This window comes from Heterodontus francisci, chromosome 11 (genome assembly GCF_036365525.1).
Source record: "Heterodontus francisci isolate sHetFra1 chromosome 11, sHetFra1.hap1, whole genome shotgun sequence".
Lineage (NCBI taxonomy): Eukaryota > Metazoa > Chordata > Chondrichthyes > Heterodontiformes > Heterodontidae > Heterodontus > Heterodontus francisci.
The window spans coordinates 32,268,141-32,556,498 of NC_090381.1; the positions used below are offsets into that span (position 1 = coordinate 32,268,141).

General features: G+C 43.9%; 4 protein-coding genes across 17 annotated transcripts in view; 2 read left to right on the forward strand and 2 right to left on the reverse strand.

The window, feature by feature from the left end:
• Window positions 1-37,976: 37,976 nt before the first annotated feature.
• On the reverse strand, window positions 37,977-65,438 carry map6d1 (MAP6 domain containing 1). The gene is made up of 3 exons (XM_068041370.1): window positions 64,705-65,438; window positions 42,423-42,648; window positions 37,977-38,373 (listed from the first exon to the last, which is right to left on the reverse strand). Exons 1-3 carry the CDS (start codon window positions 65,334-65,336, stop codon window positions 38,290-38,292), a joined length of 942 nt encoding a protein of 313 aa, XP_067897471.1. The 5' UTR covers window positions 65,337-65,438; the 3' UTR covers window positions 37,977-38,289.
• Window positions 65,439-117,884: 52,446 nt separating this feature from the next.
• Window positions 117,885-221,954, forward strand: LOC137375180 (G-protein coupled receptor 55). Of its 7 annotated transcripts, none has more exons than XM_068041946.1 (2): window positions 117,885-117,963; window positions 147,549-149,232. In XM_068041946.1, the coding sequence occupies exon 2, from the start codon at window positions 147,562-147,564 to the stop codon at window positions 148,510-148,512; it is 951 nt and encodes a 316-aa protein (XP_067898047.1). In that variant the 5' UTR covers window positions 117,885-117,963; window positions 147,549-147,561; the 3' UTR covers window positions 148,513-149,232. The 7 variants fall into 7 exon arrangements, 4 of the variants coding, with proteins under 4 accessions (XP_067898047.1, XP_067898046.1, XP_067898044.1 ...); XR_010975942.1 differs by lacking the exons at window positions 117,885-117,963; window positions 147,549-149,232 and adding exons at window positions 145,387-145,528; window positions 221,801-221,954; XM_068041945.1 differs by lacking the exon at window positions 117,885-117,963 and adding an exon at window positions 145,387-145,528.
• On the reverse strand, window positions 190,575-235,858 carry LOC137375179 (NLR family CARD domain-containing protein 3-like). 4 transcript variants are annotated; one of them, XM_068041940.1, is made up of 13 exons: window positions 235,722-235,858; window positions 233,216-233,302; window positions 232,323-232,460; window positions 214,094-214,138; window positions 211,245-213,051; window positions 210,387-210,473; window positions 207,175-207,261; window positions 206,238-206,408; window positions 205,973-206,143; window positions 204,719-204,889; window positions 199,493-199,663; window positions 197,914-198,091; window positions 190,688-190,728 (listed from the first exon to the last, which is right to left on the reverse strand). In XM_068041940.1, exons 2-12 carry the CDS (start codon window positions 233,223-233,225, stop codon window positions 197,926-197,928), a joined length of 3,024 nt encoding a protein of 1,007 aa, XP_067898041.1. In that variant the 5' UTR covers window positions 233,226-233,302; window positions 235,722-235,858; the 3' UTR covers window positions 190,688-190,728; window positions 197,914-197,925. The 4 variants fall into 4 exon arrangements, with proteins under 4 accessions (XP_067898042.1, XP_067898041.1, XP_067898039.1 ...); XM_068041938.1 differs by lacking the exon at window positions 190,688-190,728 and adding an exon at window positions 196,231-197,147; XM_068041941.1 differs by lacking the exon at window positions 197,914-198,091 and having other exon boundaries at window positions 190,575-190,728.
• A 43,531-nt stretch (window positions 235,859-279,389) lies between these two features.
• The window catches only part of LOC137374833 (inner ear-specific collagen), a 142,278-nt gene continuing 133,309 nt past the window's right edge, over window positions 279,390-288,358 (forward strand). For all 5 annotated transcript variants that reach the window (XM_068041373.1, XM_068041374.1, XM_068041376.1 and 2 more), the window contains exon 1: window positions 279,390-279,662. The gene's annotated coding sequence lies outside the window, so the exon portion shown is untranslated. The remainder of the gene's footprint in view (window positions 279,663-288,358) is intronic.

A 288,358-nucleotide genomic window follows, 5' to 3' on the forward strand; every position in this document is an offset into this window, starting at 1 on the left:
TTGAACCTGTGCATCTAAGGTATTAGCCTGGGCATCTGGATGACTAGTTCAGTGACATTATGCCACCATCGCCCCTTGGAATAGTGCCATGGGATTTTTAAAATCACCTGAAAGAACAGACAGGGCCTTGATATAACATCTCATCCAGTAGCAGCACCTCTGACAATGCAGCACTCCCACAGTACTGCACTGCAATGGAGTGTCAGCCTGGATAATGTGAGCCATCTCTTCCTCTCCTTCCACTGGTCACAATCACTTCCAGGATCCCAAGATCCACCCACGAGCCAGCACCCAGTACCCCAGGAGCCATCTGCCTCCCAGTTTCCTGGCACTACTCTCCCTCCAGGAGCTGCACATGAGCCCAACCTTCCAATGTCCAAGGAGCCATTTTCCCTCCAGTATCAGGGCACCCTCTACCATCCAGTATTACAGGAGCCATCTACCTTCTGGAATTCAGTAGTAATAAGTAAACTCGATAGTTTAAAGTGTGGATCCTAAGTATTAAAGTCCATAGTCTCAGATCCTTAGGTGCTTCTTGGAGTCAGGAAGATGGAGCAGTGCTGCAACAACTGTCTGACTTGGGGAATGTGCCACTCTTATATTTAACTAACTCTGATCATTCTGCTATTTACAGACAGGATGCATTGTTCTGCCTGTTTATTGACAGGGTGCATTGTTCTGCTTGTTTATTGACAGGCTGTATTTTGCTGCCTGTTTATTGACAGGGTGCATTGTTCTGCTTGTTTATTGACAGGATGTATTTTGCTGCCTGTTTATTGACAGGGTGCATTGTTCTGCTTGTTTATTGACAGGGTGCATGAGCTGCCTGTTTATTGACAGGGTGCATTGTTCTGCTTGTTTATTGACAGGGTGCAATGTTCTGCTTGTTTATTGACAGGGTGCATTGTTCTGCTTGTTTATTGACAGGGTGTATTTTGCTGCCTGTTTATTGACAGGGTGCATTGTTCTGCTTGTTTATTGACAGGGTGTATTTTGCTGCCTGTTTATTGACAGGGTGCATTGTTCTGCTTGTTTATTGACAGGGTGCATGAGCTGCCTGTTTATTGACAGGGTGCATTGTTCTGCTTGTTTATTGACAGGGTGCATTGTTCTGCTTGTTTATTGACAGGGTGCATGAGCTGCCTGTTTATTGACAGGGTGCATTGTTCTGCCTGTTTATTGACAGGGTGCATTGTTCTGCTTGTTTATTGACAGGGTGTATTTTGCTACCTGTTTATTGACAGGGTGCATTGTTCTGCTTGTTTATTGACAGGGTGCAATGTTCTGCTTGTTTATTGACAGGGTGCATTGCTCTCTCTGTTTATTGACAGGGTGCATTTTGCTGCCTGTTTATTGACAGGGTGCCTATCTGTGCCCTTTACGATAGAATCCCCTATCACTATAGCTCACCGATTCCTTTTCCTCCCCTCCTGTGCAGCTGACACTCCTGCCGTGCCATAGACTTGGCTCTTGCAGCATTCCCCTGAGAAGCTATCTCCCCAACAGTATTCCAAGCGGAAAATCTGTTGGGAGGAAAAGGAATCGGTGAGCATTGTTCTGCCTGTTTATTGACAGGGAGCATTGTTCTGCTTGTTTATTGACAGGGTGCAATGTTCTGCCTGTTTATTGACAGGGTTCAATGTTCTGCCTGGTTATTGACAGGGAGCATTGTTCTGCCTGTTTATTGACAGGGTGAAATGTTCTGCCCGTTTATTGACAGGGTGCAATGTTCTGCCTGTTTATTGACAGGGAGCGTTGTTCTGCCTGTTTATTGACAGGGTGCATTGTTCTGCCTGTTGGTTGACAGGGTGCATTGTTCTGCTTGTTTATTGACAGGGAGCATTGTTCTGTCTGTTTATTGACAGGGAGCATTGTTCTGCCTGTTTATTGACAGGGAGCATTGTCCTGCCTGTTTATTGACAGGGAGCGTTGTTCTGCCTGTTTATTGACAGGGTGCAATGTTCTGCCTGTTTATTGACAGGGAGCATTGTTCTGCCTGTTTATTGACAGGGTGAAATGTTCTGCCCGTTTATTGACAGGGTGCAATGTTCTGCCTGTTTATTGACAGGGAGCGTTGTTCTGCCTGTTTATTGACAGGGTGCATTGTTCTGCCTGTTGGTTGACAGGGTGCATTGTTCTGCTTGTTTATTGACAGGGAGCATTGTTCTGTCTGTTTATTGACAGGGAGCATTGTTCTGCCTGTTTATTGACAGGGAGCATTGTCCTGCCTGTTTATTGACAGGGAGCGTTGTTCTGCCTGTTTATTGACAGGGTGCAATGTTCTGCCTGTTTATTGACAGGGAGCATTGTTCTGCTTGTTTATTGAACGGGTGCATTGTTCTGTCTGTTTATTGACAGGGAGCATTGTTCTGCCTGTTTATTGACAGGGTGCAATGTTCTGCCTGTTTATTGACAGGGTGCAATATTCTGCCTGTTTATTGACAGGGTGCAATGATCTGCCTGTTTATTGACAGGGAGCGTTGTCCCGCCTGTTTATTGACAGGGAGCGTTGTTCTGCCTGTTTATTGACAGGGTGCAATGTTCTGCCTGTTTATTGACAGGGAGCATTGTTCTGCTTGTTTATTGACAGGGAGCATTGTTCTGTCTGTTTATTGACAGGAAGCATTGTTCTGCCTGTTTATTGACAGGGAGCATTGTCCTGCCTGTTTATTGACAGGGAGCGTTGTTCTGCCTGTTTATTGACAGGGTGCAATGTTCTGCCTGTTTATTGACAGGGTGCAATATTCTGCCTGTTTATTGACAGGGTGCAATGTTCTGCCTGTTTATTGACAGGGAGCATTGTTCTGCCTGTTTATTGACAGGGAGCGTTGTTCTGCCTGTTTATTGACAGTGTGCATTGTTCTGCCTGTTTGTTGACAGGGTGCATTGTTCTGCTTGTTTATTGGCAGGGTGCATTGTACTGCCTGTTTATTGACAGGGAGCGTTGTTCTGCCTGTTTATTGACAGGGTGCAATATTTAGCTTGTTTATTGACTGGGTGCATTGTTCTGCTTGTTTATTAACAGGGTGCAATGTTCTGCCTGTTAATTGATAGGGTGCATTGTTCTGCTTGGTTATTGACAGGGTGCAATGTTCTGCCTGTTTATTGACAGGGAGCGTTGTCCTGCCTGTTTATTGACAGGGAGCATTGTTCTGCCTGTTTATTGACAGGGTGCGTTGTTCTGCCTGTTTATTGACAGGGAGCATTGTTCTGCTTGTTTATTGACAGGGTGCAATGTTCTGCCTGTTTATTGACAGGGTTCAATGTTCTGCCTGTTTATTGACATGGAGCGTTGTTCTGCCTGTTTATTGACAGGGTGAAATGTTCTGCCTGTTTATTGACAGGGTGCAATGTTCTGCCTGTTTATTGACAGGGAGAATTGTTCTGCTTGTTTATTGACAGGGTGCAATGTTCTGCCTGTTTATTGACAGGGAGCATTGTTCTGCTTGTTTATTGACAGGGTGCAATGTTCTGCCTGTTTATTGACAGGGTTCAATGTTCTGCCTGTTTATTGACAGGGAGCGTTGTTCTGCCTGTTTATTGACAGGGTGAAATGTTCTGCCCGTTTATTGACAGGGTGCAATGTTCTGCCTGTTTATTGACAGGGAGCGTTGTTCTGCCTGTTTATTGACAGGGTGCATTGTTCTGCTTGTTTATTGACAGGGAGCATTGTTCTGCCTGTTTATTGACAGTGAGCAGTGTTCTGCCTGTTTATTGACAGGGAGCGTTGTCCTGCCTGTTTATTGACAGGGAGCGTTGTTCTGCCTGTTTATTGACAGGGAGCATTGTTCTGCTTGTTTATTGACAGGGTGCAATGTTCTGCCTGTTTATTGACAGGGTTCAATGTTCTGCCTGTTTATTGACAGGGAGCGTTGTTCTGCCTGTTTATTGACAGGGTGAAATGTTCTGCCCGTTTATTGACAGGGTGCAATGTTCTGCCTGTTTATTGACAGGGAGCGTTGTTCTGCCTGTTTATTGACAGGGTGCATTGTTCTGCTTGTTTATTGACAGGGAGCATTGTTCTGCCTGTTTATTGACAGTGAGCAGTGTCCTGCCTGTTTATTGACAGGGAGCGTTGTTCTGCCTGTTTATTGACAGTGAGCAGTGTCCTGCCTGTTTATTGACAGGGAGCATTGTTCTGCCTGTTTATTGACAGGGTACAATGTTCTGCCTGTTTACTGACAGGAAGCATTGTTCGGCCTGTTTATTGACAGGGTGCAATATTCTGCCTGTTTATTGACAGGGTGCAATGTTCTGCCTGTTTATTGACAGGGAGCATTGTCCTGCCTGTTTATTGATAGGGTGCAATGTTCTGCCTGTTTATTGACAGGGAGCGTTGTCCTGCCTGTTTATTGACAGGGTGCAATATTCTGCCTGTTTATTGACAGGGTGCAATGTTCTGCCTGTTTATTGACAGGGAGCATTGTTCTGCCTGTTTATTGATAGGGTGCAATGTTCTGCCTGTTTATTGACAGGGAGCGTTGTCCTGCCTGTTTATTGACAGGGAGCATTGTTCTGCCTGTTTATTGACAGGGTGCGTTGTTCTGCCTGTTTATTGACAGGGAGCATTGTTCTGCCTGTTTATTGACAGGGAGCATTGTTCTGCTTGTTTATTGACAGGGTGCAATGTTCTGCCTGTTTATTGACAGGGTTCAATGTTCTGCCTGTTTATTGACAGGGAGCGTTGTTCTGCCTGTTTATTGACAGGGTGAAATGTTCTGCCTGTTTATTGACAGGGTGCAATGTTCTGCCTGTTTATTGACAGGGAGAATTGTTCTGCTTGTTGATTGACAGGGTGAAATGTTCTGCCCGTTTATTGACAGGGTGCAATGTTCTGCCTGTTTATTGACAGGGAGCGTTGTTCTGCCTGTTTATTGACAGGGTGCATTGTTCTGCCTGTTGGTTGACAGGGTGCATTGTTCTGCTTGTTTATTGACAGGGAGCATTGTTCTGTCTGTTTATTGACAGGGAGCATTGTTCTGCCTGTTTATTGACAGGGAGCGTTGTCCTGCCTGTTTATTGACATGGAGCGTTGTTCTGCCTGTTTATTGACAGGGTGCAATGTTCTGCCTGTTTATTGACAGGGAGCATTGTTCTGCTTGTTTATTGACTGGGTGCATTGTTCTGTCTGTTTATTGACAGGGAGCATTGTTCTGCCTGTTTATTGACAGGGTGCAATGTTCTGCCTGTTTACTGACAGGGAGCATTGTTCGGCCTGTTTATTGACAGGGAGCATAGTTCTGCTAGTTTATTGACAGGGAGCGTTGTTCTGCCTGTTTGTTGACAGGGGGCATTGTTCTGCTTGTTTATTGACCGGGTGCAATGTTCTGCCTCTTTATTGGCAGGGAGCATTGTTCTGCTTGTTTATTGACAGGGAGCGTTGTTCTGCCTGTTTATTGACAGGGAGCATTGTTCTGCTGTTTGTTGACAGGGTGCATTGTACTGCCTGTTTATTGACAGGGTGCATTGCTCTCTCTGTTTATTGACAGGATGCATTGTACTGCCTGTTTATTGACAGGGAGCGTTGTTCTGCCAGTTTATTGACAGGGTGCATTGCTCTCCCTGTTTATTGACAGGGTGCATTGTACTGCCTGTTTATTGACAGGGAGCGTTGTTCTGCCTGTTTATTGACAGGGTGTAATGTTCTGCCTGTTTATTGACAGGGAGCATTGTTCTGCTTGTTTGTTGACAGGGAGCGTTGTTCTGCTTGTTTGTTGACAGGGAACGTTGTTCTGCCTGTTTATTGACAGGGTGCAATGTTCTGCCTGTTTATTGACAGGGAGCGTTGTCCTGCCTGTTTATTGACAGGGAGCAATGTTCTGCCTGTTTAATGCCAGGGAGCGTTGTTCTGCCTGTTTATTGACAGAGTGCAATGTTCTGCCTGTTTATTGACAGGGTGCATTGTTCTGCTTGTTTATTGGCAGGGTACATTGCTCTCTCTGTTTATTGACAGGGTGCATTGTACTGTCTGTTTATTGTCAGGGAGCGTTGTTCTGCCTGTTTATTGACAGGGAGCGTTGTTCTGCCAGTTTATTGACAGGGTGCATTGTACTGTCTGTTTATTGTCAGGGAGCGTTGTTCTGCCAGTTTATTGACAGGGTGCATAGCTCTCTCTGTTTATTGACAGGGTGCATTGCTCTCTCTGTTTATTGACAGGGTGCAATGTTCTGCCAGTTTATTGACAGGTTGCATTGCTCTCTCTGTTTATTGACAGGGTGCATTGTACTGCCTGTTTATTGACAGGGTGCATTGTACTGCCTGTTTATTGACAGGGAGCGTTGTTCTGCCAGTTTATTGACAGGGTGCATTGCTCTCTCTGTTCATTGACAGGGTGCATTGTACTGCCTGTTTATTGACAGGGAGCGTTGTTCTGCCTGTTTATTGACAGGGTGCAATGTTCTGCTGTTTGTTGACAGGATGCAATGTTCTGCTTGTTTATTGACAGGGTGCATTGTTCTGCCAGTTTATTGACAGGGTGCTTTGCTTTCTCTGTTTATTGACAGGGTGCATTGTACTGCCTGTTTATTAACAGGCTGAAATGTTCTGCTTGTTTATTGACAGGGTGCATTGCTCTCTCTGTTTATTGACAGGGTGCATTGTGCTGCCAGTTTATTGACAGGGTGCATTGCTCTCTCTGTTTATTGACAGGGTGCATTGTACTGCCTGTTTATTAACAGGCTGAAATGTTCTGCTTGTTTATTGACAGGGTGCATTGCTCTCTCTGTTTATTGACAGGGTGCATTGTGCTGCCAGTTTATTGACAGGGTGCATTGCTCTCTCTGTTTATTGACAGGGTGCATTGTGCTGCCAGTTTATTGACAGGGTGCATTGCTCTCTCTGTTTATTGACAGGGTGCATTGCTCTGCCAGTTTATTGACAGGGTGCATTGCTTTCTCTGTTTATTGACAGGGTGCATTGTACTGCCTGTTTATTAACAGGCTGAAATGTTCTGCTTGTTTATTGACAGGGTGCATTGCTCTCTCTGTTTATTGACAGGGTGCATTGAACTGCCTGTTTATTAACAGGCTGAAATGTTCTGCTTGTTTATTGACAGGGTGCATTGCTCTCTCTGTTTATTGACAGGGTGCATTGTACTGCCTGTTTATTAACAGGCTGAAATGTTCTGCTTGTTTATTGACAGGGTGCATTGCTCTCTCTGTTTATTGACAGGGTGCATTGTGCTGCCAGTTTATTGACAGGGTGCATTGCTCTCTCTGTTTATTGACAGGGTGCATTGTGCTGCCAGTTTATTGACAGGGTGCATTGCTCTCTCTGTTTATTGACAGGGTGCATTGCTCTGCCAGTTTATTGACAGGGTGCATTGCTTTCTCTGTTTATTGACAGGGTGCATTGTACTGCCTGTTTATTAACAGGCTGAAATGTTCTGCTTGTTTATTGACAGGGTGCATTGCTCTCTCTGTTTATTGACAGGGTGCATTGCTCTGCCAGTTTATTGACAGGGTGCATTGCTTTCTCTGTTTATTGACAGGGTGCATTGTACTGCCTGTTTATTAACAGGCTGAAATGTACTGCCTGTTTATTGACAGGGTGCATTGCTCTCTCTGTTTATTGACAGGGTGCATTGTACTGCCTGTTTATTGACAGGTAGCGTTGTTCTGCCTGTTTATTGACAGGGTGCAATGTTCTGCCAGTTTGTTGACAGGGTACAATGTTCTGCCAGTTTGTTGACAGGGTACAATGTTCTGCTTGTTTATTGACAGGGTGCATTGTTCTGCCAGTTTATTGACAGGGTGCATTGCTCTCTCTGTTTATTGACAGGGTGCATTGCTCTTCCAGTTTATTGACAGGGTGCATTGCTCTCTCTGTTTATTGACAGGGTGCATTGCTCTTCCAGTTTATTGACAGGGTGCAATGTTCTTCCAGTTTGTTGACAGGGTACAATGTTCTGCTTGTTTATTGACAGGGTGCATTGTGCTGCCAGTTTTTTGACAGGGTGCATTGCTCTTCCAGTTTATTGACAGGGAGCGTTGTTCTGCCAGTTTCTTGACAGGGTGCATTGTTCTGCATCGAACATAGAACATAGAACAGTACAGCACAGTACAGGCCCTTCGGCCCACGATGTTGTGCCGAACCTTTAACCTACTCTAAGATCAAACTACCTACCTATCCTTCATTCTACTATCATCCATGTACCTATCCAAGAGTCGCTTAAATGTCCCTAATGTATCTGCTTCTACTATCACCGCTGGCAGCGCGTTCCACGCACCCACCACTTTCTGTGTAAAGAACCTACCTCTGACATCTCCCCGAAACCTTCCTCCAATCACCTTAAAATTATGCCCCCTGGTGATAGCCCTTTCCACCCTGGGAAAAAGTCTCTGGCTATCCACTCTATCTATGCCTCTCATCATCTTGTACCCCTCTATCAAGTCACCTCTTATCCTTCTTCGCTCCAATGAGAAAAGCCCTAGCTCCCTCAATCTTTCTTCGTAAGACATGCCCTCCAGTCCAGGCAGCATCCTGGTAAATCTCCTCTGCACCCTCTCTAAAGCTTCCACATCCTTCCTATAATGAGGCGACCAGAACTGAACACAATATTCCAAATGTGGTCGAACCAGGGCCTTATAGAGCTGCAGCATAACCTCGCGGCTCTTAAACTCAATCCCCCTGTTAATGAAAGCCAACACACCATACGCCTTCTTAACAACCCTATCAACTTGGGTGGCAACTTTGAGCGATCTATGGACATGAACCCCAAGATCTCTCTGTTCCTCCAGACTACCAAGAATCCTGTCTTTAAGCCTGTATTCTGCATTCAAATTTGACCTTCCAAAATGAATCACTTCACACTTTTCCAGGTTGAACTCCATCTGCCACTTCTCAGCCCAGCTCTGCATCCTGTCAATGTCCCGTTGCAACCTACAACAGCCTTCCACACTATCCACAACTCCAGCAACCTTCGTGTCATCGGCAAACTTGCTAACCCAGCCTTCCACTTCCTCATCCAAGTCATTTATAAAAATCACAAAGAGCAGAGGTCCCAGAACAGATCCCTGCGGAACACCACTGGTCACCGAGCTCTATGCTGAATACTTTCCATCTACTACCACCCTCTGACTTCTATGGGCCAGCCAATTTTGTATCCAGACAGCCAACTTTCCCTGTATCCCATGCCTCCTCACTTTCTGAATGAGCCTACCATGGGGAACCTTATCAAACGCCTTGCTAAAATCCATATACACCACATCCATTCCTCTTCCTTCATCAATGAGTTTTGTCACATCTTCAAAGAATTCAATAAGGCTTGTGTGGCATGACCTGCCCCTCACAAAGCCATGCTGACTATCTCTAATCAAACCATGCTTTCCCAAATACTCATAAATCCTGTCTCTGAGAATCCTCTCCAATAATTTGCCCACTACCGACGTAAGACTGACTGATCTATAATTCCCAGGGTTATCCCTATTCCCTTTCTTGAACAAGGGAACAACATTTGCCACCCTCCAATCATCCGGCACTACTCCAATGGACAGTGAGGACGCAAAGATCATCGCCAAAGGCGCAGCAATCTCTTCCCTCGCTTCCCGTAATATCCTTGGGTATATCCCGTCTGGCCCCGGGGACTTATCTGTCCTCATATCATTCAAAATTTCCAGCACATCCTCCCTCTTAACCTCAACCTGTTCGAGCATATCAGCCTGTTCCACGCTGTCCTCACAAACGACCAGGTCCCTCTCACTAGTGAATACTGAAGCAAAGTATTCATTTAGGACCTCCCCTACCTCCTCCGACTCCAGGCACAAGTTCCCTCCACTATCCCTGATTGGCCCTACCCTCACTCTGGCCATCCTCTTGTTCCTCACATAAGTGTAGAATGCCTTGGGATTTTCCTTAATCCTACCCGCCAAGACTTTTTCATGTCCCCTTCTAGCTCTCCTAAGTCCATTCTTCAGTTCCTTCCTGGCTACCTTGTAACCCTCCAGAGCCCTGTCTGATCCTTGCTTCCTCAACCTTAAGTAAGCTTCCTTCTTCCTCTTGACTAGCTGTTCCACATCTCTTGTCATCCAAGGTTCCTTCACCCTACCATCCCTTCCCTGCCTCATCGGGACAAACCTATCCAGCAGTCACAGCAAGTGCTCCCTAAACAACCTCCACATTTCTGTCGTGCATTTCCCTGAGAACATCTGTTCCCAGTTTATGCTCCCCAGTTCCTGCCTAATAGCATTGTAATTCCCCCTCCCCCAATTAAATATATTCCCATCCCGTCTGCTCCTGTCCCTCTCCATGACTATAGTAAAGGTCAGGGAGTTGTGATCACGATCACTGAAATGCTCTCCCACCGAGAGATCTGCCATCTGGCCTGGTTCGTTGCCAAGCACCAAGTCCAACATAGTCTCCCCTCTAGTCGGCCTATCTACATATTGAGTCAGGAAACCTTCCTGGACACACCTGACAAAAACTGCTCCATCCAAACTATTTGCACTAAGGAGGTTCCAATCAATATTAGGGAAGTTGAAGTCACCCATGACAACAGCCCTGTTACTTCTGCACCTTTCCAAAATCTGCCTCCCAATCTGTTCCTCCATGTCTCTGTTGCTATTGGGGGGTCTATAGAAAACTCCCAAGAAAGTGACTGCTCCTTTCCTGTTTCTAACTTCCACCCATAATGACTCAGTAGACAAACCCTCCTCGACGACCTCCCTTTCTGCAGCTGTGATACTATCCCTGATTAGCAATGCCACTACCCCACCTCTTTTACCTCCCTCCCTATTCCTTTTGAAACATCTAAACCCCGGAACATCCAACATCCATTCCTGCCCCTGTGATATCCACGTCTCCATAATGGCCACAACATCCTAGCTCCAAGTACTGATCCATGCTCAGGATATTGGTGCCCCTCCAGTTCAGATGCAACCCGTCCTTCTTGTACAGGTCCCACCTTCCCCAGAAGGTATCCCAATGATCCACATATCTGAAGCCCTCCCTCCTACACCAGTTCTGTAGCCACGTGTTCAGCTGCACTCGCTCCCTGTTTCTAGCCTCACTAGCAAGTGGCACCGGTAACAATCCTGAGATTACTACTCTGCTCGTCCTGCCTGACAGGGTGCCTTGCTCTCTCTGTTTATTGACAGGGTGCATTGCTCTCTCTGTTTATTGACAGGGTGCATTGTTCTGATTGTTTATTGACAGGGTGCAATGTTCTGATTGTTTAATGATAGGGTGCTTTGTTCTGCTTGTTTAATGACAGGGTGCATTGTTCTGCTTGTTTAATGACAGGGTGCATTGCTCTCTGTTTATTGACAGGGTGCTTTGTTCTGATTGTTTAATGACAGGGTGCATTGTTCTGCTTGTTTAATGACAGGGTGCATTGCTCTCTGTTTATTGACAGGGTGCTTTGTTCTGATTGTTTAATGACAGGGTGCATTGTTCTGCTTGTTTAATGACAGGGTGCATTGCTCTCTGTTTATTGACAGGGTGCTTTGTTCTGATTGTTTATTGACAGGGTGCATTGTTCTGCTTGTTTAATGACAGGGTGCATTGCTCTCTCTGTTTAATGACAGGGTGCATTGTTCTGCTTGTTTAATGACAGGGTGCATTGTTCTGCTTGTTTAATGACAGGGTGCATTGCTCTCTGTTTATTGACAGGGTGCTTTGTTCTGATTGTTTAATGACAGGGTGCATTGTTCTGCTTGTTTAATGACAGGGTGCATTGTTCTGCTTGTTTAATGACAGGGTGCATTGCTCTCTGTTTATTGACAGGGTGCTTTGTTCTGATTGTTTATTGACAGGGTGCATTGTTCTGCTTGTTTAATGACAGGGTGCATTGTTCTGCTTGTTTAATGACAGGGTGCTTTGTTCTGCTTGTTTAATGACAGGGTGCATTGCTCTCTCTGTTTATTGACAGGGTGCATTGTTCTGCTTGTTTAATGACAGGGTGCATTGCTCTCTGTTTATTGACAGGGTGCTTTGTTCTGATTGTTTATTGACAGGGTGCATTGTTCTGCTTGTTTAATGACAGGGTGCATTGTTCTGCTTGTTTAATGACAGGGTGCATTGCTCTCTGTTTATTGACAGGGTGCTTTGTTCTGATTGTTTATTGACAGGGTGCATTGTTTTGCTTGTTTAATGACAGGGTGCATTGCTCTCTGTTTAATGACAGGGTGCATTGTTCTGCTTGTTTAATGACAGGGTGCATTGCTCTCTGTTTATTGACAGGGTGCTTTGTTCTGATTGTTTATTGACAGGGTGCATTGTTCTGCTTGTTTAATGACAGGGTGCATTGCTCTCTGTTTAATGACAGGGTGCATTGCTCTCTGTTTATTGACAGGGTGCATTGTTCTGATTGTTTATTGACAGGGTGCATTGTTCTGCTTGTTTAATGACAGGGTGCATTGCTCTCTGTTTATTGACAGGGTGCTTTGTTCTGATTGTTTATTGACAGGGTGCATTGTTCTGCTTGTTTAATGACAGGGTGCATTGCTCTCTGTTTATTGACAGGGTGCTTTGTTCTGATTGTTTATTGACAGGGTGCATTGTTCTGCTTGTTTAATGACAGGGTGCATTGCTCTCTGTTTATTGACAGGGTGCTTTGTTCTGATTGTTTATTGACAGGGTGCATTGTTCTGCTTGTTTAATGACAGGGTGCATTGCTCTCTGTTTAATGACAGGGTGCTTTGTTCTGATTGTTTATTGACAGTGTGCATTGTTCTGCTTGTTTAATGACAGGGTGCATTGCTCTCTGTTTATTGACAGGGTGCTTTGTTCTGATTGTTTATTGACAGGGTGCATTGTTCTGCTTGTTTAATGACAGGGTGCATTGCTCTCTGTTTAATGACAGGGTGCTTTGTTCTGATTGTTTATTGACAGGGTGCATTGTTATGCTTGTTTAATGACAGGGTGCATTGCTCTCTGTTTATTGACAGGGTGCTTTGTTCTGATTGTTTATTGACAGGGTGCATTGTTCTGCTTGTTTAATGACAGGGTGCATTGCTCTCTGTTTATTGACAGGGTGCTTTGTTCTGATTGTTTATTGACAGGGTGCATTGTTCTGCTTGTTTAATGACAGGGTGCATTGCTCTCTGTTTAATGACAGGGTGCTTTGTTCTGATTGTTTATTGACAGGGTGCATTGTTCTGCTTGTTTAATGACAGGGTGCATTGCTCTCTGTTTAATGACAGGGTGCATTGTTCTGCTGGTTTAATGACAGGGTGCATTGTTCTGATTGTTTAATGACAGGGTGCATTGTTCTGCTTGTTTAATGACAGGGTGCATTGTTCTGATTGTTTAATGACAGGGTGCATTGTTCTGATTGTTTATTGACAGGGTGCATTGTTCTGCTTGTTTAATGACAGGGTGCATTGTTCTGATTGTTTAATGACAGGGTGCATTGCTCTCTGTTTAATGACAGGGTGCATTGCTCTCTGTTTAATGACAGGGTGCATTGCTCTCTGTTTATTGACAGGGTGCATTGTTCTGATTGTTTATTGACAGGGTGCATTGTTCTGCTGGTTTAATGACAGGGTGCATTGTTCTGATTGTTTAATGACAGGGTGCATTGTTCTGATTGTTTATTGACAGGGTGCATTGTTCTGCTTGTTTAATGACAGGGTGCATTGCTCTCTGTTTATTGACAGGGTGCATTGTTCTGATTGTTTATTGACAGGGTGCATTGTTCTGCTGGTTTAATGACAGGGTGCATTGTTCTGCTGGTTTAATGACAGGGTGCATTGCTCTCTGTTTATTGACAGGGTGCATTGTTCTGATTGTTTAATGACAGGGTGCATTGTTCTGATTGTTTATTGACAGGGTGCATTGTTCTGCTGGTTTAATGACAGGGTGCATTGTTCTGCTGGTTTAATGACAGGGTGCATTGCTTTCTGTTTATTGACAGGGTGCATTGTTCTGATTGTTTAATGACAGGGTGCATTGTTCTGATTGTTTATTGACAGGGTCAATTGTTCTGCTGGTTTAATGACAGGGTGCATTGTTCTGCTGGTTTAATGACAGGGTGCATTGCTCTCTGTTTATTGACAGGGTGCATTGTTCTGATTGTTTAATGACAGGGTGCATTGCTCTCTGTTTAATGACAGGGTGCATTGTTCTGCTTGTTTAATGACAGGGTGCATTGTTCTGCTTGTTTAATGACAGGGTGCATTGCTCTCTGTTTATTGACAGGGTGCTTTGTTCTGATTGTTTATTGACAGGGTGCATTGTTCTGCTGGTTTAATGACAGGGTGCATTGTTCTGCTGGTTTCATGACAGGGTGCATTGCTCTCTGTTTATTGACAGGGTGCATTGTTCTGATTGTTTATTGACAGGGTGCATTGTTCTGCTGGTTTAATGACAGGGTGCATTGCTCTCTGTTTATTGACAGGGTGCATTGTTCTGATTGTTTATTGACAGGGTGCATTGTTCTGCTGGTTTAATGACAGGGTGCATTGTTCTGCTTGTTTAATGACAGGGTGCATTGCTCTCTGTTTATTGACAGGGTGCATTGTTCTGATTGTTTATTGACAGGGTGCATTGTTCTGCTGGTTTAATGACAGGGTGCATTGTTCTGCTTGTTTAATGACAGGGTGCATTGCTCTCTGTTTAATGACAGGGTGCATTGTTCTGCTTGTTTAATGACAGGGTGCATTGCTCTCTGTTTATTGACAGGGTGCATTGTTCTGCTTGTTTAATGACAGGGTGCATTGCTCTCTGTTTATTGACAGGGTGCTTTGTTCTGATTGTTTATTGACAGGGTGCATTGTTCTGATTGTTTATTGACAGGGTGCATTGTTCTGCTGGTTTAATGACAGGGTGCATTGTTCTGCTTGTTTAATGACAGGGTGCATTGTTCTGATTGTTTAATGACAGGGTGCATTGTTCTGCTTGTTTAATGACTGGGTGCATTGTTCTGCTTGTTTAATGACAGGGTGCATTGCTCTCTGTTTATTGACAGGGTGCTTTGTTCTGATTGTTTATTGACAGGGTGCATTGTTCTGATTGTTTAATGACAGGGTGCATTGTTCTGCTTGTTTAATGACTGGGTGCATTGTTCTGCTTGTTTAATGACTGGGTGCATTGTTCTGCTTGTTTAATGACAGGGTGCATTGCTCTCTGTTTATTGACAGGGTGCTTTGTTCTGATTGTTTATTGACAGGGTGCATTGTTCTGATTGTTTATTGACAGGGTGCATTGTTCTGCTGGTTTAATGACAGGGTGCATTGTTCTGCTGGTTTAATGACAGGGTGCATTGCTCTCTGTTTATTGACAGGGTGCTTTGTTCTGATTGTTTATTGACAGGGTGCATTGTTCTGATTGTTTATTGACAGGGTGCATTGTTCTGCTGGTTTAATGACAGGGTGCATTGTTCTGCTGGTTTAATGACAGGGTGCATTGCTCTCTGTTTATTGACAGGGTGCATTGTTCTGATTGTTTAATGACAGGGTGCATTGTTCTGCTTGTTTAATGACTGGGTGCATTGTTCTGCTTGTTTAATGACAGGGTGCATTGCTCTCTGTTTATTGACAGGGTGCTTTGTTCTGATTGTTTATTGACAGGGTGCATTGTTCTGATTGTTTATTGACAGGGTGCATTGTTCTGCTGGTTTAATGACAGGGTGCATTGTTCTGCTGGTTTAATGACAGGGTGCATTGCTCTCTGTTTATTGACAGGGTGCTTTGTTCTGATTGTTTATTGACAGGGTGCATTGTTCTGATTGTTTATTGACAGGGTGCATTGTTCTGCTGGTTTAATGACAGGGTGCATTGTTCTGCTGGTTTAATGACAGGGTGCATTGCTCTCTGTTTAATGACAGGGTGCATTGTTCTGCTTGTTTAATGACAGGGTGCATTGCTCTCTGTTTATTGACAGGGTGCATTGTTCTGCTTGTTTAATGACAGGGTGCATTGCTCTCTGTTTATTGACAGGGTGCTTTGTTCTGATTGTTTATTGACAGGGTGCATTGTTCTGCTGGTTTAATGACAGGGTGCATTGTTCTGCTGGTTTAATGACAGGGTGCATTGCTCTCTGTTTATTGACAGGGTGCATTGTTCTGCTTGTTTAATGACAGGGTGCATTGTTCTGCTGGTTTAATGACAGGGTGCATTGCTCTCTGTTTATTGACAGGGTGCATTGTTCTGCTTGTTTAATGACAGGGTGCATTGTTCTGCTTGTTTAATGACAGGGTGGGTGCATTGTTCTGCTGGTTTAATGACAGGGTGCATTGCTCTCTGTTTATTGACAGGGTGCATTGTTCTGCTTGTTTATTGACAGGGTGCATTGTTCTGCTTGTTTAATGACAGGGTGCATTGTTCTGCTGGTTTAATGACAGGGTGCATTGCTCTCTGTTTATTGACAGGGTGCATTGTTCTGCTTGTTTAATGACAGGGTGCATTGCTCTCTGTTTATTGACAGGGTGCATTGTTCTACATATTTATAGACAGGGTGCATTATAGAGTCACAACGTCATAGAGTCCTAAAGCATAGCAACAGGCCCTTCGGCCCACAGTGTCCATGCCGACCATAATGCCTAACTATACTAATCCCACCTGCCTACATTAATTCCATATTCCTCGATGCTTTGCTTATTCAAGTACCTGTCCAGATGCCTCTTAAATGTTGCTACTGTTCCTGCCTCCACCACCTCCTCAGGCAGCTCATTCCAGATACCCACTATTCTTTGTGTCAAAAATTTACCCCTTTGATCCCCTTTAAACCTCCTCCATCTCACCTTTAATCTTCGCCCTCTAGTTTTAGTCATCCCTACCATGGGAAGCAGACTCTGTCTATCTACCCTATCTATGCCTCTCATAATTTTATATACCTCTATCATGACCCTTCCCAGCCTCCTTCGCTCCAGGGAAAACAGACCCAGCCTATCCAATCTCTCTTTATATCTCAAGCCCTCCAAACCAGGCAACATCCTTATGAATCTTTTTTGTACCCTCTCTGGCTTAATCACATCTTTCCTGTAGTGCGGCGACCAGAACTGCACACAGTACTCCAAATGCTGCCTCACCGACGTTATGTACAACTGTAACATGACGTCCCAACTCTTGTACTCAATGCCTCGGCGGATGAAGGCAAGCATGCCATACGCCTTCTTCACCACCCTGTCTACCTGTGTTGCCACTTTCAGGGAACTATGTACTTGCACCCCTAGGTCTCTCTGCTCAACAACACTCCCCAGGGCCCTGCCATTCACTGTATATGTCTTGCCCTGGTTTAACTTCCCAAAATGCATCACTTCACACTTGTTTGCATTAAATTCCATTTGCCAATCCCTTGCCCGCTTTCCCAGTTGATCTATATCCTGCTGTAACCTTAGACAACCTTCTTCACTGTCCACTATACCATCAATTTTGGTGTCATCTGCAAACTTACTAATCATGCCCCTTACATTCACATCCAAGTCATTAATATATATGACAAACAACAGAGGGCCCAGCACCGATCCCTGAGGCACTCCACTGGTCACCGGCCTCAAATCTGAAAAACGACCCTCCACTACCACCCTCTGCCTCCCATCACCAAGCCAATTTTGTATCCAATTTGCTAGCTCACCCTGGATCCCATGTGTTTGAACCTTCTGGACCAGCCTACCATGCAGGACCTTGTCAAAGGCCTTGCTAACGTCCATCTCCCTGCCCTCGTCAATCGTCTTGGTCACCTCCTCGAAAAACTCAATCAAATTCATGAGACATGATTTCCCACGCACAAAGCCATGCTGACTATCCCTAATCAGACCATGCCTTTCCAGATGCATATAAATCCTGTCTCTCAGAATCCCTTCCAATAACTTTCCCACCACTGATGTAAGACTCACCGGCCTGTAGTTCCCTGGCTTATCCCTGCTGCCCTTCTTAAATATAGGCACAACACTAGCTATCCTCCAGTCTTCCGGTACCTCTCCCGTGGCTAACGATGATACAAAAATCTCTGCCAGGGCCCCAGCAATGTCCTCCCTTGCTTCCCATAGCGTCCTAGGATACACCTGGTCAGGCCCTGGGGATATATCCACCTTAATGTGCTTCAAAACCTCCAACACCTCCTCCTTTGTAATGTTGATATGCTCCAGGATATCGGTGTTCCCTCCCTTGAACACACTAGCTTCCATGACCTTCTCCACAGTAAACACGGACGAGAAATATTCATTGAAGACCTTGCCCATTTCCCGTGGCTCCGCACATAGATTGTCACACTGATCCTTAAGGGGACCTACTTTCTCCCTAGCTACCCTTTTACTCTTAATATACTTATAGAATCTTTTAGGATTCTCCTTTATCTTATCTGCCAGGGAAATCTCATGGCCCCATTTCCCCCTCCTAATTTCCTTCTTAAGTGTACTCCTACATCCCCTATACTCCTCGAGGGACTCGCTTGATCCCAGCTGCCTATACCTGACATATGCCTCCTTCTTTGTCCTGACCAGACCCTCAATATCCCTCGTCAGCCAAGGTTCCCTAAACTTGCCAGCCTTGCCCTTCCATCTAACAGGAACATGCTGGCCCTGAACTCTTCCTCTCTCACTTTTAAAAGCCTCCCACTTGCCAGACGTCCCTTTACCTGTAAACGGCCTCTCCCATTCAACTTTTGAGAGTTCCTGTCTGATGCCATCGAAATTAGCCTTCCCCCAATTTAGGACTTCAACCTGAGGACCAGTCCGATCCTTTTCCATAACTATCTTGAAGCTAATAGAGTTATGGTTACTGGTCCCAAAGTGCTCCCCCACTGACACATCGACCACCTGCCCATCCTCATTTCCTAAGAGGAGGTCAAGTGTAGCCCCTTCTCTAGTAGGGCCATCCACATACTGCTTCATTGTGCTGCCTGTTTATTGACAGGGTGCAATTTGCTGTTTGTTTTTTGACAGGGTGCATTGTGCTTTCTGTATACTGACAGCATGCATTGTGCTGCCTGTTTATTGACAGGGTGCATTGTTCTGCATGTTTATTGACAGGGTGCATTGTGCTCTCTGTATATTGACAGCATGCATTGTTCTCTCTGTTTATTGACAGTGTACATTGTACTGCCTGTTAGAATCATAGAATCAGATTGGTTACAGCTCAGCTGGCCCATTGTGTCCCTGCCAGCTCTCTGGGAAAGAGCAACTCATCCAGCCACATTTACCCGTATTTTCCCTGTAGCCCTGTGAATCTTTTCACTTCAGATAATTATCCAATCCCTTTAGAATTGTACCCTTTATTTTGTATTTATTCTGAAAGTGTTTCTGTTTTTGTTAAATATATATTTTTGAGGAATTCATCGTCAAACAGAAGAAAGGTTGGACCATTTTTTTCCAAGAGGACATGAATGGACTTGTTTGACAACAAAATTTACTGGTTGTCACATGACTTAAGTTAAAAATAGAACAGATACCCTGGTAACTGCGGAAGATGTGTACAGAGAAGTGATAGGTCAGAAGGTGGACTTTCTGTTTCCGGCTTTGCTTTTGAATTGCTTGGAGTTGGGAATGAACTGTTTGAAAGGGGTTGGAGTTTTATAAAATTAAATTGAAGGACAGAACCCCAGCTCACCCCAGCCTGTTCCATCTTGGAACTTGCAGAAGGAGAGAACCTCTAAGGAGAGAAGAGAAGAGAACTTCCAAAGAGAGAAGAGAATTCCCTAGGGAAAGAGAGAAGATGCAACCAGCTTTCCAGCACCTCTCTAAAAGACCCTGAGAAGTCCACTGTGTCAACTCATCTCATCTCCTGTCTTTGAAGAAAAGCCTGTTAAATTAATTATCAATGCTGCCTGAAAAGAACTGTTCTAAAAGATCCCAGTAGACCATCTAAGTGTACCCAGAGGCTAGACTGTATGCCAGTTTTGGAACACAACATATCTCATCTGTTTTTTCTTCAAGAATGTGCAAGTATTCAGCCTAAGTGTTTTTTTGGTTTTTTTTGTAACAGGGCTCTAAACAACAATCCCTTTTATTTTTCCAGTTAACCGGTGTATGTGTGTGTGTGAGTGTGAGGGGCTAAGGCAAAAAGGGATCTGTAATACTTCAATCTGTGTGTTTATGCTTTACTTCATTACTGGTTAAGACCTGTTTTATTATAAACCGATAATTTTGTTGCTTATTAATGAAACCTGGTTGGTGTGTTTAATTCTGGGAAAAATAGAGTACATGATTGACTGTATCAGTAAGTGGGAAAATTTAAATAGATGGTGCAACTTATGGAGATGTGGGACTAGAATGAACACTCCTCCCGCCTTGGTCGTAACATATTGGATCTCCTCATTCTTCCTGACAAAATGAATCATGCCACTTTTCTCTGCATTAAATTTCATCTGCCACTTGTCCGGCCATTCCAACAGCCTATGTCCTCTTGAAGTTTATCACTATCCTCCTCACAGTTCACAATACTTCCACGTTTTGTGTCATCCACAAATATTGAAATTGTGCCCAGTACACCAAAGTCTAAGTCATTAATATAGGTCAAGAAAAGCAAAGGCCCTTGTTGTGATATTGCTTTAATTGCTTTAATACTGATTCACTTACTACCGAATATGTAAATAGTTTAGAATACATCATCACAGAAAAATATGTAAGTTAACATGCGATACAGTAGTTGAAGCAGTGTTAGTCATCAGATATCATGTCTATTTTAGTGCTCTCCTAGAATCCCGTTATTCTCCAATAAAGAACCCTTCGTTTAGTTTATCAATCATTGTTACTATTTGATATGTTTGTGTTCAGAGCCAATAACACAACAGTCCTAACACTGACCCCTGGGAAACCTCACTAAATATCTTCCTCCAGTCCAAAAAACAAGAGTTCACCACTACTCTCTGCTTCCTGCCACTCAGTCAACGTTGTCTCCATGCTGCCACTACCCCTTTTATTCCATGGGCTTCAACTTTGCTGACAAGCTTGTTACCTGGCACTTTATCAAATGCCTTTTGGAAATCCACATACACTACTTCACTACATGACCCTCATCAACCCTCTCTGTTACCTCAGCAAAAAACTCAAGCAAGTTAGTTAAACACGATTTGCCCTTAACAAATCAATGCTGACTTTCCTTAATTAATCCACATTTGTCCAAGTGACTGTTAACATTGTCCAGAAATGTCATTTCTAAAAGCCTTCCCACCACTGAGGTTAAACTGACTGGCATATAGTTGCTGGGTTTATCCTTACACCCTTTATTGAACAAAAGTATAACTTTTGCAATTCTCCAGTCCTCTGGCACCACCCTGTATCTAAGGAGGATTTAAAGATTTTGGCCAGTGCCTCTGCAATTTCCACCCTTACTTTCCTCAGTATCCTTGGATGTATCTCATCCAGCCCTGGTGAGTTATCAGCTTTAAGCAAGGTCTGCCTGTCCAATACCTCATCTTTATATTTAGCCAATCCAGTGTCTCAACTACCTCCTCTTTCACTATGACTTGGGTTGCATCTTCTTCCTTGGTAAAGATGGGGTGGCACAGTGGTGCAGTGGTTAGCACCGCAGCCTCACAGCTCCAGGGACCCGTGTTCGATTCTGGGTACTGCCCGTGCGGAGTTTGCAAGTTCTCTCTGTGACCGTGTGGGTTTTTGCTGGGTGCTCCGGTTTCCTCCCACAGGCAAAGACTTACAGCTGATAGGTAAATTGGCCATTGTAAATTGCCCCTAGCGTAGGTAGGTGGTAGGAAATATGGGATTACTGTAGGGTTAGTATAAATGGGTGGTTGTTGGTCGGCACAGACTCGGTGGGCCGAAGGGCCTGTTTCAGTGCTGTATCTCTAAATAAAAAGACAGATACAAAATACTTATTTAGTACCTCAGCCTTGCCCTCTGCCTCCCTAATTGGCCCCACTCCTCTTTTTACCACCCTTTTACTATTTATATGCCTATAGAAGACTTTTGGATTCCCTTGTATGTCAGCTGCCAGTCTCTTCTCAAACTCTCTCTTTGCCACTCTTATTTCTTTTTTTCAATTCCCCTCTGAATTTTCCATGTTCAGCCTGGTTCTCAATTGTATTATCCACCTGACATCTGTCATACACACCCCTTTCCTGCTTTATCTTACTCTCTATCACTTCACATCCAGGGAGCTCTGGCTTTGTTTGTTCCACCTTTCCCCCTTATGGGAATGTACCTCGACTGCACCTGAACCATCTCCTCTTCAAAGGCTGCCCATTGTTCCATTCCAATTTTTCCAGCCAATCTTTGATTCCATTTTACCTGGGCCAGGTCTGTTCTCACCCTATTAAATTTGGCCCTCACCAATTCATTATTTTTACTCTGGATTGCTCCTTGTTCATTTCCATAGCCAACCTAAATCTTATGATACTATGATCACTGTCGCCTAAATGTTCTTCTACTGATTCTTGATCCACTTGACCCAACTCATTCCCCAGAACCAGATCCAGCAATGCCTCCTTCCTCATTGGGCCAGAATCATACAGATTTCGAAAATTCTCCTGAACACACTTCAATAAACTCTTCCCTTTCTCTGCCCTTTACATTATTACTATCCGAGTTTATATTATGAGAAAGTCCCCAATTATAACTACTGTATAGTTCTTGCACTTCTATGAAATTTCCTTGCAAATTTATTCCTTTATATCCTGCCCATGAGATGGGAACCTATAGAATACACCCAGTTGTGTAATGGTACCTCTATTGTCTCTTGGCTCTAACCAAATAGATTCTGTCCTTGAACTCTCTCGGACATCCTCTCTCCAACACTGTAATGTTCTCCTTAATCAGTACTGCTACCCTTCCTCCTTTCTTTCCTTTCCCATCTTTCCTGAACACCTGCATCCAGTATTTAGTGCCAATCCTGCCCTTCTTTGAGCCAGGTCTCCGTTATCACCACAACATCATAGTTCAATGTGGCCATTTGCCCCTGCTGTTCAGCAACCTTATTTACCACATTCCACACATTCACACACAGTAAACTTAATTTGGAGCTTATTTCATTCCCTCTTCTCTGACCCCACCTAATACCTCACTATTTCCTACTAAAGTACTATTTGTCTCTCCCAATTCTCTGTGCACCTTGATTTTCCTCGCTAATATTACCTTCTGGTTCCTGCACCCCTGCCAAGTTAGTTTAAACTGTCCCCAATAGCACAAGCAAATCACCCCACAAGGCTATTGGTCCTTGCTCTAATCAGGTGCCACTCGTCCGGCATGTACAGGTTTGATCTGCCCCAGAAACGATCTCAATGACCCAGGAATCTAAAGGCCTCTCTCCAGCCATGCATTCATCTGCTCTTTGCTCCTATTTCTATTCTGAATAGGGCGTGGAACTGTGAGTAATCCAGAGCTCCTGCTTGCTAATTTCTTTCTGGCCTGCAGGACCTCATCCTTCTTTTTACTCATGTTGTTGATACCGATATGGACCACGACCGCTGGCTGTTCACCCTCCCCCCATCGGAGTATTCTGCAGCCATTCAGTGACATCCTTGACCCTGGCACGAGGGTGGCAACACACCATCCTGGTTCACATCTGCGGTTGCAGAAACATCTGTCTGTTCCCCTAACAATTGAATCCCCTATCACTGTTGCTTTCCCAATCTTCCTCCTGCCCCCCTGTACAGCTGAGCCAGCCATGGTGCTGTGGATTTGGCTCTGGCTGTACTTCCCAGAGGACACATCAGTCTTACCAGTATTCAGAATTGAATACTGGTTGGAGAGTTGGATGACTGCAGGGGACTCCTGCACTACCTGCCTGGTCCTCCTTGACTGCCTGGTGATCACCCATTCCCTCCCTCCCTGCATTATCTTAAGCTGCAAGATGACTACATCTACAAACGTGCTATCCACAAAACTCTCAACCTTGCAGATGCGCCACAGTAATGCCAGTTGCTGCTCAAGCTCCGAAACCTGGCGCTCGAGCTGCTGTAGCTAGCTACACTTCCTGCACATGTGGTTGTCCAGGACACAAGAAGAGTCCTGGAGTTCCCACATGGAACACGATGTGCATTTCAGAGGTCCGAGCTACCCTGCCATGCCTCTATTTATTAGGCCATTAAACTTATGACTTAAATACTCACCAGCTTTTCACCAATCAGCTGTTTCTCTTCTGCTGATATCACTTTATTTTATGGGGCATTAACTGAAACGTTTTAATTAACACTTATTATCTAAAAACCTTAGATTTTAATTTCCTGAAAAATTCTCAAACCTTTAGTGTTACTATCCCTTGTTATTTAATTTTAACTTTATCCCCTAGATTTGATTAATTGATTAAGGACTTATCGTAATTAGCTGATAAATCATAAAATTGGCTTCAGTTTTTAGTATTTGTACTAATTAATCAATCTAGCTCTACTTTGTAGTTGATTAATTTAGATTAAATTAAAAGCCTACCAGAAAACTCACCCCACGTGACTCCTTGTCCTGTGACGTCACTTCGCTCTTGGGACAGCCCGATCCCGCTCCCGCTCTTTTTAAATCTCCACTTTCAGTTGCTCACCTAATTAATGCCTCTAGAATTTAGCTCTCAGGTCTCGCTGTCTCTCACATTGCTCCTGGTCTTGTAAAACACCTGTTCCCTCACTGCGCCAAATTCTCGAGATAAGTACTCTGTAGAAGTTGTACTCTGTCATGTTGGTCTCTGTGCTACTTACTCAGTGCATTAGTAAAAGTCCCCTGTGTTTACTGACATGTGCACTGTGCTGCCTGTTTATTAACAGGGTGCACTGTGCTGTATGTTTATTGATGGTGTATTGTGTTGGAATCTGTTCATTGTGCTGTATAAGAAACATGTATATTTTCATAATATTCCCCCTCACTCCACAAACCCCGACCCAGAGCCTTCTTTTCCTAAGAGTAAATAATCCTGGGCTCTTCAATTCTTCATCGTAGCTCAGGCGCCTGAAACTAGGTAACTATTTGGTTAACTTTCTCTGCAATGTCCTCCAATGCCTACAGAAGCTTCAGGTTGACCTATTGTACTGTGTCCCTGCCTGTGTCTTCAATTCTCACAAAATCAGTCACAGGCAGTGGGCTGCACTCCTTGCTTAGTGTGGACTGGGAGCAGGGCAGATGTTTAATATTCTTCATGTCTGAGTCTGGACAGTGAGCATTGACAATCTATTTAGCTATGGGGAGGATGGTAACTGCATATCATCCAATCTACACCTGACTTGCACACAATTCACTTTTCAGTAGCAACCACTTGATAGCAAACAAGAGTGGGAACCATGGCTGAATTTCTCCCCCCTCATCCCAGATCCAGGAGGCACTTCAACCAACTGCAGGCAAACAGCCTTAACCAGGAGAGGCCGAGTGCTTCAGCAGAATGCAGATGTGCAGACACACGTTGGGATCCCATCTGCTGCGATTAATTTCTTGTTTCTGGATTTTGCTTCTAATGTCTTTCAATTGCAATGTTGCCAATTAAAAGGACAAATCTCTGAGGTTTTCAGAAGTATCACAGGCTGCAACAACCACAGCAACTGACATCTTCTCCCTGTTCAAGCTACTGGTTGAATATAACTTTATTAAACTACTATATTGGAGATGATTTGAGATGTAGAGTAAAAATAAGCACCTTAATTATCTACTCACACAGTCAGCAGCTACTTCCTGCTCAGCTGGCTAGTGTTAAGAGAGTGTATATTTATTTCACAGACATCAACCACAATGAATAAGTAAGTGAAGCACTCCCTTTGATCAAAAATTACTCTCACACTCTGCATTTCTGCTTAACATTTTACCAACAAACACACAAAAATATTTAAGCCCACATGCATACACCATGTGAATATTGAGATCGCATGTTTAACAATGGTTTATTCATCATTTTTTATTTACTCATCAGAAATGAAATTAGCCACATCTGGATTCCCAATTGCCTAGTGGCTACTGGATTGGACAACAGTAGTAAAACAACTCATGTTCCTAGTTAGTGAGAGATGTCATGGTCAAGGATTTAGTGTTGTAGTTACTGAATCATCATTTCACTGTTCCCTTGAGTTTCACTGACTGAATTTCCAATAATAGGTGGCAGAACTGAATCAGTCAGATTTCAGGGACAGTAAGTCAGCACAGTGAGTGCTGGAGGAGACGGCTTTAAGAGCATGAATTTCACAAGATATTTCATCCTACACGTCTCCCCACTGTTGTAGCTAGTTGTTCCTTTAATGATTCCAGAATTTTTCCCTTTCACCACTCAACGCAGACTGCATTCCAAATGTTGCTAATTCTCTGCATGAATAAAACTCCTGATATCATTCCTAATGTCACCTTTTACTAGTGCCCATTAGTTCTACTCCTGCAGTTTAATTGAAAGTAATATCCCAAATTAACCTTTTATCATCTTCTAAAGCTCTATAACATCAACTCACCTTGGGCTGGATTTTCATTATGGAGGCAGGAAACAGGAAACAGGTTTTTTTTAGGGTCAGAAACCTGTCTCCTGTGGGAAGCTGATTCAGATTGCATTTTTCAAATGGGAAAACCCTTTATTGGTATGGAGAGGAATTTCCTGTCCACTTAGAGCCGGTGGGATTGAAAGTGGAGGTGGGTCAGATCAAGTGCGGGGTTCATGTAGACTGCCCACGGCAGTCATCACTGAGGCTGCTGATTGTCCTGAGGGAGAGATCTGCTTTCTGCAGCACCAGAGGGAAGTGAGAAGTCACAGGGGAGCTGGAGGCCTGGCACTAGGAGTTTGGCAGACCTTCACTTCATCGACGCCCACCTGGATCTAATGCTGCAGGTCGTGAGGGAGAGGAAGAAGGTCCTGTTCCCAGAGGGTGGCAGGAGAAGGCCACCACGTCATGCAGCAGGGGCACCTCTCTGTTCAGTGTTATCCCCCCCACCTCCTCTTCCCCTTTCTCTCTTACCTCTGCTCCTCCCCCGATGAGCTGTCTCCTTCCGGGGCCTCACTGTCCTCAAGGTCCACACCTCTCTGTAGGGCCATGTTATGGAGAGCGCAGCAGACCACCATAATGACCAAGACCCTTGCAGGACAGTATTGGGGGGTGCCATCCGACCGATCCAGGCACTGGAAACGCATCTTCAGAAACCAGATGGCCTGCTGAGCAGGTGGCATTAGTTGTTTCATCTCTGTGCCACTGTCTGAGGCTCCTGTAGAGGGGTCAGTAGCCATCTCTTCAAGGAATTTTCCTTGTCCCCTTTGATCCATCCATGCACTTTGGGGTATGAGGACCGAAGCATGCTGGACTGGCGGAGAATGAAGGAGTCATGGCAGCTGCCTGGAAAGTGAGTGCACACATGGAGGAAGCTCTTGTTGTGGTTTCAGACCAGTTGGATGTTGAGGGAGTGGAAACCCTTCCTGTTGATGGATTTCACTGGCCAGTCACTGGGTGCCTTGATGGCCACATGAACACAATTGATGATGCAGTACACTTGGGGGAATCCAATGATGGAGGCTAAACCCAGTGCCCTCTGTGCCAGCACAGGCCCTTTTGTGTCAAAGTGTGTGCAGTCCCTGCCCTCCTGAATATGGCATCTGTGATCTGCCTGATGGCCTAATGAGATACGGATTGCGAGATGCCATCTAGATCCACAGCTGGTCACTGGAACAACCTGGTTGCATAGAAGTTTAGGATGACTGTGACCTTGATGGTTGCAGGCAAGGGACCGCCATGGAGTCCTTGAGGCCTCAGGTCACTGTGGATCAGAGCACACCGTCCGAGACCATCTGCCTGGACAGACAGAGCATCCTACGGCACTAGTGCCCTGTCATTTGCGGGTTGTTGATTGCCAAATGCATTTTCAAAAGCACCTGGTGAGTATTATGATTCTTTCCCACAACACCCTTCCATGCAAGTGCAGTTATGAACTTGGATCGGAGAAGTTAGAACTGTTTTCCTTGGAAGAGAAGGCTGAGAGGTGATTTGATAGAGGCATTCAAAATCATGAGGGGTCTGGACAGAGTAGATCGAGAATGAGAAGGCACAGTATTTGGTAAGAGAAGGAATAGTGATATGAGGAAAAACTTTTTCATGCAGCGAGTGGTTAAGGTCTGGAATGTGCTACCTGAGAACGTGGTGGAGGCAGGTTCAATTGAAGCATTCAAAAGGGAATTAGACAGTTATATGAAAAGGAAGAATGTACAGGGTTATGGGGAGAAGGTGGGGGAATGGAACTGAGGGAATTGCTCTTTCAGAGAGGCGGTGTGGACACGATGGGCCGAATGGCCTCCTTCTACACTGTAATAATTCTGTGATTCTGAGATGCAACACCTGTTCTTTCATCTCCTCCCTTCCCACCGCCCAGAGCCCCAAAAACTCCTTCCAGGTGAAACAGCAATTTACTAGTACTTCTTTCAATTTAATATACTGTATTCGGCACTCCTGATATGGTCTTCCCTACATTGGGAAAGCAAACGCAGATTGGGTCATCGCTTTGGGGAACCCTTCCATCCAGTCTGCAAGCATGACCCTGAGCTCCCAGGTGTTTACCATTTCAATTCACCATCCCACTCCTACTCTGACCTTGCTGTCCTCAGTCTCCTACACTCTTTCAACGGAAGCTCAAGAAACAGCACCTTATTTTTCAATTAGGCACTTTATAGCCTTCCGGGCTCAACATTGAGTTCAACAATTTCAAATCAAAACATCTGCCCCAATTTTTTCAGACAGCAGGTTCTGGTAATAATTTTGCTGTTGCCATTTACACTTCCTCTAGACCCACATTTTATTTCTTTACTTATCACATTACCAACTCCTTTTGCCTTGCACCATCATCCTTTTATCATGCAATAACTTCTGGCTTCGACCCTATCATAAACCTTCTCTTTTGTTCTTTCTTCCCCTTTCCCTCTTTCCCTGCCTCTTTACTTGCTTAAAACTTGCTTAAATCTGTAACTTTTTCCAGTTCTGATCTAAGATCATTGATCTGAAACGTTAACTGTTTCTCTCTCCACATTTGCTGCCTGACCTGCTGAGTATTTCCAGCATATTCTCTTTTTATTTCAGATTTCCAGCATTTACAATACTTCGCGTTCAAATATGATTCCTTTAATTAGTTTGGAAACGATTTAATGTCAGTCAAATACAAGAAGTTACATTTATATAGCACCTTTAACGTAGGAAAATGTCACAAGAGACGTATCGATTGATCAGTCTGCATTAATCATTTTTCATTTGCTCATATAACACCCCTCTTTGTGCATTGCTTTCCTGTGACAAACAAGTAGTGGTTTTAGACTAAGCTAAAACATTCTGTCAGTGTACTGGTTTTCTGCCCAGTTTCTGGTGGGAGGGCTGATTGTTCATTCTGCACACACTGCACCCTATACCTCACATAGAAGGGCAGATTTTTGGTTCATGGGAAATGTGAGATTATCGATTGAAGCTAAACTTTGTGTTGAAAATAAAAGTAGAATATTAGGAGAGTAGCCCTGGAAACTTTGTCTTTTCAGCTACAATAGCAGAAGGATGTGTAGGGCTGATCGGCAAACAATTCATATGATGAAACCTCCAAGAATATGAGTTGCTATCCCTAGAAACAGCTCATGGCTTGTCAGGAGAGAGTTGACATTTACCTTCACAGGGGTAGGTATTACAGGTGCAACAAACCCAATTTCAGGACCAGCATCCTGCACCTCAAGGATGCCCGAAAAATGTCTGACCCAACATTCAGTCAGGCCATTTTTCAGGCATTCACATACAACTGCACTTTCAAAATCCAAACTGTCTAGCCTTTGACCCTCTCTTCAGCACATTTCTGCAGCTCCTGATTTGCTCACCTGCATCCTCACTTCCACCTTTGAAGCCCTAGTCCCCAATAAGGCCATTACTCTCTCTCACCCTGGCTGTTCCCCTCATCTCCGCTCCCTTATGTCCAAGGGAGGCAGACTTGAAATGATATGGTGGACAACTGGACATCTACTGCCAGATCTGGCTGGACTACATAAAGTACTATCGGGTGTGGCTCTTGTCTGCTAAAACTGTTTACTACTCCAGGATTATCCTGGAAAGCGAAGATTACCCCCAGGCTTCCTTTCTCTACTGCAAACTGTCTTAAACCCCTCTCCCTTGGCTCCTTCACCCTCACCTCCAACAATAAGTCTGAGGAGCTCATGGACTTCTTTGTCACTAAGATTGAGACCATCTGATCAGCTACCTCTACCGCAACCAGAGGACACCATCTCAGAATAAGAGGTAGGCCACTTAGGACTGAGATGAGGAGGAACTTCTTCACTCAGAGGGTGGTGAATCTTTGGAATTCTCTACCCCAGAGGGCTGTGGAGGCTCCATCATTGAGTATATTCAAGAGAGATCGATAGATTTCTCAATATTAAAGCTATCAAGGGATATGGGGATTTTGCGGGGAAATGGCGTTGAGTTAGAAGATCAGCCATGATCAGGTTGAATGGCGGAGCAGGCTCAAGGGGCCTGATGGCCTAATCCTGCTCCTATTTCCTATGTTCCTCTCCCTCCATTCCACTGGTCCATCTGGTCAAACATCCTTGTAAGTTCCCTGCTGCCCTACCCTGAACTCACATCTTTTACTAGTTTCTCTTCTATCTCCCCTCATGCCTCCTCTGAACCCATCTTGTCCATGAAACACACCTCCTGCTCCCTTGACCCTATTCCCACTAAACTGCTGATCACCCAACTTCCCCATCTGGTCCCCATGTTAGCCGATATTGTTTACAGTTCTGTCTCTTCAGGTGTTGTCCCTCTCTCCTTTAAATCGGCTGTCGTTGCCCCGTCCTCAAAAAAACAAGCCTTGAGCCCACCAGCCATGCAAACTACTGCTCTATCTCCAACCTCCCTTTCCTCTACAAAGTCCCTGAATGTGTTGTCACCTCCCAAATCCATGCCCATCTTTCCTGGAACTCCATATTTGAATCCCTCCAATCAGGTTTCCAGCCCATGCCACAGTACCAAAACAGCTCTTACCAAAGTCACCAATGAAATCCTATGTGACTGTGACAAAGGTAACTTATCTATCTCAGTCCTTCTTGACCTGTCTGCAGCCTTTGACACAGTTGACCACATCCTCCTCATCCAACGCCTCTCCATTGTTGTCCAGGAAGCCTCCTGCTGATTACCATCTGCCGCCCCCTCTCGGCTGATAGATCAGTGCTTCTCCATGTTGGACACAATTGGAAGAAGCACTGAGGGTAACAAGAGCATTAAATGCACTCTGGGTGGGGGACTTCAGTGTCCATCACCAAGAGTGGCTCGGTAGCACCACTACTGACCGAGCTGGCCGCGTCCAAAGGGACAAAGCTGCTAGAATGGGTCTGCGACAGGTGGTGAGGGAACCAACAAGAGGGAAAAATCTACTTGACCTCGTCCTCACCAATCTACCTGCCGCAGATGCTGCTGTCCATGACAGTATTGGTAGGAGTGACCACCACACAGTCCTTGTGGAGACGAAGTCCCGCCTTCACATTGAGGATACCCTCCATTGTGTTGTGTGGCACTACCACTGTGCTAAATGGGATAGATTTCAACCAGATCTAGCTACTCAAAACTAGGCATCCATGAGGCACTATGGGCCATCAGCAGCAGCAGAATTGTACTCAACCACAATCTGTAACCTCATGGCCCGGCATATTCCCCACTTTACCATTATCATCAAGCCAGGGGACCAACCCTGGTTCAATGAAGAATGCAGGATGGTGTGCCAGGAGCAGAACCGGGCATACCTAAAACTGAGGTATCAGCTTGTGAAGCTACAAAACAGGACTACTTGCATGCCAAACAGCAGAAGGCCTAACCATCTTCAGCTGCTTTATTAATGACCTTCCCTCCATCATAAGGTCAGAGGTGGCAATGTTCGCTGATGATTGCACAATGTTCAGCACCATTTGTGACTCCTCAGATACTGAAGCAGCCCATGTTCATATGCAGCAAGACCTGAACAACATCCAGATTTGGGCTGATAAGTGGCAAGTAAAATTCGCGCCACACAAGTGCCATGCAATGACCATCTCAAACAATAGAGAATCCAACCATCTTCCCTTGACATTCAATGGTATTACTATTGCTGAATCCTCCACCATCAACATCCTGGGGGTCACCATTGACCAGAAACTGAACTGGAGTAGCCATATAAATACTGTGGCTACAAGAGCAGGTCAGAGGGTGGGAATTCTGTACCGGGTAACTCACCTCCTGTCTCCCCAATGCCTGTCCACCATCTACAAGGCACAACTCGCTGGGTCAAAATCCTGGAACTCCCTTTTAACAGCACTGTTGGTGTATCTACACTCCAAGGACTGCGGTGGTTCAAGAAAGCAGCTCACTACCACATTCTCAAGGGCAATTTGGGATCTGCAATAACTGCTGGCCTGGCCAATGACGCTCACATCCCCCAAACGAATAAAAATACTGTGTGGGATAGCTCTCACCTTGTTTCATTCTTATCTATCTAATCGTAGCCAGAGTACCACTTGCAATGGCTTCTCTTCCTGCTCCTGCACCCATTACCTCTGGTATCCCCCAAGGATCTATACCTGGTGCCCTCCTATTTCTCATCTACATGCTGCCCTTGGCGACATCATCCGAAAGCACAGCAGTAGTTTTCACATGTGATCTGTAATAGCGTGGAGGACGAGTTCACGGAGTGTATACAAGATAGTTTTCTAGATCGGTGTATTGAGGAACCAACTGCCAGGACAGGCTATTTGGCATCTAGTATTGAGCAATGAGAAAGGGTTAATTAATAATCTTGTTGTGAAGGGGCCTCTAGGGAAGAGTAACTTTAATATGTTAGAATTTTATATTGACTTTGAAAATTATTTAGTTAAGTCTGAAACTAGGGTCCTAAATCTAAACAAGCCAAAGTACGTAGGTATGAGGGGTGAGTCGGCTAAGGCAGAGTGGGAAACTAGACTAAAAGATATGACAGTAAACAAGTAATGGCTAGCATTTAAAAAATTAATACATCATTTCCAACAAATATACATTCCTTTAAAGCACAAAAAAACCCACAGAACAGGTGGCCCAACTGTAGCTAACAAGAAGAGTTAAAGATAGTATTAGATCAAAGGAAGAGTCTTATAATGTTGCCAAAAAAGGTAAGCCTGACAATTGGGAGAATTTTAGAATTCAGCAGAGGAGGACCAAGAAATTGACAAGAAAAGGAAAAAGATAATGTGAGAGTAGACTCGCAAGAGATGTAAAAACAGATTGCAAACATTTCTACAGGAGGAGATTAATGAAAGTAAACATGGGCCGATTAGAGGCAGAGGCAGGTGAATTTATAATGGGGAATAAGGAAATAGCAGAGACATTAAACAAGTACTTTGTATCTGTCTTCACGGTAGAAGACGCAAAATATATTCCAGAAGAAATGCGGAGTCAAGGGTCTAGCAAAAATGTGGAATTTAAGGAAATCAGCATCAGTAAAGAAATAGTATTGGAGAAATGAATGGGACTAAGTGGCAACAAATCCCTTGGATCTGACGACCTACCCCTAGGGTTTTAAAGCAGGTAGCTGCAGAGATAGTGGATGCATTGAATTTGATCTTCCCGAATTCCTTAGATTCTAGAACAGTTCCCAAGGATTGGAAGGTAGCAAATGGAACTACGCTATTTCAGAAAGGAGGAAGAGAGAAAATGGGGAGCTTAGGCCAGTTAGCTTCAAATCAGAACTAGGCAAAATGCTACAATCTATTATTAGGGACATGGTAATAGGGTACTTAGAAAATCAGAACATGATTGGGGATTGGGTAGAGTCAACATGAAAGGGACATCGTGTTTGACATATTGATGAGAGTATTTTGAGGATGTAACTAATAGGATGGATAAGAGGGAACCAGTGGATGTTGTGCATTTGGCTTTTCAAAAAGCATTCGATAAGGTGCCACAGAAGAGTTATGACACAAAATTAGGACTCACGGGATTGGGAGTAATATATTAGTATGGATTGAAGATCGATTAATGCACAGAAAACAGGGAGTAGGAATAAATGGGACATTTTCAGATTGGCAGGCTGTAACTAGTAGTGAAAAACAAGGATCAGAACTTGGGTCTCAGGTATTTACAATCTATATTAATGACTTAAATGAGGGGACTGAGTGTAATGTGTCCAAGTTTGCTGATGATACAAAGTTAGATGGGAAAGTAAGCAGTGAGGAGAACGCAAAGTAGCTGTAGAGGAATAGAGACAGGTTGGGTGAGTGGGCAAGAACATGTCAGATGGAATACAATGTGACACAGTGTGAACTAATCTACTTTGGTAGGAAAAATAAAAAAGCAGAATATGTTTTGAATGTTGAGAGACTGGGAAATGTTTGCATTCAGAGGGACCTGGGTGTCCTTGTACATGAATCACAAAAAGTTAATATATAGATACAGCAAGCAATTAGGAAGGCAAATGGTATGTTAGCTTTCGTTAGAAAGGGATTGGAGCATAACAGTAAAGAAGTCTTATTACAATTATGCAGGGTATTGGTGAGGCCGCACCTGGAGTAGTGTGTGCAGTTTTGGTCTCCTTACATAAGGAAGGACATTGTCATGCAGACCCCCAACTGCCAAGAATGAGGCATATTAATTTTGTCATATGAACATTGATTTTAAACTATTGCTGGAGTGAAGAAATGACTGGTTTGAAGATCACCAGACACTGGACTGGAAGGACATTTGCACAATAAGAGACACTGCTTGTGGAGACAAAAGGCTATTTCCTGCTCCAATTAACCCAGATGGATTTTGATCACCAGACATTGAAGGTGTAAGGAAGCGCATTCCAGGCCCTGCTAAGATGATACAATCCACAGAGCCAGGACTGGTTAAACCAGCTGGTCACATGACTAACTGGCTGGTCCAGGTTTTTTGAACTAGCCACAGGACAGTTTGAATGCAGAAGGCAGTGATCAACTGGAGCTGAAACAAACGAGTCTCTCGCCTGGCTGTCTCTCTCTTTCACTTTCTCCCAAGCCACGAGACCCATGGAAGACACATAAACCTCAAGAGAGAAAAGACTCCTACATCGGAACTAGTTGAAGCGTTATCTGGGCCCCAACGAATTGCAGGACTTACCGGCAACCAAAGACTCCACGTTGAACTTAAAGGCCTGTAACTACCAATATTGCCTCAAACTTTTCCCCTTTATTCCTTCTACTTTTTCTGTCTCTATCTGCATGTCTGTTTATCGCGTATGCATGCTAGCGTGGTTGCGTTGCATATTTGTAGTCGTTAACCGGATTAGAGTTTAAGATTAATCAATTTCTACCTTTCTTGTTTAAATTTAAGGAAACCAGTTTGATTTCTTTGCCTTACAATTCGAGCAGTGAACAAGGATTCACTAAGGGGAGCTAAAAACACGGTGTTTTCAAATTAAACGCTGTTATGGTTAAACCAGGCAAAGGCTGAGAGGGAACTCCCTAGACCCCTTTTCACCTGGTTGTAACAACCTATTTACCCTAGAGGGAGTGCAACAAAGGTTCCCTACTGGTTCCTGGGATGAGGGGATTGTCCTATAAGGAGATATTGAGTAGGCTAGGCCAATATTCCCTCGGGTTTAGAAGAATGAGAGGTGATCTGATTGAAAAAGATAACATTTTAAGGGGCTTCACAGGTAGATGCTGACAAAATGTTTCCCCTGGCTGGAGAATCTAGAACATGGGGTCACAGTCTCAAAATAAGGGGTCAGCCATCTAGGACTGAGATGAGGGGAAAGTTCTTCACTCAAAGCGTTATGAATCTTTGGAATTCTCTACCCCATAGATGTGTGGTTGCTCAGTCATTGAATATATTCAAGTCAGAGGTCAATAGATTTTTTGGGTGCTAAGAGATATGGGGATAGTACATAAAGGTAGAGTTGAGGATGAAGATCTTGTTGAATGGCGGAGCAGCTTGAAGGGCTAAATGGCCTACTCCAGCTCCTATTTCTTATGTTCTTAAATCCGACCATGGTCTCACCCCTCCCTGACTTTGTAACCTCCTCCAGCCCTATAACCCTCTCCGATTTCTGCATTTCACCAATTCTGGCCTTTTGCGAACCTTCATTCGTCACTCCACCATTGGTAACCATGACTTCAGTTGCTAAGGTCCTAAGCTTTGGAATTCCCTCCCTAAACCTCCCCACCTCTCCCTCCCCTCCTTTAAGACCATCCTTAAAACCTACTTTTTTAACCAAACGTTTGGTCACATGTCTTAATATTTAGTATATTTGGTTATTTTATTTTAGGTTTTTTAATGTGTTTAGTTTGTTTCTATTATGCCTACCCACTGTTTCTGTTTTTAAATTTTTTTTAAATGTTTGTCCTTGGAGTGCTTTGTGCTTTACAGTCTATTCACACCCTCTCTGTACTAACGCTTTGTCTTTCAGCAGACCATTAACATACCGTTTGCCTTTGTTCCATGACCTTCTGGTCAGTTATTCTTTGTGGCCTTGCCCTACCAACACCTCTTTTGTTATCTCTTGCACCCCCCCCCCCCCCCCCCACCCCCCATCACCTGCTTTACTTGCTTAAAATCTTTTACATTTCTAATATTTGCCAGTTCTGAAGAAGGGTCACTGACCTGAAACGTTAACTCTGTTTCTCTCTCCACAGATGCTGCCAGATCTGCTGAGTATTTCCAACATTTCTTGTTTTTATTACAGATTTCCAGCATCTGCAGTATTTTGCTTTTATCTTAATATTTAGTGTCTGATAACACTCCTTTGAAATGCCTTGGGATGCTTTAACTCCAATAAAGGTGCTATATAAATGCAAGTTGTTGCTGGAGTGAAACACCAGCTCTTATGGTAAAGATGTTTCTTACAATAAAAAAACACCGGCCCTTTTCTCAAAAAAGCCTGTACTTTTAGGTATCAGAGCACTTCATGGCAGGCTGGCAGAAAGCAAATGACCTGGCAACATTTGGTGGCTCCCACGTCCGCCAGCAGCAACCAAGTGTACGTTAACCCGGGAACAACACAGATAGAAGCCACAGGAGTTCTGTCGGGCAGCGTCACATCAGTCCTGTCTGTGGTTCTGATATTATCCTGAAAGGAAGTGGATGGAAGAAGCATCCTCCTCCAGAATGTGTAATCCTAGTGTAGAGACCCAATGTAACTGAACACTCCCAACCCTAACAAACATCTCTAATCCAAATAAATCCTTCTACCCCTCCTCAAACCCACACTGCAACCTGCCTAATTCCAACTCCCCAAACTCTGCAATTGAAGTCTCCCCCTCTAGTACCCCAACTCCCATTCAAGCCCATCACTCTGGTACATTAACTCTCCCACTGAAATCTATCTCTCTATTACCCTAACTCTCCCATTGAAGCCTCTAGTAACCTAACACAAGCCAATTCCTCTCATAGCCATTGAAGTCTACCTTCCTAGTACATTAGTTCCCATTGAAACTTATCTCTCTAGGTCATTAACCTTCTCAATTAAACCGATCTCTCGAGCACCCTAACTCAAAGCACATATCTCTTGTGTTCTGACCCACCCATCAAAGCCAATCCCTTTAGTATGTTAAATCTCCAATCAAAGCCTGTTCTTCTTGCATAGTAACTCGCTCATCAAAGCCTCTAGTATCCTAACTTTCCCATCGACAGTCATCATGTCGTTCCATAAACAGGCATCAACAGGACTACAAAAGACCACTGCTATTTATCTGGCTGGTCCTAATATGTTCTTCTTCTTCTTTGGCCTCCTTGTCTCGAGAGACAATGGGTAAGCACCTAGAGGTGGTCAGTGGTTTGTGAAGCAGCGCCTGGATTGGCTATAAAGGCCAATTCTGGACTGACAGACTCTCCCATTATACTCTCCAATATAGTCTCCCATTATTGTGACACAATTATATCATCACATCATTCTGTTTCATATACATTCAAAACAATTATTAAAATTGGTGACTTTTATAGGGGAAGAGAGGGATGATCCTGGGTACTGTAAGGTATAGCCTATAACTGACAGACACAGATCTATTTCCTTGCGGGTGTGACCCATGCATTAGTACGGCCATCTCCTCCTCACCTGGAGGGGATGACTCTGTTGTGAATCTGAGGTGAATTCCTGATTTGAATGCTCTTAGGGCAGAGGAAATCTCCCTCCATTGAAAGGGGCACTACTGGTTTGAATAGAGGAGAAGCTCCTTGCAGTAGGCACAGCAACAGCAGCAGAAAAACTCACACAGACATTAGTTTTCTCTCAGCTTTTATTGGCCGACATATTGCTTGTTGTCCAAGTCTCTGGTATAATTAGCCAATCTATCCTTACCCAACATGCAGATGAGACATACATACATTAAATGGAGGTTTGCTCAAGTCCCATTCGATTTAGCATCTGTACAATGCCAATATTTATCAGACAAACATCCAGGTGAGGGTCACTACAAACGCCAGCATTCCTCTTCTCCAAGGCTTGTTTTGCATAGTTTGTTGTGGTGGATTTAAAGCAGCTGCCTTTAGTCTGGGATAACTTCAGCATCGGGATCAGGTCCTTTGAAGGGGAGGCTGTGACAGGGTTTATATGTTCAGCACACGTGAGCGGGTCTGGAACACTGCTGAGGAATTCGATGATGGAGATAACTTTGTCTTTACCACTGGTTCCTTTGCACAAATCAGAAAGAGTTAAAGTAAGAGAGGGAAGTAGTCTCTTGCAGCAGTTCCACAATGTATTTCACACTCTTGGGGTATCCCATAGCACATCACAGCCAATAAATTACTTTGGAAGCGCAGACACAGTTGTTTTGGCAGGAAACACCAATTTGTACTCAGCAAGACCCACAAAACAGCAGTGAGCGAAATTACCAAGGTAATCTGTTTTGGTGAGGTTAGTAGCAGGATAAATATTTGCTAAGACATGGGGAGACCTCTCCCTTCTTGAAAAAGTCCCATGGGATCTTTTACATCCACCTGAACAAGCAGATGTCATTTCAGTTTAACTCATCCATAGCTCAAGAGGTGAGGCCCGGGTTACTTAAACTCACAGACCTTGTTAACATGCCATTGATTCACTTCCTGATGGAGTGACACACGGAGGGAGCGACACACGTGGACAGGGTGACACAGACAGGAGGAGGAGACACACGTGGGGGCAACACACGTGGAGGGGCTGCATACGTGGAGGAGATGACATGCAAAGTGGACGACACACGTGAATGGGACGACATAAGTGAAGGGGCAACACATGGAGGAGGCAACACATGGAGGAGATGACACAGGAGAGGGCAGCACACATGGAGGGGACGACACACATAGCGGGGTAGCACACATGGAGGGGTGGCACATGCAGGGGGGGTGACACGAGTAGATTTTGCAATGGGTGAAATGGGTGATGGCTATTCAGCAGCCTGTTTTACATCTCTCCTGGCTATTTCCAATGATTTCTATTTCCTGGAACCTACTGCTACTGCGTTTCACACGGAGACCTTGGGAAGCAGTGGTAAGTGGGGTGGACAGAAGACCAGAACTCTGGGACCTAAGGTCTGGCCCCCAACAGCTACTTGCATGTGGCAGACAGGGAAAGAATAGCCAGTGGCAGTCCTGGTGGGCCAATGGGGGCAGTGGTTAGGCCTCATCACCCAACTATTCTCTCGTTCTCCAACTGCAAACCCACTCATGTGAGGAGTGGCCATTTAGATGAGATACCTCAAAAAGAGTTGGAGGTGAGATAAGCCCTGAAATGAGTATCAGTCAAGCCTTGTGCTCAGGTATTCTGCATGCTCACTGTTGTGCTGGTAGCTGCCTGCCTGCTGTTACAGTGAGTGATGACTTTTAATAGAACCTTAAAATAATTTCTATTGATCAGAGAGCTGAATGTACAATTTTAGCATTTCACCCTTTGAAAAGATTAAGTGTCAGCAAGGGTATTCCAGATCCTGCTGCCAGGACAGCTCATTAGTGCATCGAGAAATGCTGAGAGATGCAGAACCTGCTGTCTGAGTTCGGTTGTGTGAGTGCTTTTTGCCGAGAGTCAGGCTTTGTACTCTGACAGGCCTCACTGACAGTTGCTATGGGTGAACTTGACTTGTGATGCTGATCTTACCCCAGGAATACCTTTCCTTTGAAGGAGTAAATCTGATTACTTGTTGGATTTTCACATTAATTTCCCATTAAACTCGCCACAGAAAGTTACATTCTGGTAATTAACAGCATAAGTACCTGTTTAACCAGGTGATAATTGTTAATACAATGCCAATCAACATCTCTGGCCCAGAAACTGAACAGTTTTAACTGAGGCGTCTCATTTCTTCAGGTGGTAAATTGTTCATAGGGATTGTAAAAAGCTCCAATTTTAAAATTTAAAATGCTTTTCTTATTTTTCCTTTGTCTTTTTTTTCTCTCTCTATCTTTTGTTCCCTCTCTTTTTTCTCTCTCAGCCTCTCATTCCCTCTCCTTGTTCCTCTATTTGTACCTGATTTGACTCTAATTCACTCTCCTTCTCTGTCCTTTCTGTTTCTTTCGCAATCCTTAATTAAATCTCATTGGTTAAGGAGATAGACTGTTGATCCTGCTGTTCCCAGGCACCCCATTGCCCTTCATCACAGCATTATCAGCTCACACTTCCAACAAATTACAGTGCAAAACATTTTTGAGCTGAAGTGTGCATAAAAAGGTAAAAACGTGGTGAGGTGTCCCACTCCAGCAAGATCCAGCCTGTATCGCAACATTGCACCACAGCAGGTTTATCTCATAGGGTGATGACATTATCTGGAACTACTCTCCCTTCAGACACTACTTCTGTAAATCTCCTGAAGCTCAGGGTGTTGGAATGACAATGCTGCACTTAATAGTGCAGCACAGATTAAGGCAATTGGTCCATTTGTGTACAGTTTGCAACAATGAGTTTGTGGCTTGGCAATAAATTACTGCAGGTCTGGTAGCTCACTGGATAAAGGTATTGCACAAGCAATAACCTTGCCTGCCTCAGTCCCTGTCTCAGCTCACCTGCTGCTGAAAGCCTCATCCAGGCCCTTCTTACCTCTCGCCTTGACTATTCCAATGCTCTTTTGACTGTAAAGGCCGGCTACCTGACCCGAACCCGACGACATGTGTCGGGTTCAGGGTCGGGTCGGGTTGCACTTACGGGCCTGGCCTTCGGGCTCGGGTCAGGTCGGGCCAGGTCGGACACGCTCTATCACCCCCTCTGATAAGTGGCTCCAGTGTTAATGTACTTTTTGGACCTGAAAGGTGGTTTTGTTACAGTTATTTTAAGCTTGTGCAGATAAACAACAAAGTGAAAAACGGAAGGTAGGTTAACTGATGGTCAGGTCGGGCAAGGGAAAATGAAAGGACGTGGGCTGGGTCGGGCTCAGGGTCCAATGTGGTTCTGTCAGGCTCGAGTTGGGTCTCATTTGCAGACCCGAGCCGGCCTTTATTTGACCGGCCGCTCATCTACCACCCTCAGTAAACTGGAACTCATTCAAAACCTTCTACTTGTATCTAACTCATCCCATTTACCCATCACCCCTGTGTTTGCTGACATATGTTGGCTCCCAATCCAGCAATGACTTGATTTTACAATTCTTATTCTTGTTTTCAAATCCTTCCATGGTCTTGCCCCTCCCTAGCTTTGTAACCTTCTCCATCCTTGCCACCATCCATTTATCTGCAGTCCTCCAATTCTGGCCTCTTGCACATCCTCGATTTTAATCCCTTCACCAATGGTGGCCGTGCCTTCAGTTGCCAAGGCCATAAGCTCTGGAATTCCCTCCTTAAACGTCTTCACCTCTCTACCTCTCTTTCCTCCTTTAAAATGCTCCTTAAAACCTACCTCTTTGGCTTTTGGCCATTTGACCTAATATCTCTTTAGCTTGGTGTTAATTTCTTTTTCTGATTATGCTCCTGTGAAGCACCTTGGGACTTTCTACTCTGTTAAAGGCGCTATATAAATGCAACATTATTGTCCCACTCGTTGCAAATCCAATAGTTCTGTTCAGTTGAACTATGCTATGGTCCTGTTCAACCACACGAGATAGAGATGAGAAACCCATGTTTAGCTTGTTGACTGGACTATACACAAGTCCGGTATTGCCATTAGGTCTATTGGTTAGGTTTTAGACAGGCTCAGCATTCACATTACAGTGGTTTGTAGCAGAAAGTTCATGGATATAGAAAGGTCATGGATACCAAGTGATTAAAGACACAGAAAGGCCACACATAACTGTACCAAAGTTAAACATTACTGTCAGTCCAGCCAAGAGCTTCCCTAATCCAAATCAACCAGTAACATTGCACCTTTGACAATGCAGCACTCCCTCAGTAATGGACTAAAGCATGAGCCTACTTCATAAACTAGAAGCTCAAATGCTCAATATGGAAGAATTGAATTACAGAACTCAAGGGGTTAATTTTAACTTTTGTCACTGGGCAGTAAACGAGTGATAGCAAATGAGTTGCCTACGTTACACCTCATTCGATTCCAATGGAAAAGAAATTCGGGCAAGATGTAAAATGTGCTGCCAATTCAATTATCACCCATTTTCCACCCCGTGCTCAAAGTTATAATTAACCTCACTGAGTTATTAAACAAAACTAGAATCCACTCACAAAGAATGATGCAAAATTGAACTTAAAACAACCAGATATCTACAGTGTATTTGCTAACAAAGGAAATCAAGGGACACGGATATTAGAAAAGATTAAGATGTACTTACCGAGCTCTCGGTCTTTGTAATGTTGTCTGTCTCTGCTACTGAAGCTATTTGGTTCTGAGACTTGCTGGATGCAACCTGCAGTGGCTCTATACGTCGGAAGGCATCCTCTGTGAAGGCAGCCCTGTAACTGCTCTCAAGGACTATCTTATCCCCTGGGGGAGTGTACACTTGCCTTATCCTCACAGGTTTGGCCACTTTAACTCCAGTCCAGGGCTGGAATTCCTGTCTGGAACAAACAGTGGGGTTTTAGAACAGGTGTTTGTTACAAAAAGAGTTTCTGCGAGTTGTGTGTTACTGCCAGGAACACTTCACTCCAACGTCCAACATGACAGGGAGGAGGGTGGGGGTTGGGGGGGGGTAAAAGAGGAGGTGGCATTGCACTGTTGATCAAGGAGTCAATTACTGCAGTAAGGAGAGATGATATCTTAGAAGGTTCCACAAATGAGGCCATATGGGTAGAATTTATAAAGAAAAAGGGGGCAATCACTTGGCTGGGATTGTACTAGAGGCCTCCAAATAGTCAGGGAGAGGTAGAGGAGCAGATATGTAGGCAAATCTCTGAGAGGTGAAAATAATAGGGTAATAATAGTAGGGGATTTCAACATCCCCAATGTCAACTGGGGATATCACTAGTCTTAGTGCAAAAGGCTTAAAGGGGGCGGAATTCTTAAAATGCATACAGGAGAGCTTTTTGAGCCAGTATGTAGAAAGTCCTACAAGAGATGGGGCAGTACTGGACCTAATCCTAGGGAATGAAGTTGGACAAGTGGTAGAAGTATCGGTGGGGGAGCATTTTGGGGATAGTGACCATAACTCTGTAAGATTTAAGGTAGTTATGGAAAAGGACAAAGATGGACTGGAAATAAAGGTACTGAATTGGGGGAAGGCCGATTTCAATATGATAAAACAGGATCTGGCCAAAGTGGATTGGGAGCAGCTACTTGTAGGAAAGTCTACATCAGACCAGTGGGAGTCAAAGAGGAAATAGTGAGAGTTCAGAGCCAACATGTACCCGTTAAGGTGAAGGGTAGGATCAACAAGTCCAGGGAAGCCCGGATGTCAAGGGATATAGAGGATTGGATCAGGAAAAAAAAGGAGGCTTATGGCAGATTCAGAGTGCTGAAAACAGCAGAGGCAGTAGAGGAGTATAGAAAGAGTAGTGGGGTACTTAAAAAAGTAATTAGGAGAGTGAAGAGGGGACATGAAAAAACACTGGCGGGCAAGATAAAGGAAAATCCCAAGGCATTTTATAAGTATATTAAGGGCAAGAGGATAACCGGGGAAAGAGTAGGGCCCATTAGGGACCAAAGTGGCAATCTGTGTGTGGAGCCGGAGGACATAGATGAGGTTTTAAATGATTACTTTTCATCTGTGTTCACTATGGAGAAGGACAATGTAGGTGTAGAGATCAGGGAGGGGGATTGTGATATACTTGAACATATTAGCATTGAAAGGGAGGAAGTATTAGCTGTTTTAGCGGGCTTAAAAGTGGATAAATCCTCAGGCCCAGATGAGATGTATCCCAGGCTGCTAAGTGAGGCAATGGAGGAGATAGCAGGGGCTCTGACACAAATTTTCAAATCCTCTCTGGCCACAGGAGAGGTAACAGAGGACTGGTGGACAGTGAATATGGTACCATTATTCAAGAAGGGTAATTACAGGCCAGTGAGTATAACATCAGTGGTAGGGAAATTATTGGAAAAAAATTCTGAGGGACAGGATTAATCAACACTTGAAGAGGCAGGGATTAATCAGGGATAGTCAGCATAGCTTTGTCAGGGGGAGATCATGTCTAACTAACTTAGTTGAATTTTTTTGGCGGTGACTCGATGTGTAGATGAGGGTAAAGCAGTTGATGTAGTCTACATGGACTTCAGTAAGGCTTTTGATAAAGCCCCGCATGGCAGATTGGTTAAGAAGGTAAGAGCCCATGGGATTCAGGGCAATTTGACAAATTGGATCCAAAATTGGCTTAGTGGCAGGAGGCAGAGGGTGATGGTCGAGGGTTGTTTTTGCGATTGGAAGCCTGTGACCAGTGGTGTACCACAGGGATTGGTGCTGGGACTCTTGCTGTTTATAGCGTACATTAATGATTTAGACGTGAATATAGGAGGTATGATCAGTAAGTTTGCAGATGACACTAAAATTGGTGGTGTCGTAAATAGTGAGGAAGAAAGCCTTAGAGTACAGGACGATATAGATGGGCTGGTAAGATGGGCGGAGCAGTGGCAAATGGAATTTAATCCTGAGAAGTGTGAGGTGATGCATTTTGGGAGGAATAACAAGGCAAAGGAATATACAATGGATGGTAGGACCCGAGGAAGTACAGAGGGTTAGAGGGACCTTGGTGTACTTGCCCATAGATCACTGAAGGTAGCAGCACAGGTAGATAAGGTGGTCAGGAAGGCATATGGGATACTTGCCTTTATTAGCCGAGGCATAGAATATAAGAGTAGGGAGGTTATGATGGAGCTGTATAAAATGCTAGTTAGGCCAAAGCTGGAGTACTGTGTACAGTTCTGGGCATCACACTGTAGGAAGGATGTGATTGCACTGGAGAGAGTGTATAGGAGATTCACCAGGATTTTGCCTTGGCTGGAGCATTTCAGCTATGACGCGAGACTGGAAAGACTAGGGTTATTTTCCTTAGAGCAGAGAAGGCTGAGGGGGGACTTGATTGAGGTATACAAAATTATGAGGGGCATTGATAGGTTAGATAGGAAGAAACTTTTTCCCTTAGCGGAGTGATCAATAACCAGGGGGCATAGATTTAAGGTAAGGGTAAGGGAAAAAATATTTCACCCAGAGGTTGGTTGGAATCTGGAACGCACTGTTTGAAGAGGTGGTAGAGGCAGGAACACTCACAACATTTAAGAAGTATTTAGATAAGCACTTGAAACGCCAGAGCATACAAGGCTATGGGCCAAATGCTGGAAAATGGGATTGGAATAGTTAGGTGCTTGATGGCCAGCACAGACACGATGGGCTGAAGGGCCTGTTTCTGTGCTGTATATCTCTATGACTCTAAAACAATAATACTGATCAGCTGTTGTGAGGTTTAGGTTTTAAAAGCCTGAAGGGAAAATGTACCATGCCTTGGGTTTAGAAAATTGACCGAAATCTCTGTTGACCATCCTATGTAACAGGATGTTAACTTCATTAATGAAATTGAGTCATATTCTCAGGTCACTGCATTACAATGGCCAGTAAGTTCAAATAAACGCCAATAAATTCGTCATGCTCACACGCAAAATGAAAAATGCATCAATGTCTGCCAATATTGCAAGCAAAGCTGGCCGGAGCAGAATCCCAGTGGTAAGAGGGTAAAAATCTTCTTCAGACACAGAAGATACTTTATCATAGTGGATGATTTGCTGGTATATGACAAGAGACTGGTGATTTCAGAGTCACTCAGAGTAGATATCTTGAAGAAAATACACTAGAGTCATATGGGCATAACTAAATGTACAGCAAGGGCTCAGGTGTCTGTGTGGTGGCCAGGAATATAGAAACATGTAGAAGAAATGATTTCTAATTGCCAGGTATGTGCAGTGCACAGATAGGATCAGAGGGAACCCGTTATGTCGACCCAATTCCCAACCAGACCATGGGAAGGTCTGGCGATAGGTCTATTCATATTTAATAGAATATCCTACCTGATTGTCATCGACTACTTTTCGAGGTGGATCGAGGTTAAACGTTTGTATGCAACGACAACTGAAGCAGTCATACGAGTGTTACAAGAAATCTTTGCAACACATGGTATACCTGACTGGATGGTGTCTGATAATGGACAATTTGCAAACAACTACTTCATGCACCTTGCGGAAAACTCTGGATTTGTACATCTAACAAGTTTCCCTAGATAGCCACAATCTAATGGAGAAGCTGAGCGAGGAGTCAGAACTGTTAAAGAACTGTTAGAGAAAAAACAAGATTTCAAATGACACTTCTGAACCACAGAACTACTCCACTGCTATGCATATTAGCACCATCAGAACTGTTAATGGGAAGAAAACTTAGAACACAACTTCTAATCCTACCCAAAAGGTTACTTCCAGGGCTACAAGTCCAGGATTATCAGAGAGTTCTACAAAGAGAAAATTCATACAGAAAACAACAAGCCTATAATTATAATAGGAAATACCATACCAGGAACCTACCAAAGTGGACAGATGGACAGAAGGTATGGGTATGAGACCAAAGCAAAGAAGAAGTAATCATCCAGAGAGATGAGAATAAACAGAGATCTTATTTAGTACAAACTTCAGGAAGTACTATAATAAGAAACAGGAGGAATCTTATGCCTATTCATCAAAGACAGCACTCATGCAAGGATTTGGACAAATCAGATGTTGAACCTGAAATTCAGAAAGCACCGGATACTACAAACCTCAATGAAGGCCGTCCAAGTCAAGAAACAAGAGTTCAAAGAAAGACTACTGATCTTCTGCATCTGACAACAACAAGATCAGGAAGACTTGTGCAGCCTCCTCCGGACAGATTGAACCTATGCTGTCAGAGACTTGGGGTGGGCAGATGGGTAGTATGTAAAAATAAATATAAGTGAATGTATGTAAATATATACATTTTGACAAAGACTTGGGGGGAGATGTAGTATAAGGGTCTGAAAGGGTTAATGTTGAGCAAGTTTAAAGAATACATCCTACCATGATGATGTAAGAGATCACATATGAGAGAGACTTGAAGAGAGATGCAGTGTGGCTTCAGAGGAGTCACACGGACTGGTGTGAAGCTGCACATAGTTATAATGTAATAAAGGTGAACGTTCTAATTCTCCAGACTAAGGAATCTCTCCAAGCTAGACTAATGAAGCATATTAAGGTGGCAGCATACCAAACAAACATGCAACAAAACCCACAAGCGACTGGCATAAACAAAGTATCAATCCTGCTTTCAGCCTCTCCTGATTGAATCTGGAGATCCCTTTAATGGACACACAAAATGACTGCCTCAGAGCTTCGACTGCCCAGGTTTGGTGGGTGGGAGCAGGAACTGCCAGTATCTGATGGGCACGACAAAATTGTCATATGATTCCAATAAGCACATATTCATGAGGTTGCCACTTGCATCCAGTGGAAGATCTGGCCACAAGAAAAATCAGTTGGGCGGGATCTTGCTAGTATGTCAGTGGTTCCACTGCACATGTTATTTTGGTAATGCCTTGATTTTTCAATAGCACCTCCCAAACTTGCAACCTCTAGCACTTGGAAGATCATGAGCAATAGGCACATAGGCAAACCACCACCTCCAAGCACCCCTCCAAGTCACACACCATCCTGACTTGGAACAATATCGCTGTTCCTTCATAATAGCTGGGTCAAAATCCTGGCACTTCCTTAACTGCACTACATAGACTGCAGTAGTTCAAGAAGGCAGCTCACTATCATCTTCTCAAGAGATGGGCAATAAATGTTGGCCTTGCCAATGATGCCCACATCTCATCAATGAATAAAAAAAGCAGAGAGTAAGGAAACAAAATGGCTCCCATAAATGGCCCTAAAGTTTTCCTATTGCAACATCCAACTGGCCCATCAATAATTCTAGGGTTTTTGTCTCTGCTACTCTATCTGGGAGTCCATTCCATGCATTGAGTCATCTTTGTGCAAAGCAGAACTTCCATAATTTAGCTTTTAAGTATACTTTTTGCCAGTTCAAACCTGTGGCCCCTTGATTAATCCTTATGATTTAACTAGAAGTAGTCATATGGATTCACCTTCTCTGAGGCCGATAAAGATATAGAGGAGCTAAGATTATTTCTTAATGGTAATTCAACTTTCCTCTATTAGACAGACTAAGTAGCAATTATCGAGTTCCTGTGGGCTCAGGACAATGACAGGGCACTGTCATGTTTAAGAAGCTACTTGCGCTTATCCAGTCTCATAGGCCTGATGGTATTCTAATGATGTGCACTCCCATCAGGATGCTGGCTTCCTATCAATTGTTCTGTGCTCTTTATGAGGATTTTTGTAGAATCTTCGAATGTTGGTGTTCTGTAGCCATCCATGTGGCCTGTAAGGCCTGCACTGGTGTTTTTCTAAGTTCCAACTCTCCTGTAGACTAGGTATGAGTGTAGAGTACAGAGTTTCTCACTCCACATGTGATGCACGTGGTTTCTGACCAGTACCTGCTTGATAGGATAATGCTGATATGAATTTAGCCCAAGCGTCATTTTACTTTCTCATGACTTTCTGAAAAGAGGTGTAGAACATATAATTTAACACAGAATTAAACTACTCCAAAGAGAGCTCATTACATCCATTTGTCCCTCCCCCATGTACAAACATCTCCCCCATCCCTAATTCCTGCAACCAGCCTCGAATGAATATACAAATATTTGACTGCACTATAAACAAGCTACACCCCATAAATTAAATGCTGATTGCATTAGCCAGTTTCAAAAACTTTAACCTTGTTGTTTCATGTAACAGCACTATCTTTTTGCTTTGAACTCAATATTGTACGATTTTGTTGGCTTGAAAATGATGATTCCTGATCCATGGGACTATACGTTATCCACAGGCTGTACTTCTTGTGCAAGACTCAGAAATTGCACAAATTCACAGAGAAATTTAGGAATGTTGCCTAATATTAAGATAAAACACCAAACGTCATCGAACGATTTGAGCTCTCTTTGTCACTGGAGAAATGGCCATCTTGATCCTTAGCTTTAAATTTATACAGAACACAAAAAACTTACATATACAAATGTAGCCCATGAAAAATGTGCAGCTCTGCTAGTCATTATTAGATAGAATTCATTAGATAGGGTGTAATGAGGAGCTGCCACCATGTAATGAGTTCTTTTTATGTTGCCTAATGCAACATAAATGGGATGTATGGAGTCCAGGTTGTTGACGATCTCAAACAGGGTTATTAAACAGCTTTTACATAGCACAGAGCTGACTATTTACAGAACTTGCCTCTAGGTGTTACAGTTGCAGAGTAATTCAGACTTGTAGTCACATGACTGCATCCTGGTACTTGGCTCATAAGCATTCTAAGATCTTAAAGCAACATCACTCTTAAAGGCAATCATACAACATAGGGTAGATACAAAGAAGATGCTTCGAATTGTGTGGGAGACCAAGACTAGAGGCCTTGAATAAAAATCATTAATAAATCCAATAGGGAATTCAAGAGAAACCTCTTTATGCAAAGAGTAATTAGAACATGGGAGTAGTTGAGGTGAATATCATAGATGCATTTGAGGGGAAGCTGGATACACACAAGAGGCAGAGAAGAATAGAAGGATATGTTGATAGTGTTGGATGAAGAGGGAGGGGAGGAGGCTCATGTGGAGCATAAATATTGGTTGACCAGTTGGGCTGAATGGCCTGTTTCTGTACTGTGTATTTTATGTACTATTTACTAACAAGTAACAGAGTGATCAGAAGTTCCGAAGAAGGGTCACTGACCCGAAACGTTAACTCTGCTTCTCTTTCCACAGATGCTGCCAGACCTGCTGAGGATTCCAGCATTTCTTGTTTTTATTTCAGATTTCCAGCATCCGCAGTATTTTGCTTTTATAACAGAGTGATCATATTGTCTGACTTATCAAGTAGAATGTCACAGGAGATAGACTGTGCGTTTTATCAACCTGGCGTACTTTGTTGCCCCCTTGTGCTGAAGGCTTCTGTTGGGAAGGCCCAGGCCAAGATTGTAACTGATGGTCCAATGGTGCAAGATAACATTTAAGGTACCGGATGTGGACATGTACATCATGCTGTTTCTGGGGACACTCGTGTGCTTCATTTGTCTCCAATATTTGAGTAGGTGACAAATCAGGAAATTATGGAAGCATTTCTTCATGATTGTCTGCCACACTGATCGGCAAGAATCAGCTTGATTCAGTCGGTTGGCCTTTGAGGCAGAAGTTATGGGCTCAAGACACAGCCCAGGACATAAGTGTGTACATGTCAGTGCCAACAACAACAGCTTGTATATATGTTGAGCCTTTATTGTTGTAAAATGTCCCAAAGTGCTTCACAGGAGTGATTATCAGACAAAAGTTGACACAAAGCCACACAAACTTGATCACAGATGTAGGTTTTAAGCAGCATCTTAAAGGAGGAGAGAGAGGTAGAGAGGTGGAGAGATTTAGGGAGTGAATTCTAGAGCTTAGGGCCTTGACAGCTGAAGACATGGCTGCCAATGGAGGGATCAAGGAAATCAGGGATGCACTAGAGGCTAGAATTGGAGGACCACAGAAAGGAGGGTTGTAGGATGGGAGAAGATTACTGATATAGGGAGGGGCAAGGCCATGGAGTGATTTGAACACAATGATGAAAATTTTAAAATTGAGCCATTGCTGGTTTGGGAGTCAATGTAGGTCAACGAGCACTGGCTGAATGGGACTCGCTGCGAGTTAGGTTACAGGCAGCAGAGTTTTAGATGAGCTCAAGTTTACAGAGTGTGGGAGATAGGAAGGGGGTAGAGGGTGAAGTGTCCTATTGAGGGAGTCCTTCACTATTGGAACTGAATACCTTAATGAGGTCCCATGACAAAACTCACAGTTTCACTGAACCACACTGCTGGTGCATAAATAATTCACTGCCTTATCTGCTGTGGGTGAACTGCTAAACTGGATTATTGTTCCCAAAGTTTATTCAAAACTAGTAGGGGGCGGGTGCAGAGGTTGGAAGAAAAGAAGAAGAATTTAAATTTATATAGCGTTGTATCATATCATCAGAAAGTCCCAAAGCACTTTCCAGCCAATGAGTTAATTTTGAATTGCAGTCACTATCGTTATGTTGGTGTATGCAGCAGCCAATTTATACACAGCAAGGTCCCACAAATAGCGACTGTGATGAATGACCAGTTTATCTTTTTTCTGATGGTGTTGGTTGAGGGATGAATATTATCCAGGAGCTCTTCTGCGAATAGTATTGTGGGATCTCTCCATCTGCTTGAATAGGTGGATGGATCTTTGGTTTTATAACTTATCCAAAAAATTGTGGCTGGAATTCTCAGCTTCTGGTCCCAACAGCCCATGATTTTCATGTCCAGTGAAATGAACGTGTGGATAATCTCGGGTTGGGGAGAGCACTAGTGGAAAGTCCCGGCCGTGGTCTAGAACTTGCTGGAGCTGGGCATCCTGCAGTGAGTGCCAGAGTTGGATTTTCTTCCCCACCCTTCAGCTCCAATTATAGTTGTGCCACAAATTCGAAGTACAAGCTGATAATGGTGTGACGAGGTAAATGGGTCATCTGGCACCTTGATGAACTATAACTGCAGAGGGGGTTTTATGTCAGGATCATACTGTGCTCACTTTAGCACACTGCAGTTTTGCAGATGTAGCCAGATTATAGCAAGGCCCATACTGGTAAAGGCCAGCAATAATCTGGTTCCCGTAAAATGATGAGCCTTTGGGCAACTATAAATTCTCAGAGTTTACAATCGCTGTTTCATTCTGAGCCCCTATACTTTACACCAGTCTATAAGTCACCTGCTGCAGTTGCAGGCACGCTACTCAATGATGCAAACACAAAGCACAAGCTTTTTATGCTGTCGCGATTCCCAAATTCAGGGAAGACATGGTGTTTTATTAGGGCAGCTCACTCTTTACTGATAAACGATCAACAACCTTGATTATACACCAGTTCCTGCTATTGTTTCCCCAAGACTCGCACTATCTCTGTGCTTCTTATACCCATACCAAAGTATCACAGAGAGGTTTACCCAAGGGCCAGCAAAGATTTTATTTAGATGAGAGAGTCCCAACTATGGGTTCAATACTGCAAAATATCACAGTTAAACCATTTGTTTTTTCATTCCGTTTGGAAGACTTGAGTGTGATAAATGGGATGTTTCAATCAAATTTTGCCTCACTATATTTCTCTCTCATTTTGACTCTGTCTCTGTGTCACACTATCTCTCTGTCAATCTAAAGCCCTGATTCTACTATTGGGAAGATATGGTAAATCAAGGAGTAGAGACAAGGCAAGAGAGAAAGGTATTAATAGGGAAAATGATAAACAGACTGTGACAGGAAGGGACAAAACATACAAATTTAAGAGTCTATCAACAGATAAGGCCAGAGGTTACAAAAATAATAAAAGGACACAACTAAAGGCTCTGTATCTGAATGCACGTAGCATTCAAAACAAAACAGATGAACTGAGAGTGCAAATAGAAATAAATAAGTACGATCTGATAGCCATTACAGAGTTGTGGCTGCAGGACAACATAGATTGAAACCTGAATATTGAAGGGTACATGGCATTTAGGAAGAACAGGAAACTAGGAAACGGTGGAGGGGTATCTCTGTTAATTAATGATGGTATTAGCACAATAGAGAGGGATGACTAAAGTTCAGGAGACCAGGATGTAGAAGCAGTTTGGATGGAGATGAGAAATCATAAAGGCAAGAAGTCACTTGTGGGAGTGGTTGACAGGCCATCTAACGTTAACCACACTGTAGGACGGGGTATAAAGAAAGAAATAATGGCAACTTGTCAGAAAGGTACAGCGATAATTATGGGGGATTTTAACCTAGATATAGACTGGAAAAATCAGATGGACAGAGACTGCCTAGATGAGGAGTGCATAGAATGTTTTCGGGATAATGACTTAGATGAAGTGACCGGAGGGATGGTTGCTAAATTTGCTGATGACGCAAGATAGGTAGAAGAGTTGTGAAGAGGGAATAAGGGGGCTACTAAGAGATATAGACAGGTTAAGTGAGTAGGCAAAGACCTGGCAAATGGAGTATAATGTGGGAAAGTGGGAAATTGTAAACTTTGGCAGGAAGAATAAAAAGGAAGCATATTGTCTAAATGGTGAGATATTGCAGAGCTCTGAGATGCAGAGGGATCTGGGTGTCTTAGAGCATGAATCTCAAATAGTTGGTACGCAGGAACAGCATGTAATTAGGAAAGCTATTAGAATGTTATCATTTATCGCAAGGGGAATTGAATACAAAAATAGGGAGGTTATGCTTCAGCTATACAGGGCGTTGGTGAGACCACATCTGGAGTACCGGGTACAGTAGAGTAAGAGCTGAACTCAAGAGGTGAGCTGAGAGTGACTGCCCTTGACATCAAGGCAGCATTTGATCGAGTATGGCTTCAAGGAGCCCGAGCAAAACTGAGGTCAATGGGAATCGGGGGAAAAGCCTCCGCTGGATGGATTCATACCTAGCGTAAAGGAAGATGGCTGTGGTTGTTGGAGGTCACACAAGTGCCAGGCAATGACCATCTCCAACAAGAGAGAATCTAACCATCTCCCCTTGACATTCAATGGCATTACCATCGCTGAATCACCCACTATCAACATCCTAGGGGATACCATTGACCAGAAACTGAACTGGAATAGCCATATAAATACCGTGGCTACAAGGGCAGGTCAGAGGCTAGGAATCCTGCAGCGAGTAACTCACCTCCTGACTCCCCAAAGCCTGTCCACCATATACAAGGCACAAGTCAGGAGTGTGATGGAATACTTTCTACTTGCCTGGATGGGTGCAGCTCCAACAACACTCAAGAAGCTCGACACCATCCAGGACAAAGCAGCCTGCTTGATTGGCACCCCATCTACAAACATTCACTCCCTCCACCACCGATGCACAGTGACAGCAGTGTGTACCATCTACAAGATGCACTGCAGCAACGCACCAAGGCTCCTCAGACAACACCCTCCAAACCCGTGACCTCTACCAACTAGAAGGACAAGGGCAGCAAATGCATGGGAACAGCACCACCTGCAAGTTCCCGTTCAAGTCACACACCATCCTGACTTGGAACAATATCGCCTTTCCTTCACTGTCGCTGGGTCAAAATCCTGGAACAAACAGGACTGTGGCTGTACCTACCCCACATGGACTGCAGTGGTTCAAGAAGGCAGCTCACCACCACCTTCTCAAGGGCAATTAGGGATGGGCAATAAATGCTGGCCTGGCCAGCGACGTCCACATCCCATGAATGAATAAAAAAAAAGTATTGCTCTCCATATTTAAGGAAGGATGTAAATGCATTGGAGGCAGTACAGATAAGGTTTACTAGACTAATACCTGGAATGGGTGGGCTGTCTTACGAGGAAAGATTGGACAGGCTAGGCTTGTATCCGCTGGAATTTAGAAGCGTAAAAGGCAACTTGATTGAAACATATAAGATCCTGAGGGGTCTGGACAGGGTGGATGTGGAAAGGATGTTTCCCCTTGTTGAAGAATCTGGAACTGTTTAAAAATAAGGAGTTGCCCATTTAAGACAGAGATGAGGAGAAATTTTTTCTCTCAGAAGGTCGTGAGTCTTTGGAATTCTCTTCCTCAAAAGGCAGTGGAAGCAGAGTCTTTGAATATTTTTTAAGGCAGTGGTAGATAGATTCTTGATAAGTAAGGGGGTGGAAGGTTATCGGGGTCGGTGGAAATGTGGAGTAATCAGTTCATCAGTTCAGCCATGAACTTATTGAATGGTGGAGCAGGCTCGAAGGGCTGAGTGGCCTACTCCTGCTCCTAATTCGTATGTTCGTATGTACTGTAACCCACCTGGCGGGAAAGGGGCGAGTTTGAAGCGGTTGCCTGCTTTATAACCTGCCTAACCTTACACTCCATTGAGCTCAAGGGATGTTCAGCCCATTGGGTTAAAATTGAGGCTGGTGTATCTGCCTTTGGGCCTCATTCTGTCTCTACTCCTTTGTCTCCCTTGTTCTCTCTTTACAGGAGAACCTGGTGCATGTTGCATGATGAATCAGGTTTCTGCCTCCGGAATTTGGAACTGTCAGCAATGCAATGAGCCGCAGCCAATCAGTGCTGAGCTCCATGCAGTGTACAGCTGCATTTTTAATACTATAGTGTAAATAATGCATCAAGCAACTAGGAAACCAACTTGCAACAGTGCCTTCCAATTTATCTCTCTGTATCTGGAGGGGCTAAGGCAGTGAGTCAAATTACCCGGCAACAATCACAACACACAGCTTCAAACACGAGTTACAGTTACTCTTCAATGGACCAAACTCCCCCTGTACAAACAGGGAAAGTGATAAGAGAGAGAGATGGGGGAGACAAAAAAGGGGAGAAACAAAGTGAAAGAAGGAGACAGTGACACAGAGTAAAGGAGTGAAGAGAGAAAAACAAGACAGCAACAGTGAGAGAGAAATAGTGCGATACAGAAACAAGAACAAGAGAGTGAAAGAGGATCAAAGAGAGAAATAAATAGAGCAAGAAATAAAAAGAAACAAGAACTGGTCGCCTGTCCCTTTCAGTGCTCCTTTGTTATTCGCCAAGTGCTAGAATTATCCTAATTGTATTTCTCTGAAGCCTCCCTAATACATCAATGTCCTTTAGAAGGTCAGGCATCCAAAGCAATGCACAATGTTCCAAAAACTGCCTCAACAGTAATGAACAGAACTGATAACTAGTTCCCTATTTATATCCCAGTACATGATCAGCATCATTAGTTACATTGGGTGGATATTTTTAATGAGAGGCCAATTATCACACCTACATTACTTGCCATCATTTCACCGCTTCTGTTTTCCTTCTTCTTTCGACATGTGTCACCAAACTAAAAACCACTGGCCGTCCCTCAGCCAACCAACTTCATTTATCCAGATGCTTTGAGTGCTGTTGGTCTTTATTACCACAGTTAGCTAGCCACATCTTAGTGTCAACAACAAATTTGTATAAAATGGTATATGATAATGCCTGCATAAATAATAGTCAGTTACACTCCCAAGTAATCACTCTAAATGATCTAATATTATTTACAGCATCACTCCCAAGTATTAATTATTCTCTAAAGTATTCACTTCCAATTGCCCATTACTATTTATACAACCACTCATGCATATCCATTGTGAGCTTAAACCTCCATTCTCTCCACACACCAATGTATTATAGCTAGTGTATACTATCTATAGGATGTACTGCAATAACTTGCCAAGGCTTCATTTGATAACCACCCAGCTCTTCCTCTCCACTGCCTCGCTCAACTCCTCCACTGCCAGTATGTTGTCAGACTGCTTATCCAACAGCCAGTCTTGGATTAACTGCAATTTCCCCCAGTTAAACATTGGAAAGATTGAAGCTATTGTCTTTGGTTCCCCACCACAAACTCACCAATGATTTCATTTCCTGTCCCGACCAATGTTTCATGCTGCCCCAGATTGTTTGCAGCCTTGGTGTCCTAGTCCTAGAACATCTGACCCATATCACAAAAATGCCACTTACTTTCACCTCCATAACAGCACGTGCCTGTCCCCCTACCCTCAGCCCAGCTGCTGCTGAAACGATAATCCTTGCCTTTGTTGTCTTCAGACTTGACTGTTTCAATTCTCCTCTGGTCGACCCTCCATCCTCTACATTGTAAACTTCAGCTCATCCAAAAACCCTGCTGCCTTTTCCTGCACTAACTACCACTCACCCAACACCCCTGTGCTCACTGAGCTACATTGGCTTCCAGTCTGCCATGCCTCCAATATATAATTCTTATCCTCATGTTCAAATCCCTTTATAAACTTGATCCTCCTTAACTCTAACGTCCCCCAATCCCACATACTCCCTAGAACTCTCTATTCCTCTGATTCTGGCCTCTGGTGCATCCCTGTTCCATTGGCATCAACACTAGTGTGTTTTCAACCACATCAGCCCCACATTTGGGAATTTCCTACCTAAAACCCTGCTTTAAGACACTCTGTTAAACCAACTTCTTTGAACAAGCTTTTGGTTCCTGTGCCGATATCTCCTTCTTTGGCATGGCATCCATTTTCTTTTCATTATGCCCCTGTGGTGCACCTTGGGACATTTGTCTATGTTAAAGGCACTATATAAATGACAGTTGCAGTTGTTATAAAAATAGAAACATTACATAAACATAATAAGTTATTCTGCTAAAAAGAGTAGATGCCTGTCCCTTTAAAGCTATAATGTCCAATTGTTTGGTAAACACTGTGTTATTTCATTCAAAGGTCAATAAAAAACATACCCAGATTGCAGTGCTCATATGCTTTGCTTCTATAGAGTTCCTCTGTCAATTTCAAATTACTGCCATTTGGTTCTTCATAGCTTTTTCCTCAACAGTGTTTGCACATTTGGCAAATTGAAATTTACTCAGGATTATAGCTAGAAGAACAGGGAAGTTAGAAGAAACAGAGTGTATTCTAACATGGAAAGCATTGCCACATGTGAAGACTGAGGAAGAGAAAAAACAGCATTTCATAGAAACACAGAAAACAGGAGCAGGAGTAGGCCATTCGGCCCTTCGGGCCTGCTCCACCATTCAAAAAAGATCATGGCTGATCGTCTAATTTAGCACACTGTTCCCACTTTTTCCCCATATCCCTTGATCCCTTTGGCATTAAGAAATATATCTATCTCCTTCTTGAATATATTTAATGATTTGGCCTCCGCTGCCTTCTGCGGTAGAGAATTCCACAGGTTCACCACCCTCTGCATGAAGAAATTTCTCCTCATTTCGGTTCTAAATGGCATACCCCATATCCTGAGACTGTGACCCCTGGTTCTGGACGGAACATCCTCTCTGCATCTGGCCTGTCTAGTCCTGTTAGAATTTTACAGGTTTCTATGTGATCCCTTCTCATTCTTCTAAACTCTAGTGGATATAGGCCTAGTCGACCCAATCTCTCCTCATACGTCAATCAAATTCAAAGGAAATTCGATATGTATTTGGAAGAATATCAAAAAGTATTGTGAAAAGACAGAGAAACTGGGTTAAAGATCCAGTTCAAAAGGGCAACACCTGAAGGAGATGGGAGAGAGTACCTCCTGATGGAGATGGGACAGAGTAACTCCTAATGGAGATGGGACAGAGTAACACCTGATGGAGATGCGACAGAGTAACTCCTGATAGAGATGGGACAGAGTAACACCTGATGGAGATGGAAAGGAGTAACTCCTGATGTTGTTTGAACAGAATAACCCTTGATGGAGATGGGACAGGGTAACATCGGATGGAGATGGGACACATTAATCCTAATGGAGATGGGACAGAGTAAGCAGAAATTGTAAGCAGAGTGTTACAGATACAAGTTTGGTGAGTGGGGATTTTTAAGTGTCAATATCTTTCTTTAAAAAGGTCTGCAGTTAGCATTTAACTGGGATTTTCTTTCTAAATAAAATAAGTTAAGCAAGTAAAATAAGTTTCTTCCCACCTTAGACAGGGATTAACAAACTCTACTGCAGAGTAGCTAACTAGTTAAGTAGCTAACCAGTCCAATCTGGTTGCTGCAGTTTCAGCTTCAGATATAGTATAAATACAGAGGTCTGGGTGCAGCATGCAGATTGTAAGCAGTGTGGAGATACGAGTTTGGTGAGTGGGGAGTTCGGTGAGGTGGGTGCTCCTTTTTTCTACTTTTTTTTAACCCTCCAGCATTTGGTTCTTACTTTGGTGCAGTGGAAGGAGCTGGTTGGTGAGTAACTGGTAAGCTATTCTACTTATAATAAATAGTCTGTAAAGTTAAGCTATGACAGCTCGGCTGAGTGGAATGTACAGCCTGTGGCATGTGGGAGGTGATGGACGCACCATGTGTCCTAGACTCCCTGGTGCCAGGGTCAAGGATGTCACGGATGGCAACAGGACATTCTTCTGGGGGAGGGTGAACAGCCAGAGGTCGTGGTCCAATGACATGGGTAGGAAGGGGGATGAAGTCCTGAAAGCAGATTTTAGGGAGCTAGGAAGGAGATTAAAAAGCAGGACCTCAAACACAGTAATTTCAGGATTACTCCCAGTCCCACGTGCGAATGAGCAAAGGAATAGGAGACTTGAGCAACTGAACATGTGGCTGGAGAACTGTTATAAGTGGGAGGGCATCAGATTTCTTAGGCATTGGGACTGGTTCTGGGGCAGGTGGGACCTGGACAAGATGGACAGGTTGCAGCTTAGCAGGACTGGGACTAATATCCATGCAGTGAGATTTGCTAGTGCTGTTGGGGAGGGTTTAAACTAAATTGTCAGGGGGATGGGGACCTGAGAGGGAGCTCAGATTGGACAGAAGCAAAACTGGTAACTTGTCAGGGGTGTGGGAACCAGCAGGAAATATCAGAGAGGAATACCAAGGTGCACAGAATACTGAGAGAGATAGATAGCACCAGAGTAACGAATAGTAAGTTATTAGGTTGGGTCAGAGAAAGTAATAAAGTCTAAATCAGGGTTAGTGTGCATGTATGTGAATGCACGGAGTATGGTTAATAAGACTGGTGAGGTACAGGCACAGATTGCCATGTGGAAATATGATGTTGTGGCTATAACAGAGACCTGGCTCAAAGAAGGGCAGGACTGGGTGTTAAATATTCCTGGATACAAGGTGTTCAGGAAAGGTAGGAAAGGGAAAAAGGGGGGAGGGGTGGCGGTATTGATTAAGAGAAAAAGGATGTCCCAGAGGGGTCGAGGACAGAACCAATTTGGTTAGAGCTAAGGAACGAAAAAGGTGCAGCTACATTGCTCGGTGTTGTCTATAGGCCACCAACTAGTGGGAAGGACGAGGAGGAACAAATTGACAAGGAAATTACAGAGAGGTATAAAAATTATAGGGTAGCTATAATGGGGGACTTTAATTATCCAAACATAGACTGGAATAGTAGTAGTGTAAAGGGCAGTGAGGAGCAAGAGTTTCAAGAGTGTGTTCAAGAAAATTTTCGACAGCAGTATGTTTCCAGTCCAATGAGAAAGGAGGCACTACTAGACCCGGTTCTTGGGAATGAGGTGGGCTAAGTGGATCAAGTATCAGCAGGAGAGCATTTAGGGGATAGTGATCACTGTATCATAGGGTTTAGGCTGACTATGGAAAAGGACCAAGAGCAATCCAGGGTAAGAATAATTAACTGGGGGAAAGCCAACTTCAATGGGGTAAGAATAGAGGTAGGGCGAATAAATTGGAGTCAAAGGTTGGCAGGAAAAACAGTAGCTGAACAATGGGCTACCTTCAAAGAAGAGATAGTTTGGGCACAGTCAAGGTATGTTCTCTCGAAGGGGAAAGGTAGGGCAAACAAATCCAGAGCTCCCTGGATGACAAAAGAGGTAGAGATTAAGATAAAGAAGAAAAGTGTGCTTATGACAGATGCCAGGTACAAAATACTACTTTTAAAAATTAATTCATGGGATGTGGACGTCGCTGGCCAGGCCAGCATTTATTGCCCATCCCTAATTGCCCTTAAGAAGGTGGCGGTGAGCTGCCTTCTTGACCCGCTGCAGTCCATGTGAGGTAGGTACACCCACAGTGTTGTTAGTAAGCGAATTCCAGGACTTTGACCCCGCGACAGTGAAGGAACGGTGATATAGTTCCAAGTCAAGATGGTGTGTAGCTTGGACGGGAACTTGCAGGCGGTGGTGTTCCAATGCATCTGTTGAGCTTGTCCTTCTAGTTGGTAGAGGTCGCGGGTTTGAAAGGTGCTGTCTAAGGAGCCTTGGTGCTTTGCTGCAGTGCATCTTGTAGATGATACACACTGCTGCCACTGTGTGTCAGTGGTGGAGGGAGTGAATGTTTGTGAATGGTGTGCCAATCAAGTGGGTTGCTTTGCCCTGGATGGTGACGAGCTTCTTGAGTGTTGTTGGAGCTGCACCCATATAGGCAAGTGGAGAGTATTCCATCACACTCCGGACTTGTGCCTTGTAGATGTTGGACAGGCTTTGATGAGTTACCCGTCGCAGGATTCCTAGCCTCAGACCTGCTCTTGTAGCCAGTGTATTTATATGGCTACTCCAGTTCATTTCTGGTCAATGGCAACCCCCAGGATGTTGATTGTGGGGTACTCAGTGATCGTAATACCATTGATGTCAACGGGAGATGGTTAGATTCTCTCTTGTTGGAGATGGTCATTACCTGGCACTTGTTTGGCCCGAATGTTACTTATCATTTATCAGCCCAAGCCTGGATATTGTCTAGGTCTTGCTGCATTTCTACACGGACTGCTTCAGTATCTGAGGACTCGCGAATGGTGCAGAACATTGAGCAATCATCAGTGAACATCCCCACTTTTGACCTTATGTTTGTAGGATGGTCGTTTATGATGCAGCTGAAGATGGTTGGACCTCGGACACTACCCTAAGGACCTCCTGCAGAGATGTCCTGGAGCTGAGATGATTGACCTCCAACAACCACAACCATCTTCCTTTGCGCTAGGTATGACTCCAACCAGTGGAGAGTTTTTCCTCCTGATCCCCATTGACTCCAGTTTTGCTAGGGCTCCTTGATGCCATACTCAGTCAAATGCTGCCTTCATGTCAAGGGCAGTCACTCTCACCTCACCTCTGGAGTTCAGCTCTTTTGTCCATGTTTTGACCAAGGCTATAATAAGGTCAGGAGCTGAGTGGCCTTGGTGGAACCCAAACTGAGCGTCACCGAACAGGTTATTACTAAGCAAGAGCTGTTTTGTAGACTGATGGGCGGTAATTGGCCGGGTTGGATTTGTCCTGTTTTTGTGGATAGGACATACCTGGGCAATTTTCCACATTGCCGAGTAGATGCCAGTGTTGTAGCTGTACTGGAACAGCTTGGCTAGGGGCACGGCAAGTTCTGGAGCACAGGTCTTCAGTACTATTGCAGGAATGTTGTCAGGGTCTATAGCTTTTGCAGTATCCAGTGCCTTCAGTCATTTCTTGTAATCACGTGGAGTGAATCGAATTGGCTGAAGACTGGCATCTGTGATCCTGGGACTTTGAGAGGAGGCCAAGATGATCAATCACTCGGCACTTTTGGCTGAAGATGATTGCAAATGCTTCTGCCTTATCTTTCGCACTGATCTGCTGAGCTCCCCCATCATTGAGGATGGGGATATTTATGGAGCCACCTCCTCCAGTTAGTTGTTTAATTGTCCACCACCATTCACGACTGGGTGTGGCAGGACTGCAGAGCTTAGATCTGATCTGATGGTTGTGGGATTGAGAACCACGCTGAATATCGAAAGCTCAGAGGGCAGGTGTAAAAACAAATAAGAGAAGCAAAGAGAGAGCATTAAAGAGACTGGCAGCTAACATTAAAGGGAATCCCAAAGTTTTCTATAGACCTATAAATAGTAAAAAGGTGGTAAAAGGAGGAGTGGGGCTGATTCATGACGAGAAAGGGGATCAACACATGGAGGCAGAGGGCATAACTGACGTATTAAATGAATACTTCACAACTGTCTTTATCAAGGAAGAAGATGCAACCCAGGCAATGGTAAAAGAGGAACTAATTCAGACACTAGAAGGGTTTAAAATTGTCAAAGAGGATGTATTGAATAGGCTGGCTGTACTTAAAGTGGGGAAGATGAGATGCACCCAAGGATACTGAGAGGAGAGAGGGTGGAATTCACGGAGGCATTGGCCATAATTTTTCAGTCTTTCTTAGACTCGGAGGTGGTGCCTGAGGACTGGTGAATTGCAAATGTTACACGTTGTTCAAAAAAGGATGTTAGGATAAGCCCAGCAACTGGAGGCCAGTCAGTTTAACCTTGGTGGTTGCGAAACTTCTAGAAAGAATAATTCAGGACAAAATTAATAGGTACATGGACAAATGCGGGCTAATTAAAGAAAGGCAGCACAGATTTAAGGAAAAATCATGTTTGACTAACTTGCTGGAGCTTTTGAGGAGGTAACACAGAGAGTTGATGAGGGCAATGCTGCTGATGTAGTGTACATGGATTTTCAAAAGGCATTTGATACAGTGCCACACAACAGACTTGTGAGCAAGGTTATAGTTCATGGAATAAAAGGGACGGTAGCAACAAGGATATGGAACTGGCTGAGTGACAGGAAACAAAGAGTAGTGGTCAATGGATGCTTCCTGGGCTGGAGTAAGGTTTGTAGTGGAGTTCCCCAGGGATCAGTGTTGGGACCCTTGCTTTTCCTGATATATATAAATGACCTGGATCTTGGTGTACAGGGCACAATTAGAAAGTTTGCGGATGATACGAAACTTGGAAGCATTGTGAACTGTGAGGAGGATAGTGTAGAACTTCAAAAGAACGTAGACAAGTTGGTGAAATGGGCAGACAGGTGGCAGATGAAGTTCAATGCAGAGAAAGTGAAATGATTCAGTTTGGTCGGAAGAATATGGAGGGACAATATAAAAATAAAGGGCACAATTCTAAAGGGGATGCAGGAGCAGAAGGACCTGGGTGTATATGTGCATAAGTCATGGAAGGTGCCTGGACAGGTTGAGAAAGTGGTTAATAAATCATACAGTATCCTGGGCTTTATTAATAGAGGCATAGAGTACAAGAGCAAGGAAGTTATGTTGAACTTGTATAAGACACTAGTTCGGCCTCAGCTGGAGAACTGAGCCCTGTTCTGGGGCCGCACTTTCGGAAAGACGTGAGGGCATTGGCGAGAGTACAGAAACAATTCATGAGAACGGTTCCAGGGATGAGGAATTTCAGTTATGAAGATAGATTGGCGAAGTTAGGACTGTTTTTTCCTTGGCGAAGAGAAGGCTGAGAGGTGATTTGATAGAGGTATTCAAAATCGTGAGGGGTCTGGACAAAGAACATAGAGAGAAACTGTTCCCACTCGTGAAAGGATCGAGAACGAGAGGGCACAGATTTAAAGTATTTGTTAACAGAAGCAAAAGTGACATGAGGAAAAACTTTTTCACACAGTGAGTGGTTAAGGTCTGGAATGCACTGCCTTAGAGTGTGGTGGAGACAGGTTCAATTGAAGCATCCAAAAGGGAATTAGACAGTTATATGAAAAGGAAAAATGTGCAGGGTTACAGGGAGAAGGCAGGGGAATGGAACTGAGGGAATTGCTCTTTCAGAGAGCACGATGGGCCGAATGGACTCTTTCTGCACTGTAACAATTCTGTGGTTCTATGTTGGAAATGAGATGGAGGTGGAACTGGGCAACACCTGATTTAGGTGGTACACTGTACACTGAGGAACTGCTGAGAGCTATTGATACAGCACAAGGCAAGTGTGAAAAGAGAATTTCAGTTATTATTAGGCCTGGTGAGTTACCAGTAATGATCCCAGTCCAGCTCATCCTCACTTTATATACCTTTTTGCCCCAGGAAAACAAAATGCAAATTCCCCTTGTAAGGATGTATGATAAAGAAAACAATTGAAACATAAGGTATAATTTGAACAAAGTGAAGCATAATCCAAGTCATAGACATCACACAATCAAATCATTGTGTTATGATTGATGCTTAGCAGAAACCTCATTAAGTTTCATAGCAGTCGCAGCACTAAGCTATGAATCAAGCGCACGTACAAAAACAAGCCCCAAAGGGTAGGGAGATCGCGTTGTCTCATTAAAGTAGGGTATCTACAGGGTCAAAACAAATTGTTCGGACTGAAAGAGAAATCCGGTGCACAGCTCGAGGCACTGACCTGTAAGAGGTGGTTTTCACTGCGGGCCTGATCTGCTCCTCTCTGATGTGCCTGTGGATGGGTTCCCTGGGGTTTTGCTGCTTCTCTTCTGTCTGCTTGTCTGCAGCTGGCCCGGGATGGAAAGTGTGTGCGCTGGAGCTGTTGGGGATGGAGCGCTGCTCCTGCCCTCCCTTTACCCAGGGATAATTCTCCTTTTTAGGGATGGGCCAGGCTCTGAAGTCGAGTTTGTACTGAGTGTCGCTGGAGAAAGGGACCTCGGACGGATGGTACTCCCGCCTGGGTTTACAGCTCGCCTCCTTGCGGACTTTCCAGGATTTGAAGTCGTGCTTGGACACTGACTCCTGGATTGAACCTTCTGCTCCTCTGTGCTCGGGGACCAAGGGCGGGTTGCTCTTTAGGGATGAGTCTGGAGGAACCTGCTGGGTTACCGATCTCACCTCCTGCTCTATGACCTCGGAGTAATTCTGGACAGTCAATGGCACCGAGAGATCCGATTTGTCCAGCTGGCTCCAGAAGCGAGAGAGGCAACAGACCCTACTGATGCATGGCCAAGCCATGACCCAGACAGACAGCCAGCAGAACCCAGCACAATGAGAAATACAATTGCAAATCTGGAGTCTTCTCCGGACCATCCGCCCTTCACTGGTCAGCTTCACCCTATAAGAGCTTCATTTGCGGGTTCCTCCATGGCCGCGTCCAAATCCGCAATATTAGCGGAGAGATTAGAGAGCCGGCGCATGTCTGCTCCCTCCCTCCCTCCCTGCCGGTCTCCTGCACTGTCACTGAGATGCTGCATTGGAAATTCAGCTCACGTGTGCCCAGCCCCCAGAGTACTCAGACCCCAAGCCCTGACCAGCAGCAAGCCAGCAGGACTGAAGATCAATGTTAAACCCACATCAACATCCATCTCCAACCTATTTACACCGAATCGTCTTTATTTTTTAACTGGTTTGTCTGCAATATGATTGCCCGACAGCACCCTCTGCTGAACACAGACCAGGTTAGATATAAAACTGCACATAGAAAATAAACCGTCTGGAGAATCATCATATAACTACACATAATAAACATATTTTAAATAAACATACCCAATATATAATAAACATACATGTAGAAAATAAACACCCTATATATAAAATAACCATAGACAAACACACACATATATAAGAAAGAACTTGCATTTATATTCTTCGTTGGCCTCCTTATCTCGAGAGACAATGGATACGCGCCTGGAGGTGGTCAGTGGTTTGTGAAGCAGCGCCTGGAGTGGCTATAAAGGCCAATTCTAGAGTGACAGGCTCTTCCACAGGTGCTGCAGAGAAATTTGTTTGTCGGGGCTGTTACACAGTTGGCTCTTCCCTTTCGCCTCTGTCTTTTTTCCTGCCAACTACTAAGTCTCTTCGACTCGCCACACTTTAGCCCCGTCTTTATGGCTGCCCGCCAGCTCTGGCGAACACTGGCAACTGACTCCCACGACTTGTGATCAATGTCACAGGATTTCATGTCGCGTTTGCAGACGTCTTTAAAGCGGAGACATGGACGGCCGGTGGGTCTGATACCAGTGACGAGCTCGCTGTACAATGTGTCCTTGGGGATCCTGCCATCTTCCATGCGGCTCACATGGCCAAGCCATCTCAGGCGCCGCTGAATTAGAATTAGAATTAGAATTAGAATATTACAGCGCAGTACAGGCCCTTCGGCCCTCGATGTTGCGCCGATCATCTGACCTACACTATTCCATTTTCATCCATATGTCTATCCAATGAACTCAGTAGTGTGTACAAGCTGGGGATGTTGGCCGCCTCGAGGACTTCTATGTTGGAGATACGGTCCTGCCACCTGATGCCAAGTATTTTCCGGAGGCAGCGAAGATGGAATGAATTGAGACGTCTTGGCTGACGTACGTTGTCCAGGCCTAGCTGCCGTAGAGCAAGGTACTGAGGACACAGGCCTGATACACTCGGACTTTTGTGTTCTGTGTCAGTGCGCCATTTTCCCACACTCTCTTGGCCAGTCTGGACATAGCAGTGGAAGCCTTTCCCATGCGCTTGTTGATTTCTGCATCTAGAGACAGGTTGCTGGTGATAGTTGAGCCTAGGTAGGTGAACTCTTGAATCACTTCCAGAGCGTGGTCGCCAATATTGATGAATGGAGCATTTCTGACATCCTGCCCCATGATGTTCATTTTCTTGAGGCTGATGGTTAGGCCAAATTCATTGCAGGCAGCCGCAAACCTGTCGATGAGACTCTGCAGGCACTCTTCAGTGTGAGATGTTAAAGCAGCATCGTCAGCAAAGAGGAGTTCCCTGATGAGGACTTTCTGTACTTTGGACTTCGCTCTTAGACGGGCAAGGTTGAACAACCTGCCCCCTGATCTTGTGTGGAGGAAAATTCCTTCTTCAGAGGACTTGAACGCATGTGAAAGCAGCAGGGAGAAGAAAATCCCAAAAAGTGTGGGTGCGAGAACACAGCCCTGTTTCACGCCACTCAGGATAGGAAAGGGCTCTGATAAGGAGCCACCATGTTGAATTGTGCCTTTCATATTGTCATGGAATGAGGTGATGATACTTAGTAGCTTTGGTGGGCATCCAATCTTTTCTAGTAGTCTGAAGAGACCACGTCTGCTGACGAGGTCAAAGGCTTTGGTGAGATCAATGAAAGCAATGTAGAGGGGCATCTGTTGTTCACGGCATTTCTCCTGTATCTGACGAAGGGAGAACAGCATGTCAACGGTCGATCTCTCTGCACAAAAGCCACACTGTGCCTCAGGGTAGACGCGCTCGGCCAGCTTCTGGAGCCTGTTTAGAGCGACTCGAGCAAAGACTTTCCCCACTATGCTGAGCAGGGAGATTCCACGGTAGTTGTTGCAGTCACCACGGTCACCTTTGTTTTTATAGAGGGTGATGATATTGGTATCGCGCATGTCTTGGGGTACTGCTCCCTCGCCCCAGCACAGGCATAGCAGTTCATGTAGTGCTGAGAGTATAGCAGGCTTGGAACTCTTGATTATTTCAGGGGTAATGCTGTCCTTCCCAGGGGCTTTTCCGCTGGCTATAGAATCAATGGCATCACTGAGTTCCGATTTTGTTGGCTGTATGTCCAGCTCATCCATGACTGGTAGAGGCTGGGCTGCATTGAGGGCAGTCTCAGTGACAACATTCTCCCTGGAGTACAGTTCTAGGTAGTGTTCAACCCAGCGGTCCATTTGTTTGCGTTGGTCAGTGATTATGTCCCCTGATTTAGATTTGACGGGGGGCGATCTTCTTGATGGTTGGCCCAAGAGCTCTCTTAATGCCATCATACATTCCTCTGATGTTTCTGGTGTCTGAGGCCAGCTGAATATGACTGCATAGGTGTTGCCAGTAGTCGTTTGCGCAGCGCCTGGCTGTTCTTTGTGCAGTGCTTCTGGCTGCTTTAAGTGCTGCGGATGTTAAATCGCTGGGGGCTTTCTTGTAGTTCAACAGTGCAATGCGCTTAGCGGCTATGACAGGTTCCAGCTCTTCATTATGAGATTGAAACCAGTCCGCATTTCTCTTCGCATTTTTGCCGTAGGTGGTCAAAGCTGACTCATAGATGGCGTCTCTGATGTAGTACCTTTCAAAGCCTCAGGATGTCCCAAATCACTTTACAGCTAGTGAAGCATTGTTGATATGAACAGCAGCCAATTTATACACAGTAAGCTCCCTCAAACAGCAATGTAACAATGAACAGATAGTCTGCTTTTGTGATGTTGCTTGAGGGATATATTTACGCCAGAACTCCTCGGAGAATTACCCTGCTCTTCGTCAAGATAGTGCCATGAGATCTTTTACATCCAGAGGCAGAAACCCTCATCCCATTTAAAAAGTACCTAGATATGTATTTGAAATGCCATAATCGACAGGGCTGCAGCCCAAGAGCTGGAAAGTGGAATAAGCTGGATAGCTGTTGTTCGGCCAGCACAGGCACAGTGGACCAAATAGTTTCCTTCTGTGCTGTAAGTTTTCGATGTTTTTCTCAGCATCCGTCCTTCTCAAGAGTTGATGGACTGCGCCCGGGGTGTATGTCACTTCTGGATTGAACATCATCTTTTGTGGATGTAGAGGCCGACACGTGAGTGGCAATCCCTTCCGCAGCTGGTACAGATGAATAGCATTGGCCCACAGTTGACTGATGTTTTTTCCTTCTCCCATGCTCTCTTTTCCGTCATCTGGTTGTTTCTTTTGTTCTCTGTCCTAGCAACTACAGGCCAGTTAGTTTAACGTCAGTATTGGGTAAGGTTTTAGAAACAATAATCAGGGAAAATATTGTTGGACACTTAGAAAGGTTTGAGTTAATTAAGGAGAGCCAGCATGGATTTGTAAAAGGTAGATCATGCTTGACTAATCTAATTGAATTCTTTGATGAGGAAACAGAAGGTTGATGAAGGGAATGTGGTGGATGTTGTTCATATGGATTTTAAGAAAGCATTTGATAAGGTACCACATAAAAGGCTAGTTAACAAAATTGAGGCTCATGGAATAGGAGGACCAGTGTCCAACTGGATCAAAAAAATGGGCTTAAGGACAGAGTTGCTTTTCAGACTGGGGGGTAATAGACAGTGGTGTTCCCCAAGGGTCAGTGTTGGATCACTGCTTTGTTTGCAATATATAAATGACTTGGATCTTGGAATACAGAGTAGAATCTCAAAATTTACTGACGATATCAAACTTGGAGGTGAGGCAAATGGTGAGGATGATATGAACCACCTGCAGCAGGACATAGATAAGCTCACAGAATGGGCAGACAGGTGGCAGATGGAACTTAATACTGACAAGTGTGAAGTGAAGCATTTTGGCAGAAGGAATAGGGAGAGGCAATATAGACTTAATGGCACAGTTCTAAAGAGTGTGCAGGGATAGAGGGTGCATGTGCATCAATCTTTGAAGGTGGCAGGACACATTGAAAGAGTGGTTAGTAAAACATATGGGATCTTGGACTTTATCAATAGAGGCATTGAGTACAAAAGCAGGTAAGTTATTCTGAACTTTTATAAAGCTCTGGTTAGGCCCCAACTAGAGTATTGCATCCAGTTCTGTCCCCACACTTTAGGAAGGATGTGAGGGTCCTTGAGAGCGCTCAGAGGAAATATACCAGAATGGTTCTAGCGATTTTAGGCCTGAGGCCTGCAGGCAATACCTTTTGTACTTACTATGCTTTTACATTTTACTTCTGCCTGTATTAAACCTGTAGTGAATTTTTGAAGGTTACTTTGTAGACATTGATTTAAAACTAAGTGCGATTGTACTCTGATTATGTCAGGTAAGTAATCAATTATGTAATCAATGGCAATCAATAGTATTATTAACTATGAACTTGTTTTTCCCAAGAACTTTTTACTTTTGTTTTCATGCTGGTCAGGCCAGGCCATGCACAGCTGTTGTTTTGTCTAAACTACAATTTTTCTCTTCTTGAAAATAACAGTTGCTTTCCCATTGTTCAAAACAGAAATCAGTTCTTACGGTATTCGATGACCCTTGAACGAAAAGCCAGGACAATGGATAGTGGCACAAGGGGTGGAACACTGCTGTGGAGTCAGAAGATGGAGTTTAATTGATGGACAGTATAACCTAATTGATGGCAGGTGAGAGACACCATCAAAGGATGTATTAACAGCCTGAATGGCCTCGTAGTGCTTGTGAGAAGAATTTGATAAGGACTCATGGTTGTCGGACTTTGTTTTGAGAAAGTCTGGATGGAAATCGCAGAAAGCTGGAATGGAGCCAGAAATTGGACTTAAAGGGGCACAGCATGCAATGTTCGGGGCTGCAGCTGGCGTGGACTAGTCATCCACTGAAGACTACGGAGGAAGGGACATCGACGGAGTGACTGACCGGAGAGTCCACCCCTGTGCAAGGTTCTCCGGAGACTTGATGGTGAATGTAGCAAGGGAGAACGCGGTACCATTTCAGGGAGCTGTTGTGAACAGACTAATCTGGGGTTATAGCAATTGCGCTAGAAGTTTTTTTGAAACTTGATGGTGTATGTACCAAGGGGAACACTGTACCTTTTTAGGGAGCTGTTATGAACAGACTAATTTGGGGTTATAGCAGTTGTACTACAAGTTTTTTTTGTCTTTCTATACTCTTTTCCTTCCTTTCTTTTTAATAAAGTTACCTTTCTTTTCTGTTTTTATCATTAATAATTGTTTAATAATTACTTGATAATTACTCAATAAAACTACCGTTTTAACACACTATTTGATGTTGAGTCATTCATTCCTGTTATGTCTAGAGTACAGCTCCGAACCTAAGTGAGAACAAAGGAGATTGCGGGGAGATTTAATAGAAGTGTACAAGATTAGGACAGGCTTAGATAGGTTTGATAAGGGAAAACTGTTCCCATTAACAAATGGTACAAGAACTAGGGGACACAGATTGACGGTTTTGGGCAAAAGATGCAGGGGGAATGTGAGGAAGCACTTTTTTACACAGTGGGTGATAATGACCTGGAACTCGCTGCCCACAAGGGTGGTGGAAGCAAAGACTTCAAGAGGAAGTTGGACGGCCAACTGAGAGAAATAGATTTTCAGGGTTACAGGGATCGAGCTGGGGAGTTGGACTGACTGCATAGTTCCTTGGAGAGCCGGCATGGACTCAATGGGACGAATGACCTTCTTCTGTGCTGTAAATAACTCAATGACTCAATGACTCTACTTTTTCCATGCCCTTCCTGACTGCTTGTCTCCAGGCATTCTGCTCAGCAGGAAGGACTTCCCATGCATTGATGTCGATCCCGGTCAACTTGAGGTCTCACTTGCAGACATCCTTCTTTCTCAGATATGGGCATCCTGTTGGTCTCATGCTGATAGTAGGTTTGTCATAGAGCATGTCTTTGGGGATTTGGCCGTCCTCCATTCAGCTCACATGACCCAGTCAATGGAGCCGCCACTTGCTCAAGGGGGCTAACATACTGGGGATCCCAGCGTGCTGGTGTATTTCCATATTCCGCACTCTATTTTGCCAGGAGATGTTTCTATGTATTTATATATTTATATAATACGGAATAAACATACATTATATGCCTTATGTTGATTGTACAGTCTCCTCAATTTTCAAACTAGTATCAGGGATCTGTGTAGTCACCAGTATCTGCGTGACAGGACAGGGGTTTATTGTGTGTCCCGGGAGTGGCCTTAGGTCTGTCTAACTCGAGCAACTACAAGGGGTCCCGAGCAGATCTAGTGATAAGTTTAAGGATTGAGGTAAATCAATCTTGCCTTTATCAAAGGGCTCCAAAACAAACTTTGACACTGGACTCCACTAGGCAAACTCCGTTCCTGCTTTTCATTGCCTGGGCCTGCCATTCAGGCAAATGGCCTTGCATAGCAGCCTCTGGTTGAGTAACAACATTGAACAATCCTTTACATGGAATTGCACAGAATCTATAGAATCGAATCAGGCCAGTCGGCACAACAAGTCAATGCTGCTGTTTATGCTCCACCTGAGCTTCCTCCCACTTTACTTCATTGGGCCCTTTCAATATGTCCTTTTAATCATCTCTCCCTCATGTATTTATCTAGCTTCCCCTTAAAGGCATGTATACTATTTGCCCCACCTACACTCTGTGGCAGTCAGTTCTACATTCTAACCACTCTCTGGGTAAAGACGTTTCTCCTGAATTTCTTATTGAATTTATTATCTTATATTATCTATCTTATAATGATGGCCCCTAGTTTTGCAATTCTCCATAAGTGGAAACATTTTCTCTATATCTACACTATCAAACCCCTTCATAATTTTAAAGATGCCTACAATATCATCCCTAAGCCTTCTCTTTGCTCGAGGAGAGTCCCAGCCTGCTTCGTCTTTCCTGATAGTGATAACCTCTCAGTTCTGGTATTATCATAATAAATCTTTTTTGCCCTTTCTCTAGTGCCTTCATATTCTTTTTATAATCTGTGTAGAGTACTCTAAGGGAGGTCTAACAATATACAAGTTTATCATAACTTCTCTAACACAAAAGCAAAATAATGCAGATGCTGGAAATCTGAAATAAAAACAGAAAGTGCTGGAAATACTCAGCAGGTCCGGCAGCATCTGTGGAGACAGAAACAAAGTTAACATTTCAGGTCGATGACCTTTCATCAGAACTGGAAAGGTTAGAAATGTAATAGGTTTTAAGTAGGTCAAATGGGGCGGGGTGAAAAAAGAACAAAAGGGAAGGTCAGTGATAGGGAGACATTAAATGACAAAAAAAGTTGGTGAGGCATAACGGGACAAGTAAAGAAACAAAAGATGTGGTGAGGAGGTGTGAATGGAGAATAATGAACAACTGCCATTCCAAAGCAAAACAAGAAAAAACATTAATACTGAAACATGCAAAGAAACGGAAAAAAATGGAGGGTAGAGATTACGGTCTGAAGTTGTTGAAGTCAATGTTGAGTCCAGAAGTGTGTAAAGTGCCTAATCGAAAGATGAGGTGCTGTTCCTCGAGCTTGCGTTGAGCTTCACTGGAACACTGCAGTAGGCTGAGGACAGAGATGTCAGCAAGAGAACAAGGTGGAGGATTAAAATGGCAGGCCACTGATAGCTCGGGGTCATGCTTGCGGACTGATTGGAGATGTTCTGCAAAGCAGTCACCAAATCTAAGTTTGGTCTCCCCAATGTAGAGCAGACCACATTGTGAGCAGGAAATACAGTATACTAAATTGAGAGAAGTACACATACATCATTGTTTCACTTGGAAGAAGTGTTTGGTGCCTTAGGTGGTGAGGAGAGAAGAGGTAGAAGGGCAGGTGTTGCATCTCCTGCACTTGCATGGAAAGATGCCTTAAGAAGGGGATGGGATGTTGGGGGTGATTGAGGAGTGGACCAGGGTGCCGCGGAAGGAATGGTCCCTTTGGGATGCTGAAAGGGAAGGGGAGGGGAAGATGTATTTGGTGGTGGCATCACGCTGGAGGTGGTAGAAATGGTGGAGAATGATCTGTTGAATATAGAGGCAGGAGGAATGGAAGGTGAGGACAAGCGGAACTTTATTGTGGTTCGGGGAAGCAGGGGACTGTGTCCAACCCATTTCCTGCACTTCTGCTCTCAACCCTTCCATATATCTATGTTTGCCATGACACAAAGATTGGTGGCATAGATGGGAGCATAAAATTACAAAGAGACATTGACAAATTAAGTAAGTGGGCAAAACAATTGGATTTTAACATAGGTAAATGTAAGGTCATCAGTGGCACAGTGGTTAGCATCACAGCTCCAGCGACCCGGGTTCAATTCTGGGTACTGCCTGTGTGGAGTTTGCAAGTTCTCCCTGTGACTGCATGGGTTTCCGCTGGGTGCTCCGGTTTCCTCCTACGGCCAAAGACTTGCAGGTTGATAGGTAAATTGGCCATTGTAAATTGCCCCTCGTGTAGGTAGGGGAATTGAGGGGATGTGGTAGGAATATGGGATTAATGTAAGATTAGTATAAATGGGTGGTTGATGGTCAGCACAGACTCGGTGGGCCGAAGGGCCTGTTTCAGTGCTGTATCTCTAAATAAATGTTGGACCAAAAAAGTATAGATCCAAATATTTTTTAAACAGCGAAAAACTAGGAACATTGGAGGTCCAAAGAGAGTTAGGAGTCCATATAAACAGGTCACTAAAATGCAGTAGTCAGGTACAAAAATCATAAAGGCACACAGAGTGTTAACCTTTATAACTAGAGGGCTGGAATATAAAGGGGAGGGAGTTTCGATGCAGCTATGTGAAGCCCTGGTTAGACCACATCTGGTGTACTGTGTATGGATCTGGGCACCAGATGGAGTGCAGTGCAGATTCACCAGAATGTTCTCAAGGCTCTAAGGGTTAGATTATGAGGATAGATTACATAAATTAGGCTTGTAATCCCTGAAATATAAAAGGTTAAGGGTGATTTGATTGAGCTTTTTAGGATTTTGAAAGGAATTGATGAAGGTAGATAGAGGTAAACATTGGCTGCTGGTAGGGATAATCTTGGACAGGGGACATAACCCTAAGTTCAGAGCCAGGCCATTCAGGAGAGAAAATAAAACACTTCATGCATAGGGTGGTAGAGCAGAGTTCAAATAAATCATTCTTTGAAAGTGTGAGAGCAGATAGATGGTTATAAAACAAACAATGGCAGATTCAGTTTTATGAGCAGTGGCACAAACTACAAAAGCAAAGAGGTAGTGATAAATTTGTACAGAACAATGACTAAGCCACAGTTAGAGGACTGTGTGTAGCTTTGGGTGCCCCTTATAGAAAGGACAATAAAACTATAGAGATTGTGCAGTGTAAATTCACCAGGAAGATAATAGGGTGAGGAAAATCTTGAGATCCCTGAACCATTTTCACTGATGCTGGGAATGCTAAGATGAAATTCAATGAAGGTTTTTCAAATTATGAAGGGCTTTGGTGGGATGATTTGGGAAAGACTATTTCCTTTAGTTAGGGAGTCAGTCATGAGGGGCCATCAATCTATATTTGTCCTAAAGAGAGTGAAGAGAGACATAAATATTTGAAGCAGTGGAATATGGGGAGAGAGGGATGGTGCAGGCAGCTTCAATCGAGGCATTGAAAAGGGAGTTAGACTGTTATCCAAAAAGGAAGAATGTGCAGGGTTACGGGGAGAAGGTGGGGGAATAGCACTAGGTGAATTGCTCATTCGAAGACCCAGTGTAGACACTGGATTAGTAGGATTAGTTTGGGATTGCTTAAACAACAAAGCCTGCTCAGACATGATGGGCCAAATGCCCTCCTTCCCTGCTCTGAAAATCTTTGGTACTGCTATGGTTAACCTGTGCTGTACAACGCTGACACTGGCATCTTGATCCCGGTGCAGACATCTCTCAAACTGACCAGTAGATGGGGTTAGATTCACGTCAATTCCTAAACGTGACAAACCAATGCCTAAACCATGGAACCATTTGATCTACTGGCCTGTATGTATGGTGCATTTTTGGTGGCATTAAATCACAGACTCACAAAATTATTACAGCACAGAAGGAGGCCATTCGACTCATTGTCTGAACTGGCTCTCCGAATGAGAAATTTACCTGGTGCTATTCCCCCGCCTTCTCCCCGTAACCCTTCACATCCTTCTTTTTTAGGTAATAATCTAATTCCCTTTTGAATGCCTCGATTGAACCTGGCTGCACCACTCTCTCAGGCAGTGCATTCCAAACCTTAACCAGTCGCTGTGTGAAAATGATTTTCTTCATGTCGCTTTTGTTTCTTTTGCCAATTACATTTTCTCCCTATTGACTCTCGAGATCTCTCATGATTTTGAATACCTCTTTCAAATCTCCTCTCAGCCTTCTCTTCTCTAAGGAAAACAGACTCAACTGCTCCAATCTATTTTCATAACTGAAGTTCCTCATTCCTGGAATCTTTTCTGCACTCTCTCCAATGTTTTCACATCTTTCCCAAATTGCGGTGCCCAGAACTGGACACAACACTCCAGTTGAGGCTGAACTAGTGTTGTATACAAGTTCAACATAACCTACTCTACGCACCTATTAAAAAGCCCAGGATACTGTATGCTTTACTAACCGCGCTGTTAACCTGTCCTGCCACCTTCAATGATTTGTGCACATATACACCCAGGTCCCTCTCCTCCTGCACCCCCTTTAGAATTGTACTCTTTATTTTATATTGTCTCTCTATGCACTTCCTACCAAAATGAATCACTTCACATTTCTCTGCAATGCCACCAGTCAGACCATTCCACCAACTTATCTATGTCCTTTTGAAATTCTACCCTATCCTCCTCAGTTCACAATGCTTCCATTAAAATATATAAAATTAAAATTAAATTAAGTTAAACAGAATTACCATCAAAACCACAAATCTGAAATCCAGACTACCTGATGTTGAATTATTAAAACATTTTGAAAGCTCCCCACAGGACCCTGATAAAGGCAGGGCTTCATGTTTCCTTATTGGGTTGGCACAACACCTCCGTGTTAACAACAGAATAGGCCAGACATGGTGGCCTAAGAGAGTTTCGACAGAAGGCGCTCAGAAAGATAAACAAGAGCCACAGCTCCACCCCTCAGAACCACAGCAGCACTGTAATGAAAGACATCAAGCCACACTGCACTCCTACAGAAACCAACCTAACAAGGAAACAATAAACACATCAGCCAACTGGCTGGTGTAGTGAGTTAGTGAGTCACAAGCCCTGCAGAGCTTGGGTTTGAATCCAGACCAGGCTGATGGGACAAAAGTCTCCTGTCTGCTAGTTCAAAGGGCCCTCCTTGAAATGTAGGGTAGGTCAGAGAATCACTGACCTCTTTTGAATAAAGAGTAAAGCGAACTTGTCCACATTCAGCTACTGAATTCGATGTCTATCAATGATGTGCTGGATGATCTATGAGTGTTCCATAATCTATTAAAGAATGATGAAAGATGACAATGTTGTAAGATCTGGGGTTTGCTTTAATTTAATTGTAAGACTTAGGTCAATTACAATTAAATGCCGAAACCTGGGACCTTGACTAGTACTCAAATCCAGTGTGTTGAAACAAGTTTCACGAATTTAGGAACTTTGTTTGGCCAGCAATAACTCCTGCGGGGATAACCTCTTTTGAGGGGCGGCAGATTATACTGACCCACTGATGTCTCTTTAAAGTATAAGCTATGTGGTGAAAGAATAGTGTAAAGAAGGGTCTCTCAGAAACATATGAGGAAAAGTTAGCCACTAAATGTAATATAGTATCCAGTCCCTGTTAGACGAGTGTGTACGGAAGCATGAGTGTGTTCTGTTCAAAGAAATAATGGGGTTTATCCGGGGCAGGTCTTGGCTAAAAGTTGGAAGAATGACAGGGCTTTAAATCTTATCGCATATGAGCATTACACCATGTGCAGCACGATGAGGAAATGATACAGTCATAGGCAAAACAGATGGTAGCTCAAAGTGAACATATCCAGCAGCAGCAGACACAGCCGGAAATGTTACACAATCAGCTAACATGCTCTACTGCCGTTATACAGAAAAAGGCGCTTAATGCCGTACGGGCTGGTGCTGCTCAGCAGCAGTTAGAGTTGGCGGAGAGGCATATTGTCACTCTCACGCAGGAAAATGCCCAGTTGACCCAGAAGTTAGAGGACTCACGGGCTGCCCTGAGGGAGCTACAGCGACCCCACTGAGAGGCGGACTGTGCAAGTCTACCATTAAGTGTCTGTGGAACCATATGGAAAAGTAGCAGGAGGTTGAACCAGTTTACAGTGACTGACAGTTAACTGCCAAGCTTTGTTTGAAATTTAAACCAGGCAGCTTGACTCTGATTAGTCAAGGCATTGCCCTGAGCAATGAACCAGCAAATAGCTGTCATTTATTTTGTTTAGCTGAAACAGGCACAACGTTTGTATATGTTCTTTCTGTCTGCAAAGAACAGGGCCCTGCGTATTAGTATATGTAGCTTCCAGTACATGCAAATGTGCCACACTGCGAGCCCTACTGAACTTAAATTGGTTGTCAGTGTAATTCTTAGCACACTGAGGATTATTTAGCAAATGTTGTCCAATCACAGAATCACATCTAATGTTGGACACTGTGTTGTGAATTTTGCAAGCACAGGCAGTTTGGGTACGGCCTGTACCTTGCCCGTTGCATTGAGTGGAAGGGATATGTTGTTTGATACGATCCGCCAGCTTTTGAGATGTAAGGCCGACATACCTAGCATCACACTGTCATTGAAATTCATATACCACATTACTCATTTGTGTGATAGGATGCCTTTTTGGCTTGATGCAGCATCCTGTTAGTGGCGAACACCACACGTGTTGCTACTGTACCACTGCACCACTAACCCTAACCCTAACCCTGAACCTTGCAGGGTAACTTGAGGTAGACTGGGCACTTTTCATGGTCGAAAATGATGGTCTTAGGCCCATTCATAAGTTTGCGCGACATACAGCGAGAAATGATCTGATCAGGGTAACCATTGTCACACAGGATGTCTTTGATTCGCCCTATTTCGGCATCAAGCTTGCATGGTGAACTGCTGGCTAAGTTTTTTTTATTTTCCTGATGCAGTGTCCAACATTAGATGTGATTCAGTGATTGGAAAACATTTGCTAAATAATCCTTAGTGTGCTAAGAATTACACTGACAACCAATTTAAGATTGTCAGTAGGGCTCGCAGTGTGGCGCATTTGCGTGTACTGGAAGCTACATATATTAATACACAGGGCCCTGTTCTTTGCAGACAGAAAGAACATGTCCAAACATTATGCCTGTTTCAGCTAAACAAAATAAGTGACAGCCATTCGATCGTTCATTCCTCAGGGCAATGCCTTGACCAATCAGAGTCAAGCTGTCTGGTTTAAATTTCAAACAAAGCTTGGCAGTTAACTGTCAGTCACTGTAAACTGGTGCATTCTCCATGGCAATGCCTCTACAGAGTTCACTTGCTAACCAATCAGCACTCCCTCCTCATACAGTGTAAAGTTGTTGTTTTCCCTTTACATTGGTATTCTTGTGGATTGTACTGATGAGTACAAGATGAAAAGCTAAGATAACATGTCTCTATTTTCAGCAATATTCTAGTTATTATAAAACATGTGGGAATTGTAATCTGGATTGTTACAACCAAGGCAGGAGGAGCGCACTGTCTTTCTCCAGCTCACTTCTCCACAACATATATTTAAATGCTTTAACCCAGTTATCAACATGGCCAATTATATACTTTATATATTTTAGAATATTTAGTGTGGTGAGTCGAAGAGACTTAGCAGTTGGCAGGAAAAAAGACAAAAGCGCAAGGCGAGAGCCAACTGTGTAACAGCCCCGACAAACAATTTTTCTGCAGCACCTGTGGAAGAGTCTGTCACTCTAGAATTGGCCTTTATAGCCACTCCAGGTGCTGCTTCACAAACCACTGACCACTTCCAGGCGCTTACCCATTGTCTCTCGAGATAAGGAGGCCAAAGAAGAAGAAAGAAGAAGATATTTTAGAATAAAATCCACTAACCAAGTTTCTTCAATAAACAACAAAAGTATTAATTTATTATAAAACAAGACTTAGTCAATAAAGATGCAAAGCTTTAACACAGTTTGAAATATGACTATCTATAGATATATATATATATATATTTTCCTTCTAGCTACCCAACACACACACACACACACACACGCACACACCGGTTAAAGGAAAAATAAAGATGCTTTGGCCAATGTACTTGTTAATTCTTGAAGAAAAAAGCATAAGATAAGTTATGTTCCAAATGGCATATAGTCTGGTATCTGAGTATACGTAGATGGGACACTGGGATCTTTTTAGAAGCAGTTTGTTCAGGAGATGTCGAGAGGAAGTCTTCCAGAAGCTTCTCAGGAGAAATACTACTTCGGTTTCCCTATTTCATACACTTGAGTCTCAGGGTTTCTCAAAGAGATGGCGAAAAGATAAACTGGTCTTCTCTTTTATCAGGCTGACTGTCAATTGACACAAAAGATGCCAGACCTCAACCAGAAAGTCAAAACCTCTTGATCACAACAAACCGAGATATGTGGCTTCTCTGTCAACATTCCTATAGCCAGCAAGGCTTCTGATATATATTTAGCACTTTTTGACTCTTCCAGTAATTGTTTTTTTAAAAAAAACAAAGTGCCCTTTCAGTGATCCTTTTTAAAGAAAATACATTCCTGAAATCTCTTCAGTCTTCCAATGAATCCATCTCCACAATTCTAAAACACAAGTCCTCAAATTTTTTTTAAAAAAGAAGCACTTTCGTAACAGGATACAAATTCACACATGTAAGAGTGGAGTCGTTTTTACAGTTTAAAAATATAAATTGAAATTTGGGATGTTTGAGGTGATTGTTCAATCACCTAGACTGGAATTAATCTTAGGTCTTTACAAAAGCTAAAGAATTTTGGGGACAATTGGGAGTAAAGGCCTGCTACCTGACCCGAATCCGACGGGACCTGACTACATGTGTCGGGTTCGGGTCGGGTTGCTCTTCCAGGTCCAGCTTTCGGGCTCGGGTCGGACGCACAGTATTAATTGGACTTGAAAGGTTGTTTAAAAAGATGAAAATTGGAGCCACAAAGTCAGTGATTGTTTGGCCACGAGTTAAACAGGAACCCATGGAGTTGTGCCCAGACAGGTTGTGCCACATTGTACCAGTATCTGTATTGCTTAAAATAAACACAGCAATTGCCCGAAGGTTCAGAAAATATCATTATACATTACCTAGACTCCTGCTTTACATAGAAACATAGAAAATAGGAGCAGGAGTCGGCCATTTGGCCCTTCGAGCCTGCTTCGCCATTCATTATGATCGTGGCTGATCATCCAACTCAGTAACTTGTTCCCGCTTTCGCCCCATACCCTTTGATCCCTTTAGACCCAATAGCTATATCTAACTCCTTCTTGAAAACATACAATGTTTTGGCCTCAACTGCTTTCTGTGGTAGTGAATTCCACAGGCTCACCACTCTCTGGGTGAAGAAATTTTTCCTCATCTCAGTCCTGAAAGATTTACCCCGTATCCCTAGACTATGACCCGTGGTTCTGGACTCCCCCACCATCAGGAACATCCTTCCTGCATCTACCCTGTCAAGTCCTGATAGAATTTTATAGGTTTCTATGAGATCCCCCCTCATTCTTCTTGAACTCCAGCTAAAAAAATCCTAACCAACTCAATCTCTCCTCATACGTCAGTCCCGCCATCCATACAGTAACAGTACTGTATGTGTATAGTCTAGCGTCCTGACAGTGATCATTTTATAATTTTTATATAAATACTGCATATTTTATAATAATTAATCACTCAGGATTTCTGGGTCTCTGCATCTCAGCTGCTCACTGGATAAACTTGGAGCAAGTATTTCAACCAGTAAAGCAGGAGTCTAGGTAATGTATAATGATATTTTCTGAGCCTTTGGGCAATTGCTGTGTTTATTTTAAGCAATACAGATACTGGTACAATGTGACACAACCTGTCTGGGCACAACTCCATGGGTTTCTGTTTAACTCGTGACTAAACAATCACTGGCTCCAATCTTCATCTTTTTAAACAACCTTTCAAGTCTAATTAGTTTTTGTTGCTTATCAGCACAAACTGAAAAAGTGAAAAATGGATTTGGAATCGGAAGGTAGGTAAAGTGAACATTCCAGTGGTCGGGTCGGGCTTGGGTCGGCTCGGCTCGGGCTCGGGTCGGGTCGGCTCGGGCTTGGGTTGGGTCGGCCTCGGGTTGGGTCGGCTCGGGCTCGGGCTCGGGTCGGGTTGGATTGGGTTGGGTTGGGTCGGGTCGGGTCGGGCTCGGGTCGGGTCGGGTCGGGTCGGGCTCGGTTTGGGCCAGGTCGGGCTCGGGTCGGGTCGGGCTCGGGTCGGCTCGGGCTCGGGTCGGGCTCAGGCTCGGGTCGGGTTGGGCCGGGTTGGGCTTGGGTCGGGTCGGGTCGGGTCGGGCTCGGGTCGGGCTCGGGCCGGGTCGGGCTCAGGTCTGATGTGGTTCTGTTGGGTTCGGGTTGGGTTTTTTTTCCCAGACCCAAGCAGGCCTTTAATTTAAAATGTTCTAATCCATTTTGGTGTGTGCACATGGCTTGGAGGAATATGTTTGCTCTACCTTTTTTTAAAAAAGGAGTGATGACATAATCTGAGAACTCTTGCCCAACCCCTATTCAAACGAGACGGTTAACCCTTTCAGCTAGTAGCTTAGCTCACCACACAACATTTAGTTCATTGAAGAGTCATGTACAGTATATTGGGCATTATGAAATTTTAAGTTTCTGAATTAACAAATATGATAGGACATATTAACCCATTGGGCTCCTAACCAGAGCTAAATGGATTCTGTGTTTTTTTAAACAGGTGATGATGGTATAGCCAGAACAGCAAGAAATCCAGCAGTTTTGAAAATCCTTCAAGCAAGAATGCTTGAGAATAAGAGATGTGAAGGTCACCTCCAAATATGTGCAAGCAGTTTTGTCTGATGGAAAAAGCACGATTTAAAACTATCAAGCCTGGGGATAATTATTTCTAAAATGGAAATTGATAAAACAAATTGATATGAGTTGCTAGAGATAAAATTTTGATTTTCCAAAAGAAATGGTAACGCCTGGGGCAACTACATGTATGCCTGCCAGTAAACTGTTGCTGAGCAAAGTGTTGAGAGATGACCTTTGCTCGGAAGAACAAGATGTAGAATAAAAACAAAATACTGTGATGCTGGACATCTGAAATTAAAACAAGAAATGTTGGAAATACTCAGCAGGTCTGGCAGCATCTGTGGAGAGAGAAGCAGAGTTAACGTTTCAGGTCAGTGACCAGAACTAGCAGATATTAGAAATATGAAAGGTTTTAGGCAAGTAAAGTGGGGGTGGGGCAAGAGATAACAAAGGGGAAGGTGTAGATAGGACAAGGTCACAGAGAATAACCAACCAGAAGGTCATGGAGCAAAGGCAAACAATATGTTTATAGTGTGTTGAAAGACAAAGCATTAGCACAGATAGGGTGTTAATGGACTGAAAACTGAACAGCCACAAGCACAAACATGAAAAAAATAGTGGGTAAGCAAACTGAACCAACTAAGATGAAATAAAATAAAATAAACACAAAAAAATATTAAAAAATAAAAAATAACTAAAAATAAAAGTAAAATGGGGGTCCCGTCATGCTCTGAAATCATTGAACTCAATGTTCAGTCCGGCAGGCTGTAGTGTGCCTGATCAGTAAATGAGATGCTGTTTCTCGAGCTTACGTTGATGTTTACTGGAACACTGCAGAAATCCCAGGACAGAGATGTGAGCATGAGAGCAGGGGGAATGTTGAAATGGCAAGCAACCGGAAGCTCGGGGTCCTGCTTGTGGACTGAGTGGAGGTGTTCCGCAAAGCGATCACCCAGTCTGCATTTAGTCTCCCCAATGTAGAGGAGACCACATTGTGAGCAGCGAATACAGCATAGTACATTGAAAGAAGGACAAGTAAATTGCTGCTTCACCTGAAAGGAGTGTTTGGGGCCTTGGATAGTGAGGAGAGAAGAGGTAAATGGGCAGGTATTTAGCCTCCTGCGATTGCAGGGAAAGGTGCCGTGGGAAGGGGACGAGGTGGTGGGGGTAATGGAGGAGTGGACCAGGGTGTTACGGAGGGAATGATCCCTTCGAAATGCTGACAGGGGAAGGGAGGGGAAGATGGGTTTGGTAGTGGCATCATGCTGGAGGTGGCGGAAATGGTGGAGGATGATCCTTTGGATGTGGAGGCTGATGGGGTGGAAAGTGAGGACAAGGGGAACCCTGTCACGGTTCTGGGAGGGAGGAGAAGGGGTGAGGGTAAAGGTGCGGGAAATGGGCCGGACACGGTTGAGGGCCCTGTCAACCACAGTGGGGGGGAATCCTCGGTTGAGGAAAAAGGAAGACATATCAGAAGCGCTGTCACGGAAGGTAGCATCATCAGAGCAGATGCACTGGAGATGGAGAAACTGGAAGAATGGAATGGAGTCCTTACAGGAGGCAGGGTGTGAAGAAGTGTAGTCGAGGTAGCTGTGGGAGTTGGTGGGCTTATAATGGATATTAGTAGACAGCCTATCTCCAGAGATGGAGACAGAGAAGTCGAGGAAGGGAAGGGAAGTGTCATAGATGGACCATGTAAGGTGAGAGCAGGGTGGAAATTAGAAGCAAAGTTGATAAAGTTATCCAGTTCGTGGCGGGAGCAGGAAACGGCACCGATACAGTCATCAATGTACCGGAAAAAGAGTTGAGGGAGGGGGCCTGAATAGAACTGGAACAAGGAAAGTTCGACATATGCCACAAAAAGACAGGCATAACTAGGACCCATGCGGGTACCCTTAGCAACACCTTTTACTTGAAGGAAGTGAGTGGAGTTGAAGGACAAGTTGTTCAATGTGAGAACAAGTTCAGCCAGGCGCAGGAGGGTGGCGGTGGATGGGGACTGGTTGGGTCTCTGTTCAAGGAAGAAGAGGAGAGCCCTCAAACTGTCCTGGTGGGAGTAGAGCTAAGAAATAGGAAAGGTGAGAGGGCATTTTTGGAAGTAGTTTATAGGCCCCCTAACAGTTGCTACAATGTAGGACAGAGTATACAGGAAGAAATAAATGGGGCATGTAAAAAAGGTACCACAATAATCATTGGTGACTTTAATTTACATGTAGATTGGGCGAAACAGATTGACAAAGGTAGCCTGGAAAATGAGTTCATAGAGTGTATTCGGGACAATTTCTTGGAGTAGTATGTTCTAATACTAACTAAGGCTATTCTAGACTGGTAATGTACAATGAGACAGGATTACTCAATAACCTCATGGTAAAGGAGCCTCTAAGTGACAGCGATCATAACATGATCGAACTTCACATTCAGTTTGAAGGAGAGAAGTGTGGGTCTAAGACTTGCGTTTTAAGCCTAAATAAAGGTAATTGCCAGGGTATGAAGGCAGAGTTAGCTAAAATGAACTGGAAAACTAGGTTAAAGATAGGATGGTAGAGATGCAGACTTTTAAGGAGATATTTAATAACTCTCAGCAAAGATTTATCCTAGTAAGAAAGAAAGATTCTTTGAGAATGATGCATCATCCATAAGGAAAGTATCAAATTGAAAGAAACACTGTACAAATCTGCAAAGATTAGTGGTCAGTCAGAAGATTAGACAGATTTTAAGAAGCAGCAAAGAATGACAAAAAAATAAAAAGGAGAAAGTAGATATGAGAGAAAACTAGCTAGCAATATAAAAACAGATAGTAAGAGTTTCTACAAGTATTTAAATAGGAAAAGAGTAACTAAAGCTAGTGTTGGTCCTCTAGAGAGTGAGTCTGGGGAATTGATAATGGAAAACAAGGAAATGGTGGAGGCATTGAACAGGTATTTTGTGTCTATTTTCACTGTAGAAGACTGCCAAAGATACTTGAAAATCAAGAGGTGAAAGAGAGGGAGGAATTTAAAGCAATCAGCATCACCAGGAAAAAGGTGCTGGGAAAACTATTAGACCTAAAGGCTGACAAGTCCCCAGGACCAGATGGCCTGCATCCTATGGTTTTAAGAAGTGGCTGGAGCGATAGTAGAGGCTTTAGTTACAACCTTCCAACATTCCTTAGATTCTGGAAGGGTGCCAGCGGATTAGAAAATAGCAAATGTAACGCCTTTATTAAAGAAAGGAGGGAGACAGAAAATAGGAAACTATAGGCCAGTTAGCCTAATATCAGTCATAGTGAAATTGTTAAGAACAATTATTAAGGAGGTTAAAAGCAGGATACTTAGAAAATCATAATGGGATCAGACAGAGTCAACTTGGTTTGTGAAAGGGAAATTGTGATTAACTAATTTATTTGGGTTCTTTGAGGAAGTAACAAGCAAAGTGGATAAAGGAGAACATGTAGATGTGGTGCACTTAGATTTCCAAAAGGCACTTGATAAGATGCCACATCAAAAGTTACTATACACTAGATAAGAGCATATGGTGTAGGCGGGTCACATATTAGAATGGATAAAGCACTGGTTAGCTAACAGGAAGCAGAGAGTAGGGATAAATGGGTCTTTTTTGGGTTGGCAAGCTGTAACTAGTGGCGTGTCACAGGGATCATTGCTGGTGCCTCAACTATTTACAATTTATATCAATGACTATGGTAGCTAAATTTGCCAATGACACCAAGGTAGGAAGGAGGTAAAGAGTCTACAAAAGGATTTAGATAGGTTAAGTGGGTGGGCAAAACTTTGGCAGATGGAGTATAATGTGCGAAAATGTGAACTTGTCCATTTTGTCAGGAAGAATAGAAAAGCTGTATATTATTTAAATGGAGAGGGATTGCACAACTCGGCGGTACAGAGGGATCTGGGTGTCCTGGTACATGAATCACAAAAGATTAGTCTGCAGGTACAGCAAGTGATTAGGAAGGCAAGTGGAATGTTGGCATTTATTGAAAGGGGAATCAAATATAAAAGCAGGGAAGTTTCACTGCAGCCATATAGGACCTTAGTAAGATGGCATCAGGAGTACTGCATACAGTTTTGATCTCCTTATTTGAAAAAGGCTATAATTGCATTAGAAGCAGTTCAGATAAGGGTCACTCAACTAATTCCAGGGATGAAGGATTTATGAAGAAAGGTTGAACAGGTTGGGCCTATACCCATTGGAGTTTAGAAGAATGAGAGGTGATCTTACTGAAAATTATAAGATTCTGATTGGACTTAATAGAGTGAATAACGGGAGGATGCTTCCTCTTGCAGGGGAGACTAGAACTAGGAGTCACAGTTTAAGAATAATAAGTCTCCCTTTTAAGACAGACATGTGGAGAATTTTTTTTCTCAAAGGGTCGTTAATCTATGCAATTCTCTTCCCCAGAAAGTAACAGAGGCTGGGTCATTGAATTTATTCAGGTCTGATTTAGATAGATTTTTGATAGACAAGGGAGTCAAGGGTTATGGGGGTCAGACAGGAAAGTGGAGTAGAGACCAGAACCAGATCAGCAATGATCTTATCAAATGGCGGAGCATGTTCAAAGGGCTGAATAGCCTACTCCTGCTCCTAAGTCCTATGTTGTGTTGATGGCGACTGCCGTTACAGCGAGATAATGATCAAGGGCCTGTTTGATTCCTGTTTTAAAGGTATTATTGGTAATGGACTGTAAAGTTTCTCCAGGGCTCAACAATGAAATAGAATTGTAATTAATGGGAATTGGAAATAAAATCTGGTTGATGCGAGAGCTATTAAAGGAATTTTGGGAACAAGAATTGGCAGAACCAGAATTCAAACTATTAACTTAATGTGCAGAATTTCCAAGAAGTCCAGAACTTTCTAGTATGAGTTAGGAGATTGTAGTTAAGAATTCTAATTTAATAGCTTTCTTGGAGATATGTGTTCATGCCTATGAATTTTTTTTAAGAAAACTGAATTTGATAAGCTGGCCACTACCCAATGCATTGGGATCATGCAGGGGGAAATGAGTAAGGATCTTGAGACAGACACCTCCCCCCTCCTCCCTTTTGATCTTTTGATAAGATCACTGGAGAGTCAAGAATGGGTGACGTATTATTGGGACACCAGTGGAAGTGTGCAAATAGGATGCTATGTGTGAGGTAACTAACATGTGGAAATACATGGCAATCTTGCACTGAAGTATGGGTCCGAGACATGCTCAGCTACGTGACAACAGCACGCCAGGAAATGGTTAGTGTGGCCCGTAGAGTGAAACAACATTTTTAAATTATCAAGGCATTGGCATATTCCAAAGAGAAACTGACTTTAAAACAATTAGGATAGAATTAAACACACTGCTAATGGGCAGAGGGAATAAAATTAAAGTTCAGAAAGACAGTTGAAGGGCTAGGAATTATCCACAAGATGGATACAGCAAAGGGAGAGTTGGAGAATCTTTTAAGTCCATGCTTGATCTGTTACTTGAACCAAAAGTACTTACAACAAGCCAATAACTTAGCATTAAAGATGCTTCGGCAAAAGAATAAAGAATTGGTTTTGGGAATCTGAAATTACAGCAACAGTTGTTAAGGAACAAATTATAATGAGGAATCACACTGTTGGATACCAAAATTTACCTAAGTATACTTCCTTAGTCAATGAAACCACTTGGATTGCTCTAGACATCACTGGGTGTCTCCAGTCAGAGGATGCCTTTGTTTGTCCTTATGATATAGTAGAAAACTCTGCTCCTGCATGTGGATTCACCTGGAACAAAGACCCCCCTCAACTCTACAATGGAAATAATGGGCAGAGAGGAGTTCCCCATTCATCTGCCTACCAAGATGAGGGAAGGCATTGTGCTGTGGGTCAATTGGGTAAGGGAGAATTTTGCTTTAGGCCTCTCTAACAGCTCGCTTAGGAAGCATGTTCCATTCAGTGTAAGGAATCATCAACAAATAAATATCACTGCTAAGGATGGCCTCAAGGAACAGCTACATCAATATGTTAGTAGACTTGATTACAGCATTTCCCCCTTACCTGAACATCTGACTGAGTTATTGCAAAGAATCAATCCATCCTACAAACACTTTTAATGTCCTGCAACAACAAAATGGGGAATTTAAGAAGGAATCCCAGATATAGGGGATGAAAGCCACTGGTGGGACATAGGGTTAAATATTGAAATAGTTCCTTAGATTAGGATTATTTCCCATGTCTAAGTGATTGCCGAATTTGTGATAATTCTAACTTTAATATGTGCCTTAAGACAAATCAGGAGAATGATAAAGAAAATGAGAATTAGACAGGAGACCACGAAAGGATATGCCCTCTTTAAGAAATAATGTATAGGGAACAATACCATCCAGCATTTTACCCTCATGGTGGGGACTGTAGGAACTAAGGGGTTAACAGCTGCCATGTTTAATCTATTGTTACTGTACTGCTTGAATGAAACTGTGCAGGTTATGGCTTGCTGCAGTTTACATGAGGTGCTATATTTTTAAAATAGAATGCTTTTAAGAAATCATGTGGTTATGCTCAGGGATAGTTATACTTTGTATTTGTGGCAATGCATTATATTAGGATTAAGTTGTGTACCTACATCTGGAATCATGTTGTTATGTGAAATGTATATTCATATGCTGTACTGGAAAGACGGTGAAAAAGCATGTGCCTGCCGTTGCAACAATAGCAGAAATCTGATGGCCGTCCCTCCCCATTTCAATTAAGAGAGAGTCAGAATAAAAATAACTGATGGACTTGCAGGCCTCATGGGGATGGAAATATAAATAAAGATATTCAGAGGCCATTCATAAGAACAAAGAGAACAAAGAATGACTTGGATGAGGAAGTGGAAGGCTGGGTTAGCAAGTTTGCTGATGACACGAAGGTTGCTGGAGTTGTGGATAGTGTGGAAGGCTGTTGTAGGTTGCAACGGGACATTGACAGGATGCAGAGCTGGGCTGAGAAGTGGCAGATGGAGTTCAACCTGGAAAAGTGTGAAGTGATTCATTTTGGAAGGTCAAATTTGAATGCAGAATACAGGCTTAGAGACAGGATTCTTGGTAGTGTGGAGGAACAGAGGGATCTTGGGGTCCATGTCCATAGATCGCTCAAAGTTGCCACCCAAGTTGATAGGGTTGTTAAGAAGGCGTGTGGTGTATTGGCTTTCATTAACAGGGGGATTGAGTTTAAGAGCCGCGAGGTTATGCTGCAGCTCTATAAGGCCCTGGTTCGACCACACTTGGAATATTGTGTTCAGTTCTGGTCGCCTCATTATAGGAAGGATGTGGAAGCTTTAGAGAGGGTGCAGAGGAGATTTACCAGGATGCTGCCTGGACTGGAGGGCATGTCCTACAAAGAAAGATTGAGGGAGCTAGGGCTTTTCTCATTGGAGCGAAGAAGGATGAGAGGTGACTTGATAGAGGGGGACAAGATGATGAGAGGCATAGATAGAGTGGATAGCCAGAGACTTTTTCCCAGGGCGGAAAGGGCTATCACCAGGGGACATAATTTTAAGATGATTGGAGGAAGGTTTCGGGGAGATGTCAGAGGTAGGTTCTTTGCACAGAGAGTGGTGGGTGTGTGGAATGCACTGCCAGCGGTGGTAGTAGAAGCAGATACATTAGGGACATTTAAGCGACTCTTGGTACATGGATGATAGTAGAATGAAGGGTAGGTAGGTAGTTTGATCTTAGAGTAGGTTAAAGGTTCGGCACAACATCGTGGGCCGAAGGGCCTGTACTGTGCTGTACTGTTCTATGTTCTATGTTCTAAAGAACAGTACAGCACAGGAACAGGCCATTCGGCCCTCCAAGCCTGCGCCGATTTTGATGCCTGCCTAAACTAAAACCTTCTGCACTTCCGGGGTCCGTATCCCTCTATTCCCATCCTATTCCTGTATTTGTCAAGATGCCTCTTAAACGTCATTATCATACCTGGTTCCACCACCTCCCCCGGCAGCAAATTCCAGGCATTCACCACCCTCCGTGTAAAAAACTCACCTCGCACATCCACTCTAAACTTTGCCCCTCGCACCTTAAACCTATGTCCGCTAGTAACTGACTCTTCCACCCTGGGAAAAAGCTTCTGACTATCCACTCTGTCCATGCCGCTCATAACTTTGTAAACCTCTATCATGTCGCCCCTCCACCTCCAGTGTTCCAGTGAAAACAATCCGAGTTTATCCAACCTCTCCTCATAGCTAATAACCTCCAGACCAGGCAACATCCTGGTAAACCTCTTCTGTACCCTTTCCAAAGCCTCCGCATCCTTCTGGTAGTGTGGCGACCAGAATTGCACGCAATATTCTAAGTGTGGCCTAACTAGGTTTCTGTACAGCTGCAGCATGACTTGCCAATTTTTATACTCTATGCCCCGACCGATGAAGGCAAGCATGCCGTATGCCTTCTTGACTACCTTATCCACCTGTGTTGCCACTTTCAGTGACCTGTGGACCTGTACACCCAGATCTCTCTGCCTGTCAATACTCCTAAGGGTTCTACCATTTACTGTATACTTCCCACCTGCATTAGACCTTCCAAAATGCATTACCTCACATTTGTCCGGATTAAACTCCATCTGCCATTTCTCCGCCCAAGTCTCCAACCGATCTATATCCTGCTGTATCCTCTGACAATCCTCATCACTATCCGCAACTCCACCAACCTTTGTATCGTCCGCAAACGTACTAATCAGACCAGCTAATTTTCCTCCAAATCATTTATATATACTACAAACAGCAAACGTCCCAGCACTGATCCCTGCGGAACACCACTGGTCACATCCCTCCATTCAGAAAAGCACCCTTCCACTGCTACCCTCTGTCTTCTATGACCGAGCCAGTTCTGTATCCATCTTGCCAGCTCACCTCTGATCCCGTGTGACTTCACCTTTTGTACCAGTCTGCCATGAGGGACCTTGTCAAAGGCTTTACTGAAGTCCATATAGACAACATCCACTGCCCTTCCTTCATCAATCAGCTTCGTTACTTCCTCAAAAAACTCGATCTAGTTAGTGAGACAAGACCTCCCATTCACAAAACCATGCTGCCTCTCGCTAATAAGTTTGTTTGTTTCCAAATGGGAGTAAATCCTGTCCCGAAGAATCCTCTCCAATAATTTCCCTACCACTGACGCAAGGCTCACCGGCCTGTACTTTCCTGGATTACCCTTGCTACCCTTCTTAAACAAAAGAACAACATTGGCTGTTCTCCAGTCCTCTGGGATCTCACCTGTAGCCAATGAGGATACAAAGATTTCTGTCAAGGCCCCAGCAATTTCCTCCCTTACCTCCCTCAGTATTCTGGGGTATATCCCATAAGGCCCTGGGGACTTATCTACCTTAATGTTTTTCAAGACGCCCAACACCTCCTCCTTTTTGATATCGACATGACCCAGACTATTTACACTCCCTTCCCTGGACTCATCATCCACCAAGTCCTTCTCTTTGGTGAATACTGATGCAAAGTACTCATTTAGTACCTCGCCCATTTCCTCTGGCTCCACACATAGATTCCCTCCTCTGTCCTTGAGTGGGCCAACCCTTTTCCTGGTTACCCTCTTGTGAAGACCATGTGAAGACAGTAAAAGACTCCTGGACACCTTTCTCACCTGGTCATAACACTGAGCATTGGTGTGTAGGTTATTGCTGAGTAAGTGTCGCTTGGTAGCACTATCAATGACACCTTCCATCACTTTGCTGATGAGGTGGTAATTGGCTGGATTGGATTTGTCCTGCTTTTTGGGTTGTAGCGGTACTGGAACAGCTTGGCTAGGGGTGCAGCTAGTTCTGGAGTGCAAGTCTTCAGCACTACAACCAGGATATTTCCAGGGTCCAAAGCCTTTGCTGTATCCAGTGTCTTCAGCTGTTACTTGATATCATGTGGAATGAATAGAATTGAATGAAGACTGGCATCTGTTAGGGACCTCAGGCGGAGGCCGAGATGGATCATCCACTTGGTGCTTCTGACTGAAGATGGTTACAAATGCTTCAGCCTCATCTTTTGCACTGACGTGCTGGGCTCCCCCATCATTGAGGATGGGGATGCTTGTGGGGCCTCCTCCTCCAGTTAGTTGATTAATTGTCCACCATCATTCACGACTGCTTGCCTGATATCCAGTCTTTAGTGAGTTACAATTTCAACCAGTTAAGCATTGCTCATCATCTTCGACCCCGATACAATCTTAGATGGCCACTGATTTCAACCATCTCTTCAGCAGTCTGCTCTACCCTAAGCTTCTGACCTCATATGTGTTCCATCACAAAGACCACCTCTTTCCACCTCTAACATTGCCCATCTATAGCTCTGCCTCAGCCCATCTGCTACTGAGCTCCTTGAATATGCTTTTTTCAACTCCAGACTCGATCGGCTGGATTTTCAAATGCCAGTGGGGATAGAAGTGGAAGTGGGTGCGGGCACGATTTGACAATTGTGTTCCTGGAGGGTGGCACTGGGAAACGCTGCCTCCAGAACGCAAAGCACTTTTTAAAGGGACACTGAGGGATGGACGGGGGTTGGGGGGTGGTTGTGGGGGGCGGAGGAAAGGGAAACCGCACGCCTCCAATTAAGTGTTCGTTGAGGAGCTCATTGAAAGGCTTGTCAACAGCAGTTTGCGATGTTCACTAGAAGGGCATGGGGGAAAAGCAATGGCTGGAACATGGCAGGGTGTAGAAGTCGTGAACACCGTGGAGGGCCATGAGGGCTATTGGAAGGGCTATTTAACATATTTTAGAAGCACAGAATAAAGCTCAGCTGCTCAAACAGTGGCTCAGAGTAGCCATCGCTAGAGTTGAAAGACTTGCATTTTTGAGTGGCGAGTGGCAGGAATCTGGAGAGGTACGTGAGGCTGCTAGCATTGTTTGGACAGCTGGGGTTGGAAGGGAAACTCTAGTGAACGAACGAGCACCAACTGAGGGTGTTGAAATGGGTACAGGCTACTCTGACATTGGACAGAGCAGCCAGGATAAGCTTCAGCAGATGCAACCTCCTGGACAGGAGGAAGCCAGAGGAAGACAGCGGGGGGCTGCAAGGGGAAGAAGGCACTACCCAAGACATCAAGTGTGTCGTCCAAGAATCAACTACTTGCAAATGACAGAGCACCAGTGCTGTAGGAGGCTGTGCCTATCCATGCAGGTGGTCTCAGTCCTGTGTTCTGATCCACAATGACCTGATGTCACGTCTCCCCTCCTGCAGCCGTCAAGGTCATCATGGCGTTGAATATTTATGCAACCGGGCCGTACCAGGGATCAGCTGTGGACCTAGCAGTCGACAGCTCATCACGCCATCAGATGCCCTATTCCAGAGGGCAGGGGAACTACATTCATTTTGAGATAGACAGGCCTGCACAGGCACAGTGGGCATTAAAGGTTGCCGCTATCAATGGATTCTCTCAGGTCCAGGGGGTCATCAGTTGCACCCATGTAGCCATTAAGGCATGGTCAGACCAGTCAGTCAGATTCCTGAACAGAAGGGGCTACCACTCATTGAATGTCCAGCTGGTCTGTGACCACAGGAAGCAAATCTTGCAGGTCTGCACTTGGTTCCTAGGCAGCTGTCATGACTCCTTTATCCTGCAAAAGTCCCAGGTACCGCACCTCTTCAGGCCCGCTTCCAGACTCGGTGGATGGCTGCTGGGGGATAAGGATTATCCACTAAAGATACAACTCCCGATGCCCGTCTGCCACCCGGACATGGATGGAAAGAGGCACTACAACCAGAGTCATTTCCTAACACAAAGATGCATTGAACAGACCATTGGCCTCTTGAAGTCATGCTTCCTTTGCCTTGACCAGTTGGGTGGTGCCCTCCAGTACAAGCCAGCCAGGTTGTCTCACATTGTGGTCATTTGTTGCACCCTGCACAACTTGACAATACAAAAAGGCCTGGAGCTGAATGAGGAGGAGGACCTGGAACCCAACTCAACCTTGGAGGAAGACTGGGAGGAGGAGGAAGAGGAGGAAGAGAAGGAGAAAGGGATTGCTCCAAAGGTGGACAACACTCAGGCATTGGAGGAAGACCACTGATGCCATCCCTGACTCCAGGGTGAACTGCAGGCTGGCATGGCCACAAGGACTGTGCTGATTCAGCAGCGTTTCACCTGATCACCTCTAAACCCTTATGACAGATGACCCCATAAATCACCCTCCAGTATAGAAAGCAATGCCGCAATGTCCCACATCTGAGGATTCCCATTGCCAACCATGAATATGGAGAATGAGGTTTCCACTGCCAACATTCTCTAACAACACGGAGCATGGAAGTACAGCAATCCAAGGCTCCGCCTGCCCCTCACCCACCCTGAGACTCCACCTCCCTTGACATAAATCATCAATAACACCCATATCAGTTTGATTACATCAACAATTGATGGTAAAATGAAAGTAAAACAGCAAACAAATTGTGGAAAACAGCACTGAGGTCACCCCTTAAGTGAAATCAATGGTACAACACTTTTCCCTATCTCTTCTGGCAATTGCTCCCCTTATGGCAGAGGATGAGATGGAGGCAGCCTGCGCCCTCATCTCTACCTGTGGCCAAAATGCCCGTGGGGGCTCCTCCACAGGCTGCCGCGCCAGCATCATTGTGTCACAGGACCTTGCGGCATAGCTGGTTCCTGAGTCAGAGGGGGTGAGGAGCGAAGGATGACACCTCTTCATCTGCGACTTCGTCTGCCTCAGCCCTTTCCTAGCCCCTTGGATGCTGGATGAGGCCATTGGTTGGGTAGCAGCTGGCATCCACTCCGAGTGTCTCAGCACCATCAGCGACACTGAACTGTCAATGCAACAGAGAGTCTCACTCTTTCTGTGTATATCAATGTGCTGCTCATGCATCCACTCAAAGTAGCGCTGCATATGGCTCTCCCAGAAGTTGCCCAATCTCTCAATGGAGGAGCTCATGCGCTCGAAACCCTGGGTCATTACGAAGCACTTGCGCTGCATGGACCCCTCCATTGCCTGCCCATGGTACTGCAACTCCTCAGGGGTCTCCAACAATCGGGAATTTATCTGCGTCTGGTTCTCGAGGAAGACCCTCCTTGTTTGTGACAGCATCTTCTCCCATTGGAGCATCACTGTGTATGTCCTCCGTCCTCCGAGGGGGAATGTCCACAGCTGACTCTGCCTCACCCTCCTTCTTCTACTCACATGCGATGAGGTTCACCCAGTGCTCCACGTTCTAAGCTAGTTTGTGGCCCCTACCAACGTCAGTGTGTCTGTGTTGGTGGAAGGTGCTGAGGAATGATGTGACGGTGCTTGTCCAGTAGCTCTCCCCCTGCTGAGGAGGATGGTGACGTTTGTCCTTCGTTACTGCACTCCCCATTAGCTACTAGCCCTGTGGGAGTCAAAAGAAGGTAGTTATGAGAACCCGGCCTAGTCATCGTGTGCCCCCACACAACCAACCCCATAGAAGACATCTGTCGAAGAGCCAAAGTGGGCATTGGGCAGGAGTCTCCTCCATGTCCTTCACCCCAAGATAGAGCTATAAAATGACCCTGTTGATCTCAGCTTCCCATTTCCCCATTGCCCATGGACTGGCGCATTGGCACCCTGGCAATATCCAGTACTGCCTCCTCCATTGGCATTAGACTGTGCAGCTTGGGCACACCACCACCAATTCTGGCCATTTCATGGGCATTGTGGGCTTTCTTTTCCTGCAGGATGAGCAGAGAAAGATTCATGAGTATGATGCCATCCTTCACCTATTCCAACATGACATTCACATCAACTGGTGCCCTTCTCAGTGATGCCCCCTTCTGAATATCACCCTATGCGTAGCATTGGCTGCAGTCTCAGAGATCAAACTGGGCACTTTTTCTGACAATGTTAGGGAGACCTATGGACATTCCGCGAGTTCAGTGCATCTGCATTCTGCTGCATACAGAGCTGGTCACCTGTCATCCCGGTGCCACTCTCTGCTCACCTTTCCAGACCTTATGAGGTCATTTAATCTCTTGTAGCACTGGACCCACATCCTTTGGATCACTCCCCTGCCACTGACCTCATTCGCCACCTCCATCCATGCCTTTTCTGTCCCCTTCAGAGTTTCCTTCTCCCAGATGGTGGGAAGATGGCTCTTCTCTCACTGACAGCCTCCATTAATGCCTCAAGGGGGACGTCTGAAAATCATGGCGTCTCCCATGAATGCCTGCCTGTTCCATCTCTTTTTGTGGAGATCCCCTGCTGCTCCATTTCTTCAGTGAGCAGCAAGCCCAGCCATGCCAGCTGCTTGCCTTTTTAAAGGGCCCTCCTTTACTGAGTCCTTCCTCCATGCTGTCCTCCTGACACATTAATTGGGTGCTATTCCCGTCCCCTGGTCAATTAAGCCCTTTGCATTTAAAAATAGCGCTGTGTTGGAAGTGATCCAAGCATTGGGTTCCTAACACCGGAATAAAGATTCAGGCCAACTATTCCAATGTTCTTCATCTCCTTCACCTCCTACATAAACTTCAGCATATCCAAAACTCTGTTGATACTCCACCACTAACAACCACTACTCCATAACCCCCATTTTTCCTGATCTCCACTCCCCCAAAACATTGAATTCAAAATCCTTGGCTTTGTTCACAATTCTTTCCATGCTGCAGTCCTTTCCTACCTCTGTGAACTCCTCAGGCCCTCCATGCCAGCACACACACCCTGCAACTGCAGCTCCTTTAACACTTTCCCTCCACTCCACTTCCAGTGGTGGAGCCTTCAGACATCTTAGATCCATCCTTTTTTGCCTCTATCAATTAAACCAATAACCAATAACTAGTACTAGCTTGAGGGTAGTTTTTGTGCCATGGATATGCACCCACTAGGAATGGGGTTGCACTTGCCAAACTCACTTTATGGCCCATGCTAGGGCAACATCTTCAGTTCAGCAAACAGCCAAGTGATTTGGCCTAAAAAAACAACCACGTACTTAACATGACAGGAAATAATTAGCAGTCAAACAACAAAAGCAACATTTTATGTGCTTTGTTGTGTCAGTTGCACTGCTTAATACCAATGGCTTAGATTTTCCTTCATTGCTTTTTGCACTAAAGTAGCAGTGCAACATGCACTTCTGCTTATCACTGATATCACTTCACATCTTATCACCTGCTCTGATATTTCTTCTCTCTATTGGTGGCCAGCTTTGGGTAGGAAGACAATCTGTAGCATTGCAGCTCTACCACTGTACTGAGTGTGGGACGTAGTAAGGACAGATCTTGCAACCCAGATCTGAGCATCACTGGCAGCACAATTGTATAACACCACAATGTGTTACCTTGTGGCTTGGCATGCCCCTCACTCCCTGACAACCATCAAACCAACTTTGGTTCAATGAAGATTGTAGAAGGTCACACCAGGAGCAACAGCAGGCACAGCTTTAAACAGCAAGCATAGCTTATGTAATAAAAACAAGAAATGCTGGAACCACTCAGCAGGTCTGGCAGCATCTGTGGAAAGAGAAGCAGAGTTAACGTTTTGGGTCAGTGACCCTTCATCGGAAGCATACCTTATGATCAGGTACCAGCCTAGTGAAGCTACTACATAGGGCTACCTGAATCCAAACACCAAAAGCAGAAGACTATAGACAGAGCTAAGCATTCCAGAACCAAAAGATCAGAGGAAACTTTAGTATCTCTGCCACATCCAGTTGAGAATGATGATGGACAACCAGATGGAGGAGGAGGCTCCATGAACACCTTCATTCTCAGACCCCATGGTGGAGCACAAGAAGCAAGGACAAGAGATAAGGCTGAAGTGTTTGCAAGTGTCTTCAGCCAAATGTGCTGAATGGATGATCCTCCCTGGCCTCCTCCTGGAGGTCCCCAACATCATAGATACCAGTGTCCAGCCAATTTAGTTCACTCCACATGACATTAAGAAGCAGCTGAGTGCAACGGACACAGCAAAGCCTGTGGGCCCTAACAACATCCTGGCTGTAGTGAGACTTATGCACCAGAGCTAGCTGCTCCCCTGGGCAAGCTGTTCCATTAAAGCTATTAGACTGGCACCTACCCAGCAAGAAGAAAAACCTTCTGTGGCTGGAGTTATGCCTGTTGCAAAGGAAGATGGTGTGGTTTAGAATGTCACCTTGACAGGCACAGGAAGGGCTATGCCACTCCTTTGTGTGGTCTGAAAATCAAGCTGCAGCAGATGGTGCAGTTCTGTTAGAATCCGTGCAGGGAAGTGAAGGTGTCAAAGATATAAGGCAAGATTTTCAGGCCCCATCGTGGTCGGGAACAGAGGTGGACAAGACCCAAAAATACCAGAACTGGCCAGTTTGCCAGTTTCCCAACCGCGATCGCAGCATCAGCCTTTTTGGCTGAGGTAGGTTCGGTACTGGAAGGGCTGCCTGCCCCCACCAGACAGAAAGCTAATTAGGCTCATTAAGAGCATTTTAAAGATATGTTCAGGAGGCCGACTGGGATTTTCCAGTTGGCTTCCAGTTTCCCGATGCGACGGGGGAGCAGATCAGCTGCCTGGAGGCGGTCACTCAGTGGCAGGCTGGGATGCCAGTGCTCCAGGCAGGCCTGCAAGCATTCCCTGCCTGTCTGGGTGGGGGTGCAGCCAAAGGCCGCCCTGTAGTGGGGCTCCCCACCCCCCCAACAGTTGTGCCCTGGTTGTTCTCTCTATTTTTTAATTAAATGTTTGAAAAAGTGGCTGAGAGGGCACCTTCTTGTTCAAGCAACATTTCAGTTATATGCCTTTTACTGCAGCCTGGTGCTGCTCTAAAGCTGGAAGGCCTCTGATTGGCCCTCCAATTTAGAGGGCCTGCCCGCCACCCTTAATTAGACAAGGAACCTGTCTTCATACCAATTGGCAGGGGGTGGGCGGGGGGGTGGGGGGGGGGGGTGGCGGCAGGTGGTGGTGCCCTGGTCAAAATCCCAATGAGTGATTGTTTCGCCCCGGGGGCAGGTTTGGGATCCAGAAACAGTCCTGGTTTCAGTTTCCTGCCCCACAGTGAAAATTCAGCCCATGGTCTCAAACTGACATACCATGGTCTGTTCAATTGGATCTTGGGTCAGTTGTACATCAGCACATAGATTTTCCTGATGTCTTCAGACCTGCAGGTAATGGCCCAGAACAAAATGATCCTCCTGATTCAAACCATACCATGCAGGAGAGCAGATGCAGAGACGCACAGCTCTACCCTCCTAAAAGGTTCAAGTTAATACCTGAAGACCAGCAGCTTCTGCAAACCTTGTAGAAAATGAACACCTAGAAGGCAAGACAGCTAGTGCAAACCATTCAATGGAAAGTCTTTGAAAGGTTGCACCAAATAAAAAAGAGCTTCTCCAAACTGACCCCCAAATCAGATTTAGTTTTAAGAGTCAGAACTCTGCGCTTTTTCTTGAAATGAATCAGTTAATCAGATGCGCAGCACATCTGCTGCTCAAGATCCCATAACCAATATTGTGGATGATAGCACATGATGGATCTTGGTAGCACAGGGCATTATAAGATGGAGGTCTGGATTCCTGGACTGCTCTGTTCCTGAGCACTAACGTTCCTAAATTTGATAGAGACCATTTTTTTTGCAAAAAGCACGAACCGCTGGAAAGACACATCAGATGGATCAGTATCTGGAAGGGAAAAAAGAGAATTTGCATCTCATTAAGTCTCTTCTCTAGAGGTTCTGATACTTTTAGGGAACAAAACACTTGAAATGTTGGTCTGTCTTCCTCACTCAGATGCTGATCAATCTGCTGTAGATTTTCAGCATTTGCTGTTTTCTTTTTAGCGCAACAATTTAGAATTTGCACTTTGGGCTTCAGTCCAAACAGAAGTCTAAATTGCATAATTCCCATCTTTCTGATAGGAACTTTTTGTTGTGAAACAAGGGAAACTGTTACAAGGGATAGCAACAGGTTTAAACCTGAATAGGACATGTGAGCAATGCCCAGGAATTTTTTTTTGTGGGGGAGGGGGACTTAATTCTGATTTAGATGTACAGTTGTTTTTACCCTTTCCCTGGGCACAAATATCATCAGTGAGAATTGGGCCCTGGTACACTTCTGGTGTTACTTTCTTTTGAAAAAACAAATACTCTGACACGCTCAATGTTTTTATCTGTTGTGTTCCACAGATAACAGCAATAACACCCACATTACCCCTCCCACCAGCACAGGAAATTATACCACACCCAACCTCAAATACTTTTAATAGCATACAGATCAAAATGTCAGGCTGGGCCACCTACTCGCAGTTAATTTGTTTATTCATTTCTCAGTCAGTGCAACTCTCTCATAGTCAACCATCACTCAGTCTGTGCACATTGCATAGTCACTTATTGCTCAGTATGTGCACTGATCTCAGTCACCCACTCAACCCATTCACCCATATCTCAGTTGTGCACTGGGTCCACACTCACCCAGTCAATCCATTCACCCATAACTCAATCAGTGCACTATTCTCAGTCACCCACTCAATCCATTCATCTTATTGTTGTCATTGAATTTATGGCACAGAAGGAAACCTCTGGCCCACTTTCCCCATGCTTGAGCCAGCTCTTAAACCGGAGTTATCCTGTTCTCTTACCCTTTCTCAGTATTTATTTTATAATTTTCATTTTCACACTCTTATCCAATTCCCTTTTAAATGATTCTGTAGTTTGTGCCTCAATAGTCAATCATGGTAAAACATTCCATGTTCTAATAATACTGTGAGAAAAACTCACCACATCCACAAAATCTGCACACAAAGTTGGGGGTAGGGCTGCTGTCAGCAGTGGAAAATCTCTGCCACCACCTCCCTCTCACACAGTTTGTATTACTTAGTCCTGCCAATCTAGATCTCTTGCTTACCCAGTCTGCCAATCAATCTATCTCTCAGTCTGTCAATCCATATCTATGACCCAGTCTGCTTTTCCATCTTCTCTCTTACCCTGTCTGCCACTTCATCTCCCTTTCACCCAGTCTACCACTCCAACTTTTCTCACCCAGTCTGCCACTCCGACTCCCTCTCACCCTCACCCAGTGATGCCTCTTCCTTCTTGGCACTCCAGCTTCCAATGCTGTGACAGGTTTTTGAGTGGTCAAGAACATTGGAATATCTGGCACAGAACAGTAAAATGCAGATCAAGCTATTGTGTAAAGGCAATAAGCTAACGTGGAAGGAGGCCTGCGATGAGGCCACAGGCATGGAAATGGCAGGAAGAGATAGCTGCAGATTGCAAGGAAGTTCTTTTGCTGAGCTGGCAGGGGAGATCCCCCAGATCTCAGCAGGAACTAGGCAGCCATGTTCACAGATTCAGAGTCAGAAATTTATATGCTATCATTGCTATGCTAGCCACCTGTAGGCCCAGTAAAAACACATAAAAACTTAGTTAAAACAAAGGGGCTACTCATACAATAATAAATAATGTGTTAAAGCATAGGGAGGATGAGTAGTAAGGGGCCATAGCACACAGATGGCTGAGGAATTGTAAACAGTATAGATAAGACATATTGATGATACCAGACCCTGTCTTTGCACATAGCAGATAAAGGGAGTTGTTATGGATACCAGATAAGATTTGACTCATAGTAGATAATGGGAAACTGTGAAGTTTTGAACAGGTTCTCACTGAGCCAAATAAGGAATTATCATTATGTCAGTATACCAGACCCCTATGAGTAAGTAAGAAGGGCAGGTCTTGGAAACAAGATTTAACCCCTGACTGAAACTGGGGAAGGTACGAGAATCCCGGGGAAGAACACTCGAGAAGAAACCCTGAGCCAGGGGCTCAGAGAACAGAAGAGCAGCCGCAAGTCCGAGACTGATTGCTTTGTGTCTTGACAGGTTGTATACTGTGCAAGCAGTGAGAACTTGTAACTTTGATGAGTTTTGATACTGCACAAGTAGTGAGAGCTTGTATTTGATGATTTAGTGTGTGAATAAAATATCGATATACCTTTCACCAATCGGATTCCGCGGATTCTTTAAGAGTACGTGAGTATTAGGCACAACACGCCAACCATCTAAATGCTCCTATTTCCAGTCAAAGTGCTATGCCTGTCAGAAAGTCAGTCATATCCAGATGGCTTGTAGGAGTAGGGAAAACAGTAATGCTCCAGGTGACAGAAAAGTTCCAGGTTGCAGCAATGTAACAGGTCGAGGTTGTGGTAGACTGAAAGCTAGATCAGGCTCCTGGAAGACCTAGAATGCAGATATGATAGATATGGAAACAGAAGTTGATGTTATCGAGGTGATGCATTTTGGGAGGACTAACAAGGCAAGGGAATATACAATGGATGGTAGGACCCTAGGAAGGACAGAGTGTCAGAGGGACCTTGGTGTACTTGTCCATAGATCACTGAAGGCAGCAGCACAGGTAGATGTGGTTAGGAAGGCATATGGGATATGCGCCTTTATCAGCTGAGGCATAGAATATAAGAGCAGGGAGGTTATGAAGGAACTGTATAAAACGCTAGTTAGCCCACAGCTGGAGTACTGTGTACAGTTCTGGGCACCACACTATAGGAAGGATGTGATTGCACTGGAGAGGGTGCAGAGGAGATTCACCAGGATGTTGCCTGGGCTGGAGCATTTCAGCTATGAAGAGAGACTGAAAAGGCTAGAGTTGTTTTCGTTGGAACAGAGAAGGATGAGGGGGGGACCTGATTGAGGTATACAAAATTATGAGGGGCATTGATAGCTTAGATAAGAAGAGACTTTTTCCCTTAGCAGAGGGGTCAATAACCGGGGGGAGGGGGGGGGGGGCAAAGATTTAAGGTAAGGGACAGGAGGTTTAGAGGGAATTTGAGGAAAAATATTTTCACCCAGAGGTTGGTTGGAATCTGGAACACACTGCCTGAAGAGGTAGTGGAGGCAGGAACCCTCATAACATTTCAGAAGTATTTAGATGAACACTTGAAATGCCATACAAGGCTATGGACCAAGTGCTGGAAAATGGGACTAGAATAATTAGGTGCTTGATAGCCAGCACAGACACGATAGGCCAAAGGGCCTAAGTCACATTCCCTTACAAAAAACTGGTATGAAAGTGACTAGTTGTTCCAATAACAGTATTCCAGTATTAGGTGAAGTGAGTGTTAAGGTGGAATACAATGATGCATCCTATTACTTGCCATTGGTAGTAGTAGGAGGGAACAAAATCTCCCTGATGGGAAAAATTGGCTTAGGAACATATGTTTAAACTGGGTCAAGTCATTTACAGTAGGGATCAGTAAGAGTATACCTGACATTGTGGAACTGAAGACTGATACAATTTTAGCCATTGAGTTACCTGTGAATTACTTTATATACACAGATGACAAGCCTGTGTCTGCCAGAGAAATTTCTGAAGAAACTCACAAGGATGTGGTGCTCAGTAAAGTACTCAATTATGTTATGAATGGCTGGTCTAAAGAGTGTGATGATGAATAATTGCAGGAGTATTTCACATGTAGAAATGAACGAAGAGTAGATCAAAACTATTTCCTATGGGGTTTAAGAGTCATTATTCTGCCAATGTTTAGGGACAAAATGTTAGAGGAATTTCATCAAGAGCACACAGGGATAGTCCATATGAAAGCAGTAGCAATAATCGATTTTTGGTATCCAAAGGTAGATAGAGATATTAAAGAGTTGGTTAAAAAGTTGTGGTCTGTCTCAGAATGAGAAATTATCCAACCAAAGTTCTTTTTATTTTATGGTCAAACACAAAAAAAACTGTGGGAATGAGTACAGGTCGATTTCTTTGAAGTGGAAGGGAAAGAGTATTTTGTTTTGGTTGATAGCTATAGCAAGTGGATAAATGTAGAGTTTATGCTCAATACCACAAGTGCAAAAACTATTGAGGTTTTGAGAAGTTGGTTTGCAATTTATGGATTGCCAGAAATATTGGTGTCAGATAATGGTCCACAGTTTACGTCAGAAGAGTTTGAAGTATTTCTGAGCAAGAATGGAGTCAAACACACTTTAATACTTCTGTATCACCCAGCATCAAATACTGCTGCAGAAAGAAGTGTACGAATTGGGAGGAGGTCTTTGCAGAAGTATTTGCTAGGTGACAAGCTCAGCAGTAATTTCTATGCTGCTCTTTGACACAGGCTAGAAAATGTTCCGTTTTCTTACAGAATAACCATAGTCTACAACAGGTTGCATATCTTATGAGCTAATGCTTAAACACAGTCCTAGGACAAGGTTTAGTTTGCTTAAGCCAGATATCCATAGCAAGGTAAGAGAAAAGCAAGATACAGCACAGATGAGTCATGATAATTGAGGCATGAAACTTAGAGAGCTCAGTGCTGGTCAGAAGGTCATGGTGAAAAACCACCGAGGTGATAAGGAGAAGTATGTGTTTGGATTTGTTGTAAAAAGACTAAGTGTATTCACATATCTAATGAAGGTTGGAGAAAAACTCCATCAGTGTCATGTAGATCATTGGGACATAGATAGGCTGCAGAGCTGGGCTGAGAGATGGCAAATGGAGTTTAATGCGGAAAGGTGTGAGGTGATTCACTTTGGAAGGAGTAACAGGAATGCAGAGTACTGGGCTAATGGGAAGATTCTTGGTAGTGTAGATGAACAGAGAGATCTTGGTGTCCAGGTACATAAATCCCTGAAAGTTGCTACCCAGGTTAATAGGGCTGTTAAGAAGGCATATGGTGTGTTAGCTTTTATTAGTAGGGGGATCGAGTTTCAGAGCCACGAGGTCATGCTGCAGCTGTACAAAACTCTGGTGAGACCGCACCTGGAGTATTGCGTGCAGTTCTGGTCACCGCATTATAGGAAGGATGTGGAAGCTTTGGAAAGGGTGCAGAGGAGATTTACTAGGATGTTGCCTGGTATGGAGGGAAGGTCTTACGAGGAAAGGCTGAGGGACTTGAGGTTGTTTTCGCTGGAGAGAAGGAGGAGGAGAGGTGACTTAATAGAGACATATAAGATAATCAGAGGGTTAGATAGGGTGGATAGTGAGAGTCTTTTTCCTCGGATGGTGATGGCAAACACGAGGGGACATAGCTTTAAGTTGAGGGGTGATAGATATAGGACAGATGTTAGAGGTAGTTTCTTTACTCAGAGAGTAGTAGGGGCGTGGAACGCCCTGCCTGCAACAGTAGTAGTCTCGCCAACTTTAAGGGCATTTAAGTGGTCATTGGATAGACATATGGATGAAAATGGAATAGTGTAGGTCAGATGGTTTCACAGGTCGGCGCAACATCAAGGGCCGAAGGGCCTGTACTGCACTGTAATGTTCTAATTCTAATTCTAATTCTAAAAAGATCATTTTCTTGTTAGAGGAAACCTCCTATAGTCCAAGATCCTACAGTTCCAAGGGAAAATCAGGAGGAACGTGCCAGTCACAAGAAACTGAAAGTTTGCTGGTATCACAGAATCCACCGATACAGCAAAGTGAATCAGGGACTTTGATTGAGACTAATCAAACAATTTCACAGTCCCAACCATGAAGTGGAGTTGGTAGTCAAAGTATAAGTTCAGGGTTGACATAGTCTGAGATGTTGGGAAAGCAGAGTCAAGCTCATGGAAATGGATGAAGATATCCAGACAGAAAGAGAAAGAAGCCAGATAGGTTATTTGGAAGCATGTAGGAAGGGAGAAGAAATAAGTTGTTCTTTTCATGACTTTTTGTCAATGATAATATTTTTGAAAAGACATACTGGTAATAAGGAAAAATAATTTTTTAACATGTAAATTATTCTGGAAATATTGGTTACATATGTTTTAACCATGATTACAGTAACAAGCATGCAACTCAACCTGTTAAATTTCATGGTATTGTTATTGTATTCTGGGAAATTATGTACATGTACCATTTTACATTTACTGTATAATTTTTTTTAAGTAAGGAGGGAGTGTGGTATATTGTGATATCTTTTGCATACTGTCCTCTCTGTTGCCCTCTCTGTTGGGAGGTGTAAATAAAACTTTCCAACATGGCTGTACCCAGTAAAGACCTCATGTTAATTTTACTATGAATACACAACATAATGTAAATAGTTAAGGTAATAAAGAGTATTGTGTTGAATCTAAATATCAAGCCTGCATCTATCCTTAAGACTCACCAGCACAACATTATATTTTCTGGTGATTAGAGGAGGAAAAAAAGAGAAAAAATAAAAGACGAGGCATAGAAGGGTCCAAGGACAGAGAATACAGGATAAACAAAGATAGAAAACCAGAACTAGTTCAGAGAGAAAACGTAGACAGAAATAGACAGAAAACATGGGCTGGAACAGAAAGAAAAACATTTTACAGCTACCACCACATGGACAACCAAGGAACATACAGAAGACTTGCATTGACAATTCCAGATTTAAGCAAAAGCAATCATCATGTGTGCACAACAATTACCAGTCGGCAACGTGTCTATACATGGACACCAGCATCTGTGATAAATGTTTTGAGGTCTCTGGTAATTTTAAATGCTGCTAGGTTATTTTAAAACACAAGTTTAAAGGCTTGGAGCAAGACATTTAAAATCACCATGAACTAAAGTAATTAGAAAGGATCGGACAGAGCACTGGGGAAAGAGCATGTGCTGACATGCTACAGCTGACTGCTCTGATTTCCACATGCTGCGCTTGTGCAGACAGGCTGGGATTTTATCTGACCTTTCACTTTTGTGCAGTGACAGAGCCTGGATGAGTTTGCAGGATGTTGTTGTGAAGGAGGTGAGGAATGGAGAAAATTGCAGAATCACCATTTAATGGAAGGGGGTACGGACCTGGTGCCCATAAAGAGACCGCTGGTTAATGGAAGTGTGTCTAGTTCCCATTAAGGGTCTACTGGCCGGAAACCAGCTTCAATCAGCATTAAAGCGGCAGCTGGTTTGAGGAGGCTCAAACAGCTCCATGAATATCTTATCATCTGTGCTGCTGCTGGGGTGGAGCTAGTACCTTGACATTTGTTATTTGCATTTTGGGCACTCAACATGAGAATAATTTTGCATTTCAAGGTCTGATGCTTTTCAAACAGTTAGGACACCATTGATGTTTTTGTTTGTGAGGGACAGTCTTGCACCTGGAGCATCAAATCTGTCTACTCTTTTTGCAGATGTTGACAGACCTGACTGTGTAGTTTCAGTGTTTTCTGTTCTCATAATTGTGCTGAATGTTACGGTTGCTATGAGAGCCAAGATCTCCTGCACATTTGACAAGCTGCTATTGTCACACACACTGGAAGTGCAATGATACAAATTATGAAATAACTCTGAAGAGTTATGAAAAATTGACTTTGTCTTTTAAAAATGAACCTTTATTTTAAAAAGTGAACAGTGGTGCAAAATGAGCGTGAAAGGAAAAGGGATTGGCCGCTGTGTATACAAACTGTCTGACAAAGCTAAGATATTGAAAGCTAAGAGGTGTCAATTGCATCCCATCCTAAAACTTTCCAGAATTGGATGCCTTCTTCTGAAACAAAGAAGATGTGAAGTAGCCACATCCTGGTTCATTGTGTGATCACCATGGGGAAGAGACCAGACCATTTCCTACCAGGAGGTGAGAGGTAACACAGCTTTACCTTAAAAAAAAGACAGCCTAAAGAGAGAGAGAGCCAAAGAGAAAGAGAGTGAAACAACATCCAGCAGCTTGTTTTCCAGCAAGCCAGAAGGCACGTGCCCTGCTGTAGAATCCTACATCTACATTAGACAACAGTGAACTAGAAGTGACCCAGCATCTTCAACTGAAATTTCAATCAAGAGAGAAATCTACAATCATCTCTGGCCTGCACCCATCGAGAACTTGATTTCCAAGAGAATTCATCAGGTTTATCGTGACCTCCCTCCACTAAAAATAATTTTCCCTTTTTCCCTCTCTATTTGTCTCTTCGTGTGTGTGCGTGTGCACGTGCACGAGCGAATACATGAGTGGACGCCATTGCGACAATTTTGGAATGAGGCATATTGATCAATAAACATTTGATTTTCTGTTGTTTTAAACCTAAAAGAAAACCTTTCACTGTCTGTTTATTTGAGGGAAAAAACACCAAGGGGTTAAACACTAATAACAAAACATTTGCTGTAGTCAGGTGGGGAGTTGAACAGTGGGAACCACTCACATCATACTACGTGTCCATAACATCATTACCTCTTCAATTCTTGCTACTTTCAGTTGCTAATTTGTTCTGGTCTTAAATACACATAAAAGATAGCAAGATTTACAAGAAAAGTATATTCAGACAACAGAGCAGTTGCTTTTGTTTTTTTCTTCTGGAATTTCTTTTCAGTTTCCAAGGGTAATTGAATGTGAATCCAAAATTTTAATGCAACTTACCAACTATGTATTTTTATCATGTAATGGTTTAGCTGGCTGGCTACACGCTATCGCAACATTAGCACATGGTGTATTCTCTCTTTCTATATATATGCTTTTATAGATTTATACTATGCAATTTATGTCTTCAAGCAAGCAAAACAAGGCAAGTGCGAGACCCTTGACCAGTACTTGACAAGACTCAGAAGCTTGAGCCAGAATTGCAACTTCACAGACGTGGACAAAGAAATCATCTCCCAGGTCATTATGGCCTGCCAATCACCAAGACAAAGAAGGCAGAGAGGGTGAATCATTAAATTTGCAAAGGTCACTTGCTATTGGAAGAATGCTGGAAACCAGTGAAAGAAAGTCTTAGAAGAGAAAGAGGCAAATAACATAAGTCAAGAATCTCCTGAGGCTAGGTTAGGATCATTGACAGAATCCCTGAATGCCACAAGAGGAGGTTTTCACCAGAGAAACACACCAAACACAAGGGCACAGAGAAAAGTCCGAGGCATGTCAAGGAACAGGCATGTCAAGGAAGACCAAGACAGAGGTTACAATCACCTCACATTCGAACATGCAATCATTGCAGTGCTGCATATCCTCATTACAAAATCTGTCCTGGGAAAGGAAAGAAGTGCAAAGCCTGCGGAAAAATGGAACATTTTGCAAGTGTCTGCCAATCGAAGTGTTCAGAACACATTAATAGAGCTGAATGCTGGAAGGAAGATTACATATTTGTAGCACGAGAGAAGATTTTTGTTGCTCACAACCACAAGTATCGACGCCTCCCCATGTGTGATGTGTCCATAGGCATTTCAACAATATCAGCTGCATTTGGCTCAGGAGCAACAGTCAACATAATGGGTGTCCCGACATTCCACAAATTACAGAGAAAACCGAAACTGCAATTGAACAAGCAGATATCTAAAATCTTTTCCTAGGGATCAGATACCTCTCTACCAGTCCTACGTTATTCTCAAATCCTCCCATAGGGCCACATGTCAGCCTGAGTTCCATGTTGTAGACACAAGCAAGGGAACTCTGTTAAGTTTTACAATTGCCTGTGAATTGAAGCTGATCACAATCAAAACCGTCAGAGGACAGAATTACCTGACGAAAGAAGACAGCCTAAAGAAATATCTACATTTATTTGAAGGCATCAGCAAAGTGAAAAACAAGTAAATCAAGTTCCACATGGATGAGTCAGTCCAACCCAAACAACGGAAACACAGGATTCCATTCCATACCAGAAAAGACGTAGAGAAAGAATTGGACAGACTGGAGAAGTTATACATCACTGAAACGATAGAAGGGCCATTGCCATGGATCAAGCCAATTGTTGTAGCCCCCAAACCCACAGGACAAGTATGAATTTGTGTGGACATGAAACAGGCCAGCAAAGTGATAAAACGAGAAAGGCCCCCAGTGCCAACGCTAAATGAGATAATTGAAGATATGAATGGGTCAACAGTCTTCAGTACCCTAGACCTGACCATTGGATATCACCAATTTGAGTTAGACAAATCCAGTAAATACATAACCACCTTCAGTACCATGTTGGATTAAAAAGTTACAAGTGCTTAACGTTTGGAGAAAACACAGCCTCAGAAATTTTTCAATCAACAGTGGCAGAACTACTTACAGGCCAGAATGGAATCAAGAATGTCTCAGATGGCATAATTGTATACAGGAGAACACAAGCAGAACATAGCAAGCACATACAAGCAGTGTTGGATCGACTCCAAGCACATAATTTGCGACTAAATAAAGACAAGTTCATTTTTTCAGCAATGGAAGTGAAGTACTATGGGCACATATTTAACAAAAAAAGGCTATCTCCAGATTGTAAAATTGCAATCTGAACGCAGATCCTCCTGCGAATGCAAAACAAGTCAAATCTCTCCTAGGATTAGCATTGTACATTGAGAGATTTATACCAAAGTGTGCCTCCATCACAACCCCAATTTCGACAACTCACTTGACAAGATATCAATTGGAAATGGGACAAGGCAGAATGCAGGCATTTCAAAACTTAAAAAAAGCTTTGACAAACACACAAACAATGCCTTATTTCAATCCCAGAAGTCACACAAAGTTGATAGTGGATGCCAGTCCAGTTGGTCTTGGAGCCGTGCTCTGCCAAGACAACAAACCAATATCATACACAAGCAGATCATTGATGGGCACAGAAACAAGATATCTGCAGGCAGAGTAAGAAATGCTCACAGTTGTATGGGGAGGAGGACATTTCCACCTATACCTTTATGGAGCAAAGTTCAATGCTGTGACAGATCACAAACCATTACTGGGCATTTTTACAAAACAAAAAACAATGTCCACAAGAATCAAGAGATGGAGATTGAGACTCATGCCATACAACAGTCAACTAATAGACAAATGAGGAAAAGATGAAGAGAACCCAGCCGACTTAAGAAGAAATTCAATCAAAGTCAATCCTGCTGAGCCTGACCTAGACATTGACTACCTAAATTACATATGCGGTCACACTGTGCCCAAGGCCATGATGATAGGTGAAGTAAGAGAAGAAACAGGGAAGATGAAACGCTACAACTTCTCACGAAAGCCTTACAAACACAGAAGCTTGACAATTGGAAACACCCTGTTGTAAAAGTTTACCAATCAGGCAAGGATGAGTTCACAGCGCATGACAGACTCATACTCAGAGGCAACAGACTTGTCCTCCTTACACCATTAAGGAGAAAAGCAATTGAGATCACGCATGCAACACATTAAGGAATCGTAAAGACAAAAAGCCTTTAGCGAGAGAAAATATGGTTTCCTGGAATTGACAAAATGGTAGAAAAAGCAGTAAGAGAATGCGTACCATGCCAAGCTGCAACGAATGAAGGTACTGAGAGGCCCTGGAAGGAAGTATCAGCTGATTTTTTTTTTAGGAACTGTTCTGTCTGGTGAATACATTTTCGTCATTATAGATGACTACAATAGGTATCCAGAGGTAGAAATAGCGACATCAACATCTACAAGAACAACTCTACCGAAATTTGATGCCGTCTTCTCAAGACAAGGGATACAGTAAGATCAGACAATGGCCCGTCATTTAACGGTCATGAATTTGTCAAATTTGCTACCCATTTAAGATTCACCCATTGAATAATCACACCCTTATGGTCAAGAACGAATGGAGAGACAGAATGCATTAATCGCACCCTAATGAAAACCATACAAACAGCTCACACTGAAGGAAAGAGGAACAACTCTTTCGAGACAACTCAGAACCTACAGGGCAACCCCTCATTCAACCACGAATGTATCACCAAGCTTTGCTATAAATGGAAGACAGATAAAGTGCAAACTTCCACAATTCATGCCTACTTAACCCTTTAAGCATTCAACGGAACGCTTGAAGGATAGAGGCAAGAGTCAAAAACAGAGGATAAAGACGCAGACAAAAGATAGCAAGATAAAAGAAGGAGACAAAAGAAGTCCTGGTTCGGCAAACGAAAACATACAACCATCAACTAATATACAAACCAGGCAAAGACGAAGAGAACCCAGCCGAATTAAGCAGAAAATTAGCTCACCATTTGACCCAAGAGTGCTTAGTAGTTCAGAGAAAAGGAAGCATGATCATAGCAAAGAGAAGAAACTACATTGTGAAGAGAAATGTAACCCTCTTCAAAAGAGTCAATGCTGAAACACTTCCAGAAGACAGTGATAAAGACGACTTCGATTCCCATTTGTAAACCTGTGGTTTGATAAAAGGCACTTTTAGCTATGATTTGAGACTGGAGACAGAGCGAGAGAGAGAGGAGCATCGTGGGAAAATTGGAAAGCGACATTAGAGTGACATCAAATTCAACAGAGAGAGCAGGGAAACAGAGAGACACCGGGGTGCGTATACAGGTAAGCTTGTAATTTAATTTAATTTAATTTAATTTCAATCAAACATGGCATCAAACATCACAGGCAAGCAGGTAGGTGATTGGTTTGGGAAGAAGCTACCTGTTTGGTGAGTATCTGGTAAGTAATTAAGGTCCATTCTAATCCTAATGTTTGAAATAGTAAAGGAACTAGTGGTAAGCTTAATAAAATATATAAAAAATAGGAAAATAAAATAAATAATTGAATAAAATAATTAAGTAGTTAATTAAAACACATTAAGGATGGCAGGACAGGTGATATGACAAGGCTGCAGCATGTGGGAGCTCCTGGATGCCAGTGTGATCCAGGGCAAACATGTCTGCAGTAAGTGTTTGTGGCTCGAAGAGCTTCGGCTCAGAGTCAGTGAACTGGAGGCCCAGCTGCAGACACTGCAACACATCAGGGAGGGGGAGGTTACCTGGACATTTTGTACCGGGGTGGGGGGGGGTCACACCCCTTAGGATAGGGTCTTTTGATTTGGTCAGTGGTCAGGGACAGGAGAGTGTGGCTGCAGCTGAGGCAGGTAAGGGGACCCAGCAGGCAGGAATCAGGAGCCTCCGCCTTTGATCAGGGCTGGAGAGGAACTTATAGTGGGAGGGGGAGGTCCAACGACATAGGCAGGTCAATGAAAGAGGTTCTGCATAGTCGGTATGAGGAACTAGTCACCAAATTAAGAAACAGAACCTCAAAGGTAATAATCTCTGGATTATTACCTGAGCCATGTGAAAATTGTAATAGGGCAAATAAGATTAGAAAAATTAATGCGGGGCTCAAAGACTGGTATGGTAGAAGTGGGTTCCGGTTCATGGGGCACTGGCACTAGCACTGGGGAAAGTGATGGCTGTACCATTGAGACGGTCTAAACCTGAACTGTGCTGGGGCCACATAACTAGGGAAGTAGAGAGGTTCAACTGAATATTGGGGGCAAGGGATCAAATTTGGGAAGATATGGTAAATCAAGGAGTGGAGACAAGGCAAGAGAGAAAATATTAATGTGAGAAATGATAAACAGACTGTGACAGGAAGGGACAGAGCGTATAAATCTAAGAGTAAATCAACAGATAAGGCTGGAGGTTACAAAAATAATAAAAGGACAAAACTAAAGACTCTATCTGAATGCACGTAGCATTCAAAACAAAACCGATGAACTGAGAGTGCAAATAGAAATAAATAAGTACGATCTGATAGCCATTACAGAGACATGGCTGAAGGATGACATAGATTGGGACCTGAATATTGAAGGGTACATGGCATTTAGGAAGGGCAGGAAGCTAGGAAAAGGTGTTAATTAATGATGGTATTAGTGCAATAGAGAGGGATGACCTAAGTTCTGGAGACCAGGATGTAGAAGCAGTTTGGGTATAAATGAGAAATCATAAAGGCAAGAAGTCACTTGTGGGAGTGGTGTACAGGCCACCTAACATTAACCACACTGTAGGACGGGGTATAAAGGAAGAAATAATGGCAGCTTGTCAGAAAGATTCAGCGATAATTATGGGGGATTTAACTTACATATAGACTGGAAAAATCAGATGGGCAGAGGTAGCCTAGATGAGGAATACATAGAATGTTTTTGGGATAATTTCTTGGAACAATACATTCTGAAGCCAATCAGAGAGCAGGCTATACTTGACCTGGTATTGTGCAACAAGATAGGATTAATTAATGACCTCATAGTTAAGATACCCCTAGGTAGCAGCGATTATAATATGATTGAATTTTACATTCAGTTTGAGGGAGAGAAGTGTGGGTCCAAGACTAGCATTTTAAACTTAAATAAGAGCAAATATGAAGGCAAGAAAGCAGAGCTAGCTAAAGTGAACTGGAAAATCAGGTTAAGGGATAGGTCAATAGAGATGCAGTGGCAGACATTAAGGGGATCTTTCAGAATACATAGAATAGATATATTTCAACAAGAAAGAAAATTTCCAAGGGTGGCACCCGCCATCATGGTTAACTACAACAGTTAAAGATAGTATCAAACTTAAAGAAAAAGCCTATAATTGCGCAAAGATGGGAGGCAGGTCAGATGATCAGACATCATTTAAAAACAGCAAAGAATGACTAAAAGATTGATAAGGAAGGTAAAATTAGAGTATGAGAGAAGGCTAGCTAGAAATATAAAGGCTGATATTAAGCGTTTCTATAGATATTTAAAAAAGAAAAGAGTTAACAAAGTGAGCGTTGGTCCTATAAAAAGTGAGTCTGGGGAATTAATAATGGATAATAAGGAGATGTAGATGAATTGAACAGATATTTTGCATCGGTCTTCATTATTAAAGGATACAAGTAACATCCCAGTATTATCTGTAAGTCAGGAAATGGAAGGGAGGGAGGAACTCATGAAAATTGCAATCACCAGGGAAGTGGTACTGAACAGATTGTTGGAGCAGTGGGCTGACAAGTCCCCTGGTCCTGATGGACTTCATCCAAGGGTGTTAAAAGAAGTGGCTACTGAGATATTGATGCATTAGTTTCAACTTTTCAAAATTCCTAGATTCGGGGAAGGTTCCGTTAGATTGGAAGATAGCGAATGTAACTCCTTTATTCAAAAAAGGAATGATAGAAAGCAGGAAACTGCAGGCCAGTTAGCTTTAACATCTGTCTCAGGGAAAATGTTAGAAGCTATTATTAAAGATGTTATAGCAGGGCATTTAGAAAAATTCAAGGTAATCAGGCAGAGTCAACATGGTTTTGTGAAAGGGAAATCATGTTTAACCAATTTATTGGAGTTCTTTGAGGGAGTTACATGTGCTGCAGATAAAGGGGATGTATTGTACTTAGATTTCCAGAAGGCATTTGATAAGGTGCCACATCAAAGGTTATTGCAGAAAATAAAAGTTCATGGTGTAGGGGGTAACATTTTGGCATGGATAGAAGATTGGTTAGCTAACAGAAAACAGAGAGTCAGCATAAATGGGTCATTTTCTGGTTGGCAAGATGTAACGAGTGGTGTGCCACAGGGATCTGTGCTGGGGCCTCAACTGATTACAATTTATATAAATTACTTAGATGAAGGGACCGAAGGTATGGTTGCTAAATTTGCTGATGACACAAAGATAGGTAGGAAAGTAACTTGTGAAGAGGACTTGTGAAAGGGATATAGATAGGTTAAGTGAGTGGGCAAAGACCTGGCAAATGGAACATAATGTGGGAAAGTGTTAAATTGTTCACTTTGGCAGGAAGAATAAAAAAAGCATATTGTCTAAATGATGAGAGATTGCAGAGCTCTGAGATGCAGAGGGATCTGGGTGTCTTAGTGCATGAATTGCAAAAGGTTAGTATGCAGGTACAGCACGTAATTAGGAAAGCTAATAGAATGTTATCATTTATGGTGAGGGGAATTGAATACAAAAGTAGGGAAGTTATGCTTCAGCTATACAGGGCATTGGTGAGACCACATCTGGAGTACTGTGTACAGTATTGGTCTCCTTATTTAAGGAAGGATGTAAATGTGTTGGAGGCAGTACAGAGAAGGTTTACTAGACTAATACCTCGAATGGGTGGGCTGTCTTATGAGGAAAGATTGGACAGGCTAGGCATGTATCCACTGGAATTTAGAAGAGTAAGAGGCGACTTGATTGAAACATATAAGATCCTGAGGGGTCTTGACAAGGTGGATATGGAATGGATGTTTCCCCTTGTGGGAGAATCTAGAACTAGGGGTCACTGTTTAAAAATAAGGGGTCATCCATTTAAGAAAGAGATGAGGAGAAAGTTTTTCTTTCAGAGGGTCAGGAGTCTTTGGAATTCTCTTCCTCAAAAGGCAGTGGAAGCAGAGTCTTTGAATATTTTTAAGGCAGAGGTAAATAGATTCCTGATATGTAAGGGGGTGGAAGGTTATCAGGGGTAGCTGGAAATGTGGAATAATCAGTTCAGCCATGAACTTATTGAATGGCGGAGGAGGCTCGAAGGGCTGAATGGCCTACCCCTGCTCCTAATTCATATGTTCGTATGTTTACTTTTTATACCTCGGGAACAGCGGCAACATGCTGTTCAATAAATTCTACTTTGCAGCCACTGCATCCTGTAAATAATGTTAAAAAGTGTATTTAACCATGGACCATCAACACTCCTCTTCACTGTGCAGTGGCTGAATTATAAGCCCACGATCCTCTCCTTGCTCTGTAATCAGATAATGAAAATCTTGTTGCTTTCACTTCTTCAAACTGAGTTTCTTTGAAACGAATTTCATTGCAAATCCAATAAGTAGCTCCAACATCTCAACTTGGATGCTCCACCCTTCTCTATCACACATTCTCCTCTGGCTCTCATGTCTGCCCCCGCCGTCACCTCCCCCCACCCCCCTCCTGCCCCACCCCACCATCACTGAAGTTGCCTCCAGGAAGTATGGTTTCATCGCTCATGCCAATCACTTCCTTTCCCCTCAACAACATCTAACTCTCTAGCAAGTTCCCATTGAAGTTCCTTCTGCATTAAATGTAATATCTGCTTTCAGCAGCACTGTTACAACATGATACTTTATGCTTTATTCAACTGGGAAACCAACATTAAGAGAGATGAGGCGAAATTGGAAGTAATGGTCAGGTAACTTCAGAAGAAGGGAAGACAGGATGAGTTAAGGACTTTTAACCTCCTGGGTCAGAATCATGTGGAGTAGGAGTATGTTTGATGAATCTTGATTTCAACACAGTGTAGACACAAGGAGAGAGAAGAGTGTGCAAGATGGACATTAGAGGAATTCGGGAAGTATTTTCATGAGGAGCACTGAGTAATAGTATGGATAAAATAGTGAGGCAAGAAATGTTGTGGTGGAGTCAGTGGAGGTTGCTAATGATGCAGGAAAGTTCAGCTGCCAGACACCTAGTTCTCCTTTTATCTTGTCCAGGAGTGCAAGAGATATGCTAGAAAAGCCTCCCTATATTTGGGAGCAGAATTCACATCTTGGGTGCACTTGAGCTTGATAGAGAGTTAGGAGTTATTGAGAGAAAAGGAAGTGGTTTGGCATGATCAATGAAACCAAACTTCCTGGAGGCATCGTCAGTGGTATGGGAATGGTGGGAGCTCTTGTTGAGGCCACAGAAGATAATGAGGCTAAGATTATTGATGGAGTAAGGAATATGACTGTTAATGAGACATAAAGGAACTGGCCTAGAAATCTGATCACGCATTTCCTGTTTTTCAAGTACTAAACAGTCTCCAATAGGATGGGCAGAAAATACCATATTGGTACAGACGGAAAAAAACAGAGCCAGGGCCACTGACTGAAACAGTATTCGGCTCTTTGCAAATATGCAAATAATAGGCCGAACATCTGTTGGAGGTGCATCTGCAATACTGAGATACCCTGAGGCAGTCTTAAAGGAACTGCTGCAGGCCGCTGTCAAAAAGGTAAGATTTAAAAATATACTTATCTCAATGTGGAGCCTGCTTCTCCTTACTCCACATTCAAAGCAGACAGTCCACTATAAGTCACCACTTCCCCCTTCCCCATTTCTACTTACTCACTCCAATCTCTGCCACCTTTACCATCCCTCCCATTCGCCATTGCTCCTACACCCCTGGGAGGACTTACCTGAAGACCACTGCCAGTGACTCTTTGATGCCTCTACTCTGCCCAAGGACAGCCATTATAACTTGCCGGTTAGATGATAGTGAGGTCGACGTTCTAATGTCAGGTGGGCTAGGACCTATCCATTCAGGCACAAGGATTGTTCCCTGTGCAGCTTGAATTTCAAAACCACTGTATTTGCAAGAAGTGAGAGAAAAAAGATTTTCTTTACCTAATTAAATCTAACGTACCTGTCTGAAGTGGATGGAAAATAAAATGGGAGGGGTGCCAATTTGCTGTTGTCCAATTTACATTTCCCCCAAGATCAACCTCATCCCCTTCGTGTTTCCATAGTTTCAACAGAAACATTTTTGTGAAATTGTTGCTTCTATGAACTTATAATGTGCCTGAGCGTGAATCTAACTGTCAAACATAAAATATACCAGCAGGCTTTTACCATTGTAGCCTCCTTTCAAGATGGATTCCTTACTTTCCATGGATGGATGCACCACCAAACATGATGCTGAGCCATACAGATCCGGAAGGGCCCAGGCCCAATCCTTGGTGTGTGCTGAGTTACATGACCGCAGCATTTGGGGCACTATAATTAGCTTCGGTGCCCAGGGCTGCTGAAGTTCCCATTCATGCTCACTATCCAGTGACCCCTGCTGGAAATGTGTATCTGTGGGCATCTTTCCAAGGCAGGATCGAGCTTGGCTGTGATATCCCTGTTGATCTTATAGCCAGCATTCAGCATTAGACAGCAAGTCCATAAAAAAAGGAATCCAAACACTAGGGTTTATTTCTAGAGAGGCATAGAATTGAAAAGTAAGGAAATTATGCTAAACATCTATTGTACCTTAGAGTAATGCATGCAGTTCTGGTTGCCATATTATAAAAAAAAAATATAGCGGCCCTGGAGAGGGTGCAGAGAAGATTTAGAAGGATGATACCAGAAATACGATGGTATACATATCAGGGAAGGAAACCAGGCTGAGTCTCTTCTGTCATGCAGGCCCCCACCTGCCAAGAATGAGGCACGTTAATTTCACCACATGGACACTAAATTTCAAATTGTTGCTGGAAAGAAGAGAAGGCCTGTTACAAGTAATTGCCAGGCCACTGGCAGGAAAGACATTTTTGCATATTAGCAGACAGTGTTGGCACAAAGGAGCTATCCCCTGCTCTCATACAATACACAGAAAAGACCTGGTCAAACCAGTTGGTCACATGACCACCCTGCTGGCCAACTTAGGGAGTTTTAAATTGTAGAGATAGTGTTTGAACTGCCAGAAAGCTCTTTGCTCCTGAACTGGAAAAGACCTCCTCTCCTCCTGTCTGCTCCCATCTCTTTCTCACGGAACTCCAAGACCCATTGAAGACACATGAACCCCAAGAGAGAACAGTCTCCTACAGTGAACAAGGTTTAAGAAGAATACTGGGCCCCAACGAAAAGCAAGAATTACCAACAAGCAAGGACTCTACTGTGAGCTCGAAGAATCGTAACAACTCTTCAGATATTGCCTCAAACCTTTCCACTTAATTTTTTTCTTCTGCTCTTTTCTGTCCCTATCTGCATGTGTATATTGCTGGCGTAGGCGTGTCACGTATCCGTAGGCGTTAAGCGAATTAGAGTTTAAGTTTAAGTTTTAATAAATTTCACTTTTCTTTTGTAAACCTAAGAAAGCCAGTTTGTCCTCGTTTCTTTGCCTTATAATTGGAAAGCGGTGAATATGGATTCACCAAGGGGGAGCTAAAAAGTGTGTTTAAAAAAATAAAACCCTGTTACAGCAAGACCATGTGAAGGCTGAAAGGGAACCCTAGACCTCTTTCTCACCTGGTCCAAACACATCTCTTGAAAAAAGAATGCTGAGGGGAGACCTCATAGAGCTCTTTGAAATGATGACAGGTTTTGATAAGAGTGGATACAGAGATAATGTTTCCTCTTGTGGGAAAGCAAAACTAAAGGCCATCAATCTTGTATAGTCACCAAGAAATCCAATAGGGAATTCAGAAGAAACTTCTGTACCCAAAGGGTGGTGAGAATGTGGAACTTGCTATCACATGGAGTGGTTGAAGCGAATAGTATAAATGCATTTAAGGGGAGGCTAGAGAAGCATATGAGGGAGAAGGGAATAGAGGGTTCCGATGATAGGTTTAGATGAGGAAAGATGGGAGGAGGCTCGAGCGGAGCATAAATGCTGGCATGGACTGATGGGCTGAATGGCCTATTTCTGTGCCATTTATCTTATGTAACCGTATGTAGATTTTCTTCTGATCAATTTTGTTTGGTGCTGCCTCAGCACTAAGAGTAGGAAAACATCTGCTGGACAGGCTGAGACCTGAAACTCTATTGGGCCCAGAAGGGTTTTTGCTGCTCCTGTTCCCAGTTCCTTGCATTACTCACTGAAACCTTGTCCTTGCCATTAAAATCCTTGTTCAGCACACCATTTCTCTCCCCAATCCCAGGCTACCTCTCCCCTGTAATCAGTGTTGATGCAGATTGCCCAAGTTGCTGATGAACAGAGAAGGCTGCTTGGCGACCATCTGATTGCTGCAGATGTTATTGAGGTCTAGGCACTTGCATTTTGTTGACTGGAGGATGGTGCTTGGGGGTGCTGCCTGTGAGGCAGCCACCTTTAATCTGTGGTAGCTATTGCCTTGCCCTCCCTAGTAATCCCCTTCTACCTGAGTTGTGAGGAGGAGGAAGATAAGGAAGCCTGGAGACATGGGCTGAATGGTTTCTTTCTGTGCAGGAAGTTTCTAGGAATTTATGCGAGATTGGCAAAACAACAGCAACATAAGCTGGCATGAACCCACAGACATCTGCTGTATCACATCTGTAAACCAGTGCTTTGGAAGACTGGTTTCCTAAGGAGACAGTGACGGAGATAGTGACAAATACAATCCCTTGACTTGGTGCTTTCATCCGCCATAGCCAAGTGATGGTCAAAATTACAGCAGCACTCAATTTCTATGCTACTAGAGCTTTTCAGTCTACTTTGGGGAATATGCACTACATCGGTCAGCCTATGCTGGACTAAGCAGGTGCCAGATGCTCTGTGTAGGCGACCTGGGCAGTTCATCCCATTCCCTGTGAAAAGGCAGCATTGGAAAGTGCCACCCAGTTTCACTAACTGTTGGTATTTGTCCTGGTCTAGGGGCCCAGTGATGTAGGGGCCAAGGTCACCATTTTACCCTCTTTGCAGGATTACATGAACTTTGGCAATAGACAAGAGGCACAGTTACTAAACGTTCAAGTTGCTTGCTATGAAAAACACATCATTGGGTATGTGACACTTGCTACCGTGTCATAATGCCTTTATGATAAGCCAGTCAAATATCTTAGAAATGTTTCCCAGCCAAAGCTATGGGTTCAAGATGGCTATTTGCAGGTCATATAGCAATGAGTCATAGCTCCAGGGCAAAACCCAAGAAAATGGCATCAAATGAAGCGCATAGCGCCATGTGGATTGGTATGCAGCAAACCATTGGCATCTTGAAAGAAAGGAAAAATAATTTTCATTTATATACCACTTTTTACAACACCAATACATCCAAAATGTTTTACAGCCACTGAAGAACTTCCAAAATGTAGTCATTTGTAGGAAACAGAGTAGCCGGTTTGCACACAGCAAGCTCCCAATGTGACAATGGCAGATCATCATTTTTAGTGATAAGTATTGGCCAGGATACTGGAGAGAACTCTCTTGCTCTTCTTTGAAATAGTGCCTTGGGATTCTTAACGTCCACCTGAGGAGGCAAACAGGACCTCGGTTTAATGTCACATCCTAAAGACAACACCTTCAACATTGTAGTAGTTTTTTGGTACTGCACTGAAGTGCCATCCTAGATTATATGCTCAAGCTTCTTTAGTGGAACTTGAGCCCATGATCTTCTAAATCAGAGGTAAGAGTGCTACTACTGAGCCACGGCTGACTTAAGTGTTTCAAGGCTCTATTCTAGTGTTTGGACTAATTTGGGAGTGGAATGGAACTAGTGTATAGTTCTGCAAGAGAGTCCTGTATCATTATGACTTGCTGCATCCTTCACAATCTTCCCATTGGGGTCTTCATCTTAGAGGCTGAAGAAGCCAATCAGAAAAATCAAGGCTAGCAGGCTCAGGAGTCCAAAGTTTTACAAAACTAGGAGCATGATGAAGAGCCCGTGCCAACAGCAAGAGGACTATAGGAATTCTTAATAAAGGACAACCTCTGATAATATGGTTCTCTGCCCACTACATGCTTGTGATAGCAACCTGGGCTCTTGCATCAGAACAGAAGACTCTCAATATACCTACCACATTAGTATCTGTTAAGTAACCCTCTGAATACTGGTCATTGGTACTAAGGTATCTAACAGTGTTTAATGTGTTTGGTTGATCCTGCTTGCAATTATCACCTAAACCTGTGATGCCTTCTTTATATCTACTTTGGACCTAACATTCTCTATCTTTCTGGGTGCCACCTTCTGGGTAGGAGGTTCAAAGGTGATGGCTAGTCCTTTGCAGCAGGAGTCTTTGGGGCCAGGGGAGGGCCTTATCTAAGATCCAGGTGGGTGGGTGGGGGAAAGTGCAAGGGTTGCTTCTGAAAGCCACATGTCCTTGACAAAGGCAAGACCACCATTGCCCTGGTTGTCTTCATCAATATGCTTAGGCACCTATACTGAAGGATAAACTGATCTCTACATATCCTGTACTGCAGAGTAAATTGATCCATTTCTTATCCACACTCCCACTGCCCCTTTAATCCTCTGGGCTTCAATTTTGCGAATAGATTTATTATGTGGCACTTTATCCTTTTGAAAGTCCATGTACACAATGTCAACCACACTACCCTCATCAACCCTCTCTGTTACCTAGTCAAAGAACTTAATCAATTAGTCAAATATGATTTGTCTTTAACAAATTCATGCTGGTTTTAATTTATTAACCCATGATTTTTATTGTGGCAATTTATTTTGGCCTGGATTATTGTCTAAAAGTTTCCCCACTATTGAAATTAGGCTGACTGGCCAGTAGTTACCGTGTTTATCCCTTTGCCACTTTTTAAAGAGCGGCGTAACAGTTTCAATCCTCAAATCCCATTTCTAAGGAGGATCAGCAATTTCCATCCTTCTCTCGGCAACCTAGGATGCATTCCATCTCGACTGGGTGACTTTTCTCCTTACACCACTGCTAACCTTTTAAGTACCTCCTCTATCTATTTTTATTCTATCCAATTTGTCTATTACCTTCTCTTTTACTGTGACTTTGGCAGCATCCTCATCTTTAATGAAGACAGATGCAAAGTACTCATTTAAGACCATAGCCCTGCTATCTGCCTCCAGAAGGAGTTTTCCATTTTGGTTCTTAATCAATCCTACCCTTCTGTGACGGAAATCACACCTGTCAAATGGAAACATATTAATTTTGTCATATGGAACACCACTTGAAACCTTTTTACTGGACATTGCAAATAACTTGTTTAAAAAAGCAGAACTATCCAGCTGAAAATATGGTTGCATATTAGCATTCTGAGAAGACAAAGACTCGCTGAGAGACAGTCGAATAGAGAGACAATGGGAGTGCTCACTGATTCAAATAGCAAGATGGGTTTGTCAATAGTGATGATCAAAAAATATTGACAGCCTTGGACTTTGTAAGAGCCAAACTCCACCCCCCACCAAGTATGTCTGAAAGTCTTTGAAATCCCACAACCCTCCGAGAAGCTGTTGTTTCAAACAAAGAGATGGTCACATTGACCTACCTGCTGGTAAGACTGGGGCTTTTTTGAATTGTGCCTCACAGACAGGAAACAGACTGCAACTGGACTGGCAGAAGAAAAGTTTCTCTCTCTTTCTGTCTCTCTTTGCAGCAAAGTTCCAGGGAATCCATGGTGCAGCTTAAACTTCAAGACTACAGACAAAGCACCTCTTCGGCCTTCTGGTACCAGAGAAACAAGCCTGAAATTGTGCACCAGCCCCAGCGAGGACTCTCGGACTGTCACTTCAATCAAGGACACTACTGCAAGGATACTAAGAACCGAAGCTGTTTTCCAGTTATTACAAACTCTACTTCAACCACCACCTCCCCCCAATTCTTCCTTCTCCTCTGTATCTATTTGTGTGGGTATGCCTCTCGTATGCATGCAAGCGTCGTTCCATTGCGTATTTTAGTAATTTTAACCAGGTTCGAGTGATAAGGTTAATAAACTTACACCTTGCTTGTTTAAACCTAAGAAAACCTGTCTGGTTCATTTGCAATTGTAATGAGAGTGCAGTGAGTAAGGGCTCATGAGGTGGTAAGTTAAAATCACTGTTTTAAAAGATAAACTCTGTTACGGCCAAACTACAGAAGGGGAAAGAGGGAAGCCTGAGACCCCTTCCTCACCTGGTCGTAACACTTCTGTTGACTACTTCTTTACTATTTATATGTTTATAGAAGACTTTTGGTTTCTCTTCCATGTTAGCTGATAATCTATTCTTCCACATTCTCTTTGCCCCTCATTTCCTGTTTCAGTTCTCCCCTGTAATTTCTGTATTTAGCTTGGTTCTCTATTGAATTATATACCTAACATTTATTATAAGACCCCTTGTCCTGTTTAATTTTAAATCTCTAAGGAGGTTATTTTAGTGAAAGGGTAAAAACGGACATGAAATGGGTGCTGTGCTAATAAGACACAGGGGTCGTTGGGGCCAAAAGAAACTCCAGGGTGAGAAATTCAATGGTGTATTGTGGCACTACACAGACTTTCATTCATTCTTTAGAGGCAGGCAGCACTAACATAGGGGAGGCGGTGGCACTGTGCTAATGTCACTGAACTAGTAACCAAGAGGCCCAGGCTAATGCCACGCAGACAAGGGTTCAAGTCCCACCATGGCAGCTGGTGGAATTTAAATTCGATGGCATTGAAAACTAGTCTCAGTAATGGTGCCATGAAACCATCAGCGATTTTCATAAAAACTCATCTAGCGCATGAATGACCTTTAGGGAAGGAAATGTACGGTCTTTACCTGGTCTGGCCTACATATGACTCCAGATGCACAGCAATGTGGTTGGCTCTAAACTGCCCTCTGAAATGGCCTAGCAAGCCATTCAGTTGTCAAAGGCAATTAGGGATGGGCAATAAATTTGGCCTTGTCCACACCCATGAAAAAAAAAACCCATGGGCTGCTCCCTGCATGGTATCCATCATTTATATGGGCACTTGCAACCCCTTCCAGTGTATGTGCCCAAACAAATGAAAATGACACTATCCTGACAACACACATCCCAACTTGTTGATGGGACGCCAGGGTACCAAAATCACAGAATTATTACAGCACAGAAGGAGGCCATTCGGCCCATTGTGTCTGCACCAGCACTCTGAAAAAATCTCTTCCCGTAACCTTAAAAATTCTTCCTTTTCAGATCGCAGTATAATTCTCTTTTGAATATGTCAATTAAACCTGCCTGCACCACACTCTCAGCCAGTGCATTCCAGACCTTAACCAGTCACCGCATGAAAAAGTTTGTCCTCATGTCACTTTTGTTTTTCTTGCCAATTACCTTAAATCTGTGCCCTCTCATTCTTGATCTTTCCACCAATGGGAACAGTTTCTCCCGATCTAGTCTGTCCAGACACCACGTGATTTTGATTACCTCTATCAAATCACCTCTCAGCCTTCTTTTGTCCAAGGAAAACAGTCCTAACTTCTTCAATCTATCTTCATAACTGAAATTCCCCATCCTTGGAACCATTCTCTTCTGTACTCTCTCCAATGCCCTCACATCTTTCCTAAAGTAGAGCAGCCAGAATTATTTGGACGCAATGCTCCAGCTGAGGCCGAACTAGTGTCGTATATAAATCCAACATAATTTTCCTTGCTCTTGCACTCTATGCCCCTATTAATAAAGCAGAGGATACTGTAAGCTTTATTAACCACTCTCCCAACCTGCCCTGCCACCTTCAATGACTTATTCACATATACACCCAGGTCCCTCCGTTCAAAGAACAAAGAACAAAGAACAGTGCAGCACAGGAACAGGCCATTCGGCCCTCCAAGCCTGCGCCGATCTTGATGCCTGCCTAAACTAAAACCTTCTGCACTTCTGGGGTCCGTATCCCTCTATTCCCATCCTAAACATGTATTTGTCAAGATGCCTCTTAAACGTCGCTATCGTACCTGCTTCCACCACCTGCCCCGGCAGCAAGTTCCAGGCACTCACCACCCTCTGTGTAAAGAACTTGCCTCGCACATCCCCTCTAAACATTGCCCCCTCACCTATGTCCCCGAATAACTGACTCTTCCACCCTGGGAAAAAGCTTCTGAATATCCACTCTGTCCATGCCGCTCATAACTTTGTAAAACTCTATCATGTCGCCCCTCCACCTCCGTCATTCCAGTGAAAACAATCCGAGTTTATCCAACCTCTCCTCATAGCTAATGCCCTCCAAACCAGGCAACATCCTGGTAAACCTCTTCTGTACCCTCTCCAAAGCCTCCACGTCCTTCTGGTAGTGTGGCGACCAGAATTGCATGCAATATTCTAAGTGTGGCATAACTAAAGTTCTGTACAGCTGCAGCATGACTTGCCAATTTTTATACTCTATGCCCCGACCAATGAAGGCAAGGATGCCGTATGCCTTCTTGACTGCCTTATCCACCTGTGTTGCCACTTTCAGTGACCTGTGGACCTGTACGCCCAGATCTCTCTGCCTGTCAATACTCCTAAGGGTTTGGCCATTTACTGTATACTTCCCACCTGCATTAGACCTTCCAAAATGCATTACCTCACATTTGTCCGGATTAAACTCCATCTGCCATTTCTCCGCCCAAGTCTCCAACTGGTATATATCCTGCTGTATCCTCTGACAATCCTCACCACTATCCGCAACTCCTCCAACCTTTGTGTCATCCGCAAACTTACTAATCAGACCAGCTACATTTTCCTCCAAATCATTTATATATACTACAAACAGCAAAGGTCCCAGCACTGATCCCTGCGGAACACCACTAGTCACATCCCTCCATTCAGAAAAGCACCCTTCCACTGCTACCTTCTGTCTTCTATGACAGAACCAGTTCTGTATCCATCTTGCCAGCTCACCTCTGATCCCATGTGACTTCACGTTTTGTGCCAGTCTGCCATGAGGGACCTTGTCAAAGGCTTTACTGAAGTCCAGAGATAACATCCACTGCCCTTCCTTCATCAATCATCTTCGTCACTTCCTCAAAAAACTCAATCAAATTAGTGAGACATGACCTTCCCTTCACAAAACCATGCTGCCTCTCACTAATAAGTCTGTTTGTTTCCAAATGGGAGTAAAGTCTGTCCCGAAGAATCCTCTCTAATAATTTCCCTCCCACTGACGTAAGGCTCACTGGCCTATAATTTCCTGGATTATCCTTGCTACCCTTCTTAAACAAAGTAACAACATTGGCTATTCTCCAGTCCTCTGGGACCTCATCTGGAGCCAATGAGGATGCAAAGATTTCTGTCAAGGCCCCAGCAATTTCTTCCCTTGCCTCCCTCAGTATTCTGGGGTAGATCCCATCAGGCCCTGGGGACTTATCTACCTTAATGCTTTGCAAGACACCCAACACCTCCTCCTTTTTGATAATGAGATGACTGAGACTATCTTCACTCCCTTCCCTAGGCTCATCATCCACCAAGTCCTTCTCTTTGGTGAATACTGATGCAAAGTACTCATTTAGTACCTCACCCATTTCCTCTGGCTCCACACATAGATTCCCTCCTCTGTCCTTGAGTGGGCCAACCCTTTCCCTAGTTACCCTCTTGCTCTTTATATACGTATAAAAAGCCTTGGGATTTTCCTTATTCCTGTTTGCCAATGACTTTTCATGACCCCTTTTAGCCCTCCTGACTCCTTGCTTAAGTTCCTTCCTACTGTCTTTATATTCCTCAAGGGATTCGTCTATTCCTTGCCTTCCAGCCTTTATGAATGCTTCCTTTTTCTTTTCGACTAGACTCACAATATCCCGCGTTATCCAAGGTTCCCGAAACTTGCCAAATTTATCCTTCTTCCTCACAGGAACATGCCGGTCCTGGATTCTAATCAACTGACGTTTGAAAGACTCCCACATGTCAGATGTTGATTTACCCTAAAACAGCCGCCCCCAATCTAAATTCTTCAGTTCCTGCCTAATATTGTTATAACTAGCCTTCCCCCAATTTAGCACCTTCACCCGAGGACTACTCTTATCCTTATCCACAAGTAATACCTTAAAACTTATGGAATTAAGGTCACTGTTCCCAAGATGCTCCCCTACTGAAACTTCGACCACCTGGCCGGCCTCATTCCCCAATACCAGGTCCAGTATGACCCCATCCGTAGTTGGACTATCTACATATTGTTTCAAGAAGCCCTCCTGGATGCTCCTTACAAATTCTGCCCCATCCAAGCCCCTCGCACTAAGTGAATCCCAGTCAATATAGGGGAAGTTAAAATCACCCACCACTACAACCCTGTTACCTTTACATATTTCCAAAATCTGTCTACATATGTGCTCCTTTACATCCCGCTGGCTGTTGTGAGGCCTGTAGAAAACCCCCAACATTGTGACTGCACCCTTCCTATTCCTGAGCTCCACTCATATTGCCTCACTGCATGACCCCTCTGAGGTGTCCTCCCGCAGTACAGCTGTGATATTCTCCTTAACCAGCAATGCAACTCCCCCACCCCTTTTACATCCCCCTCTATCCCGCCTGAAGCTTCTAAATCCTGGAACATTAAGCTGCCAATCCTGTCCTTCCCTCAACCAAGTCTCTGTAATAGTAACAACATCATAGTTCCAAGTACTAATCCAAGCTCTAAGTTCATCTGCCTTACCTGTTATACTTCTCGCATTGAAACAAATGCACTTCAGACCAACAGTCCCTCTGTGCTCTGCAACATCTCCCTGCCTGCTCTTCCTCTTAGTCTTACTGGCCTTATTTATGAGTTCTCCCTCATTTATTTCACTTGCTGTCCTACTGCTCTGGTTCCCACCCCCTGCCACACTAGTTTAAACCCTCCCAAGTGACGCTAGCAAACCTTGCAGCCAGGATATTTGTGCCCCTACAGTTTAGATGCAACCCGTCCTTCTTGTACAGGTCCCATCTGTCCCTGAAGAGATCCCAATGGTCCAGATATCTGAAACCCTCCCTTCTACACCAGCTGTTCAGCCACGTGTTCAGCTGCACTATCTTATTATTTCTAGCCTCGCTGGCACGTCGCACAGGGAGTAATCCCGAGATTACAACCCTAGAGGTCCTGCACCCCTTTTCTAGTTGTACCCTTTATCTTATCTTTTCGGTCTATGTTCTTCCTACTAAAATGAATCACTTCATATTTCTTCACATTGAACTTCATCTGCCACTTGTCCGCCCATTCCATCAACTTGTCTATGTCCTTTTGAAGTTCTACACTATCCTCCTCATAGTTCACAATGTTTCCAAGTTTCATATCATCCTCAAATTTTGAAATTGTGCCTTGTACACCAAGGCCTAGGTCATTAATATATATCAAGAAGAGCAAAGGTTCCAAAACTGACCCCTGGGAACTCCACTACAAACCTTCCTCCAGCCCAAAAAATATCTATCAATCACTATTCTTGGTTTCCTGTCACTCAGCCAATTTTGTATCCATGTTGCTACCATCCCTTTTGTTCCATGAGCTATACCTTTGCTCACAGGTTTGTTGTGACGGCATTGTATCAAATGCCTTCAGGAAGTCCATGTACACCACATCAACAGCATTGCCCTCATCAACCCTCTCTGTTACCTCCTCAAAAAACTCCAGCAAGTTAGTTAAACATGATTTTCCCTTGACAAATCCTTGCTGGCTTTCCTTAATTAACTCGCATTTGTCCATGTGCCTATTAATTTTGTTCCAAATTATTGGTTCCCCACCACCAAAGTTAAACTGACTGCCTGTGGTTGCTGGGCTTGTCTCCACACGCTTTTTTGAAGAAGGGTGTAACATTTGCAATTCTCCAGTCTTCTGACATCACCCCTGAGTCTAAGGAAGACTGGAAAACTATGGCCAGTGCCTCCACAATTTCCACTCTCACTTCCCGCAGCATCCTTGGATGCATCTCATTGGTCCTTGTGCTTTATCAACTTTAAGTATAGATAGCCTATCTAATACCTCTTCCTTATCAATTTAAAATCCTTCTAGTGTATTAATTTCCTCCTCTCACCGTGGCTTAGGTAGCATCTTCTTTAGTAAATATAGATGCAAAGTAGTCAGTTAGCAACTCAACAGTTCCCCTGTATCCAAGTGTAAATCCCCTTATTGTTCTCTAATCGACCCACTCCTCCTTTTACCACCTGTTTACTATTTATACACCTATAGAAGACTTTAAGATTCCCTTTTATGTTAGCTGCCAGTCTCTTTTTATACTTCCTCTTTGCTTCTCTTATCTGCCACTTCACTTCCCCTCTGAACCCTCTATATTCAGCCTGGTTGTTCATTGTATTATCTATCTGACATCTGTCATAAGTGCACTTTTTCTTCATCATCTTAATCTCTATCTCTTTTGTCATCCAGGAAGCTCTAGATTTTTTTGCCTTATCTTTCCCCTTTCAGGGAATATACCTTGACTGTGCCCGAACTATCTCTTCTTTGAAGGTAGCCCATTATTAGGCTACCACTTTTCCTACCAACCTTTGATTCCAATTTACTCAGTCCAGATCAATTCTTACCCATTGAAGTTGGCTTTCCCCTGGTTAATTATTCTTACTCTAGATTGTTATTTGTCCCTTTCCATAGCCAACCTAAATCTTATGATACATTGATCACTGTCCCCTAAATGTTCTCCCATTGATATTTGATCCACTTGCCCACCTCATTCCTAAGAACCAGGTCCAGCAGAGCCTCCTCTCTCGTTGGATTGGAAACATACTGCTGTAGACAATTTTCCTGAACACGTTCTAGGAACTCTTGCCCCTATCTGCCCTCTACACGACGACTATCCCAATCTATATTGGACAGCACAGGTCCGAGCAATGCTTTCGTTGTCCAGAAATGAAAAAAAGGATGAGGCAGAAAGATAAGCCCTGTAATAGTATTCTTTAAAGGACGAGGCACCCCAATAGAAGGTAAGCAAAATTTTTGGAACTTCTTCCACTGGAAGGTGCCTGGAAGTACTCTGGAGTGTTTCTGGAGGTGTTGAGGTAAGTTCTTGGATTGTCCAGAGAGTGCTCCTGCATTTTCACAGGGATGGCAGAGGAGTAGGTGACCTGTCCACACAAAGGCTGCAACAGGTATGGGGACAGCAGTAGCAGTCCCTCTGGGTCTGCAGCATGAAAGGGAGATGGAGCAGAGGCTACAGAGAGAGCAAACTCCGTGTGATGCAGTATTTCAACTTGGAGCCAGACTCCTCCATGCTCTTGACAGGTTGCTGTCTAGCAGGCAAGCCAATACATCCAGCATCTCAGTACGCATGCCCATCAGCACTGTCCTGTATGCTGCCCCATTGAGGTCCTCATCTGAGTCCTCTGTAGCAGAACTCATCTGCAACCTTGCCCTCTGGTGAGCTGGCAAACAAAACATCCATTACCCCTGACCTGGCTGCAGCTCACTCAAGCCCAGATGTCTCAACATGTGCTGATCCCAACTTTATACCAGCATCTAAGGTAGGTGCAGTGCCAGTATGAGAACTAATGGCTGCAAGTGTGATATCAAGTGATCGGGCCTCTTCATCAGTGTTGTGCAGTTGCTCTCTCTCCTCCTGGACTTGCTGCAGCTGGGCAGGTGGCAGGTCTTGAGTGTCTGAAAGCAGAAAATCAGAAGAGGAAGTTTGGGGTGAGGGAAGCGGGTGGGGTTTAATGCAAGAGGTCCTCCTTGGTCACGTCATCAGCAGCTTGTTCATCATGCCAGGTAGCAGGATGAGGTGTGCTGGGAGTTGAGAAGGGGCATAAGGCAGGAAGATGCCATCATCCTCACTGTTCTCAGTGATTTCAGATGTTACGATCCCCTCACAGCTGGCACCATGATGCTGAGAGCCAACTCCTCCATAGGACTCAGAAGATCCAGGTGTCCTGTCCTCCTCCAGTTCTGCTGTGCTACCTTCTATTGTGTAGCAGCTTGTCCTGCAAGAGAGAGGGAAGAATGTCAGTGATTGTGTCAAGCTGTGCTTGGGTGATGGGCCTGCCAAAGCTGAATAGCTGGAGGTATCTGAAGGCAGCGAGAGGTGGGTGTGAGGCTGGCAGCATTGGTAGGTATGTGAGGGTGAGGTGGAAAATCTGGATGATCGGCATGAGGGTTGCTGTTTGAGTAATGGGGGTGTGCTGCATTGAGCAGTGTGAGAGGTTGGTAGAGCAGTGGGTAGGAGATGTCATGTGAAATTACATTCACTGATGTTGACCACCTGCATGAGGTCATTGGCCTTCTTGTGGCACTGCTGCCAGGTCCTTGGGTCCAGACTCCAGACATTGATCTTTCTGGCCACCTGCTCCCACTCCCTTCTCAGGGTGGTCCTTGAGGTTCTCCTGGCCCCCCGCAGGACCACGGCGTCTGTCCTGTTGCCCACCCTCACTACTAATGTCTCTAGCCACATCCTTCACTCTGGATCCTTCAAGGCACCCTGATGTTTATTTTTCAATATTTTCCATTTTAGCAAACTTTTTTTCCATTTTGCCTTTAAGAGGCATCCTGCCTTTAAGAAAAAGCAGACTGCCTGTATCGTGTGATTGGGAAACAATGTTGCCAGCTCCACCTGCTGTGTGTAGACCACGCTGGCAGCATTGCAAAGAGGAGACCTGCGCTGGAGGCCCAGGCTCCTGCATTGAAATCATTCAGATGAGGCAGGTAGACCAATTTTGTATCTTACCCACCTCGAACTGAACGGGCGCAGGTGCACTGTGAATCATGGCCCACGTCCAGAAATTGGGACAGATGAATATCTAGCCCACCAGTTTGAAATAAAAACAGAAAATTCCAGAAATTACTCAGCAGGTCAGGCAGCATCTGTGGAGAAAGAAACATAGTTAAGGTTTCTGGTTGCTGACCTTTCAACTGAGCTGCTGAAAATTTCCGGCATTTTCTGTTTTTTTTATTTTCAGATTTCCAGCATCCGCAGTATTTTGCTATTGTAAGCCTGTTTGAAAGTCTGGTTTTAGCATGAAATGTTAGGCCTAATTGCTGATCAGCATAATTTGAACTTGCTTGGAGGAGTTGAAACAGAGCTGTCACAGAACTGTTAAAGCACAGAAGGAGGCCATTGGGCCCGTCGTGTCTGTGCTGGCTCTCTGAAAGAGCAATTTACCTAGTGCCTTCTCCCTGTAGCCCTGCACATTCTTTCTTTTCAGATAGCAATCCTATTCCTTTTTGAATGCTTTGATTGAACCTTCCTGCATCACACTCTCAGGAAGTGCATTCCAGATCCTAACCACTCGCTGCGTGAATAAGTTTTCCCTCATGACGCTATTGCTTCTTTTGCCAATTACCTTAAATCTGTGCCCTCTAATTCTTGATCCTTCCACCAAAGGGAACAGTTTTTCCTTATGTACTCTGTCCAGACCCCTCATGATTTTGAACACCAATATAGCTGCAGGTTTAGCTCTCAAGTGCTGATTAGGCCCAATTTACATAGAGCAGTATATGTGGACTCCTTGCACCCACTTCCACTGAAGGTGTGGGATGCTCTGACTGGTACACAGTGGCATATTTCAGGATGACAGCGTCCGAGTGAGACTGTGCACAGGTTCTCGTATGTGGCACTGGAGATCCTGGTGGGAGGCTCTGAGAAGGAGGGAGATCTTGTATGCACAGAGGGGAAGGATTCCACATCGCTCTGCTGTCCCCTTCTCCTGCAGCAGCTGGTGATGCTCTGCCTGGCTTCGTGTCCTCCTCCCCTTCCTCCTACAGACCAAGGGGGACCCCCTAGCAATATGCCAATGACCAAACACTCCCTTTCTCCTGGTGACTACTATAAGGTCATAGAGTCATAGAGTTATACCGCACAGAAACAGGCCCTTTGGCCCATTGTGTCTATGCCGGCCATCCAGCACCCAACTATTCTAATCCCATATTCCTGCACTTGGCCCATAGCCTTGTATGCTATGGCATTTCAAGTGCTTATCTAAATACTTCTTAAATGTTGTGAGGGTTCCTGCCTCCACCACCTCTTCAGGCAGTGCATTCCAAGTGTCCAATAAGGTGGAGCAGCACAGCACTTACTCCATTTCCACGAAGTGATCAGAGAATTTCCACGTTAGGGTGCACTCCATGTCTGATTATGCACTGTTATTTGAGTAAGCTACTGAAGGGTAGTTGTGGAACCCATACCCCAGCATGAGTCAACAATTTTGATTTGAGGATGGGGGTAGAGGAGAAAGTTGTGACAGGCGGGGAAGGGGTTAGACATGGCAGACAGGGAAGTGTGAATGCACTGTGACCTGGGTGAAGATTAATGCCCACAATTACACACGCAGAATATTCATAATCTCGGCCATGGCATATTGGAGAATGGAAGAAAAAAAAATCTAGAACATGCATCCACCCTCCTATCGCCACTATTTGTCCATGGTCTGTTACCACCATTGGCACCACCCATCTCTTCCATCAAGCACTGTGGCTGTTGGCTGTCTGACACGTTCGGCCTCTGCCAGGTCCGCTGTTAATAAGTTACGTAAAAAATTTCAACATGTAACAGCGAACAACAGGAAATCAAACTCTGAGCGATAAAAGGGAACCATTTCTATATTTGGTTTTGGAAAGGAGTTTCTGATTGTGATACTTGTAGGTATGCTGCAGTTTGAGTGTGTTGTTACAGTAAATTAATGTTCTCAATCTTTAACCACCTTATTAACAAAATAGCTGAGTGATTTTGAAGCTTTTGTTATTACTCAATGACGTGCAGCTACAGCACATTTAGAACTATACTGATTTATTACTCAAAGGGAAGTGGTTCAGAACTGCACGCAAAGAGTTTCCTATAAGATATTCGCTAAACCATCACCTCATCCCAGACAGATGTCCTGTGCAATGCAGTTCCTGTTTTAAATACTTCTAATACTTACTGCCTGAGGTTAAATCTGGGAGTAAACAGCCCTGTCCTCACAGACTCCAGTAAAGCAGGGCATAAACAGCTCACTCATCACAAACTCCAATAAACCAGCGCATAAACAGCTCTCCATGAATAGTTTGGTCTTTATTTAAGGATAATATGAATTATTTCTGCAGAAATCTGCCAAAACAATGCCATCCTGAATTTTAGTCATTTCAGGTATTCTAAATCAGCGTGGTCAACAGTGGTCAAAGCATGTTTCCTATTGTAGATTTCATGAAATGTACAAGTGGGTATGTAAATTATCGCAAGGAGATGACTTCCGGAGGAGAAAGGAGCACAGAAACCATGTCCTACCTTTTTACAAATAATTGTAACATCTGTCGGGGCTGAGTTTTGTTGCCAGACAGCATGCATGGACAGGGAAGACAGGTAGTAATCAGGTCTTCACAATATATCTATCTCGAAAAGCCATATTTTTTCACCCTTGATGCCTGAACATTGTACCTTGCAGAACTACCTCAATGTCCACTAAAATAGTAAGCACATCAGAGATATTGAAAAATGATTCTGAACGTTGATATCGAGTCCTGGGTCACATTAATATTGTCAGATCATTCCGCATTCTGATGACCTGCAAGTTTGGATCATTATTTGATCTCTCGCGTTGAAAAGATGAAATTAAGATAATATTTGATGTTGCACTCCGATTCACTCCACGTGATATCAAGAAACGACTGAAGGCACTGGATACTGCAAAGGCTATGGGCCCTGACAAAATTCCGGCAATAGTACTGAAGACCTGTGCTCCAGAACCTTCCGCGCCCCTAGCCAAGCTGTTCCAGTACAGCTACAACACTGGCATCTACCCAGCAATGTGGAAAATTGCCCAGGTATGTCCTGTACACAAAAAGCAGGACAAGTCCAACCCGGTCAATTACTCCCCCATCAGTCTACTCTCAATCATCAGTAAAGCGATGGAAGGTGTCATCAACAGTGCCATCAAGCAGCACTTGCTTAGCAATAACCTCCTCAGTGACGCGCAGTTTGGATTCCACCAGGGCCACTCAGCCACTGACCTCATTACAGCCTTGATTCAAACATGGACAAAAGAGCTGAACTCAAGAGGTGAGGTGAGAGTGACTGCCCTTGATATCAAGGCAGCATTTGACTGAGTATGGTATCACGGAGCCCTAGAAAAACTGAAGTCAATGGGAATCAGGGGGAAAACTCCCTTGCTGGTTGGAGTCATATCTAACAGAAAGGAAGATGGTTGTGGTTGTTGGAGGTCAATCATCTGAGCTCCAGGACATCACTGCAGGAGTTCGTCAGGGTAGTGTCCTAGGCCCAACCATCTTCAGTTGCTTCATCAATAACCTTCCTTCAATCATAAGGTCAGAAGTGGGAATGTTCGCTGATGATTGCACAATGTCCAGCACCATTCGTGACTCCTCAGACACTGAAGCAGTCCGTGTAGAAATGCAACAAATCATGGACAGTATCCAGGCTTGGGCTGATAAGTGGCAAGTAACATCTGTGCCACACAAGTGCCAGGTAATGACCATCTCCAACAAGAGAGAACCTTAACCATCTCTCCTTGACATTCGATGGCATTACCATCACTAAATCTCCCACTATCAACATCCTAGAGGCTACCATTGACCAGAAACTGAACTGGAGTAGCCATATAAATACCGTGGCTACAAGAGCAGGTCAGAGGCTAGGAATCCTGAGGCGAGTAACTCACCTCCTGACTCCACAAAGCCTGTCCACCATCTACAAGGCACAAGTCAGGAGTGTGATGGAATACTCTCCACTTGCCTGGATGGGTGCAGCTCCAACAACACTCAAGAAGCTCGACACCATCCAGGACAAAGCAGCCCACTTGATTGGCACCCCATTCACAAACATTCACTCCCTCCACCACCGGCGCACAGTGGCAGCAGTGTGTACCATCTACAAGATGCACTGCAGCAATGCACCAAGGCTCCTTAGACAGCACCTTCCAAACCTGCGACCTCTACCAAGTCACACATCATCCTGACTTGGAACTATATCGCTGTTCCTTCACTGTCGCTGGGTCAAAATCCTGGAACTCCCTTCCTAACAGCACTGTGGGTGTATCTACCTCACATGGATTGTAGCGGTTCAAGAAGGCAGCTCACCACCATCTTCTCAAGAGCAATTAGGGATGGGCAATAAATGCTGGCATAGCCAGTGACGCCCACATCCTATGTATGAATTTTTTAAAAAGCTCACTATCCTGTTAGTTTGTGGACTTTGATTTGGCAGAGGGCATAGAGAAATGTAATCTGCTGAGTTTATCTTAAGCGTGGCTGTAATGTGGTACGGTGCACAGTATCTTCCGATCTGAGCAAGTAACTCTGATTTTGCAATGTGGAAAATAGACTTTAGCCATTTATGATCAGTAATGATTGAAAACTGAGTTCAACACCATTAAATGGAAATGCTGGCTACTTCATAGAGGAGAGAATGTCTTTCTGTTTGTGAGTAGGCTTAGTGATAGCACTCTTGCTTCAATAGCTGTGGGTTCGAGTCTCGGTCTAGGATGTGGGAACAAAAATTAAGGCTGACCTTCCAGTATTGTAGTAAGTGGGTGCTGCCTTTTGGATGAAATGTTAAATCGAGGCCCTGTCTACCCCCTCAATGGGATGTAAAAGATCCCATGGTACTATTTTGCAGTGGAGTTATCCCCAGTGTCCTTGTAAATATTTATCCCTCAATCAACATCACAAAAAAAAGGTTATCTGGTCATTATTGCTGTTTGTGGGAGCTTGCTGTGTGCAAATTGGCTGCCATGTTTCCTACATTACAACAGTAACTACACTTCAAAGTACTTCATTGGTTGTGAAGTGCTTTGGAATGCCCTGTGCTCATGAAAGGCCAAATAAATGCAAGTCTTTTTTTTAAATACTCTGCTTGCATGCAGTATTACTCAGGTTATATGTTGAGGTGCAAAATTTTGGCAAATGTAACAGCAAAGACAAGAAGGTTGGCATCTACTGCCACTTCCATTGTTTTCCATAGATCACAGTAAACCTCAGTTGCTCTCTTAACAAACCTTCAGTGTTATTATTGAGGACAGGCAGCAATAGTCATTAATCAAAGATGGTAGTAGGGACACAGAGCTCGGTATCATCAATATACATATGACAGCTTACTCGCTGCTTACTTGTAATGTCACAGACAGAACATGTGATTAAGGAATAGGAAATGGGCAAGGAGGTGACCACATGGCACTGGAGGATAAGCCACGACAGCAGATGTGCTGGCCATGTTGGAATTGGCCAGAAGGAGTCAAGGAAGTAGGAACGGGCCATGCAAGTGAAGTGTTGCAGTAGTAAAACACGGAGAAGAAGCTTTGGGGGAAGACAGTGCCTTCAACTGTGTCAGAGTCAGCAGAGAGATATCAAGGAAGATGAGGAGCAATAATGCATTTGCTCAAAATGTTGTTGGTAACACTGCCCGGAGTGCTCTCAATACAATGATTGGGACAGAAATTAGACCAATGGGATCTAAACATGGAGAGGTGGGAAAACGTACATGGAGTTGAGTTTCTTTAGAAAGCGGAGGTTCGAATGGGACACTGGATAAAGTGGATGAAGTAGTTGAGGTTAGACTTTTCAGTGCGGAGAGATAATGGCAGGAATGGGAGGAACAAGACCTCATGTGATGGAACAGTTATGATGCCAACAAGAATGGGGTTAGGGAGGGTAGTTGAGTGTTCTGGAGCTGAGCCGAGAGGGAGTGGACAGCCTACATCTAGTCTTCATTCTGCATTACTAATTAATATTTCTCATCTATAATGTGATGGTAGGTAGTTATGTTACTGGACTAGTAATCCTGAGAACTGGACTAATGATATGGTATAATATGGAATAAAAGGATTGTCTCAGTGACCATGAAACTACTGGGACATAGATAGGCTAGAAGAATGGGCAGACAGGTGGCAGATGGAATTTAATACAGAAGAGCATAAGGTGATGTATTTTGGCAAAAGGGGTAGGGTAAGGCAATATAGACTTAATCGTGCAGTTCTAAAGAATGTGCAGGAACAGAGAGACCTGGGGTGCAGACAAATAGATCTTTGAAGGTGGCAGGAGATGTTGAAAGAGTGTTTAGCAGAGCATTTAGAATCTTGGGCTTCATAATAAATAGAGGCCGAAAGTACAAAATATAAATAGAGTACAAAAGCAGGGAAGTTATGCTGAACCTTAATAAAACTCTGGTTAGGCCCCAACTGGAGTATTTTGTCCAGTCTGGTCACCACACTTTAGAAAGGATGTGAGGGTCCTTGAGAGGGTGCAGAGGAGATTTACCAGAATGGTTCCAGGGATGGGTGATTTTAGATACAAAGTCAGGTTGGAAAAGCCGGGGTCGTTCTCCCTGGAGCTAAGGAGATTGAGGGAGATTTGATAGAGGTGTACAAGATTATGACATGCTTAGATAAGTTAAACAAGGAAAAACTGTTCCCATTAACTAATGGTACAAGGACTAGGGGACACATATTGAAGATTTGGGCAAGAGATGCAGGGGAATGTGAGGAAACAATTTTACATAGAGGGTGGTAATGCCCTGGAACTTGTTGCCCACTAGGGTGGTGGAAGCGGAGACAATCATTGTTTTCAAAAGGAAATTGGACCTTTGAAGATGGCAGGATAAGTTGATAAGGTTGATTTTTAAAAAGCATATATGAACCTTGGCTTTATAAATAGATTGCTGAATTACTAGAAATGAAAGTTATAGTTGGGATGTTATGGCTAGGGAGTTATGAATACAGTTTTGGATAAAGTAATTTTTTTTCTTCATTCACGGGATGTGAGCCTCACTGCAAGGCCAGCATTTATTGCACATCCCTAATTGCCCTGAGAAGTTGGTGGTGAGCCGTATTCCTGAACTACTGCAGTTCATGTGGTGCAGGTACACCAACAGTGCTATTAGGAAGGAAGATCCAGGTTTTTGACCCAGTGCCAGTGAAGGAAAGGCAATATATTTCCAGGATGTTGTGGGGCTTGGTGGTGTCCCCACACGCCTGCTGCCCTTGTACTTCTAGGCGGTATAGGTTGTGGGTTTGGAAGGTTCTATTGAAGGAGGCTTAGTGAATTGCTGCACTGCATCTTGTAGATGGGGCACATTGCTGCCACTGTGCACTGGTGATGGAGGCAGTGAATGTTTAAGGTGATGGATCTGGTGACAAATCAAGTAGACTGCTTTGTCCTGGATAGTGTCGAGATTCTTGAGTGTTGTTGGAGCTGCACTCATCCAGGCAAATGGAGAGTATTCCATCACACTCCTGATTTGTGCCTTGTAGGTTGTCAAAAGGCATTGAGGAATCAGGAGGTGAGTAAATCACCACAGAATACCCCAGCCTCTGGCCTACACCTGTATTCACAGTATTTTCATGGCTGGTCCAGTTAAGTTTCTGGTCAACAGTAGCCCTCAGGACGTTGATGGTGGATGATTCAGCAATGATAATTCTGTTTCTCGTAAAAAGAGGGTGGTTACATTCTCTTGTTCAAAATGGTCATTGTCCGGAACTTGTGTGGCACAAATGTTAATTGTCACTTATCAGCCCAAGCCTGAATGTTGTCTAGGTCTTCCTACATGTGGGCACAGACTGCTTCAGTATCTGAGGAGTTGAAATTGGAACTGAACACTGTGCAATCATCAGCGAACATCCCCACGGAGATGGTTAGACTGAGGACACTACCCTGAGGAACACCTGCAGTGATGTTCTGGGGCTGAGATGATTAGCCTGCAACAACCATCACCATCTTCCTTTTTGCTAGGTATGTCTCCAGCCAGTTTACCTCCAATTCCCATTGACTTCCTATTTACTAAGGTTCCTTGATGCCACACTTGGTCAAATGATGCCTTGATGTTAAGACTGTCACTCTCAGTTCACCTCTGGAATTCAGCTCTTTTGTCCATCTTTGGACCAAGACAGTATTGAGGGCTGGAGCTGAGTGCCTCTGGCAGAGTACAAACTGAGCATTGGTAAGCAGTTTATTGGAGAGTAAGTGCCACTTGGTAGCACTGTCGATGACACCTTCCATCACTTTGCTGATGATTGAGAGTAGGCTGATGGGGCAATAATTGGTTGGATTGCATTTCTCCAGCTTTTTGTAGACAGGACATACCTAGTCAATTTTCTACTTTTTCGAGAAGATGCCAGTGTTGTCGCTGGTTCTGGAACAGCTTGGATAAAGGTGTGACTAGTTCTGGAGCACGAGTCTTCAGCACTACAATCTTAATGTTGTCAGGGCCCATAGCCTTTGCTGTATCCAGTACCTTCAGCTATTTCTTGATACCGCAGCTGAAGATTGGCATCTGTGATGCTGGGGACCTCAGGAGAAGGCCAAGGTGAATCATCCATATGAGACCATGAGAAATGGGGGCAGGAGTAAGCCATACGGCCCCTCGAGTCAGCTTCACCATTCAATAAGATCATGATTGATATTCGCCCTCAACTCCAATTTCCTGCTCAATCCGCATATCCTTTAGAGTTCAAAAATCTCCCTTGAGTGTACTCTGTGACAGAGCACTCGCAGTCCTCTGGGGTAGAGAATTCCAAAGAATCACAACCCTCTGAGTGAAAAAATTTCTTCTCATCTCATTCTGTAATGAACGACCCCTTATTCTGAGGCTATGAACCTTAGTTCTGGAACGGGGAAGATAGTAACAGACTTCGGGAAGACATAGACTGGTGAAATGAGCAGGCACATGGCAGATGAGATTTAATGCAGAGAAGTATGAAGTGATGCATTTTGGAAGGAAAAATGAGGAGCAACAATATTTTTTTTTATTCATTCATGGGCTGTGGGCGTCACTGGCTATGCCAGCATTTATTGCCCATCCCTAATTGCCCTTGAGAAGGTGGTGGTGAGCTGCCTTCTTGAACCGCTGCAGTCCATGTGAGGTAGGTAAACCCACAGTGCTGTTAGCAAAGGAGTTCCAGGATTTTGACCCAGCGACAATGAAGGAATGGCGATATAGTTCCAAGTCAGGATGGTGTGTGACTTGGATGGGAACTTGCAGGTGGTGATGTTCCCATGCATCTGCTGCTCTTGTCCTTCAAGTTGGTAGAGGTCGCGGGTTTGGCAGGTGCTGTCTAAGGAGCCTTGGTGCGTTGCTGCAGTGCATCTTGTAGATGGTACACACTGCTGCCACTGTGCATCGGTGGTGGAGGGAGTGAATGTTTGTGAATGGGGTGCCAGTCAAGCGGGCTGCTTTGTCCTGGATGGTGTCGAACTTCTTGAGTGTTGTGCACAAATTGGCTGCCATGTTTCCTTACAACATTACAACAACGACTACACTATAAAAGTACTTCATTGGCTGTAAAGCGTTCTGGTGGTCATGAAAGGCACTATGTAAATGCACGTTCTTTTAACCACTGTGCGAAATGGAATAGATTCAGAACATATGTAACAGCTCATAACTGGGCATCCATGAGACAATGTGGGCCAACAGAAGCAGTACAATTGCATTCCTTCATAATTTGTGACCTCACAGACCAGCATATCCCTCACTCTATCATTACCATTAAGCCAGGGAACCAACCAGATTCAATGAGGTGTATAGAAGAGCATGCCGGGGCAGCATCAGGCACACCTAAAATTGAGTGCCAAACTGGTGAAGCTACAACAAAGGAATGCATACACACTAAAACAGCAGAAGCAGCATGTTACAGACAAAGCTACGTGATCCCACAACCAACAGATCACATCAAAGCTTTGCAGGTCTGCCACATTTAGTGCTGTTAAATTAAACAGTAAACGGGAGGAGGAGGCTCCATGAATATCCCCATCCTCAATGATGGCAAAGACCAGCATGTGAGTACAAAAGACAAGGCTGAAATGTTTGCAACCATCTTCAATCAGAAGTCCTGAATGGATTGATTCCTGGGATGAGAGGATTATTCTACTAGGAGAGATTGAGTAGACTGGCCCTATACCCTCTGGAGTTTAGAAGACTGGGAGGTGAACTCATTGAAACATATATAATTCTGAGAGGCAGTTTCCCCTGTCTAGAGAATCTTTGGCGGGACAGAACCTTACTGACCAGGGGCTGTTACTATCTTCCCCGTTCTTTGCTACATTTCCAAGTCTTGTGCCAACTGCAAGCTTTAAAAATGATGCACTGTATACCCAAGTATACCCAAGATACACTATATACACTAATATATGCAAAATGAGCACGGGTCCTAAAACTGACCCTCGGGGGATACCACCATATACTTCCCTCCAGTTTGAGAAGTAACCGTTTACTACTACTCTCTGTTTTGTCTCTTTTGTATTTTGTATCCATGCTGCCACTGTCCCTTTAATCCTATGGCCTTCAATTTTTCTAACAAGTCTATTGTGTGGCACTTTATCAAATGCCTTTTGAAAGCCCACATACACAACATCAACAATACCAACTTCATTAACCCTCTCCCTTATTTCTTTGAAGAACTCAACCGCGTTAGTTGGACACCGTTTGCCTTCAACAAATCCATGTGGACTTTCATTTATTAAGCCATATTTTTCAATGTAACAATTAATTTTGTCCCTCATTATTCTCTCTAGAAGTTTCCCTACCACTGATATTAGGCTGATGGAGTTTATTTCTCTTTTTGAATAGGGATGTAACATTTGTAACCCTTCAGTTGTCTGGCACCACTCCAAAATCTCAGGAGAATTGTAAGATTGTAGCCGGAGCCTCTGCTGTTCCCATTTTTACTTCCTCCAGCAAACTAGCATCCTATCCAAACTGGGTGACTTTTCTATTTTTAAGTACCTCCCCATTAACTATTTGTATCCTATCCAATTTCTCTACCTGCTCTTTACTGTGACATTGCCAGTATCCTCTTCTTTTGTGAACACAGATGCAAAGCTCTCATTTTGTGCCTTAGCCATGCCCACAGCTTCTATGAGATGATTCCCTTTTTTGGTTCCTATCAGTCCCGTCCTTCCTTTGACTAGGCTTTTACTATTTATATGCTTATATAATATACTTTAGTGTTCATTTTTATGTTACCCTTTAATCATTTCACATGGATTTTCTCTATGCCCTTCTTATTTCCTTTAACAGCTCTCCTCTGCACTTTCTGTATTCTACTTGATTCCCTAAAGTTTTATGAACGTGACATGTATTATAAGCCTCCTTTCTCTGTTTAATTTTAATCTAAGTTTTGTTAGTCACAAAAGGAAGTCTAGCTTTGGGTGCCCTTCCCTTTCCCCTTGTGGGAATGTGTCTACTCTGTATCCAAACTATCTCATCCTTGAAGGCCTTCCATTGCTCATTGATTGTTTTACCTGCCAATCTTTGATTCAAATCTACCTGGGTCACATCCCTTTTCAACTCACTGTAATTAACCCTCTTCCAGTTTAGTATCTTCACCTTTGATTCTTCCTTGTCCTTTTCCATAACTACTCTCAACCTAATGATATTGTGATCACTGTTTCCCAAATGCTTTCCCTTTGGAACATACTCCATTTGCCACTCTTCATTTCCTGGAACTTGATCCAGTGATGCTTCCTTCCTCATTGGGCTGGAAACAGACTGATCGAGAAAGTTCTCCTGTACACATTTCAGGAATTCCTCTGCCTTCTTCCCCCTATTCACTGTGTTTTGCCTCCAGTCTATATTAGGATAATTAAGTCCCCCATTATCCCTACTCTATTGTTTGTACATCTTTCTGAAATTTTCTAGCATATATAATTCAAATTGCTTGTTTATTTGCTAAACTATTGAAAAAAATCGCGAATACTCCTGTTTCAATTTTTTCTTCCTCTAAATAACCAGAAAAGCAATACTTTTTGGTTTCAACTACCACAGCCCCTGCCCCCAGCGCTCTATCATACCTCTGAAGAAGTTCCTCCTGTGTAGACCTCCTGCATGGGTTGCTTGAGCGAATTCTCCTTATAATATTCCATACCTTCGCTATCAATCTGCTTTACTCATGTTTGCTGTTCTCTTTCTGGGCTCAATCTGAACAGCAACTGGGCTGAAGCTGGGTTTATTTAGTGTGGTGTTCTGTATTCCTTCTGTTCAGTGCCAGTCACAGATTGCTGCTGGTTTCACTGTGTAGCGGGGCATGATATTCTCAGAATGCTCTTTCATTTACAAAAGCTGTTATGACTCTAACACCCACATGAAGACAACTTGGTAACCACTAAGTTTTTCTCTGTCACGCTAGGAATATTTACAAACCCAGTAGATCCTGAGCTGGCTAGGAGAGTAAAAAAAGTGCAGAGCTGGGGCTAGAGCAGGCAGAAGGTTAAGCATGAGCTCAGAAACAGTCCAAAATGGATGGGAAGTGCCATGCCAGGCAGAAGACAGAATGGCAGATATCATGGCAAGAAAAGGAGTATAAATCAGAAATCATCTAAATAGGAATGCAGCCGGGGACTTGCAGGTGTGCTGGTAGGTGCATTTTGCTGAATGATAATGAGGCTTTTCTGGCAAAAAGACTCTGGAGAGAGAGGCAATGGGCATAGGATGTGGTTAAAATTTCTAGTGTTACCAAAACATTTTAGATGACATACCGATATTTATACAAGGGTGGCCGAGGTGTAGTCATTCACTTTCCAGCAAGTCTACCATTGACTAATATACGTAAGTACACCCATGTATTTAAATATAACTTTAAAGGTGTGGAATTATGTACTTGTACGTGTTTTAGAAGTTAGCTTGACACACTAACGGTTTCGAGTGGCAAATTTATCTGATCCCCATTTTTAGTGAGGTGTAAAGATTTGACTACTGGGAGAAAATATATGCACAATGCTTATAAAATATATTTGACAAAACATAACACACACAAGTGGCAGCCTCGCTGTTAAAATTTGCAGATAGAGACATTTTCAAAAAGTACTAAACAGAAATAGATTTAACTCGATCACAAATGCAGTAAAACTGCCGAATTCAACAACCTGAAATTTACAGGGGAAGCCAGGTTGGAGAGATGGTCGGGCTGCAGAAGTGGTCAGATTTTGGTCAGATGAAAAGAAAATTATTCTTGAAATTACATATTTAAATTGATTATTTCAACTATATAATGTACAGCCATGTACATTACCCAATTTTCAGTATAAAATCATACAAAAAGTAGAATTAAAAAACACTTGCAGCCAATAAGGTTTAGGTCATAAAATCTATCATTGTTCACTGATGTGGGTTTTTTCATCTTGATTGTCCTCCTGAATCCTGTACTCAAAACTAAGATAACTCTCCATCCACAAGAGTTAGCTCTGTTGTTGGGGCATTGAATTTCAAGCTCATTTGAACTACAGTTTGGCTGATGTTAAATTCTTTTGCCTAATGATCTCCGACTTTTGCCAGTTCTCTAAGCTGCCACTTTCACTCTGCCCAGGAGGATCGCTCAGGAGGCATTTTGTTCTTGTTGCTGTACAGAATGAAATAAATTCTTAATTTATTACTTATCACGGAGGACACAAGTGATAACTTGATAACCGCAGAAAACTGAGCATCTAATTGAAGGAGTGCTTGAAGCATTGATTAACCATTATTGATAAAATTGGGTGTGGGTGGCGATGCTGGAGGACAATCAAGATTGAGACGGCCAATTTACAGGAGCAAAGAAATGAACAGTAGAACCAAAATAGGCAGTTGGCTTTCTGAACAGAAGAACTGGCAAGTTAGTTGAATGCAATTTATACAAATAACATTGATTTCTGACCAGGACTTTTAAAAGTGGTTGGTTCAGTGGATATTTCAGTGTTTGAAAATATCCGTCTGTAATGTGTTGAGTTGTACGTCGCCATTCAGAATCCTTACAAATGTTAAAAGTTTAAATAAACTGCAGATGTGTAATTATCTGCAGGTTAGAGGTGGTAGGTTTTGTATGTAATGTTTGAGATAGAATCATGGAATCATATAGCACAGAAGGAAGTCATTCAGCTCAATGTGCATCTGCCGACTCTTTGAAAGATCTATCGAATTACTCCCCCACTCCTTCGCCATAGCCCGATGAATGTTTTCTTTTTCAAGTGTATATCCTTTTTGAAAGTTACCATTGAATCTGCTTCCACCATCCTTTCAGGCAGTGTATTCCAGATAGTAACAACATGAGAGTGATAGAAGAGTAAGTAGAAAAGATTATTAGTGGTGCTATCGTTTTGATACTTAATAGACTCATCCCAAATGCCCTTCTCTCTGTTATTTTAATAAAAGCTTTCATCTGTTTATTTATAACACCTCTGTTAAAAAACAGAGGGAGGAATTTCATATGAGCGCATTAAAGAGGTCACTTTAGGAGTCTGTGCTGCCTGAAATTCCAAATGGGCTACTGATGGATTATGCTTCCTGTCGGCAGTGAGGACAGAACACCTGCCTTTGTACAGTAACATCATTGGCCATGATTTCTACCCTTGCGTGATTTCAAGAAAGTGACTGGGCTCTAAGGCATGCTTTCCTTTTGCAGGAGCAACCAAGCCATGGATCAGGGTTACCAAGAAAAATCTAATTTGTGTGAGTTTAACACAAGTAAGGAGGAGAACACTATGCAGCTGGTGATCTACATCCCCACCTTCATCCTGGGGCTGCTGTTCAACCTCCTGGCTCTCCTCATGTTCTGCTGCAAGATCAAGAGATGGACTGAATCCACCATTTACATGAGCAACCTTGCTCTGGCAGACATCCTGCTGCTGTTCTCCCTTCCTTTTAAGATGCTCGACCAGGATGGAGGCTGGCCCTTCAACATGGCCTTCTGCTCCTTTGTAGAATCCCTCTACTTTGTCAACATGTATGCCAGTATCTTCATCATCACCTCCATCTGCATCGATCGCTATCTTGCCATTATCCACCCTTTGAAGGCAAGGAATTTCCGATCCCCCCGGAACACTGTGATAGTTTGCCTTGCCATTTGGACCTTTGTGTGGTTGGGGAGCATACCCATCTATGGGTTCCATGACAGCACTAACTCCACCATTGCCTGTTTCCATAAATTCTCCGATAAGTCGTGGAGCCCGGGCCTGATTGCCTTTGTAGAGCTGCTGGGCTTTGTGATCCCGATGGCCGTCATGGTCTTTTGTTCAGTCCGGATCATACGGAAACTTCGACAGAGACAAAGCAAGACTCCCGGAAACAGCCAGGCCTGCACAAGAATCATCATTGCCAATCTGGCAATCTTCATCTGTTCATTTGCGCCCACCCACCTTGGCATCATCCTTCAGTTTTTAGTGCGGCGGGATATCATTGGCAGAAATTACTGTTCAACGCGTAGGAGCATCAGTTTATTTGTTCAAGGTGCCATGTGTTTAGCCAATGTCAACTGTTGCCTAGACGCCATTTGTTACTATTTTGTTGCAAAGGAATTTCGGGACCAGGGCTTACGCACTAAGAGATCCTTGGCTTCCCTTTTCTCAGTCAATGATGTGAGTGTTTAACCAGATTCAGAGTCGCTTTAGCGCACTTACCATGAAGTCTGTGTCATGTCTTCTTACACACTCTTCCGTTGGCATTTCATTAGACTGCACTCTTGTCAACACCGTGGTTTATTCATCATATATCTCAGACTATTACTTCAGTCCTTTCTCTGTAGACAGAATGGACATTTATATAGTATCTTTCATGATCTCGGGGCAACCCAAAGTGCTTTACAGTTAATTAAATACTTTTGAAGTGTAGTCACTGTTGCAATGTGGGAAGCACAACAGACATTTTCTGCACAGCAAGGTCCCACAAACAGCAATGTGATAATTACCAGATAACCTGTTTCAGTGATGTTGGTTGAGGGATAAATATTGGGCAGGACACTGGGAGAACTCTCCTAATCTTTTTTGATGGTGCCATGGGATCTTTTATGTTGTGAAAGAATAGACAGGATAGGACCCCAGTTTAACGTCTCAATCTGAAAGTCATCACCTCTAACAGCACTCCCTCAGTATTGGAATGTCAGCCTAGATTTTGTATTCAAGTCTCTAGAGTGGGACTTGAACTCACAACCTTCTGACTGAGGAACAGGAGTACTACCACTGACCTACGGTTGACACCTTAACTCCACTGCCCCTGCCACTAACCCTACAGTTCACTAACTGTCACATCCCTAACCCTATCAATTCTAAGAAGGTTCAGTATTTATCATGCACGATCCCTGATTGCAGGTGCAGTGTTTTTTTTGGGGGGGGGAGTGGTGGGGAGGGGAAATATGAATTTTGTGCCATGGTCCCTTTAAGGATAGTGGTGGGGGCAGTCAGTGATACGTTCCATGTGGCTACAGCTTCCCTTGACCATCAGTGCTGGGAATCTGTTAAATATTGACAGAGCAAAATGGTAATGCATTAAAGATCATATTGTATCTTAGCATCAGCCAACAATTGTGGCAGCAATCTCAAAACGTGAGCACCTACTTCAGTTAGAGACAGTCAAAGGTGTTGAATGGATTCAGGTTTTCGCTCTGCAAGAGAAACAGACAAAGAGAAACAGGAAGGATGTTAATCTCAATCCACATCTTGTAGTAAGAGTTACAAATGTTGCCTTAAATGTATTTTGCAGATTTTATAAAGTTCCTTTCAACCTCTCTATGTGTTGGCTGTTCCTTTTACATTTTTAAATCTCCACCAATCCCCTCAATTTTTTTCCATTTCAAACATTACTGTCTCTGGTACTTGATGGTTGGCTCTTTGAATATTAGTGCGGCCACATTTAATGTTTGTAGGAAACTCATTTGGCTCGTTCCCAACTGAGCTGTTAACCTTTTTACTTTAAATAGGCAGAAACCTCTATTAAAATAGAAGGCTGAGGAATGCTAAGTGATACAATTTTTTTCTCCAAAAATATACCTTATTTATAAAATTTTGCAAAAGTGCTTTGAATAACAGTTCAACTTTGACATTACATAAAGTGCAATACAGTTCAATTTCTTTCAATACAATATGTGGTACTCTGTGGTGCCTCACTACACTTACAAATATAGGTTATATTTACAATATACATTTCATGTTAAACATTCCCTGGTGCATACAGCCTGAGGGGTTTTACACGGGTTCCAGCCCCTCAGTGTACTATGGCAAGAGGGCCTTAGACTGTGGCATTTCCCATTGACCCTTTGTGGTAGCTGCCTCAAGCTTTAGGGCATCCCTCAGCACATAGTCCTGGACCTTGGAATGCCAAATGTTAAATGCTCTTAGCCAAATATTCGAAGAGACCATTTACAAGGTACTCAAGTTTTTACAGGCATCTCAGTGGATACAAACACTCCTTAGTGTGATGCGGAGCCATACAGGTTGTGAAGGTCCCAGTTTCAATGCCTGGTATTTGCTGGATCATCTGATCTCTGCAGAAGCATTGATGGCAGAACCCCTAGACCAGTGAGAAGAAAAATAAACTTTGGTTCCTGATCCCTGTTGGAAGTGTTCGTGTGTGAGTGTGTACGAGCAGACACTAGGTAAGGGCAGGATTGAGTTTGGCTGTGATGCTCCCTACTGACATACAGCTTGCTGACACTCACCCATCTAGATTCATGCTTAAACATTGGACATCTCAGTGAAGCATCAGATGGATGTAGGTGACCATACTACCATACCCCAGCAACCATCACTCTAGGAGTCACCCATTGGTACTGGGCATTGAGCAGTCTTATCAGCAGTCTTTAAAGGGAGTGCTGCAGGCTGCCCAAAATACAGCCAGCACTGGAACAGCCCATCAGCAGTAACCAAATTCGGCCGTGGTTCTCAAAATGGCTTGAGCCATGTGGCCAGGACTTTGGACTGTACTCCTTTCACTGCTCATGCGAGGCAAAAATTAACTCTAGTGCCTTTAAGGAAGGAGGGGAAAGAAGTGGCTGACAACTTGCATTTACACATCTTCTGTAACATAGAGAAAGGCCTGAAGATGCTTTGAATCTATTCTATTGCCATGGTAATCCTTGAGAAGATAGATTTAATGGGAATGAGATGTCTGATTTTACAGTGGGCCTCTACAACAGTGAAGAAGACGTTTGAAAATGAATCATACTGCCTGTTGCAGTCAGGAATAAACAGAATCCCAAGGCTATTGCAGCAAAACGTGGACTGAAGGGTTTAAGGCAATAGTGATCCTTCCAACAAATCTGCAGAAATGGAATTATAGCCAGTATCTTATACCTTTTGTCTTGGTCCTACACCCAACAGTTTACAGCAGAGATCAGCAGACTTAGTCCTGAATCACATCCAATACAGAGAGGGCTAACAGTCTAAACGAGGCTATCATTCTAAAAAAGGCACACTCTTCCTTGTAAAGAACATAAGAATATAGGAACAGGAGTAGGGCATTTAGTCTCTATAGCCTGTTTCTTCGTTCAGTTGGATTGTGGCTGACCTGTATCTTAAACCCATTTGCCTGCCTTAGTTCTGTAACTCTTAATACACTTACCTAGTAAAAAGCTATCAATTTCAGTTTTGAAATGTTCATTTGAATTAATCAGTAAATACCTGGAAGGTAGATGATTCCTGTCATGTCTTCCAATCAAAGAATAACATAGCCGGAAAATGCTGCAAACACTCGGCAGATCACGCAGCCTCTGTGAAGAGAGAAACAGAGTTAATGTTTCAGCCTGATTAATTCTGATCAGAACCAGTGACCTGAAACATTAATCATACATTTCTCTCTCTAAAGATACTGCCTGGCCTGCTGAGAGTTTCCAGCATTTTCTGTTTTTATTTCAGATTTCTAGCATCTGCTTTAAAGAAGGTGCTGTGGAAGATGACACCTTTGAGAGCGCAGCACTTCCTCAGTGCTGGCCTAGGCAGTGACACCCACATTCCATGAAAGAATATATTTTTAAAAAGTACTGCAATGGAGTTTTAGCCTATATTTTGAGCTCAAGTCCCTGGAGTGGGACTTAACTCACAACCTCCTGACTCAGAGGCAGGAGTGCTATCACTGAGCCATGGCTGACATCTCTATTTCTTTGCTCATTTAGAACCAGTTATTAAACTATCTCCATTTTAAAAGCTGCCTACCACAGCTTTAGGAAGCAGTAAGCACATTGCCAGCAGAAGAACTGAATACCAAAACTTCAGACAAGAGTTGGGTTTTTTATCGTTGGATGGTAACCAAGTGAGATTGGGTTCTATGAGTTCCTCCTCTGACTAATACATAAACTTACCCGCACTACTGAGCTGATAAAATGTTCAGGGCCAAATGCGAGAAGAAAACCACCAAGATAAGAGTTAATAATGCAAACATTTATGAAGTTGGAGGACTGTGTAATCTTTCCCTAAATCATGCACACATGCAAGTTCTGGATGTACTTGCAGCAGTACTTTGCACACCATGCACCTACTAGCATACTGGGCATGTTGCACAGTAACTAGTATAAAGAAATGCTTGTACAGAGGAATTAAACTTAAACAAAAAAAAAATAAAAAACAGGGCGTTTGGTGATTCGCAGTATCAGAGTAGCCACTAATATTGATTGGGTGTTCCTTGCTGAGCCAGGCAGAATTTAAATGCAGAATTTTTCGGAAAGTATTTTACCAGAGAAGTAAAGTTACAGTGACAAACAGCTGTGGCAAATGTGAATTAGCCATGGGATCTTGTTATAGATGAAGCTGTAATTAATTTACAATACAATGGAGATGAGTGACTATAACTGGTGCCAAGTGTTAACAGGCAGCAGAACCTACTTACCTAAAATATTTTAAAAACAGGTTGAAACATTCGAGGTGTTGCATGGTGAAAACGAAACTTCTTCCTGTCAGGATCCAATGTCCTTATGCAACATGTGCAACAACAGCTCAATCAAGACAGGACTGACTCCTGATGCAAACTCCCTCCAGCCCCATGCACCTTCTTGCAATCAGGCTGTTCAATATTTATAAAATTATTAAATACGACAATGGGTAGTTAGAGAGGACTGGGGTGATGGTCTATGGGACTAGGTGATGATTATGATATGAATCGCAAACATTTTGGATGAACTGAAGGCTACAGAGTTTGTAGAATGGGAGGCCAGCAAGAAGAGCATTGGAATAGTCAAGTCTGGAGGTGAAGTGCCATGGATGTGGTAACGCAGGGATGGAGGTGGGGGAGGTTATGAAGCTGAAAGCAGGCAGTCCCCCTGATGGACAGAATGTAGATTGGAAGTTCAACTCAGGGTTCAATAGGGCGCCAAAGTTGTAAACTTTGTAACTCAGCTTGAGACAGTAGCTGGGAAAGGGATGGTGTTAATGACAAGGGCACAGAGTTTGTAGCAGAAGTCAAAGACGACGGCTTTGGTCTTGCCAACACTTAGCTGGAGAAAGTCATGGTACATCTAAGATTGGATATTGGATAATCGGGTTGACAACATAGAGGTAATGGAAGGATTGAGACAGGTGGTGCAGAGGCAGGCAGGTCTCATCAGTGATTGCATGTTTGCAAATGATGCTATTGGGTGGCAATATATGGATGACAAAAAGGAGGGGACAAAGAATAAATCATTGGGAAACTCCAGAGGAAATATGCATTGGTGGGAAGAGAAGCCATTGCTGCAGGTGCTCTGGCTGTGATTGGATAGGTAAGCATGGAACCAACCAAGGGCAATCCTATGAAGTGACCAGTGACAGAGAAGCATTAGAGGAAGATGTTGCAATCAACTGTGTTGAAAGCTGAAGAGAGGCTGAGGAGGACAAGGAGATCACACTCAAAGAATGTCATTGGTAATTTTGGCGAGGAATGTTTTGGTGCTGTGGGCAAGATGGACACCTGATTGGAGAAATTGATATGGGGGCTAGAAATTCCATCGTGTAGATCAAGAGGCAGAGCACTGCTTCCTGCTGGCGTGATGCACCGCTGGCCACTTTTTGCTTGGCCTACATGGCATTGCAGCAGGAGAAAGGCGCATGTAGGTGCGTTGTCTGGGTATGCCGCAAGGCTTCGAAACGGCACTATCTTGATCTCATACAGCCAACCAGCAGATGTTGTGCCAGGATTCTAAATTCTGACTCTGGAACCCTCTTTCTGCCCTTGTGTTCAATTTTCTGATGTTTTGGATTGCAGCAATTTTCTTCTCTTGAACAAGACATGGTTGGCTGTACCATGCAATCACCAAATAATGCTTCCTGGGCCCCCTACTGAGCATAGAGGCTGCAGGCAGGGTTTGGGAGAGGAGAGCAGCATGGTACCTGCTTGGCCCAATGCTGCAATCATCAGATGAGGTGGGTGCAACAAATTCATGTGTTGCCCACCTTGATCTGGACAGGAGTAGGCAGACCCCAAATTGTGAACCCTGCACGCAAAAATTGGAGTTATTCAAACTCTCGCCTAGCGAATTCTGGGAGAGAAGGACACAGACGCGGGAGGTGACATGTTCAAGGTCCTTGTGGAGGATAGGGAGGTTGGATATGGAGCCATAGTTGGTGTGGACAGAGGAGTTAACTGTTTTATTTAGGAAGAGATGATGACAGCGGTTTTGAAATAAAGGGGTTGGTCCCTGAAGAGATAGAACTGTGTCAGCTAGCATTGACAACTGGAAGGGAGGTTGGGTGGTCAGCAGTTTATTCAAGGAGACAGGAAATGGGTCTCATGAATAAGATGAGTTGAAGAGGACATGGGAGAGTTGGGAAAGAAACTAGCACGAGACAGAAATCAGGGATAGGTCAGGGTAGGGATTGGGGATGGTTGGTTTAGTAGGTAAGGGGAAGGTAGGTAGTAGCAGAGGCAGTAAAATAATAAAATAATTAATGTAAAGTAAACAATGAATATCAGGAGATTTACTTAAAGGTAATGGGTAGAAATTAACAGAATCATGGGAAAGAAAATCGGCATGGTGTAAAAGGACGACCAATTCGGAATGAGCCCGTTTCACGCTAAAGATCAGTTTCATCTCGGATGTTTATGCTAATTTGGAACGCACTTTTTTCCTGTATTTTGATGTTTTAATATATTGTATTTAAATAAATATTCAGTCCCATTCTCACCTCCCACCTGTAATTCCTGTTTTATGTTCTGAAGTGTTGGAATAAACCTACAGTAATGCACTGTGACACGGTTTCTGTCTCTCATTTCAAGCTACCTACACACTCATACTGTCTGATTAGGAACAAGGGCCCTGAACCTCTAGGATCCTGACCTCCTCCCATAACTTTTCAAAATTTGTGGCTGACACAAAACTTGCAAGTAGTGTGAACTGAGAAGAGGATACTGATAATCTTCAAAAGGACAAAGGCTGGCAGAATGGGTGGACACATAACAAATGAAATTTAAAGCAGAGAAGTGCAAAGTGGTACATTTTTGTAGGAAGAACAAAAAGAGGCAATAAAAAATAAAAGGTACAGTTCAAAAGTGGGTGCAGGAACAGAGAGACCTGGGGGTATATGTGCACAAATAGTTGAAGGAGGCAGGGCAGATTGAGAAAGTGGTTAAAAAGGCATACGGGGTCCTGGGCTTTATAAATAGGAGCATAGAGTACAAAAGCAAGGAAGTTATGATGAACCTTTATGAAACACTGGTTTGGCCTCAAGTGGAGTATTGTGTCCAATTCTGGGCACCACACTTGAGGAAGGATGTGAAGGCTTTAAAGAGGATGCAGAAAAGAATGGTTCCAGGGAAGAAGGACTTCAGTTTGAAGAAACTGGGGTTGTTCTATTTGGAGAAGCTGAGAGGAGATTTAATAGAGGTGTTCAAAATCATGACGGGTCTAGTAGATAGAGAGAACCTGTTCCCATTGGCAGAAGGGTCAAAAACCAGAGTACACTGATATAAGGTGATTGGCAACAGAACCAATGGCGACATGAGGAAAAACTTTTAGTAGTTAGGATCTGGAGTGCACTGCCTGGAGAAAGAGACTGAATCATGGCTTTCAAAACAGAATTGGATTAATACCTGAAGAGAGAAAATTTGCAGGGCTATGGGGAAAAGTCATGAGGGAGGAACTAGCTGAGTTGCTTTAGAGAGCTGGCACGGACAAGACAGGTCGAATAGCCTCCTTCTGCGATGTAACCATTCTGTGATTCTATGATTCTATGATTGCTGTAGACTTCAAAGGCTTGTGGCTGCTCAACTGGGCCAGAGCACGTTGGGGCCTTGGGAGAGCCTGCGGAAGGAACGGTGAAGACTGAACCACGGATTGAGTGGGTGTGGAAGTCCTCAACATCCATGGAAGGAAGGCTACAAAGATGGTAGCCCACAGTGGCTAATAGTAGGCATAATCTAGTAGCTTATAGTAGCCCACAAAGTTCTACAACTACCTTGATTACATTTCTTTCCACCCCACTTCCTGTAAGTACTCCGATTCTGTTGCATCTGTTCTGACAGTGCCACATTCCATATCAGTGCTTCCAAAATGTCTTCATTTTTACTCAACTGAGGGTTCCCCTCCACCGTGGATGACAGGGATGTCAACCGTCCATCCCGTTTTGAACATTTCAGCTCTCACGACTTGTCCTTCCATCAAGCAACAGGAAAAGGTCCCCCCTTGTCATCACCTACCAATCCACCAGCCTCCATGTTCAATGTGGAATTCCATTTCTACCATCTACAGGGTGATGCCACCACCAAACATATCCTCCCTTCCCCTCCTCATTCAGCATTTTGAAGAAGGGAGCCAAAGGAGCCTCCTCCTTTGTGCTAGATTTCCCACGCTTTCCTCCCTTTCTGCTATTCCACTGGAAAAGTGAGAGGATATTCATAGAGTCATAGAGTCATACAGCATAGAAACAGGCCCTTCGGCCCACTGCGTCCATGCCGCCCATAATGCCTATCTATACTAATCCCACCTGCCTGCATTAATTCCATATCCCTCAATGCCTTGCTCATTCAAGTACCAGATGCCTCTTAAATGTCGCTACTGTTCCTGCCTCCACCACCTCCTCAGGTAGCTCATTACAGATACCCACTATTCTTTGTGTGAAAGATTTACCCCTTTGATCCCCATTAAACCTCCTCCCTCTCACCTTAAATCTATACCCTCTAGTTTTCCCTAACATGGGAAACAGACTCTGGCTATCTACCCTATCTATGCCTCTCATAATTTTAAATACCTCTATCATGTCCCCTCTCAGCCTCCTTCGCTCCAGGGAAAACAGACCCAGCCTATCCAATCTCTCTTTATAACTCAAGCCCTCCAAACCAGGCAAGATCCTTGTGAATCTTTTCTGCACCCTCTCTAGCTTAATCACATCTTTCCTGTAGTGCGGCGACCAGAACTGCACACAGTTCCAAATGCGGCCTAACCAACGTTATGTACAACTGTAACGTGACGTCCCAACTCTTGTACTCAATTCCTCGGCTGATGAAGGCAAGCATGCCATACGCCTTCTTCACCACCCTGTCCACCTGTGTTGCCACTTTCAGGGAACTATGTACTTGCACCCCAAGATCTCTCTGCTCAACAACACTCCCCAGGGCCCTGCCATTCACTGTATATGTTCTGCCCTGGTTTAACTTCCCAAAATGCATCACTTCACACTTGTCTGCGTTAAATTCCATTTGCCACTCCCTTGCCCACTTTGCCAGTTGATCTATATCCTGTTGTAACCTTAGACAACCTTCTTCACTGTCCACTATACCATCAATTTTGGTGTCATCTGCAAACTTACTAATCATGCCCCTTATATTCACATCCAAGTCATTAATATATATGACAAACAACAGAGGGCCCAGCACCGATCTCTGCGGCACACCACTGGTCACCGGCCTCCAATTGAAAAACAACCCTTCACTACCAACCTCTGCCTCCTATCACCAAGCCAATTTTGTATCCAATTTGCTAGCTCACCCTGGATCCCATGTGTTCGAACCTTCTAGACAAGCCTACCATGCTGGACCTTGTCAAAGGCCTTGCTAAAGTCCATGTAGACAACGTCCATCGCCCTGCCCTCATCAATCCTCTTGGTCACCTCCTCGAAAAACTCAATCAAATTCGTGAGACATGATTTCCCACGCACAAAGCCATGCTGACTATCCCTAATCAGACCATGCCTTTCCAGATGCATATAAATCCTGTCTCTCAGAATCCCTTCCAATAACTTTCCCACCACTGATATAAGACTCACCAGCCTGTAGTTCCCTGGCTTATCCCTGCTTCCCTTCTTAAATAAAGGTACAACATTAGCTATCCTCCGGTCTTCCAGTACCTCACCCGTGGCTAACGATAATACAAAAATCTCAGCCAGGGCCCCAGCAATCTCCTCCCTTGCTTCCCATAGCATCCTAGGATACACCTGGTCAGGCCCTGGGGATTTATCCACCTTAATGTGCTTCAAAACCTCCAACACCTCCTCCTTTGTAATGTTGATATACTCCAGGATATCGCTGTTCTGTCCCTTGAACTCACCAGCTTCCATGACCTTCTCCATGGTAAATACAGACGAAAAATATTCATTTAAGACCTCGTCCATTTCCTGTGGCTCCACACATAGATTGCCACACTGATCCTTAAGGGGACCTACTCTCTCCCTAGCTACCCTTTTACTGTTAATATACTTATAGAATCTTTTAGGATTCTCCTCTATCTTATCTGCCAGGGAAATCTCATGGCCCCTTTTCGCCCTCCTAATTTCCTTCTTAAGTGTAGTCCAACATCCCCTATATTCCTTGAGAGACTCGCTCAATCCCAGCTGCCTATACCTGACATATGCCTCCTTCTTTGTCCTGACCAGACCCTCAATATCCCTCGTCAGCCAAGGTTCCCTAAACTTGCCAACCTTGCCCTTCAATCTAACAGGAACATGCCGGCCCTGAACTCTTCCTATCTCACTTTTAAAAGCCTCCCACTTGCCAGACGTCCCTTTACGTGTAAACAGCCTCTCCCATTCAACTTTTGAGAGTTCCTGTCTGATGCCATCAAAATTAGACTTCCCCCAATTTAGGACTTCAACCTGAGGACAAGTCCTATCCTTTTCCATAACTATCTTGAAGCTAATAGATTTATGGTCACTGGTCCCAAAGTGCTCCCCCACTGACACATCAACCACCTGCCCATCCTCATTTCCTAAGAGGAGGTCGAGTGTAGCCCCTTCTCTAGTATGGCCATCCACATACTGCTTCAGAAAACTATACTGGACACACTTAACAAATTCTTCCCCATCTGATCCCTTAGCACTGAGGCAGTCCCAGTCAATATTAGGGAAGTTAAAATCACCTACTATTACAACCCTATAATTCCTACACCTATCTGTGATTTTCCTATATATATGCTCCTCCACTTCCCTCTGACTATTGGGGGGCCTATAGTATAATCCCATCAAAGTGATCACCCCTTTCTTATTTCTAAGTTCTACCCATATGGCCTCGCTGGACATTCCCCCCGGGATATCCTCTCTAAGTACTGCCGTGATGTCCTCCCTAATCAATTGTGCAACTCCTCCTCCTCTCTTACCTCCATCTCTGTCACTTTTTTTTCCCATAATATACTTAATTCATAAAAAACTGTCAAAAAATACATTACCAAACAGTTCCAAAAAGCACAAAGTCAAAAAATACAAGGAGTGCACAAGAGATCAGCTTCCTTCAATCAAGGAGTGAGTTGCCACACAACCCTTCCATTTCATTTTACATGCTATGTACATTTTACAGCAAACCAAATATTTTCTGGATACAGTTGAGGGGTTTTTCATTGGTCCAGCCCCTCAGTTCACCTTGGTGGGGGGTACCTTACACAGTGGTCTTTCCCCATTGAGCCTTTGCTGCGGCTGCCCCAAGCTTTAGTGCGTCCCTCAGCACGTAGTCCTGAACCTCTGTCATGCCGGAAAGATCGGTACCCCGGAACATTGAGCTGCCAGTCCTGCCCATCTCGTAAGATGTCTGCCATGTTTGCATTGCACATCATTGTCCAGCTAACCGTCTCATTAGCATAAAGTGCTCATGCTCAAAACAGGCAAGGGCTATATTTAAATATTATAATTTATGTAAATTATTTCCTGAGCTCCAGATAGGATTGTGTTCGGTTCTCTTTGCCTATCTGCAGTGTCTGATGGAGCTCTGAAAGAGGCAGACACATTTTAGCCTCTTTTTGGAGGGCTAAGTATGTGAGTTTCATGGTACATTTTCAATATCAGCTTCTGTTTTCTCTGGAACTTTCTTTTTAATGGAAACTTGATATTCACTGGAAAGCTGAATGTAATTGAGACTTTTACATGACTGTAGCAGTACAGGAAGGTCTGGGAAAAAGGTAGCTCTTACAATCCAAATTTCCACAGGAGCTCAAGGAGCTACAAGGGCCAAGACACAAAGTGCAAAGTCCCATGTTTGGCAAGTAAATTGAAAGTGAATGATGGGGATTGTTTTTAAACTGTCTGAAATACAGATCTGTTCTGAATCTATCCCATTGAGCACCTTGGTAGTGCCACACAACACAATGGAGGGTATCCTCAGTCTGAAGATGGGACTTTGTCTCCACAAAGAGGGCTGAATTTAATGGGACCCCCGGAGATGCGTTCAGAGGCGGTGTGGGGGGGGGCCATAGAATTGCGGTGGAATGTGGGCCACAGAGTGGCTGTCACCTTCCCGTTACACCAGAATTTAGGCAGGGGCAGTATAAGCCGACAATGGCCTTCCCACCCAAAGGCCAATTGAGGCTCTTAAATGACCTATTACTGGCGACTTAAGGACCTCTTCCAGCCACCGCTGGGATTTGGGGTGAGGGGCCCTCCTCCATGGGCTATCAGTGGCCCACGGAGGGCCCCCATGGGAAACACTCCACCTACAGGAACACCTCTCCCCTGTACTAAACAGCTACCCTCCCCCCACTGCACCAGGGCCTGCTGGTCTGGCCCCAGCGACCCCACCTCACTTACCTTAGTTCCTGATCTTCAGTGCTGGGCTTGGGTCCAATGCCTCTTGTAGTACTGGTAATGGCCACTGCTCTTTGTGGCACTGCCGATACTACTGAGCTGCCAGTCCTCTGATTGGTCGGCAGCTCTTGGAGGCGGGATGCCCGTCTTTTGTACTTAAGTGCCTGAGCGCCATAGAATCAAGCCGACGGGGCTCCTAAAGGCCAAGGCAGGGTTCCCCTCACCTTTTTAGCCTGGTGCCGGAAGCCCCACCGACACAACATTATCCAGCCTGGAGTGTGCAGTGGTCACTCTTATCAATACTATCATGGACAGAAGCATCAGCGGCAAGTAGATTGGTCAGGCCGAGGTCAAATAGGTTTTTCCCTCTTGTTAGTTCTCTCATCGCATGCTGCAGGATCAGTTTGGCAGATATGTCCTTTAGGATTTGGCCAGCTCGGTCAGTAGTGGTGCGACTGAATTACTCTTGGTGATGGACATTGAAGTCCCCCACCCAGAGTACATTCTGTGCCCTTGCTGCCCTCAGTGTTTCTTCCAAGTGGTGTTCAACATGGAGGAATATTGATTCATCAGTCGAAGGAGGGTGGTGGTTGGTAATCATAAAAATCATAGAAATGGGAATCGGGGGAAAACTCCCCTGCTGGTTGGAGTCATATCTAACGCAAAGGAAGATGGTTGTAGTTGTTGCAGGTCAATCACCTGAGCTCCAGGACATCACTGCAGGAGTTCCTCAGGGTCAGGGTAGTGTCCTAGGCCCAACCATCTTCAGCTGCTTCATCAATGACCTTCCTTCAATCATAAGGTCAGAATTGGGGATGTTCGCTGATGATTGCACAATGTTCAGCACCATTCGCCACTCCTCAGTTACTGAAGCAGTCCCAGTAGAAATGCAGCAAGACCTGGACAATATCCAGGCTTGGGCTGATAAGTGGCAAGTAACATTCGCGCCACACAAGTGCCAGTCAATGACCATCTCCAACAAGAGAGAATCTAACCATCTCCCCTTGATGTTCAATGGAATTACCAGCGCTGAATCCTGCACTATCAACATCCTAGGGGCTACCATTGACCAGAAACTGAACTGGAGTAGCCATATAAATACCGTGGCTACAAGAGCAGGTCAAAGGCTAGGAATTCTGCGGTGAGTAACTCATCTCCTGACTCCCCAAAGCCTGTCCACCATCTACAAGGCACAAGTCAGGAGTGAGTTACTCTGCACTTGCCTGGATGGGTGCAACCCCAACAGCACTCAAGAAGCTCGACACCATGCAGGACAAAGCAGCCTGCTTGATTGGAATCCCATCTACAAGCATTCACTCCCTCCACCACAGACGCACAGTGGCAGCAGTGTGTACCATCTACAAGATGCACTGCAGCAACGCACCGAGGCTCCTTCAACAGCATCTTCCAAACCCGTGATCTCTACCAACTAGAAGGACAAGGGCAGCAAATGCATGGGAACGCCACCACCTGCAAGTTCCCCTCCAAGTCACACATCATCCTGACTTGGAACTATATCACCGTTCCTTTACTGTCGCTGGGTCAAAATCCTGGAACTCCCTTCCTAACAGCACTGTGGGTGTACTTACCTCCCATGGACTGTAGCGATTCAAGAAGGCAGCTCACCTCCACCTTCTCAAGGGCAATTAGGGATGGGCAATAAATGCTGGTCTAGCCAGTGAAGCCCATATCCCATGAATGAATAAAAAAAACTTTGAAAAATGTCCAGCATAGAAGGAGGCCATTGGCCCATCATGTCTGTGCTGTCTGAATTGAAGCCATCCAGTCGAATCCCACTTTCCAGATCTTTGTCTGTAGCCTAGTAGGGAGTAATTTAGCACAGAATAAGCCAACGACAGAGTGCTACGAGCACTGAGTGCTCCATCAGGAATTTGGCGCAGGGGGCAAGAGGTGCTACTTTTTGTGCCTTTTGTTCAACCTCCAATAGCTGGTGAGCGTTCTTCTGTCTGTAAGCTATGGACTCTAACTTGCTGTTACTTTAGTTGAGCAAATTTATAACTAATTGACTAATTAAATAAATAAGGTTATGCAGACATGGCAGGGATGGTGATGTGCCGTGACTGCAACTTTTGGGAATCTGTGGAATGCACTGCAGTCCGGGACAAACATATCTGCGGTAAGCATCTGCAGCTGGAGCAACTTCGGCTCAGAGTTGCTGAGCTGGAGACTGAGTTATAGACATTGCAGAGCATCAGGGAGGGGGAGAATTACCTGGACACTTTGTTCTGGGAGGCAGTCACACCCCTTAGGTTAGTAAAACTTTAGAGTTGGTCAATGATCAGGAACAGGAGGGTGCGACTGCGAGTCAGGCAGGTATGGGAATCCAGCATGTGGTGCTGGAGGAGCCTCCACCCTTGACTTTGACCAACAAGTACAAAATGCTTTCTACCTGTGCAGATAAGAACAAGGACTGCAGGGTGGATGAGCAAACTGACCATGGCACCATGGTGCAGGATGCCATTCTAGTGTGGGAGAGCGATAAGGAATGTGATAGTGATGGGGGACAGTATAGTCAGGGGCATACTGTCCTCTGCACCCACGACCGGAAGCTCCAATGGTTTTGTTCCCTGCCTGGTGCCAGGGCTAAGGACATGTCCTCGCAGCTGGAGATGAACTTGGAGTGGGAGGGGGAGGATCCAGTTCCTGTGGTCCATTTAAAAAAAATTCTTTCATGGGATGTGGGCATCGTTGGCAAGGCCAGCATTTATTGCCCATCCTAATTGCTCTTGAGAAGGTGGTGGTGAGCTGCCTTCTTAAACCACTGCAGTCCATCTGGTGCTGTTAAGGAGGGAGTTCCAGGATTTTGATCTGGTGACAATGAAGGAACAGCGATATAGTTCTAAGTCAGGATGGTGTGTGACTTGGAGGGGAACTTGCAGGTGGTGGTGTCCCCATCTGTCTGCTGTCCTTGTCCTTCTAGGTGTAAGAGGTTGTGAGTTTGGAAGATGCTGTTGAAGGAGGTGTAGTGAGTTGCTGCAGTGCATCTTGTATATGGTACACACTGCTGCCACTGTGTGTCAGTGGTGGATGGGGAGCCGATCAAGCAGGCTGCTTTGTCCCAGATGGTGTTGAGCTCCCTGATTGTTGTTGGAACATAGAAACATAGGAAGATAGGAACAGGAGTAGGCCATTCTGCCCCTCGAGCCTGTCCCGCCATTCAATGAGATCATGGCTGATTCGCGGCCTAACTCCATATACCTGCCTTTGGCCCATATCCCTTAATATCTTTGCTTAACAAAAATCTATCTCAGATTTAAAATTAACAACTGTTCTAGCTTCAACTGCTGTTTGTGGGAGAGGGTTCCAAACCTCTACCACCCTTTGCGTGAAGAAGTGCTTCCTAACATCTCTCCTGAACGGTCTGGTCCTAATTTTTTAGACTATGCCCCCTAGTTTTAGAATCTTCAACCAGTGCAAATAGTTTATCTTTATCTAGCCTGTCTTTTCCTGTTAAGATCTTGAAGATCAGATCACTCCTTAACCTTCTAAATTCTAGCGAAAACAGGCCTAATTTGTGTAATCTCTCCTCGTAACTTAACCCCTGTAGTCCAAGTATCATTCTTGTAACCCTACGTTGCACTCCCTCCAAGGCCTATATATCCTTCCTAAGGTGTGGTGCCCAGAACTGCTCACAGTACTCCATGTGGGGTCTAACCAGGGTTTTGTACAACTGCAGCGTAAGCTCTGTGTCTTTATACTCTAATCCTCTAGATATAAAGACTAGCATTCCATTAGCCTTTTTAATTATTTTCTGCACTTGTTTGTGGCATTTTAAAGATCTATGCACCTGAACCCCCAAGTCTCTTTGGACATCCACTGTACTTCACCTCTTCCCATTTAGAAAGTACCCTGCTCTATCCTTTTTTGGTCCAAAATGGATAATCTCACACTTGCCCACATTGAAATCCATCTGCCACAATTTTGCCCACTCACCTAGTCTGTCAATACCTCTTTGCAATTTTATGCTATCATCTAGACTGTCTACAATGCCGCCTAACTTTGTATCATGTGCCACACTCATCCAGGCAAGTGGAGAGTATTCCATCACACTCCTGACTTGTGCCTTGTAGATGGTAGACAGGCTTTGGGGAGTCAGGAGGTGGGTTAATCGTTGCAGATTTCCCAGCCTCTGACCTGCTCTTGTAGCCACAGTATTTACGTGGCTGGTCCAGTTCAGTTTCTGGTCAATGGTAACCCCAGGATGTTGATAGTGGTAATGCTGTTGAATATCAAGGGAAGATGGTTAGATTCTCTCTTGTTGGAGATGGTGATTGCCTGGCACTTGTGTGGCGTGAATGTTACTTGCCACTTATCAGCCCAAGCCTGAATGTTGTCCAGGTCTTGCTGCATATAAACAGTGATATATAAGAAGTGATCATAATATGATTGAATTTTATATTCAGTTTGAGGGAGAGAAGAGTGGGTCCAAGGCTAGTATTTTAAACTTAAATAAGGGCAATTATGAGAACATGAAAGTAGAGCTAATAAATATGAACTGGCAAAGTAGGTTAAGGGATAGGTCAATAGAGATTCAGTGGCAGACATTTCAGGAGATATTTTAGAATACACAGAACACGAGAAAGAAAAATTCCAAGGGAAGGACCCACCATCTGTGGTTAACTAAAAAAGTTAAAGATAGTATCAAATTTAAAGAAAAAGCATATAATTGCGCAAAGATGGGTAGCAAGTCAGAAGAGTATAAAAAGCAGCAAAGAATGACTAAAAGATTAATGGGAGTATGAGAGAAAGCTGGCTAGAAATATAAAAACAGATAGTAAGAGTTTCTATACTTATTTAAAAAAGAAAAGAGTTAACAAAGTGAGCATTGGTCCTATAGAAAGTGAGTCTGGGGAATTAATAAGGGAAAATAAGAAGATGGTAGTTGAATTGAACAGGTATTTTGCATTGGTCTTCACTATTGAAGATACAAGTAACATCCCAGAAATAGCTGTAAATCAGGAAATGAAAGGGAGGGAAGAACTCGAGAAAATTACAATCACCAGGGAAGTGGTACGAAGAAAATTGAAGTTGGAGCTGTGGGCTGACAAGTCCCTGGGTCCTGATGGACTTCATTCTAGGGTCTTAAAAGAAGTGGCTCGTGAGATAGGTGATGAGTTGGTTTTAATTTTCCAAAATTCCCTAGATTTGGGGAAGGTTCCGCTAGACTGGAAAATAGCGAATGCAACTCCTTTATTCAAAACGGGAGGGAGACAGAAAGTAAGAAACTACAGGCTAGTTAGCTGAACATCTGTCATAGGGAAAATGTTAGAAGCTATTATTAAAGGTGTTATAGCAGCGCATTTAGAAAAATTCAAGGTAATCAGGCAGAGTCAACATGGTTTTGTAAAAGAGCAATCATGTTTAACCAATTTATTGGAGTGCTTTGAGGGAATTACATGTGCTGTGGATAAAGGAGAACCAGTGGATGTATTGTACTTAGCTTTCCAGAAGGCATTTGATAAGGTGCCATATCAAAGGTTATTGTGGAAAATAAAAGTTCATGATAGAGGGGGTAACATTTTGGCATGGATCGAAGATTGGCTAGCTAACAGGAAACAGAGAGTAGGCATAAATGGGTCATTTTCTGGTTGGCAAGATGTACTGAATGGTGTGGCACTAAATTTGCTAATGGCACAAAGATAGGTAGAAAGTAAATTGTGAAGAAGACATAAGGGGGCTACATTGGATATAGATAGTGTTACAACCGAGGCAGGAGGCGTGCACTGTTAATTCAGTCCCACTTTTCCACAGGTCACAACATATTTTTTAAATCAATATCACACAGATAAAATTTTTGAAAATCCGACTTTAATTTTTAAAGTCCCCTTTCTACCTTCACCAAATTTTTAAATCCCTTTTTACCTTAGTCCGTTCACACTCATACACATACACCAGTTAACCGAGAAAATAAAAAGGGATTTTTAGATCAGAGCCCCGTTACAGACAAAAAGCATTTGGGTTAATTACTTGCTCATTTTTGAAGAAAACAGCAGATGAGATATTTGTTGCAAACTGGCATATAGTCTAACTTCTGAGCACATGCAGACAGGTCACTAGCATGTTCAGAACAGTTCTCTTCATGTGGCGTTAAGAATTACTTTAGCAGGCTTTCTTCAAACACAGGAAACAAGATGAATTGACACAATGGACTTCATAGGGTCTTTTATGAAATTTCTGGGAAGTGAGCTGGGTCCTCTGTCCTTTTTTGATACTTCAGCAACACTTGACTTTATCTCCTTCCAGAAAGTAAAACACACTCACTCTGACCCACAACCAGGAAGCTTGTCAGTTTTTCTGCCCATCCCAGGTGCTCTGCTACTACTGGGCTTGTCCAATCAAAGGGGAGATTGTCACTTTTCTGCCCTTTTACCAGGGTTTCCTCTCCATCTCCAACCCAAGCTATGTGACAACCAAGCAACACTGTTGCCAATCCTGCTCCCTCGGTGCCCTTTTGATGGCTTCCTTTTAAAAAAAAAACTGGTCTACCATTTATTCAGCAACCATAAATTCCTTTTTAAAATATTTTTGAAAGAAAAAGAATCACTTTCATAACATCTCTACCCTTGGAGGATCGAAACACCATTTTTAAATGTGTTTCATTACAAAGTGTGGGAAAAATAGAAAACACATTTTCACACTCATACTCATTCACTCTCTTCAATCAACTAATTTGAACAAAGTTAGATTCCCAAGACAGCATCTGCAATAACATTATTTTACCCACAATATGAATAATCTTTAAGTGATAAAGTTGTAACAGTAAACTCCATTGAAAAGTCTGGCATTCTGATTTTTAAATTTTTCAAAGAAAGTTAGGGGGTTATGATCAGTATATACCAGTGTTTCTCTGTAGTCGTGATGGACATAGACTTCAAAATGTTTAAAAGCCAATAATAGACCTAAGGCTTCTTTTTCCACTGTGGAATATTTTTTTTGATGTCAGTTTAGCTTTTTGAAAAAGTATCCCACTGACCTTTCTATGCCAGTTTCGTCATCTTGTAATAGAACTGAATCAACCCCAAGGTCACTAACATCCATTGCTACTTTGAAGGGCTTTATGAAATTTGGAGCAGCCAACACTGGTTCATTTATCAAAATGGCTTTCAGCCTTTCAAAGGATGCTTGGCACTCCCCTGACCACACGACATTGGTTTTGTTTTTTTGTAGTAAATCTGTCAGTGGAGGAGCCACAGTACTGAAATTTGGTACAAACTTTCAGTAGAAACCACACATCCCCAAAAACCTCATGATTTCTCGCTTAGTCTTAGGAGTAGGGAACTCCACCAATGCTTGTACTTTCGCTGTTCTGGGTAACACTTGTCCTTGCCCTACTACATGGCCAAGGTAGGTCACTCGCTTTTGCGAATTTGCTGTTGGCAAGGTTTATTTTTAAATCAGCTAATTGTAATTTTTTGAAAAGTGTTTCAAGTTGTTCTAAGCGGTCCTTCCAAGTGTCACTATAGACCAGCACAACATCAAGGTACACTACACAATTAGGAACACTGGCTATCACTTGGTCCATTAGTCTCTGAAAGGTGGCAGGGGCATTTTTTTAGCCCGAATGGCATCACTCGTCATTGGAAAAGACCGTCTGGTATGATAAAAGCCAATAATTATTTAGCTCGGGTGTTAAAGGCACTTGCCAGTATCCCTTTAACAAGTCTATTTTTGTAAGAAACATGGCACTGCCCACTCTGTCAATACAGTCTTCCAAGTGAGGGATTGGGTAGGAGTCCACCTTTGTTACTGCGTTAACTTTTCTATAGTTTACACAGAGTTTAGTTGAACTGTCAGGTTTAGGCACTAATACTACAGGTGAACTCAAGCTGCTTTGACAGAGTTATATTAGATGATTCTCCAACATCTATTGGATTTCTCCTTTTACCTGGGTCTGTTTCTCTGGACTTAAGCAGTAAGGATGTTGTTTTACTGAAATGGATCCCCCTATATCCACATCATGTGTGGCTACATCCAGGCTTATCCCTACAGACTCTTTGAAATAAAAGCAAAATACTGCGGATGCTGGAAATCTGAAATAAAAACAAGAAATGCTGGAACCACTCAGCAGGTCTGGCAGCATCTGTGAAAAGAGAAGCAGAGTTAACGTTTCGGGTCAGTGACCCTTCTTCGAGACTCTTTGAAATGCTGTGAGTAGCGTTGTTAGCTCTTCTTGTTGGTTTGCATCGAAATATGAAAGCACAGTGTCCAATCTCCCTAGCAATTGTGTATTAGCTAACCAGATATTAGAAAGTTCAGTTTGAGAATTGTCTAGGCCTGCTTCTGCCTCATCCTCACTGTCCCTTTTATCCTTCACTCTCCCTACTACCTGACATACCTGTGCTTGCTTATCTTCCTCCTGGCGATAATATTGTTTTAACATATTGATATGACATAGCAGATTCTTTTTCTGGCGATCTGGGGTGTCAATCAAATAACTTAATTCACCAATGCTTTTGACCACTTTATATGGGCCACTGAACCGCGCCTTCAACGGTTCATCCTTTAAAGGCATCAATACCAACACTTCATCTCCTGGCCGAAACATTCAGATCTTAGCATGCTTGTCTGCCCATTTTTTATCGTTGTTTGGGAAGCTTTAAGGTGTTCCTGAGCCACTTTGCAGGCTCTTGTAAGCTGTTCCCGGAACACAGATTTATAATCGAGCACAGAAGATTCATCCCTCTGTTCTAAAAACCTTCCTTTAATTAGTTTTAAGAGGACCTCTTACCTCACGTCCATAAACTAATTCAAAAGTCTAGTCTTTCTTTTAAGAAGCAAATTAACTTAACAGTTGCTGTTTGGGTTGGAGAAGGTGAGTTTTGGACCAGCTTTAAACAGAGTTCACTCAGGCTCTGCTTGCAGCTGCACCTTGTTAATTAGATAATTGGCTTAAACCAGTTTTCAAGGGCTAGAGTCAGACAGTATAAAAGTGGGCCATCTTACAGTGCTGACTTGGGTTGCATTAGAGTGCTGAAGTGTGAGTTTTGTGACTGAGGGAGTTTGGTGAGGAGGCAGCGAGGAGCTCCTTTCATTTCCTACCTGTCCTCAAAGAGTGTGAGAGGAGCCGAGAGTTTCCACAGAGCACAGCTGACTGGTGAGTAAGCACTGGTGGGTATTTTTCAAACTGGATTGAATTGTAAGTCATTGTTTTAGGAAGACTTAGTTGATTTTTTTATATTATGATAGCCTTCTAAAGTTTTAAATTTGAAGGGTTTAGTCATGGCAGGAGAGCTTAAAGCCGTGGTTTGTTCCTCTTGCTGCATGTGGGAATCCGGGAACATTTCCAGTCCCTGGGACTAGCATGTGTGCAGGAAGTGTGTCCAGCTGCAGCTCCTGGAAGCTCGGGTTTCAGAGCTGGAACAGTGGCTGGAAACACTGGAGCATCCGTGAGTCTGAGAGCATCGTGGATAGCACGTATATAGAGAGGTGGTCACACTGCAGCTGAAGGGACTTGAGGAAGGAAGGGAATGGGTGACCACCAGGCAGTCCAAGAGAAACAGGCAGGTAGTTCAGGAGTCCCCTGGGGTCCCGCTTGCAAATCGGTATTCCATTTTGGAGGCTGACGAGGCTGGTTCCTCCAGGGAGTGCAGACAGAGCCAAGCTTCTGGCACCACAAGCAGCCTGTCTGCACAGGAAGGGAGAAAGAGAGGAAGAGCAATAGTAATAGGGGATTCTATAGTCAGGGGAACAGATAGGCGCTATTGTGGCCGTCAACGTGACTCCAGGATGGTGTGTTGCCTCCCTGGTGCCAGGGTCCGGGATGTCACTGAATGGCTGCAGGGCATCCTGAAGGGGGAGGGTGATAAGGCAGAGGTCATGGTACATGTTGGTACCAATGACACAGGTAGAAAGAGGGATGAGGTCTTGCATCAAGAATTCAGGGAGTTAGGCAGTAGACTCAAAAGCAGGACCTCTCGGGTTGTAATCTCTGGATTACTCCCAGTGCCACATGCTAGCGAGTATAGTAATAGGAGAATAGCACAGATGAATGCGTGGCTTAAGAGTTGGTGCAGGAGGGAGGGTTTTAGATTCCTGGACCACTGGGACCGTTTCTGGGGAAGGTGGGACCTGTACAAGCGGGATGGTCTACATCTGAACCAGAGGGGGACTAACATCCTTGCTGACAGGTTTGCTAGTGCTGTTGGGAGGAGTTTAAACTAATTTGGCAGGGGGAGGGGACACAGACTCCGAGCAGTATAGGGACACAGATAAACACAGGAAAGCAAACAAGTCAGAGGGAATACATTGGAAGTAAGTTTCAAGGGAGTAAGACCAGGATGGATGGCATCTACTTTAATGCCAGGAGTATTACAGGTAAAACGGATGAGTTAAGGGCAAGGATTGACACATGGAATTGTGATATAGTAGCCATCACGGAGACATGCTTGAGGGAGGGGCAGTATTGGCAGCTCAATATCCCAGGATATAAAATCTTCAGGCAAGACAGAGGAGGTAAGTTTCCAACCGATGAAACTAATATGTCCCATTAGGCATATAGGGTTTTCCTGACAGTTAGTATGCAGGTACGGCAAGTAATTAGGAAAGCGAATAGAATAGTATCATTTATTGTGAGAGGGGAATTGAATACAAAAGTAGAGAGGTTATGCTTCAGTTATATAGGATATTGGTGAGAGCACATCTGGAGTACTGTGTACAGTATTGGTCTCCTTATTTAAGGAAGGATGCAAATTCATTGGAAGCAGCTCAGAGAAGGTTTACTAGATCAATACCTGGAATGTGTGGGTTGTCTTATGAGGAAAGGTTAGAGAGACTAGGTTTGTATCCGCTGGAGGTTAGAAGAGTAAGAGGTGACTTGATTGAAACATATAAGATTCTGAGGGGTCTTGACCGGGTGGATGTGGAAAGGATGTTTCCTCTTGTGGGAGAATCTAGAACTAGCAGTAACTATTTAAAAATAAGGCATCACCTATTTAAGACAGAGATGAGGAGAAAGTTTTTCTTTCAGCGGGTCATAAGTCTTTGGAACTCTCTTCCTCAAAAGGTGGTGGAAGTAGAGGCTTTGAATATTTTTAAGGCAGAGGTAGATAAATTCTTGATAAGGGGGTGAAAGGTTATTGGGGGTAGGCAGGAATGTGGAGTTGAGCTTACAATCAGATCAGCCATGATCTTATTGAATGGCAGAGCAGGCTCGAGGGACAGAATGACTTACTCCTGCTCCTAATTCGTATGTTCGTATGTAAACGCAGGTTGCTACAATATCTGAGGAGTTGCGAATTGTGCTGAACATTGGACAATCATCACCAAACATCCCACTTCTAACCTTATGAGGCTATTGATGAAGCAGCTGAAGATAGCTGGGATTAGGACACGACCCTGAGGAACTCCTGCAGCAATGTCCTGGGACTGAGATGATTGACCTCCATTAACCACAACCACCTTCCTTTCTGCTAGGTATAACTCTGACCAATGGAGAGTTTTCCCCTTGATTCCCATAGCATTCAGTTTGGCTAGGGCTCCTTGATGCCACACTCGGTCAAATGCTGCCTTGATATCAAAGGCAATCATTCTCACCTCACCTCTTGAGTTCAGCTCTTTAATCCATGTTTGGACCAAGACTGTAATGACGTCAGGAGCCAAGTGGCCCTGGCAGAACCCAAACTGAGCATCAGTGAGCAGGTTATTGCATATTAAGTGGTGCTTGACAGCACTGTCGATGATACCTGTTGGGGCGGTAATTGGCCAGATAGGACATGTCCTGGTTTTTGTAGATAGGACACATGTGGGAAATTTTCCACATTGTTGGGTAGATGCCCATGTTGTAGCTGTACTGGAACAGCTTGGCTAGGGGCGTGGCTAGTTCTGCAGCACTTCAGTACTACAACTGGGATGTTGTCAGGACCCATAACCTTTGCAGTATTCAGTGCCTTCAGCCATTTTTTGATATCACGTGGAGTGCCTCAGACTGGCTGAAATGGCATCTGTGATGCTGGGGACCTCAGGAGGAGGCCGAGATGGATCATCCACTCGGCACTTCTGGCTGAAGATAGTTGCGAATGCTTCAGCCTTTTCCTTCACACTGATGTGTTGAGCTCCCCCATTATTGAGGATTGGGATATTTTTGGAGCCTTCTCCTCCTGTTAATTGTTTAATTGTCCACCACCATTCATGACTGGTTGTGGCAGGACAGCAGAGCTGTGATCTGATCCATTGGTTGTGGGATTGCTTAGCTCTGTCTATTGCATGCTGCTTCCACTGTTTAGTATGCATGTAGTCCTGTGTTGTAGCTCCACCAGGTTGGCATCTCATTTTTAGGTATGCCTGGTGCTGCTCCTGGCATGTTCTCCTGCACTTCTCATTGAATCAGGGTTAAACCCCTGGCTTTATGGTAATGGTAGAGTGGGGGATATGCCGGGCCATGAGGTTACAGATTATGTTTGAATACAATTCTGCTGCTGCTGATGGTCTATAGTGTCCCATGGATGCCCAGTTTTGAGATGCTAGATCTGTTCTGAATTTCTCCCATTTAGCATGGTGGTAGTGCCACAAAATACGATGGAGGGTATCCTCAGTGTGAGGACTTCGTTTTCATAAGGATTGTGCAGTGGTCACTCTTACCAATACAGTCATGGACAGATGCATCTGTCATAGGTAGATTGGTGGGCGCAAGGTCTAGTAGGTTGTCCTCTCTTGTTGATTCCCTCACCACAGGCCGCAGGCCCAGTCTGACAGATATGTCCTTCAAGACTCAGCCAGCAGTGGTGTTACTGAGCCACAGTTAGTGTTGGACATTGAAGTCCCCCATCCAGAGTACATTCTGTGCTCTTGACCCCCTCTGTGCATCTCCCAAGTGGTCCAAAATGGAGGAGCACTGATTCATCAGCTGAGGGAGGACGGTAGGTAGTGATCAGCAGGAGTTTTATTTGTTCATGGGATGTGGGTGTATTGGCTAGGCCAGCATTTATTGCCCAACCCTAATTGCTCTTGAGAAGGTGGTGGTGAGCTGCCTTCTTGAACTGCTGCAGTCCGTGTGGGGTAGGTACACCCACAGTGTGGATAGGAAGGGAGTTCCAGGATTTTGACCCAGCGACAGTGGAGGAACGGTGATATAGTTTCAAGTCAGGATGGTATGTGGCTTGGAGGGGAACTTGAATGTGGTGGTATTCTCATGCATCTGCTGCCCTTGTCCTTCTAGGTGGTAGAGGTCCCAGGTTTGAAAGGTGCTGTCTAATTCCATCAGCTACTGTGGTGGGATTTGAGCCCATGTCCCCAGGACATTAGCATGGGCATCTGGATTACTAGCTCAGTGACATTACTGCTAAGCCACCATTTCCCCTCCAAGTGGCCTCTGGGCGTCGGCCTATCTCCCCCTGACTTAGTCGCGTTGTGCTGGGTAGGCAATGTGCCTACCTGTGGGACCCCCACTTCCTAACCTATCTCTGGGGTAGGGTGGGCCATTAAATTCAGCCTGTTGTGTGCAGTTTTGCTCTCCATATTTAAGGAAGAATATACTTGCATTGGAGGCAGTACAGCGAAGGTTCATTAGATTGGTCGTTTCAGGTCAGTGACCCTTCTTCGGAACTTCTTCGGAGTTCCGAAGAAGGGTCACTGACCCGAAACGTTAACTCTGCTTCTCTTTCCATAGATGCTGCCAGACCTGCTGAGTGGTTCCAGCATATCTTATTTTTATTTCAGATTTCCAGCATCCGCAGTATTTTGCTTTTATTCATTAGATTGGTCCCTGGGATGAGCGGGTTGTCTGCTGAGTTAATTGGGCCTATTTGCTCTGGAGTTTAGAAGAATGAAAGGTGATCTCATTGAAACTTACAAGATTCTGAAGGGGCTTGACAGGGTAGACACTGAAAAGTTGTTTCCCTTGGTTGGGGAATCTAGTACATGGGGGCACAGACTCAGGATAAGGGGACGATCATTTAGGACTGAGCAGCAAAAATTTCTTCTCTCAAAGGGTTGTGAATCTTTGGAATTCTCTACCCCAGAGGGTAGTGGATGCTCCATTGTTGTATATATTTAAGGCTGGGATTGACAGATTTTTGGTCTCTCAGGGAATCAAGCAATCTGGGGAGCAGGCAGAAAAGTGGAGTTGAAGCCCAAGATCAGCCATGATCTAATTGAATGGCAGAGCAGGCTCAACAGGCTATATGGTCTACTCCTGTTCCTATTTCTTATGTTCATATGTTCTAAAATGCATAACCAAGTACTTTTTAAATGCTCTGTGTTTCTGCCTCTACCACCCTTTCAGGCATTGAGTTCCAGATTCCCATCACCCTCTGGGTGAAAAGTTTCTCCTCCGTTCCCCTTTAAACCTCTTACCTCCTACCCTAAATCTATGACCTCTGGTTATGGACCCCTCAACCAAGAGGAATAGGACCTTCCTATGCCCTCTATCTCGATCCCTCATAATTTTATACACTTCAATTAGGTCTCCCTTCAACCTCCTCTGTTCCAAAGAAAACAACCCAAGCCTATCCAATCTGTCTTCATAACTAAAATTCTCCAGTCCAGCAACATCCTCGTAAATCACCTCCGCACCCTCTCTAGTGCAATCACATCTTCCTTATAGTGCAGTGACCACAACTGCAGGCAGTATTCCAGCTATGGCCTAACCAGTGTTTTATGCAGTTCCAGCATAACCTCCCTGCTCTTATAGTCAATGCCTCAGCTAATAAAGGACATTGACATATGGACATGAACTCCAAGGTCCCCCTGTTCCTCTACACATCTCAGTATCCTTTCATTTATTGTGTATTCCTTTGCCTTGCTAGCTTTCCTCACATTTGCATGACCTCACATTTCTCTGGATTTAACTCCATTTGCCACTGTTCTGCCCACCTGACTAGTCCATTGATATCTTCCTACAGTCTACAGCTTTCTTCTTCATTATCAACCGTATGGCCAATTTTTGTATCATCTGCAAACTTCTTAATCATACCCCCTACATTCAAGTCCAAATCATTGATATATTCCCCAAAATGCAAGGGTCCGACACTGAGTCTGTGGAACCCCACTGGAAACAGCTTCCAGTCACAAAATAACCATCGATCATTAAGAGAGAGAGAGAGAGCACGGTGGGAGCAGAGGTTTAAAAAGCGTGCCAAAAGCCCAGAGACGGAGACCGGAGACAGTGGGAGAGAGGGAGGGCATGGTAGGAGTGGAGCAGGGAAAAAAAATCGAAAAGTAACATCAGAGTGACATCACAATCAACAGAGAGCAGGGAAACAGAGAGCCGCTGGGGTGAGTATACAGGTAAGCTTTTAATTTAATTTAATTTAAATCAAACATAGCATCAAACATCACAGGCAAGCAGGTAGGTGACTGGTTTGGGAAGAAGCTACCTATTTGGTGAGTATCTGGTAAGTGATTAAGGTCCACTCTAATCCTAATGTTTAAAATAGTAAAGGAACTAGTGGTAAGCTTAATAAAAATATATATATAAAAAAGGAAAATAAAATAAATAATTGAATAAAATAATTAAGAAGTTAATTAAAACACATTAAGGATGTCAGGACAGGTGATGTGTCATGGCTGCAGCATGTGGGAGCTCCTGGATGCCATTATGATCCAAGGCAAACATGTCTGCAGTAAGTGTTTGCGGCTCAAAGAGCTTCGGCTCAGAGTCATTGAACTGGAGGCCGAGCTGTGGACAATGCGACACATCAGGGAGGGGGAAAGTTACCTGTACATCTTGTACGAGGAGGGGGGTCACACCCCTAAGGACAGGGTCTTCTGATTTGGTCAATGGTCGGGGACAGGAGAGTGTGGCTGCATCTGAGGCAGGTAAGGGGACCCAGAGGGCAGGAGCCTCAGCCTTTACGATTGTCCAACAGGTTTGAGGTTCTTTCAGCTTGTTTGGATGAGAATGGGGGTTGCAGGGTGGATGAGCAACCTGACCATGGCACCATGGAACAGGAGCCATTCAAGTGGAGGGAGAAAAAAGGAATGTAGTGGAAGTAGGGGACAGTATAGTTAGGGGGATTGACACAGTTCTCTACAGCAAAGAGCGAGAGTCCAGACGGCTGTGTTGCCTACCTGGTGCCAGTGTTTGGGAAATCTGCTCAGGGCTGGAGAGGAACTTAGTGTGGGGGAGAGGATCCAGTCATCGTGGTCCATGTAGGTACCAATGACATAGGCAGGACATGGAAAGAGGTTCTGCATAGTCAGTATGAGGAACTAGGCGCCAAATTAAGAAGCAGAACCTCAAAGATAATAATCTCAGGATTACTACCTGAGCCACGTGCAAATTGGCAAAGGGCAAATAAGATTAGAAAAATTAATGCATGGCTCAAAGACTGGTGTGGTAGAGGTGGGTTCCGGTTCGTGGTGCACTGGCACCAGTACTTGGGAAAGTGGTGGCTGTACCGTTGGGACGGTCTACACCTGAACTGTGCTGGGGCAGGTGTTCTAGCGAGCCACATAACTAGGGAAGTAGAGAGGGTTTTAAACTGAATAGTGGGGGCAAGGGATCAAATTTGGGAAGATATGGTAAATCAAGGAGTAGAGACCACGCTAGAGAGAAAGGTATTAATATGGGAAATGATAGACTGTGACAGGAAGGGACAGAGCGTATAAATCTAGATCAACAGATAAGGCTAGAGGTTACAAAAATAATAAAAGGACACAACTAAAGGCTCTGTATCTGAATGCACATAGCATTCAAAACAAAACCGATGAACTGAGTGCAAATAGAAATAAATAAGTACGATCTGATGGCCATTACAGAGACATGGCTGCAGAGCGACATAGTTTGAAACCTGAATATTGAAGGGTACATGGCATTTAGGAAGGACAGGAAGCTAGGAAAAGGTGGAGGGGTAGCTCTGTTAATTAATGATGTCATTAGTGCAATAGAGAGGGATGACCTCAGTTCAGGAGACCAGGATGCAGAAGCAGTTTGGGTAGAGCTGAGAAATCATAAAGGCAAGAAGTCACTTGTGGGAGTGGTGTACAGGCCACCTAACATTAACCACACTATAGGACGGGGTATAAAGGAAGAAATAATGGCAGCTTGTCAGAAAGGTACAGCGATAATTATTGGGGGATTTTAACCTACATATAGACTGGAAAAATCAGATGGGCAGAGGTAGCCTAGATGAGGAGTACATAGAATGTTTTCAGATAATTTCTCGGAACAATACGTTCTGGAGCCAACCAGAGAGCAGGCTATACTAGACCTGGTATTGTGCAATGAGGTAGGATTAATTAATGACCTCATAGTTAAAGCGCCCTTAGGTAGCAGCGATTGTAATATGATTGAATTTTACATTCACTTTGAGGGAGAGAAGAGTGGGTCCAAGACTAGGAGTTTAAACTTAAATAAGAGCATGAAAGCAGAGCTGGCTAAAGTGAACTGGCAAATCAGGTAAGGGATAGGTCAATAGAGATGCAGTAGCAGACATTTAAGGGGACATTTCCGAATACACAGAATAGATACATTTCAACGAAAAAAATTCCACCGGTGGGACCCACCATCCGTGATTAACTAAAACAGTTAAAGATAGTATCAAACTTAAAGAAAAAACCTATAATTGCTCAAAGATGGGAGGCATGTCATAAGATTGGACAGAATATAAAAAACAGCAAAGAATGACTAAAAGATTGATAAGGAAGGCAAAATTAGAGTGAGAGAAAGCTAGCTAGAAATATAAAGACAGATAGTAAGAGTTTGTATAGTTATTTAAAAAGAGTTAACAAAGTGAGCATTGGTCCTAAAGAAAATGAGTCTGGTGAATTAATAATAGATAATAAGGAGATGGCAGATAAATTGAACAGATATTTTGCATCAGTCTTCACTCTTGAGGATACAAGTAACATCCCAGTATTATCTGTAAGTCAGGAAGGGAGGGAGAAACTCAAGTAAATTACAATCACCAGGGAAGTGGTACTGAACAAATTGTTGGAGCTGCGGGCTGGCAAGTCCCTGAGTCCTGATGGACCTCATCCTAGGGTGTTAAAAGAAGTGGCGCGCGAGATAGTTGATGTGTTAGTTTTAATTTTCCAAAATTCCCTAGATTCGGGGAAGGTTCCGTTAAATTGAAAAATAGCAAATATTCAAAAAGGGAGACAGAAAGCAGGAAACTACAGGCCAGTTAGCTTAACATCTGCCTTAGGGAAAATGTTAGAAGCTATTATTAAAGATGTGATAGCAGGGCATTTAGAAAAATTCAAGGTTATCAGGCAGAGTAAACATGGTTTTGTGAAAGCGAAATCATGTTTAACCAATTTATTGGAGTTCTTTGAGGGAGTTACATGTGCTGTGGACAAAGGGGAACCGGTGGATGTATTGTACTTAGATTTCCAGAAGGCATTTCATAAGGTGCCACATCAAAGGTTATTGCAGAAAATAAAAGCTCATGGTGTAGGGGGTAACATATTGGCTTGCTTAGAAGATTGGTTAGCTAACAGGAAACAGAGAAGGCATAAATGGGTAATTTTCTGGTTGGCAAGATGTAATGAGTGGTGTGCCACAGTGATCTGTGCTGGGGCCTCAACCTTTTACAATTTATATAAATAACTTAGATGAAGGGACCGAAGGTATGGTTGCTAAATTTGCCGATGACATAAAGATAGGTAGGAAAGTAACTTGTGAAGAGGACCTAAGGGGGCTACAAAAGGATATAGATAGGTTAAGTGAGTGGGCAAAGACCTGGCAAATGGAGTATAATGTGGGAAAGTGTGAAATTGTCCACTTTGGCAGGAAGAATAAAAAGAAGCATATTTTCTAAATGGTGAGAGATTGCAGAGCTCTGAGATGCAGAGGAATCTGGGTATCCTAGTGCATGAATCGCAAAAGGTTAGTATGCAGGTACAGCACTTAATTAGGAAAGCTAATAGAACGTTATCGTTTATCGTGAGGGGAACTGAATACAAAAGTAGGGAGGTTATGCTTCAGCTATACAGGGCATTGGTGAGACCACATCTGGAGTACTGTGTACAGTACAGGTCTCTTTATTTAAGGAAGGATATAAATGCATTGGAGGCAGTACAGAGAAGGTTTACTAGACTAATACCTGGAATGTGCAGGTTGTCTTATGAGGAAAGATTGGACAGGCTAGGCTTGTATCTGCTGGAGGTTAGAGTAAGGGGCGACCTGATTGAAACATATAAGATTCTGAGGTGTCTTGACAGGGTGGATGTGGAAAGGATGTTTCCCCTTGTGGGAGAATCTAGAACTAGGGGTCACTATTTAAAAATAAGGGGTGGCCCATTTAAGACAGAAATGAGGAGAAAGCTTTTCTCTCAGAGGGTTGTGAGTCTTTGGAATTCTTTTCCCCAAAAGTGGAAGCAGAGTCTTTGAATATTTTTAAGGCAGGGGTAGATAGATTCTTGATAAGCAAGGGGGTGGAAGGTTATTTGGGGTAGGTGGAAATGTGGAGTAATTAGTTTAGCCATGAACTTAGTGAATGGCGGAGCAGGCTCTAAGGACAGAGTGGCCTACTCCTGCTTCTAATACATAAGCTCTTATGTACCATTTGCTTTCTCCCTCTGAGAAATTTTGGATGCAACTTGCCACTTTACTTTTGTGATCAGTCTGTCATGTGGGATCTTATCAAAAGCCTTGCCAAAATCCATATAGACTACATCAAATGCACTACCGTCATCAACCTTCCTTCTTGCCTCCTAAAAACATTCAATCATATTAGTCAGATACGACCTTCCCTTAACAAATCTGTGCTGACTTTGATTAATCCGTATCTTTCTAAATAAGGATTTATCGCGTCTCATAATTTTTTCCAATAATTTTCCCACCACTGAGGTTAGGCTGGCTGGCCAGTAATTATCCTGTCTATCCCTTTCTTCCTTTTTAAACAATGGTATTAACATTACTGTTGTATTCGATTGCTTGATGATTTATTGCTCTGTGTTGTGTTTATAAGATTGCTCACTATGCTGTCAGTCAACTCCGAGGGGGCATGGTTCCAAAAGTGAAACTAAGATAGATCGGGGCAGCAATCTGAATAATGCCTACACACAGAAATTGTGAGTCCAATTTCTTCATGCTTGGATATAAAAGCTAACATCTGATGACAAAGATGGCGAGTAATTTAAATTTACCAGGCCCATTGCCTTTCCTGTCATTGCTGGGATATCCTCCCATTCCATGGGACAGATGGATTCTGGGTTTGAAACCTACTTGCTCGCTACAGCTATGGGTGGTACAGATGTAGCAGTGACCCACAAGAAAGCGATACTCATGCATTACCTCAGAGCAGAGGGCCAGCGTATATTCAAGCAGTTAATGGATAACATGTCTACATTCAATAAGGCGGCAAGAGCTCTTGAGAAATATTTTGGCCCGAAGAAAAGTGTGATGATTGAACGATACATGTTCCACTAGAGATGCCATGGAAATGGTGAGCCCATAAAATAAAATGTGGTAGCGTTGTTAGGTGGCATCTACGTGCACATTTGGCACGCTAACTAATGAACTAATTCATGACCAACTAATAGAAAAAATAGCCATAATGCAATAGGCAAGGTACAGACTGTACCCAACCAGCCCGTGCTTGCAAAACACAAAGCACAGTGTCCAACATTAGATGTGATTCTGCAATCGGACAACATTTGCTAAATAATCCTCAGTGTGCTCAGAATTACGCTGACAACCAATTTAAGATTCAGTCAGGCTCGCAGGGTGGCACATTTGTGCGTACTGGAAACTAATATATTAACACACAGGGCCCTGTTCTTTGCAGACGGAAATAACATGTACACAGTTTGTGCCTGTTTCAGCTAAACAAAATAAGTGACAGCCATTTGCTGGTTCATTCCTCAGGGAAATACCTTGATCAATCAGTCAAGTTGCCTGGTTTAAATTTCAAACAAAGCTTGGCAGTTAATTGTCAGTCACCACAAACTGGTGCATTCTCCATGGCAATGCCTCTACCAATCAGAGTCCATTTGCCAACCAATCAGCACTCTCTTCTCATACAGTATAAATTTGTTGCGTTTCTTTACATTGATATTCTTGCGAGTTGTCCTGATGAATGCAAGATGAAAAGCTTCAACAAAATGTCTCTGTTTACAGCAATACTTAATTGAAAAAACTTTAATCACACAGATTCGGGAATGCCTACTCATGGAGGATGATGGTTTGATTTTGGAAAAGGCCACAAGCTTGGCTGTAAAATTCGCATCTGCCATGTTAGATTCGAAGATGCTATACAAATATACACCTTCATGCTCAGGGTCGCAGACACAGCTTGCCCAATCAGCTCAAGTATTACAGATAAAGAGACCTCAGCAGGCTCATCTACACTTGCCTTATCATGGTCAGGCACCCTCATAAATGTACCAAAATTGTGGGGATGCCCATGGGTTCAAAACGCCATGTCTGGCACGAGGGGAAAAAATGCAACTCATGCTCAAAGATGAATCACTTCGCAAAGGAGTGAAAGTCGTCGAAGAAGACAACTTCACCAGTTTAACACATGGAGGAACCTATTCCTGAGAGCGAAATGCAGTATGTGTATACTACCGCAGACAGTAAAGCACTGGGTCCCATTAGGGGGGGTCACTTCAAGCATTGCACAGTTGCGATTGTGGAGATTTCAGTGTCACTCCTCATTATGTGGGTGCGTAAGCATCCATATTGAGCGAAGACCTCTGCCGTCGTTATTTTTCACAACTTTCACTCCTGTGACAGGCACTCTTCAAGCTTACGATGACTCGATTATCCCAATCTTTGGAGCAATCACAGTTCCAGTGCGCTACAAAAATGTCAATCTAGACAAGTTCACATTCTATCTGGCCAAATGTAGAAGCCTTATAAGTGTAGACTGGCTTCAAACTTGCAGACCCGACTGGAGCACACATTAATGTGCTCGATGATACAGACTATGCACAACAGTTGCTTTCCTTATTCACCAGATTAGGTGAAGATTCAGGGGTACTGTCATGCTCCTCGTGACAACACATCAATTCCGCCTCTTTCACAAAATTTGAGATGGTTGCCATTTGCAATCTTCACCAAAGTGTCACAGGAACTGAAACGACTGGAAGTAGACAATATCATTGAGCAAATCAACTCATCCCCATGGATATCGAACTTTGTCATTGTGCAAAGCAAAAATGGAGAACTTAGAGTACGTGTTGACCTTAAGGCGGTCAACAAAGCAATTATTCTGGACAAGTATCCGGTCCGTACGATCCAAGAATTATTGGCATCCTTTTATGACTCCACAGTCTTCATGAAGCTCGACATGCAACAGAGCTACCTTCAGAACGAAGCCGACATCTTACAGTCTTTGTTACACATGATGTCGTGTTTCAGTACTGCAGCATGCCCTATGGAATAAGTTCATCACCCAGTGTGTTCCAAAAGATTGTCTCTTCAGTCTTGTCAAGAAGTCGAGGGAATGCTCAACCTTCTTAATGACATTGTCGTCTATGGAAGGGACAAAGCAGAACACGATCAGCAGTTATCCACAATGCTCACTCGACTCGCACAACACAATTTGGCACTCAACTAGGACAAATGCACATTTGCGGCATGCAAGATTGACATTTTTGGGTACAAAGTGACAGCAGCGGGAGTAAAGCTTATGTACAACAAAGTCAAAGCCATTCATGCACTTCTGACCCTGTCTAATGCAAAAGAATTGGCACCGTTCCTCAGTGCTATTAACTTTTATCACAAGTTTGTGACCCAGAATGCAGAGATCGTGGAGCCGCTTCAAAAGCTATTACGTAAAGATACACAATAGGAATGGGCAATCGCACGGCAAACAGCATTTGACATGTTAAAGGCTAGGATAGCATTTCCACCAGTCCTTGCGCATTTTAATGCACATGTGGAAACATACATCACAACAGACGCGTCAGGAAATGTGATAGCAACTGTTCTTTCACAGTACATTGCAGGAAGCAAACGACTGATTATACAATTAGTCATGTCACAAACGTGTCATGCCCGTTGTCAGAAATTGAACACAAATATTCCACTGAAGAGCAGGAAATACTAGCCTGTATCTACCCTTGTGAATATTGGCACATGTATCGCTATGGTAGGAAGTTCACTCTCTGCACCGATCACCAAGCATTGACTACATTGTTAGTCATGTCAGGATCTGGTCACCAACCTCTACGCATCTACTGATGATCTGATTGTCTTCATCAGTACAACTTTGAGGTCGAGTATCTCGCAGGTTCACGCTACCAGGTAGCTGGCATGCTTAACTGCACTTCTATTGCAGACAGCGCTACCAATAGCAAAGGGACTTGCAACATCGAAGACTATGTATTTGTGGTGATTTCACACGTAACCGTGAATCTTGTGACGTGAGTAGTTGAAGGCAGAGTCGGCGGCAGACAGCATACTGCAGAAAATAAGCCTCTCCCTAAAAACTGACTGGAATAGAGGAAGAATTGGTTCCGTACTACAGAGTGCGCAATTAGCTCGCATTGTTTGATGACAGCTGTATCGCAGAGCTCGAGTGGTTATCCTGAAAGCACTACAGCAATGTTGCATCTTGCCCATGAAGGACATCCAGGTGTCGTTAAGAAGAAACAATGATCCTGTGAAGCAGTCTGGTGGTCAGCAATAGATCACCACATAGAAGACTTCATCAGAAACTGAGTAGCATGTACACTCAGTGAAAAAAACTGCTAAATTGTGTCCCACACCTCTACAACTGACCCCATGGCCAACAAAACCATGGCAACAACTTCAAGTAGATATTTTGGGAGAAATGCGTGCAGCCCCTAGCAATCACCATTTTTTACTTGTTGTTCATGATCTACATAACAAGTGGCCAGCAATCGCTACAACAAATTCCATAACCACCACTTTGGTCACTGACATTCTAGACAAGTTGTTTACAAAGTGGGGTTTGCCAGAGACTATCGCTATGGGCAACGGATTGCAGTTTGTTTCCAGTCAGCTCATGGAGTTCCTAGCAAGCTATGGAATTCACTACCATCTGACATTGCAATACAACCCACAATCGAATGATGGTGTTGAATGTTTCAACAGGGTGATCAAGGACAGTTTGAGAGCTACCATGTCGGAAGGGAAAGTGCTCGAACAATCTATTCATATCCTACTTCGCACATATTGATCCAAACCACACTCTCTGACCGAAAGACACTGGCCGAACTTATGATTGGTTGCAACATTCATATACCACTGACCATTCTTCAGTTGTCACTGCCATTATAGAAGACCTTCATATCTCGAAATTATTTGTGTACTTAGGGGAAGATACGGACTCTAAGAAATGACTCCGTATACCTATTTGATGCTTATGAAGGTTTAATTCAAAATATGCTCCTTAGTCTACACAGGGGAAAATATGTTGTGTTTGATTACTCGGTGATTGATTGCTCTGTGCTGTGTTTGTAAGACTGCTCACTATCCTGGCAATTAACCCTGGTTCCAAAAGTGAAATTAAGACAGATCCGGGCAACCATCTGAATAAAGCCTATGCACACAGAAATCGTGTCTAGTTTCTTCATGCTGGGATACGAAACATTATAGTTGCATGTCCTACAGTCCTCTGGCACTATGTCTGTAGCCAGAGAGGATTGGAGAATAATGGTCAGAGCCTCTGCTATTTCTTCTTTTTCTTCCTTTAACAGCCTAGAATACATTTCATCCAGGCCCGGGAATTTATCCACTTTCAAAGATGTAAACCCTTAATACTTCCTTTTTCACTATGCTAATTTCATTTAATATTTCACACTCCTCCTCCCCGAATGCAATGATTATATAGTCCCTCTGATTTGTAAAAACAGATGCAAAGTATTCATTAAGAACCATATCAACGTCCTCCGCCTCCATACATGTGTTAACCTTATGGTCCCTAATAGACCCTATTTTTTTCTTTAGTTACTCTCTTGCTCTGTATGTATTTATAAAACATATTTGGGTTTTCCTTTATTTTAATTGCCAATATTTTTTAACACTCCCTCTTTACATTCCTAATTTCCTTTTTAATTTCTCCCTGACACTTTTTATACTCCTCAAGGTTTTATGCAGTATTGAGCCTTCAGTATGTCATAAGCTTGCCTTTTTTGTTTTATTCTCTTCTTTAAGCCCCTTGACATCCAGCAGACTTGGATTTGCTAGTTCCACCCTTTTTCTTTAAGGGAACATACTTGCTCTGAACCCTTACTATCTCTTCCTTGAATGCTTTCCACTGATCTGGCACCTTCAAGTAGCTGCTTCCAGTCCACTTTAGCTAAATCACCACTCATCTTAGTAAAATTCGTTTTTCCCTAATTGAGAACTTTTACTTCTGGTCTATCTTTGTCCTTTTCCATAACTATCCTAAATCTAACTGAATTATGATCACTTCCACCAAAGTGATACCCAACTGATACCCCTTCTACCTGCCCAGCTAAGTTCAAAACTGCCCCCTCTCTTGTTGGGCTTGCTAGGTACCAGCTAAAAAGTTTCTCCTGAATGCATTTTAAGAATTCTGTTCCTTCTGTGCCTTTCACACTAAATTTACTACTCTAATAGTTGAAATCCCCCATTATTACTGCCCAATTGTTTTTGCACTTCTCAGAGATTTGCTTACATAGTTGCTCTTCTATCTCCCTCTGACTGTTTGGGCGGTCTATAATACACTCCCAGCAGCGTAACTACCCCTTTTCTGTTCTTCAGTTCAACCCATAGGGCCTCATTTGATGATCTTTCTGTTATATCATCTCTCCTCATAGCTATAATTGTTTCTTTAATCAATATTGCAACCACTGCCCTTTTTTATCCCTCTCTGTATCTCGTCTGAAAACTCTGTAACCAGGAACATTGAGCTACCATTCCTGTCCTTTTTTCAGCCATGTCTCAGTAATAGCTATAATATCATACTCCCACATGTCAATCTGTGCTCTCTGCTCATAGACTTCTAACCAAACTCCCTTGTTGTCTATTTTCTAGCCTTTGTTTCCTCTGCCTTCCAAACATGCTTACTAATTTTCTGCCTTCCATTTCCAACTTGTCTTCTCTCCTGCACCATCTCTCCAGCCATGTTTTCATCTAACTTCCTAATTCTGTACTTACTAGCACATGGCATCGGGAGTAATCCAGAGATTACTGCCTTTGGAGTCCTGCTTTTCAATCTCCCTCCTAGCACCCTAAACTCTGCCTTCAGGACCTCATCCCTCTTTCTGCCTATGTCATTGGTGCCAATATGGACCACAACCTCTGACTGTTCCCCCTTTCCAAGGTAGCAAGGATAATCCAGGAAATTATAGGCCGGTGAGCCTTACGTCAATGGAAGGGAAATTATTAGAGAGGATTCTTCAGGACAGGATTTACTCCCATTTGGAAACAAATGAACTTATTAGCAAGAGGCAGCATGGTTTTGTGAAGGGGAGGTCGTGTCTCACTAACTTGATTGAGTTTTTTGAGTAAGTGACGAAGATGATTGATGAAGGAAGGGCAGTGGATGTTGTCTATATGGACTTCAGTAAAGCCTTTGACAAGGTCCCTCATGGCAGACTGGTACAAAAGGTGAAGTCACACGGAATCGGAGGTGAGCTGGCAAGATGGATACAGTATAAATGGGTGGTTGTTGGTCGGCACAGACTTGGTGGGCTGAAGGCCCTGTTTCAGTGCTGTATCCCTAAATAAATAAATAAAAAAGAACTGGCTCGATCATAGAAGACAGAGGGTAGCAGTGGAAGAGTGCTTTTCTGAATGGAGGGCTGTGACTAATAGTGTTCCGCAGGGATCAGTGCTGGGACCTTTGCTGTTTGTAGTATATATAAATGATTTGGAGGAAAATGTAGCTGGTCTGATTAGTAAGTTTGCAGACGACACAAAGGTTGGTGGAGTTGCGGATAGTGATGAGGATTGTCAGAGGATACAGCAGGATATAGATCGGTTGGAGACTTAGGTGGAGAAATGGCAGATGGAGTTTAATCCGGACAAATGTGAGGTAATGCATTTTGGAAGAACTAATACATTTGGGAAGTATACAGTAAATGGCAGAACCCTTAGGAATATTGACAGGCAGAGAGATCTGGGCGTACAGGTCCACAGGTCACTGAAAGTGGCAACGCAGGTGAATAAGGTAGTCAAGAAGGCATAGGGCATGCTTGCCTTCATCGGTCGGGGCATAGAGTATAAAAATTGACAAGTCATGCTGCAGCTGTGCAGAACTTTAGTTAGGCCACACTTAGAATATTGCGTGCAATTCTGGTCGCCACACTACCAGAAGGACGTGGAGGCTTTGGAGAGGGTACAGAAGAGGTTTACCAGGATGTTGCCTGGTCTGGAGGGCATTAGCTATGAGGAGATGTTGGATAAACGCGGATTGTTTTCACTGGAACGACGGAGGTGGAGGGGCGACATGACAGAGGTTTACAAAGTTATGAGTGGCATGGACAGAGTGGATAGTCAGAAGCTTTTTCCCAGGGTGGAAGAGTCAGTTACGAGGGGATATAGGTTTAAGGTGCGAGGGGCAATGTTTAGAGGGGATGTGCGAGGCAAGTTCTTTACACAGAGGGTGGTCAGTGCCTGGAACTTGCTGCGGGGGAGGTGGTGGAAGCAGGTACGATAGCGTCGTTTAAGAGGCATCTTGACAAATACATGAATAGGATGGGAATCGAGGGATATGGGCCCCGGAAGTGCAGAAGGTTTTAGTTTAGATAGGCATCAAGATCGGCGCAGGCTTGGAGGACCGAATGGCCTGTTCCTGTGCTGTACTGTTCTTTGTTCTTTCCCCTTAGAATGTCCTGTAGCCGCTCACTGACATCCTTGATTCTGGCACCAGGGAGGCAACATATCATTCTGGAGTCACATCTGCTGCTGTAAAAGTGCCTGTCTGTTCCCCTCACTATTGAATCCTCTACCACTATTGCTCTTCCACCTTTCTTCCTCCTAGTCAGCAGGTCGTTTCCTTGCTCATGTTTGACCTGATGGTGTAAGCCTTCATGGGGTATTGAGGACTCCCAGGAGAACTCCCTCCCATCTGTATATCACCATCTCTGGGATGATGATGGAGGAGTCTGGGACATTGGCTGTCAGGTATGACTCAGTGAACATGACTATGTCAGACTGTTGCGTAAGTCCCCAAATGCTAGTGAGAAAGACTTTGAAGGATTGACTGGATAGGGTATGCCTTTGTCGTTTCTGGTGCCTAGGTCGATACTGGGTGTTCGTTTGGTTATATATATTTTTTTACTTTTCTGTCGCAGTTTGATACAACTGAGTGGCTTGCTGGGCCATTTCAGAGGGCATGTGGAAATAGTGACCCAGATGGGTTTTTATAACAATCAGGTAGTTTCATTGTCACCATTAGTGAGGCTGGTGTTTTATTCCACATTTTTAAATTAAATTTAAATTCCAACAGCTGCTGTGTTGTGATTTAAACTTGTGTCTCCGAAGCATTAGTCCAGACCTTTGGATTATTAAGCTAGTAACATTAACACTATGCTCCCATTCCCGCTACCATTAAAGAGGTTGCACGGCATTTTGGTGGCTAGTGCTTCAATAAATCCCTCTTTTTTTTTTTTATTTCCAAAATATACTTTATTCATAAAAATCTGTAAAAATTACATTGCCAAACAGTTTCCAAACAGCACCAAAAAATACAAACATTGCAAGGGAGATCAGTTTCCTTCAATACTGTCATGAGTTTCTTCCCAACCCTTCCGTTTCACAATTGTCATGTCAATTACATTTTTACATTTACAGCAATTGAGAATATTAACGATACAGTTAGAGGGGTTTCCAATGGATCCAGCCCCTCAGTCCAGCTTGGTGGGGGAACCTTACACTGTGGTCTTTCCCCATTGAGCCTTTGCTGCGGCTGCCCCAAGCTTTAGTGCGTCCCTCAGCACGTAGTCCTGGACCTTGGAATGTGCCAGTCTGCAACATTCGGTGGTGGACAACTCTTTGCGCTGGAAGACCAGCAAGTTTCGGGCAGACCAAAGGGCGTCTTTCACCGAATTGATAGTCCTCCAGCAGCAGTTGATGTTTGTCTCGGTGTGCGTCCCTGGGAACAGCCCGTAGAGCACAGACTCCTGTGTTACAGAGCTGCTTGGGATGAACCTTGACAAAAACCACTGCATCTCTTTCCACACCTGCTTTGCAAAGGCACATTCCAGGAGGAGGTGCGCGACCGTCTCTTCCCCACCACAGCCAACGCGGGGGCACTGTGCGGAGGGGGCGAGACTTCGGGTGTGCATGAAGGATCTAACGGGGAGGGCCCTTCTCACCACCAGCCAAGCTACGTCTTGGTGCTTGTTTGAAAGTTCTGGTAATGAGGCATTCCGCCAAATGACTTTGACGGTCTGCTCGGGGAACCATCCGACAGGATCCACTGTTTCCTTTTCCCGTAGGGCCTTGAGGACATTCCGTGCAGACCACTGCCTGATGGACCGGTAGTCAAAGGTGTTTTTCCGCAGAAACTGCTCCACGAAGGATAGGTGGTACGGCACGTCCCAACTGCACGGAGCGTTCCGCGGCAATGTGACCAGGCCCATCCTTCGCAACACCGGGGACAGATAGAACCTCAGCACGTAGTGACACTTGGAGTTTGCGTACTGGGGATCTACACATAGCTTGATGCAGCCGCACACGAAGGTGGTCATCAGGATGAGGGCCACGTTGGGTACATTTTTCCCGCCCATGTCCAGAGATTTGAACATCGTGTCCCTCCGGACCCGGTCCATTTTAGATCCCCAGACGAAGCGGAAAATGGCTCGGGTGACTGCCACGGCGCAGGAGTGGGGTATGGGCCAGACCTGCGCCACGTAGAGCAACAACGTGAGCGCCTCGCACCTGATGACCAGGTTCTTACCCACAATGGAGAGAGATCGCTACCCCCACATGCCCAACTTTTGTCGTACCTTGGCTACTCGCTCCTCCCATGTTTTGGTGCACGCCCCGGCACTTCCGAACCATATCCCCAGCACCTTCAGGTAATCTCAATAAATCCCTCTTGTAACAGCGACCAGCACCTAGTGAGTAAACACGGTGTTGATGTTGATTTCAAGTGTTACTTAAAGGAATGCTCACCACTTCATGGTCATTGTTGCTGGAGCAGTGACAAGGACTACTGAAATTCATCAGGAGACTTTCTGGGACACTTTATCAAGACTTCACCAACACTCGAGCAACATCTACTCCAGAAATTCTCTGAGGATTTCACCTAAAAAGATTAAGTTCTGTGCTACTCCACCTTTTTGGATACTTTCTAGGAGTCAACAGGAACAAAGAACAAAGAAAATTACAGCACAGGAACAGGCCCTTCGGCCCTCCAAGCCTGCTTGATCATGGGAATCTTGCTAGGGGTCTCCCTTCGTCTGGTCAAGGAATGGGAGGAGGACACAAAGCTAGGCAGATAAACACCAGCTGCTCCAGGAGAAAGGGACAGGAGTGCGAGATGGCAACCTCCCCCCTCCGTGGGTACAGGTCACCCTTTCTCCTCTGGACCTGCTCCACCAGGACCTCCAGAGCTACATCTGAGAATCTGTATGCCCTCTTCCCCAGTCCCTGAGCCACCCTAAAACCTGCCATGATGTGCCAACCACAGTACTCCACAACTTCAGTGGAAGTGGGTACAAGGAGCCTGCAAATGCTGCTCCACTAAAGATATATCCAATCAGTGATTGACAGCTAAACCTGCAGGTGTCTGGTTAGCCCATGCAGGCACCTTCAAATCATGGTAATCATCAAATAACCTGAAAATTGTTTGCTAAATCTGGACCTTCTGTTTATTAGCACCTGTTAGTGCCTGTTTTCACCCTTTGGCCAAAATAATCCCCACAGTGGTTGGCTTGAGCTTACTGAGACTAATAAAATAAATAGCAAATATTAAATCTTAAGATGCAGAAGCTATCCTTCCCTTCAGCCTTCTCCAGCTGAAAAGAAGTTTAGCAGAGGATTACTGTAAAACGAAGGAGTCATACAAGCTGCCATGCAAACAGGCATTGATATGACTAATCTGCTGTTGGTAATCCTAGCACCTAAAGAATAGGCTAAGTTTTGTGAGACACTGATGATCATTATGTAGGAGTTGAAAACTCTGGAAGTCCAATGTCTAGTTTCAACAAGGGTACCAAAGCAGATTCAGGCAAATACAGACCCACTCGGCTTGCTCAATATGATGCAAAATAATGGAACCAATTATTTTGAGGATTACCTATATGGAGGTAATCTGATGAACAGGAGCCTACAATCGACATTTGTTTAGCAAGTGACAACCCATGTTGAGTGTGGAAAGCATTATGACGTGGTGTATCTGTAAAAGGAAAATGGCTGAACGTACTACATCATCATAGAGGATGATGGGTCTGTTGGCCATTTCAGTTAACAGTTCAAAGACACTGCAGATTTCAATGTTCTTGTGACTTGGATTGATTATATTTGCTAACTGCAAAAACAGATGGAGCCTGCCCAATAGTTGTCATTGGGTGATTGTGAGTGAACAGGCATCTCAAAACTCAGCTGATAGCGGTTGTGGAAGACAATTTAATGATGCATGTGACCAGATGCAGCAAACCTCTGAAAAAGTATAAGATGGGGTCTTTTGAACTACAAATCAGGAGAACTATGAGGAAGGGGTTGCTACTCTCCTATTATCGTGAAGAAGAAAGAAGACAATGTTCCTGTTCTCCTTGGGCGGGGATTTGTTCACCCGAGTTCTGAGTCAAACTCTGTGGTGGTAAGGTTGTGATGCTATATTGTTTAAACTGTCATGGAAGGTTGCCAATAAAATGTTTGATTTCCCAAAAATGAATTGCCATTGTCTCAATTCTTGGCCTATGAAATATCTGGACTGTAATGAGAAGCTTTTTATGTTGTCTGATGCAACATAAATGAGATGCGTGAAGTTCAGGTTGTTGAAGATCTCAACAGGTTTATTAAACAGCTAACATATACAGTACAGAGCTATTTACAGGACTTGCCTCTTGGTGTTACAATAGCAGAGTGCTTCGGCTCTGAGTCACTGACTGCATCCTGACACTTGGTTCATTAGCATACTAAGATCTTAAAGGGGCATCACTCTTAAAGGCAATCACACAACATCTCCCTTCTTTCCAAAGAGAAGTCTTGTTTGCTAAAAGTAAAAATACATAAACTCAGATAACATCAAAATTATTTACACATGTATAGAGATTATGAAATTTACAAATATAGAGGCTCAACAGTCCATATATTGTCTTGGTGGTTTGACAACTCTTGCTTGGGGAGTTCGCATCTCATCTGTTGCTGTTCTTTCTGACGTTTCTCCCTCTCTGCATTCAGTTTCTGTTGCTCTGCCTTCAGCCTGCTAACATACTCTTGCTTTTTTCAAGATGACCACTTTTGGGGCCTTGTCCTCCTTGGAAAGTTCCGGCACTTCATCTCGTAGAGCCAACAGACAATGCTTCAATTAATTCCTCCTCTGCCTCTTCAGGACATTGCGTGTCCTTCACCTCTCCTCACCCTCCACATCTGAAGGCTTGGGGCTCCAGATTGAGGACTTGTTGGGGGAAGAGTGGCCTCATGGAGATACCTGTCCACTCTATCTCGTTGTGGTACTGGCGGTTCTCTACAGAGCAGAATTGAGGACATGGGATAGTTGTGCTGTTGCTGGGTTTCCAGACTGTACGTTTAATGATGGTCAGTCTGCGAGTGAGTTCCGGTCCTTGGAGATTTCCCCTTGGCAATGCTCTCATGGATAGTTATGATGTTGAGGTCCTTACACACTGGTAGTCCTGCCACTGCTGGTCCGCTCGTGCCTACTAGGTAGAACATTTGTGGTTTCCATACCGACTTGTCATATTTGTATTGCATTGTTAATGTCCCACTGCAAGGGATGGGTGACCCATTTTATGCAGGTAACTTGGCAGTTGTCGGTTGTATCATTGATTTCCAGCGATTCCGGTACATACCTTTGAGGATTCGGACTGGTAGGATATTTGCAGTAGCGCCGGTGTCAATCTTGACCCTGAGTGTATGTTTGTCAGCTTTCTTTGTGCACACAGCGACAAAAGCTTCCAGTTGTTGGACTTCATCAACGTGATATGTCAGGTTCACAATGTGAAATACTTGTTCATCTTCTGGCTGAAAATTACTTCTCTCTGGGTCTTGTCTCGGGTCTGTTTTGCTGTATCGGCTTGCGTTTCCGCAAGTCTCTGGCGCTTTCCTTGCTGCTGTTGCTCTGTTGTCTGTTCATTTGCGTCCAACCGTGACTTCTGGCTGCATCTTTGAAGGTGGGCCCCATGTCCTTTTGCACCGCATGCCTTGCACAGGTCACGAAATGCAGGACAATTTCGCCATGAGTGGGACCAGCCACACTTACCACACAGTTTGCTTGCCCTTTCATACCTGTTATGGTGCCAATATTGTTGGCTGCACCTGGTGCTTGCAGGTGCTGTTGTCCAGCTACAATGGCTTCGTACTTGCTGCCATCTTCCAGCAGTGCATCGATACTGTGACCTTTCTTTTTCCCCAAGAGATCTTTCTGAAATGCTTCAATTGGTCTTCCCTCACCACCTGCTGCAAACCCAGTCCAGCAGATATGTCCTTTAGGACTCAGCCAGCTCGGTCAGCAGTGGTGCTACCGACCACTCTTGGTGAAGGACATTGAAGTCCCCCACCCAGAGTACATTCTGTGCCCTCGCCACCCTCAGTGCTTCCTCCAAGTGCTGTTCAACATGGAGGAGCACTGACTCATCAGCTGAGGGAGGGCGGTAGGTGGTAATCAGCAGGAGGTTTCCTTGTCCATGTTTGATCTGATGCCATGAGACTTCATGGGGTCCAGAGTTGATGTTGAGGACTCCCAGGGCAACTCCCTCCCTACTGTATACCACTGTGCCGCCACCTCTGGTGGGTCTGTCCTGCCGGTGGGACAGGACATACCGGGGATGGTGATGGCAGTATCTGGGACAATGTCTGTAAGGTATGATTCCGTGAGTATGACTATGTCAGGCTGTTACTTGACTGGTCTGTGGGACAGCTCTCCCAACTTTGGCACAAGCCCCCAGATGTTAGTAAGGAGGACTTTGCAGGGTTGACAGGGCTGGGTTTGCCATTGTTGTTTCCAGTGCCTAGGTCGATGCCGGGTGGTCCGTCCGGTTTCATTCCTTTTTATTGACTTCGTAGCAGTTAGGTACAACTGAGTGGCTTGCTAGGCCATTTCAGAGGGCATGTAAGAGTCAACCACATTGCTCTGGGTCTGGAGTCACATGTAGGCCAGACCAGGTAAGGACAGCCGATTTCCTTCCCTAAAGGGCATTAGTGAACCAGATGGGTTTTTACAACAATCAACAAAGGTTTCATGGCCATCATTAGACTAGCTTTTTAATTCCAGATTTATTAATTGAATTCAAATTCCACCTTCTGCTGTGGTGGGATTTGAACTCTGTCCCTAGAGCAATACCCTGGGTCTCTGGGTTACTAGTCCAGTGACAATACCACTACGCCACCGCCTCCCCTTGTGGTGCCAAGAATTGGACACAATAGTCCAGCTGGGAGCTAACTAGTGAGTTATAAAGGTTTCACATAACTTCCTTGCTTTAGTACTTTATGCTTCTATTTATAAAGTCAAGGATCCCATATGCTTTTTTAACAGCCTTCTCATCTTGTCTTGCCACCTTCAAAGATTTGTGTACATACACTCCCCAGGTCTTTCTCTTTCTGCATTCCCTTTAAAATTGTACTATTTAGTTTAGATTGTCTTTTCTCATCCCATCCTATCAAAATACATTACTTCATACCTATTTGTATTAAACTGCATTTGCCATTTGTTTGCCTATTTCACCAGTCTATGTCCTCCTGATGTCTACTCATTGTTTACTACATTTCTGAGTTTCATATCATCTGCAAACTTCGAAATGATGTCCTATGTAGCCAACTTCAGGTCATTAATATATATCAGAAAGAGCAGTGGTCCACTGGATACTTCCTTTCATTCTGAAAAACAACCATTCACCATACTCTCTGCTTTCTGTCTCTCAGCTAATTTTGTACCCATGCTGCCACTGCCTCTTTAATCCCATGGGCTTTCATTTTGCTAGCAAGTTTATTGTGCAGTACTTTATCAGAAAGACCGGAGAAACGTAGGGAGTGGATTTTGGATAGAATGTGACAAAAACTAAGCATTTTTTATCAATGATGAATTATTTATTGGATTCTTTCTTGTTGGTCACCACTCGCCCGCAAGTTAATATGTGTTACTGGTACCATATCTGTACCATATGATTGCTAGATAGTAATCCATTTTATGAGCATTAATAACTTGAATTCAATTAATTAAGAAAAAGTAAATCTGGAATTGACAGTAAGTCTCAGTTATGGTGCCATGAAGCTATCATCGATTGCGTAAAAACCCATCCGGTTCACGAATGTCCTTTAGTGAAGGAAAGCTGCTGTCCTCATCTGGTCGAGCCTACATGTGACTCCAGACCCACAGCAATGTAGTTGACTCTTAACTGCCATCTGAAATAGCCTAGCAAGCCACTCAGGTGTCGAGGGCAATTAGGGATGGGCAACAAATGATGGCCTTGCCAGCGACACCCACATCCCATGAAATAATAAATCAAAAAAATATTATTAAGCATCTGTAGGATGTTTCTGTGGAGTTTAATATACTAATATCTGTTAAATATAGCGCCTAATCAGAATTCTATTCAGCATTTCCCTAGTGGCTGTTTCAGAATGTTAATTACCTACAATTGCAGTTTGTTAAGAGTGATTCAAACAGATTAATGAAAAAGAACAAGCCATTTAATTCAAATACAAACATCCTGTGAATGGCTTACCACCTAAAAGTAGTTATGATAGAAACAGATTGTCCTGGGATATCTGCAAAGACATTTGGAGCTATAACTTGACTGGACTGCAAATAGACAATAGTCTTGAGGCCTCTGGGTGACATGGTGACCTTGTGGTAGTGGACAGCCAGGCAAGAAAACAGCATCAAAGAACAAAGAAACTGAAAGTATAGCATTGGAAGCATACTCACAAAATGTATAGTATCTATATCAGGATCAGTCAAAAGACAACATAACTCACATTACAAACTAATATATATATAGTATAATTAACACACAAACTATAAAAGCTTGTGTATGCAGTGTAAATTCCTGTATACAATTAAGATTCATATGCATGGCATAAATTTATATACTCTGTATAAATTACTATGAACAATGTATTTTCCAATGTACAATCTAAAGTCCTGTTTGCAATGTAAACTCTATATGCACTATAAATTCACATTAATAGTATTAATTCCTAGATACAGTGTACATTCCTGGACATACAATAAATTTCCTTACAGAGTATACATTGCTAATTACAGTATGTATTTGTGGTACTGCTCATCTATTGTAGTTTTCTTCTGCCCTCTAGCGGATGTAGAGTTGATGTGCAGATCACAAGAAAGAAACTAAGGAAGAAAAAAACTTACATTTATATAACACATTTCACAGCCTCAGACCAAAGCCAATGAAATACTTTTTGAAGTGTAGCCACTGTTGTAATGTAGGGATACCATAATCACACCCGGAAGCCACCTTAAGCAACCATCCTCTCACCCTTGGCCATTGCTGACCCATTAACCTTTTAACTTCTAGCACAGCCAGCCAGGTCTGTAAACTTGTCCCTGGTAGCTAGCCCAGGGTGCTACAGCAATGCTTAGTCCTACTCCAGGAGAGGAGGAAAGGGAATGGTATTTGAAGACATGTTTAATTGGGCATCAGAAAACATGTGAAAGGGATACTCAGCAGCTCTGCACCATATTGGCACTGATGCAAGCATGCTGGGAGACAGTTCAGAAGATAATCTCTGCATGTGATTCGGTGATTCTGTGAACTAAACACCTTTCTCATTCACCATAACACATACTGTTACAAAACACTAACACTACTACACACCATTTGTCCTTAAACCGGTCTTGCTCCCTGATCTGCCCCACTCCCCCTACTATGCACCACTCCTCCTTAAAAGGCTGTGCTTAATGTGGGTGGCCAATGTTTCAGACCCTAATGTCCAGAGCAGGACATGGAGTGCTGAGTGTCTCAGACACTGGTGTCCAGAGCAGGACCTGGGGTGCTGAGTGTCTCAGACCCTGGTGTTCAGAGCAGGACATGGGGCAGTGAACAGGCTGGAAAATAATGCAGAAAATGAAATTTAATTAGGAGAGAAACAGTTACCTGCTTTGTGCTCTATAGGTGCAGACTGCAGTTGGATTGTTGTGCGAAGCGCTTTAATTTGTTTGTTGATCCCCCCAGCATGTTACTGCATAGGTTCAGCTCTCTGAGTGTATGGGTCACTCTCAGGACAGACAGAATATCCTTACAACAAGCAGCAGTCAGACTATTGTGCTTTAAGCTGAGGGAAACAAGCAGAAACACACAGTGACAGCAGAATCCAGTAATAGTACTTATAGTGTTTGATGGATCTGGGTTTGATTGTATCAGTTTGTTGACTTATCTGTGTTCACTGTTTGTTTGCTTAAGCCTATGGGTGGAGCTGAAGAGTTAAAAGTGAACATAAAAGACACACTGACTGCTATGCGGCGACATGTACTGAAATCATGTAAGAACTAATGTCGTTTAAAATGCTGTAAGCAAACCAGTTGGTGATTTAATATAAGTGTGATATCTGCATTGCTCTGAGATAAATCAGAGATACATACTAAATCCAACAACCTGGCGTAAACATAACAGTACTCAGTCCACATTGCAATTCAGACAAACTCAGATGTTCCAGAAGCTGCAAACATTACTGAATCCAAAAAAATACTACTCACACCCAAATACTACCACAAACTACCAAATATAGAGAACAACCTGAAATATTATCTAAAATGGCTTGATGGCTGATGCAGACAACAAAATACTACCAAAATTATGAAGTTGGAGGAGCTCTTTTGAGATTTAGTTAAGTTGCATTGTTAATGGGTAATAGAGGGAACTTGACTCTATATCTAGCCTGTGCTGTACCTGATCTGGGAGTGTTTGGTGAAGAGGGCACTTTACTGTGTATCTAACCCACTATGTACCTGAGAATCTCTGAACCTGACAAGGTCTCTGATATTCCTTGCGCTAGTCAGGCAGATTATATGCAAAGTATGCTGAGCCTACATTTGTGAATCCAAACCCTCAGCACAGCCCCAGTGTGCCACCACACAGGTCTAGCTCCTGATAGGGCTCTGCTCCCAAACTCGGGCAGAAATGTAGCTGCTACTTCAGGCATTAGAGGCCTATCACTGCAACAATGGCAGCTGGCTGCAGGGCCTTCTAACACCTGTATAAGAAGAGCAGTCAGAAGGCCTCCAATGCTGAGGATCCAATGGATACTTGTGGGAACAAAAAGGTAATCCTGACCTTTTCAGGTCTTTATTAACTTGCTGTTTTCTCCTGACCCCTCCCCATTTCTTCAGATCTGGGGTGCACGGGGCAGGCACAAGGGAATCTTCTTTGGGCATCCCTTCAAATATGTGCCATTCACAGAGGCAAATGCAGTGGGAGACCATTCCGCCACCCTCTCCCCCTTCACCAAAATGTCCATCCCATTGTAATGTTTGTTCTAGCTGCAGACATTACATGACCTGGAAATAAAACTCTCCTCTCCCTTGTGTTTAGGAGCTGAGTGACTCCCAGATGCATGAGAAAGGAATATTGGGCTCGTGTTCCAGAAATGTGTAGCATTCCAATTTAAGTCATTAGGGACTCTCATCTTGAATAAGTTCATCAGTAGGATGTAAGCCAGCATTGAAATCAGTCTTACTTTATTTCCTGTATTGTACAGTGTGGATTCCTCAGGGCCGCAAAGAGTGACTTCAGTCCTGAATCTTGCAGGTTGTTGCTGCTCAGGTTGAGCTCAGTCAGTGTGGAACTGGCAGTGAGGGCATCTGCAAGATCTGGACAGCAGGCACTTGTCAGGTTGTTGCGATACAGCCTTCAGGAAACAGAAACAACATTCTCACTGCTTTTTATTAACCCTGCACATACTAGCAAATTCATAATACACTAGCCCCATTGTAGTGAACCAGCTGGAGAATATCAAATCAGAATGAAAACATTTGTAGTTAGATAGTGACTTAATTAGAAATAGGAGCTGGAGCAGGTTATTTGGCCCCTTGAGCGTGCTCTGCCATTCAACAAGATCATGGCTGACTTAACATGTCCACAGGTCATCCCAAAGCGCCTTGCATCCAATATAGTATTTTTGAAGTGCTGTGACTCTAGTCTTATAGGCCAGGAATTTCACTGGAGCTACTCCCGCTCCTCTGCTGAAACTTTGCTGGAAGTGTGGCAAAGATTCTGTTTACACGTGTTATCAGGGTTTCTGCTACACTTCCAGTGAGCAAAGGTGTTGGAACGGGACAGCACCATAGAAATTCCCAGCCATAGGCAAACAAACAAATTGCATATTGCAGATTCCACAGATACAAAATGGGATGAATAACTAGAGAGTGTGTTTTATGGTGCTGTCAGTTAAGGGACGAATGTTGGCTTGGACACTGAGAGAACTTCCTGCTGTTCTTCAAATAGCAACATGAGATCCTTAACATCCCCCGGAATAGACAGACAGGGCCCTTACTTTTGTGCATCTTTTGAAAGACAGTACAGTTGGCAATGCAGCACTCTCTTAGTTCTACATTGAAGTGTCAGCCTAAATTATCTACTTAATCCACAATCTTCAGATTCAAAGGTGAGAGTGCTCCCAACAAACTGATATATGCTTGTTACTACGTTTGCACCAGTTTGCTGGATAGTTTACATATCTGATTTATTTCAGAACAAGGCAGATATGACACTAATTCTAAATCACCAACTGGTTTATTTACAATACTTTAAATTTCTCAGTACTGACAAGATCTCAGTATGTCTTTCTCAGAACAGTCTCTGGTTCTCTGAACATTCCACACTGTCTGTCAGTTTCAGTTTCAAACTAGGCTTAAACAATCAAACACAGATCAATCAAACAATATATAATAAACTATTTATTGTGAAAACTTACTAAAGACTCAGTAATCTCTCCTAGCTAGACTAACCAAACATACACCATTGCCTTAAGAGTAATGTCCCTTTAAGAACTCAGTATGCTAATGAGCTAAGCACCAGATGTAGTCATATGACTAGAAGCCATAGTCACTCTGCAACTAACACTCAGACGAAGGTTCTATAAATAGTTTTCTCTGTATTGTATACACTAGTTTAGCTGCATTGCATTGTCAGTGTACCATTGCAAGAGATGGGTGACCCATTGTATGCAGATAACTTTGTAGTTATCAGTTGTATCATTAATTTCCAATGACCCCAATAAATATCTTTTAGGATTCAGACTGGTAGGATATTTGCACTAGCTCTGGTGTCAATTTTAATCCTGAGTGTGTGTTTGCCAACTTTCTTTTGGGCACATGATGTTGACAGTAGCAAAAGCTTCCAGTTTATTGACTTCATCAACACAGTGGCGCAGTGGTTAGCACCGCAGCCTCACAGCTCCAGGGACCCGGGTTCGATTCCGGGTACTGCCTGTGTGGAGTTTGCAAGGTCTCCCTGTGTTTGCGTGGGTTTTCTCCGGGTGCTCCGGTTTCCTCCCACAAGCCAAAAGACTTGCAGGTTGATAGGTAAATTGGCCATTATAAATTGTCACTAGTATAGGTAGGTGGTAGGGAATGTAGGGACAGGTGGGGATGTTTGGTAGGAATATGGGATTAGTGTAGGATTAGTATAAATGGGTGGTTGATGTTCGGCACAGACTCGGTGGGCCGAAGGGCCTGTTTCAGTGCTGTATCTCTAATCTAATCTAAAAACACAATGTGTGAAGTTCACAATGTGAAATGCCTGCTCGTCATCTGGCTGAGAATCGCTCCTCTCTGATTCTTGTCTTAGGTCTGTCTCGCTGTGGACTTCATGTCTTGGCTTGCGTTTACGTGGGTCTCTGGAGCTCTCCTTGCGGTTGTTGCCCTGTTGCTGCGCCTGTCTTCTGTTTGTTCGTGTCCTATTGTGGCTTCTGGCTGCGTCTTTGGAGCCAGATTTCTTGCATAGGCAGGCCCAGAGTCCTTTTGCACTGCACACCTTGTACAGATCTGGAAATGCAGGACAGCTTCACGGTGAGTGCAACAAACCACACTTACTTTTTGCAACCAGGTTATCGTGCCGATACTGTTGGCTGTATCTCTTGATTGCAGATCCTGTTGTCCAGCCTCAATGGCTGCCATCTTCTAGCAGCATATTAGTGCTGTGACCTTTATTTTTCCCCAAGAGGTCTTTCTGAAACACTTTAATAGCTGTCGAGACAATCACCAGCTCCATTATTCTCCCTGACAGCTAAGTTTCTGAAAAATCGCATTCATTGCCCTTACCACGGAATCTACCGACAAACTGATCTATTGATTTTTTTTTTATTCATTCATGGGATGTGGGCGTCACTAGCTAGGCCACCATTTATTGCCCACCCCTAATTGCCCTTGAGAAGGTGGTGGTGAGCTGCCTTCTTAAACCGCTGCAGTCCATGTGAGGTAGGTACACCCACAGTGCTGTTAAGAAGGGAGTTCCAGGATTTTGACCCAGCGACACTGAAGGAACGCCAATATAGTTCCAAGTCAGGATTGTGTGTGACTTGGAGGGGAACTTGCAGGTGGTGGTGTTCCCATGCATTTGCTGCTCTTGTCCTTCTAGTTGGTAGAGATCCCGGGTTTGGAAGGTGTCGTCTGAGAAACCTTGGTGAGTTGCTGCAGTGCATCTTGTAGATGGTACACACTGCTGCCACTGTGTGTCGGTGGTGGAGGGAGTGAATGTTTGTGGATGGGGTGCCAATCAAGCGGGCTGCTTTGTCCTGGATGCTGTCGAGCTTCTTGAGTGTGGTTGGAGCTGCACCCATCCAGGCAAGTGGAGAGTATTCCATCACACTCCTGATTTGTGCCTTGTAGATGGTGGACAGGCTTTGGGGAGTCAGGAGGTGAGTTACTTGCCGCAGGATTCCTAGCCTCTGACCTGTTCTTGTAGCCACAGTATTTATATGGCTACTCCAGTTCAGTTTCTGGTCAATGGTAGCCCCTAGGATGTTCATAGCGCGGGATTCAACGATGGTAATGCCATTGAATGTCAAGGGGAGATGGTTAGATTCTCTCTTGTTGGAGATGGTCATTGCCTGGCACTTGTGTGGCACGAATGTTCCTTGCCACTTATCAGTCCAAGCCTGGATATTGTCCAGGTCTTGCTGCATTTCTACACGGACTGCTTCAGCATCTGAGGAATCACAAATAGTGCTGAACATTGTGCAATCATCAGCGAACATCCCCACTTCTGACCTGATAATTGAAGGAAGGTCATTGATGAAACAGCTGAAGATGGTTGGGCCTAGGACACTACCCTGAGGAACTCCTGCAGTGATGTCCTGGAGCTCAGAAGATTGACCTCCATCAACCACAACCATCTTCCTTTGTGCTAGGTCAGCAGTGGTTGTTGCCTGTAGGACATCAATTCCAGGTGGTGAATTCTAAAATTCACTCTTAACCGGAGCCGACGCTCTAGCACTTACCAAATATTTGCGGAATCTTTCTGGTCCTCTTCAGATAAGCCAGAGGGATTGATTCTGTGTAACCCCTAATTTCCAACTGATATTAGTATTTTCACAGCCTGCTTCTCTGTTTCTGTAAGAGCTTAGTCAATGAAGCATAACTGCATTCTTTGTTTAAAAAGTTTGATCTCAGATAGGATATCAATGGCCTTCCAGTTCATACTGAAAAATTTGGTATCCATCTTTCTGCTGTATATTTAGTTTTGTTCAGCTCTGTGTGTGCCTTCAGCACTGTATTTATTATAACTTTTTCATTTGTGGTTTGAAACTGGTTTTAAAACTTGTTCTATTCACTTGGCGCTGTTTCCTCTTTAAGCAATTCCCTTTTATTTAGACTGGCTGTTTTGATGGAGAGTAGCAGTTGTTAAAAGTGTTCTCTTGTCTACTTTGCTTTCAGCACTGCAGCTTGTCTGTGGCTTTCCCCTTTGCTTTTTTTGCTAGAGTTTTTTCTGTTCTTCATGCCTGAGTGGTTTAATGTTTTTGTTTAGTTTTGGCTGCGTGAATGGAGACTGTGCAATGTTTTGGGGGGGCGTGGTTTCTGCACTTTTTTTACACAACGGACACCTCCTTTAATGGCACAGACTTCGATCAGCCTGAGAAAGAAATTGGGTTTTCCTCATTTTCTTTCTCCCACGGAGTCTTTGAAAAAGAAATCAAGTTTGTAAGCACTTCAAAGCTTCTTTTTTGTAAACCGGGATTCCTCGACCATCAGCACAAATGACGCACCCGATTGCACAAATTTATTTTCAGCCTTTCGTTGAGGGCTCTGTCTCCCACAGCTGCCGATAAATTTTTTCTTCTTTCCACTGTTTGGGCCAGTGTTTCTTTTGAATTTTCTCTCTTTTGGCTGTAGAAAGGGTATGTATGATCGCTTTCACACTGTTTTACCTATGGTCTTCAGGCTTTGATTTTCGTCTTTTCACCACAGCTGCCACCATGTAATGGGTTCTTTATGTTGTCTTTTGCAACATAAATGAGGTGTGTGGAGTCAAGTTCATTGAAGATCTCTAACAGGTTATTAACAGCTAAACTGGTATATACAGTATAGAGCAAACAATTTACAGAACCTTTATCTGGGTGTTACAGTTGCAGAGTGACTATGGCTTCCAGTCACATGACTACATCCCAGTGTTAGCTCATTAACATACTGTGTTCTTAAAGGGACATCACTGTGAAGGCGATCATACAACAACTGTAACATAAATTCTAACCAACTTGAAAAATCCACTCACAGCACTTAATTACTGTGGTCAGCAAGAAAGAATCCAAAAAGCAACCCAGAAAAATCAAAAACACTTGATTTTTCACTGGGCAGTAATTGAGTCCCAGAAATCTGAGAAAAACAATAAATCATTTCAGTTTTACGCTCTCATCTGAATCTTTTGAATAAAACACATAGCACAAGCCAACTACAAATGCACTTACCCCAGAGTTTGTAATTTACAGTTGGGATCTTTCAGAGCTGTAGACAGTCGCTGTACTCCTACATCTCCAAGGTTGTTGTAGCCCAGCTCCAATGTCGTCAACCTCTGGCTTGTTCTGAGAGTGGAGGTGAGATCCTCACAGCAGCCTTCTGTCAAGCCAGTCTGGTGTAGTCTACAGAGGTCAAGAACAGAGATCAACAACACGATTCAAGGACAGAGGTTAGGGAGAGATGACAGGAACAGACAGAGATTAACACCAGAGCTTGGTAACAGGGTGTTTTGATAAATTCAAAGAAGGAACAGAACACAGAAACACAAGAAGAAGTAATATATAGTATTGTCTGGATAGTGATGACTGAGATTCTCTTCCTGACAATTGGCACCTGTGTGATGGTCACTTGATGTGAATGTGGGAAGAACTCTTCCAATGTTTGTATGAAATAAACCCATCTGTTCCCCTTACCCTCAACTCATTTTCTGATAGTTTGTTGAACAGTTAATAAAGTATTTGAGCGCTTATTAGAAATAGCATTCAACTTGTCTGTCTATACCTATATAGTAAAATTAACACTAGGTTCTGATAAAGCAGATTGGAAACAGACTAAAGCTCCCTCCACACCGTCCCATCAAATACTCCTAAGTCAGATACAACATAGGTTAGATACAGAGTAAAGCTCCCTCTACACTGTCTCATAAAATACTCCTCAGTTAGATACAGCATAGGTTAGATACAGAGTAAAACTCCCTCTACACTGCGCAATTAAATACTCCTCAGTCAAGTACAGCATAAGCCAGATTCAGAGTAAAGCTCCATCTACACCATATATAGTCGATACTATGTACCTGATCTAGGAGCATTTGATTGGGCAAAGCTCTCTTTACACTGTCCAACAATGTGCCTCAGCCCAACCTCAGAAGTGTAGCCACTTGTGACATACATGTATGTGACATTACCATTTCCTAGTCAAGCCAGCCTGTTACCTCTTTGATGGTAATAATTAATTTATCATAGCTCTGTGGCTAATATATTGGTAAATTTTATGAAGTATGCCCAAGTACAGTTTTACTTCTCTCTCCATCCCCATTTTCTATAAACTCCCTCTGTACCACATGCTGATCACAAGGGTAGGTAGATGTTGGCTGCCAAGCCCCTACTGATACTGCTCTTCAGCTGGCTGCTGGAAGTGAGTGGACCATCCATTGACCATTCCTTGTTGTGCAACAGATATAACAATCACAAGGTGGGGTTACCTACCTTAATTTCTCTATTTTACAACCATCATGCTTAATCGCTGTGCACAGCAGTTTCATTCCCAAGTCACCAATATTATTGCACCCGAGATCCAGGCTTCTCAATGACTGGTTGGTTCTAAGGGCCAGGACCAGTTCTTCACAGCAGCAGTGTGTGAACTCATTGCCCCACAACCTGGATAAATCACACTGAGACCATTAAGTACTGCCAAAAATGTTTGAAAAGAACAGGAGCCAGATTGGTGTTACCAACGACAGTGGTCACCTACCCCAGTGTCTCGATCTCACAGTCAGAGTCCTGCAGTGCAACACAAAGCTGCTTCACCCCTGTGTCTTTTAGCTGGTTGTATTTCAGGTCTAACTCTTTCAGAATCCGATTTGTTCTTAAAATGGAGATAAGATCTTCGCCACACTGGTCTGTGAGAGCATTTCTACACAGGCTGCAGATAATAGAGAATTTATTGGAGAAATCATCTTTTAATCCACAGACAGAATTTAATTACACAACATCCAGATGTGTGAGAATCACAAAGCCATTAAAAAAATTCTCTTGTAGATCACTTACAGAGCATCCAATTCATAGAATAGTACAGCACAGAAGAAGGCCATTTGGCCCATTGAGTCTGCACCAGCATTTAAAGCCTCTCTTGATGAGGGGTAGTATCTTAGGTCTCCCACTTTTTTGGGAATGCATTTTGTGGTTGTCAAAGTGACGCTTGCTTGTCATAGCGCATACTGTCAATATTCTGTTCTCCCACCTCAGGAAGAGAGGGTTAGGTACAGAGTAAAGTTCTTTCTAAACTGCCCCATAGCACAGGTTAGATAAAGAATAAAGTCCCATTTACATTGCCCCATCAAACATTCCCAGGTCAGGTTCTGCACAGGCTAGATACAGAGTAAAGTTCCCTCTCTGCTGTTCCAAGAGGCACTCCCAGGAAAAAAAGAAAAAAATGGGATGAGTACAGAGCAAAGATCTGTCTGTACATCTTGCCAACTGCGCTATTGCATCTATATCCCCTATCCTTTTTCATGTAGGACCTTTACAGCCAGCATAGACAGTCTGTGGCTGCAGCATGAGACTTTCCCAACAATCAATCATAATGACTGGACAGCCAAGTGGGATTTAAATACAGGTTGAACCTTAATACTTGCCGCAGTATCCAGCAGTAACTAAGAAGTTTTCAGAAGTAAAAAAGGTTTCCTTACAGCAGTGTCACCAGTCTGCAGCTTGAGCTCATTAGTGCAGCAGCCAACTTTTTGAGACCTGTATCTCCCAGTGCGTTATTTGTCAAGCTGGAATGTAAATCATATATATCACATTTACAATAAGGTCATAGACAGGAGCATGCAGTCTTAGGGCCACATGTGGCCCATGATCCCTGGCAATTCGTCCTTCAAAGTCCAGCAAACTCCATCCTAGTTGCGCTTCCATTTCGTATTGCTTGATTTGTCCTGTTAGAATATTATGAGCCTGGAGGTTTAGAAGCGGCTGTTAGATCATATGAAATGGGAACAGGAGTTGGTCATTCGGGCCCTCGAGCCTGTTCCGCCATTCAATAAGATCATGGCTGATCTGATTGTGGCTTTAACTCCACTTCCCTATCAGCCCCTATAACCCTTGACGCCCTTGTAGATCAAAAATCTGTCTAACTCAGCCTTGAATAAATTCAATGACCCAGCCTTCACTGCTCTTTGGGGAAGAGAATTCTGAAGATTAACAACCCTCTGAGAGAAGAAATTCCTCCTCATCTCTGCCATGACATGATGTTCGTATTAGATTCTTAATAAGCAAGAGGATGGAAGGTTATCGGGGGTAGGTGGAAATGTGGAGTAATCAGTTCAGCCATAAACCTATTGAATGGCGGAGCAGGCTCAAAGGGCCGAGTGGCCTACTCCTACTCTAAATTCGTATGTTCATATGTCTTAAAAGGAAAACCCCTTATTTTGAAACTGTGCCTCTAGTTCTAGATTCCCTCACAAGAGGAAACATCCTCTCAGCATCTACCCTGTTAAGCCCCCTCAGAATCTTACATGTTTCCATAAGATCATCTTTCATTCTTCTAAACACCAATGAGTATAGGCCCAAACTGCTCAACCTTTCCTCATAAGACAACCCTTTCATCCCAGGAATCAGGCTAGTGAACTTTCTCTGAACAGCTTCCAATACAAGTATATCTCCTTAAATAAGGAGATCAAAACTGTATGCAGTATTCTAGGTGCTGTCTTACCAATGCCCTGTAGCAAAACTTTCTTAATTTTGCTCTCCATCCCCCTTCCAATAAAGGCCAATATTCCATTTGCCTTTGTAATTACCTGCTGTATCTGCATGCTAACATTCTGTGTTTCATGTACAAGGTCACCCAGATCCCTCTGTTTTTGGCGCTGTTGCCTCTTGGTGGATAAATACTAAATCAGAACGCTCAAGATTTGTCAGCATTGGTACTTTAAATTAATGGAAAGAGAGATGTAAACTCTATAACAAAAACAAGAAATGCTGGATTCACTCAGCAGGTCTGGCAGCATCTGTGGAAAGAGAAGCAGAGTTAACGTTTCGGGTCAGTGACCCTTCTTCGGAAGGGTCGAAACTCTATATGTGGCCCCTAAGGCTCCATGGATTCCAGCAATGTAGCTTTTGAAAAAAGACTTGGACAACCACTACACAGAGGACACAACATTCCTCAGCTGTGACCTTGGCCATGTTCTTGGTGAAGGTCAGATTCAGACCGGCAAGGGGTGGTTTGGTACCAAGCACCCAGTAACAGTTTAAACTCTGAGAATCTCAACTTGATAATTGTCAGATGATTTTCACCAGTCAGTAACAGCTTTAATCAGGGGACATTCAGATCAAGGTGATCAAAGAGAAACAGTAAAATGTCGAACCCCATCCCTTGGGTTTGAAAAAATGAGATCGCCAGCTGCTGATAGCTTGGAGTGGGTGGCTGAGCCAGGCACAGCAGGAATTCTCCAGGCTTGATCCACAGGCCTTGCTTGTGAGTTGATCTCACCTGAGGCAGGAGCCACAATTGAGCTCAGAATTCCATGGTCAGGAAGTGGGAAAAATCACCCTCGCTAACAAGTGACCAGGAAAAGTTATGTGTGGGTATCAGGTGATGAAAGAATTTAGCTCAGTTGTGATGCTTCCACAATTAAATATCCTGCTAATATTTATTCGCCTGGAAGTTACTGTGAGTGAGGTTATTGAGTGTTCAGACAGTAGCCAATCTGTGTATTAACGTACTTTCCACCAATATTCCGCTACCAGCGGAACCTGTTGAGCTGTTGCTCAACAGATCCTTTAACCTCAGTTTTCCCCCCTTTCCCAAAGATGCTGACTCTCACCGGGTTACAGCTTCCACGGGTAGTGGACACCCTTCAGTAGGTCACCCATGTGACTATCCTTATGCAATAGCACCAAGGCTCCTTAGACAGCACCTTCCAAACCCAAGACCTTTATCACTTAGAAGGACAAGGGCAGCAGATGCATGGAAACACCACCACCTGCAAGTTCCCCTCCAAGCCACACACCATCCTGACTTGAAACTATATCGCTGTTCCTTCACTGTCGCTGGGTCAAAATCCTGGAATTCCCTTCGTAAAAGCACTGTGGGTGTATTTATCCCACATGGACTGCAGCCGTTCGAGAAGGCAGCTCACCACCATCTTCTCAAGGGTAATTAGGGATGGGCAATCAATAAATAAATAAATACAATAAATGACAATGGCGCCCACATCCCATGAAGGAATAAAAAATAAATTAGTGTAGTCAGTCAGCAGCAGCACGATATCATGGTGGAGGAGGGATAACAATTTGTAGCAGGAACCCCGGGCATTGAGGCCAGTTGTAATCCTATACCAATGCATCAGCTGACATCAAATAACCATGTGGTCCTTTTGACTCAGTGCTTCACTTGGCAGCACAGTGGCCCACTGAGACAGGGAATAGTCACTTATTCTCATACTTATGGTTCTATTTCCAAATTCTATTTTCCTTTCCATGAGAAAAAAAGATCTTGCATTATATAGCACCTTCCCTGACTTCAAGATGCCCCAGAATGCTTCACTGTCAATAAAGTACTTCACTGAAATCTGTTTCACTGATTGTGGTTTGAGGGTTAAATATTGGTCATTGACACCAGGAGAACTCCCCTGCTTTTCTTTATATAGTGCTATGGGATTATTTACATCCCAGACAGGTTCTCATCTAAAACACAGCAACTCCAGCTGTGCAGCACTCCTTGAGCACCATACTGAGGTATCTCAGCCTGGATTATGTGTTCAAGTCTCTGGAGTGGAGCCTTGAACCCACAACCATCTGACTCAGAGGTAAGAGTTCGACCACTGAGCCAAAGCTGACACCTCGCTCCAACACATTGCTAAGAATTATTCACAAAAGGCTGTCATACCAAATTACAGCTTACCATAACTCCTTGACTTGGTTTTTACTGGAGAGCAGCAGAGCACTAATAGAATCAATCATTTCCTCATCCATGACACTGCCCATTAACCTGGAGGTCAAAGAGAAAGTCAAATCAAACAGGTAATGTCCAGAAAAGACGAGCAAAGGAACATGGAGTCAGATACAAATAATACTTCTGCACTGGATCACGCTGTTTGCTCTAGTCCTGTGACATTGCTGACAGGCGACAAATTAAGATGTTTATATGTTAAGGTGGAGCTGTGTTTAACCTACCCTGTCTCTTGAAGGGCCTTGATCAAGTACTCGCTGTGGGAAAGCGAATTAAATAGAGATATCCTGATATCAGTGTACGACCTACCATGTCACCCAGTGCCAGAGTATCGGACAGTGTCTGACCCACTGTACCACCCAGTCACAGAGTGTGAAAGGACAGTGTCTGACCCACTGTCCCACCCAGTCCCAGAGTGTGAAAGAACTGCTGGTGGGCTAATTGGACTGCGAATGCAAGGCACCACCTGATGCACTGAAAGATTCGGCAGACACAGTGCACCTCATTAGATTGAACCAGACTAAGTTACATAGGAGAGTAAAAGACTTAAAAAGACTTTGCAGTCCATCTATCCAGTTTAAGAAACTAATACCTGTTAAATTGCTTATGCTGTCAGATATCTTTTCAACTCTCTCCTCAACACTATGTCTCCCTGGGCTGTCAGTCACATCCTCGTCCTATGTAGCTCAATCTGGACTGTTTGCGCATCTTCCCTCTTCTAAGTTTGAACTTAAAATAAAATGCAAAATCCCTGTGCTACAGTCAATAATAAAATGAACTCTCTTATTTCTTTTGGGCCAAAACACTTACACTATTTTTTCAAAGAATTTAACAACTGGTAGTAGTCTTTTCAAACCATCTGGTGATGTTCTGTATTTGGATAAATCGAATTCTTCCCTGTCCATATCTGACATTTTCAGAACAAAGGCCAACGCCGAATAATCAGCTAGCGACAGTTTTTTGGAGGACAGCACTCCACGGTGAAGGGATTCATTGATCTCCTTCACTACTGACTTGTCATTCAACTCATTCAGACAGTGGAACAGATTGATGCACCTCTCCGGAGGGATGTCTGTCTGCAGCAGCTTCTTCATGTAGCTTATGATGTTCTGTAGGTCATCTTTCTGCTCCTCTATATGGGTTAGTAGGAGACCTTGCAGGCACGTCTGAATCCTTCTCCTTCCCAACCCACAGAGAAATTGAAGAAACAGGTCCAAGTGGCCAGTGTGACTCAGAACCACCTCGCTGCAAGCACTTTTACAAATCTGAAAGAAGGTGGGTTTTGAAAAGATCTCCCAGAGCCGTCCAAACGTGTTGGATGTCATCATGTTCCGTTTCTCATTGTGGTAGGATACAAAAATATAGAGAGCAGCAAAGTACTCTTGGACTGTGGTGTGGACAAAGGAGTAGACCCGTCTGTGGGAAAGCGCAGAGTACTTGATGCAATATTCTCTACAGAAGCCACCACAGATAGATGAGATGTCAATATTGAAAGATTTAAAATCCTCCTCATAAAAGACAAAGATTTGAGACCTCAGATACTGGAATGCGAGCTTGCCCAGATTGAGTATGGCCCCCTGATCTGACTGCAGTAACTGGCAGGTCTCAATCTTTTCCTTTCCATGACCACGGTTCTGGTGGTGGTATGTCACCATGACAACCAGAAAGTTGGTATAAACCTCAGTTACTGTGTCACCTCTAAATTCTTCAGCACACGATGACCTGAAGACATGTTCCAAAACAGTGGTGAGAATCCAGCAAAAAGCAGGCACATAGCACATCATCCAAAGGCTACTTTGCTTCCTCACCAGTGTTATGATTTTCTCTGTCAGTTGTTTATCCTGGCATTTCCTCCTGAAATATTCTTCCTTTTCTTCATCTCGGAATCCCTGTATTTCTGTCACTCTGTCCACGTAGCAGGATGGGATTTGCTTCATTGTTGATGGGCGTGTTGTTATCCAAATAGATGCTGATCGAAGGAGGTTGCCTTTGATGAGATTTGTCAATAATGATCGGAGAGGCACAGGCTTGCTTACATCAGAACACACACAGTTGTTTTCAAACTCCAAGGAAAAACGACTTTCATCCAGCCCATCAAAAATAAACAGGGAGCGGGCAGAAGCCTCTGGGTAAGTCTCGTCCAGTTGCCTCATGTGCGGGTAATGTTGCTGTACCAGCTGCACAAGGCTCATGCTCTCCTCAGAAATTAGATTGAGCTCACAGAATGGAAAGACAAACACAAAATCATACTCCTGGTGTGCTTTTGTCATTGCCCAGTCAAGGAGGAACTTCTTTACATAGATCGTCTTCCCGATCCCTGCGATCCCACTGGTAATAACAACTCTTGGTTGCCGTTGCTCGTGTATAGGTCTAAAAATGTCTTTGTGCTTCATAGATTTAAAATATGACCTGCTGTGTCTGGGTGAGGATAATTCAATCTCTGTTACCTCGTGCTCATGGTAAAACTCATTGCATTCACCATCAGTCATCCAAAGCTCAGTGAACCTCTCAAGAAGACAGACGCGTTCCCCTGCAGTAGATGTGTAATCTGTAATATATTCCAGTTTTTCCTTCAGGATCTTTTTATGATAGTGTATAAGTTGATCACATGACTCTCCTGCAAGTAAAATAAGTGAAGATTTTACATTTTATTTACAGAAGGGAATGCTTGTGCTAATCTGAACAACCAATATCAGTTCGTAAAAATTGAATTCTACAGAGAAAAGCTCCCTCTCAACAGTCCCATCAAACACTCTCAGGCAACAGATGGGTTTTTTTACAAAGAAAAACTCCAACTGCATTATCCATCAAGCATTCCTAGGTCAGGCACAACACAGGTTACATGCAGGGTCAAGTTCGCTCCATACCATCTTAATAAAATATTTGAACTCCCAAACACTATTTCTGTAGTAGTGTAACATTTCCATTTGCTATGTACCCATTCTTGAGATCTATTGGACTTTCAATTTTAGTGCCAATAGCACTGAAGTGTGGGCAACTTTGTGTTATAAATTAACAAGTGTGAATTGAATTGAGACCATCAACATGGATGCTAGCTGGCAGAAAAAGGAAATATTCATCTATTAGGTGGGACTGATTTAAACCCAGAACCCAGGACAATGTCCAATTCAGGGTACAATGCTCTCCTTGATCATGAAAGGGTGATGTCTAGCCTCCTATAAAACCCAGTCTCAGAGTGTGTAAAGGCTGTATTAGTAGAATTTCTTGCTCAGTAATTCTAAGGCTGCCTTGGCTAGGAAAAGGCTTACCTTCAGACAATTTTTGTGTTTATGTCCACTGCAATTGCACTCTTGGATATATGAGAACCTGTGCCCAGTTTTGCAGTCAGATTGTTCACTATCACATTGTTGATTATCACAATGTTAACTGTGAGAAGGTACACTGTCAGAGGGGTCACTGTCAAAGAAGGTACTTTCAGAAGGGTTTTTATTTATCTGCTGGTTTGTTCTTGTTGAAATTGTGTGACCTGGAAAGATTGTTCAGAACTCTGTCACCACCTTAAAATTTATTTTGGGACTAGGGACTCACATTTAGACTTGGGTTACCTGACTGACTCTGCAACATGAAGTCAATTTACAATGCATAGGATTTGATTTGTAACTAAGTGGTGCTTTACTGCCTTATGTTCAATTACTTACCAGTTGGGTCAGATGGGGGCAAAGCCAAGCAGCGAAAATATCTACCTGGAATTAAAAACAGACAAGGTTTCTGTTCAATTCAAGTATTAAATTGGAAATATATTTGGGCAGAACCCAGCAAATTTTGGAAAAAAGAATATTGAACCCTCTGTCAAGAATGAGGCACATTAATTTTGCCACATGGACATTAAATTTTTAATTGTTGCTGGGGAGAAGAGAAGGCCTATTACAAAGGATTGCCAGGCCTCTGGCCGGAAAGATTTTTTTGCATACTAGCGGACAGTGTTGGAACAAAGGAGCTATCCCCTGCTCCCAATACACAGAACAGACGTGGTCAGACCAGTTTAGTCACATGACTAACTGGCTGTTGCAGAGTTTGAACTGAGAGCTTTAAATTGGAGAAACAGTGTTTGAAGACAGAAAGCTCTGTGCTCCTGGATTGAAAAGACCTTCTCTCCTCCCATCTCTTTCTCACCAGCTTCGCAATTCATTGAAGACACATGAACCCCAAAAGAGAAAAGTCTCCTACAGTGAACAAGGTTGAAGAAGAATACTGGGCCCCAACAGAGAAAAGCAAGATCAACCCACAAAAGGACTCTACAGTGAGCTCGAAGAACTGTAACAAACTCTTCAGATATTGCCTCAAACCTTATCTTTTCTTCTGCTCTTTCCTGTTCCTATTTGCACGTGTGTATCGCATATGCATGCTAGCATGGGCGCATCGTGTATCCGTAGGCATTAACTGAATTAGAGTTTAAGTCTAAGTTTTAATAAATTTCACCTTTCTTCTTCAAACCTAAGAAAGCCTGTTTGTGCTCATTTCTTTGCCTTATAATTGGAAAGTGGTGAACAAGGATTCACCAAAGGGAAGCTCAAAATAGTAATTCCAGGTGAAGGTTGAGAGGGACCCCTAGACACCTTTCTCACCTGGTCGTAACACCTCTCATATTCTAATTCATTCTTTCTCAAGACCTGCAAAGTGTGGGACTCCACCACTCCCTTATTCTGCCTTTCCTCCTAACTGTTGAATTTTAAACCAAAAAAGAGTTACCTTGTCCTCTTGCCTATAAAACAATACTAGGATAAGTCTCACAATCCTTTCCTGTCAACAGCACACATTGGGAATTTGCATGCCTGTATGCCCATGATGGTATGAGAGCATGGACATAGGTACGATTTTCATATATGTGCTCTTGGCAAGCATGGGCCGCAGCCTAAGTGACTGCAGTTCAAAAATAATTTGTTGTTTGGAAGGTGTTAGGCAATCCTGAGGAGCTGATAAGGTGCTTAAGAGCACTGTTTGTAAAATTTAAATATATGCTTTTTTATAGCTTTATCAACTTGTCCTCCTATCTTTTAAAAGTTTGTGTATCTGGTGGTCGAGGGTTTTTTTTTGCGATTGGACGCCTGTGACCAATTGGGTACCGCAGGAATCAGTGCTGGGGTCCTTGCTGTTTGTACTGTCCATTAATGATTTAGACGTGAATATAGGAGGTATGATCAGTAAGTTCGCAGATGACACAAAAATTGGTGGTGTCGTAAATAGTGAGGAGGAAAGCCTTAGATTACAGGATGACATAGATGGGCTGGTAAGATGGGCAGAGCAGCAGCAAATGGAATTTAATCCTGAGAAGTGAGGTGATGCATTTTGGGAGGACTAACAAGGCAGGGGAATATACAATGGATGGTAGGACCCTAGGAAGTATAGAGGGTCAGAAGGACCTTGGTGTACTTGCCCATAGATCACTGAAGGCAGCAGCACAGGTAGATAAAGTGGTTAGGAAGGCTTTATTAACTGAGGCATAGAATATAAGAGCAGGGAGGTTATGATGGAGCTATATAAAAAGTTAGTTAGGCCGCAGGTGAGTACTGTGTATAGTTCTGGGCACCACACTATAGGAAGGATGTGATTGCACTGCAGAGAGTGCAGAGGAGATTCACCAGGATGTTGCCTGGGCTGGAGCATTTCAGCTATGAAAAGAGACTGGATAGGCAAGGGTTGTTATCTTTAGAGCACAGAAGGCTGACGGGGGACCTGATTGAAGTATACAAAATTATGAGGGGCATAGATAGGATAGATAGGAAGAAACATTTTTCCTTAGCGGAGGTGTCAATAAGCAGGGGGCATATATTTAAGGGAAGAGGCAGGAGGTTTAGAGGGGATTTGAGGAAAAATTCTTTCACCCAGCGGGTGGTTGGAATCTGGAACACACTGCCTGAAGAGGTGGTAGAGGCAAGAACCCTCACAACATTTAAGATGTATTTAGATGAGAACATGAAATGCCATTGCATATAAGGCTACAGGCCAAGTGTTGGAAAATGGGATTAGAATAGACAGGTGCTTGATGGCCGGCATGGACACGATGGGCCAAAGGGCCTGTTTCTGTGCTGTATATAACTCTATGAACCCTAAGTCACCTTATTCCTCAATTCCTTTGAAAGTTTTGTTATTTACTGATTATTTCTGCTTTAGTGAAGACATTTACCTTGTAAGGAAAGCCATATAACTGGTGAAATGGACTTGGCGATGGCTTACCATATGTACAGGGTTGCCACTGGTGAATGTATGATCTCAGGTGCCACAAGTAGAAATACTTCTCATACATTACTGATTAGGGAGCAACTCCATTCAACAGCTCACTGCCTGTCAGTAGTGAGTCCCTGCCTCCTTTTGCTGTTTTTTCCATCAGATTGTCCTTCTCCCACCACTCACTCCAGCTTTCTTTTATCCTGAAAAAACCCTGATCATGATGATCCCGAGCTTCTGGTCACTTGCCATTTCAACATCCCCCACTGCTCTCATGCCTACATTTCTGTCTGTGGCCTGCTCCAGTGTTCCAGTGAAAATCAACGCAAGTTCGTGGAGCAGAACCTGATCTTTCAATTAGGCACGCTACAGACTTGCAGACTGAACACTGAGTTCATTGAGTTCAGAGCATGACTGGCCTTTTTAAAAAATATATTTTTATATTTTTTATTTTATTTTCCTTTATTTTTTAACCCTGTGCCTGTTTTTCATGTAGACAGAGCTGCACATTATTCTGCTGTAAACATTCTCTCTGGATTAATGCTTTGTCTTTCACCACAAGCATTATAACACTCTTTGCCTTTGTCCCAGGACAGCTTTGTTTAATCTCTCCTCCCCCAGCCGTATCACACACCTCCCCTTTTGTTCTCTTCCCCACCATCCCTCCGCCCCCCCACCCCCTTCACTTGCGTAAAACCTAATTTTTTTCTAACCTTTGCCAGTTTTGATGAAAGGTCACAGACTTGGAAATCGCTCCACAGATTCTGTTTGATCTGCTGAGTATTTCCAGCACTTCTGTTTTTATTTCTTTTTTCCTGGTTCACCCCACACTTGTTTCACCTTAACTCACTTTGTTTCTTTTCTCTACACTTTATTTCTTCCCTGCAGAATAGCCGCAGCACTGTACAAGGCCAGTGTGGGATGGAGCTACAGGCTAAACTACTAAGCCAGTCACAACCAAGACACAGATAGAGAGGGATGGCAGCTTGCTTTAACTATCCTAACTCTGTGACTTGTATGATATATCTCCGGTGTAAATAATGATTTGGGACTATGAGTGCAGAACATGCTCCATTTGTGGTTGGTATTGGCTGGGGGTGTGGCTGGGGTGAGGAAAAGTACATACACACAAGAAAACAAGAATTAGGAGCAGGAGTAGGCCACTTGGCCCCCAAGCCCGCCCCACCATTTGATAAGATCATGACTGATCTGATTGTGTCCTGAACTCCACTTTTCTGCCTGCCCCCCGAAATCCTTAACTCCTTTGTTGATCAAAAATCTACCTAACTCAGCCTTGAATCTCCCCAAGTTCTAGACTCCCCGACAAGGGAAACATCCTCCCAGCATCCACCCTGTCAAGTCCCCTCAGGATCTTACATGTTTCAATAAGATCACTTCTCATTCTTCTAAACTCCAATGGGTACAGGCCCAACCTGCTCAAATTTTCCTCATAAGATAACCCCTTCATCCAAGGAATCAGCTGAGTGAACCTTCTCTGAACCACTTCTAATGCAATTATATCCTTTCTTAAGTAAGGAGACCAAAACTGTACATAGTACTCCAGATGCGGTCTAACTAAGACCCTGTGCAGCTGTAGCAATACTTTCCTATTTTTATACTCAATTCCCCTTGCAATAAATGCCAACATTCCATTTGCTTTACTAATACTTGCTGTACCAGCATACTAACTTTTTGTGATTCATGTACCAGGACACCCAGATCCCTCTGTACCATAGAGTTCTGCTGTCTCTCTCCATTCAAATAATATACTGCTTTTCTATTCTTCCTGCCAAAGTGCGCAAGATTATATTTTCCCACATTATACTCCATCTGCCAAATTTTTGCCCACTCACTTAACTGATCTAATTCCCTCTGTCGACTCTTTATGTCCTCTTGACAGCTTACTTTCCTACCTATCTGTGTCATCAGCAAATTTAGCTACCAGACATTCAACCCCTTCAGCCAAGTCATTGATATAGATATAAAAATGCGAGTCTCCAGCACTGGTCTTTGTGGCACTCCACTAATAATGGCTTGCCAACCCGAAATGACCCATTTATCCCTACTCTCTGCTTCTGTTAGCTAACCAATCCTCTAACCATGCCAATATGTCACCCCCTACACCATGAGCTCTTATTTTGTGTAATAACCTTTGATGTGGCACCTTATCGAATCCATTTTGTAAATCCATGTACACCACAGCAACAGATTCCCCTTTATCCACCTTGCTTGTTACTTCCTCAAAGAACTCTAATAAATTAGTCAAGCACAATTTCCTTTTCACAAAACCATGTTGATTCTGCCTGATTGCATTATGATTTTCTAGATGTCCTGCTATTACCTCCTTAATAATGGATTCTAGCACTTTCCCTATGACAGATGTGAGGCTGACTTGCCTATAGTTTCCTGCTTTCTGTTTCCCTCCTTTCTTGAATAGAGGTGATTCATTTGTGATTTTCCAATCCACGGCGACCATTCCAGAATCTAGGGAATTTTGGAAGATCACAATCAATGCATCTACTGGGCCGAATTTTATGATCATGCTGCCGGGAACAATGGCAGGTGGGCAAAATTGCGGCGCTCCCGCTTGTCCTGTGATCGGCTGTGCCACCGCAATTACGCGGCAGGCGGCAATTTTGCATAATTGAGGCAGTTGTCCCCATCTCCACAATCACATGGTGGGGACAAAAATGGAGACAGTGTTCACAGCGTCACCTGATGCAGGACCAGGTGCTGGCGCCACCTTTAAAAGCCTGCCAGCCCTGCATTGACTGTTTCCCTGCATTCTATAGAAGCTCACTGAAGCAACACTTCTGTGCTCTTCCAAAAAGTTAAAACACAGCAAGCCGCCCCACTGGGCATCCTTCTGATCATGTCAGAGATCCAAGCAAGGTTGGCTCCAAGGTTCAGTGATGCCTCACTGCTTATTCTCCTCCTGGCTGCAAGGGAAAGGCACGAGGTCCTTTTCCCCAGCGATGGCAAGAAGAGGTCCTCCCACCCGATCAAGCAAGTCTGGACGGAGATCACAGAGGAGGTTGCTAGCTGTGAGGTCACCCAATGAAGCTGGGTCCAGTGTAGGCAATGGGTCAATGACATGTGAATCAAGTCTCCCTCGTTAATACCTCAGAGCAAATTAGACCCATGACACAAAAGCAAAATACTGCGGATGCTGGAAATCTGAAATAAAAATACGAAATGCTGGAAAAACTCAGCAGGTCTGGCAGCATCTGTGGAGTTAACGTTTCAAGTCAGTGACCCTTCTTCAGAACGAGCAAATATTAGAAATGTAAAAGGTTATAAGCAGGTAAAGTGGGGGTGGGGCAAGAGATAACAAAGGAGAAGGTGTAAATAAGACAAGGTCACAGAATAGCTGACCAGAAGGTCGTGGAGCAAAGGCAAACAATATGTTAACGGTGTGTTGAAAGACAAAGCATTAATACAGATAGGGTGTTAATGAACTGAAACTTGAACAGCCGCAAGTACAAACATGAAAAAAACAGTGGGTAAGCAAACTGAAAAAGAAAAAAATAACTAAAGGTAAAAGTAAAATGGGAGGCCCGTCATGCTCTGAAATTATTGAACTCAATGTTCAGTCCGGCAGGCTGTAGCTTGCCTAATCGGTAAATGAGATGCTGTTCCTCGAGCTTGAGTTGATGTTCACTGGAACACTGCAGCAAGCCCAGGACAGAGATGTGAGCATGAGAGCAGGGGGGAGTGTTGAAATGGCCAGCAACCGGAAGCTCGGGGTCCTGTTTGCGGACTGAGCGGAGGTGTTCCACAAAGCGGTCACCCAGTCTGCGTTTGGTCTCCCCAATATAAAGGAGACCACATTGTGAGCAGCGAATACAGTATACGACATTGAAAGAAGTACAAGTAAATCACTGCTTCACCTGAAAGGAGTGTTTGGGGCCTGTGATAGCGAGGGGAGAGGAGGTAAATGGGCAGGTATTACACCTCCTGCGATTGCGGGGGAAGGTGCCATAGGAAGGGGACGAGGTGGTGGGGGTAATGGAGGAGTGGACCAGGGTGTCACGGAGGAAACAATCCCTTTGGAATGCTGACAGGGGAGGGGAGGGGAAGATGCGTTTGGTCGTGGCATCACACTGGAGGTGGCGGAAATGGCAGAGGATGTGGATATGGAGGCTGATGGGGTGGAAATGAGCACAATGGGAACCCACTTGCGGTTCTGGGAGGGAGGGGAAGTGGTGAAGGTAGAGGTGCGGGAAATGGGCCGGACACGGCTGAGGGCCCTGTCAACCACAGTGGGGGGGATTCCTTGGTTGAGGAAAAAGGAAGACATATCAGAAGCACTGTCATGGAAGGTAGCATCATCAGAGCAGATGCGCCGGAGACGGAGAAACTGGGAGAATGGAATGGAGTCCTTACAGGAGGCAGGGTGTGAAGAAGTGTAGTCGAGGTAGCTGTGGGAGTCAGTGGGCTTATAATGGATATTAGTAGACAACCTATCACCAGAGATGGAGATAGAGAAGTTGAGGAAGGGAAGTGTCAGAGATGGACCATGTAAAGGTGAGAGAAGGGTGGAAATTAGAAGCAAAGTTGAGAAGGTTTTCCAGTTCGGGGCGGGAGCAGGAAACGGCACCGATACAGTCATCAATATACCGGAAAAAGAGTTGGGGGAGGGAGCCTGAGTAGGACTGGAACAAGGAATGTTCGACATATCCCACAAAAAGACAGGCATACCAAGGACCCAGGCGGGTACCCATTGCAACACCTATTACTTGAAGGAAGTGAGTGGAGTTGAAGGAGAAGTTGTTCAATGTGAGAACAAGTTCAGCCAGGCGGAGGAGGGTGGTGGTGGATGGCACTGTTTTTTTTTCATGTTTGTACTTGATTCACATGTGCAACCAGTCATCTGCAATCAATCTGCTATGACCTTCCTGTCTATGAAATGGCAGTGGCAACCATGTGGCATACTGTGTAGAGACAACCAGATCACACCAAGCAATTTTCTGAAGAAGGGTCACTGACCTGAAACGTTAACTCTGTTTCTCTCTCCACAGATGCTGAGGTTTTCCAGCATTTCGTGTTTTTAGACCCATGACAGGTTGAGTCAGTATGCCAGACAAAGCATCCCCCAGGTGTTGATGAAGCACCCATGTTAGTAGAACTGTGATGTTAACGTTTGGCAATGTTCAATATCCACATCTTTGCTCTTTCAGGACAGGAGGGCCCATAACAGGAGGGAGACAGCGGCAGAGTATCCGATCTGCATCCTTTAAGTCGAGCTGAAGAGGAGACACTGGAACTAGCCGGGAGCCAAAGAGGATGCAACATCTCAGACATGGAGCTCGGGGTTGTAGTGCAAGAATGTCTATTGCTGATCAGATAAAAATGCAATCGTCATGGTGAATTAGTTCTGGCATGCTGTCCTTAATGGGATATGTGTAGTCTAACCCACACATATTTTGTTTTCATAATTTCTTCCAGGTTTCTGTTCACAGGAGACCACAGACCCAAAGAGACCGACAACAACCCCTGAGGACAAGGAGCACTCAGAGGATTGACTGTCCTGCACCTTCCACCAGCACAGATACTTTAATCTCAGTGGAAATCTGCTCAGCTGCACAATCAGGGTCACGATCTGGTGAGAGCACAACACACCCGCCCGAGCAGCTGGCTGAGGCTGAGATGGCTGAGGCCTGTGACAGTTGGAGGACTGTGGGTGGCCAGGCCCAAACTGAGCCCCAGGTTGATGATGAGCCTCTGATTTCGGCAGCACAGGGCATGTTGGAGTTGTAGGGTGAGGTAAGGCATTATCTGACGGAGATGTCAGAGGCCATGCTTAGCCTTGAGCGGATGGTAGGGGAGTCCATCCATGCTATGACTGCTGCTATGTGTCAGGCATTTGAGCGCATGGCTTCATCCATCAAGAGGATGGTGACCTTCTTGAACAGCAACATTCCACAGATGTGCAATGACCTGCAAACCCTCGCCTTGGCCATGAGGTCCACTCAGCAGTGGCAGGACAAGAAAGGACCAGGAGGAGGAGAATTTCCACTCCTAGACCTTCTCTGGTGAGCAGGGAATCTCCAAGGAGCTTTGAGAGGGAGGAGGAGAGGATTCACTCCACATCTCGGGTCTCCCCTCCAATTTGAGCGTGCACACATCCCCTCCATCAGTGAGCCAAGCTCCAGCAACCGTGATGCCTGAGTGCACTCCTGCACCAATGCAGGAGACCTTCAGGCAGCTGGGGCCTCCAGGTTTCAGGCACCCAGAGGACGCCTGCCGAAGTCATCACAAATCAAAGGGCATCATGATCAACAGCCTGCTTCCAGTCCAGCTGTTGTCGCAGGGGACATACCACACAGAAGCACACGCAAACGTATAAAAAAGACACCTTGACATACATGGGTATTCACGGGTGAAACAGACATCTCATTTTTAATGTAATTAAAAGTTAATTGGTGCAAATCCTCAGCCTTCATTGATGGATAACCACATGCTACCATGACATGATTGTGACTCCTGCAATCCCTTCAAACTCCTTACTACATTGGCAGCGTGACCATTGACATCATTAACATGTCAATGAGCATGATTGTTTCATTACTCGAATGATGTCACAGGGGCACTGGCTAAATTGGATGTTGCCATTCATGCTGGAGGGCAAGATAATACGGAGGCAGTAAACTTGACACCACGTGTATGAGGCTGAGTTATTGTCAGAAGTATATTTATTACAAGTCATGGATTTTGGAAACGCTTCATTATAAGGCTCTGCTTTGTTTCCCTTGTGTGCTGGTCAAGATGTCTGCCCTCCATCATTCTGATAGGATGTTCTATGGCTGCTTGGCCTTGTGTGCCCTCTTTGTCCTCTTCGTCAGAGGAAGTCTCATACTCCCACATGTCTTCCTCTTGCAAGGCCTCCCCCCCTGTAATGTTATGTTATGTAGAACACAGCGGAGCACAACGATGCGCCCAACTTTTTGTGGAGCATACCGAAAGGCTCCACTAGATCTATCGAGGCAGCAGAACCACATCTCCAGCATACCAATGGCCTGCTCGATGGTCTCTCTGGTGGAACCGTGGCAGGCATTGTAACACTCATCCGCATCATTGCTGGGGTTCCTTACAGGCATCAGAAGCCATGTCCTCAATGGATAGCCCTTATCTCTGAGCATCCAGCCATGAAGGCGAGTAGGAGGAGTGAAAAGATATGGCACCTCGGACTGCCGAAGTATGAATGAGCCGTGGCAGCTTCCAGGGAAGCGGGCACACACTTCAGGAAAGTGCTTTCTGTGGTCACATACAAGTTGCACAATAATGGAAAGAAACCCTCCCTATTGATGAAGGCGGCTGATTGGTCCGTGGGAGCCTTGATGGCCACATGCATGTAGTTGATCACACCTTGCATCTGGAGGAACCCTGCAATGGCCTCAAATCCAATGGCCCTCTCGGCCTGACTCTCAGGATCTGTCCTGTAGTGTACATAGTTGCCAGCCCTCCTGAACACAGTATTGTTCATCTCCTTGATGTAGTAGTGCGCTGCGGATTGAGTGACCTCACACCATGTCCCCGGTGGATCCTTGGAATGATCCAAAGGCATAAAAGTTAATGATCTTCAGGACCACAGGCATTGGGTGTCCACCAAAACTCATTGGTCACAAAATCATCATTGAGCAGTGCTCAGAGGTTTGTCATGGCCTCTCTGGAGAGCCGCAGTCTTCTCCAGCAGTTCCGCTCAGACATCTGCAGGTATGTCAGTCAAACTCCATATACTCGCTGCTGTATCTGTGCTCTTCATTGCGTTCTCGGCTGCTGCTGTTCATGTCTGGGAGGCTCCTCTTGCAAGCAGCTGCCTCTTGGACCCACATCCGGCTGATTCGCCTCAGCACAACACGGGGATCCAAGAAAACAGGGTGAATCATACGCATCTCTATCCTCCTTGGGCCTTTGGCTTCCTTCAAAGGTTAAGTTTACCTATCTTGGAAAAGAAATGTTTTAATTTTGGTTATGGACAGCCTACATTAGCTCCATGCAACATTTCCAAAAATGCGAGCCATCATGAGCAAACCAATAAAATTTTAGTGCCCTGTGCTGGCATTCTAAAAGAAAATAACCTCTACACTTGCCGAGTTCTCCCAACCCCAGCCCTCTTCACAGACACACCACTTACAGAGTTCTCCCAACCCCCCCTCACAGACAATGCATTTGCAGATTTCTCCCAACCCCCCTTCACAGAAGCACCACTTGCAGAGCTCACCCAACCAACCATTGCTCCTTGGTAGCAGCAGTAAAGTAAAATACCCTTTTGAGTCACCAAGGACTCTCGTCTCGGTGCCACCTGCTTTTTAAAGACATGAAACAGAAAGCACATGAGTGCCACACACCCAACACCAGACTGTGCATGCCTGGTGTCATGAGTTTCTTTGTGTTATCTTAAGCAACACAATGAGGTATGTGAATTCCAGTTCCTTGAACATCTCTAGAAGCTTTATTAACAACTAAGCTAGTACACACAATACAGAGCAAACTAGATACAGAACCTTTGTCCAGGGAGTTACAGTGCAGGGTGACTATGGCTTCTAGTCACATGACTAATCCTGATACTTAGCTCATTAACATACTGAGTTCTTAAAGGAACATCTCTCTTGAAGCGATCATACAACACCTGGCAAGATTGCTATTAATTATATTCAGATGTATGCTAAAGAGTGTTTAACATATGTAAATTCCAATGCTATGCAGCGATGCAGAAGTGCCGCCATGGCACTTCACCACCTCTGACAGAATTGGAACGCAGAATTACATGGTTGAGTTCCGTGGCAGATGACTCCACGCTGATTCTCCACCTCACAACCTAAAAACCTGCCTTCCAGAGGATCATAAAATTCAGCCCACTAGCTCTGAAACCACTTCTTTTAAGACCCTAGGATACAAGCCATCAGGTCCGGGGGGCGTGTCAGACTTTAGTTCCAATAGTTTTCCCATTACCTTTTCCCTCATGATAGTGATTGTTTTAAGCTCCTTCCTCCCTTTTACCTCTTTATTTTAAAGTATTCTTGGGATCTTTTTATGTCTTCGACAGTGAAGACAGACACACAATACCTGTTCACGCTTCACCATTTCCTTGTTTCCCATTATTAATTTCCCATTCTCACTCTCTAAGGGACCTACGCTCACTTTAGATACTCTTTTCCTTTTGAAATACTTGTAGAACCTCTTACTATCTGTTTTTATCTTTCTAGCTAGCTTTCTCTCATATTCTAATTTCTTTCTTTTTTTTATTCATTCTTTGCTGATTTCTAAAATCTGTCCCATCTTCTGATCTACCACTAATCTTTGCTGTATTGTACACTTTTTCTTTCAATTTCATACTATCCTTAACTTCCTTAGTTAGCCATGGATGGTTCATCCTTCTCAGAGTCCTTCTCAATGGAGCATATCTTTCCTGAGAGTTATGAAATATGTCCTGAAATATCTGCCACAACTTCTCCACTGTACTACCTTTTAATCAATTTTCCCAGTTCACTTTGACCAACTCTGTCCTCATATCTTTGTAATTGCCTTTATTTAAGTATAGGACACTAGTCGTAGACCCACACTTCTCACCCTCAAACTGAATATCATGTTATGATCACTGTTGCCTAGAGACTCCTTTATTATGAGATCATTAATGAATCCTGTCTTATTGCACATTATCAGGCCTAAAATAGCCTGTTCCCTGGTTGGCACTAGAATGTACTGCTCTAAGAAATCTGAATACACTCTATGAACTTATCTCCCAGGTTACCTTTGTCAATCTGATTCATCCAATCTGTATGAAGATTAAAATCACCCATGATTTTTCTTACAAGCCCCCATTATTTCTTCCTGTATACTCCGTCCTACATTGGAGCTACTGTTAGCGGGCCTAAAAACTACTCCCAAAAGTGACTTCTTACCTTTTCTATTTCTTATCTCTACCCAAACTGATTCTACATCTGATCTTCTGAACTAAGATCATCGTTCACTAATGTACTAATGTCATCCTTAATTAACAGAGCTACCCCACCACCTTTTCCTAGCTCCTGTCCTTCCGAAATGTCAAATATCCTTGAATATTTAGGTCCCAGCCTTGGTCACCTTGCAACCATGTCTCTGAAATGGCTATCAGGTAAAACATATGTATTTCTATTGTGCTATCAATTCATCCATTTTGTTATGAATACTTTATGAATTCAGATACAGAGCCTTTAATTCTGTCTTTTTACCATTCTTGTAAACTCTGGCCTCATCTGCTGGTGCACACTTCAGTTTACACACTCTGTCCCTCCCTACCACACTCTGGTTATCATTACCCACATCACTACCTCTATTGCCTTGTCCTTTCTCTTTAATTTACCACACCTCCCCTCATGTGATCCCTCCCCCCACCGCCCCACTATTTAGTTTAAAGCCCTCTCTACTTATACTGCTTGATTTGGTGCCTCCATATGTTGTTCTATTTATTGCTTGAAATTTGACCTAATCTAGCCTACCTTCATGGCAATAACATGTAGGGAGTCACCATAATTTATTCCATGGATGGATGCTGAGATATTGTTTTAAGTACGTGTTCCCTCCTCTCCTGAAGCTGCAGAATCCTTAATCAAGTAAGGCTTCCATGGGCAGCAACCGCTCTCCAGTACCTTGCCCTAGTGGTCATTCTTCAGGTGTAAGTCTAGTCAGTAGGCTATTCCATCTTGGGAGACATCACAACCAAGCTTGATCCTGTACTCACCTGGCAAACAGCTACATAAGTTAACAGCACAGAAGAAGGCCATTTGGTCCATCGTGGCTGTGCCAGCAGTTTGCTCGATCCAAAACTAGTCCAACTGCACAGCTGTCTCTCAAAAGCCCCATACATTCCTCTGCTTGAAGGACATATCTACTCTTCACTTAAAAGATGCACTGGTCTTTGCCTGAGCTATACTTCATGGCAAAACATTCCATGACCAAGAGCTCTGCGTATCATAAGGTTATCCTAACCCCACTCCTCACTCCCTTAGTGATAATTCTAACTTTATGACCCCTCACCACTGACCTCCAACCAAAATAATCTCTTCCTATTCATTCTATCAAACCTCATCAAACTTTTAAAATCCTCTGCTGTTTTTGATATATATTCATGAATTACACTTGGTTACACAGGGAAAAATTTCAAAGTTAGCAGCTGATACGAAACTTGAAAATATAGTAACAATGAGGAGGATGGATAGAAGCAGACTGCAGGAGGACATCGGCAGATTGGTGAATTGGGCAGATACTTGCTAGATGAAATTTAACGCAGAGAAGTGTGAAGTGATAAATTTTGGTAGGAAGAATGAGGAGAGGCAATATAAACTAAATGGTACAATTTTAAATTGGGTGTAGGAACAAAGAGACCTGGGGACGTAGATAAGTGCATTTTTGAAGGTGGAAGGACAAGTTGACAAAGGCATTAAAAAAGCTTATGGGATCCTTGACATTATTAATAAAGGCACAGAGTACAAAAACAAGGAAATTATGCTAAACCTTTATAAACATCGGTTAGCCCTCTGGTGGAATATTGTGTTCAATTTTAGACAAGCCTCAGAGAGGATGCAAAAGAGATTTACTATAATGGTACTGGAGATAAGGGCCTACAGTTATATGGAGAGACAGGAGAAACTGGGATTGTTTTGCTTAGAGTAGAGAAGGCTTAAGTAAAATTATGAATGGTTTTGATAGAGTAAATAAAGAGAAACTGTTTCCAGTGACAGATTTAAGGTGAAAAGTAAAAGAACCAGAGGGAACAAAAAGACTTTTTTTTGATGTAGCAAGTTGTTGAGATCGGGACTGCACTGCCTGAAAGGGAGGAAGAGTCAATAGTAAGTTTCAAAAGGGAATTGGGTAAATAGTTGAAGGGAAAAAAATACAGGGCTATGGGGACAAAGCCAGGGAGTGGAACTAATGAGATAGCTCTCTCAGAGAGGTGGCACAGGTGTGATGGGTCGACTGGCCTCGTTCTGTAATGCATCATTCAATGATTCAATAAGTAGAATCGTAGAACGGTTACAGCACAAAAGCAGGCCATTTGGCCCACCATGTCTATGCCAACTCTGTGCATGAACAGCTCAGCTAGTCCCACTTCCCAGCCCTCTCCCCAAATCCTGCAAATATTTTCTCTTCAGGTGTCTATCCAATGCTCTTTTGAAAGTCACGATTGAATCTGGCTCCACCACACTCTCAGGCAGTACATTCCAGAACCTAACCACTTGCTGCATAAAAATATTTTCCTCTTGTCGTCATTGGTTCTTTTGCCAATCACCATATATCATTGTCCTCTTGTTCTCGACCCTTCCCCAATGGGAATAATTTCTCTATCTATTCTCTCTAAACCCCTCATAATTTTGAAAACCTCTATCAAGTCTCCTCTCACACTTCTCTTCTCTAAGGAGAACAACCCCAGCTTCTCTAATTTATCCACATAACCGAAGTCCCTTATCTGGAACCATTCCCATAAATTTTTTCTGCACCCTACCTAAAACCTTCATATCCTCACTAAAGTGTGGTGCCCAGAAATGGACACAATATTCCAGTTGAGCCGAACCAGTGTCCTATAAAGGCTTATCATAACTTCATTGTTTTTGCACTGCATGCTTCCACTTACAAAACCCAGGATCCCATATGCTTTTTTAACCACTTTCTCAACCTGCCCTGCCACCTTCATCAATTTGTGCACATATACCCCCAAAGTTCTCTGTTCCTGCACCCCCTTTAGAATTGTAAACTTTATTTTATATTGCCTCTCCTCATTCTTCCTAACAAAATGTATCACTTCACACTTCTCTACATTAAATTGTATCTTCTACGTGTCTACCCATTCCACCAGCCTGTCTACATCCTCTTGAAGTCTATTACTATCCTCCTCATAGTTCATAATACTTCCAAATTTTGTGTCATCTGCAAATTTTGAAATTGTGCCCTGTACAGCCAAGTCTAGGGCATTAACATAGATCAAGAAAAGCAGTGGTCCTAATACCAACCTCTGGGGAACAGCAGTGTATACTTTCCTTCCGTCTGACAAACAACTGTTCACCACTACTGTTTCTTGTCACTCAGCCAACTTTGCTGCCAGTGTCCCTTTTATTCCATGGGCTTCAACTTTGCTGGCAAGCCTATTATGTGACACTTTATAAAACGCCTTTTGGAAGTCCAGCTACACCACATCAACCACTTTATTCTCTGCTACCTGTTACAATCTCGGTAGAGACCAGTAACTTTTAAAAAAGAAATTCAAACTCACAGTTATTAACTGAAAGAATTACGCCACAAGATTTCGCATTTTAAACAAAAACATTTACTGTACAGGAGTTAAGCAATGCAAGTACTACTAACTTAACACTATATTTTTGTAATCATTTATACTGTAAAACCAAAATCTCACTGAACTAAAGTCTTATACTTTAAACCCAAAAATCTCAACAGAACACTCCCTATTTGACTTTTACTTCCACCCAAGAGTCCCCTTGAGGCATCTTGAGAGTTCATTCACTTCTCCAGGAACTAATCCAAGTTGTGTCACAACTCCCAGGTATTCACTCCAATTCTCCTTAGTTTCCTAGCTATCTTCTGAGGTGAGGCAACCAGCTAGGCAAACCCTAAAGCCCTTCTTCAACACCTCACAAGTTTGGATTTCCCCAGCCTGAGCATGGGCTTCACTCGCATCCTTGCAAAGTGACCCATATCAGAATGACCCCTGGTTCCTGATGGCCTCTGTGCTCTTAGTTCCAGCTTCTGGCAGATTCTCTCCCTGCCTGGTTCAAGCTGCTCCAAAACACAGACTGACTTTCTGTGAGAAATCACAGAGATGAAACATCAGACCAAAAGGTATCTCCCTGCATAATCTATCTCCATAGCAATGTGGTACATCTGGAATGTCCCAGATAGAAATTTAAACTATTTAACTTCGAGTTTAAAAACAAAATCTTTGATCCAGAGCCTACATGAATAATTCACATTGCTAACGAAGACAGGGCAATTCTCTTCAGGCCTCCTGTCTTCAGTTCCTCAACTAAACGGAGCCACCTGCTGTTTTATGGCTCTTACTCCTCTAACTCCGACCCTATAAGTACACATGGAAGACCTTTGAAGTGCAAATACCTTGGGTGGTCTGGCAACTTCTAAGTTTCAGAGTTTTAATTACAAATTTAATTACCCCAAAACTAAAAGTTACCTCTAAAAATATTAATAGAAACCATGAAACTAGATGATCATAACATACCTCAAAAACACAATCAAGTTTGTTCAACATGATTTGCTTTGAACAAAATGTGCTGGTTTTCTTTAATTAATCCATACTTGTCCATGTGACTGTTAATTTTATCCAGGATTTTCATCTTTAACTGGCCTGTTGTTGCTGGGTTTATACTTAAACCTTTTTTGAACAAGGGCGTAATATAAATCTCCTCATAGCCTTCTCTGCCCCAGTGGAATTAGTCCCAGTTTCACAAGTAGCTCCCCATAACTATAGCTTCTCATCTCTATTATCACCCTGGTAAATCTATACTGAAGACTCTCTGATTTTAATGTCCTTTCTAAAATGGGGTGCCCAATGCACATGGGCTGGGTTTTACCAAGCCCTCGATGTCGTGATCTGTGGTGGAGATGGAGAGGCGGCCTGAAGATGGGTTAGGATGAGGCCCGCCAAGGACTTCAATGCCGGGAGGGCCTGGCCCCACCACTGGGTGACGGGACCTGGATTTAAATATTTAAATGAATAAAATGAATACATTTAAATTCACTTACCTGGGATCTTACGGGCCTGCCACGATCTTCAGAGCGGCGGCCGTCACTTCCATGACTTCAATTTCCCGTCCAATGAAAGCCAGTGTTGCACTGGTATGGAGGGGGGAGGAAGTAAGATTTTCAGTGCGGGGTTGAGGGGGGGAGTGGAAACAGAGACAAATGTGTGTAATGGGTGTAGGGGATAGTGGGAAGGGTTGAACTTCAAACTTTGTGCAGTTTGGGGGAAAAAGGTCAGATATAAAAGGTAAGTGTTTTGGGAGGAGAAGGGCCTCATTATTGGGGGGATGGGAAAGGGGCCATAAGAAATTTATTTATTTAATTTTGGGGGGTATGTGTTTAAAAATTTAAATTAGGTGGCAGGGCTGGCTGCCCTTCAAAAATGGCGCCAGCGCCTGCGCACAGGCAGCTGACGCCATTGCCTGGGATGAACAGCTCAACTCCTCCATAAGATTGATGGGGCGGGGTGGTGGCAGGCCATCCCAACTATTTAAATGAGCCGTCATGCTTGAGATTGCGGTGGCTCTTTGGCATGTGGCCCGCCATTTTGTGAACTCACCGCCGAGATCGCTGGCGGGCTCTTAAAATCCAGCCCATATGCTCACACACAGGTGTACCAATGGGAGTCACTGGATAATGATCCAAAGGAGAAACCATGGCCAATTGTTCCCCTCCTTAGCTCTGGGCTAATGAAGCCAACAGTACCACCCTAACACCTGAGATCAGCTAAATTGACACAGACTAGGCTAGAACCTGGGGCTTTCTCCATCTAAAAACTGGGGTTTTTCCCCATTGGGGCATCATAGAAAACACTGGTTGAGTATATTTAAAAAAATGCTCTGGTACCTTTCTTATGATTTCATGTTGATTTAACAAAATCCAATGAGAATTTTTTTTCTTGTTGATGTCCAAAGATTCTGCTGATGGACACTTGTACCATGAGTGCTACCTTACCTTCCTGGCTGCTCTTGCAAATAGTATCCACGTTGATTGTGATGGGCATAGAGCTGACATTAGAGTTCTCAATAACTGGCGAGATGATGCTGCTTCCTGTTTCTGCCTTCACCGTCATACCGATCATTTGATTCCTCCCTAGAAAAGTTGGAGGAGTTATACTCATCGGATGAATATGTGAACTCATGCTGCAGCTTCTTATTCTACCCTTCCTGCCTTATTGTCCCTGACTCTAGCTGGGTATGGGTCACATGTGCCAGCCATCGATAATACCTAACCTAAGGGAATACCTTTCACATGTGAGCTATTAAACTATTGAAGGGCACCACAGTACCACATCTTCACCCAATACCCACATGGACCCAATTTCCCAATCCCAGAGTGGAAACAAGCAGTACAAGGACAATGTCTAACCCATTGTCCTATGCAGCCCCAGAGTGTGAAAGGACAGTGTCTGAACCACTATACCCCCTAGTTTCAAAGTGTGAAAGGATAGTGTCCAACTGACTGCACCACCCAGTCCAGAGTGTGAAAGGACAGCGTTTGACCTGCTGTTTTACCCATTCCCAGAGTGTGAAAGGAATGTCCTTTCCATGATCCTTTTCATATCATTCCTTGTGTTTCAGTGTAATATGTTATATATTTGGTTCTTTATGCTGCCACCGTATAGAGTCTAGCCAGAGAAGTTCTTAAACAGTACTGTTTAAACATTAATCTTTACTGTATAGTAACTATATAAACTCCACACTGCCCTGTGTGTCTCCTTCAAAAGCCACACTGTAACTGTTCTTGAGTCTTTCCCACATGATCTCTTACCTCATTCTGGTGGGTGGTAATCTTTACATTCTCTCAAGATTAACTCTTTGATACCTTATACTACATAATACTCTTACCCATTGCCATGGCGACAGGCTTTGCTTTTTAGGGCAATATCTTCAGCCACGTATTTGAGAGTTACAATGATCTGATGATGTTGAACTCTGAAAGACAGCCATGGATATATGTGAGTAACCTTTTCCGTAAAGATTTAACTGAATCATTATTTTGAAACTTGGTCAGGAAAATCATTGAGTAATGAGGGTTGATGAAGCTAATGCAGTTGATGTGGTGTACATGAACTTCCAAAAGGCATTTGATGAAGTGCCACATAACAGGCTTGTCAGCAAAGTTGAAGCCCATGGAATAAAAGGGGCAATGGCAGCATAGATATGAAGTTGGCTGAGTGACAGGAAACAGAGAGTAGTAGTGTATGGTTGTTTTATGAACTGGAGGAAGGTATACACTTGGGATTTGCCAGGGGTTGTTATCAGAACCACTACTTTTTTTGATCTATATTACTCACCTCGACGTGGGTGTACAAAACACATTTTCAAAATTTGTAGATGACACAAAACTTAGAAGTATTGTGACTGTGAGGAGGACAGTGATAGATTTCAAGAGGACGTAGACAGGCTGGTGGAATGAGCAGACGCATGGTAGATGAAATTTAATGTGGAGAAGTGTGACGTGATACATTTTGGTGGGAAGAACAAGGAGAGACAATATAAAATAAAGGGTACAATTCTAAAGGGGGTGCATATGTGCGGGTATATGTGCACAAATTGTTGAAGTTTGCAGGGCAGGTTGAGAAAGTGATTACAAAGACATTCAGAATCCTGGGTTTTGTAAATAGAGGCATTGAGTACAAAAGCAATGAAGTTATGATGAACCCATATGGGACACTATTTCAGCCTCAACTGGAATATTGTGTCCAATTTTGGGTACCAAACATTAGTGAGGATGTGAAGGCTTCAGAGAGGGTGCAGAAAAGATTTACAAGAATGGTTCCAGGGATGAGGGACTTCAGTTATGTGGATAAATTGGAGAAGCGGGGTTGTCCTTCTTAGAGAAGGGATGGGTGAGAGGAGATTTGATAGAGGTTTTCAAAATCATGAGGGGTCTAGAGAGAATAGATGGAGAGAAATTGTTCCCATTGGGGAAGGGTCGAGAACAAGAGGACACTGATGTACGGTGATTGGCAAAAGAACCAATGGCGACAAGAGGAAACCATTTTTATGCAACAAGTGGTTAGGTTCTGGAATGCACTGCCTGAGAGTGTGGTGGAGCCAGATTCAAGCGTGGCTTTCAAAAGGGCATTGGATAAGCAGCTGAAGAGAAATTATTTGCAGGATTTGGGGAGAGGGTTGGGGAGTGGGACTAGCTGAGCTGTTCATACAGAGAGCCAACGTCGGCATGTTGGGCCAAATGGCCTCCTTTTTTATGGTTATATGATTCTAGGTATATCGTTAATAGGAACCATGTGAGGAAATGACGAGCAAAGGAAAAGAGATTGGGGTAATGGAAACTTGTGGTTGGAAAGCGGCGAACAAGGATTCACCAAGGGGGAGCTCAAAACACGGTGTGTTTAAAACTAAACCCTGTTACAATAAGACCAGGTGAAGGCTGAGAAAGACCCCTAGATACCTTTCTCACCTGGTCGTAACAATGTTAAAATATTTGTGTGATAAAAAATCTAAACCCAGTAAAAACACTCGAGCATGAGATTCTGCTCAATCAGAAATTCAATGAAAAAGTGGGTGATTTTTATCTTGTGTTCAGTTTCTAATTTTCACTTTTGTGACCTGTGTGATTTTACATCTAAATTAAATTTTTTTAAATTCATAAAACCTGAAGAAAAAATTCACAGGAAATTAAAAACAATTTACTGCAACAGCCGAAAATCTAAGGATTGGTGAATGGCCCCATGACAGCAAAGCATTTTTCCACTAATAGCAATAAGAAGCTAACAATCACCTATGGCACTTAATTATCTCCTGAATATCACAACCACCACTAACGCCCCCCAACTCCCATTCCTACCTCAGTGAGTGAGGCCACAGCTGTGTGCTGTTTTTGGTGCTCTATTATAGAAAAGACGTTAAAGGCATAGAAAATTTTCAGTATAGATTTGTTGGGATAATATTTGAGAATGTGAAACTAGTTATGAGAAGAGACTTGAGACACTGGAACTATTTTCACTGGAGCAGAGAAGGTAAAAAAATCTTGAAACAGATTTTTAGAATTATGAGGGGCTTTGGGAGCGTGAATAGGGAAAAACTAATTCCTTTGGTTTTGGAGTCAGCGACAAAGGGTGATCAATTTAAAATGAACCCAAAAAGAGACAAGGAGAGAGGTTAGGAGAGATTTCTTGATACACATAATTGTCAGAGTGTGGCCGTGCTTTGCCAGAGGGAATGATTAATAAGGTAACCAGTGTAGATGTAGTAAACATATGTGAGATCACATGCTTCAAAGAAAATCATCTCTGTTATGACACAGAAAAATAAGAATAAACACAAATTTAAAAAGCATGCAACACAGAATGACTTATACAGACAGATACAGAGAGTTTGTACTTACATTACATACAAATGGTGAGCACCTCAGATAGATGCAGTTGGTGCGGAGAAATGATATGCTCAGCAAGCATCAGAATCTAAAATAAAAAGATGGCATTCCACCTCTGTCTGGCTTGCATTCTCACAGTTCCAGCAATCACTCTGAATTACAGACAGAAAGTAATTTTGACTTCCTGTTTATCACTCAATTTTTTTACTCAGAAGTGGCAAATACTTTGTACTAATAACACCCACACGTATTCCTAACATGACAGTAACATTCATTATATTCAGGACCTCTCTGTACCACAGATTTTACTTAGCAATCAAAATGGAAAACATGACTCATTGGTGGTCTTATACCCTTCTCTATCTGCCACAAATCTCTTTCATGGTTGCATGAAAAGACCTATATAATGTACATCTCTTCTGGTGTCAGGAAAAACCCTATATGGCAAACGAGAAATATTTAGTTTCATTGGTTGGCAGCTTACATTCGACTTTTAATGAGCAAAGCAAGCCAGCCAGAATACACTTTGACCAACAAGGACTTCAAGAAAAGAGCTTCAGCCAAGGACTACTGGGTTTACAGACTGTGTTTAAGTTCCATTAATTCTGAACTTTAATCCAACCACCAAATCTATTTTTCCCTTCTGTAATCTATTTGTGTGTGTGTGTGTGATTCGCGTGTGAATGTGTGCATGAATGTGTAGCGTCTTTTAAGTATTTTTTCAATTGGGTTAGAGTGTTAAGTATCATAAACTTACCTCTTTCTTGTTTAAATTCAAGAAAACCTGTCCAATTGGTTCTTTCACAATCACAGTAAAGGAAAAAGATAAAACACTCACAGAGGTGGTAAGCATAACCACTTTTTTAAAGGAATAAACCCTATTGCAGTCAAATAAGTAGAAGGGGCAAGAGGGGAGCCTGAGACCCCCTCCTCACTTGGCCGTAACAGAAATTTGGGGGCTCGCTCAGGATTGTAACTCATGACAAATGAGAAATTGGAAGTGGGAAACCAAATTGATCCCAATGATTTTTTTTTTTAAAACCTCAGTACAGGTTTTCTTGTGTTTTTTTCTGCTAGAATACTAACATGTCCACACTCGAAGCTGTGTGCTGAGCTCATTAAGTTCTCCCAGTTGATTCCCAAGTTCAATGAGAGAGATATGGAAGAATTTTTTGTCACTTTTAAAAAGATTGCAAGATAGCTGAAATGGCTGGCCGAGAGCTAGACCCTGTTGTCACAAAGCAAGCAACAGGAAAAGCCCATGAAATGTATTCATTGTTACCAGATGAAAGTTCATCCGATTATGAGATGACTAAAACTGCTATCCTCGGGGCTTATGAGCTAGTACTGGAAGCATACAACCAGAAATTCCGAACACTCCGGAAGCAGCCTGACCAAACTTACCTTGGGTTGGAAAGAGTTAATCAGCTTGCTTTTGGCCGGTGGATAAGAGCACGTAAGGTACAGCCCACATATGTAATCCTCAGAGAAGTAATTCTTCTCAGGGAGTTTAAAAACGCACTTCCCCTTTCTATTAAAACCCACGCAGAGGCACAAAAGGTTCCAAGAGCCAGTCAGGCAGCAGTTCTGGCTGATAAATTTACTCTCATACATAAGTCCTTACCCCAAGACAAACTCTTCCCTAGTCACCCCCACAAACCCGAAAAAGGTAAAAGGTGGGAGGGTTATAGGAGCCCGAACAGCCCTGGGTGAAAAAGGAAAGCCAGCCAGACAGGGGGCCCTGCTCAAGCCAAAAAAGACAGTGCTGAGGGCAGAAGTGAGACCTGAAGACCCATGTGTTTCCACTGTAACAAGGTAAATCACCTCCGAGCTGACTGCTAGAAGTTACAGAGAAAACCTGTGGAATTAATCAGGGCACACCAGACCAGTGCAGGAGAAGGAGCCCTGATGGAAAGCACAGCAGAACGGGCTGTAGCTTTAACTACAGCAGTAAGACCCAATGAGCATACTGCTGTGGGTGTGGGAAAATTTAACAAAATCCCTGATGGCGATCAGGATTTTGTATCCTGAGGGAAAGTAACACCCTATCCCTTGAGTGAGGCAAGCAAGCCTATCGTCATACTCAGGGATACAAGGGCCACCAGATCGCTTCTGCTGGGAAAAGGTATGACCTTTCCCCCAGGGAGTGCAGGGTGTTAGTGAATGGTATCGGAGCATGGTGTATGCCCAAACCTTTATATCGAGTGCATTTGCAGTGCGACCTAGTTTCAATCCCGCGGGGATTGTCCGTAGTTTGCCTCTGAGCGGGGTTGTCCTGCTCCTGGGTAACGACCTGTGGGGGGTGAAGGTGGTAGCTTCCCCAGTAGTTTTAGGGAGACCTAAAAAGGTCAGGGAGACAGAACAGTTGCAGGAGAAGGTCCCCGGCATTTTCCCTGACTGTGTGGTGACTCGGTCCATGACCAAACAAGCTCCATCAGAGGAGGCTGGACTGACACTGCAGACAGATAACCCGACTGTCTGGTTTTCTGAAACCTCTTTTGGGAAGTTAGAGGACCCAAAGACAGATCTTCCCTAGCTGAGGCTCAACAAGCCGCCCCAATATTAAAGATGTTAGCACAGATCGCCCAAACCGAAACTGAGGCAGAGGGAGCCCCTGAGTGCTACTATTTAAAGAATGAGGTGCTGATGAGGAAGTGAAGACCTCTTCACAGACCTGCAGACAAAGAGTGGACAGTGGTTCACCAGATTGTGGAGCCGCTGAGGTACCGTAAAGAAATATTAAGAATGGCCCACAAGCTTCCAATGGCTGGACATGTCAGTGCATGAAAAACCAAAGCCCGCATAAGACAGCATTTGACTGGACAAAACTCCACAAAGATGTGCTGGAGTTCTGTAAAACTTGCCACAGGTGCCAGGCTGTGTGGAAGCCCCAACCTACAGTAAAACCTGCACCCCTAATTCCCATATTGACTTTTGGGATACCCCTCAGTAAACTGCTGGGACTCCTGCTGGAAACAAAAGGGGACAGACAAGCACAGGTCTGTCAGACAGTTAGGGAGGAAGGGGACGGAAAGGAGAGTGAGGACAGGTTAAAGGAGGGCCGGGAGGCTTCCCAAATGGAACCCCCTACTGTCCAGTTAGCCAACCCTGAAATGTTGGAAAAATTAGACCCCACATCCTCCTTCATAAATGCAGGCCAAAGAAACAACCTACCAAGGCTGCTAACAGCATTTACGGAAACCTGCAGGGACAAGGAAAGTTCCCAAAAAGGCAAAGCAAACAGTGAGGGCGAAGCCTCACCTAGTCAAAGTACAGTGAAAGCTGGACAGATATCTGAGGACAGGAATGTCCCAGAGGACATGGGGACAATTAGCAAAGAGACTCTCCCCACAGTAAAGGGAAAAGGGAAGCAAAAAGGCCCTGAAGTAAACAGCACTTGTGTGACTCCCAGAAAACTAAAAGTAAGGTTAGGATGGATCTACCCACTGAAGAACCCAATGATCAGGACCCAATCCCAAAGTTAATCAAACCCAACAATTTCAATTCAAGATTCAACAAGAACAAGGGCCCAGAGGAAATTTCAGACACCTCACAGGGGCTTAAAACCAATTTATTACCCACTACCATTACAGGGAGAGAAATTATAAAGGTACTGGAACCTGAATGGTTAAAGCCATGTGTTGCAGAAACAGCATTTGAGGGGTTAAAGCTTGTACATACAGGAGAATTTGCCTTAAACAATTAGGGAAATCTGCAGACCCCATGTTTCACCAGCAACCACATGTTCACTGAGATGCACATCCCCAGGGTATTACAAATTGACAACACAAGACCATCCCAGACAAAACTCCAAAAAATTAAATCTGCATTGCTGTTGCAGAGAAAAAGCAGCTGCAGAAGTTCCAGGAATAATGAGGAATCTGGGAGTGAATGAGCATGCATGTGCATGTTCTACTTTTTCTTTTCCACCCATTTACTGAAATGCTCCTATCGTTGCATTTCATTCTGCATGGTAGGAAGTGTCAGGAAAGAGCCTATATGCTAAATGGGAACAATTTAATTTCATCGGTTGGAAACTTACATTAGACTTTTCATGAAAAAAACCCCACAGTAGCTTTTAACAAACTAGCAGCCAAAATGGCCACTGCAATTTACATTTGAAATACCAGGAAATTGAACTGGAGACAAAAAGTCTAACAAGAAACCCAGCCAGAACAATGCTTTGGCTAACTGAGTAGATCACCTTCATTAGCGGGACATTCCAAACCATCTCGAGGCATTCAAAGGGGATGTCTCTCCAGGGGATAAACACTGCCAACCCCACCTAAGAGAAGATTTGGTTTTTAGACTTTGGACCTGATTAGAATCAAAGGGGATTGAGAAGAACCATGTGACCACCAGTTCATCTCTGAAGAAACAAGTTTCATTACACAGACAAGCAATAACTGAGTGGACAGTAGCTGAGAAAGCTGCTGCTCCCCTGCCTCTCTCTTGCCACAGAAAACTTCAAGTGAAAACCATCTGCAACAGGGGGACCCTCCAAACCTACAGACCGTTACAGCCAGCAACCAGGGGATGACAGCCAACTACAAACTCTGCCTTCAGGAGAACCCTGAGCAGAGCAAGCCAGCCAGAATACACTTTGACCAACAAGGACTTCAAGAATTCAACTTCAGCCGAGGGCTACTGGATTTACAGACTGTATTTAAGCTCCATATATTCTGGACTTTAATCCAACCACCTATTTTTCCCTTCAGTAATCTATTTGTGCGTGTGTGATTCTCGTGTGAATGTGTGCATGAATGTGTAGCATATTTTTAGCATTTTTTAAAATTGGGTTAGAGTGTTAAGTATAATGAACTTACCTCTTTCTTGTTTAAACTCGAGAAACCTGTCCAATTGGTTCTTTCACAAAGGAAAATGGTAAAACACTCACAGAGGTGGTAAGCATAACCACTGTGTCAAAGGAATAAACCCTGTTGTGGTCAAATAAATAGAAGGGCAAGAGGGGAGCCTGAGACCCCCTCATCACCTGGTCATAATAGTGGTGACAATGCTGAGCCTAAATCAATCCGTCATGTATTGACAGATATGCATCTTCCTGTATTCCTATATGAGCCCTCAGCATATTTTCTCTGATTTTTCACCCTTGTTTTCCTGCAGATACAGGAGTAGATTTTCCAGCATCCGCAGTATTTTGCATTTATTATTGTAAAATAATTTACTCACTTGAAACTCTGTTATGCCAGATCACATACCTGCTGATACCTCTGCACCAGAATCTGCATCATGTGTCAAAGAATCAGTGTCTTCAGTAATTTATTTTGTACTTTGATTACCAAATGAATTTATTGAACAAGCAAATAAATACAGGAAAATATAACATGCATATCTTTACAGTGTAAATTATAATGTCTAGCACCTCAAAAGACAATCAGAAAATCGCATTACCATCCCTCTTGCTTTGGAACTGAATATGGCATCCCCTTTCAATGCTGCTACAGCATCAGATTGGTGGGTAGAGAATGGATGTCTTTGGACGTCCATCTATCAAACTCCTTTATTTCTGTGGAAACCCTTACTGTCCCCAATTTCTTCGACAAGCAGAAGTCCATATGCTGGTAAATTTCCAAATGATTCCTTTCTCCTCCATTTCCTTTAGGCTTTGTCTAATTTGCTGGTTGATAGCAGATGCAAATCTATGAGGTTGAACAATCTGTCACTTTTCACACAAAAGTTTTTGACCTATTCACAATTCAATTTATCCTTGGAACTAAGTCTTAGTGTCGAAATATCCAAATCTCACAGATCTGCACGTGGGCTCACATCAGCAAGTTTCTTTTTGCACCAACTCATATTTATGTAATACCTTTAATATAGGAGCATGTCTCAAGTCAGTTTACAGAGGTGTAACCAGACAAAAATGAATGCCGCATCAAAGAAAGAGATATTAAGATGGGGTGACCTAAAGCTTGGACAAAGGGGTGTTTTAAGTAGGGTCTTAAAGTATGAGAGGGAGTTGGAGAGGTGGAGAGGTTTAGACAGGGAAGTCCACAGTGAGTCTGGAAGGTTGAAGACATCGCCATTAATGGTGAGGCTTAGGGAGGGAGCTGCGCAAGAGGCCAGAGTTGGAGGAATGGAAAGTTCTAGGTGAGGCTTGTAAGGCTGCAGGAGGCTACAGAGATCTAAATAGACAAGATCACAAAGGGATTTAAATACTAGGATGAGAATTTTAAATTGGAGGTGTCAGGGTGCGAGGAGTAAATGTACGAATGTAGGTCAGCAAGGACAAGGTTGATTTTGCAGGTCCTGGATAGGTTACAGGCAACAGAGGTTTTGATAAGCCAAAGATTACAGAGAGCAGAGAATGGAAGGTTGGCCAGGAGAGCATTGGAATGGTTGCGTCTGGTGGAGACAGAGGCATGCCTGTAGGGTTTCAGCAGCAGATGGGCTGAGGAAGGTGAGGAGACAGGTAATGTTATGGTGCTAGATGGAAGGGTTATGAAATCAGAAGCCCAGCTCTGAATCTACCAGGATGTCAAGATTTCAAACAGACTGCTTCAATGACAGTAGCCTGGGAAGAGAATGGAATCCGTGACAAGGTTACAAAGTTTATGGTGAGAACTGAAGGTGATGCCTTTGGTTTTCCCAATGTTTAACTGGAGGAAATTACAGTTTATACAAGACTGGATGTCAGACAAGCAGTCTGACAACACAAAGGCAGCTGAGGGATCAAGTGAGATGGCAGAGAGGTAGAGCTGGATGTTGTCAGTGTACATATAACCCTATGTTTTTGGATGACGTCGCCTAGGTGCAGCATGCAGATGAGGAAGAGGAGGGGGACAAGGATTGATCGCTGGAAGTTCCAGAAGCAATGCTGTGGGGGCAGGAAGAGAAGCTACTACTGGAGATGTTCTTGCTACAATTATACAGGCAAGAGGGAAACTAATCAAGGGCAGTCTCTCTAGGCTGGACAATGGTGGAGGAGAAGATGGTGTGGTCAACTGTGTCAAAAGCTGTGGAGAGATGGAGGACAAGAAGCCATACAGAACCACAATTACAATTGCAGAGGATGTCATTTTTTACTTTGATTGGGAGCTTTTTAATGATGTGGGGGGTGGGGGGAGGTGGAAAACAGTCAAGCATGAGTAGAGTTGTTGGAAAATGGGTACTGATTTGGGAGGTCCCAAAGTATGCAAGGACTTTGGAGAGGAACCCAAGGCTGGAAATGGGATACTATTGCTGTGTAAGTTTTTTTTGCTGTTAAGTTGACCACGTTCACTGGTCACCTCACAAAGAAGTTACTGCTCTTCCTACAATAATATTCCCATTGGCAGACCCGGATGTGATTGCTTTAATTCCAATGGGGTGACTTGCTCAATATATCAAGGAACTATGGGACTACAATATAGTGGCAATAACAGAGATCTGGCTCAAAGAAAGGGAGGGTTGAGAACATAATATTCTTGGCTACAAGGTATCCAGGAAAGATAAGGAAGGAAAAAAAAGTACTGATAGCAGAATTGATCAAAGAAACTAATATAGCACTGCAGAGGGATTTTGTACGTGAGGGGTCAAATACAAAATCAATTTGGTTTGAATTAGGGAACAATAGGGGAGCTATTGCAAAACTGGGTATACACTAAAGACCACCAAACAGAGGGAAAGAGACAGAGGAGCAAATTTGCAAACAAATTTCAGAATGATGCTAGAACTACAGAGTCGTGATTACAGGGATTTAAATTATCCTAATATAGACTGCGATAGTGTAAGGGAAAAAAGGGAGGAATTCCTGAAATGCGCATAAGAGAACTTTCTGGATGCCTTACACAACTGATGGGCACTGGAGGGACTGGAGTGCATAGTCAACATGGCCAACAATATTTTGATTTAAACAAGAAATGCTGGAATCACTCAGCAGGTCTGGCAGCATCTGTGGAAAGAGAAGCAGAGTTAACGTTTCGGGTCAGTGACCCTTCTTCGGAACTGACAAATATTAGAAAAGTCACAGATTATAAACAAGTGAGGTGGGGGTTGGGCAAGAGATAACAAAGGAGAAGGTGCAGATTGGACCAGGCCACATAGCTGACCAAAAGGTCACGGAGAAAAGGCAAACAATATGTTAATGGTGTGTTGAAAGACAAAGCATTAGTACAGATTAGGTGTGAATACACTGAATATTGAACAGCAGCAAGTGCAAACCTGAAGAAAAGCAACCTGAAAAAAACAGTGGGTAAGCAAACTGAACAAACTAAGATGAAATGAAATAAATGCAAATATTTTGATTTAATTTGGTAAGTTTTTCATTTAGTTTCAGTTATAAATTTGGGTATATTGTTTGTCAACCTTTAGAAGACAGCATTTTAGGTCAAATTTATAGCTAATTGATCACACCTGTCATTTATAATTGGCAATTAAGAAGAGGAGGGCTTCTTGATCAGTGTGTTTTCAAGTGAGGAAAGAAGCAGTGCTAGATCCAATTGTGGGGGATGAAGTGGGGCATATTTCATTGGGTGGAGCATTTGGGGAGCAGTGATCATAATAATCATCAGATTTAGAATATTTATGGAAAAAGAAGGAACAATCAAGCGTAAAAATACTTATCTGTGGAAGGCTAACTTCAGTGAGTTGAAAAAGGATTGGAATCAAACACTGGTAGGCAAAACAGTAATTGAACTATGGGAGGCCTTCAAAGCAGAGATGGTTTGGGCACAGAATAGAAACATTTGCACAAAGGGGAAAGGAAGGGCATCCAAAGCTAGAGCTCCCTGGATAACACAAGATATAGAGATTAAAATGAGACCAAAAAAGGAGGCTTATGACAAATGTAAGGTGCATAATACAGTAGAGAACCAAGCCAAATATAGAAAGTATGGAGAAGATCTAAAAAAGGGAATATGAGGAACAAGGACAGAGATTAGCAGCTAACATAAAAGGGAACCAAAAGAAGTTGATTAGGGTCCCAATTAGGAACCAAAAAGTAGATATTCTTGTGGAGGTAGAAGGCATGGCTGAAGTACTAAATGAGCATTTTTCATCCTCACCTGTCAGTTGAAAGTGGTTGCCTGGATATTTGTTAATTACTGTAGCGGGATGCTTATTTAACAGTTGTATCTTGGGTGTGAGTCATATAAGTAGACCGTGTTTGCTACCGCATAGAGTGCGGAGTACATAGTAATTGGGAAACAATGCTTTTTAAACAGAGTGCTAAAGTCAGGAATTTGGTGCAGAGAGGGAAGGAGGTACTGCATTTTATCAGGGGAGGCGGTGGCGCAGTGGTATTATCACTGGACTAGTAACCCAGAGACCCAGGGTATTGCTCTGGGGACAGGGTTCAAATCCCACCACAGCAGAAGGTGGAATTTGAATTCAATTAATAAATCTGGAATTAAAAGCTAGTCTAATGATGGCCATGAAACCATTGTCAATTATTGTAAAAACCCATCTGGTTCACTAATGTCCTTTAGGGAAGGAAATCTGCTGTCCTTACCTGGTCTGGTCTACATGTGACTCCAGACCCACAGCAATGTGGTTGACTCTTACATGCCCTCTGAAATGGCCTAGCAAGCCATTCAGTTGTATCTAACTGCTACGAAGTCAATAAAAAGGAATGATACCGGACGGACCACCTGGCATCGACCCAGGCACCGGAAATGACAACGGCAAACCCAGACCTGTCGACACTACAAAGTCCTCCTTACTAACATCTGGGGGCTTGTGCCAAAGTTGGGAGAGCTGTCCCACAGATTAGTCAAGCAACAGCCTGAAATACTCATACTCAGGGAATCATACCTGACAGACAATGTCCCAGACACTGCCATCACCATCCCCAGGTATGTCCAGTCCCACCGGCAGGACAGACCCACCAGAGGTGGTGGGACAGTGGTATACAGTAGGGAGGGAGTTGCTCTGGGAGTCCTCAACATCGACTCTGGACCCCATGAAGTCTCATGGCATCAGATCAAACATTGACAAGGAAACCTCCTGCTGATTACCACCTACCGTCCTCCTTCAGCAGATGAGTCAGTACTCCTCCATGTTGAACAGCACTTGGAGGAAGCACTGAGGGTGGCAAGGGCACAAAATGTACTCTGGTTGGGGGACTTCAATGTGCATCACCAAGAGTGGCTCGGTAGCGCTACTACTGACCGAGCTGGCTGAGTCCTAAAGGACATATCTACTAGACTGGGTTTGCGGCAGGTGATGTGGGAACCAACAAGACGAAAAACATACTTGACCTCGTCCTCACCAATCTGCCTGCCGCAGATGCATCTGTCCATGACAGTATTGGTCGGAGTGACCGCCGCACAGTCCTTGTGGAGACGAAGTCCTGCCTTCATATCGAGGATACCTTCCATCCTGTTGTGTGGCACTACCAACGTGCTAAAGGGGATAGATTTCGAACAGATCTAGCAATGCAAAACTGGGCATCCATGAGGCGCTGTGGGCCATCAGCAGCAGCAAAATTGTACTCAACCACAATCTGTAACCTCATGGCCCGGCATATCCCCCACTCTACCATTACCATCAAGCCAGGAGACCAACCCTGGTTCAATGAAGAGTGCAGGAGGGCACAGCAGCAGCACAAGGCATACCTCAAAATGAGGTGTCAACCTGGTGAAGCTACAACACAGGACTGTCTGCGTGCCAAACTGCGTAAGCAGCATGAGATAGACAGAGCTAAGCGATCCCATAACCAACGGATCAGATCTAAGCTCTGCAGTCCTGCCACATCCAGCCATGAATGATGGTGGACAATTAAACAACTAACTGGAGGAGGTGGCTGCACAAATATCCCCATCCTCAATGATGGGGGAGCCCAGCACATCAGTGCGAAAGATAAGGCTGCAGTATTTGCAACAATCTTCAGCCAGAAATGCCCAGTTGATGATCCATCTCGGCCTCCTCCTGAAGTCCCCAGCATCACAGATGCCAGACTTCAGCCAATCCGATTCACTCCACGTGATATCAAGAAACAGCCGAAGGCACTGGATACTGCAAAGACTATGGGCCCTGACAATATTCCGGCAATAGTACTGAAGACCTGTGCTCCAGAACTTGCCGTGCCCCTAGCCAAGCTGTTCCAGTATAGCTACAACACTGGCACCTATCATGCAATAAGTCCAACCCGGCCAATTACCGCCCCATCAACCTACTATCAATCATCAGTAAAGTGATGGAAGGTGTCATCAACAGTTCAATCAAGCGGCACTTGCTTAGCAATAACCCGTTCAGTGATGCTTAGTTTGGGTTCCACCAGGGCTACTCAGCTCCTGACCTCATTACAGCCTTGGTTCAAAAATGGACAAAAGAGCTGAACTCAAGAGGTGAGGTGAAAGTGACTGCCCTTGACATCAAGGCAGCATTTGACCGAGTATGGAATCAAGGAGCTCCAGCAAAACTGAGGTCAATGGGAATCAGGGGGAAAACCCTCCACTGGCTGGAGTCATACCCAGCACAAAGGAAGATGGTTGTTGTTGTTGTAGGTCAATCATCTGAGCTCCAGGACATCACTGCAGGAGTTCCTCAGGGTCAACCATCTTCAGCTGCTTCATCAATCACCTTCCTTCAATCATAAGGTCAGAAGTGGGGATGTTCGCTGATGATTGCACAATGTTCAGCACCATTCGTGACTCCTCAGATACTGAAGCAGTCTGTGTAGAAATGCAGCAAGACTTGGACAATATCCAGGCTTGGGCTGATAAGTGGCAAGTAACATTTGCGCCACATAAGTGCCAGGCAATGACCATCTCCAACAAGAGAGAATCTAACCATCTCCCCTTGACATTCAATGGCATTACCATTGCTGAATCCCGCACTATCAACATCTTAGGGGCTACCATTGACCAGAAACTGAACTGGAGTAGCCATATAAATACCGTGGCTACAAGAGCAGATCAGAGGCTAGGAATCCTGAGGCGAGTAACTCACCTCCTGACTCCCCAAAGCCTGTCCACCATCTACAAGGCACAAGTCAGGAGTGTGATGGAATACTCTCCACTTGCCTGGATGGGTGCAGCTCCAACAACACTCAAGAAGCTCGACACCATCCAAGACAAAGCAGCCCGCTTGATTGGCACCCCACCTACAAACATTCACTCCCTCCACCACCGACGCACAGTGGCAGCAGTGTGTACCATCTACAAGATGCACTGCAGCAATGCACCACGGCTCCTTAGACAGCACCTTCCAAACCCACGACCTCTACCAACTAGAAGGACAAGGGCAGCAAATGCATGGGAACACCACCGCCTACAAGTTCCCCTCCAAGTCACATACCATCCTGCCTTGGAACTATATCGCCGTTCCTTCACTGTCACTGGGTCAAAATCCTGGAACTCCCTTCCTAACAGCACTGTGGGTGTACCTACCCCAAATGGACTGCAGCGGTTCAAGAAGGCAGCTCACCACCACCTTCTCAAGGGCAATTAAGGATGGGCAATAAATGCTGGCCTGGCCAGCGACGCCCACATCCCATGAATGAATTTTTAAAAATTCTTTGTTTACCTGCAGTAGCTGGTGAGTGTTTTTCTTTTGTCTCTAAGCTGGGAAACTGTAACTTGTTATCACCTTACTTAACTAAATTAGTAACTGATTAACTAATTAAATAAATAACATTAGACAGACATGGCAGGTACTGTGTTGTGTTGTAACGGCAACATGTTGGAGTTTGTCAACAGCATTGCGATCTCAGACAACCACACCTGTGGTAAGTGTCTGCAGCTTCAGCAAATTTGACTCAGAGTTGCTGAGCTCGAATCCGAGCTGCAGACATCTCGGAGCATCAGGGAGGGGAAGAGTTACCTTACTTTGTTTCAGGAGTCAGTCATGCTGTTTAGGTGAAGTAGAACTTTAGAGTTGGTCAATGGTTAGGGACAGGAAGATGTGGTATGGGGAGCCAGGATGTTGTGATGGAGGATCCTCGGCCCTTGACTTTGAACAACAGGTGTGAGGTACTAGCTCCCCGTGTGGATGAGAACAAGGACTGCAGGGTGGATGGGCATACTGACCATTGTGCAAGAACCCATTCAAGTGGGGGGATGTGAAAAGGAATGCCATAGAGATAGGGGACAATATAGAAAAGGGAATAGATACTGCTCTCTTCATCCATGACTGGGAGGTCTGAAGGTTGTGTTGTCTGCCCAGTGCCAGGGTTAAAGACATCTCATGGTTTTAGACGAACCTGGAGTGGGAGGGAGAGGATCCAGTTGTCTTAGTGCGACTTTACTCCGCAGACCTCACATTCCTAAGTTCAGACCTGAGAATTATGAGATATATTGACAAATCACATAGACACGAGCTCTGCTTAAAGAGTTAAGTTTAAATATTCAAAACTACAGAGGTTACACTAATAGTCTCACAAAGAGTTTCACAAAGAATTATACTACGATCCACCCAAGTCAAATGATTTGGTATTGAATTTCACTTCTGGGTGACTGGCCAAGTCACTCAATTCTGACTGCAGTGCCGAGGTCTCTTAGTCACCATCTTTTATATCTTCCACCTTCAATGGCCTGCTGCAGCCTTTGTACGTACAGCATGTTCAGGACTGCTTTCCATGGGGAGAATCTTCCCGGTCCCGTGGGGGTGGACGTGAAGGTGGGACCGGGAGAAATTTCACAGAAGTTGGCATCGGGCCAGCGGGCTGACAAGTTCCTGCCTCCGGGCGATCTTCCAGGAAGTGTTATCAGTGGCAGAGGCTACCCACTTGGCAGTGATGGGTAGCCAATCTGCATAATTAACTGCTCATTTGTGGGCTGACTGGGCACATTGCCAGGATCTCTTCCTGGTGGTGTATGGGTTCCCCCACTTAGGGACAAGAAAGCAGGTGCATGGAGGCAGATTACCAATGGCTAGGCTGGGGGGCCCCGCAAGGCCTCCTACAATTGCACCCATCCCCCAACCGGAGGCACGGTGGCCTCACAGGTGTGGCCAGAGGCTTTTGTAAACAAATCCAAGCTTCTTCAAAGGGTGCCTCAAGATGGAGGTACCCTCATGTCCCCCTCTGACAGTGGAAGCGCCTACCTCTGGCAGTGGGGCTGCCATCCATCCAAGGCTGCAGGCCCTCTGATTGGCCCTGCAGCCTCAGGAACCCACCCACTATCCTTAATTGAATGGCGGGCCCAGGGTGGCCTCTTAATTGGCCGCCTGTGGGAAGATCTCTCAACCAGCCTGTGTGGGATTGCGAACCGGAAATGGTTCCTACTACCAACTTTTCCTTAAATTCCACCCTTAGCTGTTTCAGTTTCCCATGGTCAGTTCCATAACTCGCTCAAATACCATCTTCGACCTTGAAGAATACTTTCAGAGACTTCATTCTTCGTATTTGCCTGTTATCAGTTATTTATTCCCAAAGCTGTTCATAATGGCTATTCAGCTTCAGACTATTGTAACAAAGTGTTTCATTAAGGTCTACAACTAAATGATCTTTGCTGTCCAGCAAGCATCTTACAACTTGCAGCAATCAGCAGTTTTTACTTTACTTTGTGAAAAGTCTCTTGACCTCGCAAAGCATGCTGCTTAAAAATTTGGTCAAGTTACAGCAAAAATCTGCATTCTTATAGTGGTTCACATAGGCAGAATTATGAATGATGTTCTGCTGAGAGAGTTTGAGGAGTTAGGGTCCAAATTAAAATGCAGAACCTTAAAGATAATAATCTCTGGATTGTTACCTGAGCGTCGTGTCAATTGGCATTGGGTCAAGTTGATTAGAGAATTAAAAGCGTGGCTCAAAGAGTGGTGTGGGAAGAAGGGGTTTCAATTCATGGGGCACTGGCACCAATACTGGGGAAAGAGGGAGTTGTTCCATTGGGACACTTAAACTGGGCTGGGTTCTGTGTCCTGTCAAATTGCATAAGTAGGGCTGTGGATAGGGCTTTAAACTAAAAAGAAAGGGAGGGGTCAGTTGAAGAGAGATTTAGAAATCCAAAAAATAGGTTGAGGCATTAGGCAGTGTAGCAACTTGTGTAATGACAAGCAGAGGGGGACAGGAAGGGTTTAGTGATAGTGCATCAGCGAATAAGATCCATGCAAAGAATGGTGGTTAAAAAAAAGTTAAAGGCTCTTTATCTGACTGTACAAAGTATTCATAAGATAGATGAACCAGCGGCACAAATGGAGATTTTTTTTTTAGAGATACAGCACTGAAACAGGCCCTTCGGCCCACCGAGTCTGTGCCGACCATTAACCACCCATTTATATTAATCCTACACTAATCCCATATTCCTACCACATTCTCACCTGTCCCTATATTTCCCTACACTACACTAGGGATAATTTATACTGGCCAATTTACCTACCAACCTGCAAGTTTTTGGCATGTGGGAGGAAACCGGAGCACCCGGAGGAAACCCACGCAGACACAGGGAGAACTTGCAAACTCCACACAGGCAGTACCCAGAATTGAACCCGGGTCGCTGGAGCTGTGAGGCTGCGGTGCTAACCACTGCGCCACTGTAATCGCCATGACAGAGACATGTTTGCAAAGTGACCAATCTTGGGAAATAAATATACCAGGTACACATTTCAAAAAGACAGGCAGAGTGGAAAAGGAGGAGGAGTAGCCCTGATAACAGGATGGCGTAAGCACAGGAGTAAGAAAGGATCTTGTCTCAGAACTTCAGGAAGTAGGATCAGTATGGGTGGAGATGAAGAACAATAACGGTCAGAAAACACTGGTGGGAGTAGTTTATAGGCACCTAACCGCAGTTATACTGTTGAAGAGAGCATTAAGCAAGAAATAATTGGAGCTTGTAACAAAGGCAATGTAATAATTGTGGGGAATTTTAATCTTCATATAGGCTGGACCAATCAAATTGGCAAAGGTAGTCTGGAAAATGAATTTGTTAAATGCTTTTGCAACAGCTTCCTAGAACAATATGTTCTGGAACCAACTAGGTCAAAAATTATTTTAGATCTAGTATTGTGTAATGAGGCAGGGTTAATTATTAATCTCATAATAAAAGATTCACTCAGAAAATGTGATCATAATGCAATTGAATTCCATATTAGGTTTGAGAGTGACATACTCGAATCCAAAAGAAGAATCTTAAACTTAAACAAAACCAATTAGATAGGTCATGAGGGGAAAGCTGGCTTAGGTTGATTGGGTAAGTAGACTGAAAGGTATGACGGTAAACAAACAGTGGGAAACATTTAAAGAAACAATTCAAAATGTTCAACAAAAATACATTCCATTAAAAAACAAAAACTCAAGGAGAAAGATTAGATTAAAAGAGGCTTATAATGGGTGTGAATAATACCAGCCTGAGGGTTGGAAAAGTTTTAGAAACTAGCAAAGAGCAACCAAAAAGTTGATTAAAAAGAGCAAAAATAGAATGAGAAAACTAGCCATGAATATAAAAATGGATTGAAAGAGCTTTTACAAGTACATAAAAATAAGTCAGTTATAGGGCCACTACTCTTTTTGGCACATATTAAAGACTTGAGCAGGGCATATTTTCAAAGTTTGCAGGTGACATGAAACTTGGAAATGTATTAAACAATTGGGATGATAATAGCAAACTTCAGGAGAACATACACAGACTGGTGAAATGGACAGACACGTGGCAGATGGAAGTTATTGCACTGAAGTATGAAGTGATGCATTTCACTGGGAAGGAGGTGGCGAGGGAATATAAACTACATTTTAAGGGAGATGAGGGAACAAAGAGACTTGGGAGTGTCTGTACACAAGTCTTTGAAGGTGGTAAGACAAGTTAAGAAGACCATTAAAAAGCTTATGGGATCCTTGGCTTCACAAATAGAGGTAAACAGTACAAAGGCTGTGAAGTTATGCTAAATCTTTATAAACCACTGTTAGGCCCAAGTTGGAGTATTGTGTACAATTCGAGGCGCTGCAGTTTAGGAAGGATGTCAAGGCCTTAGAAAAGGTGGAGAAAATATTTGGGAATGGTACCAGGGATAAGAGACTTCAATTATGTGGAGAGACTGGAGAAGCTGTGGTTGTTTTCCTTATATCAGAGGAGGTTAAGAGGAAACTTGGTTCAACTATTTTTTTGAAGTGAATCATTGAATCGTTTGGGCTTGGGGCCTTTTAGCTACTGCCTACCAACAGTTGGCAGAAGGCTCCAAAGCTGGCAGCCAGTTCTGCAGCAATGACCATGTTTCCCAGTGCAAATTCCTGCCATGGGCAGATTTACCAACATTCATAGATGCAACCAGTACATGAGCAAAATACTGGGGATGCTGGAAATCTGAAATTAAAAGCAGAAAATGCTAGAAATACTCAGCGAATTTGGCAGCATGTGTGGAGAGAGAAACAGAGTTAACATTTCAGGTCAATGACCTTTCATCAGAACTGGGAAAAAGGTGCAACCATGTCATGTTAACAGCTTGGTTAATCAGATTTGGGCACAGCTTGGCCTTAATAGGGACAGAGAACGAGGAAAATTGACCCTATAGTTTTTACCCACAAGCTTCCTCTTTTCCAAATATAAAAAGTCAATATATCTGTCCATTTTAGCTGTTATAAGACTTCAAATCCCCCACAAGAATGCTAGTTTTTGTTTTCTAACAGACTTATGAGCTCTCAATGAAATACCTGGTGCTCATCTACATTTAAATTAGCATTACCTTGGAAATTTGTATAGGCTCTAAAAATATAAGCTGGCCCACTGTGAAGTTCTTACCTTCCGGGAGCGGAGAGGAGAGGACCACAGCGGACCTGTGGGGAGAACGCCGGGAGCGGAGCCTATAAATCGACCCCGAGGATCGAGGCCCAGTCTCTTACCTTCCGGGAGCGGAGAGGAGAGGACCGCAGCGGACCTTTGGGGAGAACGCCGGGAGCGGAGCCTATAAATCGACCCCGAGGATCGAGGCCCAGTCTCTTACCTTCCGGGAGCGGAGAGCAGTCGAACCTCTTCCAGCGGCCGGAGTTTTGAAAAAAAAGGGCAAACAGTGATGTCAGAGGAGAGCTGCAAGCTGATTGGTTGGTGAGTAGCAGCTGTTAGAATATCCTAAAATAAGGGGAAGGTTGTTTTTTTTTGTTGGAAAAAAAAACTCTGGTGATCAGGTGAGTTTGTTTTTAAGGACTTTAGATTGAAGTGGGTGGAACAAGGCCCCTAGTATAAATAGTATTTTTTAATTAAGGGAGTAACTAATTAACCTAAGGTTAAGTCATGACAGGAGAGCTCAGCCCCGTGATATGCACCTCCTGCGCTATGTGGGAAATCAGGGACACTTCCAGTGTCCCTCACGACCATGTGTGCAGGAAGTGTATCCGTCTGCAGCTACTGGCTACCCGCATTACGGAGCTGGAGCTGCGGGCGGATTCACTGTGGAGCATCCGCGATGCTGAGGAAGTTGTGGATAGCACGTTTAGCGAGTTGGTCACACCGCAGGTAATGGCTGCACAGGCAGAAAAGAGATGGGTGACCACCAAACGGAGTAGTAGGCGCAGGCAGGTAGTGCAGGAGTCCCCTGTGGCCATCCCCCTCTCAAACAGATATATCGCTTTGGATACTGTTGGGGGATGACCTCCCAGGAGAAAGCAACAACAGCCAAGTTCGTGGCACCATGGAGGTCTCTGCTGTTCAGCAAGGGAGGAAAAGGGTTGGAAGAGCTATAATGATAGGGGATTCTATTGTAAGGGGTGCAGATAGGCCTTTCTGTGGCCACAAATGAGACTCCAGGATGGTATGTTGCCTCCCTGGTGCCAGGGTCAAAGATGTCGCGGAGCGGCTGCAGGACATTCTGAAAGGGGAGGGTGAGCAGCCAGAGGTCGTGTTCCATATTGGTACTAACGACATAGGCAGGAAGAGAGATGAGGTCCTGCAAAGTGAAGATAGGGAGTTAGGCAGGAGGTTAAAAAGCAGGACCTCGAGGGTTGTAATCTCAGGATTACTTCCTGTGCCACGTGCTAGTGAGGGTAGGAATAGGAGGATTAGGCAAATGAATGCGTGGCTGAAGAGCTGATGTAGGTGGGAGGGTTTCAGCTACTTGGATCATTGGGATCTCTTCTGGTGCAGAGGTGACCTGTCCTAGAAGGATGGGTTGCATCTAAACTGGAGGGGGAGGTTTGTTAGTACTACATGGGAGGGTTTAAACTAGTCTTGCAGAGGGGTGGGACCCAAAGTAGTAGTCTCTCCGATGTGATAGTTGAGGCAAATGTAGAGGTTAAAGCAAGCAAGTCCAGTAGACAGGCCGGACAGGGGCAGGACAGGGAGCGTGGAAGGTCTGGTAGGCTAAACTGCATTTACTTTAATGCAAGAAGCCTTACAGGTAAGGCAGATGAACTCAGAGCATGGATCGGTACATGGGATTGTGATATTCTAGCTATTACAGAAACGTGGTTGAGGGATGGGCAGGACAGGTACCGATCCTTCCGGTGTGACAGATGTGGAGGTAAGAGAGGAGGGGGAGTTGCACTATTGATTAGGGAGGACATCACGGCAGTACTTAGAGAGGATATCCTGGGGGGAATGTCCAGTGAGGCCACATGGGTAGAACTTAGAAATAAGAAAGGGGTGATCACTTTGATGGGATTATACTATAGGCCCCCCAATAGTCAGAGGGAAGTGGAGGAGCATATATGTAGGGAAATCACAGATAGATGTAGGAATTATAGGGTTGTAATAGTAGGTGATTTTAACTTCCCTAATATTGACTGGGACTGCTTTAGTGTTAAGGGATAAGATGGGGAAGAATTTGTTAAGTGTGTCCAGTATAGTTTTCTGAAGCAGTATGTGGATGGCCCTACTAGAGAAGGGGCTACACTCGACCTCCTGTTAGGAAATGAGGATGGGCAGGTGGTTGATGTGTCAGTGGGAGAGCACTTTGGGACCAGTGACCATAACTCTATTAGCTTCAAGATAGTTATGGAAAAGGATAGGACTGGTCCTCAGGTTGAAGTCCTAAATTGGGGGAAGGCTAATTTCAATGACATCAGACAGGAACTCTCCTGTCTTGCTGGGATCGAGCAAGTCCCTCGAGGAGTATAGGGGATGTAGGACTACACTTAGGAAGGAAATTAGGAGGGCGAAAAGGGGCCATGAAATTTCCCTGGCAGATAAGATAAAGGAGAATCCTAAAAGATTCTATAAGTATATTAAGAGTAAAAGGGTAGCTCGGGAGAGAGTAGGTCCCCTTAAGGATCAGTGTGGCAATCTATGTGTGGAGCCACGGGAAATGGGCGAGGTCTTAAATGAATATTTCTTGTCCGTATTAACTGTGGAGAAGATCGTGGAAGCTAGTGAGTTCAAGGGAGGGAACACCGATATCCTGGAGCATATCAACATTACAAAGGAGGAGGTGTTGGAGGTCTTGAAGTGCATTAAGGTGGATAAATCCCCAGGGCCTGACCAGGTGTATCCTAGGATGCTATGGGAAGCAAGGGAGGAGATTGCTGGGGCCCTGGCAGAGATTTTTGTATCATCGTTAGCCACGGGTGAGGTACCGGAAGACTGGAGGATAGCTAATGTTGTGCCTTTATTTAAGAAGGGCAGCAGGGATAAGCCAGGGAACTACAGGCCGGTGAGCCTTACATCAGTGGTGGGAAAGTTATTGGAAGGGATTCTGAGAGACAGGATTTATATGCATCTGGAAAGGCATGGTCTGATCAGGGATAGTCAGCATAGCTTTGCGCGTGGAAAATCATGTCTCACGAATTTGATTGAGTTTTTTGAGGAGGTCACCAAGAGGATTGACGAGGGCAGGGCGATGGACATTGTCTACATGGACTTCAGCAAGGCCTTTGACAAGGTCCTGTATGGTAGGCGGGTCCAGAAGGTTCAAACACATGGGATCCAGGGTGAGCTCACAAATTGGATACAAAATTGGCTTGGTGATGGGAGGCAGAGGGTGGTAGTGGAGGGTTGTTTTTCAGATTGGAGGCTGGTGAACAGTGGTGTGCCGCAGGGATCGGTGCTGGGCCCTCTGTTGTTTGTCATATATATTAATGACTTGGATGTGAATGTAAGGGGCATGATTAGTAAGTTTGCAGATGACACCAAAATTGGTGGTGTAGTGGACAGTGAAGAAGGTTGTCTAAGGTTACAACAGGATATAGATCAACTGGGAAAGTGGGCAAGGGAGTACAAATGGAATTTAACGCAGACAAGTGTGAAGTGATGCATTTTGGGAAGTTAAACCAGGGCAGGACATATACAGTGAATGGCAGGGCCCTGGGGAGTGTTGTTGAGCAGAGAGACCTTGGGGTGCAAGTACATAGTTCCCTGAAAGTGGCAACACAGGTAGACAGGGTGGTGAAGAAGGCATATGGCATGCTTGCCTTCATCGGCCGAGGCATTGAGTACAAGAGTTGGGACGTCATGTTACAGTTGCACATAACGTTGGTTAGGCCGCATTTGCAGTATTGTGTGCAGTTCTGGTCGCCGCACTACAATTAAGCTAGAGAGGATGCAGAAAAGATTCACAAGGATGTTCCGAAGAAAGGTCACTGACCCAAAACGTTAACTCTGCTTCTCTTTCCACAGATGCTGCCAGACCTGCTGAGTGATTCCAGCATTTCTTGTTTTTGTTTCACAAGGATGTTGCCTGGTTTGGAGGGCCTGAGTTAATAAGAGAGATTGGATAGGCTGGGTCTGTTTTCCCTGGAGTGAAGGAGGCTGAGAGGGGACATGATAGAGGTATATAAAATTATGAGACGCATAGATAGGCTAGATAGCCAGAGTCTGTTTCCCATGGTAGGGGCGACTAAAACTAGAGGGCATAGATTTAAGGTGAGAGGGAGGAGGTTTAAAGGGGATCAAAGGGGTAAATTTTTCACACAAAGAATAGTGGGTATCTGGAATGAGCTGCCTGAGGAGGTGGTGGAGGCAGGAACAGTAGCGACATTTAAGAGGCATCTGGACAGGTACTTGAATGAGAAAGGCATAGAGGGATAGGGAATTAATGCAGGCTGGTGGGATTAGTATAGATAGGCATTATGGTCGGCATGGACGTGGTGGGCCGAATGGCCTGTTTCTATGCTGCACGACTCTATGACTATGACCCTGGCCTCTCCAGCCCCTACAGTTTCAATGCCACTGAAATTAACTAGTTGCCAGCGATAAGCCTCTGGGCTTCCTGCTGTTGATCCTGTCCAAAACCAGTGAGCTGTATCAGGGCAATGAATTCACTGGTTCTATTGAAATGAGGTCTGGGCCTTGAAATGGCTGCAACCATTTAACCCCTGATTACGGGTGGGTGACAAGCACCCTCTGCCTGTTCTACTGCCCAAGAATTAAAATCTACCTCAATATAGCCATTTGGAAAGTTTAAAGCAGGGGAGGAAGGGAAGGTCAGTTGCAAAGCTGCAGAATTAGGCAAGATTGTGTGCTTCAAATCTCTCAGCTTGCTATTAATCACTCCCTGTACACGACTGGAATTTTGAGTCACAAAACTTGAAGAAACTTCGAGAAACCCTGGAAGTGAAATTCAATTTCGGTCGGGTGCAAAATTGGATGGCTGCTTGCATTCAGGAAAATAGCAGGGACAGTTGATGCTGGAGGTGGGGAGGAATGCTCAGCAGTGTCTCGCAGGTGCGGAGGGTAGGGCTGGGGAGCCTGGGGCATCAAAGGTTCACACTTTCCTTGCTCTTCTTGGCCCCACTAAGGAAAGTAACACTTACTTCACAGGACCTCATCTTCCGGTGGAGCTAGTTTCATTAAATGGGGTGGCTGTAGCATGTGCATCCCACCAGTTGCTGGTTAAAATGCCATCAGGGTTTTAATAATGTTATAGAACCCTGGTAATCGCATATGAGGATGTTGCCTGTGTTAGATGGGCACCTCAGCTGCCTAAACAGAGGATCCAGTTAGATGGCAGGAACAGAGAAATCAGTTTTTGCAGCTGCTTTTAACCACATGGTCACCCCATTCCCACTGGCTGCGGAGGGTTAAATTGGTCCCTTCTGTGTTAAGTACAGCATGTTGACATCAATTGGATGAGCCACTATTTTCAGAGCTGACAGGTTCTGGGTTCTGTTATTACGCACTATTTCTGCGGTTTGTGGGCCACACTGTGGGATTCAATTGTTTCCATGGTCAATTTTCCACTTGAAGCTTTGTTGTCACATGGTAGTTTACAGGGAAGATAGTTTTAATTCCCTTTTGCTTCAGGGCCTTAGTTCCTGCTGATGCATAGTCCCCCCATGACAGGCAGTTGAAGTTCTTAGGGGGAGGTTTAAAATGATAAAATGGGGAATATGTCCCCAACCTTGCATGTCTGCACCCATTTATACTGTTGGGAGTCTGATTTAAAATGTGTGCTTCGTTTGTTTCTCAGGGTCAGGAAATCCAATAGTGAAAAGGAGACAGGAGGTGCCTGCTGCACAAAGTGGGCTGGATTTTGTGGAGTCAGTGGGGTTCCCAGCACCCGGCTGAAAAGATAGTGGGAATCTCGCCTCGGCCATTCAGAGCACCACACCCACCCCCCACACCATGGCTCTATTTAACAGCGCCCAGGCAATTAAGTGCCCAGTGCTGGGATCCCTGTCCCTTCGCCGCCTCACTGTAAATATCAGAGCCATATAAAAGCAGCCAAAATAATACTCAACGGGGGTGAAATGCAAATTTGGCAGAGATGTTCCGGTGCAATAGGTGATCTGCTGCCTCTTAAACATCCCTGCCAATTTTCCTTTCCACTGTTCTACCACCTGTTTTGCATACCCACTGGAGTTGAATTGCACCCCCAGTAATTCTGGAGGGGTGGGGGAGGAGAGGAAGGGAGAGTGCTGACATGTCTGTCTCACTTGCCTTCTTTGAGGGAGGATGAAGGACTAAAATCTCTTTGCTTGACGGTGAGTTCAGATAGATGCAATTTCTTTAATTTGTTACTTTGCTGTCCACACTCAGGACTAAGATGATGGCAACTGGTCTGTGATCTATTATCCAGCTGGGTGGGACAAACAACACTGCCAGTGCAGGGGCTAAAGGGCATCGTATCCTTATTGTTGAGTGGTTGTACCAACTGTTGACCTGGGGTTTATGGCTCAAGTATCTTTCAAAAGGATAGCTAGGGGAGTGTTTACTTTTGCTGAATCTTCCATTGTTCCAGATCATGAGTTGGTCTTGGTCCATGATTTTAATGCTGCCACTCAAACTTCCATCCTGTAATCTCAAGGGATGATTGTGGTCCTTCTGCAGAGGTCTCACTTGTCGACCAAACTCTGCAAACACTTTGGGGCCAGCTTCATTTCCCTTATTTTTCCTCGTCCAAACTAGAGGATGAGTGTTAAACCTGAATTCAGAAAATCTCCCATTCATGGTGCAGAATATCAAGGATGCCAAGTGCTGATTTCAGTGCACACATTTAACCAACAGAACCAGGACACCCAGGTTTGAGTGGCATCACCTACTCGGATGGGCAAACTGGCATCCCTAGGCAACTATGCATTCTTGCATGCTTAGTTAAGCATTCCTGTCTTTAGATTCTTTGACAGAAACTTGACATTATGGCCATTTGAGACAAAGGTGACCAATGTGTCTTTCAAATGTTGGAGCAGAGTGCTGCCTGATTTTACAAATCACCAGCTGTATCATTATTTGAACGTGCCCATTTTTGTTTGTATCATTTGAACATTTTTAAAAGAAATGCTGAAACCTGAATCTAACTGCAATGTGTTTCTGTTCAACTAAAGGATAACGAAACAGTTCCCAATGACTAACAGAGCCATATTGATTAGTCGGTCCTGGTCTCCATCCCCAGGGTGCACAGGGATATTGCTTTCTGATGGGTTGGCAGTAGGATTCTACAATTGGGCTCAATGCCCTTTGGGAATCGCAGCTCCAGTACTCATTCCGCACATCAGCTTCAGTATTCAGAGCCTGCCTTGCCTTAAGTACACAGGTCTTGACTTACCTTCAGCACTCAAGTCTCGTCTTGGTTCTAATACTCAGGTCTTGATTCAGTTCCTGTGATCAGGGCCTGATTCAATTGCTGTGCTCAGGGCCTGCCTCAATTCTAGTATGCTGATTCTAGCTCAGCTATAGTACTCAGGGCCTGATTTTGTACAAATATTCAGGGCCTGACTCAGTTTTAGTACTCAGGACTGTAACAATAGGTATGCTAGGTACAATAGCCATAATTATGTATAACATATTAAACGGATTCTGCAGTAGTGACATGGTATGTATTTACAGCACAGAAACAGGCCATTTGGCCCAACAGGTCCATGCTGGTGTTAATCATGCACACAAGTCTCCCACCAACCTTCTTCATCTAACCCCATCAACATATCCTTTTACTCCTTTCTCTCTCATGTATTTACCTAGCTCGCCCTTAAATGCCTCTATGTTAGTCACCTCAACTGCTCCTTGTGGTAGCAAGTTCCACTTTCTAATAACTTTCTTGATAAAGAGTTTCATTTGAATTCCGTATTAGATTTATAAGTGATGATCTTACCTTAATGGCCTCTAGTTCTGGTTTCCTCTGTAAGTGGCAAAATCTTCCCTATATCTATCATGTCAAACCTTTTCATAATTTTGAAGAACTCTATCAGGTTATTCATCAGTCTTTTTAAAAGAGCCCCCGCCTGTTCAATTGATATAACCTCTCAGTTCTGGTATCATCATAGTAAACCTTTTTTGCACCTCTGCGAGTGCCTCTATATCCTTTTTATAATAGGGAGAGATGTTCACAATACTTCAAATGTGGTCCAACTGGAGTTCTCTACAGTTGAACTGAACTTCACTGCTTTTCAATTTTATCCTTCTAGAAATGAATCCCAGTACTTTGTTTTTTTTAAAGGCCTTGTATTGCTGCTTTTAGTGATTTGTGTATCTGTACCCCCAGATTCCACTGCTCCTCCACCTCATTTAAACACATATTTTACAAGGAGTATGTGGGCTACCAAAATGTACCACCTGATACTCACCACATTGAAGTTCATTTGCCAGTAGCATGCCCATTCTGCAAGTTTATTCATGCCTTTCTGTATTTTGTCAGTTCTTCTCTGTATTAACCATGCTCCTCAATTTAGTGTCCTCTGCAAATTTTGAATTGATACATATATTTTCTAGTGGTAAGGGTTAATCAGAACAACGACTATGTCTGAATGCTGTAGCAGTCAGGACTCAATAACAATCTGTGAGAACAGCTGTGAAAAGAATTGTTGATTTGGAGAGTGCCAGACAGTCTGAGTACTGGAAGGGAGTAGAAAGAATGAATAGTGCTAGCTGTAAATTGCACTGAGAAAAGATGAGGATGAAAGTCCAGTACTCAGGGCCTGAGTTAGTATTCCAATTCTGAAAAAAAAACAATTGGATGCTGCAATGGAGTGGGCAGGGAGGTTGGGATTTGACTGGATGATGAATGATCTTCCTCTGGAAATATATAGTAATATTCAATGCACATCAAATCTAGTGGAATACAATGCATACAGGACATGTTGAATGCCCCAAGTACACAATAGATAGGTGAATGCTGTGGAGAGGAAGTCCGGAACGAGTCTGACTCTGGCTTTTTAAAAATGATTTCTGTAATGTATTCCTATATTATGAACATGCCCAGTACCTGATGATGTCATTAAACATTTGATCTGGCCATCTTGGTGTCTGTCTTTCTTTACATGTTCCTCCCAATGTATAACAGATTTTGGTGATGAGGATGGGATTAAAGTGCAATTTCTTTTGTAACAAAAGTCGTAGAGACTGTGATGAACAAAATAAGCTAGCTTCCAGTGAGCTACATGCAAGGATGGTGAAGGTTTTTGACTAGATTGTGTTGCGCCTCATTGTTTCTGAAAACGTGTGACTGTACTCAGTTAATAGCTTCCACAGAGTCCGAGTGGCCATCTGATTTAACTACCAACCACACTGGCTTTGGAGAGTTTATTCTGATTAGGCTGACTTAGCTCCTGTATCACTGTTACAGGCAGCCACAGTAAAGTGTTTACTGGGTCATATATATTTTGATGCTAATTGGTCTTATAACAAAATATCTGAGAGATTGACAATTACAGGAACAGGAGTTTCTTTACATGCATCTGCTATCTATGGATGGTGCGTGGCTTGGAGGGGAACTTGCAGGTGGTGGTGTTCCCATGCATTTGCTGCCCTTGTCCTTCTCGTTGGTAGAGGTCATGGGTTTGGAAGGTGCTGTCTAAGTAGCCTTGGTGCATTGCATCTTGTAGATGGTACAGACTGCTGCCACTGTGCATTGGTGGTGGAGAGAGTGAATGTTTGTGGATGGGGTGCCAATCAAGTGAGCTGTTTTGTCCTGGATGGTATCAAGCTTCCTGAGTGTTGTTCAAGCTGCACCCATCCAGGCAAGTGGAGAGTATTCCATCACATTCCTGACTTGTGCCTTGTAGATGGTGAACAGGCTTTGGGGAGTCAGGAAGTGAGTTACTCGCCGCAGGATTCCTAGCCTCTGACCTGCTCTTGTAGCCATGGTATTTATATGACTACTCCAGTTCAGTTTCTGGTCAATGGCAACCCCTAGGATGTTGATAGTGGGGGATTCAGCGATCATAATGCCATTGAATGTCAAGGGGAGATGGTTGGATTCTCTCTTGTTGGAGATGGTCATTGCCTGGCACTTGTGTGGCACGAATGTTACTTGCCACTTATCAGCCCAAGCCTGGATATTGTCCAGGTCTTGCTGCATTTCTACACAGACTGCTTCAGTTTCTGAGGAGTCGCGAATGGTGCGAAACATTGTGCAATCATCAGCGAACATCCCCACTTCTGACCTTATGATTGAAGGAAGGTGATTGATGAAGCAGCTGAAGATGGTTGGGCCTAGGACACTACCCTGAGGAACTCCTGCAGTGAGGTCCTGGAGCTGAGATGATTGACCTACAACAACCACAACCATCTTCCTTTGCGCTAGGTATGACTCCAACCAGCAGAGAGTTTTCCCTCTGATTCCCATTGACTTCAGTTTTGCTATGGCTGCTCGATGCCATACTAGGTCAAATGCTGCCTTGATGTCAAGGTCAGTCACTCTCACCTCACCTCTTGAGTTCAGCTCTTTTGTCCATGTTTGAACCAAGGCTGTAATGAGGTCAGGAGCTGAGTGGCCCTGGCGGAACCCAAACTGAGCATCACTGAGCAGGTTATTGCTAAGCAAGTGCCACTTGATAGCACTGTCGATGACACCTTTCATCACTTTACTGATGATTGAGAATAGACTGATGGGGCGGTAATTGGCCGGGTTGGATTTGTCCTGCTTTTTGTGTACAGGACATAACTGGGCAATTTTCCACATTGCCAGGTAGATGCCAGTGTTGCAGCTGTAGTGCAACAGCTTGGCTAGGGGCGTGGCAAGTTCTGGAGCACAGGTCTTCAGTAGAATTGCCGGAATATTGTCAGGGCCCATAGCCTTTGCAGTATCCAGTGCCTTCCGTCGTTTCTTGATATCACGAGGATTGGATCAAATTGGCTGAAGTCTGGCATCTGTAATGCTGGGGACTTCAGGAGGAGGCTGAGATGGATCATCCACTCGGCACTTTTGGTTGAGGATGTTGCAAATGCTTCAGCCTTATCTTTCGCACTGATGTGCTGGGCTCCCCCATCATTGAGGATGGGAATATTTGTGGAGCCACCTCCTCCAGTTAGTTGTTTAATTGTCCACCACCATTCACAGCTGGGTGTGGCAGGACTGCAGAGCTTAGATCTGATCCATTGGTTATGGGATCGCTTAACTCTGTCTATCGCATGCTGCTTACACAGTTTGGCATGCAAGTAGGCGTGTATTGTAGCTTCACCAGGTTGACACCTCATTTTGAGGCGTGCCTGGTGCTGCTCCTGGCATGCCCTCCTGCACTCTTCATTGAACCAGGGTTGGTCTCCTGGCTTGATGGTAACAGTAGAGTGGGGAATATGCCGCCCCATGAGGTTACCTGAGCCATTGTGGTTGAGTACAATTCTGCTGCTGCTGATGGCCCACAGCGCCTCATGGATGCCCAGTTTTGGATTGCTAGATCTGTTCGAAATCTATCCCATTCAACACGGTGGTAGTGCCACACAACATGATTGAGGGTATCCTCAATGTGAAGGTGGGACTTCGTCTCCAAAAGGACTGTACGGTGGTCACTCCTACCAATACTATCACAGACAGATGCAACTGCAGCAGGCAGATTGGTGAGGACGAGGTCAAGTATGTTTTTCCCTCTTGTTGATTCCCTCATCACCTGTCGCATACCCAGTCTAGCAGCTATGTCCTTTGGGCTTGGGCAGTAGTGGTGCCAACGAGCCATTCTTGGTGATGGATATTGAAGTCCCCGACTCAGAGTACATTCTGTACCCTTTCCATCCTCAGTGCTTCCTCCAAATGGTGATCAACATGGAGGAATACTGATTCTTCAGCTGAGGGAGGGCGGTAGGTGGTAATCCTGGAGGTTTAGTAGGAAGTTTCCTTGCCCATGTTTGACCTGATGCCATGAGACTTCATGGGGTCTGGAGTCTCTGTTAAGGACTCCCAGGGCAACTCCCTCCCGACTGTGTACCACTGTGCCGCCACCTCTGCTGGGTCTGTCCTACCGGTGGGACAGGACATACCGGGGGATGGTGATCTGGGACATTGTCTGTAAGGTACGATTCCATGACTATGACTGTGTCAGGCTGTTGCTTGACTAGTCTGTGGGACAGTTCTCCCAATTTTAGCACAAGCCCCCAGATACCCAGATATTAGGAGGACTTTGCAGGGTCGTCAGGGTTGGGTTTGCTGTTGTCTTTTCCGCTGCCTAGGTCGATGCCGGGTGGTCCATCCGGTTTCATACTGTTTCATTGACTTCGTAGCGATTAGAAACATCTGAGTGGCTTGCTAGGCCATTTCAGAAGGCATTTAAGAGTCAACCATATTGCTGATGCCTGATCCATCGATAATATCACCGAGAAATTTCACCGTTCGTTGTTAGAAGATACACCTCATTCAGTGTTAGACCAGCTTCCTGCAGTATCTGCAACACTGCTCACACTCTCACACCATATTCCTGCTGACTTGCACCGTGGATCAACACATCATCCATGTGACAAATGATGGCCTTCTAATCCCTCCAGGATTCTGGGCATCGTTCTTTGGAAAATTTCCAGTGCTAATCTGTTAAAACAGAATCTTCCAAAGAGTGTTATAAAATTCATCAATAATTCATTAAGGTACTTGCCAAAATGCACTGTGAGCATCTAATTTAGTGAAAACTGTGCTTTTCGCTAGCTTTTCCGACTTCCATCCACTGATGCCATTGGATGTATTCCCGCTCTACAGCCTTGTTTAATTGTGTAAGGTCTGCACAAATTCGGATGGACCCATTTGGTTTCTTTACTGGAACCATTCCTGAGCACCATCCAGTAGCCTGAGGAACTGGTGGGATGACTCCCTCTTTGGTCATTAGCTCTATTTCTTTCTTAACATTCTCTAAGAGTGGGGTGGAACTTTTATCAGTGTATATAAGCACAATAGTTCAGCATCCTTTCTTAATTTGGTCAGCTGTTTTTAATTTTCTCAATCCTTTGAACAATTTAGGGAATTCAGCCCTAAAATTCCTTGGCTGTTCCTTTATGCCTTTCAGCTCTTCAACTCTGCATATTAACTGTAAATCTGTGCAAGCATTTCTGCTTAATAATGAGCAATTCTGATTCTTGATGATATATAATATCTCAGGAATTTCTTTTCCCTGGTAATTCAGAGTCATTTTCAGCTCTCCTATCACCTTGAACTCAATCACTCCAGGTCCATTCAGTTTTTTACTTGTAGGTCTGATGCTTACTCTCTTCAGCCATGGCTCTGTGTCTGCCAGGACTGAAACTGCTGCTCCCGTGTCCAGTTTGCATCTTGTTTGATAACCTTCTACAAGAATCTTCACTTGCTCCATGATTTACTGCTTCTGGAGAAATCTAACACACTGTACATCCTGTACTTTGTTAATTTTCTTAGTTTCTTTGGGTTTACTTTTTATATTTTGCTGCCCCGGTTTCTTGCTGCAGCGTATAAATTGGAAATGTTCCCTCTTTTTACATATGAAACACTCTGCTTCTCCGGCTGGGCAATTTTCCTGCCAGTGCCTCACTTGGCAATACCTACTACAGCGAGATGTTGCTGCCTCTAGATGCTCTTCCTGCCTTTCCTGTCTTCGACGGGCATTTTTCACCTTGGCTTTCTTTAAGTATTCAATGGAATCTGTTACTTTGGAGATTGGTCTCTCCCTATCCCCTTGAACAACAGCGCGGTTACATTTTCTAACCTCTGCTTGCCTGCTTATCTGAATCTTGATTACTGTAAGATCATCTCCCGACTGCAGACGATCCGAGAGAGCATCGTCTGCCACTCCGACCACATTCCTATCTCTAATTAACTCTTCCCACAAACTGCAGTATTCACAATCTTCAACGAGCTTATATAAGTCATTGATAAAAGAATCAATACTTTCTCCTCTCTGCTGAGGCTGTTTATTGAACTTGGCATGTTTGACGATCACGTTTTTTCTGACGTTAAAATAAGATTCCAGAGCCTTAATACCCTCCTATGTAGCTTTCTCTTCGTCTATGCACTGTGTTATAAGGATGTCATCCATGCACTCCCCCATGGCATGTAACAATGTATTGACCTGCTCCTGTCTGGCTTCTGCGTGAGACTCGATGCAGTACGGTACTTAGTAAATCTTCGGACCCACGCCTCTGCTTGGATCTGTCCAGCTACTTTCTTGAAGTTTTCCATTGAAGACAGTGACTTTTCCACTTCTTCAGTTTACCGTTGCCACCAGGTAACATTCTGATGCTGATTCGTCTTTTTATTACAGAATATCTGAGAGATTGACAGTTACAGGAACAGGAGTTTATTTACATGAATCTGCTATCTATGGCTTCCAGTTTCACTCTACACGAGGTTCTATACAAGTTCTGTTACATCACTTCCTGTGATGACACTCACAGCCTATATACATATTCTGCCCAGTAACAACTCTATACTACAGGCCACTGTTACATTTGAAAATGGGACAAAATGGTTACGCTCACGGGATACATTGAAAGGCTAGGAATGTATGATAGAGCTGAAGAACCATTCAGTTCACACATTGAAAGAATGGGCATGTTCTTCAGAGCTAATAATACATTAGAACTCAAAGGTGAAAGTAAAGAGGCCCAGATGCAGAAGAAGGCAATTCTTGAACACAAGAGAGCAATTTTGCTAACGGAGATTCGCCTGGAAGTGCATGGCATGCTAACAAATCTTTTGACCGCACAAAGCAAAAGATGTGCCATTCAAAATAATTATCACCAAGTTAGAGGAACATTTTAATCCTAAGCCACTACAGATAGCAGAAAGCTAAAAATTTGGAATTAGAAACCAGAGAAGTAGCGGAACAGTTGGCGTGTACGTTGCGCCACTGAAGAATTTATCATTACATTGCAACTTTGGCACATTCTTAGACTGTGCACTACAAAACAGATTCGTGTCTGGATTGGTAGAAGAAAGAATCCAGTCAAAGTTACTAAACACACAAAATCTAAGTCTGATTTAGCATGTAAGATTGCTTCTGCTATGGAGATGGCAACAAAGAATGCTCTGGAATTTCATTCTATGCAAGTGACTAGTACAGTTTCTGTCCACTATCAGACGGCTTCTGCCAAGTCTAAAATGGGGAGACATGATCAGAAGAGTGCTGTTGTAAAAAGTTTAGTGACTTGTTCTTGCTGTAATGGCAACCAAATGGCACAAACGTGTCAGTACAGAAATGCCAAATGCTCTAATTGCCAAAAGATAGGCCATATTACAACTGCTTGCTGAGTGAAGGCCAAAGCAGGAAAGAGAACTCTTTCTAGTAGTAATGGAAAGCAGTGGCAGAACAAAGGTGGAGTTCAGACTCTTAAAGCCAATCCAGAGTGCCTAAGCGAGAAAAGCTCCGGCTGTACAGCATTTATGACACTTGCAAGCACTCAAATGGCAGAGACTTTTGTATAAAGGTGTTGGTAAATCAACAGTACATCAACATGCGCATTGATATAGCTACAGATTGCTCCGTTATGAGTAGAGGTACGTATGAGAGCAAATTCAGTGATCTACCTTTAATTGACAGTACAGTTCAATTGAAAACCTACTCTGGTGAGGTGTTAGAAACATGTGGACAAATGAAGTGCAATGTCCAATTTAAGGGCAAGTCCTTCAAGTTGCCCATTGTTGTCACGAGATATGTCAACAATCTGAGGTATGGGCAAGGACTGGCTTCGTAAGCTGAAGTTAGACTAGAAGCATCTTTTTCAAATTGAAACAACCAAGAAGCTTGATTAGTTATTGAAAAGTGGCAGAAATATTTTCAAGGATAGCTATGACGGTATAATCGGTGTGAAAGAGCACATCCAAATCAGGCCTGATGCAAGACCAGGATATTGTGAGGCTAGGCTGATTCCTTTTACTCTAAAAACCCAGGTTGAAGAGGAACTAAATAAGCTAGAGAGGAATGGTGTGCTGGTTGTTATGACTGAGGCGGGAGGAGTGTACTATCTTTCTTTAGTTCCACTTCTCCACAGGTCAAAACATATATTTAAATATTTAGCCAGTTACCTATATGACCAATCACACACTCTATTTTTATCCCAGAATAAAATACCCCAACCAGGTTTCTTTAATAAACAACAAAATTATTAGTTTATTATAAAACAAGACTTATCCAGTAAAGATCAAAGCATTAACACACAATTTGAAATATGAATGTAAATAGATATTCCCTTCTAGATACCCAATACACACGCTCACACACACACTGGTTAAAATAAAAATAAAGAGGTTTTCTCTGCGGAGTCACTTTACAAAAAGACAAAAAATACTTTGGCCAAATACTTGTCAACTATAGAAGGAAACAGAGAAGATATGGAAGGATATCAGTTGTCCTTTGGTCTGGCATCCAGATACACGGCGACGGGTCACTGGGTTTGTTTCAGAAGCAGTTTGTTCTGGAGATGTCAAAAATTAGTCCAGTCAGCTTTCCAGGAGAAATGCGGCATCATGGGTTTCAACTATCACACTGGATTCGCAGGGTTCTTTAGAGAGGTAGAGAAAAGATGAACTAGTCTTCTCTTTTAGCAGGCTGATCTCCAACTGCCTTCAAAACAGTCCACACCCTAACAGCAAGTCAAAACCTCCTGACTACCAGAAATCTTGACATGTCACTTCTCTGTAAACAACACCCCTGGCCACCAAGGTTCCTGTTGTTTATTTAGCTTTAGCTTAAGCTTAAGGCATGTGAAATCCAGTAAGTGTCTTCCCAGTGATCCTTGTAAAAAAAAACACATCCATGGAATCTTTTTGGTTTCCAAAAGAACCAATGTCAATAATCGTTAACACAAGTCCTCAGAACATTTTAAGAACGGAGCACCTTCATAACACCTCCATTCTTGGAGGAATGAAATGCCATTTTTAAATGCATTTCATTACAAAGTGTGGAAAAAAACAGGAAAAATTATTAAAACACATTTACACACTCATTCTCATTCACTCTTTACTTGTAACTAATACAGTTCTGCTTTCTACCATCTTTGTACTCAGATAACTCAAAGCAAAGTTAAATTCTAGACAAAGCATCAGCAATTACATTATTTTTCCCCGCAATGTGGATATTCTTTAAGTGATAGGGCTGCAATAGGAACTTCATCGAAATAGTCTGGCATTCCGGTTTTTGAATTTTTCCACAATGGCTAATGGATTATGATCAGTATATACCAGTGTCTCGCTGTAGTCATGGCGGACATATACTTCAAAATGCTTCAGAGCTAGTAATAAGCCCAGGATTTCTTTTTCCACTGTTGAGTATCTCTCTTGGTATCAAATTAGCTTCTTGGAAAAGTATCCCACTGGCCTTTCTATGCCCGATTCATCGTCTTGTAACAGGATTGCACCGACCCCCAGGTCATTAGCCTCAATTGCTACCATGAAGGGCTTAGTGAAATTTGGGGTAACCAACACTGGTTAATTTATCAAAATGGTTTTCAGCCTCTCAAAAGATGCTTGACACTCTACCTTGGCTTTCTTTTTGCAACAAATCCATCAGTGGAGCTGCTATAGTACTAAGATTTGGTGCAAACTTGCAGTAGAAACCACACATCCCCCAAAAACTTCATGATTTCTCGTTTAGGCTTGAGGGCAGGGAATTTCATCAACGCTTGCACTTTTGCTGTTCTTGGCAACACTTGTCCTTGCCCTACTATATGCCCTAGGTAGGTGACCTATGCTTTCACAAATTCACTTTTGGCAAGATTTATCACTGGAATTAGCCGACTGTAATTTTCTGAACAGAGCTTTTAATTGTTCCCAGTGGTCCATCCGAGTATCACTGCACACCAGCACATGATCAAGGTAAACCATACAGTTAGGAACACTGGCTACCACTTGGTTCATTAGTGTCTGGAAAGTTGCTGGGTTTTTCTTTAGTCTGAATGGCATCACTCGTCATTGGAAAAGACTATCCAGTGTGACAAAGGCTGATATTTCTTTAGCTCGTGCTGTTAAAGGAACTTGCCAATATCCCTTTAACAAATCTATTTTGGTAAGAAATGTGGCACTGCCAACTCTGTCAATACAGTCTTCCGAGCGAGGAATTGGGTAGGAGTCTGTATTTGTTACTGCATTAATCTTTCTGTAGTCCATACAAAATCTAGTTGAACTGTCAGATTTAGGCACTAACATGACTGGGGAACTCCAGCTGCTTTGACTGGGTTCAATTAGGTGGTTTTCCAACATGTATGGAGTTTTGCTTTCACCTGGGCCTATTTCTCTGGAATTAAGAGATATGGATGTTGTTTTATAGGAGAGGATTATCCTACATCCACATCATGTATGGCTAAGGTTGTACTTTCCTGGTTTATTGCTACAAACTCCTCTAAATGCTCTGAGTAGCCTTGTTGGGTCTTCTCATTGTTCTGCATCTAAATATGAAAGCAGAGTGTCTAATCTCCATAACAATTCAATATTAGCTAATCGGATAGTAGGAGGTTCAATTTGAGAATTGTCTGGGCTTCCTTCTGCCTCATCCTCCCTTTTGCTTTTATCCTTCACTGTCCCTACTACCAGACATACCTGTGCTCGCTTATCCTCCTCCCGGCTGTGATATAGTTTCAACATATTGATAGGACACAGCCCATTCTTTTTCTGGTGATCTGGGGTGTCAATCAAATAACTTACTTTACCAATTTGTCATGCTAGGCCCCCACCTGCCAAGAATGAGGCACATCAATTTTGTCATGAACATTGACTTTTAACTGTTGTTGGAGCGAGGAAATGACTTGTTAAACAGATCAGCCATGGCTGGAAAAAAACATTTACACACTAACAGACATCGAAGGTGAGGAAGCGCATTCCAGGGCCTGCTAAGGAGGATACAATCCACAAGGGCCAGGACTGGTTAGACCAGCTGGTCACATGACTACCTGGCTGTTCCAGGGTTTTCTTTTGAACCGACCGCAAAGAGTTTGAAGGAAGAAAGCTCTTTATTCCTGGACTGAGAAGATCTCTTCTGCCTGCTCCCATCTCTGTCGCACAAGCCTCTGAATTCACTGAAGACACATGAACCGCAAAAGAGAAAAGTCTCCTACATCGAACAAGATTTATGAAGAATACTGGGCCCCAACGAAAAGCAAGATCTACCTATAATCAAGGACTCTACAGTGAGCTCGAAAAACCATAACAACAACTCTTCAGATATTGCCTCAAACTTTTCCACTTTATTTTTCTTCTCTTTTCTGTTTCTATTTGCATGTGTGAATTGCACATGCATGCTAGCGTGAGAATTAGAGTTTAAGTTTAATAAATTTCAACTTCTCTGCTTTAAACCTAAGAAAGCCTGTTTGTGCTGGTTTCTTTGCCTTATAATTGGAAAGCGGTGAACAAGGATTCACCAAGGGGGAGCTAAAAACACAGTGTGTTTAAAATTAAACCCTGTTACACTAAGACCAGGTAAAGGCTGAAAGGGAGCCCTAGACCTCTTTCCCACCTGGTAGTAACAAATTCTTTTGACCACTTTATATGGACCACTGAACCATCCTTTCAGTGGTTCACCCTATAAAGGCAATAATATTAACACTTCACCCCTGTTTGAAATTTTCTGGTCTTGGCATGCCTGTCTGTCCATTTCTTCATGGTTGTTTGGGAAGCTTTCAGGTTTTCATGAGCCACTTTGCAGGCTCTTGTGAGCCGCTCTCGGAACACAGATACATAATCTAACATGGAAGACCCCTCTGTTCTAAAAACTTTTTTTTGATTCGTTTTAGAGGACCTCTTACCTCATGTCCATAAACTAATTCAAAGGACTAAAACTGGTAGACTCATTAAGTGAATCCCTAGTGGCAAACAAATGAAATTCTAGCTCTTTATCCCAAACATGGGATATTCATGACAGTATGCCCTGATCATCATTTTGTGGTCTGATGGTACCGTTCTAAAGCTCCTTGTGTCTATGGGTGGTATGCTGAGGATTCTAACTGTGTTATACCCAGATTACTCATAACTTCCAGAAAACCTTTAGACATAAAATTGGAACCTTGATCCAACTGCATCTCAATCGGTAATCCATATCTAGTGAAGAACTAGGTTGAGTTCTCTACCACACCTTAGAAGAAATTGTTCTCAAGAAAATGGCCTCTGGGAACTGAGTAGCCATATCCATAACAGTGAGTGTATTTTGGTATCCCGTTTTTGGTTTTGGTAAACGTCCCACACAGTCTACCAACACCCTACTAAATGGTCCCCCAAAAACAGGTATGGGAATTAGAGGTGCTGATTTTATGGCGGGTTGTGGGTTTCCCACAATCTGGCACTTATAGCATGTTTTGCAAAACTGCAACACGTCCTTGGAAAGACCTGGCCCATAAAAATGTCAACTTATATGCGATTGGATCTTCCGGATCCCCACATGTCCCACTATAGCAATTTCATGGGCTATCCTTAATATTTCCCGGCGATACTTGGGCAGCACCACTATCTGGTGAACAACCGTTCAGTATTCATCTGCAGGTCTGTGAGGAGGTCTCCACTTCCTCATCAGAATCCCATTTTTAATGTAGTAGCCTTCTGGAACTCCCTTTGCCTCAGCTTCAGTAAGAGCCGATTGTGCCAGTTTACTTAACTCGGGATCCGCTTGTTGAGCCTTGATCATGGAAGACTTATTGAACATTTCCTTCGGATTATCCAAATCCCCAAAGAAAGTTTCAGATATTTGGCTATCTGTCTGTGGTGCCAATTTGACCTCCGACAACGGAACTTGTTAAGCCACTGATCAGGTCACTACACATGAAGAAAAAATTCCTGGAACGTTTTCCTGCAACTTGTTCTATCTCTTTGACTTCACTTGGTCTTTCCATAACTACTGGAGAAGCTACTATGTTTGCTCCAGCCAAAACATTCCCCAGGAGTAGGCCAACTATGTCTACAGGCAAACTATGGACAACTCAAACTGTTACCTTTCCGGACATTAGGTCACACTCCAGGTGCACCCGATACAAAGATACGAGTATATACTCCCCGACGATACCATTCACTAAAAGCTTGGCATTCAATGCGCCCTCTAGTGGAAAAGTTATGCCTTTCCCAAGCAAAAGAGTTTGGGTGTCTCCTGTATCCCTAAGTAGAACTACAGGGTTTATCTGCCTCACTTGAGGGATAAGGAGTTACTTTTCCTTTTGACAAGAATTCCCTAGAACTCTCAGGTGTCTTGTTCACATTCCCTGCACTCACAGTGGTTTTGTACTTGGCGTTACAGTTGCAGTCACAGATACAGCTTGCTCTGTCGTACTCCCGGTCAGGGCCCCTTTCTCTGCATTGGCATTGTGTACCCCAATAAGTCCAATGGGTTTACCCTGCAGCTTCCAGCATTCTGCACAAAGGTGTATCACCTTGTGGCAATGGAAACACTTAGGCTTTCGAACATTACTTCCACCCTCAGCATCTTCCTTTCTGGCCTGAGGAGGAGATCTTGGGGCATTCCCAGCTGTCCATTCTTGTCCCTGACTATTTGCCTTCCTTTCACCCTCCCACCTTCTACTCTTCTTGGGTTTGTGGGGGTGATGGACAAAGAGTTTGGGCTTGTAAACAAGCTCGTAATCATCAACAATCTCAGCTGCCTATCTGGCTGTCAAAACCTTCTGGTTCTCTACATGGGTTCTTACCAGCAGAGGAAGTAAATTTTTTAATTCTTCCAGGAGAATTATTTCCCTAAGGGTCTCATATGTGGCCTCTACCTTTAATGCCTGCATCCAACGATCAAAGTTAATTTGCTTTACCCTCTCAAATTCTATATAAATATGCCTAGGCTGATTCCGGATGTTCCGAAATTTCTGCTGGTAAGCTTCAGGGACTGACTCATAAGCAGCGAGAGTAGCCTTTTTTGCCACTTCATAATCTGCAGAAGCCTCCTCAGAAAGCATGGTATAAACTTCATGAGATCTGCCCATCAACCTGCTTTGCGTAAGCAGTGTCCCGCTGGAAGAATTTCGAGCTATCTTTTCAAAAGTAATGAAAAATGCCTCTACATCCCTTTCCTCAAACCTTAGGAGAGATTGCACCAATTTAAGCAGCTCTCCACTGGGTCCTGGGCTGGAGTCAGTTCTTTCCTCATTAACATTTTTACTGAAGTCAAGGCCACCCTTTTGGTTTAGTTCCAGCTATTAAATTTGAATTTCCTTTCTTGCTCCCTTTCTCTCTCCTGCCTCTCTGCCAAATAAACAACTTGTTTACAGAGAAGTGACATGTCAAGATTTCTGGTGGTCAGGAGGTTTTGACTTGCTGTTGGGGTGTGGACTGTTTTGAAGGCAATAGGAAGTCAGCCTGCTGAAAGAGACCAGTTCATCTTTTCTCTACCTCTCTAAAGACCCCTGCGAATCCAGTGTGATAATCAAAACCCCTGATGCTGCATTTCTCCTGGAAAGCTGACCAGACTAATTTTTCAACATCTCCAGAACAAACTGCTTCTGAAAAGAGCCCAGTGACCCATCAGCGTGTACCTGGATTTCAGACCAAAGGACAACTGATAACCTTCCGTATCTAAAATAAAAGCAAAATACTGCGGTTGCTGGAAGATTTGTGGAGAAGGCATCACACCATAGGGCGTCTTCCTGCAGGAGTATAACCCCATGTGTGTGTTTCCGAAGAAGGGTCAAGCTGCATCATCTGCAACTGAATCCTAACTAATTCAACTGACTACCATCTGGATTGCCTTGACCTTCTTCCAATTTCAAATGCTATGCTATTACTTCAATTATGGCTGCTTTCTGAGCTCTGGTTTTAATTCTAACGACAACGTTTCTGCCAATTCCTTTAGCCTAGCCTTAGTTAAGTTGTTCAAATCACTCAGGGATAAATCCTCCCTCCCCTGAAAGGTCATAGCAACTGACATCCATTCTGGTGGTATTAGCATTACTCTAATGCACAAGAAATCTGGTGTTCTACTTTTCCTCTTTTCAATTATTATTACCCCACTTACAATTGCACGTCATCGGCTTTTGGTTATCCCACACAGAGCCCCCAATTATAAGTTACGACTGACATGGGAGGAGTGCACTGTCTTTCTCTAGTTCCACTTCTCCACAGGTCACAACTTATATTTAAATGTTTACCCAGTTATTGATATGGCCAATCGTATACTCTATTTTTAACCCAGAATAAAATACACCAACCAAGTTTCTTTAATAAACAACAAAATTATCAGTTTAATATAAAACAAGACTTATCCAGTAAAGTTGCAAAGCATTAACACACAGTTTGAAATATGGATGTAAATAGATATTCCCTTCTAGATACCCAACACACACGCTCACACACACTCCAGTTAAAATTAAAATAAAGAGGTTTTCTCTGCAAAGAGACAAAAAACATTTTTGGCCAAATACTTGTTAACTCTGGAAGGAAACAGAGTAGATACAGAAGGTATATAAACAAGAAATGCTGGAACCACTCAGCAGGTCTGGCAGCATCTGTGGAAAGAGAAGCAGAGTTAACGTTTCGGGTCAGTGACCCTTCTTCGGAAACACACACAAGGGCGTCTTCCTCATCAGAGAACTCCTCTTTGCTGATGATGCTGCTTTAACATCTCACACTGAAGAGTGCCTGCAGAGTCTCATCGACAGGTTTGCGTCTGCCTGCAATGAATTTGGCCTAACCATCAGCCTCAAGAAAACGAACATCATGGGGCAGGACGTCAGAAATGCTCCATCCATCAATATTGGCGACCACGCTCTGGAAGTGGTTCAAGAGTTCACCTACCTAGGCTCAACTATCACCAGTAACCTGTCTCTAGATGCAGAAATCAACAAGCGCATGGGTAAGGCTTCCACTGCTATGTCCAGACTGGCCAAGAGAGTGTGGGAAAATGGCACACTGACACGGAACACAAAAGTCCGAGTGTATCAGGCCTGTGTCCTCAGTACCTTGCTCTACGGCAGCGAGGCCTGGACAACGTATGCCAGCCAAGAGCGACGTCTCAATTCATTCCATCTTCGCTGCCTTCGGAGAATACTTGGCATCAGGTGGCAGGACTATATCTCCAACACAGAAGTCCTTGAATCGGCCAACACCCCCAGCCTATACACACTACTGAGTCAGCGGCGCTTGAGATGGCTTGGCCATGTGAGCCGCATGGAAGATGGCAGGATCCCTAAAGACACATTGTACAGCGAGCTCGCCACTGGTATCAGGCCCACCGGCCGTCCATGTCTCCGCTATAAAGACGTCTGCAAACGCGACATGAAATCGTGTGACATTGATCACAAGTCGTGGGAGTCAGTTGCCAGCATTCGCCAGAGCTGGCGGGCAGCCATAAAGACAGGGCTAAATTGTGGCGAGTCGAAGAGACTTAGTAGTTGGCAGGAAAAAAGACAGAGGCGCAAGGGGAGAGCCAACTGTGCAACAGCCCCGACAAACAAATTTCTCTGCAGCACCTGTGGAAGAGCCTGTCACTCCAGAATTGGCCTTTATAGCCACTCCAGGCGCTGCTTCACAAACCACTGACCACCTCCAGGCGCATATCCATTGTCTCTCGAGATAAGGAGGTCCCAAAGAAACTTCCTTCCTAACATCACAGTTGGTGTACCTACACCCCGACGACTGCAGCAGTTCAAGAACGCAACTCACCACCACCTTCTCAAGGACAATTAGGGATGGGCAATAAATCCTGGCCTAGCCAGTGACGTCCGCATCCCATGCACAAATAAAAAAAACCTATGGAGTTGGAGCACTGATCAGTCATTTCACGTCAAGAGAAGCCCATAACATTTGTGTCACGTACCCTGACCAAGACTGAACATAAATACATGCAGATTGAAAAGGAAGTGCTTGGAATCATCTTTGGAATCAAAACGTTTCATCAGCTTTATGCTAGTTACAGATCATAAATGCCTAGTAGCTTTGCTGGGCCTAAAGTCTGGAATACCAACAATGGCAGTGTCATGGATGCAACACTGGGCTGCATTTCTCTCACATTACGACTACATCATTGAATATCGTAGTTCAAAGGAGGATGCTCTCGTTGACGCACTGTCGAGTTTGCCACATGAAGACTCAAAACGGCTGTGACGGTGCAATCTTCACAATAAGAATTGTGGATGAGGACTTTCCAATCACTGCAACTGAAATCGCAGATGAAACTCAACGACCTAGTTTTAAAGAGCCTACGAACAGACTTTGAACACTGCCAGAGTTTGACCGGTGTACAGACGAGGAACTGAAACCATTCACAATTGATATAATGAGTTGTTATGTGAACAGGGTTGCATTAAGTGGGGTCACAGAGCGGTAGTACCGAGTTCTGTAAGAGACAAGATTCTGACAGAACTTCAAACTGAACACACTGGTGTCGTTAGCATGAAATCCATCGCCAGAAGTTTTGTTTATTGGCTTGGTCTAGATGGTGCTCTAGAATCATTGGTTAGCAAATCTAGATGGTGCTCTAGAATCATTGGTTAGCAAATTTGTCAAAACTGCAGGAATAAGCTGTCTAAAACGCCTTTGTAATTTTGGTCATAGCCACCCCAACCATTTCAAAATGTCCATATGGATGATTCAAAACGTGAGCAAACTTGATAGCGAACATTTGTCAGAGTGTGAATCAGTTCAGACTTCGATGTCTGAGTTATCAGTTTCAGAAGAAGAAACAATATCTTCTGTAAGTCCTGAATTGAAACCAGACAGTTGAATACCAAACTCCACACCAAAGCCTGTGCGATCAAGAAGACTTTGTAAACCAATGGTTAGACTTGATTTATAGGTATCAATTAAAGAAAAAAGTCAGTTGTTATTTCATCAAGTGTGCATATTCTCAAAGATTTGTTTGTTTTTGAAGTTGTACAATCAATGTACCTGTAAACAGTTTTTTTTAAAGGGGAAGCAGTGTATGTTATGAGCAAACCTAGTGCATGATTATATCATTAAACATGTGATATGGCCATCTTGGACTCTATCTTTCTTTGAAAATGCCTCCCAATACCGAACAATTTCTTCTTTCTGTCTCATTTGGAAGTTAGAGTTGGTCAAGCATCAACAATGGCTGTGTATTGCTAGTCAGTTTCAGAGTTTGGCATCGTTCCCTCTGTGCTTGCCACTGAGTGTAGAGGGAACTGTTGTCCCTGTATGTTGGGTTATCTGCAGACTGAATAAGAAAACTTACACTTGTATATGTATAAAAACAAGTACAGCGGTCATTTTTCACACTGGTCACCCAATGACCACCTCACCTGGCAGGTAGCACGCCCAGGAATAAGGTCACGTGCATTGTGCGCACGGTTTGGTGGCGGTTTAAATTAACGGTCTGTCGGTCAGTGCTGCGCGCGCATAGGGACTGGGTTCCCCGTTGAGCAGTGATGTGAAGTCGGTGGGAGGGGGGATGGGGAAGAAAGGCATTGGAAGAGATTGTTCACAATGTGAAAAGGAAGCAGGAAGGGCATCGGGTGCCAACTGCCGGCATTTAACAAGGCTATCTGACAACAACAACAACAAAAACAACTGACTGCCTTCGCGCTCACCCCCACCCACAATAAAGGCTCACATTATGCTTGCAGAGATGTGCGGTGTTGGACTCTGGTGCTCTGTGAGGAGTTTGTGTATGACAGACTGGTAAGTGAAAACGTGTTTATCCCGTCAGGGAAATTTGGACTCTTCTGTCCTACAGAGGAGCGCACACAAAAGAAAGGGAAGTGAGTAACTTCTGACCCTGGTGAGTGACCTTTGATTCCCCCCATGAGTCCCCATATTTAAATATGATTACAATATAAAGATACCGAACATTTACCCGTATTGGATGGGCAGTGAGTACAGCGATTGCACTGCCCACTTCATACCAGTAGCATAAGGCCTGAACAGTCGGGCTTATCTGCACTGGGTTGGCAAACGACCAATGATTCAGTGAGAGTTAGTGGGCATCTGGCTGACTTGAAGCAGAGAGAAATCTGGTGGCTCAACTAAAAAGAAGTTTTGGGGTGGGGTGCCACTGAGTGACCAAAAGTGGGTAACATTATTTCTGTGCGGGCCTCCTCTTTCTGTTTTGTGAATGGACTCCTGTGGTCCCTTTAAGAACCATTGGTTGGGTTGCCCATGGCTTAGTACCAATAGGTGAATGTGCGCAGTTACACTCCCTGCCATTGGTACTGCACATTGCAAACAGGCTCCTACAAATAGTGTAGCCCCTCATGTTGGCTACTGCCTCTTTTGGGTGGGGTTGCTGGTGTCACATTTGCAGGCTTGCCTGGGTCTTATACTGCCAAGTGGTGAATAATTTTAACCAAAACTGCTGGCCTGTCAATGTTCCAGCATAAATAGGCTGGCTAGCAGTTGAAAATTGCCCTCATATACAAAAGAAACACTATTTTGTCCTTATTTTGCAGTAACAAAATAGGTAACCATTTTCTAAATATTATTCTTTAACCTTCTTCTCATTCCAATAGAGCTGATTTAATTAATATTAATGGATAGTGGTGAATCTATAAAAATATATTTTAAGCATTGTTACACTCAGTGGATAAATACATTGCCTACAGTAGAATTGAAAGAAAGGACGAGCATCTTTTACCATGCCAAACTGCTTCATAGCCACTGAATTAGTTTTGAAGCGTTGTCAAAAAAACAGCAAACAGTTCCATGAACAGCAATGAGATAAATTAATAATCAGCTTTTTGTGGTTTTAAGTGAGGGAAGCCACCAGGCATAGGATCTTTTGCACCAAGCTTACCAGACAATGTCCCAGACACTGCCATCACCATCCTGTCCCACCAGCAAAACAGACCCAGCAGAGGTGGTGGCACAGTGGTATACAGTCGGGAGGGAGTTGCCCTGGGAGTCCTTAACATCGACTGATGAAGTCTCATGGCATCAGGTCAAACATGGACAAAGAAACTTCCTGCGGATTACCACCTACCACCCTCCCTCAGCTGATGAATCAGTACTCCTCCATGTTGATCACCACTTGGAGAAAGCACTGATGGTGGCAAGAGTGCAGAATGTACTCTGGGCGGGCACTTAAATGTCCATCACCAAGAGTGGCTCGGTAGCATCACTACTGACCGAGCTGGCCGAGTCCTAAAGGACATAGCTGCTAGACTGGGTCTGCGACAGGTGGTGAGGGAACCAACAAGAGGGAAAAACATACTTGACCTCTTCCTCCCCAATCAGCCTGCCGCAGATGCATCTGTCCATGACAGTATTGGTAAAAGTGACCACTGCACAGTCCTTGTGGAGATGAAGTCCCGCTTTTACATCGAGGATACCGTCCATTGTGTTGTGTGGCACAACCACATGCTAAATGGGATAGATTTCGAACAGATCTAGCAATGCAAAACTGGGCGTCCATGAGGTGCTGTGGGCCATCAGCAGCAGCAGAATTGTACTCAACCACAATCTGTAACCTCGGGGTCTGGCATATTCCCCACTCTACCATTACCGTCAAACCAGGAGACCAACCCTGGTTCAATGAAGAGTGCAGGAGGGCATGCCGGGAGCAGCACCAGGCATACCTCAAAATGAGGTGTCAACTTGCTGAAGCTATAACACAGGATCACTTGTGTGCCAAACTGCATAAGCAGCATGCGATAGACAGAGCTAAGCGATCCCATAACCAACGGTTCAGATCTAAGCTCTACAGTCCTGCCACATCCAGCTGTGAATGGTGGTGGGCAATTAAACCACTAATTGGAGGAGGTGGCTCCATAAATATTCCCATCCTCAATGATGGGGGAGCCCAGCACGACAGTGCGAAAGATAAGGCTGAAGTATTTGCAACAATCTTCAGCCAGAAGTGCCAAGTGGATGATCTATCTCGGCCTCCTCCTGAAGTCCCCAGCATCCACAGATGCCAGACTTCAGCCAATTCAATTCATTCCGCGTGATATCAAGAAATGACTGAAGGCACTGGATACTGCAAAGACTATGGGCCCTGACAATATTCCGGCAATAGTACTGAAGACCTGTGCTCCAGAACTTGCTGCACTTCTAGCCAAGCTATTCCAGTACAGCTACAACACTGGCATCTACCCAGCAATGTGGAAAATTGCCCAGGTATGTCCTGCACACAAAAAGCAGGACAAGTTCAACCTGGCCAATTACCGCCCCATCAGTCTATTCTCAATCATCATTAAAGTGATGGAAGGTGTCATCAACAGTGCCATCAAGTGGCACTTGCTTCGCAATAACCTGCTCCGTCACGCTCAGTTTGGGTTCCACCAGGGCCCCTCAGCTCCTGACCTCATTACAGCCTTGGTTCAAACATGGACAAAAGAGCTGAACTCAAGAGGTGAGGTGAGAGTGACTGCACTTGACGTCAAAGCGGCATTTGACCGAATATGGCATCAAGGAGCCCTAGCATGACTGGAGTCAATGGGAATCCGGGAGAAAACTCTCTACTGGTTGGAGTCATGCCTCGAGCAAATAAAGATGGTTGTGGTTGTTGGAGGCCAATCATCCCAGTCCCAGGACATCACTGCAGGAGTTCTTCAGGGTAGTGTCCTAGGCCCAACCATCTTCAGCTGCTTCATCAATGACCTTCCCTCCATCATAAGGTCCGAAGTGGGGATGTTCACTGATGATTGCACAATGTTCAGCACCATTCGCGCTCCTCAGATACTGAAGTAGTCTTGTCCATATGCAGCAAGACCTGGACAACCTTCAGGCTTGGACTGATAAGTGGAAAGTTACATTCACACCACACAAGTGGCAGGCAATGACCATCTCCAACAAGAGAGAATCGAACCATTTCCCCTTGACATTCAGTGGCAGAACTCTTGGTGACTTGGGGGAAAAATAGTTACAGAGAAGCCACATGCCAAGGTTTATGGAGGTCAGGGGGTCGACTCTTTGTTTGGGGTTTGGTCATTGTTTAAGTTAGTTAGAGTGTGAACTGTTTGAAGACAACTGGTGTTTTCGTGCCAAGGGAAAAAGAAATCACTCAGCTCACCACCTTCTCTCTCTTTTTGAAGAAATCCTGCAGAACCATGTGGGAGAACAAAAATCCCTGGTGCCACATAGCTCCTGAGGAGCTGAAAAAAAATCCTGCTATTCAAGTGTGCGGTGGCAGAAAAATCTTGATAGCACATTTCTCCTAGAAAGCCGACTAGAGTAAATCTCGACATCTCCAGAATAGACTGCTTCTGAAACGAACCCAGTGACCTGTCTTCGTGTATCCAGATGCCAGACCAAAAAAGGGACAACTAACTTCCTTCCATACCTTCTTTCTTTTTTCGTCAAGAATTAGCAAGTATTTGGCCAAAATAGTCTTTTTTTGTAATAGACCTGTGCAGAGTGAATTTCTATATTTTTTCGTGTGTGTGTGTTTTTAATCAGTGTGTTAATGCTTTGCTTCATTACTGGTTAAGTCTTGTTTTATAATAAACTGATAATTTTGTTGTTTATTAAAGAAACCTAGTTGATGTATTTTATTCTGTGATTTAAAAAATAGAGTATATGATTGGCTGTATCGGTAACCGAGTAAACTTTTAAATAGATGTTGTGACCTGTGCAGAAGTTGAACTAGAACAAACAGTGCACTCCTCCCACCTTGGTCGTAACACTGGATGTGTCTGAATTTCTGTCTGTATGCTTTCGGTGCTAGCTCATGCATTTAGAATTACAGTTTTAGTTGTTTCATAATCAGAGGACTTTCAAAGCTTCATGAACCCTACCCATGACTCACCCTGTAGGAGGAGAGTCCAAAATTCTTTTAGCCATTTTAGCTTGGTAGCTATTTTCTCAAATGAGATAAAATGTGACCTCAACCTCCTCGTCAAATTTTGACATTAGTCATAAGTATCTCAGTATATCAAAGTTTTGCTCTGAATTGGGGATAAGGTTTGAATGGCTGCAGCATGCACACCTTGTGCTTGTAGCTTTTCTAGCTCAACCTTTCTGGCTGCTTCCTCTCTTTGCATCTCTCTTTCCTTCTGAAACTGCATCTCTCTTTCCTTCTGAAACTGCATCAACTCCTTTTTGAACTGCAGCAGCTATCTTTCCTGCTGAAACTCTCTTCCTTTTTCATCTGCAACTGAATTCTAGCTAGAATTAGTTTTTCAGACTCTGATTCCATGCTATCTTTTCCTGGTTCAGGAGTAAATTTAAAATGTTTAACCAATCCCTTCCCCAGTTCAGGTTTCTTTTTGTTTGAAAGTGATTCACACCTCTGTAACTAAGTGTCATGTCGGCCCCTACCTGCCAAGAATGAGGCACATTAATTTCATCACATTGTCATCAAATTTCAAATTGGTGCTGGGAAGAAGAGAAGGCCTGTAACAAGGGGTTGCCAGGCCCCTGGCTGGCAAGACAATTTTTGCATATTAACAGACAGTGTTTGGGAACAAAGGGGCTACCCCCTGCTCCAATACAATCCACAAACAGACGTCGTCAAGCCAGTTAGTCACATGCCTAGCCTGCTTGGCAGTTTGTTTGTTTTTTCTGAATTGTACAGTTTTGAACTGAGAGCCTGGAAAGCAGACTGCTCCTCGACTGAATAAGACCTGTCTGCCTGCTCCCATCTCTTTCTCACGGAAATCCAAAACCCACTGAAGACACAGGAATCCCAAGAGAGAAAATTCTGCTACAGTGAACAAGGTTTAAGAAGAATACTGGCCCCCAATGAAAAGCCAAAGCTACCTACAATCAAGGAGTCTACAGCAAGCTCGAAGCACAGGAACAAAAACTCTTCAGATATTGCCTCAAACTTCTCCACTTAATTTTCCTTCTCTTTTCAGTCCCTATTTGCATGTGTGTATCGCATGTGCATGCTAGCATGGACGCGCCGTGTATTCGTAGGTGTTAACCGAATTAGAGTTTAAGTTTAATAAAATTTCACTTTTCTTTAAATCTGAGAAAGCCTGTTGTGATGGTTTCTTTGCCTTATAATTGGAAAGCGGTGACCAATGATTCACCAAGGGGGAGCTAAAAACACAGTGTGTTAAAAAATAAAACCCTGTTTCAGTATGACTAGGTAAAGGCTGAAAGGGAACCCTAGACCTCTTTCTTACCTGGTCGTATCAGAAATTTGGGTGCTAGCATCCGGAATTGACCCACAGACAAACGAGATAAATTGGAAGTGAGAAGCCAAATTGTTGGCAATCAAAAAGGAGCAAGATTTTAATACAGGGTTTCTTGTGGTTGTGTGTGATTGAATACTAACATGTTTGCAACTGAAGCTAGTAACACTGAAAGCCAGGGTGAAGTAACTTGGGATAAGTTAAAAGTACTGTCTATGAAGGAGTTGAGAGACATGGCAAGGTAAGGAAGACTGAATTCGTAAGGCTAGTGGTCGACCATTTTTCCCTTGAATCTGAAGAAGCAGAAACAGGGTTAGAAGCAGGCCCAGATAGAGTACTGCTAGCAAAGATATAATTGCAGCAAAAGAAACTTGAATTAGAGGAGTGGGAGAAAGAAAGAGCGTTCCAGAAGGAACGTGAAGAAAATGAAAGACAGGAGAAGGAAAAGGAGAGAGAGAGAGAGAAAGAAAATTCCAGAAAGAATGCAAAGAAAGAGAGTTGAAGTGGCTTGAGTTAACTAGGGGGTGACAGAGTAACCCCAGTGAATGCATGGCCAATATGGAGGAGAGTAATTCAGGGCCGGGTACAGAATTGCTAAACTAACTCATCTAATCCCAAAATTCAATGAGGAAGATGTGGAGCATTTTTTGTATCTTTTGAGAAACTGGCAAGGCAGCTAAAATGGCCAGCTGAGACCTGGCTTTTTTTTTACTACAAAGCAAGCTAACTGGAAAAGCCCATGATGTTTATTCCTTGTTGCCAGATGAGAGTTCATCAAATTATGAACTGACCAAAAATGCTATCCTCCGAGCATATGAATTAGTCCCCGAAGCCTATCGCCAAAAGTGTAAAACCCTCAAGAAGCAAGCTAATCAAACTTATCTGGAGTTTGAAAGAAGTAAGCAGCTGGCTTTTGACCAGTGGCTGAGGGCTGTTGAAGTACAGCTCAACTATGGGAATCTCAGAAGTAATTCTGTTGGAGGAATTTAAAAACTCTCTCCTACTCTCCATAAGGACCCATGTAGAGGAACAGCGGGTTCAGAGAGCCCAGCAAGCAGCTGTTCGAGCTGATGAGTTTGCTTTAATTTATAAGTTGGTTTCCCAGGGGAGAACCTTTCCTAATCACCACCGCAAATTGGAAAAGGACAAAGGGTGGGAAGTTGATAGAAGCCCAGGCAGTCCTGGGGGAGAAAGGAAAGCAGGAGACACAGGGGGCCCACCTCCAGCCAAAAAGGAAGGTGCTGTGAGCCAGTGAGAGACCCGGAGACCTGTGTGCTTCCATTGTAATAAAGCAGGGCATTTAAATGCAACTGCTGGAAACTAAAGGGAAAACCTGTCGGGTTAATCAGGGCATACCCGCTCAGTGAAGAAGAAACCTGATGGAAAGCACAGCAGAACAAGCTGTGGCTTTAACTGCAGTAAGAGTGAGACCCAGGAAGTCTACCACTGCAAGTGCAGGAAAATTTAATAGGATTTGTGAGGTTGATCAAGGTTTTGTGTCTGAAGGGAAAGTAACCCTGTGCCCCTCGAGTGGGGCAAACAAGCCCATAGTGATTGTCAGGGACATGGGCCACTCGATCCCTTTTACTGGGAAAAGGCCTGACCTTTCCCCCAGAGAGTACAGTGAACACCAAAATTGTGGTGAATGGTATTGGAGCGCAGTATATGCCTGTACCTGTACACTGGGTGCACTTGGAGTGCACCCTAGTTTCAAGACCGTAGGGCTTGTCCCTAGTTTGCCTGTAGACGGGGTTGACCTGCTCTTAGGTAATGATCTGGCGGGGATGAAGGTGCTCGCCCCCAAGTAGTGAAAGAAAGACCGCAGAAGGTCAGAGAGACAGGGCAGTGGTGGGAGACGGACTCCTGCAGTTTTCCTGAACGTGTAGTGGATCAGGCCATGATCAAACCAGCTCCCCCAGAAGAGACTGCATTGGCATTACAGGCAGATGACCATGAGGTCTGCCTGTCCAAGACTTTCTTTGGAAAGTTAGGAGACCCAAGGTATGAATTAAATGGATTTTCCCTAGCTGAGGCTCAGCGAGCTGACCCAGTATTGTGAGAGTTAGCACAGGCTGCCCAGTCTGAAAGTGAAGCAGAGGGAGTCCCTGATTACTGCTATTTAAAGAATGAGGTACTGATCAGGAAATTGAGTTGTCCTCACAGACCTGAGAGCAAGGAGTGGACAGTAGTTCACCAGTTAGTGGTGCCACAGAGGTACCGGAGAGAAATATTAAGAAGGGCCCACGAGACTACAGTGGCTGTACAGGCCAGTATACAAAAGACCAAAGCCTGTATAAGACAGCGGTTTGACTGGCTAACACTCCATAAAGATGTGGTGGAGTACTGTAAGAGTTTCCACATGTGCCAGATTGAGGGGAAAGCCCAACCTACAGTGAAACCTGCACCCCTAAGTCCTGTACCGGTGTTTGGAGAACCCCTCAGCAGAGGGCTGGTGAACTGTAAGGGACCCCTGCTGGGAACAAAAGGGGACAGGCAGGCATAAGGCTGGCAAAAGTTTAGAAAGGGAGGAGGAAAAAGCGACAAAGTGGGCAAGTTAAAGGAATCCTGGATGACAATCCCTACTGTTCGGTCAGCCAACCCTGAAAATTTTGAAAGGTTAGACCCTACATCCTGCTATGTAAATGCAGACTCTGGAAGCACCCCACCAGAGTTGCTAACAGCACTTACAGGAACCTGCAGAGACAAAGAAAGACCTCTAGGGGGCAGAGACACTGTAAGGGTGAAGTCTCACCTAGTCGAAATGCCACAGGGGAGTGCAGTAGAGTCTGCACAGAGACCTGCAGGCAGGAGTGTCCCAGCAACAAAGGAGAGATTAACAAAAGAATCCTCCCCCACAGTCAGAGAGAAAGGAAACCACCCATCCCCTGAAGTCAAAAGCCTTTGCATGACTCGGCAAAGCACTGAAAGATAGTTCAGGATAGACTTGCCCACTATTGACTCTCTTGGAAAAAATTCCAATTTAGGGCTAATTAAATCTAACTCTCCACCCTCCCCCCCACCCCCACCCCCCTTGGCAGACCTCAACAGGAACAGACCCGAGGCAGTCATGGCAATGGGCAAACTGAAGAAAAACTTCCCCAAAGAACCACATGTTTATTGTGATGCCAAAAAGGGGCAATTAAAGCAGCACTGGCACTAAGAGAAGACTGACTGCAATAAGTTTTAGGATTTATGAATAATTGGGAATGAGTGAGAGAAATGCATATTTTTTTTCCGTATCTCATATATTCTCTCAATGCTTATAATAAAATGCACTTTTCTCAAATCGCATTTCATTCC

Coding starts and splice junctions, on each gene's coding strand:
- LOC137375179 (XM_068041940.1), bottom strand. Junction 206,144..206,237: donor TGTGAGATCGAGACACTGGG/GTAGGTGACCAC, acceptor TGATTTATCCAG/GTTGTGGGGCAATGAGTTCA. Junction 199,664..204,718: donor TGTAAATTACAAACTCTGGG/GTAAGTGCATTT, acceptor TGTTTCCTGAAG/GCTGTATCGCAACAACCTGA.
- LOC137375180 (XM_068041943.1), top strand. CDS start 145,501: ATGCAGCCGGGGACTTGCAG. Junction 145,521..147,548: donor ATGCAGCCGGGGACTTGCAG/GTGTGCTGGTAG, acceptor TTCCTTTTGCAG/GAGCAACCAAGCCATGGATC.
- map6d1 (XM_068041370.1), bottom strand. CDS start 65,336: ATGGTCCGGAGAAGACTCCAGATTTGCAATTGTATTTCTCATTGTGCT. Junction 42,649..64,704: donor GTGAAAACCACCTCTTACAG/GTCAGTGCCTCG, acceptor TGTTTGTTCCAG/ACAGGAATTCCAGCCCTGGA. Junction 38,374..42,422: donor TTACAAAGACCGAGAGCTCG/GTAAGTACATCT, acceptor ATTTGTGCAAAG/GAACCAGTGGTAAAGACAAA.